This window comes from Taudactylus pleione, unplaced genomic scaffold (assembly GCF_031769625.1).
Source record: "Taudactylus pleione unplaced genomic scaffold, aTauple2 ptg000611l, whole genome shotgun sequence".
Classification (NCBI taxonomy): Eukaryota; Metazoa; Chordata; class Amphibia; order Anura; family Myobatrachidae; genus Taudactylus; species Taudactylus pleione.
Genome location: NW_028285013.1, coordinates 1,282,102 through 1,570,459, shown reverse-complemented (window position 1 = coordinate 1,570,459; position 288,358 = coordinate 1,282,102). Strand labels below are relative to the sequence as shown.

General features: G+C 45.6%; 1 protein-coding gene across 1 annotated transcript; it reads left to right on the top strand.

Annotated features, from left to right (window-relative positions):
- The first annotated feature begins 55,573 nt into the window (after positions 1 to 55,573).
- On the top strand, positions 55,574 to 264,388 carry LOC148480513 (histamine H2 receptor-like). The gene is made up of 4 exons (XM_088454245.1): positions 55,574 to 55,708; positions 93,759 to 94,046; positions 240,179 to 240,355; positions 261,233 to 264,388. The coding sequence occupies exons 1-4, from the start codon at positions 55,674 to 55,676 to the stop codon at positions 261,936 to 261,938; spliced, it is 1,206 nt and encodes a 401-aa protein (XP_088310371.1). The 5' UTR covers positions 55,574 to 55,673; the 3' UTR covers positions 261,939 to 264,388.
- Positions 264,389 to 288,358: the final 23,970 nt, after the last annotated feature.

Genomic DNA, 288,358 nt, shown 5'->3' with positions numbered 1-288,358 from the left:
CTCTCCTCTTCTATATCAGCTCTCCTTTCCCATGGCAGCTCTCCTCTTCTATAGCAGCTCTCCTTTCCTATGGCAGCCCTCCTCTTCTATAGCAGCTCTAATTTCTCATATGTTGAATTGTAAATAAACCTTCAGTACATTAATGCCTATAAACCTCTAAGATTCACCTGCCTAGAACCTCTAAGACAAAACCTGCCTATACCTTTTAAAACCACAAGATGTCGCTAATTAGCGCTGTGTTTAATTATACCATTAATAAAACTCTAAGACAGTTGAATAGCGGTCCAACGCGCTAAAGATTATTATTCAGGTAAAAGTACAGATGTTACCACGCTATGATCTAACAATGAGCGCACAATAAATTGTACAAACATTATGTCATAGGTACAGTCAATACATACACGTGCGCTCTGGGACCAGATACCAGCATTAATAATGAGACCTCCGTCGAACAGCATAACAGGAACACCGCAGACTGGCATCTTGTTTCAGAGCACTCACATATATACCCATACTGGGATAAGCAATACAATAGAATATGTTGGCAGGTTCTCATTGGTTCCTCTTCTTGCTTCTTCCATTACGGTACAATTCATAGGTCAGTGCAAAGACACAAACCAGCCTCTAACAGCCTGATTGTGTTCACCTTCCCGCTGCATAATAAATCTAATCTAACTATGGCATACAACATTTCAAGATGTTATTCTCTCTAACATTCATATTTCATAGCCGCATGTTCTGATCTTCTCACCGATGCCACTGGAACGCTGTGGGAACAAAGTAGATCAGTACGGCACCAAACACGGTTTAATTGTCATTTACTAAGCCATAGTTACAGAAAACATTCATTTCTTTATATGCTAGCATTGCGACTAAACCAAGTAATAATTATCCTTTTTGCGTTACGGGACCATTGCTTTTAAATGTATGAATGCGGGGAGAAACTGCACTGAATTGCGTTGTGCATCTGAGGGTCGGTGGGGCACTCAGCGAGCAGCACTAAGCTGGAAGGGCCTCTATGTGTGTGTGGCCATGCCAGTATGATTTTGGGAAGAATCACTAAAAAGCTGACTGTGGGCCTGATTCAGAGCCATTCGCTATTTGCGGTCGTTCGTTCAAAAACAAGGGGTGGCTATTCAAATGATCCGTTCGCAAATTGCAGTCTGTTCACACCTCTAAGTCTGAACGAGCGAGCAAAACATACGCTCGTTTATTTGTTAAAAACGCCCCCTGGCCGCTCGCACCATACGTCATGTCCGCTATTTATTAGATTAATCGAGTACATCGACCAGCGTATGAACTGCTCGCTATTCTTGTGGTTGGTTTTTGCTACCACAATCTTGCGAGCAGTTCTGGCTATAAAATAACCCAGTGACGTGGTCAATGACGCTGCTGTATTAATTATGCACATCCATAAAACGCCCGTTTTGACCTTTAAGCACGCCTGCGTTCTGATCTCCACTCCCCGTTTTCAAGCACCTTCCCCTGTTACCTCCCACATACGCCTCATTCTGTCACTCAAAATAGCAGGCATTCGCTATATTGCGAGCACATGAATTTCGGCCGCACTGACTGGTTCGCGCATGCGTATAACGATCCGTACGCATGCGCAGATGTGCGAACATCGCTCGGAACGAGTGTACTGCCGCTAGCGAGTGGCTCTGAATGAGGGCCAGTGTTCTGTTTAACCATGTGTGTATGAGTTGCAGGGAATTTTGCTACTTTTCAAATATAAGTCTGTGTGTGATATTATACACGTAAGTCCATGCATGATGGGCCACATGCACACACATACAGACATATATATATACATATATATATATATATACACACAAGCACACATGCATTTTTCTGATGTTTTTATACTGCAATTGCAAAATGTGTTTATACAGTGAATTTAGGCCCTCATTCAGAGCCACTCGCTAGCGGCAGTACGCTCGTTCCGAGCGATGTTCCCACATCTGCGCATGCGTACAGTTTTTAGTACGCATGCGCGAACCAGTCAGTGCGGCCGAAAATCATTTGTACGCAATATAGCGAGTGCCTGCTATTTTGAGTGACAGAATGAGGCGTATGTGGGTGGTAACAGGGGAAGGTGCTTGAAAACGGGGAGTGGAGATCCGATCGCAGGCGTGCTTAAAGGTCAAAACGGGCATTTTATGGGTGTGCATAATTAATATAGCAGCGTCAATGACCACGTCACTTGGTTTTTTTTAACTCAGAACTACTCACAAAATAGCGGTTGAAAAAACCAACCACAAGAATAGCGAGCAGTTCATATCCTGTTCGATGTACTCGATTAATCTAATAAATAGCGGACATGACGTATGGTGCGAGCGGCCAGGGGGCGTTTTTAAGAAATAAAAGAGCGTATGTTTTGCTCGCACGTTCAGACTTAGAGGTGTGAACAGACTGCAATGTGCGAACGGATCATTTGCATAGCCACCCCTTGTTTTTGAACGAACGAACACAAATAGCGAACGGCTCTGAATGAGGCCTTAGTTCTCATACAGGGTGCAGTCGGAGCCTCACTCTTTATTCTGCTTGTTTTGGTTGTGGGGATGGACTCAATTGTGTAGCTCCATAGCTAGGCTACATTATAATTGCTACAGCTCATATATTCTTATGTAAAAATGCTCATAGTACCACGGTATATTGTGTCGTGTTATGGTATAGGGATTTTCTCCAGGATGGGCTTTGTATAGGATTCCAAATGCTAATAAGTTAGTGTTTATGTGTTAAACACTGTCTGCATGCGTTTGAGGGAAGGCTGACTATCTATTTTTTTACAAAATAGTGCTGTGAGATTTTATCATGTTGGGAAGTCATTTTTATGTGTGCTGAAAACTGTCGGTATGTGTTGGGGAAGATTATTAAAAAGCTGTTCGTGTTACTTTTTAGCAACTTTGCGTTGTGAGTAGCAAAATTGCTACTTTTATCAATTTTGCACTGTGGATTGTGTACTATGTATTTTTGACAAAATGGCGCTTGTGTAAGCTTTCTTTTCTAAAATGGAGTCTTGCTGCCATTCACAAGATGGCGTCATGCAGGTTTTCCTGATTGCCAAACAGATTCTGTCTTACCCAATTATTCGGTTTCGACAGTCCACCCTTTGATAGCCAATCAAGCGCTATCACAACCTATTCTGAATCTGTTTAGCCATGCATGAGAATATACCGTTCAATGTTATTATGGCATGACACAGTGTGGTCATTTGAACCATTCAGATAATGCGTCTCCGGGAGGGACATAAAACTGCCCTCATATGCACACCGCAGATCCTTAAGGGATCATGGGAAAGATGTGGGGATGCACCTATCCTATAAGGGGAGCCTTGAAAGGGGTTGGGACTGCATTACCTAAGATGACTTAAAACAACATAAACTTTATATCCATGCACGACCACTCAAACTCAGGCTACATTGTTATACACTACATCATAACTCAGGATTGTAATACAGTTCTTCCTTATTATTGTTATTCATATTTTCACAACAATTTACTGTACTGAAATTGGACCGGCACTCCCCTGGTTTGGTATAGCACTCCTCCTCTCTATTTCACTCCATTACACCAGCATCAGCTCCCGCCTCCTCCATCTGTCCTCCGTCACAAGAACCAGGAATCTCCAGATAAACCAATCATGATGGAAATTCTGAAAGAAGAGTACACACATGAACACAGCAGAACAGTTCTTTTGCTGTGACACTGATCTACAATTTTCTTTTAGCTCAGGTTTCTCACTTTCACCTTTTAATTTTCCCGGAACAGGTTCGCAATTGCCAGATCCTCATTATCTGCTTCTACTCTGCCCTGCTTCTCCACTGGTTGATTAACCTTTCTGCAGTGAGTGGCATGGACCCAGGTATCTCTCTCGGCCACCTTCAAGGATGTGGCACTCGTCAACAGCACCTGGTACGGCCCCTCCCATCGATCTATTAGGCAACCTGAGCGTAAAAATTTTTGGATCATAACATATTCTCCAGGTTTGACATCATGACAGTTTATCTCTGGCATATCGGGTGACAACAATTTAAATTTCTGCTGTTGTTGCTGCAACTGTTTGCTCATTGTTATAAGATACTTAACAGTGACCTCGCTGTTACTCTTCAGGTCTTCCTGTGGGCTTATAATTAAATGAGGTTGTCTACCAAACAGTATTTCAAATGGGGACAGATTAAGTGGAGGCATAGGAGTGGTCCTTATGCTATGTAGGACCAAAGGTAGTGCTTTTGGCCATGATAGTCTAGTCTCAGCCATGATCTTACTTAATTTGTTTTTAATAGTGCCGTTCACTCTCTCCACCTTGGCACTGGCTTGGGGTCGATATGGGGTGTGGAGTTTGCTATCAATACCCATCAAGTTACACATTATCTGGAAGACGTCCTCGGTGAAATGGGTACCCCTATCACTTTCAATCATTCTAGGGATACCATACCTGCATACAAATTCCTGTACAATCTTTTTAGCAGTGAATACAGCAGTATTAGTGGCCGCTGGGTATGCATCTACCCAATTAGAAAATACATCGGTACAAACTAACACATACTTGAGATTCCTGCAAGGTGGTAATTGGATGAAATCAATTTGTATTACCTGGAAAGAACCGTCAGTTGGGGGAATGTGGGATGGTTCGGTAGGGATCGTTTTCCCTATGTTCTTCCTCAAACAGGTCAGACAGGAAATTGCTCTCTTTTCCGCTTGTGAAGAAAAACCCGTTGCGCACCAATATGCCTTCACTAACTTACACATACCATGTTTTCCCAAGTGAGTCAGTCCGTGCGCTGCCTCTGCCAGGCTTGGGTAATACACCTTAGGTGCCACCGGCTTACCTTGTCCATCCCTCCAGAGTCCAGAGGGCTCTTGCCCACATCCCTTAGACTTCCAGGTTGCTTTCTTTTGGGTAGAACACAAATTTTGCATCTCAATTAATTTCTGCATGTCAACTGTTTGGAAAACCATTACTTGTTCTATGGATACATTTGTTTTTAAACCTGCTGCCCACTTGGCAGCTTCATCCACCCCGTTGTTGCCCAATGATACCGGATCTTCCTCACATGTGTGGGCTTTACACTTTATTACTGCTACCATTTTGGGCAACTGAATTGCTTTTAGTAATCCTTTTATGTGTCTGGAATGTGCGACTGGTGTGCCTGCTGCTGTCATAAAATTTCTCAGACGCCAAATCGTGAACCACCCCGAACGCATACCTAGAGTCAGTGTAAATGTTGGCAGATTTGCCTGCTGCCAATTCACACGCTCTTCTCAGTGCTACTAACTGAGTGAGGAGGACCAAGAGGTTCAGGTTCTATGATGTCGGTGTCATCTACAACAGCATAACCTGTACATAACTCACCTGTGTCCGTTTGTTTATGGCAACTCCCATCCGTGTAAAATGTCACATCTGCATTCTCTAAAGGTATGTCACGTATGTCAGGGCTAGCGGCAAAGGTCTGGTTAAGATAATCCATACAATCATGCGTATCAATACCTTTGCAAAACTCACTTTCTACCAGAGACTCATCCTCCACCCTTTGTGCATTCTTATGCACATACGGTAAGTACGTTGCTGGATTTAATGTATTACACCGCTTTATAGTGATGTTTGAGGGTGCTATTAGAGCTAGTTTCCATTTGGTGAATCTAGCTGAGGATACGTGTCTGGTTTGGGCAGAGTTCAACAGGGCAGACACAGCATGTGGGGTATCATGGCCCAATACCACATCCTCACTTTTGCTGACCAATAGAGCTGTTGCTACTACACTTCTCAAACAGGTTGGGAGTGATCTTGCCACAGTGTCCAATTGTGCACTGTAATATGCTACGGGCCTACTGGCATCCCCATGTTTTTGTGTAAGGACACCTGCAGCTCAACCATCAGCTTACGTACAATACAAATCAAAAGGTTTTTCATAATCGGGTATCCCCAATGCAGGAGCTTTTGTCAGACTATCCTGAAGATTAAGGAAAGCCTGCACACTGATTCCTCAGTGTGTATGATACGATCGGGCTTTGAGGAAGAGACTAATTCCTGTAAAGGTAAGGCCAAATAGAAAAACCTGGGATCCACATTCTACAATATCCACACATTCCCAAGAAGGTACGGATTTGCTGTTGGTTACGTGGCAGTGTCATGTTTTGTATAGCCTGGATTCTATCTGTAGTGAGATGTCGCAGCCCCTGGGTTAGGCAGTGTCCCAAGTATTTAACTCTGGATTGGCATGGCTGTTGTTTGTCCTTAGCAACCTTGTGTCCTGTTTGCGAGAGATGAAGCAACAAAAGTTTAGTATCATTCAAACATGACATAAATAAGTCAGAACATAGCAATAAATCGTCTACATATTGAATTAGAACAGATCCATTGGCGGGTTGAAAAGACTGTAAACAATCGTGTAATGCCTGGGAAAAGATACTGGGGCTGTCTATGAAACCCTGGGGTAATCGTGTCCATGTGTATTGTACACCCCTGTATGTGAATTCAAATAGGTACTGACAGCCAGGATGAAGAGGTACAGAGAAGAAAGCAGAACAAAGATCAATGACAGTGAAATGGGTTGCATTTGGTGGAATTTGCATAAGGATGACAGCTGGATTCGGCACTACGGGAAATTGGCTCTCTACCACCTTATTAACCCCTCTAAGGTCTTGTACCAGCCTATAACCCCTCCCACCAGCCTTCTTCACTGGAAAAATGGGACTGTTAGCTACACTTGCTGTACGGACTAAAATTCCCTGCTGCAATAACCGCTCAATTATGGGATACACACCTAACTCTACCTCCTGTTTAAGTGGGTATTGGGGAATTTTTGGGACTTGCCTTCCGCTTTTTAAATTTACCATTACAGGGCTTATGTTTGCCATTAATCCAGTGTCCTGTCCATCTTTAGTCCAAAGGGAATCTGGAATTAGGGACAACATTTCATCTACCTGTGATGGAGTTTCATTTAAAACTGTAGAGTGATACATTATCCTTTGAGGAGTGTCTAACATATCCTGCACCTCGTATTCCATTCTCTCTGGGATATCTAAAAATACACCATCAGGGGTGCAATATATAACACATCCCATCTTACATAACAAGTCTCTGCCCAGTAGGTTAGTAGGAGCCACAGCAGCCAGGAGAAAAGAATGCCTGGTATGCAGTGGCCCAATAGTAACCTCTGTGGACTTTGTTAAAGTATAATGTTCCACTTTACCTGTTACACCCATTGTTGGTACTGTCTCGTTGGTCCTCTGCAAATTAATGGGAGATTTTAGCACTGACCTGGTCGCCCCTGTGTCTACAAGAAAAGGATATTCAGTACCAGCTACATCAACCATCATGACCGGTTCTTCCCTAGTACCTCCCGTTAACCTGACCATCTGTAGACTACAGGTATGACCTGACCCCTAGCGTTGGCTACCATTCTCCAATAACGCATTTACAGCTACAATTGGAGCTGGTGCCTGCTGAACATTTGCTGGCCTCTGTGCATATCCCTTATGGGGATATGTAGGTCTTCCCTGATGTGGGATCCCTACTCCTTTTACTGTACAGTTTCTACTTAAGTGTCCTGTTTGTTTACAGTTAAAACAGGTTCGTGTTTCGGGTGAAGACATGTGGTGTTGTGAGGTTTGCGCAGAGGGTAAAGGTGGTGGATATGGGTAAGGATAGGGAGGGTAAGGGTATTGTGGGGGATAAGAAGTTGGTGGATAGCCTGGGACCTGTGGTTGCATCGGGTTAGTGGGATAGAGTTGTGTTTGTTGTTGAGTGGGGTTAGTGAGAGCACATACTTGTTCAGAAGTGAGTGCGTGTGCAAGTGTGTCTGTTGGCTGTGATGTTACCACCATTCCCTCCAGAGCTTGTATACTGACAGCCATTAGTTTCTTGCTCTGGGCTTCTCTCTTTTTGGAGATGTTCTTATCATGTTCAATGGTGGTTTCTATGAGGGTATCTATTGTAAGTCCCCGCCAGCCAGGCTGTGAGGTCTGAACCCGAGTTTTTAAACTCTCTTTCAGACTGTCCACAAGTACCGTAACTATCATCCCCCTGTGGTGAGTGCTATCTTTAATATCCTCTATCCCAGTGTACTGGGTGATAGCCTGCAGAGCCCGATCGCAGTAATCTTCTGCAGTCTCACTCTCTTTCTGCTTAATTGTGAAAATTTTGTTCCAGTTAACTACTACTGGAAAATATACCCATTTGAGTTACAATGCGGGAAATGTTACCTTGGTTTACTTGGTCTGTTAAGGGAACATCATCATCCAATACACAATCCGTGATAAATTTTGTCACGTCGGTATTGCATGGCAGACAGGCCCTTAACACCACACGCCAATCTTTATTAGTGGGTTCATGTGAACTACCCAAATTCCTCAAAAATTTTTGACATTTGGCTAATTCCTTTTTGGGATCGGGGAAATCATTTATGATGGAATTTAGTTCTGCCCTTGTCCAAGGACAATGCATTACTACTTCCCTCGTGGGCACTATATCGTTTGCGTCTGCATTTCCATTTGGAAGTTATTGTCCGAATGGGATGCAGACCCGTAGCGCTGCTACCTTTGACCTGGTTACCTGGCTGGGGGTTTAGTCTGCTGCTGCTGCGTATGGTATGAACAACTTCCTCTACGGGTGCAGAGGGCATTAACACTTCCCTTGCTGTTACCGATGGAGATGGCGGCACCACTCATGATTGTGGTGATGCAGCATCTATCATTTGCACAGCATGGGAAATGGCAGACATTACAATAGGCTCATCATCCGCATCATGAACATATTCTTTATAATTGCTTAAGAGAGGGTACAAGTTGCTTGTTACATTTTTATGGGTATTTTTTTATTGACTGCACCTACACCCCCATCCACATAGGGCGGTGGTGGTGTGCATGGACCATCTGTACTACCTTCTGCGACGCTACCTTGCAGTGCATGCGCGCTATCAAGCGATGCGTCCACGGCGCTATTTAGCATCACCGGCGCATTGCCTGAAACTGTGCCCGCGACACCTGTTTGTGTCGTGGGTACATTCTTCAGCCACATTTCCCCCTCGTGCTACCACAGTTTTAAACATTCAAAATATTTAACCTTTTTCTCTTGGGAGCGCATCAACTGATGTGATCCCAGACATTGTCTAACACATTTTTATCAAAACTACCAATTCTGGGAAACGGTCTAACACTCTTCCTCATCATATTAAACCATAAATCACAATACCTTATTGCATAAGTACCGTACTTGGTATGCATGATACGACGGGCCGATCCGATCCGCGCCTCCATTAGCAGCACATTATTGCCTAACATCTCTACTGTTTGCGTGGCTCCCATTCTGAGACAACTCCTACGCTTTTCAATAAAGATTTAAGCTGGTGAAAGACAATCAAGACACTTTCACTTACCTGTGGACGATTTAAGTCCGCGGTGCCCACACACCTGGATGAGATTTAGTAAGGCAACTTCCACACCTGGATAAGATTTGAAAAAGGCAACTTCCACACCCGGATAAGATTTAGTAAGGCAACTTCCACACCTATGAGAGTTTGTATGTCGGCTACTCTCACGCACCTCTCTACAACAAAGACAACATGTACACCTGCTACTGTGTATAGAACGGTAAAGCTGCTTACCGAGCGGCTAGGCTAACCCTTGCACCTAGCCCTTAAGGATCATACGATACCCATAACTTTGTTCATCAAGTATTCACTGTTACACACATTTTTCCTGCGCAGAAAAATACACGTTAACCCAGATATTGGAAATAGAAAAAAATATGAAAACCTCAATGGCTTTGTTCAAACACGTGGCAGCACAACCGGAAGTACATGTACGCAATTGTGCGACTAGTCACATACACAGTGATGCGACCAGGCCCACGTGTTATTACCTTAACGCTATTATGCGACTCCCTCTAAACTTTTATCAATGAGAGAAAACGACTTTTCTCTCCTTGTCCCTGGATTCTGATCAGCGCTTCCTCTACACAATAACCGGCAGTACGCTCTCAGCAACACTGTGGTAATGAAAGACTAATGCGTCTCTCAAAAGGCGCCTCCACCCTTTTGCTGAGAGAGAACTGACCGAGTGTTACCGTGTATCAGGTAACGTGATAAACCTACAAACCACCAACTGTTGAATCGTAAATAAACCTTCAGTACATTCCTGCCTATAAACCTCTAAGATTCACCTGCCTAAAACCTCTAAGACAAAATCTGCCTATACCTTCTAAAACCACAAGATGTCGCTAATTAGCACTGTGTTTAATTATACCATTAATAAAACTCTAAGACAGTTGAATAGCGGTCCAACGCGCTAAAGATTATTATTCAGGTAAAAGTACAGATGTTACCACGCTATGATCTAACAATGAGCGCAAAATAAATTGTACAAACATTAGGTCATAAGGTACAGTCAATACATACGTGTGCGCTCTGGGACCAGATACCGGCATCAATAATGAGACCTCCGTCGAACAGCATAACAGGAACACCGCAGACTGGCATCTTGTTTCAGAGCACTCACATATATACCCGTACTGGGATAAGCAATACAATAGAATACGTTGGCAGGTTCTCATTGGTTCCTCTTCTTGCTTCTTCCGTTACGGTACAATTCATAGGTCAGTGCAAAGACACAACCCAGCCTCTAACAGCCTGATTGTGTTCACCTTCCCACTGCATAATAAATCTAATCTAACTATGGCATACAACATTTCAAGAAGTTATTCTCTCTAACATTCATATTTCATAGACGCATGTTCTGATCTTCTCACCGATGCCACCGGAACGCTGTGGGAACAAAGTAGATCAGTACGGCACCAAACACGGTTTAGTTGTCATTTACTAAGCCATAGTTACAGAAAACATTCATTTCTTTATATGCTAGCATTGCGACTAAACCAAGTAATAATTATCCTTTTTGCGTTACGGGACCATTGCTTTTAAATGTATGTATGCGTGGAGAAACAGCACTGAATTGCGTTGTGCGTCTGAGAGTCGGTGGGGCACTCAGCGAGCAGCACTAAGCTGGAAGGGCATCTATGTGTGTGTGTGGCCATGCCAGTATGATTTTGGGAAGGATCACTAAAAAGCTGACTGTGTTCTGTGTAACATTGTGTGTATGAGTTGCAGGGAATTTTGCTACTTTTCAAATATAAGTCTGTGTGTGATATTATACACGTAAGTCCATGCATGATGGGCCACATGCACACACATACATACATATATATATATACATATATATATATATATATATATTAGGGGTGAGCGGGTTCGGATTTCTGAAATCCGAACCCCCCCGAGCCCCCCCGATCCGAGTCCGATCCGAGTCAGGCTCGACTTTTCCCGCCTGACTCGGATCTGAAATCGAGGCAAAACGTCATCATCCCGCCTTCCGAGTCTCGCGGGTTTTGGATCCTATATAAGGTACCCGCGTTGGCGCCATTTTCTCACTCGGCTGTGGACAGTGAAGAGGGAGGGTGGGAGTTAGGGCTGTGTAGTGTAGTGTAGTGTAGTGCTGCTGTTGTCCACTACTTCAAAGTCCATAGGGGCTGGCTGTGTTGTGCTGTGCTGCTGTTGTTAATAGGGGCTGTGTCCACTACTTCAAAGTCCATAGGGGCTGGCTGGACTGTGTTGTGCAGTCAGTTCTCCATAGGGGCTGTGTCCACTCCAAAGTCCTGTGCAGTGTCCCAGTCCTAAAGGGGTGCTGTAGTGTTGTCCAGGGGGTGCTCTGTCCATCAGGGGTGCTCCCCCCAAGTGCTAAAAAAATAATATATTTTCTGTGTTTGTGAATTGTGTGCGCAGTAGCCGCACGTGCATCAACAAAGTAGTGCCAAGCGTGCGCCTGTGTCATAAGTAAAGGGCCGGCTGGCTTGACCGTTAAAGGGTGCTGTAACCCCCGAAAGTACACTCCAGTCCAAACCAAAAAAAAATTATTTTCTGTGTTTGTGAATTGTGTGCGCAGTAGCCGCACGTGCATCAACAAAGTAGTGCCAAGCGTGCGCCTGTGTCATAAGTAAAGGGCCGGCTGGCTTGACCGTTAAGGGTGCTGTAACCCCCGAAAGTACACTCCAGTCCAAACCAAAAAAAAAATTATTTTCTGTGTTTGTGAATTGTGTGTGCAGTAGCCGCACGTGCATCAACAAAGTAGTGCCAAGCGTGCGCCTGTGTCATAAGTAAAGGGCCGGCTGGCTTGACCGTTAAGGGTGCTGTAACCCCCGAAAGTACACTCCAGTCCAAACCAAAAAAAAAAATATTTTCTGTGTTTGTGAATTGTGTGCGCAGTAGCCGCACGTGCATCAACAAAGTAGTGCCAAGCGTGCACCTGTGTCATAAGTAAAGGGCCGGCTGGCTTGACCGTTAAGGGTGCTGTAACCCCCGAAAGTACACTCCAGTCCAAACCAAAAAAAAAATTATTTTCTGTGTTTGTGAATTGTGTGCGCAGTAGCCGCACGTGCATCAACAAAGTAGTGCCAAGCGTGCGCCTGTGTCATAAGTAAAGGGCCGGCTGGCTTGACCGTTAAAGGGTGCTGTAACCCCCAAAGTACACTCCAGTCCAAACCAAAAAAAAAATTATTTTCTGTGTTTGTGAATTGTGTGCGCAGTAGCCGCACGTGCATCAACAAAGTAGTGCCAAGCGTGCGCCTGTGTCATAAGTAAAGGGCCGGCTGGCTTGACCGTTAAAGGGTGCTGTAACCCCCGAAAGTACACTCCAGTCCAAAACAAAAAAAAATTATTTTCTGTGTTTGTGAATTGTGTGCGCAGTAGCCGCACGTGCATCAACAAAGTAGTGCCAAGCGTGCGCCTGTGTCATAAGTAAAGGGCCGGCTGGCTTGACCGTTAAGGGTGCTGTAACCCCCGAAAGTACACTCCAGTCCAAACCAAAAAAAAAATTATTTTCTGTGTTTGTGAATTGTGTGCGCAGTAGCCGCACGTGCATCAACAAAGTAGTGCCAAGCGTGCGCCTGTGTCATAAGTAAAGGGCCGGCTGGCTTGACCGTTAAGGGTGCTGTAACCCCCGAAAGTACACTCCAGTCCAAACCAAAAAAAAAATTATTTTCTGTGTTTGTGAATTGTGTGCGCAGTAGCCGCACGTGCATCAACAAAGTAGTGCCAAGCGTGCACCTGTGTCATAAGTAAAGGGCCAGCTGGCTTGACCGTTAAGGGTGCTGTAACCCCCAAAAGTACACTCCAGTCCAAACCAAAAAAAAAATTATTTTCTGTGTTTGTGAATTGTGTGCGCAGTAGCCGCACGTGCATCAACAAAGTAGTGCCAAGCGTGCGCCTGTGTCATAAGTAAAGGGCCGGCTGGCTTGACCGTTAAAGGGTGCTGTAACCCCCAAAGTACACTCCAGTCCAAACCAAAAAAAAAATTATTTTCTGTGTTTGTGAATTGTGTGCGCAGTAGCCGCACGTGCATCAACAAAGTAGTGCCAAGCGTGCGCCTGTGTCATAAGTAAAGGGCCGGCTGGCTTGACCGTTAAAGGGTGCTGTAACCCCCGAAAGTACACTCCAGTCCAAACCAAAAAAAAATTATTTTCTGTGTTTGTGAATTGTGTGCGCAGTAGCCGCACGTGCATCAACAAAGTAGTGCCAAGCGTGCGCCTGTGTCATAAGTAAAGGGCCGGCTGGCTTGACCGTTAAAGGGTGCTGTAACCCCCGAAAGTACACTCCAGTCCAAACCAAAAAAAAATTATTTTCTGTGTTTGTGAATTGTGTGCGCAGTAGCCGCACGTGCATCAACAAAGTAGTGCCAAGCGTGCGCCTGTGTCATAAGTAAAGGGCCGACTGGCTTGACCGTTAAGGGTGCTGTAACCCCCGAAAGTACACTCCAGTCCAAACCAAAAAAAAAATTATTTTCTGTGTTTGTGAATTGTGTGCGCAGTAGCCGCACGTGCATCAACAAAGTAGTGCCAAGCGTGCACCTGTGTCATAAGTAAAGGGCCGGCTGGCTTGACCGTTAAGGGTGCTGTAACCCCCGAAAGTACACTCCAGTCCAAACCAAAAAAAAAAATATTTTCTGTGTTTGTGAATTGTGTGCGCAGTAGCCGCACGTGCATCAACAAAGTAGTGCCAAGCGTGCGCCTGTGTCATAAGTAAAGGGCCGGCTGGCTTGACCGTTAAAGGGTGCTGTAACCCCCGAAAGTACACTCCAGTCCAAACCAAAAAAAAATTATTTTCTGTGTTTGTGAATTGTGTGCGCAGTAGCCGCACGTGCATCAACAAAGTAGTGCCAAGCGTGCGCCTGTGTCATAAGTAAAGGGCCGGCTGGCTTGACCGTTAAGGGTGCTGTAACCCCCGAAAGTACACTCCAGTCCAAACCAAAAAAAAAATTATTTTCTGTGTTTGTGAATTGTGTGCGCAGTAGCCGCACGTGCATCAACAAAGTAGTGCCAAGCGTGCGCCTGTGTCATAAGTAAAGGGCCGGCTGGCTTGACCGTTAAGGGTGCTGTAACCCCCGAAAGTACACTCCAGTCCAAACCAAAAAAAAAATTATTTTCTGTGTTTGTGAATTGTGTGCGCAGTAGCCGCACGTGCATCAACAAAGTAGTGCCAAGCGTGCACCTGTGTCATAAGTAAAGGGCCAGCTGGCTTGACCGTTAAGGGTGCTGTAACCCCCGAAAGTACACTCCAGTCCAAACCAAAAAAAAAATTATTTTCTGTGTTTGTGAATTGTGTGCGCAGTAGCCGCACGTGCATCAACAAAGTAGTGCCAAGCGTGCGCCTGTGTCATAAGTAAAGGGCCGGCTGGCTTGACCGTTAAAGGGTGCTGTAACCCCCAAAGTACACTCCAGTCCAAACCAAAAAAAAAATTATTTTCTGTGTTTAGCCGCACGTATATATCAAATCGATATAACATAAATGGAGGACCAAACTTTCTCCGATAAAAATAAAATAGAGAAAGATCAAGAACCACTTCCTCCTAGTGCTGAAGCTGCTGCCACTAGTCATGACATAGACGATAACATGCCATCAACGTCGTCTGCCAAGGCCGATGCCCAATGTCATAGTAGAGGGCACATACAATCCCAAATGGCAAAGATCAGGAAAATGACCTTGAAAAAGACATTTAAATCAGCTGAAGAGAAACGTAAACTTGCCAATATGCCATTTACGACACGGAGTGGCAAGGAACGGCTAAGGTCGATCCCTAGTATGTTCATGACTAGTGGTTCAGCTTCACATGACGATGGAAGCCCTCCTCCCACTAAAAAAATCAAAAGAGTTAAGCTGGCAAAAGCACAGTGAAGAACTGTGCTTTCTAAGAAGATATCACAAATCCCCAAGGAGAGTCCAAGTGTGGTGGTGGTTGCGATGCCTGACCTTCCCAGCACTGGACGGGAAGAGGTGGCTCTTTCCACCATTTGCACGCCCCCTGCAAGTGCTGAAAGGAGCACCCACAGTCCACTTGCTGATATGCAAATTGAAGATGTCACTGTTGAAGTACAACAGGATGAGGATACTGGTGTAGCTGGCGCTGAGGAGGAAGTTGGCGAGGAGGATTCTGATGGTGATGTGGTTTGTTTAAATCAGGCTTCGGGGGAGACAGTTGTTGTCCGTGGGATGAAAAAGCCCATCACGGTCATGCCTGGGCAGAAGACCAAACATTCCACCTCTTTGGTCTGGCAATATTTCTATCCAAATCCGGACAACAACTGTCTTGCCATATGTACCATATGTAAAGGTGAAATAAGTAGGGGTAGGGACGTCAACCACCTAGGAACATCCTCCCTTATACGGCACCTGCAGCGCGTTCATAAAAAGTTACTGTCAAGTTCAGAAACTTTGGCTAAGACCGTAAGCAGTCCAGGGACACCTAAATCCCGTTGTCCTGTTGTATCCAAACGCCTGCAAACCACACCGTCAACTCCCTCCTTGTCAATTTCCTCCTTAGTCAGGATCGGAAGTAGTCCTGCAGGCCATGTCACTGGCATGACTGACTCTCCTATCCGGGATTCCTCTGGAGGATCCTGCATTGCTACGCTTACTGCTGCCACTGCTGCTGTTGCTGCTGCTGGGAGTCGTTCATCATCCCAGAGAGGAAGTAGGAACACCACTACTTTTACTAAACAATTGACCCTCCAACAGTCCTTAGCGAGGAGGATGAAGTACGACAGCAGTCATCCTGAAGCAAAACGTATAACTGAGGCCTTGACTGCTATGTTGGTGTTAGACGTGCGTCCGGTATCCGCCATTAGTGCAGTGGGATTTAGACAATTGATGGAGGTAGTGTGTCCCCGGTTCCAAATCCCGTCTAGATTCCACTTCACTAGGCAGGCGATACCGAGACTGTACAGAAACGTCAGAAAAAGTGTCCTCAGTGTCCTGAAAAATGCCGTTGTACACAATGTCCACTTAACCACGGACATGTGGACAAGTGGAACAGGGCAGACTAAGGACTATATGACTGTGACAGCCCACTGGGTAGATGTATCACCTTACGCAGCAACAGCAGCAGCGTCACCAGTAGCAGCATCTCAGAAACGCCAGCTCGTTACAAGGCAGGCTACGCTGTGTATCACCGGTTTCAGTAAGAGGCACACCGCCGACAACCTCTTAGAGAAACTGAGGGAAATCATCGCCCAGTGGCTTACCCCACTTAGACTCTCCTGGGGATTTGTGATATCTGACAACGCCACCAATATTGTGCGGGCATTACATCTGGGCAAATTCCAGCACGTCCCATGTTTTGCTCACACAATAAACTTGGTGGTGCAGAATTTTCTGAAAAGCGACAGGGGCGTGCAGGAGACGCTTTGGGTGGCCCGAAAAATTTCTGGCCACTTTCGCCATTCAGCGACTGCGTGCCGAAGACTGGAGCGCCAGCAAACACTCTTGAACCTGCCCCGCCATCACCTGAAGCAAGAGGTTGTGACGCGGTGGAACTCAACCCTCTATATGCTTCAGAGGATGGAGGAGCAGCAAAAGGCCATACAAGCCTATACATCCACCTATGACATAGGCAAAGGAGGGGGTATGCACCTGACTCAAGCGCAGTGGAGAATGATTTCCGTGTTGTGCAAGGTTCTCCAGCCCTTCAAACTTGCCACACGTGAAGTCAGTTCAGACACAGCCAGCTTGAGTCAGGTCATTCCCCTCATCAGGCTTTTGCAGAAGCAGCTGGAGAAAGTGAAGGAGGAGCTAAGACGGAGCGATTCCGCTCGGCATGTGGGACTTGTGGATGAAGCCCTTCATTCGCTTTGCCAGGATTCCAGGGTGGTCAATCTGTTGAAATCAGACCACTACATTTTGGCCACCGTGCTTGATCCTAGGTTTAAAGCCTATGTGGTGTCTCTCTTTCCGGCCGACATAAGCCTGCAGAGGTGCAAAGACCTGCTGGTGAACACACTGTCAGCTGAACGTGACACGTCAACGGCTCCTTCTTCATTTTCTCCCGCAACTGGGGCTGCCAGGAAAAAACTTAGGTATCCTAAGCAACCCGCTGGCGGTGATGCAGGGCAGGCAGGACCAAGTTTGGACATCTGGTCCGGACTGAAGGACCTGGCAACAATTTCTGACATGTCTACTGTCACTGCATATGATACTGTCACCATTGACAGAATGGTGGAGGATTACATCGGTGACAGCATCCAAGTAGGCATGTCAGACAGTCCATACCTGTACTGGCAGGAAAAAGAGGCAATTTGGAGGCCCCTGTACAAGCTGGCTCTATTTTACCTGAGTTGCCCCCCCTCCAGTGTGTACTCCGAAAGAGTGTTTAGTGCAGCCGGGAACCTTGTCAGCGAAAGGCGTAGGAGGTTGCTTCCACAGAATGTGGAGAAGATGATGTTCATCAAAATGAATTATCAGCTCTTCCAGGGAGACCAGCCTCCAGAAGGTACAGAGGGACCTGTGGTGGTGGATTCAAGTGGGGACGAGTTAATACTTTGTGAGGATGAGGATGTACACACTGAAGAGGGTGAGGAATCGGTGGATGAGGAGGATGAGGATGACATCTTGCCTCCGTAGAGCCAGTTTGTGCAGGGACACATTAATTGCCAGCTTGTTTTGTGGGGGCCCAAACGAACCAATCATTTCAGCCACAGTTGTGTGGCAGACCCTGGCGCTGAAATGATTGATTTGTTAAAGTGTGCATGTCCTGTTTATACAACATAAGGGTGGGTGGGAGGGCCCAAGGACAATTCCATCTTGCACTTCTTTTTTTTCTTTGCATTATGTACAGTTTGGGGCCTAGTTTTTCTAACTGCCATCCTGTCTGCCACTGCAGTGTCACTCCTAGATGGGTCACGTGTTTGTGCCGCCCACTCGTGTCGCTTAGCATAGTCATCCAGCTACCTCGGTGCAACCTTTTGGACATGAAAACACTATTGTGAGGTGTGAGGTGTTCAGAATAGACTGGAAATGAGTGGAAATTAAGGTTATTGAGGTTAATAATAGCATAGGAGCAGAGAAACCAACAAATTCTGTGATTTTAGCTGTTTTTATGCTTTTTAAAAAAAAAATACAGATCCAAAACACAAAACCCAGAACCCAAAACACGGAAGGGTGGTTTTGGCAAAACCAATCCAGATCCAAAACACGAAGAAAGATCCAGATCCAAAACCAAAACACAAAACACGAAAAGTGGCCGGTGCACACCCCTAATATATATATATATATATACACACAAGCACACATGCATTTTTCTGATGTTTTTAAACTGCAATTGCAAAATGTGTTTATACAGTGAATTTAGGGCCTGATACAGAGCCGGACGCTCTGACCAGAGCGCTCGCTCTGAATCATGGCCCTCCTCCATGAAAATGGAGCATCCTCTTGGACGCTCGCATAGCTGTGGTTAGCGCTAGGGTCTCCCTACCACAAGCCCTGGAGTGATTTTGGCTCTATCAGAGCCAAAATCACTCCCACTGACATCACTAGTGATGTCAGTGGGGCCGGCTCCAGACGGTAGGCGTTCCCATGGGAACGCCTCCGTCTGGCAGGCACGCCCCCGGCACGCCCACCAAAGGGGGCATGCTGTCAATCAACATCGACAGCACGCCCCCTTGGCTGTCGCAGTCCGGGTCTCGCGCATGCGCACGGCGGAGCTCCCTCCGTCATGCGCATGCGCAGTTGGGGAACATCGACCCGTTTGCGAGCGTCCTTTGCTCGCGAATGGGTCTGAATGACCCCCTTAGTTCTCATACAGGGCGGAGGCTCCCAGCAGTGCAGTCGGAGCCTCACTCATTATTCTGCTTGTTTTGGTTGTGGGGATGGACTCAATTGTGTAGCTCCATAGCTAGGCTACATTACAATTGCCACAGCTCATATATTCTTATGTAAAAATGCTCATAGCACCACGGTATATTGTGTCATGTTATGGTATAGGGATTTTCTCCAGGATGGGCTTTGTATAGGATTCCAAATGCTAATAAGTTAGTGTTTATGTGTTAAACACTGTCTGCATGCGTTTGAGGGAAGGCTGACTATCTATTTTTTTACAAAATAGTGCTGTGAGATTTTATCATGTTGGGAAGTCATTTTTATGTGTGCTGAAAACTGTCGGTATGTGTTGGGGAAGATTATTAAAAAGCTGTTCGTGTTACTTTTTAGCAACTTTGCGTTGTGAGTAGCAAAATTGCTACTTTTATCAATTTTGCACTGTGGATTGTGTACTATGGGCCTGATTCAGAGCCGCTCGTAAGCGGCCGCTCGTTCGTTCCGAGCGATGTTTGCACCACTGCGCATGCATACGGATTGTAAGACGCATGCGCGAACCAGTCAGTGCGGCCGAAAATCGTTTGTTCGCTAAATAGCGAATGCCTGCTATTTTGAGTGACATGAGGAGGCGTATGTGGGTGGTAACAGGGGAAGGTGCTTGAAAACGGGGAGTGGACATCAGAACGCAGGCGTGCTTACAGGTCAAAACGGGCATTTTATGGGTGTGCATAATTAATACAGCAGCGTCATTGACCACGTCACTGGGTTATTTTATAGTCAGAACTGCTCGCAAGATTGTGGTAGGAAAAACCAACCACAAGAATAGCGAGCAGTTCATACGCTGGTCGATGTACTCGATTAATCTAATAAATAGCGGACATGACGTAGGATGCGAGCGGCCAGGGGTCGTAGTTTCCCAAAAAACGACCGCAAGTTTTGTTCGCTCGTTCAGACCTACAGGCGTGAACAGACCGCAAAAAGCGAACGGTTCATTTGAATAGCCAGCCCTTTTTTCTGAACGAGCGAGCGCAAATTGCGTCCGGCTCTGAATCAGGGCCTATGTATTTTTGACAAAATGGCGCTTGTGTAAGCTTTCTTTTCTAAAATGGAGTCTTGCTGCCATTCACAAGATGGCGTCGTGCAGGTTTTCCTGATTGCCAAACAGATTCTGTCTTACCCAATTATTCGGTTTTGACACATAGCAGCTCTCTTCTTCTTTAGCAGCTCTCCTTTCCCATGGCAGTTCTCCTCTCCAATGGCAGCTATCCTCTTCTATAGCAGCTCTAATTTCCCATGGCAGCTCTCCTCTTTTATAGCAGTTCTCCTTTCCCATGGCAGTTCTCCTCTTCTATAGCAGCTCTCCTTTTCCATGGCAGCTCTCCTCTTCTATAGCAGCTCTAATTTCTCATAGCAGCTCTCCTCTTCTTTAGCAGCTCTCCTTTCCCATGGCAGTTCTCCTCTTCTATAGCAGCTCTCCTTTTCCATGACAGCTCTCCTCTTCTATAGCAGCTGTCCTTTCCCATGGCAGCTCGCTTTTTCCATAGCAGCTCTCCTTTCAGATGGCAGCTCTCCTCTTCTATAGCAGCTCTCCTTTCCCATGGCAGCTCTCCTCTTCTATAACAGTTCTGCTTTCCCATGGCAACTCTCTTCTTCTATAGCAGCTCTCCTTTCCCATGGTAGCTCTCCTCTCCGATGGCAGCTCTCCTCTTCTATAGCAGCTCTCTTTTCCTATGACTGCTCTCCTCTTCTTTAGCAGCTCTCCTTTAACATGGCAGCTCTCCTCTTCTATAGCAGTTCTCCTTTCCCATGGCAGCTCTCTTCTTCTTTAGCAGCTCTCCTTTAACATGGCAGCTCTCCTCTTCTATAGCAGCTCTCTTTTCCCGTAGCAGCTCTCCTCTTCTATAGCAGCTCTCCTTTCCCATGGCAGCTCTCATCTTCTATAGCAGCTCTCCTTTCCCATGGCCGCTCTCCTCTTCTATAGCAGCTCTCCTTTCCCATGGCAGCTCTCCTCTTCTATAGCAGCTCTCCTTTCCCATGGCAGCTCCCCTCTTCTATAGCAGCTCTCCTTTCCCATGGCAGCTCCCCTCTTCTATAGCAGTTCTCCTTTCCCATGGCGGCTCTCCTCTTCTATAGCAGTTCTCCTTTCCCATGGAAGCTCTCCTTTCCCATTCGCAGCTCTCTTCTTATATAGCAGCTCTCCTTTCCCATGGCAGCTCTCCTCTCCAATGGCAGTTCTCCTCTTCTATAGCAGTTCTCCTTTCCCATGGCAGCTCTCCTTTTCTATAGCAGTTCTCTCTACCCATGGCAGCTCCCCTCTTCTATAGCCCTGTTCTGTGCCTTCCAATGGATGGATTTGGACAACATCACATAATAATCTTAAAACAAATATAATTTATTGTAAAATATATAACAGTTAAAGTAATATCATAATAATATCTGTTCGTTCAACGTTAAGTCATTACATTCAGCCTAGCATCAAAAACATTTTGATCCAAAAAAATGTTTCAGTTATTGTGACTTCTGTTGTGTTTTCAAATACACTAAACATTCTTAACAACAAAACTTTTTATGAAATAAGCAACCACTGATTCATAATCTTTAAAGTTAACAGTTATATCCAACTCATTGATAACTTAAAATCTTGAAGTTTTAAAACCAGGCAACGCAGGGTACTTCATCTTGTCATCTATATAAAACATTTATAAATAAATGTATGTCACAAAGTGTCCCTCTTCATGGACCATAAAAGTTGGGTGTCAGCAGCTGATAAACAGATATAAAGATAAATAAAATATCTTTCTTTTAGCCTATTTCTCATATTTCCGAAATAGGAGCAAAAGCTAAAAAGACAGTTTGGAACATTACAGAATCCACGGACGTGTAGAGCGAGACTAATAGATTCGGATTTACTGTGCGTTTCCTGAGAATTACAAAATAAAGTCCCTGAACAACAGAGGGAGCATTAATATTCTGCTCAGGTGCAGCTGTCAATCGCAAACTGTTAGGTCTCAGTGATTGCTGGTGATACAATCTCATCACACATCGCGGGTAAGCCTTAGAGTCCCTGTGGAAAGGAAAGCCACGAGAACTAACAAGGGGCTACAGACGGATCTCTGTCTTCTATTATTATAATCGTTTCTCGTGGGATGAGCAGATGGCACAGAGGTTAACAGCTCCCACGGCAAGAGAAGGGAAGAATGACTGTAACTGTTTCAGGGTCATGCACAGATCCTGCAGATTATACAAGTACTACAGTACAACAGATCCCTGGCAGAAAATATCCGTACAGGGGGAACGGGTCGATTAAAGGTATCACGTCATCCACACTTAAATATCACACTGATTTTGTAAATGTCAATAGACATAATGTAGCATTTAGGTTTTTTTTAACATTCAATGTATTTTTTCTGAAAAGTTAATCTAAAATGCCAACTACATAGATAAATGCAGGAGGCTAAAATTACAAATGCAATGAAATAGAGAGATACCTAAAACAAGACTAATCTACTGTAACAAGAAAAACTTCAGTTCAAGAGAATAACCAAAAAAACTATAAGATGATCAATAGATGTGTATATCCTAACATAGGTGATGGGGTGGTCCGGCAGTGCAGCGGGCCACCCATTAGCCAGCCTGCCGCAAATTTAAAGAACTTAACGTCCACAGTCGCCACTGCGGCCGGTCCGGGTAAGGATCGGGAGGACTAACACTACTTGGTAGAACCTCCCGAGCTCTGCCTCCCCTGCTGCATCTATCAATTCATCGGGTCTCATGCAACATGACATGATGATGTCACGCGCACTCTTTCTGCATTCCTTCCTTCATGTGAAGAACTGAAGCGCAGAGGAGAGGACTGGGCGTGAGCGGCACTGCCAAGCAGCAAGCAGCAGGCAGAGGAACGTGTGCACTGTGCTCAGCTGGGCTAGTGGCTGCAGAGTCAGAGGATTGCAGAGAATCCACCATATAGGTAAGATGTATTTGCAACGGAATGTAGAGGAATACTCCCATAGGGATGAGATATGGGTGGAGTGTCATGATGAAACTCCCCCATTTCGAGTGATCAAGTATGGAGAAGGGATGTGCAATAAAATGAAGTGGTGAATAAACAAAGTTTTTAAAGTGTGGCTTCCCTGGATTGTGTGATGCACCTGACTCTGACAGGAGCCAATGGATGTTGTAACATAGGAGCCTGCAACTAGGTGGAGACATTACACGCCAAACCTGAGACAAGTCAGCAACAGGACAGTGTGTTTGTAGTTGGACATGTGCACTGGAGTTGCCACAGAGCGGAGTGAGTTGTCGCAGGTCTACTGTGAAAGACAAGAGACTGGGCAAAGCATTATAGCTGAAGTGGTGAGCTGACATAAGCCACTGAATACCCGCTCATCCAAGTGGGCTGTGATTGAGTAAAAGAGCTGTAAAAGGGAGTTGTCCTTACTGAGCTGCAAAGCTACTGAGAACTATCAGAGCTACTGAGAACTATCTGAGAGCTACTGAGAATGGTTACAGAGCTATTGCAATAGTGTATGAAATGCTGAGAATTATCAACAGATACTGAGAATGACTAAGAGATACTGAGATCTGCTATATTTCAAATACTGAGTTATACTGACTTGAGCAAGAGACTGAGTTTGAGTAAACAGTGAGATATTCTTCTTGTTTGAGCTACTAGAGAAGGCCTAGCCAACCTGTGGCTCTCCAGCTGTTGTGAAACTGCTAAACCCAGCATGCCCTGCCACCGTTTTGCTATTAAGGAATTCTAAAACTGGCAGGACATGCTGATATGTGTATTTTCACAAGATCTGGAGAACCACAGGTTGGCCAGGCCTGTACCAGAGAAACAGTACCTGAGCTTGTCAGTGTAAAGCGCTGCAGCCATTATTTGTGAATACTGAGCTAAGACCGACGTATTGCTATTGTGCAGTGCTGAAGATCATTGGGATATATTATAGTAGAACTATGTTTATTGTGCCTAATCCAGTGTTTCCTAACCTCGGTCCTCAAGGCACACTAACAGACCAGGTTTTAGTGATATCCAAGCTTGAGCAAAGACAGTCAAATCCAAATAACTGTGTTACTAATTAAGACACCTGTGCTCAGGTCTGGCTATTCTTAAAACCTGGACAGTTAGTGTGCCTTAAGGACCGTGGTTGGGAACCCCTGGTCTAATCATTAGAAAGCCATAGTTATTGCTCTCTGGAATCAGGAAAGACCAGCATTAGATGCTAAGCTTATTGTTTTTGCCAATTGTGGATAACAAATACATGCATAGAACAGTGATTGTCCAGCAAAAATCTCCCCCAATGACAAAACTTTGTATGCACTTTAGAGTAAAATACTGAACAGTATTGAGGTTTTTGCTAAATCTGCTGAGTAATATTCCATGCTGCTATTACTGTATACTGTATAATGATACAAATGAGAAATTGCCTTTTTCCTAGTTATAGCCAAAAAATGTGCTGCAGCAGCAAAGATAGTCTGTTTAGCTATTGGAAAGAGTTATTGCCTATTGACTACTGAATTGATAACTACTGTGTTGAAATAATAACTATGGCCCTCATTCAGAGCCGCTCGTTAGCGGCAGTACGCTCGTTCCGAGCGATGTTTGCACATCTGCGCATGCGTACGGTTTTTAGTACGCATGCGCGAACCAGTCAGTGCGGCCGAAAATCGTTGGTACGCAATATAGCGAGGGCCTGCTATTTTGAGTGACAGAATGAGGCGTATGTGGGTGGTAACAGGGGAAGGAGTTTGAAAATGGGGAGTGGAGATCCGAACGCAGGCGTGCTTAAAGGTCAAAACGGGCGTTTTATGGGTGTGTATATTTAAAACAGCAGCGTCATTGACCACGTCACTGGGTTATTTTATAGCCAGAACTGCTCGCAAATTTGTGGTAGCAAACACCAACCACAAGAATAGCGAGCAGTTCATACGCTGGTCGATGCACTCGATTAATCTAATAAATAGCGGACATGACGTATGGTGCGAGCGGCCAGGGGGCGTTTTTAACAAATAAACGAGCGTATGTTTTGTACGCTCGTTCAGACTTAGAGGTGTGAACAGACTGCAATGTGCGTACGGATCATTTGAATAGCCACCCCTTGTTTTTAAACGAACGACCACAAATAGCGAACGGCTCTGAATCAGGCCCTATATTCCTTTTTGTACTGCAATATCTGGTCCTATGTGTGGTGCTGGAGCTATGTCTTCCTACCCCCTTTAATAAATCTACTAGATTATTCTATTTACCAAGGCTGTTATTTTATGCCCTGTTACTGTGTGTATGGGGCTAGCATCACCAGTAATTACTACCAGTGGAAAGTGGGGAGGAGGCAGCACTATGGGGTATATTTACTAAAGGTTGATTTTAAATAATCTTGATCAATTTAAAATCGATGAAAATCAATCAACATCGATCCTGTGTTTCTAGGCCTAAATCACACATTTACTAACAGACAGTGGCGGATTTTACCTAGGGACTGCGAGGCTGCAGCCCCCCCATTAAAAATCTTCCACTTGTTTAGTGAGCCAGTGCAGTCCATGTGCCACCTTATAAGGTATTGTCTGGCAATCAATGTGATTGTCAGTCCCTTCACTGCAGAAAATAGAGTTTTCCGGAGATGAGGGCACTAAAAACTAACTTCTCTCCCCCATACTGAAACCTGCACACTTGGGTTCTCACTTGTTTGACAGAGGAGAGTCCCCCTTAGTACATATGTTCAATAGAAAATTACACCCTAAACTGCAGAAAACATTAAGGGGAACTTGACTGACCAAAAATAGAGTTTCTGCGGTAGTTTGGAACCAATTTGACAGCAGTTTTCACATCCTTACTGCTGGATTGTGTGGTTTTGAAAAGGAAAATCCGCGGACAGGTTAGTCAAAATCACCAGAAAAACCTCCACAGCTTTCTGGCCAATCAGCGCATGGCACAATATAGTTATTAAGAGGGCAATTGTTATGTCTTGTAATGGAAGCAAAAATCAGTTGTAATAAGTGCCAGATTTTACCTAGGGGCTGCGGGGCAACAACCCCTCAGTAATATCCTCCAGTTCAGTGAGTCAGTCACACGCAGGACAGACAGTCCCAGTGTCTCCTCCCCTTGAGAATGCCAATCCGGACAGCGATTAACAGAGAGTGGCTTCCAGACAACCCTACACAGCTTCACAGGCTGCAGTGAATGCAGTCCCCAGAAGCAGGTGTCATGTGCATGCGCTGGTCCCGGCCTCTTCCAAATGTATTGCACAGGCGCCAGGACAGGCACGGCTGGACCAGCAGCAGTAGCAGCCCCCCCACAGGTAAGAGCGCAGGAGCGAGTCAGCGAGTATATTTTTTTGTGCCCCCAGGCATATTGTTGTGCATGCCCAAACAAATTAAGGGGCCGTGGTTTCATGGAAACAGCCATAAACATGACACACACCCATTTCTCATCACTCTGTCCTTTCCATTCCATATACACCTTAATGCAGTCCCCCCCAGTAGTGCCCCTTATACAGTACCCCCAGTATGCAATGCCCCAGGTAGTGGTCCCTCTTATGCAGGCCCCCAGTAGTGCCCCTTATACAGTACCCCTAGTATGCAATGCCCCCAGTAGTGGTCCCTCTTATGCAGGCCCCAAGTAGTGGTCGCCCTTATGCAGTACTCCCAGTAGTGGTCCTCCCTATGCAGTGCCCCTTGTGCCCCAGGAGAGGTCCCCCTTATGCAGGCCTCCAGTAGTGCCCCTGGTAGTGACCCCCCCTATGCAGTGCCCACAGCAGTGGTCCCCCCTGTGCAGTGCCCCTTGTGCCCCCAGTAGTAAGCCCCTTATATAGTGCCCCCAGTAGTAGTCCCCCCTATGCAGTGCCCCCAGTAGTGGTACCCCCTATGCAGTGCCCCTTATATAGTGCCCCCAGTAGTAGTCCTTCCCATTAAGTGCCCTTAATAGTGGTACCCCTTATGCAGTGCCCTTTAAATAGTGGCCCCAGTTGTAGTTCTCCCCTTATGCAGTACCCTCAGTATTGCCCTTTATATAGTGCCCAGTAGTGGTCCCCCGATGCAGTGTCCCCAGTGGTAGTTCCCCCCCTATGCAGTGCCCCTAGTAGTGGTCCCCTACTTGTAGTGCCCCTAGTAGTAGTCCCCCCCTTGTAGTGCCCCTAGTAATAGTCCCCCCCATGTTGTGCCCCCAGTGGAGGCCCCCCATATGCAGTGCCCCCAGTAGTGGTCCCCCGATGCAGTGCCCCTAGTAGTAGACCCCCTTGTAGTGTCCCCCCCCAGTAGACACACATGTAATAAAAATTAAAAAAAACACTTACCTGAATCCCTGCCCAGGCTCCATGTCCCGCCGCTGCCATCCACTCCTCCATCCATCCTCCAGGGCTGACCCGCTCTGCATTATGGGAGAGATGCCATAATGTCTCTCCCATTATCCACTGTGGGAGCCGAAAGATGGAGATCATGAGTGAGCTGCAGCCCGGCTCTGGCAGTGGGCGCAGCAGTCAGTGAGAGTCTGACAGACTCTGATTGGCTGCTAATTAAAACAAACACACTGCTGCCGGCACCGGCGGCTGTGTGTTTGTCACTGTGTAGTGCTGACCAAACTCTATCCAGCAGCACTAGTAGTAGTTCCCCCCTTGTAGTACCCCTAGTAGTAGTCCCCCCCTTGTAGTGCCCCTAGTAGTAGTCCCCCTAGTAGTAGACCTCCTCTTGTAGTGTCCCTTGTAGTAGTCCCCCCTTGTAGTGCCCCTAATAGTAGTCCCCCCTTGTAGTGCCCCTAGTAGTGATCCCCCTAGTAGTAGACCTCCCCTTGTAGTGCCCCTAGTAGTAGTCCCCCCTTGTAGTGCCCCTAGTAGTAGTCCCCCCTTGTAGTGCCAATAGTGGTAGTACCCCACTTTTAGTGCCCCTAGTAGTAGTCCCCACTTCTAGTGCCCCTAGAGAAGGTCCCCCCCTATGCAGTGCCCGCAGTAGTGGTCCCCCAATGCAGTGCCCCCAGTCAGTGGCGGGCTGGGCCGGGGGGCAGGGTGCCATGTGCCCCCCGGGCCGCAGCGTCATGCGGGCCGCTGGCCGGTGCAGTCTGTGTCACAGACTGCACCGTGTGTGTAGCGCTGACCGGACGGAGTTCGGTCAGCGCTACACTGACAAACACACAGCCGCCGGCTCCGGCAGCTGTGTGTTTGTTGTAAGCAGCAGCCAATGAGAGTCTGTCAGACTCTCATTAGCTGCTGCTGCTGCGCCCACTGCGGGAGCCGCTCCATCTTCCGGCTCCCGCAGTGGGCAACGGGAGAGACATCATGATGTCATAAGACGTCTCTCCCATAATGCAGAGCGTCCCGACCCGGGAGGACAGACGGAGGAGCAGATGGCGGCGGCGGGAGCGGGGATTCAGGTAAGTGTTTTTTTTTATTTTGTTTTAAATATTATGTGTGTCTACTGGGGGGGGTCTGGCACTACTGGGGGCACTACAAAGGGGGGGACTACTACTACTGGGAGCATTACAAGGGGGGTGGGGGACTACTACTACTGGGGGCACTACAATGGGGAGGGGACTACTACTACTGGGGACTACTACTACTGGGGGCACTATAAGGGGACTACTACTACTACTATTACTACTGGGGGCACTACAAGGGGGGTGGGGGACTACTACTACTGGGGACACTACAAGGGGCGGGACTACTACTACTGGGGGCACTACAAGGGGGAGGGGACTACTACTACTACTGGGGCACTACAAGGGGGGTGGGGGACTACTACTACTGGGGACTACTACTACTGGGGACACTACAAGGGGGGCACTACTACTACTGCGGACACTACAAGGGGGGGACTATTACTGGGGGCACTACAGGGGGGGGACTACTACTACTGGGGGCACTACAAGGGGGGGAATACTACTAATGGGGGCACTACAAAGGGGGGGACTACTACTACTGGGGACACTGCAAAGGGGGGGACTACTACTATTGGGGGCACTACAAAGGGGGGGGACTACTACTACTGGGGGCACTACAAGGGGGGGACTACTACTGGGGGCACTACTGGAGGCCTGCATAAGGGTGTTCTCTCCTGTGGCACACAGGGGCACTGCATATGGGCACTACGACAGGGGGCTGCCCTAATCTTTATATTTACCTTACATTAATCCCATATGGACACGCCTCCTCCCTGGAACACTTTAGGGGGGAGGGCGCCGTAGCACGCATATTCTTCGGACACCCTGGCTACACGCTACTCCTCTGCCAGGGCCGCCTGCATGCATTTGCCCCCAGGCTAAAAGTTGCCAGCCAGCCCCTGCCCCCAGTAGTAGTCCCCCCTTGTAGTGCCCCTGGTAGTAGACCCCCCTTGTAGTGCCCCTAGTAATAGTCCCTCCCATGTAGTGCCCCCAGTAGTGGTCCCCCCTTGCAGTTCCCCCAGTAGTACCCCCCCTTGCAGTGCCCCTAGTAGTAGTCCCCCCTTGCAGTGCCCCTAGTAGTAGTCCCCCCTTGTAGTGCCCCTAGTAGTAGTCCCCCTAGTAGTAGACCTCCCCTTGTAGTGCCCCTAGTAGTAGTCCCCCCTTGTAGTGCCCCTAGTAGTACTCCCCCCCTTGTAGTGCCAATAGTGGTAGTACCCCACTTGTAGTGCCCCTAGTAGTAGTCCCCAGAGGAGGTCCCCCCCTATGCAGTGCCCCCAGTAGTGGTCCCCCAAAGCAGTGCCCCCAGTAGAAGTCCCCCCTTGTAGTGCCCCTGGTAGTAGACCCACCTTGTAGTGCCCCTAGTAATAGTCCCTCCCATGTAGTGCCCCCAGTAGTGGTCCCCCCTTGCAGTTCCCCCAGTAGTAGTCCCCCCCTTGTAGTGCCCCTGGTAGTAGACCCCCCCTTGTAGTGCCCCTAGTAATAGTCCCTCCCATGTAGTGCCCCCAGTAGTGGTCCCCCCTTGCAGTTCCCCCAGTAGTACCCCCCTTGCAGTGCCCCTAGTAGTAGACCCCCTTGTAGTGCCCCCCCCAGTGGACACACATGTAATAAAAATAAAAAAAACACTTATATGAATCCACGCCCCGGCTCCTGCTCCCGCCGCTGCCATCCGCTCCTCGGTCCGTCCTCCCAGGCTGGCCCACTCTGCATTATGGGAGAGACGCCATAATGTCTCTCCCATTACACACTCTGGGAGCCAGAAGATGGAGCTCATGAGTGAGCCGCAGCCCAGCTCCGGCAGTGGGCGCAGCAGTCAGTGAGAGTCTGACAGACTCTCATTGGCTGCTAATTAAAACAACACACTGCTGCCGGCACCGGTGGCTGTGTGTTTGTCACTGTGTAGTGCTGACCAAACTCCATCCAGCAGCACTACACGCGTGGTGCAGCCGTGTCACAGAGATACGGGCCCTCATTCAGAGGCAGTCGCAAGAAGCGACCACTCATTCTGAATGAGGGCAGCCGCTTCAGTTTTTAAGTACGGCCTCCTGGTCGCTAGCTAAGCTCTGGGTTACCAACTACAGCTTTAGCGACCGACCAGGTTGATGGTCGTGATGGTCAAGACCATCGCGACCATCGGGGCTTGCGACGAGACCCTAAGGTTAGGTCTCGGCAACCACAAGCCCCAGGGAGCTTCCTGCTCTGATCGAGCAGGAAGCTCCCCACTGACATCACTGCTGATGTCAGTGCGGCCACCCACAAAATGACAGGCGTTCCTTAAGGAACACCTCCATTTGTGAAACCACTCCCCGCCCCGCCTACAAAACAGGGCGAGCTGTCGATCAACATCGACCACCGCCCCTTTTGTAGAGTGCTCCGGAGCAAAAGAATTTCTCTCTCACTCCGGGGTTCTTGCGCACGCGCAGTCCGGCCGCTGCACGTGTGCTGGGCCTTAACATTGACCCAGTTGCGAACTCTCAGCGCTTGCGACCGGATCTGAATGAGACCCACAGTCTGCCCGCGGGCCGCATGGTTGCAGCTGAGGCGCCCTCCACTATGTGGCGCCCTACTCAGCTGCGTACAATGCGTATGCATAGAACCGGCCCTGGTCATAGGGGTATATTTACTAAAGTGCAGGTTTTTAAAAGTGGAGCTGTTGCCCATAGCAACCAATCAGATTCGAGCTAATATCTTCTAGAAGGTGCTAGATAAATGTTAAGTAGAACCTGATCGGTTGTTATGGCAACATCTCCACTTCTTAAAACCCGCACTTTAGTAAATATGCTCCTAAGTGTTGCACAGAAGTTCCAGCACATAGATGCGGGCTCCCCACTTTGAATGTCTGTTGTCTGATAATCTGTGCCATATTTTGCGGATCGCCTCATAATGAAAGAGACATGGTTACTCACCAAATAATTGGAAACCAAGCTAATTACAAAGATAGATGTATTAGCTTGTACATTGATGGAATATAAATTACTTTGCTTCTGAATTGTGATTAATTTCATGACAGTGGTGACTCCTCATCCTCTGTAATCACTCAGCATATTGGCTATAGAGTTGCCAGGTTATTACTGTTCCACTGTCTAGTGCAGCGATAGGCAAATTGATACAGTTCGGGGTTCACTAACCATCAAAAGTGCCACACATTACGCTTAATCTCATTAGTAAATTAAAGTAATACATTTAACCAATGCATGGTACTCCTATCTGTGATGACATCGGGCAAGGAGAGAGAAGAGACTGCTGTAACTCATCGGCAGCTGTGTCTCTCTAAAGCCCAGCACATGCTGGTGTGTGCTGGGCTGCGGAGGGAATAGAAACACTGCTGCTGCTGCTACTAAACAACAGCAGTCAGTCCTCTCTCTCCCTGATCACCCCTCCCAACCCCAGATCTGGCCGCTGGTCAAGGAGGACAAGTCTGCCCCCTTTACCAGCACATGAACATATTCATTTTTCTAAGAAACTACATGGGGAGGGGGCAAGTATTCCGAACCTGTGCAATTAGCATGAACCATGCTTACTGTTTGCTTGCTTCTCAATGGGCTCTGACAGCCAATCCAGCTTCAGCACTGAGTATTTAAGGGCTTCATGGGAGTTCTAGAGTTGCCGTTACACAGCTAGGCTGTGTGCTAGTTCTCTGTGCTCCTTAGCATAGCGTTCCAGCGATCCAGGTTTCAGTACTCGGTTGGAGAATTCCTCTGCTACCTGCTCCATTTCTAAAATGTCACTGCCAGTTGGTCTGTTCCGTCTCAGTCCTGGTGACCTATACCGCTGCCTTAGCTATGTTACAGAGTCTCCTCCACCAGCAACCTCAGCCAGCACCGTTTCCAGGTTTCCTACCACCTCAATTGCTCCAGAACTGGTGTCCTGCAACCTCCACTAGGATTTAACTATCTGTTTCCTTCATCTGTACCACCATCCTTCGTTTCTTCTGCAAAGGCAGAGATATTCATGAACAGATATCCTCTCCATCCAGCCTCATTCCAATTCCAAGAAACTGCTCATAAGGACCTCCCTGCACTCAGTCTGGGTCCACTTCCTACTTTGGATGTGACAGTTTGCACTGGCCCAATGGATTCGGCTATTGGTCAGGATTCCAAAGCAGACGTGTTACAGAGTATTGTCAGTCAATTGGAGGGCCTTGAAGTTTCCCACCGTCAGCTGGGACAATTCATGCAAGAGATGTCGCACCATCAGGATACTCTGCAAGCTTCTCTTGTTACGGTCAGCATGTCTGCTACAATCAATCCTCAGCCTGTTCCATCTATTGGTCCTACCTTTACTACCTCATCGTCACATCTCCATCTGCCAACGCCAAATAATTTTGATGGAAAACCAAAACTGTGCCGCAGCTTCCTGAATTAGTGTGACATACATTTCACGCTTCAGCCTGCTAATTTTCTCTCCCCCAAGGCTCCAGTTGCTTACATTGTTTCATTACTCTCAGGCCCAGCCCTGGAATGGGTTTCACCGTTATGGGAAAGAGCCAATCCTCTATTGGCAGACTACTCCGAATTCTTTTGAACTTTACTGAAAATTTTAATGAGCCTGGGAAGACAACTTCAGCATCCACTGAAATCATGTGTCTTCTCCAGGGGAACAGGACAGTAGGCTAATACGTCATTCAGTTCCAAACTCTGGCTGCGGAGCTGCAATGGAGTGAGGAGGCTCTGATTTCGGCTTTCTGGAGTGGACTTTCCAATTGCATAAAAGATGACCTTACAACACCCAGGTTGAATGACCTCCTCTCATTGTGCAACAAAGTGGATTTACGCTACTGTCAGAGAAGAGTAAGGTGGCTTACTCTACCACCTCCCCCTATTGCTCCCACTGAGACTTCAATCAAAGAACCCATGCAGATTAATCGAGCTTTACTCACTCCAGAAGAACGACAGAAAGCAGCCGGGAGACTCTTTGCATGTACTGTGGAGAGGCTGGTCATCTGGTTGCCTCCTGTACCCATTGTCTGGGGAACTATCGCTCCTAACCAGCCATGGAGATACTAGGTGGGGAATAAAATGTCTCTCTCTCTCCTACTAAATTTGAATCTACCATTCCTGTTACTCTGGAGCTAACTCAAGAGTCTAAAAATATCCTCTCTCTTTTAGATTCCTGAGCGGAATTTCATATGTGCAGAGTTGGTCCACAAGTATCAAATACCTGTACAGTCTTTAGCTCATGCTATTTGTGTTTCCGCGGTGAATGGCAGTCGCATTATTAATGGAACCATCACTCAACAAACTTGCTCGCTACAAATCTTGTTGGTGCACTTCATGTAGATTCACTAGAACTTTTAGCTATTCCTAAAGCCTCTCACGGAATTATTTTAGGTTACCCTTAGTTGAACAGACATTGGGCCTGATTCAGACCCGCTCGTGAGCGCTGAGCTCTCGCAAGCGGGTCGATGTTGGGCCAGTGCGCATGCACACAACAGACCTGGCTCCGTCATGCGCATGCACGAGACCCGGATAGCGACGGGCAAGCCGTCGCCTTGGGTCTCGTTACAAAGGGGGCATGCTGTCGATGGTGAGTGACAGCACGTCCCCTTTGGTGGGCATGCCGGGGGCGTGGCTGGCCACCGTCTGGGGCCAGTGGAAGTGCTTTTGGCTCTGATAGAGCCAAAAACACTCCAGGGCTTGCGGCAGACAAGACCCTACCACAAGGGTCTCATCGCAAGCCCGATGGTCGCGATGGTCTTGACCATCGCGACCATCTTTTTGGCCACTTGCTATAGCTGTGGGTGGTCACCCACAGCTATGCGAGCAGCCAGAAGGCCGCTCTAAAAAAAGAGAGGGACGGCCCTGATTCAGAGCGAGCGCTCTGAAAGAGCGTCTGGCTCTGAATCAGGCCCTTAGTCCGTAAATTGATTGGACGTCAATGCAAATTTTTTCTTGGGGAAGTTTTTGTCATTCTTCTTGTCTTCAATGTGTGCCATTTTATGAATATAATTCAAGTATCAAATCCTTTGCAACTTCCTTTTCAATATGCTTTGTTTAAAGATGTTTTTTGTAAATCAGGAGCTGATGTCTTACCTCCCCATAGGAATTGGGACTGTCCTATAGAGTTGATGCCTGGGAAGATTCCTGCACGTGGACGTACTTACCCACTTTCAGTTCCAGAAACAAAATCAATGTCGGAGTATATCCAAGAAAATTTTACCAAAGGGTTTATCCGTCCTTCTACTTCCCCAGAAGGTGCCGGGTTCTTCTTCTTTACCAAGAAAGATGGCGGACTTCGTCCATGCATAGTTTATCATGGGTTGAACGATATCACAATCAAAAAACTGTATCCTTTACCCTTTATCACCAAGTTATTTGACCGGGTTAAAGGAGCTACAGACTTTACCAAACTAGACTTGAGGGGAGCCTATAATCTCATTCAAATTTGTCCGGGAGATGAGTGGAAAACAGTGTTCAACACCCGGGATGGCATTTTGAATATCTAGTAATACCCTTCAGCCTCAGTAAAGCCCCCGCTGTTTTCCAGAACTTTGTGAATGAAATATTTAGAGATTTACAGTACACCTCTGTAGTCGTCTATCTTGATGACATCTTGATTTTTTCCACCAATGTAGAGGATCACCGGCAACATGTCAGGGAAGTCCTGAACAGGTTGTCTAAAAATAGCTTATACTGCAAATTAGAGAAATGCATATTTGTAAGTTTAATCCATACCCTTCCTGGGATATATAGTCTTTGGCTCTGGTCTAGAGATGGATCCGGAGAAATTACAAGCCATCTTAAATTGGTCACGCCCTATGTCTTTGAAATCGGTGCAGAGATTTTTAGGCTTTGCAAGTTACTACCACAAATTTATCAAAGGGTTCTCATCTCTTGTAGCGCCGATTACTGCTATGACACATAAAGTAGCAAACCCAACACACTGAACTCCTGAAGCCAAGACCGCCTTCCAGCTACTGAAACAAGCATTTATTAATGCTCCGGTACTACATAAGCCTGATGTAAATAAACCTTTCTTTTTAGAAGTCGATACCTCTTCTGAAGCAGTAGAAGCGGTCCTTTCTCAAAAATTTGAGAATAATAAATTTAATCCCTGTGGATATTTCTCGAAAAAGTTTTTGCCCGCAGAGAAGAATTATGCCATAGTGGAGCAAGAATTACTTGCAGTCAAACTTGCGTTAGAGGAGTGGCGTTAATTTCCAGTCACTATTTATATAGATCATCGGCATTTATTATTTCTGAAAAATATTCAGTGTCTGAATACCAGATTGGCTCGATGGGCCATGTTTTTTACACGATTCACTTTCACAACGACTTTTCTTCAGGATCTCAAAAAGCTGAAGGCTGACTCTCTGTCTCGTTCAATCATCCAGAAAGTTCCACTGAAACTCAACGAGAACTTCCGGTCCTAGAACCCAGAGTTTTTGCAGCCACAAAAATCATACTGCCTCTTGGAAAAACATTTGTGTCTCCAGAACTACGTAAGCAATTACTTGTATGGGCCCATGCATCCCGCTTTTCTGGACATGCTGGTATTCATAAAACTATGGAATTTCTGCAATGCTCCTGTTGGTGGCCTTTGATGAAATTAGATATAGCGGAAATTATATATCATCTTGCACTAAATATGTACAACATAAAATATCCAAGCAAACTCCTGCTGGGAACCTCATACCTATAACCGTCCCTATCCATCCATGGACAGAATTAGCAATGGACTTTGTAACATACCTCCCAGCCTCCAAAGTTTTCACCACGATTTGGGTGGTCATTGACCGTTTTTCTAAGATAGTTAATTTCATTCCACGCAAGAAATTGCCCTCTGCTCCCGAATTAGCCCAATATTTTATTTCTCAAATCTCTCCTTTGCATGGTTTACCCACTTAAATCATTTCCAATTGGGGGGGTCCAATTCGTAGCCAAGTTCTGGAAAGCCTTATGTTCAGCATTACAAGTCAAATTAAAATTTTCAACAGCCTATCATCCTCAAACTAATGGAGTAACCAAATGTGTTAACTAGGACCTTGAAACATTTCTTCGAATTCATCTGCCTTCTTCACAAGATAAATGGAGTTTTTGCCCTGGGCAGAATTTGCGCATTACAGTTCTTACCACTCCTCCACCGGTCACACTCCAATTTTTACTGTTTATTGTACACATCTTCAGATACCTGAGTTTCACAGTTTACCAGTCTCCGATCTACCAACGGTTTCATCCTCTTTACAGCACTTTTCTGGGATTTGAATAAGGGTTCAATCAACATTTCAGAAAACCTCTTGTCTAAATTTTGGGCAGTTAAAAAAGAAGGTCGGTTCCAAGTTTGAAAGTTGGAGAGCAAGGTCTTGATTCAGAGGCGCTCGCTATTTGCGAGCGCTCGGTCTGAATCAGGGCGCTCGCATAGCTGTGGGTGACCATCGGTCGTGGGAAAACATGACCATCTGGCTTGCGACGAGACCCTTGTGGTAGGGTCTCATTCACCGCAAGCCCTAGTGAACTATCCTGCTCTAATAGAGCAGGAAGTTCACTACAGACATCACGTGTGAAGTCAGTAGGGCTGCCCACAAATGGCAGGCGTTCCTTCGGGAACGCCTTCGTTTGTGCAGCCACCCCCTCGACCCGCCTACAAAACGGGGCGAGCTGTCGATCAACATTGACAGCCGCCCTGTCTTGCAGCGAGCCCCAGAGCGAGTGATTTCTCACTCGCTCAGGGGCTTGCGCGTGCGCACTGCCCAACCATCAAACCACTTGCGAGCGCTATGCGCACGCGAGTGGGTATGAATCAGGCCCCAAGTGTGGCTTTCTACCTGATACATTCGATGAATTTTGCCCCTTGGTTTATTGGTCTATTTTTGGTGGAAGAAATTATCAATCCAGTTGCATATAAACTCAAACTGCCTTCTTATCTTAATATTCCCAACTTATTTCACATCTCGTTATTAAAACCTCTGATTCTGAACCAGTTTCTTAAAACTCCTCCTCGTTCCCCTAAAATACTCACCGAAAGAGGAGTTGTATTTGAAATTAAGAAGATTCTTGATTCCTGTCTTGGTTATGGTCACCTCCAGTATCTATTGGACTGGAATGGTTATGGTCCAGAGGAACGATGTTGGGTAAATTGGTAAGAAAGTTTCATTCCGAGAAACCAAGAAAACCCAGGATGTGTCCAGAGGCCACCCCAGAAAGAGGGGGTAATGTCACGGGCCACACCGGACTTCCTCGGGGGGTCCAGTACTTACCTGTCTGGGGCATTCCGACGGGGTCCGACGGTGGAGGTGCTGGCAGTTGGCGGGGTGCTCGGTCCGGTCCCTGGGAGGCAGCGTTGGATCTCTGACAGGGTGGAGATGTGGAGGCTGGGATTCTCTGCAGAAGCTGCCGGGTGCTGGGCGCCACCATCTTGGAGCAGGTCACATGTCAGGTATGAGCCATTCCAGTTTGCTTGATTGTCAATGGGCTGACAGCCAATCCAGCTTCAGCACTGGGTATTTAAGGGCTTCATGGGAGTTCTAGAGTTGCCAGTGCAATGTCTTACACAGCTAGGCTGTGTGCTAGTTCTCTGTGCTCCTTAGCCTCGTTTTGTTCCAGCGTTCCAGGTTTCAATACTCGGTTGGAGAATTCCTCTGCTACCTGCTCAATTTCTAAAGTGTCACTGCCAGTTGGTCTGTTCTGTCTCAGTCCTGGTCACTTATACCGCTGCCTTTGCTACGTTACAGAGTCTCCTCCACCAGCCTTCTCAGCCAGCACTGGTTCCAGATTTCCTACCACCTCAGCTGCTCCAGGACTGGTGCCCTGCAACCTCCAGTAGGATTTAACTATCCATGTACCACCATCCTTCGTTTCTTCTGCAAAGGCAGAGATATTCATGAACAGATATCCTCTCCATCCACATCCAGCCTCATTCCAATTCCAAGAAACTGCTCATAAGGACCTCCCTGCACTCAGTCCAGGTCCAATTCCTACTTTGGACATGACACTGAGTCTCTGGCATTAACAATAACCATGCCTGCTGATAACTCTCTGGCTTCCCAGTGTACTGAGGACCTGATTCAGACCCACTCGCTAGATGCGATCGCTCGCACCCAGCATATGCAAATTCGGCTAAGTGATGGCATGGCAGGCGCTCACTCAGAAAGGCATAAGCACGCTCACTTTGTTTTGGCGAGCGATCCCTTTGTCTCTATAGACGCCCTTTAGCTTATGAGGAGACGCCCACTAGCGCACGTCATCTCCAGGAACTGTATTAAAACATTGGTACATCGAGGACAATCAGAAGCGATCGCAGCGCTTGGGGTTGCCTTACCCTACCGCAAGCACTTCGAGGACTTCAGTGTAAAAAACAGGCATGTGACGTGTATTATGACGCTGGCTGTTAATTATGCATGCCTCTGAAACGGCATTGAAACACTAAGGCCAGCCTGCGTTCGCACCTCCACTCCCCCGTTATTAGAGTCCTGCCCCTATTACCACCCAAAAACGGCCTCTCCTGTCACTCATTCCACTGAGCTGTCTTTGCTGGGCAAGCGAGCGGATTCCGATCACTCTGGGTAGTTCGCGCACACGCAGAACAAAGTGTACGCATGCACAGTTGCTTACCATCGGCCGCGAACGAGCGGGCGGGTCTGAATCAGGTCCCGAGTCTGAGCCTCTGGCATTAACCCTGACCATGCCTGCTGATAACTCTCTGGTTCCCAGTGTGTTGAATCTGTGGCCCTCATTCAGAGGCAGTCAGAGGATGCAAGCGGTCGCTCAGAAACTGGGTGGCCGCTTGCATCCTGACCAGCCGCCTCTGTTTCGGTCGTTAGGCTGTGGGTTTACACCCACAGCTCTAACGACCGCTAGGGTGATGGTCGCGATGGTCATAGACCATCGCGACCATCGGGGCTTACGACGAGACCCTAGGGTAGGGTCTCACTTATCGTAAGCCCCGGAGAGCTTCTGGCTCTGTCAGAGCCAGAAGCTCTCCACAGACATCACTAGTGATGTCAGTGGGGCCTCCCCCAAACGGCAGGCGTTCCCATGGGAACGCCTCCGTTTGGGCTGCCACCCCCCCGGCCCGCCTTCCGAATGGGGCGAGCTGTCAATCAACATCGACAGCTCGCCCCCTTTGGAAACAGACCCGCTATGACCGGCGCTGTCGATCGTAGCGGGTCTCACGCATGCGCACGAAGGAGCCGGCTCCCTCGTGCGCATGTGCACTGGACAAACATTGTCGTAGACCGTACGGCCGCCTCTGAATGAAGCCCTGAGTCTCTGCCAATAACCCTGACCATGCCAGCTGATAACTCTCTGGATTCCCAGAGTACTGAATCTGAGTCTCAGGCATTAACCCTGACCATGCCTGATGATAACTTTCTGGATTCCCAGAGTACTGAGTCTGACTCTCTGGCATTAACTCTGACCATGCCTGCTGATAACTTTCTGGATTCCCAGGATACTGAGTCTGTCTCGGGCATTAACCCTGACCATGCCTGATGATAACTTTCTGGCTTCCCAGGATACTGAGTCTGAGTCTCGGGCATTAGCCCTGACCATGCCTGATGATAACTCTGTGGGTTCCCAGAGTACTGAGTCTGAGGGGTAAATTTACTAAGATGTGAGTTTTATTTAAGAAGTGATGTTGCCCATAGCAACCAATCAGATTCTACTTCTCATTTATCTAGCACCTTCTAGAAGATAATACCTGGAATCTGATTGGTAGCTATGGGCAACATCACTTCTTAATAGAACTCTCAACTTAGTAAATTTACCCGTGATTCTCTGGCATTTATTCTGACCATACCTGCTGATAACTCTCTGGCTTTTCAACGTGCTGGAATTCTGGCATAAACCCTGAATGTGTTTGTTGATAACTCTTTGAGTTTTGAGTGTGTTAGAGTCTGGCCTCCAGTCACTGCCATTCATTATAGAAAAGAAGAACAACGCAAACAATTTACAAATACAATTACATGATAAGCCAAAAATAAAAAAAAATCAGTTAATTAATCTTAATAGTTATAAAGCATTAATAATAAATAATGGAGATGTGAGCAGACCCCCGTGTTCTGGTTTTGACAAAACCACCATCAAATGTTATGGTTTGAGTGTGTTATTTTTTTGGAAAATCGAACCACACAGCTCTAATTAATAATGCAGGGGATTTTTAAAATAAATGCTCCAGGATTGTTCGGTTTAATCTTAGAGAAAAAAATAATATGGTAATGTAATTACTGAAGACGCATATGATACATTAAAAAAGAGGAAAAAAACACTACACATTCAAATAAGAAACAGCAAAGTAGTAGGGTAAAAGCACTTCAAAATGTTAAACTTTATTTTATACAAATATAATAGTAAAAGTCTTAAATTAATATGAAACCATGGCGGGATCACACAAGAAATTGGTTTATAATATATATTTATTTGACATTAAAAGTACTACACAATAATTCATTAACACAGCAAAGATAATGAAAATAACTAGTGGCAGATTTTACCTAGTGGATGAACGGATGAAGTGTGTGCAGTTTTTCTATAAGATATACAGTCAGGTCCATAAATATTGGGACATTGACAGAATTTTCATATTTTGGCCTCTATTCACCACCACAATGGCTTTGAAATGAAACAAACAAGATGTGCTTTAACTGCAGACTTTCAGATTTAATTTGAGGGTAATTACATCCAAATCAGGTGAACGGTGTAGGAATTACAACGGTTTCTATATGTGCCTCCCACTTTTTAAGGGGCCAAAAGTAATGGGACAAACTAAACAATCCTAAATCTAACTTTCACTTTTTAATACTTTGTTGCAAATCCTTTGCAGGCAATTACAGCCTGAAGTCTGGAATGCATAGACATCACCAGACGCTGGGTTTCATCCCTGGTGATGCTCTGCCAGGCCTCTACTGCAAATGTATTCAGTTCCTGCTTGTTCTTGGGGCATTTTCCCTTCAGTTTTGTCTTCATCAAGTGAAATGCATGCTCAATCAGATTCAGGTCAGGGGATTGACTTGGCCATTGCATAACATTCCACTTTTTAGCCTTAAAAAACTCTTTGGTTGCTTTTGCAGTATGCTTTGGGTCATTGTCCATCTGCACTGTGAAGCGCTGTCCAATGAGTTCTGAAGCATTTGACTGAATATGAGCATATAGTATTGCCCGAAACACTTCAGAATTCATTCTGCTGCTTTTGTCAGCAGTCACATCATCAATAAATACAAGGGAACCAGTTCCATTGGCACCCATACATGCCCACGCCATGACACTACCACCACCATGCTTCACTGATGAGGTGGTATGTTTTGGATCATGAGCAGTTCCTTTCCTTCTCTTCTCTTCCCATCACTCTAGTACAAGTTAATCTTTGTCTCATCTGTCAATAGGATGTTGTTCCAGAACTGTAATGGCTTTTTTAGATGTTGTTTGGCAAACTCTAATCTGGTCTTCCTGTTTTTGTGGCTCACCAATGGTTTGCATCTTGTGGTGAACCCTCTATATTCACTCTTGTGAAGTCTTCTCTTGATTGTTGACTTTGACACATATACATCTACCTCCTGGAGAGTGTTCTTGATTTGGGCAACTGTTGTGAAGGGGTTTTTCTTCACCAGGGAAATAATTCTTTTGTCATCCACCACAGTTGTTTTCCGTGGTCTTCCGGGTCTTTTGGTGTTGCCGAGCTCTCCGGTGCGTTCTTTCTTTTTAAGAATGTTCCAAACAGTTGATTTGGCCACACCTAATGATTTTGCTATCTCTCTGATGGGTTTGTTTTGATTTTTCAGCCTAATGATGGCTTGCTTCACTGATAGTGACAGCTCTTTGGATTTCATATTGAGAGTCGACAGCAACTGATTCCAAATGCAAATGTCACACCTTGAATCAAGTCCAGACCTTTTACCTGCTTAATTGATAATGAAATAACGAGGGAATAGCCCACACCTGTCCATGAAATAGCTTTTGAGTTGATAGTCCCATTACTTTTGGCCCCTTAAAAAGTGGGAGGCACATATTGAAACTGTTGTAATTCCTACACCGTCCACCCGATTTGTATGTAATTACCCTCAAATTAAATCTGAAAGTCTGCAGTTAAAGCACATCTTGTTTGTTTCATTTCAAAACTATTGTGGTGGTGAATAGAGGCCAAAATCTGAAAATTCTGTCAATGTCCCAATATTTATGGACCTGACTGTATATATATTATATATATATATATATATATTATATATATATATATATATATATATATACACAGAGCATCCGAATAGTATTGTTATTATTATTATCCTTTATTTATATGGTGCCACAAGTGTTCCGCAGCGCCTTACATAGTACATAAAACTAATAAGAGAACAAAAAAAAACAAGTAACTTACAGTACAGTGAAGAACATTATATACATTACTGCAATAGTGATTAAAACACTCACAATAAGCAGCAGGGAGTTGGCAGAGACGTGTTAGGTGCCCTTATGATGAGTAAAGAGTAGAAGAAAGTGTAAGGAGAAGTACTGTACATAAGGGAAGAGGTCCCTGCTTGTGAGAGCTTACACTCTAAAGGGGAGGGGCAGACAGACAGGCGTGACATAGAAGGGGAAGATAGGGAGGATAGAGTATTATGTGGGCCAAGATGAGAGTATTCACAACGCTTCACTTTTTCCACATTTTGTTATGTTACAGCCTTATTCCAGAATGGAATAAATTCATTTTTGTCCTCAAAATTCTACACACAATACCCCATAATGACAATGTGTAAAAAGTTTTTTTGAGATTTTTGCAAATTTAATAAAAAAAAAACACTAAGAAATCACATGTACATAAGTATTCACAGCCTTTGCCATGAAGCTCAAATTGAGCTCAGGTGCATCCTGTTTCCACCAATCATCCTTGAGATGTTTCTACAGCTTAATTAGAGTCCACCTGTGGTAAATTTATAATATATATTTATTTGACATTAAAATACTACACATGAATTCATTAACACAGCAAAGATAATGAAAATAACTAGTGGCAGATTTTACCTAGGGGATGAACGGATGAAGTGTGTGCAGTTTTTCTATAAGATATATAAATACAATGCATCCCGGAAAGTATTCACAACGCTTCACTTTTTCCACATTTTGTTATGTTACAGCCTTATTCCAAAATGGAATAAAATAATTTTTGTCCTCAAAATTCTACACACAATACCCCATATTGACAACATATAAAAAGTTTTTTTGAGATTTTTGCAAATTGAATTAAAAAAAAGACACTAAGAAATCACATGTACATAAGTATTCACAGCCTTTGCCATGAAGCTCAAAATTGAGCTCAGGTGCTTCCTGTTTCCACCGATCATCCTTGAGATGTTCCTACAGCTTAATTGGAGTCCACCTGTGGTAAATTCAGTTGATTGGACATGATTTCGAAAGGCATACACCTGTCTATATAAGGTCCCACACTTGACCGTGCATGTCAGAGCACAAACCAAGCATGAAGTCCAAGGAATTTTCTGTAGACCTCCGAGAAAAGGATTGTCTCGAGGCACAACTCTGGGAAAGGGTACAGAAAAATATCTGCTGCTTTGAAGGTCCCAATGAGCACAGTGGCCTCCATCATCCGTAAATTGAAGAAGTTCGGAACCACCAGGACTCTTCCTAGAGTTGGTCGGCCGTCTAAACTGTGCGATCATGGGAGAAGGGTCCTAGTTAGAGAGGTGACCAAGAACCCGATGGTCACTCTGTGAGAGCTACAGCATTCCTCTGAGGAGAGAGGAGAACCTTCCGGAAGGACAACCATCTCTGCAGTAATCCACCAATCAGGCCGGTATATTAGAGTGGCCAGATGGAAGCCACTCCTTAGTAAAAAACACATGGCATTGATGGTTTCATCAACCGATGGTCATCCCTATTTTTTTGACTGACTGGCCCGTGGGCCAATCAGGTTATGGGGGTGGGGCTTTGCGGGTGCCGGTGGTTTATGAACTTCACTTCCGCCCTTCATGCGGACCAGCGCTGCGTCACTTCCGCCCATCTCATAAGCACATGATCACCGCTTCCTGCACTTTGAACCAGGTGGAGTCCCAGCTCAGCCTGTGGGAGCCGCTCACTTCCGTCCTGCTTCGGAGCCTGACGTCACGTCACTTCCGCCTGTCACATCCGTCCTGCTCCAGAGCCCGGCGTCACATCACTTCCGCCCGTCACGTTTGGTGGTGTCTGGTCCCATACCATCAGCTGCTGTGTCCATCTTGGTACTCATTACGACAGATGAATCCGCGGCCATCTTAGTGCTCTCACTCCTGGTTTATAAGGGGAAGGTGTATTGTTTTTTAGAAATAAATTTGTTTTTATATTTTATACACCCTATATATTTATTTACTCACGTATATTTCACATATTTGTGCATTGTGGTAACACTTATTGAAATATAGCGATCAGATAGTCATTTTGGGAGCTTATTACTATATTTATTCACTTGGCACTTTATATATTAACACATCATTTATACAAGGTTATACAAGCACAATTGGCGCTCACATTCCTGTTCCATAATTTTTATCTGTATTTGTGTATCAGATCACCACTGATACATTCCCTACTGGTTGAGCTGACACCCATATTTTCAGGGAGTGCTTGATATTTTTATTTTATATAAGTAGTAAAATAAGATACAGAGAGTGGACCTATAACAAGAAGTCTCTAGACTGAATTGGCACTGTAGTCTTCATTTGCACATATATATATATATATATATATATATATATAGTCAGGTTGTGCAGTCCAGAAATCTTTCCCATATACTCCATTTAATGTGCTTTATTGCACATCTGAGGGACAGGAGACGTCCACAGTCTGGATTAGCACCCTTCCTTATTGGTTTAAAAGCATGGAGTCTGGTATAGTATATGCACACTGGTATTAGGCACAATTCTAGGTAAGTCCTACAAGTTATATACTGTAGTGCAACTTTGGTTCATTTTGGGGGCGTGGGTCCCCCTGGATTGCATTGGTTGATCTGTTTCAGGGCACCGCATTATAACACATTTTCCTTTATAACACATTTTAACCCTTCACTGTTTGTTTATTATACATGTACTTCACTTTTTTATTTTCATTCTTTATATGCAGCTGCAGCTGCTCGTAACTATCTCTTTACACTGCACTTTTCTTACTACGGTGGTGCCGTGGGGCAGCTTGGCTGGGCCAGTTTTGGGGGGTCCTGCGCTCTGGATTTGAACCCTAGTATGTTAGGGACCTACCCTAAAGAGGTTACCTGGATACAGGGGCGGATTGGGAATTGAAAGTGGCCCTGGAAAAATTTGAAAAAGAGGCCCAAAGTGCGTGCGCCAACGGCGCGCAGGGAAAAATGGGCGTGGCCTCACGGAAAGGGGTGTGGCCTCACAGAAAGGGGTGTGGCCTCACATGATATGCCATGCCTGCAAGCCACTCCCTGTAATTTTCGTCATGCTGGGGGCATACTCACCTCTCGAGGAGCTGATGTGCATGCCCACAGCCCCTCTTTCAAGTGAAGAAACACAGCATGTGACTGAGCATTTTCTTACCTATATGATTTCTCTGCAACGGGGAACCTCTGAAGAAATTGATCCTGGACAGGCCGTGTCTTAAGTCGGTAATCACTATTCATGCAGGAGATCACATGGTCTGGAAACCACCTGTTTGTGTAGCAATAAAGCCAATGTCACCATCATGCATCAGTAGTTCAACTAGATAATACTTAAGGGCCTATTCATCATCACTTAATTTCTACAAAGGCAAGTGAAAATTAACATGTTCACCTGCAATTGTAGAAATTAAGTTATCAGGCCATTCATCAAGAAGGTACAGCATGAGATATCAGGCCATCCTCTTGCGGAATGGCCCGCTGACCCGATACAATAGTATGGTGACAGAATTTATCAAGCTCCGAAAATGCAATAATTTCGGGGCTTGACTGCAGGGAAACAGGTCCGGGTTGTGAAGAGGGATCCTTTTGGATCCCTCCCCCCCCCTGTCCGGCTCCTTCTGCCGGACGTCAGGGCTCTTGTGCGCATGCGTGACATGTAGGTCACTCATGTGCACTTGTCTCACTGTTCCGAAAGGAGCAGTGAAACACTTCGGGGAGACAGCTGATTTTTTGATCAGCTGTCTCCGTGCCGGAGCAATGATGAATTGCTCTGGTGCTCGCAGCGAGATGGAATGTTAATTATCCGGGTCCGTTTGGACCCTGATAATTAACATAATGAATGAGTATCCCCAAGTAGCAGCCCCCTTATACAGTGTCCCCAAGTAGCAGCCCCCTTATACAGTGTCCCCAGGTAGCAGCCCCCTTATACAGTGTCCCCAGGTAGCAGCCCCTTATACAGTGTCCCCAGGTAGCAACCCCCTTTATACAGTGCCCCCAGGTAGCAGCTGACAGGCAGCAGCACACAATAAGTGAGCAGGACTTTTGGAAATTGGGCCTGTGATCGCCCTTATCGCACCCCCACCCCCTTTGGATCCACCGATGCTGACGCCGCTGTCACCCGCAGCCCCATTGCCCGCCCCTGCTGCAGCTACAAAGATTGTCTCCTCTCCGCTCTGCACTCTCTCCCCAGGCTGTGAAATTAAACTTGACACTTTACAGCCTGGGGAGGGAAGAGTGGAGAGGAGACAATCAGGCTAACAGATTGCCTGCTCGGCCCCCCCACCTCAGCTGCAGCTTACCGGCTCTCTCCCTTGATGTCCCGCCGCTGGCCGCGGGTCCACGCCACCTTCCTCCTCTCTTGGATCTTCAGCGGCGTGTGACGCCGACAGTATGTTGGGCGGGTTTAAATAGGGTGCCGCTGGCCTCTCTTCTCGAGCGAGAGAGAGGCTAAGGCAGGGGCCAAACAAAGCTGACAGGCAGCCAGGTGTCTGTGAAAGCCCGGCGGCGGCGGGTGATGTAAATAAGGGGGCGGGGCCTCACAGAAAAGCGGCCCTGCAACCATTCGGCCCACCGGGATTCTTCCCGCAAAAAATACCTGCCAATCCGCCCCTGCCTGGATATGGTGGGTAGGCCCATAACCTTGGCCATGATTATGCTAAAAACCTCTATTGATTGCAAAATGTTATTGCATTTATATATTATCACTAATTTGGAGTTGTGCACCTGAGATTTGCCTGTTTCTGTCATTGCACATGCACAATGGACCTGGCAGACAGCAAGACACGGTCCAGGACAGTAAAGCAAATATTATAATAAAATTCATATGTATTCTTAGAAAATAGGGGGAGTAAATGTGGACGATGAATCAATAATGCACTTACTGACAAATGTCTTCCTCATGGCCAACCTGGTATGTTGGCACCATCTACAACACCTAAATTTATATTTACCAAAGGTCGATTTTGATTTTGATCAATTTAAGATGTTGACATCCTAAATGTTAACACCTGGAAAATGTTGACATACACAGATTTATAGCATTAGTGTTAGGGTTACGCTTAAGTTTAGGGTTTGGGGTTAGGTTTAGAGGTTAGGTTTAATTTTCCCTTAAACAGACATTGTTGACATGTTAATTTTTGACATTATTACCATGTGGACATTCTCATGTCGGCATTAATATGCCAAATATGACTTAATATGCCAAACCCCTTTAAACCCCTTGCCGTTTCATTACTGAGTCTATTTATTTCCGCTTAATTTTCAGAATCTCCAGGGAAGCCGGCCTGGAAAGCTTGCTCACTACAGAATATGGTTTGGACTAGGGATGGACATCGGAAGCCACCATCAAATGTGGTTGGCTGGGCTCAAAACTTTCTATGCGATGGCAAGTAACCATCGCATCAAAAGTATTAGATGAAAAAAACTATTAATTTGATATTCGCCTGCGCAATAGCCCTATTTTGCGTCTGGCAGTGGACCACACTGGGGGCGGGGCGGGGTGGGATCAGCGTTCGGGCAAGATGCCTGATACTGAGAGCTGCAGGCAGGGACAGTGCAGCTCTCAGCATTAATTAAAAAAAAAAAAGTAACCATCGCAACACCATCTAATCATTACCATTCGAATGGTAAAAACACTAACATCACAAGAAAAACATCCCTAGTTTGGACCAATCACAAATGGGAAAAAATATCATTCATGTCATGTTCTCGCATTGTGTTAAATAAAACGCATTCATGCAAATGCATCAAGGTATGAAAAGACACCACAATGCCTTAATACGTACAGTGAGAAGAGGTATGATTGCAGGACATGTTTAAGACAGACGGACTTTGTGAAATTGCACTATGGCAACATATAATTAAGGAAGATTTCATGTGGAGAGCATTAGGGGGGAATAGCACTGCACCTTGCAGGAACATGCTCTAATCTTCCGAGCGGCCGACACTTCAGATGATAGAGAGAGAGAACACTTTGGGTCATGTTCCTATAGAGAGAGACCAACAACAGTGAACAATGTTAGTAGAGTTTCTAGGAAAATGCAATCACGGAGTTCACAGCTGACAGCTCTTAGCCTGGAGGCACAGGAAGTGCCCCATGACTCCACAGCACTACCACATACTTCCAATAATAGACTAGAATGGAAAAATGTCCTGGGGAAACTTTGTGGTTATAGCGATTTCTTCTCCTATAGAGAAATGTGAATTACTGCTGTTTCTGTGAGCTGCATCTACACTGTCTATTATATACTCTACAACACTAGTTAGTCTCTGCCTGCCCCTACCAATAATAAAAAAAAGGTGGTTGGGCATACATGTGCCCTCCTGCCCATCTTGCCAAATGCCACAGTCCAAGAAGACTGGTTTTCATAGGGTGTCCTACTCTCCATTCCAAAATAAAAGTATCAGCCTTTCTGATTGGTGGTGTGGCAGATAGGCCAGAAACATGGCCTGGGTAGTTTATTTTGGAATGTTGAGAAACTTACATAAGGGCACGGTTACCAATTATCTGGGCTTGGCACCGGTAATTATAATTGTTATTACCGCCTCCCACTGCAATCAGAAATGACAAGGGGGAAAGACAGGGGGATAGCTAAGATCACAGCGACGACAAAACAAAACTATTCTAGCGCAATGGATATCGCCAGACCCTATAGACATGGCATTATTATGTCCCAATATATGGAATGGGTAGAAATGATACATGACAAGGAAAAAAGAGTAAATACATTTGTTCTCCATATGGTTACCATATAATGATAAACTAACTCCGCAAGTAAAAAGAGATATTCGTAAAGAAGTAAGTCAGACAAAATGGTGAATGGAAGAAGAGTTATTATTATTGAGACATACAATACATTGATGATTAGGAGAAAGCAAATTAGCTATTTGGGAAAATATCAGGATAACAGAATGAAAGAATGTACAGAAGATAAATGATGTTGGAAGAAAAAATGTGAAAGATAAAGAGAATTAATATCATGGACGTATTAAAAACACTAAGGGCCTCATTCAGAGGTGGTTGGAGGATGCAAGTGGTCGCTCAGAAACTGGGCGGCCGCTTGCATCCTGACCGCCCGCCTCTGTTGCAGTCGTTAGGCTGTGGGTTAACACCCACAGCTCTAACGACCGCTCCGGTGATGGTCGCGACGGTCAGAGACCATCGCGACCATCGGGGCTTACGACGAGACCCTAGGGTAGGGTCTCCCTTGTTGTAAGCCCCGGAGAGCTTCTGGCTCTGTCTGAGCCGGAAGCTCTCCACTGACATCACTAGTGATGTCAGTGGGGCCTCCCCCATACGGTAGGCGTTCCCATGGGAACGCCTCCGTTTGGGCTGCCACCCCCCCGACCCGCCTTCCAAACGGGGCGAGCTGTCAATCAACATCGACAGCTCGCCCCCTTTGGATCGAGACCCGCTACGACCGGCGCTGTCGGTCGTAGCGGGTCTCACGCATGCGCACGATGGCGCCGGCGCCGTCGTGCGCATGCTCTGTGGGGGGCCATCGACCCGGTCCGGCGCTAACGACCGGGTCTGAATGACCCCCTAAGTTTATTAGGGGAATGGGTTTGAAACACCGGCGGCTGTTCAGGTCTGACCTTGTTCAATTGTGCGTGAGGCAACAATGTTACTCGATGTTACCGATGGTTTCACTATTTTGCGAAACCATCGGTCTGACCTTGTGCAATTGTGCGTGAGGCTACGATGTTACTCGATGTTACCGATGGTTTCGCTGTTTTGCTAAGTATTACATATGTGAGTAAGGGGAAGTGGACGTCCTTATGTTTGGCTGCGACGGCATTGCAATGGCAAACATTGGCATATTTTCGCAGTGGGTCTGAGTGTAATTACGGAGCTGAGATCGCAGTTGTGATCCATAATGAATCAAGCCCTACGGGAAGATTGAAATGCAAACTTAAAAGTCACTGAAATCGCAGCATGCTTGCAATGACCTGAGTATCCATATCGCATGATTATTAACCCACATTTTGGAGTTGCCAACCTGTCGTGCCCCGGGGGTATAAACCCAGCACCGTGATGTCGATTTTGTTTAAAATGCTATTTTGCAAAATATGTTTAGTTATACTGCCGACAGCGTTAATATGCTTTAACTAGTATTTTAGCGGGGTTGACATCATGGTTCCAGGATTATGGTGCCAACATGAACATTACCTGCAATGTTCTTGCCGACACACCATACCCAATCCAGTGGCGGGTTATGAATCCGCGCAACGCTGTCACTCTGACAAGTGTGTTTGTTTTAAAAGTCTTCCACAAAGGAACATCCAGCAGTAACACTTCTGTCTAGGCTGGTTTTGGAAAATCTGGGGGACAAAGATCGTGGGGTCGCCCCAATTTTCCCATTACCAACACTAGGCATTACCAGGGGCTGGGTTCATGGTAGAAGGGGGACATGTGACTGGGGTCTCCCCATAGGCTGGTCAGCATGGGTCTGGTATCCATAGGGAGGCGGAGCCGGAAAAAATAATAATGGCACTATTATTAATTATTATAATATAATATAATATATTATTAATATAATTTATTATTATTATTAATTCCACACAAGTCTGGATGGGATGTGGATTTAAGGAGTCTAGTTACTAAGCATTGTTAGGAGACAGAGTGAAAAGTGATAAGTGCCAGCCAATCAGCTCCCAACTGTCATCTCACAGGCTGTGTTTGAAAAATGACAGTTAGGAGCTGATTGGCTGGTACCTTATCACTTTTCACTCTGTCTCCTAACACTGCTTAGTAAATAGACCCCTAAAAAACTGTTGTAAAGAAAACTTATATTCTACTCTTACTGGTGCCCTACAGGTCCCAGCTAGGGTGGTGCATACTGGCTCTTGGAGAACCAAAAGTGCCAGGCAAACAGGACTCAATAGAACTTTATGCTCATGCCCAGCTAATTTTCCCCGGATCAGTTATAAGGACGGACAGACCCCCTTCTTGCAAACAGGATAACATTCTGCACAATGGTTTTTACATACTAATGTTTAGCATCAGGGAATAGCTCTAATCACCAGGCTAAATGAATCACCTATCATTGAAATGTAAACACAATGTACAGTAACCCGTAATTGAACAAATAACTGTATGCTTAATATTTGGGACACACAGAACCCATGCTACAAAAAGCAATGCAGTTGTCAAGGTGATATATTCCCCCTGATCTCAGCCCCAGACCAGACGTTTTGTCATCATGGAATTTTTTTTTATCCCAAAATGTTACACAAACAATCTCTCTCAATAACACCCTCACCTGATACAGTATATTACTGCATTTACAATAGTGTATCAGGCTTGTTGATCTCATATTAGAAATACATTCACACAGTAAGTTATCTCTGATGGGGGAATGTGGATCCAGCCACAGCTCTGACAGGCATGGGTACCAAAGCAGTTCATTGCTCAAACCAATAGTACCACATACTAAAATATTATTTCCTCAGGGAAGCCTCCAGTACTATGGGGGCCAGAAATACTGGAAACATCCACCCCATTACACCATTGAAGATGCTACTTGACCGCTCTCCAATCCATCTAAAAATCAGGACCACACACCTGTGTGCAAGTACAGAATTAGTAGCCTGCTCACTGCACTTCACTCCATCCCCTGAGGAAAGCACAAAGGATGAAACGCACCACATTTGACATTGCTGTATATTACTGAAATTAACTTTTGACTTGTTATGATTCTCCGAAGCTATTCCTTTACAAGGGAAACTTTTCAAGACCACAACTTCTGCCCTAAAATTGGTAATTATTTTTGGAAAACCTGATTTACAGTACGGTGTGTGCCCACCTGACGGAAGAGCAATCCAACACGTGTTTAGTGAAAATATCAAAGAGCGAATATCTGTAAACAGATGGACGCAACAGATAACAGAAACCCAGCACAGCACACTTTACTGAATGATAAAGCAAGGAGCCTCAGTTTTGCAGACCGATGGAGGAACAGAAGATACAACCTTCTTACTGGTAAGATTACTACTGTGTGGGACACCTGCATTAACCAACATTTGCACCTTATCAAAGAGGGAAGATCATTAATGCCAAACCGAATACTTGGGAACAGTGGCGGCTCCAGGGGTGAGGCTGCAGCGCAGTCCAAAATTCAAATAGGGGAACCACACCAACTGCCACTCCAAATGCTGCCAATCATGGATGGCTGGGACTCACTTGCAGTTGGTGTGGCTCCCCTATTTGAATATTGGACTGTGCTGTAGCCCCTCCCCTTTAGCTGCCACTGCTTATACCCTTATTGACATTATGGCAGACTGTCCTGCCATCTATCCCGCAAATCGTCATTCATTTTTCAGCAACAGCAAATTGAATACCATCACTTCCTACTGGATATAGATTTTTGAATGCCATAATGTGCGATATCTGGGCATGATTCCGATGTGGTATTGTGCAGCTGCGAGGAAGCGGATGTGCCATACCGTCCAATTAACATGCAAATGAAGGAGATGTCTGTAGGAAATAGACACCTTCTTGCTGCATCTGCGACCCAAGTGCGACAGGCGATGTAGACCCTGGGTTGGACACGCCTACAAAATGGGGCAAGATGCCCTTGTTTTGTACAACGGTCCTGGTTGCTGCCTCCGCAACCCCCCGCCAAACGCAGCATGATTGACAAGGGGGGACAGCGAGTGTTTACGCAGGACCCTTCCTACACATGCGTAAGACCCACAACAATCGGATATTTCAGTAAACTATTGTGTTTCTGAACATATCTGAATCCGGCCCCCTGATTATTGGTAGGTTTTTGTATCCAACCATCTATCTGGGAAGTTTTTAGTAAATCATCACACTTCTACTTTTGTGTTTTTTATTTCCCTTTTTTTTTTTACATCTCAAACACCCCCCACCCCAATATATCCTTAGGTGTAGTGCAGCCTGACCACGTCCCTTTTCAATTGTATCCCCTTTAAATGTTTCACCTTGCTGCTAAATCCAGTAAAGAAACATATCATTTAAAATGGAAAATCACCAATGTGCTATCAATTTGCAAGGATTCTAAAAAACTAATTTCAAGCTCTCTGATTTTAATAGAAAGAAAGACTTTTGGGGCATGCTGGCACTTGTAGTTCCACAGCCGCTGCAAAGCCACAGTTTGCCTACCCCAAGGCTAGAATAAACCTTACATGGATGAAATCACGACGCACTGTCATTTTTTTGTGTTCACCTTTAACAAGCACTGATCGGTATAGAGAAATGTCCATCGAAGAGACAGATCATCAATAGTGAAGATACAAGATGTATACAATGAATCTCTATGTTATTTAAATAAATTACTTAGGGGTCTATTCATAAAGATAACGAAAAATGAATTGTTACTTATCACAATATATTGCATCGGTTCAATGTGATATATAGCTGAGTTAAGTAGCAGTTCATGTATACTTAGCTCTCTGACGTCTTCAAGCGCTGTCCAGGGTCGGGGGGTCCTGTCTTCAGCTGCGATCCAGGGTGAGCAACTGGGAGGCTCAGGTCAGGGGAGGCCGCAGTGGCTGCTGGGACATCAAGAGGGCGGAGCCAGCGCTGGGAGCTGGTAAGCAACTTCCCTGCCCGCTTCCTGGCGGTGTTCAGATTCCGTTATCCTGAGATGGCAAATTTGAACACAAAGGAGAAGCAGAAAGCAGAGCTTTCCGTCCTTTAATGAATAGCACTCACCATATGCGATTATCCCAGAAGTAATGAACTTCTCCACGAAGCAGAAAAAAGCCCTGTTTTCCGCAAAACAAGACTTTCCTCTTCTCCATGAATAGACTCCTTAAGCTTTTAAAAGTGTCTAGTTTCTAGGGTTTATACACATGCTTATTTAGTGTAAGGGGCAGGGGCAGGATATTGTCAGGTGCATTATCATCTCAAAAATACTTACATTTATTGTGTAGGTAGTATACTATACAAATACAACATACAGTATAATACATACAGTAAGCATTATATATCTTTATTGGCAAGAGGAACGGAAGTATATCTGTGAGCTAGAAATGGTGGGGTAACAATTGCAGCTGCATTGTCTACCAACCAAACAATCAGCTCCTGGCTCACTTTAAAAGCTGTGTTTGAAAAATGACAGTTAAGAGCTGGTTGGTTGGTACTTTATCTCTCTACACTCTTTAAGGCTTAGTGCAGGTTTATTTCACTCTCATTTTGCAGATGTTTTTTTTTCAATGCAAGAACAGAATATTTAAATTATAAACTGTTTTCTGTACACCATGAACTATAATGAGCCGGCAGATTGCGGTTTTATAGGAATAGAATAGTCGCAGTACAGTCATTGTTATCTGTTACACCGTTATTAATATCCTAAATACTTTGCCACACCATGAAATAGTTCCTAAGCTTATAGCTGTGCCTGCTCTGATAATAATGCCTGTATTACCAGGATCTTGTAACATTATGTAATATGCGACACATGCCCTCTTGTGGCGTCTAGTGGTACTATCCCTCTTAGTCCTAATTTCCTAGAGGCATTTATTTCCAGTGATTTCCAGCTCTCGTACTTTCTCCTGTGGTTTTCTTACAACCTGTCCTCTCCAGCTGCGCAGCCTTTGATGGTTTTCTAGTCCTCTCTGGTTCCCATACCTCTACTTCAGCCTCTATAGTACCTAACCCCAGCACAGCATCCCCTGCTCTATGCTGTACACACCTCTATCACTGCCTCCTAACAATCCCTGCTGGCTAAGAGGGCTCTCTGTACTGATCACTGCTGCTGCTTGTCTCCTTCTGCACGTTTTTATCAATGGACTGGAAGTCAGGGAACTGCAACTGGCTCAGCAAGTGCTCAATGTGTATAATAGTCACCCTGACAGCAGCCTGGGGACTGCTCTCCCTGCTCCTGACATTATGAATGGGTGACCTGCAGGAGCATCCTGAGGGCTACAGGTAAGGCATGGTCAGTGATCCTTGTAATCATGACAGTCATCTGTTTGCATAAATAAATATATGTGTCTGCTTGTATAAAGTCTACATACAGTATAAGGTGTGTGTATGTATGTATGTATAGATAGATAGATAGATAGATAGATAGATAGATAGATAGATAGATAGATAGATAGATAGATAGATAGATAGATAGATAGATAGATATAGATGGATGCAGATAATATAACTGGTGATCCTTTCCTGGACGGTGAGTGTATTTCTGTACAGGAGCTGTGACAATGTTTGCAGGGAAGTTGCACAGATGTATAACAATGTGTTAATACAAAGTGCAGCTGAGTCATTTGTAGTGGATAATGGTTACTTTGTTTTGCTTTTGTCACCTAAATGTTTAATGGATGTTGAGCCCTCACACTGACAGTGATCTGGCTTTATTGTGGCAGATTATAAGAAGGCTGTAAGGAGAAGAGGAGCTGTATACTATAGCCAGTGTTTTGCATATGGTATCAGGATTGTGTGGACTGGAGACAAGGCATCAGACGGGTTACCCGCTGGGCATACATCAATAGCACAATTACATCAGTAACTCTCTTATTGTCAGCAGCTCTGTGTGAAGATTATTATATGCTCTGAGTGTTTGCAGACAGGTTCTGTGATAGTTTACGATACTTCACTGATAATTAACATCTCACTGTACACGTTATCAGGGGTGTATTGGAATTGTTGAATGTAGCAATAACTGAACCGATAATCACTGGGCACCAGCTTCTCAGATCAATACAGAAAAACTGCCGTGTACAGTAAATATATGACTACATTCAGGAGGGCAGGGATTAAAGATATTGTCTAAATCCCCTTCACGGAGAGTACCCTGACGTCATCAGTTACTGTCCAACATCATTCCCTACCATCCAAGTGGGCATAGAGGGGGAATATAACCTTGTGGCGAGCGTAGCGAACCACCGAGCCCCAAGCCCATCGAGGGGACAACTTTCTTCTTTAGGTGGCCTTAATGGGCATGGAACTGCACTTCCACCCTCACTCACGTCACTTCCAGGTCACTAGCATGAAGGGGAAATATGCTCAACCCTGGATTAAGCCCTCATGGGGGCCCCGGGGCAGGGGGACCCTCCCCCTCTTGTCAGGTCTGCCCCCTGACTTTGCCCACTGTGTGTGCCTCTCTGCACCTCTATGAGGCAGCAGCCTAGGTTCTACCTGCACTCCTGTAGCCTTGACATACGGAACCTCCTCTCGGACAGTGCGGGGACCAATTCTGCACATCCCCAGCCTCCGCTGCCAGCAGCAGCTCTTCTAGCAGCAGCACGGAGGCTGGAGACAAATAGGAACGTCCCCAAACAGCAGCAGGACCATTAACAGAAAGCTTTGAGCCGAGTACACTAATGTTTCTTGGGGGTTCCCCATCCCACCCCGCTAGGTACAGGACCTATGAAGAATCTGATCCTCCCTGGCCAGGAGATAGCTTCAGTCTGTATTCACTATTCATGTAGACAATGATATGGTCCGGAAGATGCCTGTTTATGTAGGAATATAACCAATGTCATCATCATATATTATAGCAAAGGTTATTTATTTTTTTGTGAATTTGTGTCCTAATAAGATTTGTGCCCCAACCCTTTCCTACTAAGTTGATTATGAATAGTCAGTGATAGCGTAGTGTGGTACAATGAATATGTTGACCTCTAGGTACTGTAATATAGTCAGGAATTACAGAGCGTATAGTGTCAGCCCTCCCCCCTGTGTCTCTCCATAGTGTCAGCCCTCCCCCTGTGTCTCTCTATAGTGTCAGCTCAGCCTCTGGGTCTGATTCAGAGCCGGACGCTCTGACCAGAGCGCTCGCTCTGAATCAGGGCCCTCCTCACTCAGCTTGGAGCGGCCTCATGAACGCTCGCATAGCTGTGGGTTACCACCCACAGCTATAGCGAGCGTCCATGTTGATGGTCGCGACGGTCAAGACCATCGCGACCATTGGGCTTGCGACGAGACCCTGCGGTAGGGTCTCGGTGACCGCAAGCCCTGGAGTGATTTTGGCTCTATCAGAGCCAAAATCACTCCCACTAACATCACTACTGATGTCAGTGGGGCCGGACTCAGACGGTAGGCGTTCCCATAGGTACGCCTCTGTCTGGCAGCCACGCCCCCGGCATGCCCACCAAAGGGGGCGTGCTGTCACTCACCATCGACAGCACGCCCCCTTTGCTGCGAGACCCATAACGTGCGAGACCCATAACGCTGCGAGACCCCGTCGTGCGCATGCGCAATTCGGCACCATCGACCCGCTTGCGAGCGTCCTGCGCTCGCGAGCGGGTCTGAATCAGCCCCTCTGTGTCTCTCCATATTGTCAGCCATTCCCCCTGTGTCTCTCTATACTGTCAGCTCACCCCGTTTCTCTCCATAGCCCTCTGCCCTGTGTCTCTCCATAGCCCTCTGCCCTGTGACTCTCTATAGTGTCAGCTCAGCCTCTGTGTCTCTCTATAGTGTCAGCCCTCCCCCCATGTCTCTCTATAGTGTCAGCCCTCCCCCCTGTATCTCTCTATAGTGTCAGCTCCCCCTGTGTTTCTCTATAGTGTCAGCCCTCCCCCTGTGTGTCTCTATAGTGTCAGCCCTCTCCTCGTTCTCTCTATAGTGTCAGCCCTCCTCCCTGTGTCTCTCTATAGTGTCAGCCCTCCCCCTGTATCTCTATAGTGTCAGCCCTCTCCTCGTTCTCTCTATAGTGTCAGCCCTCCTCTCTGTGTCTCTCTGTAGTGTTAGCTAACCTCCCTGTCACCGGCCAGGAACACCTAGCACTCTTCCAAGACATTTCTGATGCTGTACATCCTGATCGCAACAGCGCCTTAGTGTGGACACTCTGTGTAATGCATGCGCCATACTAGCAGGGTCGGCCCACCCATTACGCCAACTACGCATGTGCACAGAGTGCCAGCCAGCAGAGGGCGCTATGATTCGCACAGTGTCCAGCTGCCACACTTCTTCTCCCCCCCGGCTTCCGCAGGGAAGCTCCATTTGCCGGGCTCCCACTGATTTTCCCCACTGAGCTCCAGCTTTCACCTCCCCCCACGGGCACAATGGGAGAGACATTATGACATCTCTCCCATAGTTCAGGGGAGCGGCGGACAGCAGCCGACGCTGGATCGGGGCTTAAGGTAAGTATTGTGTTTTTTTATGTGTGTGTGCGCAACATTTTACAGGGGGCACTATTACAGGGGGCTTACTGCTCGGGACACTGTTACAGGGGTTTACTAATGAGGGCACTCTTACAGGGGGCATTACTACTGGGGGCACTTTTACAGGGGGCATTACTACTGGGGGCAATTTTATAGGGGCACTACTACTAGTGGCACTATTACAGGGGCCTTACTACTGGGGGGCACTTTTACAGGGGGCATTACTACTGGGAGCAATTTTGCAAAGGCACTACTACTTGGGGCATTATTACAGGGGCATTACTACTGGGGGCACTCTTACAGGGGGCACTATTACAGGGGCTTACTGCTGGGGACAATTTTACAGAGGCACTACTACTGGGGGCATTATTACAGGGGCATTACTACTGGGGGCACTCTTACAAGGGGCACTATTACAGGGGCTTACTACTGGGGGCACATTTACAGGGGGCATGACTACTGGGGCAATTTTATAGTTGCACTACTACTGGGGGCATTATTACAGGGGTATTACTATTGGGGGCACTCTTACAAGGGGCACTATTACAGGGGCTTACTACTGGGGGCACATTTACAGGGGGCATGACTACTGGGGCAGTTTTACAGGGGCACTACTACTGGGGGCATTATTACAGGGGCATTACTATTGGGGACACTACTACTGGGGGCTAACTACTTGGGGCAGTATTACAGGGGCATTACTTCTGGGGGCACTTTTACAGGGGGCTTACTCCTGGGGGCACTTTTATAGGGGCACTACTGCTGGAGGCATTATTACAGGGGCACTATTACTGGGGGCTAACTACTTGGGCATTATTACAGGGGCATTACTTCTGGGGGCACTTTTACAGGGGGTATTACTACTGGGGGCATTACTGCTGGGGGCACTATTCAAGGGGCATTACTATTGGGGGCTTACTACAGGGGGCATTACTATGGGGGCATTACTACTGGGGGCACTAATACAGGGAGCATTACTTTTGGGGGCATTATTACAGGGGCACTACCACTGGTGGCACTACTACCGGGGGAATTACTACTGGGGCCACTACTAATGGGGGCATTGCAGAAGGGGCACCACTACTGGGGCTGCAGAAGGGGTACCACTGCTGTGGGCATTATGTGTAAGTGCCACTACTGCTGTAGGCATTGCACAAGGGTCACTACTGTGGGCATTGTATTAGGGGCACTACTACTGTGGGCATTGAGTATAAGGGGCACTAATGTGGGCATTGTGTAAAAGGGAGCTACTGTGTGTCAGAACATAAATAAGGGACACTACTATATGGTGTAATGTGAATCGGACACTATGTGTGGTGTAATGTGAATAAGATTGTGCTACTGTGTGGTGTTATGACATCTGCATTCATAATCCACTTTCTCCAGCAGCCAGTCATATGACCAAATCTGACAATCCACATATAGTTCTGCGTGTTCAAAATGCTAACCAGCGTGCTGGGAGACCCATAACAGCAAAGGACAGGAGGAGGGCTACCCGGTTTCACAAACAGCAGCAATATACAACAAACGCATATCAAAGAGAGAAACAGATGTGGAAAGAAAGTTGCACCAAAGAAATGTGAGACACAAACAGTGGCCACAGGGACCATAACTTTGCTATCAAAGATATATTGCTACTGTGTCTATTAGTATTCAAATTTTCCCCACCATCCAATCCCATTTGACCTGTTAATGGAACTTAGGGCCTGATTCAGAGCCGGACGCTCTGACCAGAGCGCTCGCTCTGAATCAGGGCCCTCCTCCATGAAAATGGAGCGGCCTCCTGGCCGCTCGTATAGCTGTGGGTGACCACTCACAGCATATGCGAGCGGCCAAAAAGATGGTCGCGATGGTCTTGACCATTACGACCATCGGACTTGCGACGGAGACCCTGCGGTAGGGTCTCCCTGCCACAAGCCCTGGAGTGATTTTGGCTCTATCAGCGCCAAAATCACTCCCACTGACATCACTAGTGATGTCAGTAGGGCCGGCTTCAGACGGTAGGTGTTCCCATGGGAACGCCTCCGTCTGGCAGGCACACCCCCGGCACACCCACCAAAGGGGGCGTGCTGTCAATCAACATCAACAGCACGCCCCCTTTGGTGTGAGACCCGGAGCAATGGAAAGCCCGTCGCTCCCCGGGTATCCGCATGCGCACGACGGAGCTCCCTCCGTCGTGCGAATGCGCAGTGGGGAACATCGACCTGCTTGCGAGCATACTGCTGCTCGCGAGCGGGTCTGAATGACCCCCTTAATGCATTGTTGACAGTTAGGATATCAACATTCATAATCATGACACCACAACATGGACATTAGAATGTTGACATGGGTCATTATGTTGACAGGCACCATGTTGACATCCTCAGAATGTCGACATGTTCACAGTTTCAACATCTGAAACGTCACCATGCGACATGTCGACATTGTCATACTGATGCTTAGGGTTAGCTGCTGCAGAGAGGTTTAGACTGCGGGGGGAGGATTGGGTTAGGCTACTAGGACTAGTCACTTAGTGGAAGGTTAGGGGTAGGGGTTAGGGTTAGAGATAGGGAGAGAATACTCACCCAAACCGCTGCTCCATCAGAGGTCTGTGCCGGAAGTGATGGTCACGGAACCGAGAAACTGCACTGGAGCCGCTGCTGCTATCAGGACCAGATATGTGACCACTGGACCACCAGGGACGTTAGGTCAACATTCTGCCATGTTATTATTATTATTATTGTCCTTTATTTATATGGCACCACAACTGTTCCGCAGCACCATATATAGTACATAAAACTAATAAGTGAACAAGAAACAAGTAACTTACAGTACATTACAGTGCAGGACAGGGACACGATTTATATACATTGCTGCAATAGCGATTAAAGAACTCACAATACGCAGCCGGGAGTTGGCAGTCACGTGTTAGGTGCCCTTAAGGGGAGTAAAGAGTAGAAGAAAATGTAAAGAGAAGCACATGAGGGAAGAGGTCCCTGCTCGGAAGAGCTTACATTCTAAAGGGGAGGGGCAGACAGACAGGCGTGACAAAGAAGGGGAAGATAGGGAGGAAGAGCATGAAGTGGGTTAGGATGAGAGCTGGAAGGCCTTGATGAAGTAGTGGGTCTTGAGAGCCCATTTGAAGATTTGTAGAGAGGTGGAGAGTCTGATAGGGAAAGGGAGAGCATTCCAAAGGTAGGGAGCAGCACAGGCAACATCTTGGAATGCGGGAGTGGGAGGAAGTAATCAGTTGGCAAGAGAGGTGGCATGCATTTGTTGAGCCAAGTGGACGGGCGGGAGTGTGAAGGGAGAGAAGGTCAGAAATGTATGTGGGAGAGGATTTGGTGAGGGCTTTGTAGGTGAGTGTAAGGACTTTGAATTGGCATCTGAAGGGGAAGGGGAGCCAGTGTAGGGCTTGAAGGAGAGGGGTAGCAGATGTAGTACATCTGGAGAGGAAGATGAGCCGAGCAACAGCATTGAGAACCGATTGTAGTGTAGAGAGGTGAGAGACTGGGAGGCCAGCTAGGAGAAGGTTATAGTAGTCCAATCTGGAGATGACCAGCGAGTGGATGAGGGTTTTAGTGGCCTCCTGGGTTAGGAAGGGTCTAATCCTGGAGATATTTTTTAGGTGGAAACGGCAGGACTGCGAGAGGTGCTGAATGTGTGGTTTAAAGGAGAGGGAGGAGTCTAGGATAACTTAGACAGCGCACTTTGGGGCTAGAGAAGATAGTTGTGCCATCAATAGATAATTAAATTGTGGGAAGTGATGTAGTGGAAGAGGGTGAGAATATGATCAGCTCAGTCTTAGACATATTTAGTTTAAGAAAGCACTGCGACATCCATGAAGAGACAGCAGAGAGACAGTTGGAGATACGGGTAAGGAGCGAGTGGGAGAGCTCAGGGGTGGAAAGGTAAATTTGAGTATCATCAGCATAGAGATGATATTGGAGGTCAAAGGAGTTTATGAGTTCACCTAAAGATGGCGTATATAGGGAGAAAAGGAGAGGTCCAAGAACAGAACCTTGGGGAACTCCTACTGTTAGTGGAAGTGGGGGGGAAGAGGAGTCATGAGAGGACACAGAGAAGGAACAAACAGAGAGGTAGGAGGAAAGCCAGGAGAGGGCAGTGCCATGTAAACCAAGAGAGTGAAGGATTTGCAGGAGGAGAGGGTGGTCTACAGTGTCAAATGCAGCAGAGAGGTGAAAGAGAATGAGCAGAGAGTAGTGGCCATTGGATTTGGCAGCAAGGAGGTCATTGATGACTTTCGTGAAGGCAGTTTCAGTGGAGTGGAGAGAACGGAAGCCAGATTGAAATGAGTCAAGGAGGGAGTGGGAGGGAAGAAAGGTGGTAAGGCGTTTGTAAGCAATAAGCTCAAGGAGTTTGGAAGCAAAAGGGAGAAGAGAGATGGGTCGGTAGTTGGAAAGTATGTTAGGATCAGGGGTAGGTATTTTAAGAATGGGGGAGACACCAGACAGTGCCAGATGATAGGGAGAGATTAAGGAGGGGAGCAAGATGGTAACAGGCAGAAGAAGACAAGTAACAAAGGAGACGGGAAGGGATAGGGTCAAGAGGGGAGGTGGAAGGAGGGGAGGACCGGATCAGGGCCATGACTTCCTCTCCAGAAACAGGGGAGAAGGATGTCAGAGTTGGTGAGACAGAAGGGATGGGGTGGTCAGGGAAAGGAGGGGGAAGAGGGCTAAGGGTCTGATGGTATATGATGTCCTCATGTATGGAGTCAATTTTAGATGTAAAGCAGGTGGCAAAGTCAAGGGCAGAGAGTGAGGAGGGGAAGGGCAGAGGAGGGAGTTGAAAATGGCAAAGAGACGCCAGCGGTTTGAGGACTGGGAGGAGATGAGGCTCTTGAAATATGTTTGTTTGGAGAGGGACAGGGCAGCACTGTAAGATGAGAGAATAAATTTGAAATGGAGAAAGTCAGCCTTAGAGCGTGATTTTCTCCACTGATGTTCGGCAATTCTTGAACACTTCTGCAGGTATCTGGTGCATTTGGAATGCCAGGGTTGTAGTGTGGATCTGCAAGGGTGAGTAGTTATTACCGGAGCAACAGAGTCAAGAGCAGAAGTAAGGGAGGAATTGTACAGGGAAGTAGCTTGTTCAGGACAGGAGAGAGAAAGGATAGGGGAGAGAAGGGAGTCCAGCAGGGAGGAAAAAGCAACAGTGTCAATAGCCTCAATGTTACACTTAGTAATGGTAGTCTTAGGAGGTGGAAGGAGAGAGGGATAGGTTAAAAGAGAGAAGGTGATGGTCAGAGAGGGGGAATGGGGAATTGGAGTAATCAGAAATATCACAACGGTAAGTAAAGACCAGGTCAAGTGAGTGCCCACTCATATGGGAGGGTGATGAGGTCCATGGGGTGAGACCAAGTGAAGAAGTGAGGGAAAGGGGTTTAGCTTCAGAGGATTCTGTGGGAATGTCAATAGGAATATTAAAATCACCTAGGATAACGGAGGGAAGATCTGAGGAGAGAAAGTGAGGGAGCCAGGAAGCAAAGTTATCAAGGAATTTGGAGGGAGAGCCAGGGGGACGGTAAATGACAGCTACTCTGAGGGATACTGGTTGAAAGAGGCGTATAGCATGAACTTCTAATGTGGGGATTGTAAGCGATGGTTCAGAGGGTATTAGCTGGTAGGAATAACTGGTTGATAGAGGGACCCCAACACAATCACCATGGTGACCCCCAGGTCGGAGGGTGTGGGAAAAGGTGAGGCCCTTAGAGGATAGAGCAGCAGGAGAAGTAATGTCAGAGGGTGAGATCCAGGTTTCAGTAATGGCTAGGAGATTCAGGGAGTTGGAGATGAAAAGGTCATGGGTGGGGACCAGTTTATTACAGACTGACCTGGCATTCCAGAGGGCACAGGATAGAGAGATGGCATTTGTGGGGGAGATGTGAAGAATATTATCTGGGTTGCTGTAACGTGGATGTAAGATTAATTTGGGAGACCGATATGAATAGAGGTTAGTGATGGTGCGGGCACCTGAGCTAGAAAGGGAGGTGGGCAGGGAGGGAGATGTGGATGGCAGTGGGGTGAAGTGACAGGGAGAGGAGTTTAGGAGGAGGGTTTGGTGGTGGGGTAGTAGGACAGAGGGGGGGTAGAACAGGAAGAAAGTGGAGTAATGGGAGAGGAGGGAAGAGTAGGCAGAAGAAGGGAGAAGGGGAGGAGGTGGAAGAGATAAGGGGGAAAGGATAAAGGTGGAAGCAGGGGGCAGAACAGAGGATAAGATAGAGACTGATTGAAGGAGGGAGTTAAAGAAAACCTTGTCATGGTGTTTATAAGTAAACAAGAGGAAAGAAATTTTGAAATGTAAATTAAATATAAGTGCAAGAGATTTGTAGAGATGCAAGTGAAAGAACAGTGATGGTAAAGATGTATGCAGATTAACAAGATTGTTATTGGGAGGATTAAAGTGGGGATCTAATGTGTGCAGAATTTGAATAATAAAGCAGATTGCAAGCAGAAAGAGGATGTGAGGCTAGGCAAGAGAACTAAGATAAAGGACAGTGGACCTCATTCAGAGTCGGTCGTAAGCGGCCGCTCGGTCATACGCCTAACGACCGCAAAACTGAAAAAGGAAGCGATTGCACGGCCGGTCTGTCGTAACCAAAGTGACGCCCATACGTGAACAATGCACCTCCTCCAGCTAGCGAGTGATAGCAGCTAGCGATCGAGTCAATCGTTGTCAGTCATAGTCAGTCGCTGTATGTTAATTTTCTTCTGCTGGTTGCGGACGCTTGTGTTGTGTGCAAATTACTCCAAAAATTACCAAAAAACTGCATAGAATAAACCGTCCCCTGAAATTTATTTATTCTTATTATTCGCTAATGCAAACGCAGCTGAATCAATTACATGCCAATTAGCTGTGTTATTAGCTACAACAAACGATTATTAGCTGCTTGCATTGTGTGGCTCAAAATAGAAACATCACTACTAACATCAGTCACATTCGATAGTATCGATTGTACTCTGGGGCTTGAGAGAGCACGTACCCAACTTTAAGCTGTACGATCAGCCAGGCCTTGAACCTGCTCGCAGAGTGACGTTTTACTACTTCCGGCCTTCTATGTCGGTCCTAGCAAGTAATTTATGTACGCCCCTAAAACGCCAAGAAAACGGTGAGGAACGCCTGCGTTTTCAGACCACCACCCTGTCACAACCCACAAACGGCCTTTCATGTAACTCAACTCCCGGAAACCACTTCCTGCTCGTAAGCCGTACGATCGACAGCATTTTGGATCGCAAGGTCTCGTACGCACATGCGCACAACTAAACGTACGCATGCGTGGTTTGGAAACATCGGATGCGTACGACCGAGCAGCCGCTTTCGACCGACTCTGAATGAGGTCCTGTGTTTCCAAGTGGAAAGATGTAAACTGACATGGGGACAAGTACGATAAGCATTGAAATGTATGCGAGAATCAGAAAGCCAGCATTATTAATAGCAGTAGAAGTATTCTTGCTGTGACTGCACAGGGAGTCCAGTTGTAGCCTGAATCTTTAGACCGTTGAGGTTTGTTGTTTGATGGAACTTAGAGTTTCCTCCTTCTGTTTATCTTCGGTTTAACGCAGGTCTAACGTTACAGTTTTGCACTATAAGTATAATTAATACAGCAGGCACGGGAGGTGGAATACTCTGCAGTCAAATTCAGTTACCTATAAGTATAATTAATACAGCAGGCACGGGAGGTGGAATACTCTGCAGTCAAATTCAGATACCTATAAGTATAATTAATAAAGCAGGCACAGAAGGTGGAATACTCTGCAGTCAAATTCAGTTACCTATAAGTATAATTAATACAGCAGGCACGGGAGGTGGAATACTCTGCAGTCAAATTCAGTTACCTATAAGTATAATTAATAAAGCAGGCACATGAGGTGGAATACTCTGCAGTCAAATTCAGTTACCTATAAGTATAATTAATAAAGCAGGCACAGGAGGTGGAATACTCTGCAGTCAAATTCAGTTACCTGTTGGATAAGGAGACATGTCATCCGTGTAGACATGATAACTGTCAATCTAACACACTCTAAAGCAGGGGTGGGGAACCTTTTTTCTGCTGAGGGCCATTTTGATATACATAACGTTATTCTCGGGCCTGGTGCAGGCCATCCTGCGGATGCTCCAGGGAGCTGTAAGGGCAGCAGTGTGACCATCTGAAGCATCCTAAGAATGCCACAGGCGGCACTGCTGCATAGATTCTGGCTGCAGTGTGCCATTCTAGGCACCCTGCTAGCCAGATGAGGCTAGCAGAAAAAAGCTCTGAGGGCCAGACCAAGTGATTAGGCCACGCCCCCTATCTCCTGGGCCCAGCGCGGCTGTCGGTGGCCCTGCCCCCTGCTCTAAACCAACTATCCCATGAAAAACAGAACCAGGGCCGGTGCAAGGTTTCCCACCACCGAAGGTAAAGCTTAATCTCACTGGCCCTCCTCATCCCCAAATCCACTTAAGTCCCTCACACACTTGACTTGTGTACAATAAAAATAACTCTCCTCCTCCTCCTGGCTGGCTGGCTGCAGTAATGGTGTCCAAGCTCAATTACTGCTCAGGAGCAAATGTCGAATATCTAGAGAGGGGTTTCCAAAGGTTAGATTTCGGAACAAATACTGTTTTCAGCTGTGCCCTACTCCCAACTGGGGGCCTGATTTAGAGATGGACGCTAATGACAGCACAGCAGTGAATTTGTGCGCAGCGGCTAAGCAAAACTTTACAAAAGTCGCAGCCCTCTGGATTTGTATTGAGGCGACCACCGGCGGCTTTGCAAATCCGAGCAACTGTCTACAAATACGCAGCATTGTTACCGTGTACATGACCGCAGTCGCAGGCTGAGACACGCCCCAGAAATGGTTGCGACGCGCCTGCGTTTGAGTCGCCAACCCCCACGTTGCCATCCACAAATGGTCCCTGACCGTCAGTCACTTTGCGAATAAATCCTTACTGCATGGAAGAACGAAAATTAAACTTATTGCATGCGCAGTACGAATCAGACGCATGATTACCGATAAACGCTCAACTGCACAGATATCATCATTGCGTCCATTTCTGAAACAGGCCTTTGGCCCTTTCCAACAGGTTCATCATGATGACAGGGACAGTGCCAAAGGATTTCTTCTCACATTACAAGTAAAAAGAGTAAAAAGTGGGTGTTTGAGTAAATTTATTCTAGTTGAATAAATTCTACCAGACAGGAGACACTTTTACTAGAATATATTTAAAAAAAACAGGTTTTATGTTCCTTAGTGCTGCAGTGGCTTGTCTTCCGTTACCATGGCAGTCTCCAATAAGATAAAATTCAGCTCCGCCTCTGGCTCAACTCATCTGGGAGGTGGAGCATTCTTCCATGAATGCCAAGGTGGGACTCAGAGGGGAGAGAAGTGGAGTGGACTAGCTCCACTGGTCTGGTCAGGCAGTGCTGTCAAAAGTGCAGAAACAGCGGCAGCTGTCATCAAGAAGTACCATAAGTATGTCCTTTTCAGCAACATCCTTCATTCTTGTGTTCTGTGTGTCTATAGTATGTCCAGTGTTCTGTGTGTCTGCGTCCATAGTTCTGTGAGTCTATGTAAACTGTTCTGTGTGTCCTTATCCAGAGTTCTCTGTGTTCATGTCCAATGTTCATGTGTTCTGTATCCATTTTGATTTTACTGTGTGCCCATGATCAATGCTCATATGTTATTTGTGCCCATTATTATTGTTGTGACAACCCTCCTCAACCCCCAGTTGGCATTTCACGGCCTTTGTTCATGGTCCAAAAATGTAGGGACAGGGCTCGTAGGAAAGAGGGGACACTTCTCTACTTCCACCCCAACTTTGGTGAATTTAGGACCAGCAGAGCCACAACCGGTTGAAGTGGACCCTCATGACACAGCATTTGCCCACTGTCAAGAGATAAGGGGGTTTGCGGTTGACCGACTTTAGCTTCACAGCAAGGGGGTCAAGAAGCTCATGGGGAGTGGCATTAGATAGCTGAGACCCTGCCTTACAAGAGCCCCATTGGGCCCAAACTAATCCTGAGCCATGCCTTGGACTGACTTGACTTTTAAAAGTCAACTTCTGGAGCACACCTTCAGTTAAGAGCCATGGGGACCCTATGGGGGGAAGGTAGGCCAGGGTACCCACAGAGCCCACCCCAGGCCCTGTGGAGCCCTTCCTCATGGAACAATCCACCCCTAACCTGTGCCCACCCCTGCTCAGTTCATCCCAGGTGTCCTAAAATTGTGTGGCTCATTGGATAGAGGTGACTCTCCTTTACTTCCACCCCAAATTTGGTGAATTTTGGACCCAACCTCGAGGAACCATGACCAGTTGAAGTGGATCCCCCTGGCCAACCATTGATCGTAAGCGATCGGTCATAGGGGATTGTGGATGATTGTTTGCAGCTTCACGTGGAAGCAGCCTAGAGGCTCGTGGGAGGTGGCATTGGAAAACTGAGATCTTGTCCTTCAAGGGCCCTATTGGATACAAAGATGCTCTGCCTCCCGGCACTCTGACAGCCTGCATGCAGGGAGATGGGCTCATGCCACAAGGTGCTCTTAATGTAATGTTCCATACACGCACAGAGGGTTACCAGGGCTGTTCTACGGCTCCACTCCATCCCTGTTAGAGGTGATTACTGTGACTGATATCGGTCAGGACTTGGGGTGTGGAGTGCTTCTTCCTTCCAGGAACAAATTGTTGGTAAGACCTGAACTAGGGGACTGGTGATCAAACTGGACAGATGAAGAGGATGCAGAAAAGTTACAAAGGGCAGTGAATGAAGGGATAAGACAGAGTGGAGGTGCAGAGGTGTGACTAGAGGTGAGGGAAGACAGCCGCAGAATGAGGGAGGACGGCCAGGGTGAAAGAGCACTGACAATGGGTTGTGGATGCAGAGTGTCTCAGACAACAGACAGTGGAAAGAGAATGCGAAGTATAAGATAGCATTGATAGTGGTATAGGAAAGCTGTGGTAAGTAGGATCTGAGGGGGAAGTAGAATGCTCACAATACAGTACAAGTGGAAAATGGGGACGGAGGGGGGGTGGGGGGGGGTTTGTGGTAGATTTCTATGTCCTGTGTTTATGTGTTCTGTGTATCCATGTCTGGCTCATTTCCATTCATTTTATTTGTTAGGTTTCCAGATTATGCTGGAGTTTCTAAAGAATAATGTAACAGTTAAAGTGCCAATTACTGAAATGCAGAAAATACCCAGATAGAGAGAAAACCAATACAAATGCCAATAATTGCTCAATAGTGTGCACTGTCTACTTCTATGACATCTATGTATTAATCTAATGTATGCTGGGATGGATGAACAACTGCGGGTCAGTGAATTGTCTCATATTAACGTCACTTTAATCCTGTGAATGTCACTCATTTCCTGTAAGATACGTTCCCTTGTCCTCTGCTTACATGTGATATAAGTATTTCTATACTCAGAAAGTTTTAAATGAAAAAGCAGTGAGGTGTCACTACCTGCTGCCAGGTCTGTTCATGCATTAAACCCCAGCACTTATGTGACACCAGAATATGGAGACCGTTGACCGCTGAAGACACCAAAACCATTTCTGGCACAGTACATATCATGGCTCAGTGCAAAAGCTGTTGCTAGGTCCATAATATTCATGCCAATGGAATCTGGTCAGATGGTCCACATTTATCATGCCGGCAATAGAATGTGGACTTGGTTCAATGTGTCCACAGGCACCATGTGGAAATGCTCAGAATGTCAACAAATTCACATTGTTGACATCTAAAGTGTCACCAAAATGTTGACATTCTGAGGACGCAGATGGTTAGTGTTAGACGCCGCTGGGAGGGTTATGCTGCGGGGGAGGTTAGGAGTAGGCTACAGTGGAGATAAGGTTAGTGTTACGCTGTGGGGGAGGTTAGGTTTACGCTGCGGGGGAGGTTAGGATTAGGCTGCAGTGGGGAGGTTAGGGTTACGCTGCAGGGTAGGTTAGGGTGAGGCTGCAGTGGGGATGAGGTTAGGGTTATGCCGCGGGGGAGGTTAGGGTTAGGCTGCAGTGGGGATGAGGTTAGGGTTACGCTGCGGGGGAGGTTAGGATTAGGCTGCAGTGGGGATGAGGTTAGGGTTATGCCGCGGGGAGGTTAGGGTTAGGCTGCAATGGGGATGAGGTTAGGGTTATGCCGCGGGGGAGGTTAGGATTAGGCTGCAGTGGGGATGAGGTTAGGGTTATGCCGCGGGGGATGTTAGGGTTAGGCTGCAGTGGGGATGAGGTTAGGGTTATGCCGTGTGGGAGGTTAGGGTTAGGCTGCAGTGGGGATGAGGTTAGGGTTATGCCGTGGGGGAGATTAGGATTACACTGCAGTGGGGATGAGGTTAGGGTTATGCCGTGGGGGAGGTTAGGGTTAGGCTGCAGTGGGGATGAGGTTAGGGTTATGCCGTGGGGGAGATTAGGATTACACTGCAGTGGGGATGAGGTTAGGGTTTTGCCGCGGGGAGGTTAGGGTTAGGCTGCAGTGGGGATGAGGTTAGGGTTAGGCACTAGGGATAGGGGTTATATTACGGGATAAGGGAATAATACTTACTGGAACAACTGCGCTGGAACTGCTGCACACGTGACCACTGGGCACTGAAAGATGACATTGGCGATGATGCTATTGCCAGGGGACGGGAAGACACAACTAGAGCACCAGGGAGAGGTTGTTGACAGTTCATCATGACGACATATAATCCGTGTAGACATGATAACTGTAATCAATCATAGCACACCTAAGTAAAGAGATGATACAAGTGAATAGTAGAATATTTCATAATAATAAAAGTAATAATAATTATAGCAATGAAAAGCTGTTTTAAGAAGTAGAAAGGAACAGGTTATACATAATAATATATATTAAAAAAAAATCTATATTAAAAGTTTAACATATTTGGGAAATAAGTCTTTTCATTTGGGCCAACTTTAAAAAAAAAAAAAAGAATAATTTACTTTTTTTTCTTATTAACAGACAGAGAAGCAATAAATGACTATTCCTACTCGGTGCCAGTAACATGGCGGGCAGCTGAGTAACACTTTGTTGTCTCAGCGATATGTTTTTGTTAGTTACGGGAAATAACATATGGCTGATAAAAGGGAACTGGAATGCAAAAACACATCAGTTCCACTATATTGGGACAGCTGGCAGCCAGGGCCACCAAGAGCCAAGGCGGGCCCCGGTAATAGGGGGCGTGGCCTAATCTCGAGCTGCGTGGCCACGCCCCCTTGCCGAAAAAATGAATCAAAAAGATTTGCAGCGCTGCGAAGCGGCGCTGCGCGCCGGGGAGGGGGGCGCTCTGAGCCCCCTCAGCCTGGCGCAAAGCCAGGGGGGGCGCAATCAATGTGATCGCTCCCCCCACAGGCTTAGGAGACTGCTGTGGCTGCTGCTCAGCAGCCACGAGCAGTCTCCAACTGCAGCTCAGCACACGCTGAGGGGGAGGGGGGGCGGCGTCGGACCCGGGCCCCCGCCGGGCCCCTCAGGAAGCCCAGGTAATCTGTACCCGCTCCCCCCCCCTGCCCCTGCTGGCAGCTATGCATTTGTCTGTAGGTTACATTAAATGCACATTGTGAAAATAATTCTAATTTGTGTAGGTTACATATACATTTAAAAAAAATAACTCCCTGCAGCCACGTTTTCTAGCTTTAATACGGCCCATACATGGTGCGATAAAGCAGCCGATCCGATGGATTGATACGATTTGGCCGCTATATCGCACCATGTATGGGCCTGATGACGGACTGAGCGCGCACCCATGGGGTCGTACATCGCACCCCCTGATCTAACTGCAGGATCAGTCGATCAGGGGATGCGATGTGCGATCCCAAGCAGCGCTATGCGGGTGTGGGAGAGGGGGAGCCGTCATATCGGGCAGTCAGCCACCTGATCGCACCGTATGTGGGGACCGCCCGATATGTCGAACGTCGGATCCCCCGTCTCGTCGCATGGTGCCATCACACCGTGTATGGCCGGCTTAAGGCCTCCATCCTTCCAGTTTACCGACTGCTGTGATTATATTGGGTTTTGTTTATCCTTAAAACTGCATAATTTAAATGTTTCTATTTTAAGCAAACAAGTGTGATGTGTTTATGTGGACGTGCGCTGTATACAAAGAGAAAAAGTAATTACATGGAAAATTACTATCTCACAACATTTCTGTTATTTTGTATCTGGTAAGTACAATGCACAGGAGTTGTGGGCCTGATTCAGACCCGCTCGCTAGGATGCGTTCGCTCGTAGCCTGCCGATGTTTGCAATCTGCACATGTGTATAAGTCGCAGGGCACGTGCGCGAACCAATCCATGCGATCGCGAAGCCTCACTAGAATGAGTGACAGGATGAGCCATTTGTGGGTGGTGACAGGGGGTGGTCGATGGAAATGGGGGAGTGGTGGTGCGAACTTAACGCCGCTTCAGGGGCATACATAATTAAGACGCAGAATCAGCATACACGTCACATGGCTGAATTACACACAGCAGCACTCGCAGGGCTTGCGGTACGGTATGGTCAGCCACAAGTGCTGCGTATGGGTCCGATGGTACTCGATGTTACCGATTGTTTCATACACTTCCTGGAGATGACATGTATTACTAAGGGAAAGTGGGTGTTTTAAGAATGGCTGGTGGGCGTCTAAATACACACCGCTATCGCACGCCAGGACATAGTGGGCATGCTAATGTCTTGCCGTGCGATTACAGGATTTGCATACTTTGGTAACTGACGGCTGCGAGGGAACGCATCTAGCCCCTAAGGGCCTGATTCAGAGCCGCTCGTAAGCGGCCGCTCGTTCGCTCCGAGCGATGTTCGCACAACTGCGCATGCGTATGGGTTGAAATTAGGGGTGTGCACCGGCCACTTTTCGTGTTTTGTGTTTTGGTTTTGGATCTGGATCTTTCTTCGTGTTTTGGATCTGGATTGGTTTTGCCAAAACCACCCTTCCGTGTTTTGGGTTCTGGGTTTTGTGTTTTGGATCTGTATTTTTTTTTAAAAAAGCATAAAAACAGCTAAAATCACAGAATTTGTAGGTTTTTCTGCTCCTATGCTATTATTAACCTCAATAACCTTAATTTCCACTCATTTCCAGTCTATTCTGAACACCTCACACCTCACAATAGTGTTTTTATGTCCAAAACGTTGCACCGAGGTAGCTGGATGACTATGCTAAGCGACACGAGTGGGCGGCACAAACACGTGACCCATCTAGGCGTGAAACTGCAGTGGCAGACAGGATGGCAGTTTGAAAAACTAGGCCCCAAACTGTACATAATGCAAAGAAAAAAAAGAGGTGCAAGATGGAATTGTCCTTGGGCCCTCCCACCCACCCTTATGTTGTATAAACAGGACATGCACACTTTAACAAACCAATCATTTCAGCGCCAGGGTCTGCCACACAACTGTGGCTGAAATGATTGGTTCGTTTGGGCCCCCACAAAACAAGCTGGCAATTAATGTGTCCCTGCACAAACTGGCTCTATGGAGGCAAGATGTCATCCTCATCCTCCTCATCCACCGATTCCTCACCCTCTTCAGTGTGTACATCCTCATCCTCACAAAGTATTAACTCGTCCCCACTTGAATCCACCACCACAGGTCCCTCTGTACCTTCTGGAGGCTGGTCTCCCTGGAAGAGCTGATAATTCATTTTGATGAACATCATCTTCTCCACATTCTGTGGAAGCAACCTCCTACGCCTTTCGCTGACAAGGTTCCCGGCTGCACTAAACACTCTTTCGGAGTACACACTGGAGGGGGGGCAACTCAGGTAAAATAGAGCCAGTTTGTACAGGGGCCTCCAAATTGCCTCTTTTTCCTGCCAGTACAGGTATGGACTGTCTGCCATGCCTACTTGGATGCTGTCACCGATGTAATCCTCCACCATTCTGTCAATGGTGACAGTATCATATGCAGTGACAGTAGACATGTCAGAAATTGTTGCCAGGTCCTTCAGTCCGGACCAGATGTCCAAACTTGGTCCTGCCTGTCCTGCATCACCGCCAGCGGGTTGCTTAGGATACCTAAGTTTTTTCCTGGCAGCCCCAGTTGCAGGAGAAAATGAAGAAGGAGCTGTTGACGTGTCACGTTCCGCTTCAGCTGACAGTGTGTTCACCAGCAGGTCTTTGCACCTCTGCAGGCTTGTGTCGGCCGGAAAGAGAGACACCACATAGGCTTTAAACCTAGGATCGAGCACGGTGGCCAAAATGTAGTGGTCTGATTTCAACAGATTGACCACCCTGGAATCCTGGCAAAGCGAATGAAGGGCTTCATCCACAAGTCCCACATGCCGAGCGGAATCGCTCCGTCTTAGCTCCTCCTTCACTTTCTCCAGCTGCTTCTGCAAAAGCCTGATGAGGGGAATGACCTGACTCAAGCTGGCAGTGTCTGAACTGACTTCACGTGTGGCAAGTTCGAAGGGCTGGAGAACCTTGCACAACACGGAAATCATTCTCCACTGCGCTTGAGTCAGGTGCATACCCCCTCCTTTGCCTATGTCATAGGTGGATGTATAGGCTTGTATGGCCTTTTGCTGCTCCTCCATCCTCTGAAGCATATAGAGGGTTGAGTTCCACCGTGTCACAACCTCTTGCTTCAGGTGATGGCGGGGCAGGTTCAAGAGTGTTTGCTGGCGCTCCAGTCTTCGGCACGCAGTCGCTGAATGGCGAAAGTGGCCAGAAATTTTTCGGGCCACCCAAAGCGTCTCCTGCACGCCCCTGACGCTTTTCAGAAAATTCTGCACCACCAAGTTTATTGTGTGAGCAAAACATGGGACGTGCTGGAATTTGCCCAGATGTAATGCCCGCACAATATTGGTGGCGTTGTCAGATATCACAAATCCCCAGGAGAGTCTAAGTGGGGTAAGCCACTGGGCGATGATTTCCCTCAGTTTCTCTAAGAGGTTGTCGGCGGTGTGCCTCTTACTGAAACCGGTGATACACAGCGTAGCCTGCCTTGTAACGAGCTGGCGTTTCTGAGATGCTGCTACTGGTGACGCTGCTGCTGTTGCTGCGTAAGGTGATACATCTACCCAGTGGGCTGTCACAGTCATATAGTCCTTAGTCTGCCCTGTTCCACTTGTCCACATGTCCGTGGTTAAGTGGACATTGTGTACAACGGCATTTTTCAGGACACTGAGGACACTTTTTCTGACGTTTCTGTACAGTCTCGGTATCGCCTGCCTAGTGAAGTGGAATCTAGACGGTATTTGGAACCGGGGACACACTACCTCCATCAATTGTCTAAATCCCACTGCACTAATGGCGGATACCGGACGCACGTCTAACACCAACATAGCAGTCAAGGCCTCAGTTATACGTTTTGCTTCAGGATGACTGCTGTCGTACTTCATCCTCCTCGCTAAGGACTGTTGGAGGGTCAATTGTTTAGTAAAAGTAGTGGTGTTCCTACTTCCTCTCTGGGATGATGAACGACTCCCAGCAGCAGCAACAGCAGCAGCGGCAGCAGTAGGCGTAGCAATGCAGGATCCTCCAGAGGAATCCCGGATAGGAGAGTCAGTCATGCCAGTGACATGGCCTGCAGGACTACTTCCGATCCTGACTAAGGAGGAAATTGACGAGGAGGGAGTTGACGGTGTGGTTTGCAGGCGCTTGGATACAACAGGACAACGGGATTTAGGTGTCCCTGGACTGCTTACGGTCTTAGCCAAAGTTTCTGAACTTGACAGTAACTTTTTATGAACGCGCTGCAGGTGCCGTATAAGGGAGGATGTTCCTAGGTGGTTGACGTCCCTACCCCTACTTATTTCACCTTTACATATGGTACATATGGCAAGACAGTTGTTGTCCGGATTTGGATAGAAATATTGCCAGACCAAAGAGGTGGAATGTTTGGTCTTCTGCCCAGGCATGACCGTGATGGGCTTTTTCATCCCACGGACAACAACTGTCTCCCCCGGAGCCTGATTTAAACAAACCACATCACCATCAGAATCCTCCTCGCCAACTTCCTCCTCAGCGCCAGCTACACCAGTATCCTCATCCTGTTGTACTTCAACAGTGACATCTTCAATTTGCATATCAGCAAGTGGACTGTGGGTGCTCCTTTCAGCACTTGCAGGGGGCATGCAAATGGTGGAAAGAGCCACCTCTTCCCGTCCAGTGCTGGGAAGGTCAGGCATCGCAACCACCACCACACTTGGACTCTCCTTGGGGATTTGTGATATCTTCTTAGAAAGCACAGTTCTTCGCTGTGCTTTTGCCAGCTTAACTCTTTTGATTTTTTTAGTGGGAGGAGGGCTTCCATCGTCATGTGAAGCTGAACCACTAGTCATGAACATACTAGGGATCGACCTTAGCCGTTCCTTGCCACTCCGTGTCGTAAATGGCATATTGGCAAGTTTACGTTTCTCTTCAGCTGATTTAAATGTCTTTTTCAAGGTCATTTTCCTGAACTTTGCCATTTGGGATTGTATGTGCCCTCTACTATGACATTGGGCATCGGCCTTGGCAGACGACGTTGATGGCATGTTATCGTCTATGTCATGACTAGTGGCAGCAGCTTCAGCACTAGGAGGAAGTGGTTCTTGATCTTTCTCTATTTTATTTTTATCGGAGAAAGTTTGGTCCTCCATTTATGTTATATCGATTTGATATATACGTGCGGCTAAACACAGAAAATAATTTTTTTTTTGGTTTGGACTGGAGTGTACTTTGTGGGTTACAGCACCCTTTAACGGTCAAGCCAGCCGGCCCTTTACTTATGACACAGGCGCACTCTTGGCACTACTTTGTTGATGCACGTGCGGCTACTGCGCACACAATTCACAAACACAGAAAATAATTTTTTTTTGGTTTGGCCTGGAGTGTACTTTCGGGGGTTACAGCACCCTTTAACGGTCAAGCCAGCCGGCCCTTTACTTATGACACAGGCGCACTCTTGGCACTACTTTGTTGATGCACGTGCGGCTACTGCGCACACAATTCACAAACACAGAAAATAATTTTTTTTTGGTTTGGCCTGGAGTGTACTTTCGGGGGTTACAGCACCCTTTAACGGTCAAGCCAGCCGGCCCTTTACTTATGACACAGGCGCACTCTTGGCACTACTTTGTTGATGCACGTGCGGCTACTGCGCACACAATTCACAAACACAGAAAATAATTTTTTTTTGGTTTGGACTGGAGTGTACTTTCGGGGGTTACAGCACCCTTTAACGGTCAAGCCAGCCGGCCCTTTACTTATGACACAGGCGCACGCTTGGCACTACTTTGTTGATGCACGTGCGGCTACTGCGCACACAATTCACAAACACAGAAAATAATTTTTTTTTTGGTTTGGACTGGAGTGTACTTTCGGGGGTTACAGCACCCTTAACGGTCAAGCCAGCCGGCCCTTTACTTATGACACAGGCGCACGCTTGGCACTACTTTGTTGATGCACGTGCGGCTACTGCGCACACAATTCACAAACACAGAAAATAATTTTTTTTTTGGTTTGGACTGGAGTGTACTTTCGGGGGTTACAGCACCCTTAACGGTCAAGCCAGCCGGCCCTTTACTTATGACACAGGCGCACGCTTGGCACTACTTTGTTGATGCACGTGTGGCTACTGCGCACACAATTCACAAACACAGAAAATAATTTTTTTTTTGGTTTGGACTGGAGTGTACTTTCGGGGGTTACAGCACCCTTAACGGTCAAGCCAGCCGGCCCTTTACTTATGACACAGGCGCACGCTTGGCACTACTTTGTTGATGCACGTGTGGCTACTGCGCACACAATTCACAAACACAGAAAATAATTTTTTTTTTGGTTTGGACTGGAGTGTACTTTCGGGGGTTACAGCACCCTTAACGGTCAAGCCAGCCGGCCCTTTACTTATGACACAGGCGCACGCTTGGCACTACTTTGTTGATGCACGTGCGGCTACTGCGCACACAATTCACAAACACAGAAAATAATTTTTTTTTGGTTTGGACTGGAGTGTACTTTGGGGGTTACAGCACCCTTAACGGTCAAGCCAGCCGGCCCTTTACTTATGACACAGGCGCACGCTTGGCACTACTTTGTTGATGCACGTGCGGCTACTGCGCACACAATTCACAAACACAGAAAATAATTTTTTTTTTGGTTTGGACTGGAGTGTACTTTCGGGGGTTACAGCACCCTTAACGGTCAAGCCAGCCGGCCCTTTACTTATGACACAGGCGCACGCTTGGCACTACTTTGTTGATGCACGTGTGGCTACTGCGCACACAATTCACAAACACAGAAAATAATTTTTTTTTTGGTTTGGACTGGAGTGTACTTTCGGGGGTTACAGCACCCTTAACGGTCAAGCCAGCCGGCCCTTTACTTATGACACAGGCGCACGCTTGGCACTACTTTGTTGATGCACGTGCGGCTACTGCGCACACAATTCACAAACACAGAAAATAATTTTTTTTTGGTTTGGACTGGAGTGTACTTTCGGGGGTTACAGCACCCTTAACGGTCAAGCCAGCCGGCCCTTTACTTATGACACAGGCGCACGCTTGGCACTACTTTGTTGATGCACGTGCGGCTACTGCGCACACAATTCACAAACACAGAAAATAATTTTTTTTTTGGTTTGGACTGGAGTGTACTTTCGGGGGTTACAGCACCCTTAACGGTCAAGCCAGCCGGCCCTTTACTTATGACACAGGCGCACTCTTGGCACTACTTTGTTGATGCACGTGCGGCTACTGCGCACACAATTCACAAACACAGAAAATAATTTTTTTTTTGGTTTGGACTGGAGTGTACTTTCGGGGGTTACAGCACCCTTAACGGTCAAGCCAGCCGGCCCTTTACTTATGACACAGGCGCACGCTTGGCACTACTTTGTTGATGCACGTGCGGCTACTGCGCACACAATTCACAAACACAGAAAATAATTTTTTTTTTGGTTTGGACTGGAGTGTACTTTCGGGGGTTACAGCACCCTTAACGGTCAAGCCAGCCGGCCCTTTACTTATGACACAGGCGCACGCTTGGCACTACTTTGTTGATGCACGTGCGGCTACTGCGCACACAATTCACAAACACAGAAAATAATTTTTTTTTTGGTTTGGACTGGAGTGTACTTGGGGGTTACAGCACCCTTTAACGGTCAAGCCAGCCGGCCCTTTACTTATGACACAGGCGCACGCTTGGCACTACTTTGTTGATGCACGTGCGACTACTGCGCACACAATTCACAAACACAGAAAATAATATTTTTTTTGGTTTGGACTGGAGTGTACTTTCGGGGGTTACAGCACCCTTAACGGTCAAGCCAGCCGGCCCTTTACTTATGACACAGGCGCACGCTTGGCACTACTTTGTTGATGCACGTGCGGCTACTGCGCACACAATTCACAAACACAGAAAATAATTTTTTTTTTGGTTTGGACTGGAGTGTACTTTCGGGGGTTACAGCACCCTTAACGGTCAAGCCAGCCGGCCCTTTACTTATGACACAGGCGCACGCTTGGCACTACTTTGTTGATGCACGTGCGGCTACTGCTCACACAATTCACAAACACAGAAAATAATTTTTTTTTTGGTTTGGACTGGAGTGTACTTTCGGGGGTTACAGCACCCTTAACGGTCAAGCCAGCCGGCCCTTTACTTATGACACAGGCGCACGCTTGGCACTACTTTGTTGATGCACGTGCGGCTACTGCGCACACAATTCACAAACACAGAAAATAATTTTTTTTTTGGTTTGGACTGGAGTGTACTTTCGGGGGTTACAGCACCCTTAACGGTCAAGCCAGCCGGCCCTTTACTTATGACACAGGCGCACGCTTGGCACTACTTTGTTGATGCACGTGCGGCTACTGCGCACACAATTCACAAACACAGAAAATATATTATTTTTTTAGCACTTGGGGGGAGCACCCCTGATGGACAGAGCACCCCCTGGACAACACTACAGCACTCCTTTAGGACTGGGACACTGCACAGGACTTTGGAGTGGACACAGCCCCTATGGAGAACTGACTGCACAACACAGTCCAGCCAGCCCCTATGGACTTTGAAGTAGTGGACACAGCCCCTATTAACAACAGCAGCACAGCACAACACAGCCAGCCCCTATGGACTTTGAAGTAGTGGACAACAGCAGCACTACACTACACTACACTACACAGCCCTAACTCCCACCCTCCCTCTTCACTGTCCACAGCCGAGTGAGAAAATGGCGCCGACGTGTGTACCTTATATAGGATCCAAAACCCGCGAGACTCGGAAGGCGGGAAGATGACGTTTTGCCTCGATTTCAGATCCGAGTCAGGCGGGAAAAGTCGAGCCTGACTCGGATCGGACTCGGATCGGGGGGGCTCGGGGGGGTTCGGATTTCAGAAATCCGAACCCGCTCACCCCTAGTTGAAATACGCATGCGCGAACCAGTCATTGCGGTCGGAAATTGTGTGCTCGCAAAATAGCGAATGCCTGCTAATTTGAGTGACAGAATGAGGCGTTTGTGGGTGGTAACAGGGGAAGGTGCTTGAAAACGGGGAGTGGAGATCCGAACGCAGGCGTGCCAAACGGTCAAAACGGGCATTTTAAGGGTGTGCATAATTAACAAAGCAGCGTCATCGACCACGTCACTTGGTTGCCTTTTAGCCTGAACTGCTCGCATGATTGCGGTAGGAAAATCCAACCACAAGCACTGCGAGCAGTTCATACGCCTTTCGATGTACTCGATTAATCTAATAAATAGCAGAGATGACGTGGGATGCGAGCGGCCAGGGGGCGTTTTTAAAAAAAATAGCGAGCGCATGTTTCGTTCGCTTGTTCAAAGAGCGAGCGCTCAGTTTAAATAGCCGGCCCCTTTTTCTGACCGAGCGAGCGCAAATAGCGTCCGGCTCTGAATCAGGCCCTAAGTTCCATTCATTGCATACATCCATGTTGCCAGGAAGAGATTGAATTAAGCTGTTTATACTTACTGCCAATACAGGTTATTATTTATCTAAATGTGTCCGAAGCATTTGTCTCTGTAGTATGTAATTATAGCACCTTTTACAGCAAACTTTCTGGCCAAATCATTTACTGCATGTGATTCTTGTGCTATCATTTCAAAAAGCCAACGTCAATTATCCAAAAAACGAAATGTTAAGCACTTTGTAGACAATTGTTACAAATACATAATATCAGCACTTTAAATACAAAAATAGAGAGAGGGCGGCCATTAATGAGTCATGTGACTCAGGTACAAAATCCCCAGAATATCCTATTCATGTTTTGACATTTTAAATGTAATAGCAACAAAATCAAATTGAGGTATTTACAGGGAAGTAAAACTAATGCATCTTGCCATGTAAAACATTTGCATTTTATGGTTTATTTGAAAAAATATTATATGATATGAGAAATCAAAATGTGTCCTACCATGTACAGTAGGCACTGTTCATTGTTAGATTATTTACTGTTATTACTATTATTATTGATCTCTCTCTCTCTCTGTATATATATATATATATATCTCAAGAATAATAATTATAATAGTATATATTATATATACATATTAGCTTTCAATCTTCAAGTTACTATGTTTTATTATGTGATGTAGTCCAAATCCATTGAGTGGAAGGCCCAGCACAGGCTCCCTGGGTCAAAGTTCTGGCCCCAGTGCACTTGGTCGTGAGGTCCAACCAGGACCCCAACCACTCCATTAGGCATCCCATACCAATGCCCCCCAACCTGTGAAGTTTTCATCCAAATCCATCCAGTGGAAGGTCCAGAACAGGCTCCTCGGGTCAAAGTTCTGCCCAGCGTACACCAACGGGAGGGCCGACCGAGACCCTAACACCCTAAACATAGTGAGGTTAAGGGGCCTATTTACTAACAGTGTTAGGAGAAGTGAAAAGTGAAGAGTGAAAAGTGATAAGGTGCCAGCCAATCAGCTCCTAACTGCCATCTCACAGGCTGTGTTTGAAAAATGACAGTTGGGAGCTGATTGGCTGGCACCTTATCACTTTTCACTCTTCACTTTTCACTTCTCCTAACACTGCTTAGTAAATAGACCCCTTAGTAATAAAAATAGCCTTGGGGCAGGAGTACAAAGTAAATCACCATTAATTGATTCTTTACCCAACCAGTGAGCTGGGCTGGATTAAGCTTTGCGCGGGTTCCAGGACAACTAACACATTGGGGTCCCCATCAATAAAATAGTCAAAATGGTATGATCCTAGAACCACAAATGTGTTGAACACACTACAGTGCCACCAGTTCACATTACGCCACACAGAGCCCCCAGTTCACATTATGCGCATGTAAGAGGGGCATGCGTGCATGAGTGATGTAATCCTGCTTCTGTGCAGGTGTAGTCTTGCGGCCTACCTGGCGTCGCACCCTCTCACTTTTAGGTCGTAGGTGTAGCAGATTGTCCTGGTACGCAGGCTGGACTCGAAGGAGGTCTAGTAGAAAGGACAAAGGGTGAATACACACTCTACCGATCTGGAACCAAAAAAAATATGGAGAATTCGGATTTGGGTGGATATCATCACTGGCACTCACGCACCAGATGAAAACTTGACCTTCCACCAGAGTGCAAGGACCACTGTCCACCCAGCAGAAGAAAGACAGAAAGAGGGACACACATAAACAAAGGATCTCACTGCAAGCTATTCTTGTCACTTTGACTCCGTAGACCATACAGCGCCCTATAAGAAAAGTCAACCATGCAGGAGCAGAAACAGTGCCTTAAACTCATTGGTCTAATGCAGGGGTGGGGAACCTTTTATCTGCCAAGGGCCATTTTGATGTATATAACATTATTCACAGGCCCGTTGCAGGCCACGCCCCCTCCACGTGATGTCACACAGGGGCGGGGCCACAATCGCCGGTGATTACAACAATGCCCAGAGCATCCTGAGGGAGCTGTAAGGGCAGAGGTGTGACCATCAGAAGCACCCTAAGGACGCTTCAGGCAGCACTGCTGCATAGATTCTGCTAGCCAGATGAGGCTAGGAGAAAAAAGCTCAGAGGGCCAGATCAAATGATTCCAAGGGCCTTATACGGCCCCCAGGCCTGAGGTTCCCCATCCCTGGTCTAATGCAACAAGCACACCTAACTGACAGATGTGGTGCACTATTTATAACCTGAGCCCTTCGAATATTTTCTCTTTCTCTCCTGCGCAGGGACAAGACAAAGTACACAAACCACAGTGTGAGAGAACAAAAGTAGTGGATTAATAGCCCTTCCTACTTTCCTCATCCCTACCTACAGCCAGCCAGACCTTTTCTAACCAAAGGACCTAGTGCCCTGTAATATCTTCTGTGTGGGATACAGGGGGGGGGGGGATAGTTGGAGTGGGAAACCAGGGTTTTACAGTGGGATCTGGACAGCCCTACACTCCCAAAACATGGCCTTAATGGTCTACTAACGTAGACCTAATGCCCATGCTCACCAGTGTAGTGCAATTCAATTAACTGGGCCAGATCCCTAAACGCTCCAATGGGGTACTATTTATTTTTAATATCCTGGGCCTAATGTTCAGGCTTTTACCAGTGACCACAGGCCTTGTGCCCACCTAACTTAATACAATGACCTTGGCCTAATGCCCAGAGTCAATTTATTTAAAGGGTCTCTGCCTAGTTTACAATACAGTGACATGGGTCTAATGCCCAGGGCCACATAGTCGGCCCAGGCCTTTGGCCTGCCTATTTTACCTATAGTGCCCTGGAACTGATGACCAGGGCAACTTACAGTAGGTTCAGGCCTAGGGCCTGCCTAATTATTCATACAGTGCCCTGGGCCTAATGCCCAGGATCACTTAACAGGGCACAGGTCTAATGCCTGCCTAATTGTGCAACAGGCCTGAGGCCTAACTCTCCCCATGGACCTAGTGCCCAACAACACTGGTGGTCTAACGAGGGGTTAAACTCCAGTGGCCCTAGGCCACCAACTGGTATGAGAGGCTGCAGTTGGTGGCTTCATTTATAGCCCTTCTGTTTTCCTCTACTGCTGCACTCTTTAGTGCTCGGCCTCTTTCTTCTGCCACTGACTCACCCTGGCCAGTGGCGCCGTCTAATCTCCTTTGCAACCAGTCATGCTGGGCATCTTCTTTCTTCAGTGTGGCATCCTCTAGCCTCTTCCACGGCTGCCAGAGCTCCTGACGCGATGTCCATCCTCACTGCTCCATTTGGCGGTGTCTGATGTCAGACACCACATGGGTAGATGGCGCTAAATTCAAGCTGGTGCTGCATCAAGGCTGCATCAAGTTTTACCCACCAGGGAACAGGGCCCTGCCCATCAGGGCTTACAGTCTAAAGTAACTAGGCATGTGGGGAGCCATGATAGCATGTAAGGATATTGCACTTTAATAATGTGTGTGTGTGTGTGTGTTTGGGGGCATGATAGCATTAACCTTCTTTGTTTACCAGGGAGCCACACTACACCTTTGTGCCCAACGGACCTTGGTGGGTGGAGGAGCATGGGGGTGTACCGATGGTTGCATACACTTCCTGGAGATGACGTGCGCAAGTGGGCGCCTTAAGACAGGCTGGTGGGCATCTGCATACACAGAGTGAATGCACGCCAAGACACAGTGGGCGTACTTATGCCTTGCTGTGCGATCGCCTGCCTTGTTGGGTGTGTTCCGAGTTTGCATACACTGGGTGCGAGCGTACTCATCTAGCGAGCGGGTCTGAATCAGACCCACTGTGTCTGTTTGGCTGACTCGTGTGGAAGGTATTTAATTGACGTCTGTTAGAGGACTTGATACCTTGTCTCAACTGGACAATATCCAGCTGTCATTATTCAAAACTACTGGATATATACGGAAGAAGTGTTCTCCTTTTTTTACACAGAGATTTGTTTCCCTAAGGGTTACAAGTTCTGTTGGGATAATTGTAATACAGTGTAGTGTATTTTATATGTTTGTATGAACGAGTTTCATCTCATATTTTCATGCTGATGGTCTTTTTTAATGTGTTTTTTGATTAAATATTTTGTATATATGTATACCAGGCTTCGATTTTTTGAGTTGATCAGAATATCACAATTTGGATTAGCGCAATTATTTGTATTAAGATATTTTGTGTTTTCCATGTTTGGAAATTTTATAGATTCCTCTACATTGCTGCAGTCTTAAGGTGCGTACAAGGAATGAAGGGGGTGGGGCCCTGCATGTCTCATTTCTACTGGGCTCCGCAATGACCGAGGGCACCACTGTGTGTTACCAAAGATGAGAACTCATATAAAAATGTATTAGTTCTTTGATTAGTGGACCCGTCATTATTATTATTTGTTAATTTTAAGGCTTTGAGGGGCTGGAAAGTCGGGATAACAACAACATTAAACAGGGAGATAAGAAAATAATAGCAGACTAGAGAGACTACATAAGAGAGCTTACAGCCTGGCTGGGGGGCACTATAGTGGGTACAGGAGGTGCCATTGCAATAGGGCTCTGAGGCTTAGGGAGCCCACTATCGCAGCATCCAGCACACATTGGCATCTGTGCCGAATGATGTGGTAACAACAGGCGACACAATATTGAATACAGAAAGGGACAATCCGCTACCTACTCACCATAATGCTAGTGTACCCAACACATCGTGGTGAGTAGTTTGTTTACTATCCCTTTCTACCAACCTGCCGCCTCACAGTGGATCACAAGCAGGAGAATTTGCGCACAGTGCACAAGTGGGAAGAAAAATTAGCCAAGGTCGAGTGGCAAAGAGCCCACAAAGGCACTGTGGCATAATGTGAACTGAGGGCACACGTGGCATAATGTGAACTGGAAAACTGTGGCATAATCTGAACTGGGGGCACTATGTGAGAAAATATGAACTGGGGGCACTGTGTGGCATAATATGAAATAGGGTACTACGAAGGGGCATAAAAGAAGCTAGTGGACTATGAGGCAAAAAATTAACTAGGGAACTATTATGGGGCATAAATGAACAACCGTTCCAGAGAGAGGTCCCTCTAAAAGCATTACGGGCCCTTCAAAATGTTGCTATGGGGCCTACAAAGATCTAGCAACCCCCCTGCTTGCAGTTGATTTATCATGAGTAAGCAGGTGACCTCACTGTTTGTAAACTGTATATATGTATTAATAATACATCCTATACGACTCGTACAGTATGTGATGTATTATATTATTAGGAAGTATTATTAGTATGTTAAAGTAGGGGTCAAATATCCCTAATGTCCGCAATAGAAGACACAGGGCTGTGATTAATTAACTAATAAGAGGATACTATATATTTCTGACCCTGGACACCTACCCACAATCCTCTGATGAACCTTTTATGATTGAAGGGAAACGCATTAGGACTGTGGGGTCGATTCAGACACGGACGCTAAGCTGCGCTCTCTCGGAGCTAAAAGGGGCCGGGTATGCAAATTCCGCGATCGCACTATCTGGTGTAAGGATGCCCTCTATGTCTTAAAAAGCGATGGCAGTGTGAACGCACGCCGGTCTAAAGACGCCCACTTTTCTTTCTTAACACACGGCATCTCCAGGAAGTGTATGATTAATCAGTAACATCGAGAGCCATCGGAGCTGCACGCAGTCCTTGAGCTCGACCCTACCCCACCGCAAGCACTGCGATCACTGCAGGCTGAAATACAACCAAGTGACGAGCACAATGACGCCTCCATGCTAATTATGCACGCCCATGAAACGCCGTTTAGATGCCCAGACATGCCTGCACCACTCCCCCTTTCACAAGCACTTTCCCCTGTTACCACCCACAAACGGCGCTATCTGTCACTCAAAGTATCGTCCAGACTGTGTACTTTGAGCGCACGGTTCCCGAGCGCAGTTAGTGACTCGCGCATGCGCATATTGACACATATGCATGCACCGACAGGCGACTATCGGCCATAGCGTGCGTCCGCGGCTTTGCGTCCGGGTCTGAATCAGGCCCTGTGGGTCTTCCTGACTACATCTATATTTCTCAGTCTCCGGCATAACCAGCCACCGGCCGCTGCTTCACTGAACCTGTCTAATGGCTTTCATCTGCTCAGGATTCCAACTCCACAGATGAACATTAAAGAACAACAAGTCCCCTGAGTGATACCGCTAACCAGCGCGGACCTGTCAGACATACACTGTGACTGAGAGACCCGGGGTTGTGATCCTTTCCCCCCGGCTTCTGTTACTGACAACTATCACGGAATTGGTCACTGTGCTTTTCTATTAATCCAGAACATACCTACCAGCTGCATGCCGTAAGTGAAAGAGCTGTGTCCGTGCAGGGCCGTAACTAGGGTAGTGCGACCAGTGTCTTGGCACAGGGCACCGCAGGGCAGGGGGCGCGGTTTGGTCCTGTCAGATTTCCTGTTTATTATCATTCTCACTTGTAGTTTCCTCTTCTTTTATCCCCAGCATCTCCTGGCCTCCCCTATCTCTTGCCTGGCCCTTCCCCATGAGGCCATGGCCCTTTTTCAGGTGCTCTATCTTATGTCCCTATTTCAAAAAAATGGGGTGGGGATGGCGCCAATGCTCTCTCTGGCACAGGGCACCAAAAAGTCTAGTTACGGCTCTGTGTCCGTGACCACATATACAGTATGCTGGTGGTCAAAGCAATCTGGAGGTGCTGCACATGGAAACAACGCTGCTTAGCTTCAGCACAGCAAGCGGCTTTGAATATGAACCTTACAGCATGGAGTGAGTAATACACTTCGATTGACACATTCTCCTAATTTGCAACAGTGTATACTGTGTCTGTTTGGCTGAGTCATGTGGAAGGTATTTAATTGACGTCTGTTAGAGGACTTGATACTTTGTCTCAACTGGACAATGGGCCTGATTCAGAGCCGGACGCAATTAGCGCTCGCTCGTCCTGAAAAAAGGTGTGGCTATTCAAATGAACCGTTCGCTCTTTGCGGTCTGTACACGCCTCTAGGTCTGAACAAGCGAACAAAACTTGCGGTCGTTTTTTTGGAAAACTACGCCCCCTGGCCGCTCGCATCCTACGTCATGTCCGCTATTTATTAGATTAATCGAGTACATCGCCCAGCGTCTGAACTGCTCGCTATTCTTGTGGCTGGTTTTTGCTACAACAATTTTGCGAGCAGTTCTGGCTATAAAATAACCCAGTGACGTGGTCAATGACGCTGCTGTTTTAATTATGCACACCCATAAAACGCCCGTTTTGACCTTTAAGCACGCCTGCGTTCGGATCTCCACTCCCCGTTTTCAAGCACCTTCCCCCGTTACCACCCTCATACGCCTCTTTCTGTCAATCAAATTTTCAGGCATTCGCTATTTTGCGAGCACTGACTGGTTCGCGCATGCGTATAATGATCAGTACGCATGCGCAGTTGGGCAAACATCGCTCGGAGCGAGCGAGCGGCCGCTTACGAGCGGCTCTGAATCAGGCCCAATACCCAGCTGTCATTATTCAAATTTACTGGATATATACGGATAAGTGTTCTCCTTTTTGTATACAGAGATTTATTTCCCTAAGGATTACAACTTCTGTTGGGATAATTGTAATACAGTGCAGTCTATTGTATGAACGAGTTTCATCTCATATTTTCATGCTGATGGTCTTTTTTAATGTGTTTTTTTTATTAAATATTTTGTCTATATGTAAACCAGACTTCTATTTTTTGAGTTGATCAGAATATCACAATTTGGATTAGTGCAATTATTTGTATTAAGATATTTTGTGTTTTCCATGTTTGGAGGTCTTACAGATTCCTCTACATTGCTGCAATCTTAAGGTGCGTACACATGGTACGATCTTTATGATCGATAACGATATCATTCAATGATAAATCATTCATATCGTTAATTTTTATGCAGCGAACGACCAATGATGCACATCCCTGCATGGACGATAACGATACCTATGGTCGTCCGTACATGTAGGCCAATTTGGATGATTTCAACATGATTTGCATGGTCAGAGATGTGGCAGGATGACATCACTGAAAGATATCTATCATAGATATCTATCAGTGTGTACACACAATATCGTTTGTCCTGCACTACAGAAAAGTTTAAGGGAAATCGTTCAGTGATATTGTTGGTTGTGCAGATCGTACCGTGTGTACCCAACTTTAAGCAGGGTATACACTGCGCAGATATATCTGCAGATGGAGTGATCTGCAGATATATCTGTAGATGATGGTCGTTCATATACACTGAATGACTATCAACTGTCAGGCAACCGTGGGTCCCGCTGACTGGGGGTCCTGCCGCGACCCCCTCCCCGCGGCTGCCGCTGCATGTGAACAGGCGGTCGGCTGATCGCCCGTAAATACTTACCGATGAACAGATATATCTGTCCATCTGTCCATTGGCTGTGCAGAACAGCCGCCGAAATATGTCTGTGAACTACGTAATTCACAGACGTATCGCTGGTACACCGACGGGCACCCAATATATTGGCCAATCAATTGATCAGCCAATATATCTGCCAGTGTGTACCCAGCTTTAGTTGGGTTCTGATCATCAATTGTTTTGGGCAATATTTAATAAGCGCCATCAGATTCTATTGGTGTTTCGGCATTCAAAAAAATAAATGGCCTCAAATTACTCCAACATAAGCTTTTAGCTAAATAATGTACCTCAAATTTAATGAACGTATTTATTCAAATTAAAAATAATTGCTTTTTATCATTTAAAAAAAAAAAATTTAGTTGCCCCAAATTACCCCACTACTACTACTTTTTTTTGCATTTTCCGTTTAATTCCTCTGTAGTTAAACAAAAGTCGACAGATATTTATATTATTTTACCTTTTTTTTGCACAGATCATCCATTTGACACCTTTTAATATCATACAGTACTTTCCTTATACCCACTTCCAGTCTTCCCTTATGATTATGCTAACAAAATTGTCATTTTTGGGGGGGTGGGTCCAGGAAGGTCTCCCCACTTTTTCATGCTATATTCCCTGTTCGCTTTTTGGATAAAATCCGCACACTTTTGCTGCGAGCAGTGCGGCATTGCATTTCTAATTGAATTGTGCGTATCTCTGGTGCACGCATGAAGGCGAAGTGTGCGAGTTTACGGCGAAGTGTGCGAGTTTATGGCGAAGTGTGCAAGTTTAACGCCTTTTGCAATCTCGCACCTAATTGAATTCCCCCTCCCTATATATGTATCCTATAGGGCGGGGATGGACAAGACAGTGACCATGGAGCCATATGTAGTGGGTCTGTAAGGGAGAAAGGTAGACTGCCAACATTATTTTAAGTAGCGAGTGACCCTCAGAGCTCCAAAGTTTGGCCACCCCTGCCATGGGGAATAACTATCATTGTATGTCTTTTCCAAGTCAGCACTAGCTCAAATATGGTTGATGTCCTGCTAAGGCACAATAAACTACCCCGATATCAAAAGCATGATTCCATAAGCCGTACACATAGAAAGCATCTTGGTTTTTTTTGTTTTTGTTTTTTTTTTTCGGATTATTTTGACATAAAGAAACACTTTAAGAACACAGCAGGTTATAATGTTGTTTAGTGTGCAATATTTCCAGCAGAGAACAAATATAATGGTTGTTTACAGATCATAGTCAATATCTCACCCAGGCTTCACATTTCTTTTCATGGAGAGAGGTGGGAAACTAGAGTAGTTAATGATGCTTTCCAACAACCAAGAGCCATTCAGACCCGGAAATAGGCAACGCGTGACAGCGTGTGGCCGGAATGATCTGAGCTTTGGATACTGCCAGACAGTAAAATATTGTGTTGACATACACAGAGCTCAAAGAAAGTGGCATTTTTAGTCATTTATGAATAAAGGTGAATTTGAATGTGCCAGACAAAAGGAAACAAGTGCTATTACTGTTCTATTGAAACATCTCTATAGCATCTATTCTGAGAATACAAACCATTATAAAACTACTCCTACATTTTATAACCTCTACCTTTTCCATCAACATTCCGGGGCCAATTCTTTTAAATTAAAAATTTGATTGCTATTCCGTTTGGCACTTTAGTCAAAGGCAATGAGTAATTCATTTGTGTTTTATTGGTGCATTCCTTTATTTGTCCTTTTTTTGATCTGCCCAGGAACTGCAGGCGTCTGGTGAGTGACAGTTTGCAGGGATTTGGGGGTGGAGGAGGGGAGCAGAAAACGGGGGCGTGTCTGCCCCATTTTCTGGAGGTGACGAAGTCAGTGGCTGCATCCTCTGGTGCAGTTTCACTGGCCTTGACAGTGTAGTTTTGCTGGACATTCTGAGTAACCCAGGGGTTACTCAGATGCCCGATGGCTGCAGTAGATCCGATTCTGCATCTTTGGTCGCTGCCAGCGGATCCGAAGACGCAGCACCGATTCATACTGCGTCTACCTCTGAATCAGCCCCATTGTCTCTAATTGGCTTATTATAGAAACTAACTTAACTAGGATCATGGGATGCAGAGGGGGAAGTACGCACCCCACAAGAAAGTTTAGTTTGCCTTGTGCAACGTCTTCTACACCCCATGATATTCCAGTGCCCCCCAGATAGATTAGGAGAAACTGATTTAAGGGTACCCAAATCCGCTTTTTTGTATTTAAACAAAACACTGTCTGCTGTTACATGTCGCAAACTCATACAGGACCACTTTATTCTTATAGTGGCCTTTACAGATAAGCTGGAATGCACTTATGCCTCCCGTCTAAATCTACCTGCACCTTTGAAGTTTCCACATTACTCCTCTGCAAACACAGCACGTTATAAGTATGAGTTTTACTAGGTGATGTAATTATTTGCAGGGCAAAGGAGCTGATTCAGACCCGTTCGCTATGAAGCGAACGCTCGTAGCTGGCCGATAGTCGCTATCTGCGCATGCGTACGCATCGCAACGTGCGTGCGTGAACCAAAGCGAGAGATCGGGATGCGTTCACTCGCTGTGCATAGACTGCCCAGTAGAGTGAATGACAGGAGAGGAAGTTTGTGGGTGGTGACAGGGGCTGGCCACTGGAATCGGGGGAGTGGAGGTGCGAACGCAGGCGTGCCTGAGTGCCTCAACGCCATTTCAGAGGCGTGCATAATTAGAAGGCAGCGCCATAGTACATGTCACTTGGTGGGTTTTCACTCTGAAATGATCGCGGCAGGGTATAGGCAACCTTAAGCGCTGCATTCGCATCCGATGGTGCTCGATGTACCTATGTTTTCAAGCACTCCCAGGAGATGACATGCGCAAGTGGGCATCTTAAGAATGGCTGGTGAACATCTGCATACACTAAGTGATCACACGCCAAGACATAGTGGGCGTGCTAATGCCTTGCCGTGCGATTGCCTGCCATGCCGTCACTTACCCGAATTTGCATACGCTGGGAGTGAGCGTAAGCATCTAGTGAGCGGGTCTGAATGAACTCCAAAGTACATCTCCAGTAGTCATGGAGCTGTGATGAAGTCTGGATGATGAAACGCGTAGGGCTCATGGCCTATGCACACACCGACGATCTGACCTGAAAGGATCCCTGGTTTCCTTTGTATCTTCTTACCAGGGCTTTCCATCTAAATATTTGATACACTGATGCTGATCTTCTTAAAATATTAGTTGATTTTACCTACTTACAAAATACTTTTTAATGGACAATACACAATGTGGCCATTCTTTTCAACTGTTACCGCTCCTTGTACAAAGACGCTTCTTCTCTCTACGAAAAAACATTGTCCTTCTTTTTATTTAAGGGTAGCAAAAAGTGTGTAAGCATTTCATGTCTATAGCTATATCTAGGGAAGCAGATAAGACTGACTAATAAAAGTTAATAGAGCATAAGAGGCAGCTCAAACAGGATTGTGGTCACCAGTCCATACTGTATGAGCTGATTACATTTGTGTTCAAAAGAATCGGATGCTTCTGGATGTGCAGGGACGGATTCCCTTCTGTGAGTTTGGGGTCTATTTACTAAGACTTGGCTGGAAATAAAGTGAACGGAGATAAAGTCCCAGCCAATCGGCTCCTAACCTTATCTCCGTTCCCTTTATCTCCATCCAAAGCTTAGTAAATAGACCCCATAAAGTCTTCATTTATTCGTGTTGTGCATTACAGGTCACAAGAGCTGAAAATGCCGATGGACAAAAATGTGTCTGTGCCCTTCAACTGCTCGTACACCTCATCGCTGATGAGAAGAGATGGGAATAAGACGGCAGAGATAGCTCCTCAGCAGGTAGTTGTCGGGATGTTACTGACTGTTATTGATCTGGTCACCTTCTTGGGAAATACAGTGGTCTTCATCTGCCCCGTGGTGGAAAAGAGGCTGAGGACTGTAACGTACATGTTCATCATGTCACTGGCTATGGCGGATCTCCTGGTGGCTTGTCTGGTTATGCCCTTTAGGTAAGAAAATCCATCCTTTCTTTATAATTCAGTATTTATCGGTATGTTCACCTCTGTTCTGCTTTATTCACTCTGCAGCGTTCATGACTTTCCTGAACAGTTAATTTGGTTAAAGTTGAAAAAAAAAGGCAGCTTCCGTTTTCCTTCATTCCCCGGATGCTATAAATAATTGCAGCTCTGCATTCTACCTACCTATATCTGATCTTGGACTATGTGATGATGTCAGGCCTATTGTCGACTGCATCTATTTGATATCCCTGTCCATTTAAGAGCTTGCTTATTACAAGGAACCATGGGAAAGGAATTTTTTCCCTTCTTTTAGAAAATGTTTCCCGATATAAAGCCCGCAAAATAAAAAAAGAAAAGTCTGTTCCACTGTGCTACAAAAAGAAAGCTACATATGGCTCAACAAAACAAAAGTGACTTATGAAGTCTAAGAATGAAGAAAGTTATTCCCTATGGTAAAAAGGGTCATCACGTAAATGATTTGGTTTTTGGTCTGGCCACCTACCTTCTGCCGTTGATGCAGTGTGATACCCCGTGTGGAAGGGTGGTATGATACATTCCAATCTTGCCAGAATAGAATAGAGGCCCAGCTTTATCAGGCAGCCTGGTGATGGTCACGATTATTGAAACCATCGGGCTTGCGATGAGAGCCTTGTGGTAGGGTCTCGTCCATCGCAAGCTCCAGTGAACTTCCTGCTCTAATAGAGCAGGAAGTTCACTACTGACATCACGTGTGATCAGTAGGGCCGCCCACAAATGGCAGGCATTCCTAAGGGAATGCCTCCGTTTGTGCAGCCACCCCCCCGACCCGCCTACAAAATGGGGCGAGCTGTCGATCAACATCGACAGCCGCCCCGTCTTGTAGCGAGCCCCGGACCGAGTGATATCTCGCTCGATCCAGGGCTCGTGAGCGGGTCTGAATCAGGCCCAGAGTTCTTAAGGTGCGTACACATAGTACGATATCTATGAACGATATGAACAATAACAATATCGTTTAACAATATATCGTTCATATTGTTCATTTTTATGCAGTGAACGACCAACGTTGAGCGTTCCCGCATGAACCATAACGATATCTGTGATCGTCCGTACATGCAGGCCAACTTGCACGATATTGTCAACTTTGCCTGTGCAGAGATGTGGCAGGATGACTTCACTGAAAGATATCTTTCAAGTCGTTGGTGGTACCATGTGTATGCAGCTTTACTTCCTCTTGGTTGCTCAGAGAGGTAAGGAGGATTGTTCCAGGCATGAAGAATGATGCTTGTTGTTACCATATAGGTTTTAATCTATTCAAAAACAACGATTTAAGTAAACACAATTGTAAGAATAGTTTCTCAGCATACATTTACTCAAGTAACAATATTGTCAAATGTATACAAATCGAATTTTCTTCATCCACAAAGAAAATGCTTTATTTTTCTGGAACACTGGAACTCCGCTGTTGGGAATAGAAACATTTAGCCTTACACGTGCTCCAGTACCAATTCAAACACTGCAACTTAACAGGAGATTAAAACAGGGTAACAACAGTGGCCCTCATTCAGAGCCTCTCGCTATTTGCGGTCGTTCGTTCTAAAACAAGGGGTGGCTATTCAAATGAACCGTTCGCTCATTGCGGTCTGTTCACGCCTCTAAGTCTGAACGAGCGAGCAAAACTTGCGGTTGTAATTTTGGCCAAAACGCCCCCTTGCCGCTCGCACCATACGTCATGTCCGCTATTTATTAGATTAATCGAGTACATCGTACAGCGTATGAACTGCTCGCTATTCTTGTGGTTGGTTTTTTCAACCGCTATTTTACGAGCATTTCTGAGTAAAAAAAAAACAAGTGACGTGGTCAATGACGCTCCAGTTTTAATTATGCACACCCATAAAACGCCCGCTTTGACCTTTAAGCACGCCTGCGTTCGGATCTCCACTCCCCGTTTTCAAGCACCTTCCCCTGTTACCACCCACATACGCCTCAGTCTGTCACTCAAAATAGCAGGCACTCGCTATCTAGCGAACAAACAATTTTCCGCCGCACAGACTGGTTCGCGCATGCGTATTAAAATCTGTACGCATGCGCAGTTGTGCAAACATCGCTCGGAGCAAACGAGCAGCCGCTAACGAGCGGCTCTGAATGAGGGCCAGTATCCGCTAATGTAATATGTTATGGTGCCCATCTACTAGCAGACTTGAAAACGACTGCACGATTGCGACATTATAATTGTGCAGTCGTTTGTCAGTCTGTGATGAGTCTGCACTGAACAAGCAGTCGTTCAGTGCAGGCTCATCAATCATCTGCGAACATGCTGAGCCTGACGATATCGTCAGCTTGTCCAGCATGTTTGCACGATGATATGAACGATTGAATGATAGCGATATCGCTATCGTTCGATCGCTCACATGAATCGTCTCGTGGATGGGCACCTTTACACTTGTATAAGTTAACAAATTCAGGGCCTGATTCAGAGCCGCTCGTAAGCGGCCACTCATTCGTTTCGAGCGATGTTTGCCCAACTGTGCATGCGCACGGATCGTAATACGCATGCGCGAACCAGTCAGTGCGGCCAAAAATCGTTTGTTCGCTAAATAGCGAATGCCTGCTATTTTGAGTGACAGGAGGAGGCGTATGTGGGTGGTAACAGAGGAAGGTGCTTGAAAACGGGAAGTGGAGATCAGAACGCAGGCATGCTTAAAGGTCAAAACGGGCGTTTTAAGGGTGTGCATAATTAATACAGCAGCGTCATTGACCACGTCACTGGGTTATTTTATATTCAGAACTGCTCGCAAGATTGCGGTAGGAAAAACCAACCACAAGAATAGCGAGCAGTTCAGACGCTGGTCAATGTTCTCAATGAATCTAATAAATAGTGGACATGACGTAGGATGCGAGCGGCCAGGGGGGGTAGTTTTCCAAAAAACGACCGCATGTTTTGTTCGCTCGTTCAGACCTAGAGGCGTGAACAGACCGCAAAGAGCGAACGGTTCATTTGAATAGCCACCCCTTTTTTCTGAACGAGCGAGCGCAAATAGTGTCCGGCTCTGAATGAGGTCCTCAGCTCACTAAAAACGAACGAACACAGTTTCAACTAGAGGGTATGTGATTAAAGTTTCTTACTGAATAGCCTATATAATATTTAGCATAAGATTAGTTAAACCAAATGGTAATGATGAATTTCTATCAGTCTTCCCTTTACTCCTCTCTATAATAGCATGTAAATAAACATGGATGACTTTCAGTCTAATTGAGCAGCACAAATCCTTAGAGGAGGGTGGATACAACGCCGGTTAGGACAGTGACGATTTTATTCACTTTGGTTTAGTGGGATATAATAAGTGGCTTGTTTATAATATATATGCATGTATACTTCAATGTTCAATCACTTGTAGGTGAGGAAATAAACGTGGCACTCCTATAGCCCGATGTATTTAATGCTGTTTCTCCTACTGAAAATGGAGGGAGAGATGCTGCTTATCCTTCTCTGCGGTTATGGAACGGCTTCACGTGTCCGAGTACATAAATGTCAGCTAAGCTCTTCCCTGGTGCAGCTGAAATTATTCTAAAACTGTAACTCAACAAAGTTACTAAACATACTATGCTGCAGGTTATAGGCCTGGACAGAGCAGCTGAATTCCTTCCTGCGTGAGGTGTTGGCAAGATTAATTAAATATTTTAAATGCAGAGTTCTCTAGGCTACTATTTACTAAGTGATCTCTGGAGGAGACTGCGAGTCAGTAAGAAGCCTGGCCGCCTATGCGTCTAACAGGTCACTAATAGGCTCTGTAGCAGTGAGCCGGATAGGCAAGGTATAGCTGTATGGCTGAGGATGGTTCACAATTATGGACCTCACTCTGGACTTCTTCCTTATACTGTATGTGAGTCTGTCAGTGGATGGGAGATCGTCTCTCCCCCAATAGCTGCTTCAGGGGCTGGCTAGCAACTTTTAGCCTGGGGGGCAAATGCATGCAGCTGGCCCTGGCAGAGGAGTAGCGTGTAGCCAGGGTGCCCGGAGCACGTGCGTGCTTAGGCGCCCCCCCCCTCAAGTGTTCCAGGGAGGAGGCGGGTCCATATGGAATTAATGTGAAGTAAAAATAAAGATATGGGCCAGCCCCCTGTAGTGGTGCCCATATGCAGTGCCCCCTGTGCCCCAGGAGAGGACCCCCTTATACAGGCCACCAGTAGTGATCCTCCTATGCAGTGCCCCTTATACAGTGCCCCCAGTAGTGGTCACCCCTGTGCAGTGCCCCTTGTGCCCCCAGTAGTAAGCTTCTTATATAGTGCCCCCAGTAGTGGTACCCCCTATGCAGTGCCCCCAGTAGTAGTCCCTCCCTTGTAGTGCCCCCAGTAATAGTCCCCCCCTTATAGTGCCCCCAGTAGTAGTCCCCCCTTGTAGTGCCCCCAGTAGTAGTCCCCCCCTTGTAGTGCCCCCAGTAGTAGTCCCCCCCTTGTAGTGCCCCCAGTAGTAGCCCCCCTTGTAATGCCCTCCTTGTAATGCCCCCAGTAGTAGCCCCCCATTGTTGTGCCCCCAGTAGTAATCCCCCTTGTAGTGTCCCCAGTAATAGTCCCCCCTTGTAATGCCCCCAGTAGTAATCCCCCCTTGTAATGCCCCCAGTAGTGTTCTCCCCCTTGTAGTGCCCCCAGTAGTGGTCCCCCCCTCCCACAGTACACACACACGTAATAAATAATAAAAAAAACCACTTACCTGAATCCCCGCTCCCGCCACCGCCATCCGCTCCTCCGTCTGTCCTCCTGGGCCGGGCCGCTCTGCATTATGGGAGAGACGTCATATGACGTCATGACGTCTCTCACATTACCCACTGCAGGAGCCGGAAGATGGAGCGGCTCCTGCAGTGGGCGCAGCAGCAGTCAGTGAGAGTCTGACAGTCTCATTGGCTGCCACTCAAAACAAACACACAGCTGCTGGCGCCGGCCGCTGTGTGTTTGTAACTGTGTAGCACTGACCGAACTCCGTCCGGTCAGCGCTAGACGTGCGGTGCAGCTGTGTCACACATGGCACCCTGCCCCCTGGCCCAGCCCGCCACTGAGCTGCATCCTTACAGATGGTCCCTAGAGTCCGTCTCTCCTTCTGCCTTTGTAGTAGGGGAGTCTGCTTGCTCCGTCCCAGCCTCTGCCGTCCTTACTGGAAGGTACCTGGCTCTCTGTCACTGCCAGGGAAGACACTGCTGCCGTTCCTACATCCTGCCCACTGGTTACCTCAGGAGCAGAGGTAATATCCCAGTGCAGGTCAGTTCCCTCCGGTCCTACCCTCAGACAGCGCAGCCACCGACTGCCGTTCTCCCTAGTTCAAATCCTTGAGCCTGCCACAGTACTCCCTGTTCCCCTAATGTCTACCACCGCTGGGGGGCAGTGCAGAAAGTCCATGAACTTCATTGAAAACAGTTAAATCATGGCAGGAGGCATACTATTACTTTACACTTTCATAGGGGCACCTCAGCGTGGTTAGGAACACAGGGTGTTGGTGGGGTGCCACAACAGAACTATGGGCTATATTTACTAAAGTGCAGGTTTTTAGAAGTAGAGATGTTGCCCATAGCAACCAATCAGATTCTAGCTATTACCTTCTAGAAGGTACTAGATAACTGTTAAATAGAATCTGATTGGTTGCTATGGGCAACATCTCCTCTTCTAAAAACCCACACTTTAGTAATTATTATACCCCTATGTTTGTGAAGATGTCATATCAGCAGAAGATGGCAAAGGTTATGGAATAGTGCCAGGCTCATTGCTGTCACCTGCACAGGCACCATCTTACCAAAGAAACCACTCGAAACTTGGTGCTGTGACCTGATTACATAGGGGATATCAACTTCATGACACACACAGGGGGTATATGTTCAGAATGTCAACACCAGAATGTCAACATGGTCTAAATGTCGACATCCAAAATGTCAACAGGACAAATGTCGACTTTGCGAATGTTGACAGACGATTTTAGGGTTAGGGTTACACTGCAGGTTATGGTGCATACACACGATCAGATTTTTCCTTCAGATATGAACGATAACGATTTAAAAATCGTTCAGTCGTTCATATCTGAAGGAAAATCGTTCATATCTGACATGCCTGAACGATGGACGATCAACGATGCGCGTTCCCGTTTGTCAGAAAACGATATCTGACATCTGATGGGTTTGCAGTCAGACTTGGACGATTCCAATCATTTTAATGCAGTCAAAAATCGTTCAATCGTTCAAATCGTTCAAATCGCTCAAAACTTTGGTAAAATCGTTCAAATCGTTTAAATCGTTCAATCGTTCATCTGACAAATCTGACAAGTCTGACAAATCTGACCGTGTGTACGCTCCATAAGGGTTACTTTTGGGATTAGTTAATACTGCTATGGAAAACTGCATGGTCAACAAAATTACTGGTTTAGCTGGCGTCCTGATAAGATGATACCGCCTGTGAGGGAGCCATTTACTAAAGTACAAGACGTAACGGAGCATGCTCAGTAGCATATTTGCCTAAACTCCTGAATCTCAGTGCTGCTCCCGGTCGCTCGGAAAGAGCATTCAAGTCTCCCAATCCTACACAGTGTCCGGCCAGCATCGCCCACTTACCTAGTAATGTATGCGGTACAGGTGGCCAATGAGGCGATTTGTGTTCAATCTCATCAACGTATCTCAATCTCAGTAACCTCCGCCATTGTATAGTGATAGCATGAACAGCAATGATGCGATAGCGAAGTCACACACTGCCCACCTATGCTGAAGCACCCCCCCCCCCGCATTCCCTCTTCTGTAACGATCCGGTTTCCCTCATCCGGATTCCGAATTCCCTCATACATTGAGCAGATAAATAATTTTTTATTGGCGCAATTTACGATGATAAGAAATTATTAGGGCTAAAATATGGGCTTGATAAATAGGCCTCTTAATGTGATATTCTCAGAGTCATTAATTAATTAAATGCTGATGGTGATTCTGGAGTTTTGGTGAATCTGTCCATTCCTCTTGAGATTGTAGTGGTTACATACTGTGTATATATATATATATATATATATATAATGTAGGGGATGTAGTCAACATCCTGGATTGCGGGAAGCCGACGGTCTAAATACCGGCACCGGAATTCTGACAGAGCGGGAACCTGGCTCCAGTATCCCGACCGCCATCTTCCCGAAGCTAAGTATCGGGGGTTAGGGGAGGGTTAGGTTTAGGGTTCGAGTTAGACACGAGGGAGAGTTTAGATTTAGACACCAGGGAGGGAGAGTTAGGGTGCGGGGAGGGGGAGGTTTTAGGCACTAGGGCTGGAGGTTAGGTTTAGGCACCGTGGACGAAGGGTTAGGGTTACAGTAGGGGTTAGGATTAGTGATAGTATACTTAAATACGGGTTGGATTCCTGACAGTTGGGATGCCGCTATCAGTATTCTGACCAGCCGCATCCCGACTGCCGGAAACCCATACGTAACCCATAATGTATATGACCCTAACAAAAGGGTAACAATATTGCGTGACCCATTAGTGTAAGCATTTGCAAAGCTCACAGAATGCCTATATACATCTGTACATTTTCTTGGCAGCTATTATTTTGTGACATGATTTACATTTATGTTCTGCTACCAGAGGTCAGGGACTGGTGACGATAGGAAGAAGCTAATTAACTTTCATTTTTTCCTGTAACTCATTAAATATAATTCAAACCATATCAGTATTACTCAGTATGTGCTGGTCATACGGAGACATTTCCAGGTCTTCAGCTTAAAATGAGATGTCCTCACTCATTCATAGTTTCCTACTAGCTACTAGAAACTGAATCTAATGTCTTTTTCAATTTTAAATCAGAGATGTAGCTCTGCAAGACTGGCTGGTTCTTCCTGCTGGCATGGGGTGTAAACCTAAACCCTATGCTTTATTGAGACTTTCTAAACTGCAGTCATGAGATCGCAGTAAGTGTATTATAGAGAACACATTATATGCTGAATAAATCCGTCATAAATACATTTTTTGTGGAACAACATCCGCAGGAGGTTTTTAGCAAAACAAGCTGCTGCATTAAACGCTATACGGGATTTTTACCTATACATAGGCGCTACTCAGATACAACCAATAGTGGAATGAAACCGGTATTCGTGGTGATTGGACATAAAACATATGCAATTAATAAATAATGTTTTAAAATAACATGAAACATTGATAAAATCTATCATTCACAAAAACGAGATGGTGCATTTAGTCCAAAAAATAAAAACATTTTCAATTCAGTAATCAATGGAAAGGGGAGAGGGGGGGGGCGGTTCCTTCCATACGTGATTCAGGTTTACCAATATACAATATGCTGAGCCTGTATATATACAAGTGTATGTAATGTGTAGACATGCATAGAAAAACATATTATGGTCTATCAAATAATTAATTATGACAATATTCAGGAGATCCTACCCAAAGAGTGGTGTGGAGCCAGCGGGTGTTATGTTACAGGGTACCCGGGTTGCCCTGCAGTGGCTCCAGTCGCTTAATCCAAAAGGGAAGGGACTCCTGTAGAAAGGCTTCAGAGTCCAGGAGATGACACATGGGTAGGTTCCCCAACGCGTTTCGAGACGCAACGTCTCTTCCTCAAGGCTACCTATGTATAGGTAAATAATACACTTTAGAATATTGTTCAAACACTTTGGTTTCCACTACGGAAAACCTTTTACCTTTACGGCCTGCTTACACTCAGGAGCGCCCAGTTTCACATATACGCTAGGACCAGGTGAAAAGAAACATGGGTGGGTGATGTAAAATAATAATTTGAAAAACAAAGGAAAGGGGATACTACAGATGGACCATTATTATTTAGACCGGCTGCATCCTCTGGCATGTCGGAAACTAAGAAGTGTGTGATGGATAATACCACACCAACATTACCCATTCCATATTGCTTCTATAGCAGTGTAGCTTTATTATAGGTGGAGTGCAAGCTGCCCTTTTAAGAGACTGAAAGAGTTGCCATCCTTACATCCTTACTGCCAGTCTGCCAGTGAGAACTGCAAAATTGCTAGAACTAGCTACCAGACTATGAGAGGGAATTGCCCATCTCAAAGTTGGGTATGTTACAGACTGAGCATAAACTTCCAGGGGTCCAGATCATGCTGACAGAGAAGTAGAGGGAGTCCAGGTCAAGCTGAAAGGAGCAGAGGGAGTCCATGTCCATTCCAGAGGAACAGAGTGAGTTCAGGTTCTGCACATAGGAACAAAGAGCATCCAGGCCCAACCCATGTGTCTGGGGGAAAGTTTAGTGTTTTAGTTGTCTGCTTTTTGTCCTGTCTCTTTGCCATTATTTTATGTTCCTGCTGCTGCTACCCCATACATAATCCATGGGTGTATCGACGGAGGAGAAGGTGGAGCTCAAGCTCCGAGCACCGGTTCCAGACAGGGGTTTCCGCCTGGTGGCAAATCATCTTGAAATGATCCTGCATGCAAGCCTGGACAGGGGGGTGAGCAGCCCGGTGAGCTATCATGGCAGCCACATACAGAGTCAGTTTCAGCCCAAGGTACCCGGCATGAGGGGCTGGCAACACCACCCCATCACAGCTCCTCCTCTGCATTCTTGGAGGCCGACCCTAGTGGAGGCACCACCACTTCACTCCACTGCCAATCTCAAAAGGGATGCTCCCTGCAGCAGGTGATGGCGGCAACTTGCAAGGTTGTCTGCTATATATATATATATATATATATATATATATACATACACTAGGGGTGTGCACCGGCCACTTTTCGTGTTTTGTGTTTTGGTTTTGGATCTGGATCTTTCTTCGTGTTTTGGATCTGGATTGGTTTTGCCAAAACCACCCTTCCGTGTTTTGGGTTCTGGGTTTTGTGTTTTGGATCTGTATTTTTTTTTTAAAAAGCATAAAAATAGCAAAAATCACAGAATTTGTGGGTTTTTCTGCTCCTATGCTATTATTAACCTCAATCACCTTAATTTCCACTCATTTCCAGTCTATTCTGAACACCTCACACCTCACAATAGTGTTTTTATGTCCAAAAGGTTGCACCGAGGTAGCTGGATGACTATGCTAAGAGATACGAGTGGGCGGCACAAACACGTGGTCCATCTAGGAGTGGCACTGCAGTGGCAGATAGGATGGCAGTTTGAAAAACTAGGCCCCAAACTATACATAATGCAAAGAAAAAAAAGAGGTGCAAGATGGAATTGTCCTTGGGCCCTCCCACCCACCCTTATGTTGTATAAACAGGACATGCACACTTTAACAAACCAATCATTTCAGTGCCAGGGTCTGCCACACGACTGTGGCTGAAATGATTGGTTCGTTTGGGCCCCCACAAAACAAGCTGGCAATTAATCTGTCCCTGCACAAACTGGCTCTACGGAGGCAAGATGTCGTCCTCATCCTCCTCATCAACCGATTCCTCACCCTCTTCAGTGTTGTGTACATCCTCATCCTCATCCTCACAGAGTATTAATTCGTCCCCGCTGGAATCCACAACCACAGGTCCCTCTGTACGTTCTGGAGGCTGGTCTCCCTGGAAGAGTTGATAATTCATTTTATGAACATCATCTTCTCCACATTTTGTGGGAGCAACCTCCTACGCCTTTCGCTGACAAGGTTCCCGGCTGCACTAAACACTCTTTCGGAGTACACACTGGAGGGGGGGCAGCTCAGGTAAAATAGAGCCAGTTTGTACAGGGACCTCCAAATTGCTTCTTTTTCCTGCCAGTACAGGTACGGACTGTCTGACATGCCTACTTGGATGCTGTCACCGATGTAATCCTTTAACAGACAGACGCACGCTTGTCGCTGCTGCTTTGAGGATGCAAGTGCGGCTACAGCCCACACAATTCACAAAGACAGAATAAAAAAGAAGAATATTTTTATTGTTTGTGGAGCGCACTTTGAGGGTTACACCACCCTTTAACAGACAGACGCACGCTTGTCGCTGCTGCTTTGAGGATGCAAGTGCGGCTACAGCCCACACAATTCACAAAGACAGAAAAAAGAAGAATATTTTTATTGTTTGTGTAGCACACTTTGAGGGTGTCACCACCCTTTAACAGACAGACGCACGCTTGTCGCTGCTGCTTTGAGGATGCAAGTGCGGCTACATCGCACACAAGTCACAAACACATTAAAAAATATTTTTTTATTTTTTGGAGCACTTTGAGAGTTACACCACCCTATAACAGACAGACGCACGCTTGTCGCTGCTGCTTTGAGGATGCAAGTGCGGCTACAGCCCACACAATTCACAAAGACAGAAAAAAAAAGAACAATATTTTTATTGTTTGTGTAGCACACTTTGAGGGTGTCAACACCCTTTAACAGACAGACACACGCTTGTCGCTGCTGCTTTGAGGACAGAATCATATGCAGTGACAGTAGACTTGTCAGAAATTGTTGGCACGTCCTTCAGTCAGGACCAGATGTCCAAACCAGCCCTTGACTTATGACACAGGCGCACGCTTGGCGCTGCTACTATGTTGATGCACGTGCGGCTACATCGCACACAAGTCACAAACACATTAAAAAAATTGTTTTTTATTTTTTGGAGCACTTTGAGGGTTACACCACCCTTTAACAGACAGACGCACGCTTGTCGCTACTGCTTTGAGGATGCAAGTGCGGCTACAGCCCACACAATTCACAAAGACAGAAAAAAGAAGAATATTTTTATTGTTTGTGTAGCACACTTTGAGGGTGTCACCACCCTTTAACAGACAGACGCACGCTTGTCGCTGCTGCTTTGAGGATGCAAGTGCAGCTACAGCCCACACAATTCACAAAGACAGAAAAAAGAAGAAGAATATTTATATTGTTTGTGTAGCACACTTTGAGGGTGTCACCACCTTTTAACAGACAGACGCACGCTTGTCGCTGCTGCTTTGAGGATGCAAGTGCAGCTACAGCCCACACAATTCACAAAGACAAAAAAAAAAGGAGAATATTTTTATTGTTTGCGTAGCACACTTTGAGGGTGTCACCACCCTTTAACAGACAGACGCACGCTTGTCGCTGCTGCTTTGAGGATGCAAGTGTGGCTACAGCCCACACAATTCACAAAGACAGAAAAAAGAAGAATATTTTTATTGTTTGTTTAGCACACTTTGAGGGTGTCACCACCCTTTAACAGACAGACGCACGCTTGTCGCTGCTGCTTTGAGGATGCAAGTGCGGCTACATCGCACACAAGTCACAAACACATTAAAAAATATTTTTTTATTTTTTGGAGCACTTTGAGAGTTACACCACCCTTTAACAGACAGACGCACGCTTGTCGCTGCTGCTTTGAGGATGCAAGTGCGGCTACAGCCCACACAATTCACAAAGACAGAAAAAAAAAGAACAATATTTTTATTGTTTGTGTAGCACACTTTGAGGGTGTCAACACCGTTTAACAGACAGACACACGCTTGTCGCTGCTGCTTTGAGGACAGAATCATATGCAGTGACAGTAGACTTGTCAGAAATTGTTGGCACGTCCTTCAGTCAGGACCAGATGTCCAAACCAGCCCTTGACTTATGACACAGGCACACGCTTGGCGCTGCTACTATGTTGATGCACGTGCGGCTACATCGCACACAAGTCACAAACACATTAAAAAAATATTTTTTTATTTTTTGGAGCACTTTGAGGGTTACACCACCCTTTAACAGACAGACGCACGCTTGTCGCTACTGCTTTGAGGATGCAAGTGCGGCTACAGCCCACACAATTCACAAAGACAGAAAAAAGAAGAATATTTTTATTGTTTGTGTAGCACACTTTGATGGTGTCACCACCCTTTAACAGACAGACGCACGCTTGTCGCTGCTGCTTTGAGGATGCAAGGGCAGCTACAGCCCACACAATTCACAAAGACAGAAAAAAGAAGAATATTTTTATTGTTTGTGTAACACACTTTGAGGGTGTCACCACCCTTTAACAGACAGATGCACGCTTGTCGCTGCTGCTTTGAGGATGCAGGTGCGGCTACAGCCCACACAATTCACAAAGACAGAAAAGAAAAGAACAATATTTTTATTGTTTGTGTAGCACACTTTGAGGGTGTCACCACCCTTTAACAGACAGACGCACGCTTGTCGCTGCTGCTTTAAGGATGTAGGCGCGGCTACAGCCCACACATTTCACAAAGACAGGAAAAAAAAGAACAATATTTTTATTGTTGTGTAGCACACTTTGAGGGTGTCACCACCCTTTAACAGACAGACACACGCTTGTCGCTGCAGCTTTGAGGATGCAGGTGCGGCTACAGCCCACACATTTCACAAAGACAGAAAAAAAAAGAACAATATTTTTATTGTTTGTGTAGCGCACTTTGAGGGTTACACCATCCTTTAACAGACAGACGCATGCTTGTCGCTGCTGCTTTGAGGATGTAGGTGGAATCTAGACGGGATTTGTAACCGGGGACACACTACCTCCATTAATTGTCTAAATCCCACTGCACTAATGGCGGATACCGGACGCACGTCTAACACCAACATAGCAGTCAAGGCCTCAGTTATACGTTTTGCTTCAGGATGACTGCTGTCGTACTTCATCCTCATCGCTAAGGACTGTTGGAGGGTCAATTGTTTAGTAAAAGTAGTGATGTTCCTACTTCCTCTCTGGGATGATGAACAACTCCCAGCAGCAGCAGCAACAGCACTAGGAGGAAGTGGTTCTTGATATTTCCCTATTTTATTTTTATCGTAGAAAGTTTGGTCCTCCATTCATGTTATATTGATATATACGTGCGGCTAAAGCGCACACAAACACAGAAAATATTTTTTTATTTTTGCTGGAGAGTAGTGCACTTTGTGGGTTACACCACCCTTTAAGAAATGAGCCAGCCGGCTCTTTACTTATGGGACACAGGCGCACGCTTGGCGCTGCTCCTTTGTTGATGCACGTGCAGCCACAGTGCACACAAGTCACAAACACAGAAAATATTTTTTTTTTTGGTTTGGACTGGAGTGTACTTTGGGGGTTACAGCACCCTTTAACGGTCAAGCCAGCCGGCCCTTTACTTATGACACAGGCGCACGCTTGGCACTACTTTGTTGATGCACATGCGGCTACTGCGCACACAATTCACAAACACAGAAAAAATATTTTGTTATTTGGTTTGGAGTGTACTTTGGGGGTTACAGCACCCTTTAACGGTCAAGCCAGCCGGCCCTTTACTTATGACACAGGCGCACGCTTGGCACTACTTTGTTGATGCACGTGCAGCTACTGCGCACACAATTCACAAACACAGAAAATAATTTTTTTTTTGGTTTGGACTGGAGTGTACTTTGGGGGTTACAGCACCCTTTAATGGTCAAGCCAGCCGGCCCTTTACTTATGACACAGGCGCACGCTTGGCACTACTTTGTTGATGGACGTGCGGCTACTGCGCACACAATTCACAAACACAGAAAATATATATTTTTTTGGTTTGGAGTGTACTTTGGGGGTTACAGCACCCTTTAACGGTCAAGCCAGCCGGCCCTTTACTTATGACACAGGCGCACGCTTGGCACTACTTTGTTGATGCACGTGCGGCTACTGCGCACACAATTCACAAACACAGAAAAAATATTTTGTTATTTGGTTTGGAGTGTACTTTGGGGGTTACAGCACCCTTTATCGGTCAAGCCAGCCGGCCCTTTACTTATGACACAGGCGCACGCTTGGCACTACTTTGTTGATGCACGTGCGGACACTGCTCACACAATTCACAATCACAGAAAATATATTTTTTTTTGGTTTGGACTGGAGTGTACTTTGGGGGTTACAGCACCCTTTAACGGTCAAGCCAGCCGGCCCTTTACTTATGACACAGGCGCACGCTTGGCACTACTTTGTTGATGCACATGCGGCTACTGCGCACACAATTCACAAACACAGAAAAAATATTATTTTTTTAGCACTTGGGGGGAGCACCCCTGATGGACAGAGCACCCCCTGGACAACACTACAGCACCCCCTTAGGACTGGGACACTGCACAGGACTTTGGAGTGGACACAGCCCCTATGGAGAACTGACTGCACAACACAGTCCAGCCAGCCCCTATGGACTTTGAAGTAGTGGACACAGCCCCTATTAACAACAGCAGCACAGCACAACACAGCCAGCCCCTATGGACTTTGAAGTAGTGGACAACAGCAGCACAGCGCAGCACAGCACAGCACAACACTACTCTGCACTACACTACACTACACTACACAGCCCAGCCAGCCCTAACTCCCACCCTCCCTCTTCACTGTCCACAGCCGAGTGAGAAAATGGCACCGACGCGGGTACCTTATATAGGATCCAAAACCCGCGAGACCCGGAAGGCGGGATGATGACGTTTTGCCTCGATTTCAGATCCGAGTCAGACAGGAAAAGTCGAGCCTGACTCGGTTCTGACTCGGATCGGGGGGCTCGGGGGGGTTCGGATTTCAGAAATCCGAACCCGCTCACCCTTAATATACACACACACATATGCACACTGCTGACCACACATGTGCAAGTGGGGACTTCCACTTCCTGGGAGGGATCTCCAGATCCCTCTCCTGGTAACTTTTGCATAATGTAGTTCAGAGGCTACAATGGCTAACACTATTTGAACCAGCCCTCATAAAAACCTATGGGGGCTGCTTTTGCGTTCGGAAATGGAGGGACCACGGTAGATGTCAAAGATATCAAGGGGATCATTTCCTTTTTGTGGGGATCCGCCGAAAACATTTATTTTTTTTTTCATTAACATTGAACATTGGTAAATATGTATCCTTGTCATTTTTGCCTTCATTTATCACTACAGTACATTACTGCTTATATAATGGCATATTTAACACTACATTTAAAATGTAGTTACGGCGTGATAATATTGCCCCAACTCGCAATGAGGTCATGAAAATTACTGCATGCATTTGTTAAAAATCTCTGTCCCGGTAAAGGGCTAGAAGCAAAGTGATACTGTAGCTGCTGCAATCCCTTTGCTTCCGGGTTCAGATCTGGTGCACTTAATGTGCATGCCCGGCGGTTGACCTGCGCCTTCGTCAGTGGGTGCCAATAATCCAGAGGATCCATCGCCCCCAAAAATCTGTGGCAGTAGCCCATAGCCCACTACACCTAACTCCATCTGAAGATACGGAATTTACCAAGCTTGGTCCTAGTAGCCACTGTAACCTACCCTACACACTACACATTTCTTTGGGAAATGGATTCAATGGATCCCTCCCTAATGAAGTTGGCTTGCACATGTGCTGCACCAGTGTGGGGACATGGGGGTCAGTAGGAGGACATAAAGTGATCACATATGTAATCACTTTACTTCTTTACTTCACTTTACTTCTTGTCCCCCTCCATGACGGCATCCTCCGCTCTGTTGCCGGCAGCCTACCGCTGTCAGCGTCGGGCTGCTGTGTCATGCGCATGACACTTTCACCGGGCGGGGACCCGACAATGCCTGGAAAGCTTCGCTGAACCTATGTTTGTTAAATACTGAAAGGAGGACATAACCCCTGTAGCGAGTGCTAAAGGGATTCTGCCTCATTTTTAAATGGGGCCCAAAGTTTCTTTTTGCCGTGAATTGCTGAGATAAGGAATATTTAATACCGTGATGTGGTGCTCAACCTGACTCAACAGTTCCATCAACTGTGACCTTGCAAAACGTTCTACTTGTGATTGTAGGCTCACAAGGATTACCTTCCTTTCACAGTGCTTTTCTCATAGAGTAAGTCTTGTAAGTGTGTCTACCAATTGGAAAACACAAAGGGATATGTTTTCTAAATGGGTAAAGAAAACTGTTAATAATAAAACTTAATACTTCTTTTTAACTCAAGAACTAGTTGACTGCTCTGCAAAATAAATAATCATTCAGGCTGAGGGAGTTAATAAAGGATTGTCAATGTGAATGAGCTTAAAGCTTTCAGCATTATAGTTATATTATCCTTTAGACATTCACGCACAGTACAAATAGAGTATCCCCTATACATGTACAACAATTTATTATCCCTAACATTTAACAAAGGCTGAAAGCGGTAGATATCAATGATTAGGCTGTCTAATGCTCAATGGGGACTGTGGTCATGCCCAATTAACCAATCTCCAAACAACTTATCTTTTCCCAGCAAGGCCTCGTTAGCTAAGAACATCTTCAGATAGTGTTAGTCACTCTGCACCTATGGGTAGAACATCTCCATAGGTATCTACTGATCCCTCCCGAGGACCCTCCATGCTCCTTCTCCCCTGGTGACCACAAAAACGTAATGCGCATGCGTAGGTTCAAAGTGCCAGCAAAATTAAAGTTCTCTACCCTAAGGGCACGCATCCACTGGTAGATGAAAAACCGACTGCATGCTTACACCATTGTAATCGTGCAGTTGTTTCGCAGTCTGTGCTGTGCCTGTAATCGAGCAGTCGTTCAGTGTAGACACATCAATCATCCCCTAACATGCTCAACCTGATGTTATCGTCAGATTGTTCAGCATGTTCGGCCGATGATAGATGTCGGAAATGACCAGCAGGAGCGCGCATCGCTGGTCGTTTCTGACATTAATGTGCCCGATTCATGCACGATTCTTAAGCGACTGAACGATAACGATATCGTTATCGTTCATTCGCTCAAAGAAATCAGCAGGTGGATGTACGCCTTAAGATCAATATTTATCGCCACAGCAATAAGAAATGATATGTTTTTTGGTACCCCACAGCCACCATGGGTGATATGACCACAATGTAATTATACATATATTAATGGTCATACAAAATTCTGTAGCAGCCTGTTGAGTTTTAGATCATGCCTGAAAGTATAAATAAAAAACATTTAACGACAAATGTATCAAAAGGACCAGGGCTAAATGTAATAAGATCCTTAAAAGTGTGAGTACAGCGCTATACTCACTTTTTTAAAACTCTCCCAATTTAATGGGATGTGAGAACATGCAAACTCACATGTTACTCGTATTTCCACAACTCACAATGCCGAAACTCGCATCCAGATGTCTTCCCATGGAAAATATATAACTCAGCTAATGTAATAGACTAAGGCCCTCATTCAGACCCACTCGCGAGCGGCTGTCTGCTCGCAAGTGGGTCGATGGTCTGCACTGCGCATGCGCACGACGGAGGGAGCTCCGTCGTGTGCATGCGCGAGACGCGACGAGCGAAGGACTTTCCTTCGCTCGTAGTGTTTCATCAAAGGGGGCGTGCTGTCGATGGTGACTGACAGCATGCCCCCTTTGGTGGGCGTGCCGGGGGCGTGCCTGCCAGACGGAGGCGTTCCCAAGGGAACGCCTACTGTCTGAAGCCGGCCCCACTGACATCACTAGTGATGTCAGTGGGAGTGATTTTGGCTCTGATAGAGCCAAAATCACTCCTGGCCTTGCGGTTGAAAAACTCAACCGCAGGCTTCTGCTCGCAGTGGCGATGGTCGCGATAGTCAAGACCATCGCGACCATCATCCTGCACGCTCGTATATGCTGTGGGTGGTGACCCACAGCTATACGAGCGTCCAGGAGGACGCTCCATATTATTGGAGGTGGGCCCCGATTCAGAGCGAGCGCTCTGGTCAGAGCGTCCGGCTCTGAATCAGGGCCTAAGTTTTTTCTTCATCTATTACCTCACTCTCCAGAAAATAAATGATGTGATTTAAAATTATTTTTGGAATAGATATGGAACTGCCATCTTCCAGTTTTGCGCTTACATGGAGCGCAGGCGTATGATCACTAATGCAGATTGGAAGCCTCCAGTGATCTTACCACTCTGACGAGATTCTGGCGGCTGTCACTAAGCTAGTACCATAGGATAAAATATTCATACACCGCTGGAATAGTTTTCGTTTTTTTTTAGCACTGTGATAAGCGTCAGTAAAACATGACACTTGTCACCTAAAAACTGTAATTGTAATAAATCTACTACACCAAAAATACTATAGAAGCCGAGTAACTGTGGGATGCGCTCTCACAAGAATTGCAAAAAAAATGCAAAAAAGAAAATTTTCCTGACAAAGCAGAAAATACAGGACTACTAGAATGATGAATAACACAATTTAGGGGTCTATGTATTAAGCCTTGGAAAGAGATAAAGTGGATGGAGATAATGGTCCTGATTCAGACCCGCGAGCGAGCACATAGTGCTCGCCAGCAGATCGATGATGGGCCAATGCACACTCGTGGCGTGCACGAGCCCCGTAGTGAGTGAGAAATCACTCGCTCCGGGGCTCGCTACAAGACGGGGTGGCTGTCGATGTTGATCGACAGCTCGCCCCGTTACGTAGGCGGGGAGGGGGTTTGGCTGCACAAACGGAGGCGTTCCTGAAGGAATGCCTGCAGTTTGTGGGCGGCCCTACTGACATCACTAGTGATGTCAGTAGTGGACTTCCTGCTCTATTAGAGCAGGAAGTCCACTCAGGCTTGTGAGACCTGAGACCCTACCACAGGGTCTCCTCTCCAGCTGTGCGAACGGCCTGGATGCCGGTCAAAAAAAAATAGGGAATCCCTGATTCAGAGCGAGCGCACGCAAATAGCGTGTGCCTCTGAATCAGGCCCAATGTACCAACCAATCAGCTCCTAACTGCCATGTTACAGGCTGTGTTTGAAAAATGACAGTTAAGCTGGGTACACACTAGGTCGACGGGTCGGCCAGACACACTGACCAATCGTCTGCCGATGTTCCGGGCTTGACAGCTCAACTGGGCGGGCATTTAAATTTGCCCACCCAGTTGAGCTGTCAGTCGCTGTCGGGTCCTGTGGCATGTGTATGGATGATCGGCGGGTCGCCCGTACACACCAGCAGGTGGCCGAAATATCTTTCAGATATGCCGGCCATCTGCTGTGCTGCACGGCAGATCGGATTTGTCTGTCAACGACGTCGTTCACAGACATATCTGCTGTACACACCCGTCGATGCACTACAGATATATCGCCCATTCAATAGAATGGGCAATATAGCTATCAGTGTGTACCCAGCTTTAGCAGCTGATTGGTTGGTACTTAGGGCCTGATTCAGACCCACTCCCAAGATGCAGCCGCGCGCTCCCAGCGTATGGAAATTCAGCTAAGTGACATCAAGGCAGCCGCTCGCACGGCAAGGCATAATCACGCCCACTATTTCTTGGCGAGCGATCACTTTGTGTTTATAGACGCCCACCAGCCAGTATTTAGCCGCCCACTTGCATCCGTCATCTCCAGGAAGTATATACAACCATCAGTACATCGGGTTCCATCGGATCTGGCCGCAACACTTGCGGTTGACTGTATCCTTCTGCAAGCACTGCGATCACTTCAGTGTAAAAATCAACCAGCTGACATGTACAATGACGCTGCCTGTTAATTAAGCACGCCCCAGCAACGGTGTAAAAACACTCTGGCACGCCTGAGTCCGCAACTCCACTCCCCATTACTACTGGCCTGCCCATGTTACCACCCACAAATGGCATCTCCTGTCACTCATTCCACTGGGCTGTCTTTGCAGAGCAAGCAAGAAAATTCCGATCGCTCATGCTAGTTTGCGCACGCGCACTGCGAACTACACGTTAAGCACTGTTGTGCTCAATAAATGACTAGATATTAAACATGTTCTTTGCCCTCCCAACCAGTCCCTGGTGATCTATATCTCACACACCCAGCTCCTGTTTTGCGTTTTTTCAAAGTGATCTGAAATCAAACTGGTCAGCGTAGGACCGTGCACACACCTGCCAATAATCACTAGCCAATTGTAACTAGCGCTCCCGGTGCCCGGTGCAGGCCACGCCCGCTCAGCAAGATGTCATGTGGAGGGAGTAGGGCCATAATCGCTCAGGATGCTCCAGGGAGCTGTAACGATAGCGGTGTGACCATCTGAAGGGACCTAAGGACGCCCCAGGCAGCACTGAGCCGTGGGTGAACGCGCCTAGTTACGGCCTTGGTCCAGGATGTGGGCATCTACATGAACATAGACATAAACAGACATACACACATTGTGTCTTCTCTGACTTCCTTCAACCTTTTAATACATTGGGGGAGATGTATCGAGCAGTTGCCCATAGCATCCAAGCAGCTTCTACCTATCATTTTATAGAATGTACGTGATAAGTGCTACCTCGAAGGTGATTGGTTACTATGAACAACTTCTCGAATTTTAGATACATCTCCCCCACTGAACGCAGTAAAGGAGATATAAACGCACCACTGGTTGATAAATAGAGCCCTATTAATGCCACCTTTGTCTATCATGGTGTGAAATGCTTTACATACGGTATGCCAGGGCCAGGTCCAGGGCTAATAGCGCCTTGTGGTAGCCAAGTGCTCTGCGATCCTTTTGCATGCGACCGAAATTGGGGTTGTAGCCTAATTACCATAGGTCACGCCTCCTTATGTGACGTTATCTGAGGGGCGTGCCGCAGTACTGTCCCGCTGAAATCGGGATGCTGGGGAAGGGTGCGCCCTCTATGGCTGGCCCCTGTTCGGCCGCTCAGGTCGAACACCCCTAGAGCCGGCCCTGCTGTATGCATCTGTGAGTGCTTCCTGACACCTTGGCCCGTTTTTAGTTGTCTTGTAAGAGAAGAGGAGCGTAAAAGAATGAAAACTTTACCGAAGGGATAAATTGTCAAACACTGAAATACAGTATTCACTGGAAGAAATATCTGACTCTTCCTATAGAACCTGATCGAGTCGTATGCCTCTGGTCTACATCAGCATCATCTGCACCATTTGGTAGGATAAGAGAAATAACAGACTCGTCTGAGCACTTAAAGCTCCTGTTCTTCCAGATAAATAGGTAAAGCTGTCAATGGAAGAAAGCAGAGGCAATCTGCCATGTCCTTGCTGTAATATGTGATTTGGAATTTCAGCAGCTGTAACTGATGCACTCTTCATGTAGGAGACATTGTGAACTTATTATGTCACTGCCAACCTGTAATCAGTGCAGACTACAGATGTCATTTTGCACCATTCCGTTATTCTCCTCTGATACAATGAGTAACAGAATAATTCAGGAAGCCGGGTCCGGCTGCCAGTGCTATCAGCCATCTCTTTGTATCATTCTGTGACCTGCTGAGACTTCTTTTTTCTTTCACACTGAGATCCGGTTTATTTTGCTGTGTTCCATTATCTTATTCTGTGAATTATCTAGAAACATGTCATTCAAGTCGGTCTGTCATTTCCACGCCCAACCAGAAGGCAGGGCATGCTAAGACTTGTAGTGTCACAAGTGCTTCCGAGCAGTGAGTGATATGGGGGCTGTGTATTGGGGAGGGTGAGTAATATGAGGGCTGTGTATTGGGGAGGGTGAGTGATATGGGGGCTGTGTATTAGGGAGGGTGAGTGATATGGGGGCTGTGTATTGGGGAGGGTGAGTAATATGGGGGCTATGTATTGGGGAGGGTGAGTGATATGGGGGCTGTGTATTTGGGAGGGTGAGTGATATGCGGGCTGTGTATTGGGGAGGGTGAGTGATATGGGGGCTATGTATTGGGGAGGGTTTGTGATATGGGGGCTGTGTATTGGGGAGGGTGAGTGATAAGGGGCTGTGTATTGGGGAGGGTGAGTGATATGGGGGCTGTGTACTGGGGATGGTGAGTGATATGGGGGCTGTGTACTGGGGAGGGTGAGTGATATGAGGGCTGTGTATTGGGGAGGGTGAGTGATATGAGGGCTGTGTATTGGGGAGGGTGAGTGATATGAGGGCTGTGTATTGGGGAGGGTGAGTGATATGAGGGCTGTGTATTGGGGAGGGTGAGTGATATGAGGGCTGTGTATTGGGGAGGGTGAGTGATATGAGGGCTGTGTATTGGGGAGGGTGAGTGATATGAGGGCTGTGTATTGGGGAGGGTGAGTGATATGGGGGCTGTGTATTGGGGAGGGTGAGTGATATGAGGGCTGTGTATTGGGGAGGGTGAGTAGTATGGGGGCTATGTATTGGGAGGGTGAGTGATATGGGGGCTGTGTATTGGGGAGGGTGAGTGATATGGGGGCTGTGTATTGGAGAGGGTGAGTGATATGACGGCTGTGTATTGGGGAGGGTGAGTGATATGCGGGCTGTGTATTGGGGAGGGTGAGTGATATGAGGGCTGTGTATTGGGGAGGGTGAGTGATATGGGGGCTGTGTATTGGGGAGGGTGAGTGATATGGGGGCTGTGTATTGGGGAGGGTGAGTGATATGGGGGCTGTGTACTGGGGATGGTGAGTGATATGGGGCTGTGTATTGGGGAGGGTGAGTGATAAGGGTGCTGTGTATTGGGGAGGGTGAGTGATATGGGGGCTGTGTACTGGGGATGGTGAGTGATATGAGGGCTGTGTATTGGGGAGGGTGAGTGATATGGGGGCTGTGTATTGGGGAAGGTGAGTGATATGGGGGCTGTGTATTGGGGAGGGTGAGTGATATGGGGGCTGTGTATTGGGGAGGGTGAGTGATATGGGGGCTGTGTATTGGGGAGGGTGAGTGATATGGGGGCTGTGTATTGGAGAGGGTGAGTGATATGACGGCTGTGTATTGGGGAGGGTGAGTGATATGCGGGCTGTGTATTGGGGAGGGTGAGTGATATGAGGGCTGTGTATTGGGGAGGGTGAGTGATATGGGGGCTGTGTATTGGGGAGGGTGAGTGATATGGGGGCTGTGTATTGGGGAGGGTGAGTGATATGGGGGCTGTGTACTGGGGATGGTGAGTGATATGGGGCTGTGTATTGGGGAGGGTGAGTGATAAGGCTGCTGTGTATTGGGGAGGGTGAGTGATATGGGGGCTGTGTACTGGGGATGGTGAGTGATATGAGGGCTGTGTATTGGGGAGGGTGAGTGATATGGGGGCTGTGTATTGGGGAAGGTGAGTGATATGAGGGCTGTGTATTGGGGAGGGTGAGTGATATGGGGGCTGTGTATTGGGGAGGGTGAGTGATATGGGGGCTGTGTATTGGGGAGGGTGAGTGATATGGGGGCTGTGTACTGGGGATGGTGAGTGATATGAGGGCTGTGTATTGGGGAGGGTGAGTGATATGGGGGCTGTGTATTGGGGAGGGTGAGTGATATGGGGGCTGTGTATTGGGGAGGGTGAGTGATATGGGGGCTGTGTATTGGGGAGGGTGAGTGATATGGGGGCTGTGGACTGGAGAGGGTGAGTGATATGGGGGCTGTGTATTGGGGAGGGTGAGTGATATGAGGGCTGTGTATTGGGGATGGTGAGTGATAAGGGGGCTGTGTATTGGGGAGGGTGAGTGATATGGGGGCTGTGTATTGGGGAGGGTGAGTGATATGGGGGCTGTGTACTGGGGATGGTGAGTGATATGGGGCTGTGTTATTGGGGAGGGTGAGTGATAAGGGGGCTGTGTACTGGGGATGGTGAGTGATATGAGGGCTGTGTATTGGGGAGGGTGAGTGATAAGGGGGCTGTGTATTGGGGAGGGTGAGTGATATGGGGGCTGTGTATTGGGGAGGGTGAGTGATATGGGGGCTGTGTACTGGGGATGGTGAGTGATACGGGGGCTGTGTATTGGAGAAGGTGAGTGATATGGGGGTTGTGTATTGTATTGGGGAGGGTAAGTGATATGGGGGCTGTGTATTGGGGACAATGAGTGATATGGGGGCTGTGTTTTGGGGAGGGTGAGTGATATGGGGACTGTGTATTGGGGAATGTGAGTAATATTGGGCTGTTATTGGGGAAGGTGAGTGATATGGGTGCTGTGTATTGGGGACAATGAGTGATATGGGGGCTGTGTATTGGGGAGGGTGAGTGATATGGGGACTGTGTATTGGGGAATGTGAGTAATATTGGGTTGTGTATTGGGGAGGGTGAGTGATATGGGGGCTGTGTATTGGGGAGGGTGAGTGATATGGGGGCTGTGTATTGGGGAGGGTGAGTGATATGGGGACTGTGTATTGGGGAATGTGAGTAATATTGGGCTGTTATTGGGGAGGGTGAGTGATATGGGGGCTGTGTACTGGGGAAGGTGAGTAATATGAGGGCTGTGTATTGGGGACGGTGAGTGATATGGGGGTTTGGTATTGGAGAGGGTGAGTAATATGAGGCCTGTGTACTGGGGTTGGTGAGTGATATGAGGGCTGTATATTGGGGAGGGTGAGTGATATGTGGACTGTGTATTGCGGAAGGTGAGTAATATTTTGGCTGTTATTGGGGAGGGTGAGTGATATGGGGGCTGTGTACTGGGGAGGGTGAGTGATATGAGGGCTGTGTTTTGGAGAGGGTTAGTAATATGAGGCCTGTGTACTGGGGATGGTGAGTAATATGAGGCCTGTGTACTGGGGATGGTGAGTGATATGAGGGCTTAGTATTGTATTGGGGATGGTGAGTGAAATGAGGGCTGTGTATTGGGGACAATGACTGATATGGGGGCTGTGTATTGAGGAATATTCAGGAATACTATTGATACTGTGTATTGAGGACAATGGGAGGAATTCAATTAAGGGCGAATCCGTTCGCCCAGCCGAATCTGCGTAGCAGCCACCATGCTTTACAGCAGTGGGATCTTGCACAAAAGTGTTTGCTACCCCATAGGGTATAGAGCACTTTTGTGTGAATCGGACATTCGCCTTGCCAGGTGAAGGGTGCAAGACGGGCTACTGTTGCAGATGTTTAGATACCTCTGTAACAGCAATTTGCACCCTTCGCCGGTGATTGAATTCCTCCCATTGAGTGATATGGGGGCTGTGTATTGGGGAGGGTGAATTTATATGAGGGCTGTGTATTGGGGAATATTAATGATATGGAGGGCTGTGTATTGGGGAGGTTGTGTACTGAAGAGAAAGGGGGGGTTAGTAAATGAATAGGGTGACTGTGTACTGGTACAGTAGGTTTCTTGACCTGGGCAATGCCAGGCATAACATGCCAATATAGAGTATATCATTTTCCTGCTTTGCCTTCTCATCTCCTGGCAGTGAAGAAGAAAAAGTAAGTATAACTAGGAGCCTGATTCAGATCCGGACGCTAAGTTGCGCTCGCTCGCTCTGAGCGATGGTCGCCTGTCTGCGCATGCGTATAAGTTGCAGTGCGCGTGCACAAACTAGTACGAGTGATCGGATTTTACTCGCTCGCCCTGAAAAGACTGCCCAGTGGAATGAGTGACAGATAGCGCCGTTTGTGGGTGGTAACAGGGGAAGATGCTTGTAAACGGGGGAGAGGTGCTGCGAACGCAGGCGTGCCTGACCGTCAGAACGGAGTTTAATGGGTGTGCATAATTAGCAAAGTAGCGTCACTGAACACGTCACTTGGTTGTTTTTTCACCCTGAACTGCTCGCAGTGCTTGCGGGAGGGTATGGTCTACCTCAAGCGCTGCGAGCAGCTCCGATGGCTCTCGATGTTAGCGATTAATCCTTCAAATACCGGGGATGACGTGTGTTGCGAGTGGCAAGGGGGCGTCTTTATACACTAGCGAGCGCTTATTGCCGGGGCTCGATAAGACATAGAGGGCATCTATACGAGACACAGTGCGAACGCTTAATTTAAATATCCCGCCCCTTTTTGCCAGCCGCAATTTGCGAGCGGGTCTGAATCAGGCCCTAACTTCAATCTAATCCCATTTAGCCACCAAGGCATGTAGTTATGCAATTAAGGAGAGGCTGCAAGGTAACAATTTGCCAGTGGCTATTCCACATGTAATAATTATCATGCTGTGTAATCCAGGTACAGCATTTCAGTAAGAGAAATCACTGATGCATCCAGGGGCTGTCAGTGTTATTATTAACTGATTACTTTATTTCAGTCACTTTGTGAATAAATGTAAAAGACATTATGGAGATAACCCAGCAACCACCCACATTATAGCAGATGTATTAACCACTTAACTGGCTCCTATTTCTCCAAAAATGTCTACCAAATTGTCTAATTTTATGCAGATATGTTACTTTGTTAAAGTTTATTTTTTAACTGTATAAAACTATCACCCTATAACTTCTTAGTTACTCTTCTCTCAGGACTTCACTGTAAAAGAGCAGCCTGCAGCAGGGGATGGGCGTTCCCATCACCGCTGCCTGGGAGGGGGGCGGGGAGGCTGAGGGAGTTGAGGCTGCAGGCAATCCAGGCTTCGGCGATCATGCTAGGTTCGCTTATCACAGCCAGTGACTATGGCCAGGGGAAGAAGTGTGGGCAGCTGTAGTTGCCCTTAGCCCACTAAGCTCATTCTGCAGCCACAGGTGGGGGAGAAGAGGAGACAGGGGAGGGCGAACCTCAGGTGCAGAAGGGTGGACAGAGGGCCTGATTCAGAGCCGCTCGTAAGCGGCTGCTCGTTCCCTCTGAACGATGTTCGCTCAACTGCGCATGCGTATGAGTCGTAATGCGCATGCGCAAACCGGTCATTGCGGTCGGAAATCGTGCGCTCGTAAAACAGTGAGGGGCTGCTAATTTGAGTGACAGAATGAGGCGTTTGTGGGTGGTAACAGGGGAAGGTGCTTGAAAACGGGGGAGTGGAGATCCGAACGCAGGCGTGCCAAACGCTCAAAACGCCGTTTAATGGGAGTGCATAATTAACAGCGTCATCGACCACGTCACTTGGTTGTCTTTTAGCCTGAACTGCTCGCAGTGATAGCGGGAAGTAAATCCTACCACAAGCACTGCGAGCAGTTCAGATGCCTTTCGATGTTCCCGATTAATCTAATAAATACAGGAGATGACGTGTGATGCGAACGGCAAAGGGGCATCTTTAGAAAATAGCGTGCGCATGTTTCGGACGTTCGCTCAGACATAGAGACGTCCACAGACCGCAAAGAGTGAGGGCTCAATTTAAATATCCAGCCCCTTTTTCAGAACGACCGTCCGCAAATAGCGTCCGGGTCTGAATCAGGTCCAGAGTGCTCTGGTGGGACCACGTCCGGCCAGTGCTTAACACCTATTTGCAGGAAATCACCCAAAAACAGCTATTTTAGGAATGATATTGCTGCAGTCCCTTCGTTTTCATTAGAAGCAGCCCCCATAGGTTTCTATGGGCGTTGCCGAATTGTGAAATGTACTAAGCTTGGTGTCATCTATCAGGAGCCAAACTCTGAACAGCTAAGCTTTTCGGAGCTTGATACATATTGATACTTCTATGGTCTGTCGTGATTAAAAATACAAGGACCACATCAGACATCAGAGATTTCAGCTACTGTACCACACATACATAAGGGGGGATACTTCATTAATGCAGAAGTTCACAACAAGTACTTAATTAATATGCCCCTTGATATATTTTCATTTAAAGTATCCATTTAAACGAGTACCCTTGTTATATTCTAAAACCATGAACTCTTTTGCCAGTTTTTCCCTAACCTACAAAATCATCAGTTAATGATGTCTAACAGTATAAATGTTATTTATGTTTCAGCCTAGAAACCTGTATTATGTCATTTATGTAAAACAGTTTCTCCCTAGATAATATACTTTGACACTTTAAAAATCGAGTTGAAACCTTAGCGCTTTGCTCAGGTCAATAACTTGAAAGTTGTAATACAAGGATTTGCCAGAGCAGTTTAAAGCTGAACAGTCACAGATCTCCTTCTTTGTGCCGAGACGCTGGGAACGGCTTATGACAGACTCAGTTTGGCAGTAGGCACTCTGATGTGCACAGACATCCCAGCTCAGCAGGGGACGCGCTTTAGATGTGTGGAAAAAGCTTTCATCAATTGAGGAACATGTTGCTGTTATACTGAAATAACACATCTAATCACATTGAAATGCATTTCAACAGCCACTATACATTAAAGTATATCTACAAGGGCTGAAATATTTATCAGGGAAACCAGGCAAAGGAGGAGATGTTTTATTAATGGTTGAAAAAAAAATACCGTCTGGATGACAGGTCCTGTGTGACTGGAGCACAGATGCACATCTTCAATGGGAACTGAAATGAGGAAATATGGACTTTGGTTTACAAACTCACTACTGTCAGCTCTGCTAGGAGACGGGCTTATAAGGGTCCGGTGGGGTCCATGTGCAGCGTTGTCCCCCAACCACATTCCCTGCCCTATACCCTCTGAGGTCAGCCATCTTTTTGTGATATTTTCAGAAAAATGGCTCATCTGTAGAAGATCACAAAGGCTCTGGCATAATGCTTTTAGTCTTTGCTATATCCTGCACTGGTGCCGTCTCTTAGAATATATTACCTGAATGATGGCCGGCGGCAGCAGGTATAAGGGTTCATGTAATAGGTTGCGAGCTGCAGCCGCTTTGGGAATTCCTGCGAGTCTTCCCATATTTTTAAAGCGGCAATCAGCTTGGTTTTGCCTTTGAAATGATTACTACTGCCCGGAGCATCTTGAAGACGCTTGAGTGCAGCTCTGCAATTCCATCCATCTCTAAATCAGGCCCCCTGTATGCACCACTCAGATCCGCACGGAGATTTTGATACATGACACTCCCATGACAATCCTACAAATCAGGGTGGTTATGTGCGATCGCATTGTCACCACCCAGTTCCTGTCCTGAAAGGTCCTATTTCAGATTGTGTACTGACCTTGCATTGTTTGCTGCTAATCCTAACCTTGCTTGGTTTAATATACTAATAAAATCAATTCAAGTAGGAGAGGAATATTATACAAACATGCAAAGCTTTTGTGTTTTCTAAAGCTGGTTACACACTGGAGCTATGTCGGGCCGATTTTCCGTTTCGCAACGACAAATTGCCTATATCACTTAGTGTGTATGCTCAAAATGCGGGCGCCCACCATTGCTAGCGAAGTCATCAAGTTTGACGTGCTGCGCATCAAACCTGACGATTTCACATGCAACCTAATGTATGTTAATGAAAGAAGACACAATATATCTGGCCTTCTAGTGTGTACGCCCAACACCCGCTCAAGGGAAATTGTCGGGAAAGGTGGAACGATTGGCGGTCGCTTTAGTGCGTACCCAGCTTAAGACCATGGCTAACAGATAGTGTAATGGTTAGCATTACTGCCTCACAGCACTGAGGTCGTAGGTTCAGTTTCCACTATGGCCCTAACTGTGTGGAGTTGTACTGTATATTCTCCCTGTACTTGCGTGGGTTTCCTTCAGGTGCTCCGGGTTTCCTCCCACACTCCAAAAAAATATACTGGCAGGTTAATTGGGTCGTAACAAAATTAACCCTAGTGTGTATGTGTGTGAGCATGTGATAGGGAATTTAGGGCCTCGCAAGCGGGTCGATGTTGGCCAAGTGCGCATGCGCATGACAGAGGCGGCTCCGTCGTGCGCATGCGTGAGACCCGAATAACGATGGCCAAGCCGTCGCTATGGGTCTCGCACCAAAAGGGGCGTGCTGTCGATTGTGAGTGACAGCATGCCCCCTTTGGTGGGCGTGCCGGGGGCGTGGCTGCCCAGACGGAGGTGTTCCCATGGGAACGCCTACCGTCTGGGGCCGGCCCCACTGACATCACAAGCGATGTCAGTGGGAGTGCTTTTGGCTCTGATAGAGCCAAAAGCACTCCAGGGCTTGCGGCAACGAGACCCTACCGCAAGGGTCTCGTCGCAAGCCCGATGGTCGCGATGGTCTTGACCATCGCGACCATCTTTTTTGCCGCTCGCTATAGCTTTGGGTGGTCACCCACAGCTATGCGAGCGGCCAGGAGGCCGCTCTAAAAACTAAGAGGGACGGCCCTGATTCAGAGCGAGCGCTCTGTTAGAGCGTCCGGCTCTGAATCAGGGCCTTAGATTGTAATCAGGGACTGATATGAATGGACAAATACTCTCTGTAAAGCGCTGCGGAATATAAGTAAGCTATATAAATAACTGGTAATAAGTAAAAAATTATAATATTCTAATAAAATCAATTAGTTACACTCAAATAAGTCAATTGATGACATTTACCCAAAGCTAAAATGAAAATAGATGGATGATGGATATAATTTAGCCATAATTTAACTTCACTGAATCAAATATGGAAAATGTATCACACACAATAAATCCTAAATGATTATCCAAAGAAAAACACTGTGTGGTTGTTTCAATCTATAGAATACTTTAGAATATTAAATTGACAGCAGCTCTCAGGCTTACTCATTATAACAAGCCTCCATTTTCATTCATTCTTGAATTGACCTGTAAGTGGATTAACTCTGAAACTATTCAATCAGAATGTTGTATTGTGTCCATACTAGATTAGTTTCCTCAAACACTTGTTTACATCCTCATATTGGTTATATTCCAAAATACTTTGGAAAACGAGTTGTAAAAAAAGCCTAAAGCGATTTAAATGGCAGCACTAATATTCTAGAAACAAAATAAGCTAACAATGGGTAATGAGTGTAGAATTCCATAAATCAATTAGTAATTTAGTAATGCTACCTTGACAAGGCAAAATAGAGTATTATAGATGATTCCTAGAAAGAGCTGGAATGTATTCACTAGGAGGAAATTATTTATGTACTTGATCCACCATCTGTGTCATTTGCCAGTATACGGTCTGATGAATGCCTAATAAAGGTTGGGACTGTCAGTGATCATTCCTTGATATAAAGTATCTCTTCGGGGCTGGAGCACGTGAAGCGCATTCTAAACATGAGTCAGCCGTTCAGCATTCAGATAGGCTATGTAGCACATGCATCAGCTCGTTCAAAAAAAAAATAATTCAGTAGATGAACAGATCATTATTATTATTGTCTTTTATTTTTATGGTGCCGCATGGGGTCTGCGGCAAGTCTGCGGCGCCTTACAAAATACATAAAGAGAGACAGTAAGAACAAAATAAGAATAAAGTGACTTACAGTACAGAACATTGCAGAACGCTGATTTTTATTTTGTTGTTCATTTTGCTAAATAATCAATCTTTGTGAGCTGTAAGCTTTGTAGCCATTAGTACTTATCACAGCTACTTAAACCTTTAACCAAGTGAAACTCAAGGGCATAGCTCAAGGACATCACAGCTACCATAGCAGCTGTGATGCCATATGCAAAAATATGCAAATATCGAGACGCTGGCATTTGTATTGAGATGCCCACTAATGGAGTCTAAGGTTTGCCGCTTGCATGCAAAAACGCACTTTTGGTTGTAGCATCGATGTCCTGGGCAACCCTATGGTGGCTCTGAATGTCCGCCTCAAGTAAAGACTGCGTACGAATTTGCGGTCGCAGGCACAGACATGCCTCCGACACTGTTGTGACACACCTGCATTTGCGTAGCCCCCCCCCTCCGTTACTTCTCACCAATGGTTCCTTTACTGTCAATCAATCTGTGTCCAAATCCTGACTGTGGCCCTGATTCAGAGACGGACGCCCTGACAGAGCGCTCGCTCTGAATCAGGGCCGACCTTCTTGTTTTTTAGAGCGGCCTCCTGGCCGCTTGCATAGCTATGGGTGACCACCCACAGATATAGCGAGTGGCCAGGAAGATGGTAGCGATGGTCAAGACCATCGGCTTGCGACGAGACCCTTGTGGTAGGGTCTCGTTGCCGCAAGCCCCAGAGAGATTTCGGCTCTGACAGAGCCGAAATCTCTCCCACTGACATCACTGGTGATGTCAGTGGGGCCGCCCCCAAACGGAGGCGTTCACATGGGAACGCCTCCGTTTGGGAAGCCACTCCCCCAGCCTGCCCACCAAAGGGGGTGTGCTGTCACTCAACATCGACAGCACGCCCCCTTTGGTACAAGACCCGGAGCGACGGTTTGCCCGTCGCTATACGGGTCTCGCGCACTGGGCCACCTTCGACCCTGTTGCGAGCACATAGCGCTCGTGAGCAGGTCTGAATCAGGCTGTCAATATAGCTGTGGGTGGAGCCTGTGAACGCTGTTTCTAAGCCAATCGAAACATATGCGCCATGCCACTCAGATGCATGCGCAGTACAACAAACATCAACCACCTGCGCAAACATCCATCCATCTCTGAAACAGGCCCATTTATCTTTAGCTGCACATGCAACTGCTGTGAAACCCTGCACCGCACCGTGATTCTGTCATTCTTCTCAGGATAGCTACATACTGATTCAGTTGGCAACTAAGAAAAGAATACAAGGAATGTATATGTCGTTCAGCCACGTGGGGCAGAATAGTAAAGATGTCAGGAGTCATTTCAAAAAAGAGTATAGTGCTGAGATGAGTAATAATACTTAGGCTGGGGGTAATGTTAGAAGTGGAGCCTGGAGCACACGCGCACGCAGGGGGGGTTTCTGAGTACCTAGAAACCCCCCTGCTAGCTGTTCTATCGCCGCGCAGCTGAACTTTTTCTTTTTTTTTCTTTTTATTTCTTGGAGGGGCTGAAAAGCTCCATATGGGATTTTCTCTGTAATTGAACTAAACCAAACTTTATTCAATTCATCCTGAGTGCTGGACTATGGGACTATGCAACAGTAATATATATATTCAGTCAGATATAGGCAGCACTCCTCGGGTACTCAATAATCCAAGCTCGTTAATCCATTACTGTGAAACATTTCAGATGCATTTTACTTCATTAAAGCATTGATGAAATATGTAATAAATGCATCTAAAATTTTGCACAGTAATGTATTAGCAATCTTGGATTATTGAGTACCCGAGGAGTGGTGCCTGTATGTGTTTCGATTTTTTTGGTTTGGAAACCCCCCTTTCAAAATCCAGCGTTTGCCACTGATACATATGATATTCACAGCAAACTGTTAGGAGCTTCCTGGAAGCTATCCTCATCCCACCCCTCCATGTGCCGCTCGGACACTGGGCCTGCTTCAGACCCGCTCGCTAGATGCGTACGCTTGCACCCAGCGTATGCAAATTCGGAACACACCCAGCGAGGCAGGCGATCGCACGGCAAGGCATAAGCATGCCCACTACTGTATGTCTTGGCGTACGTTCACTTTGTGTATGCAGACACCCACCAGCCTGTCTTAAGATGCCCACTTGCGCACGTCATCTCCAGGAAGTGTATTCAACCATCAGTACATCAGTTACCATCGGGAGCTTTCGCAGCGCTTGAGGTTGCCTTTACCCAACCACAAGCACTGCGAGCACTTCAGCGTAAGAACCAGCCAGGTGACGTGTACTATGATACTGCCTGCCAATTATGCCCTCTTACCTCTATGTCTGTCTGGTATTACCCTGTTTTGTAAATGTTTCCAATTGTAAAGCGCAACGGAATATGCTGCGCTATATAAGCAACTGTAAATAAATAAATAAATAATGCACGCCACTGTAATGGCGTTGAAACGATCAGACACGCCTGCGTTCGCACCTCCACTCCCGTGTTTCTAGTGGCCTGCTCCTGTTATCACCCATAAACGGCTTGACCTGTCACTCATTCAGCTGGGCTGTCTATGCTGGGTGAGTGAACACTTCCCGATCTTTCTCAGTGGTTTGCGCACGCGCACTGCGATGCATACGCACACTGCGAACCATTGACAGCTACGAGCGAACGCTTCTTAGCGTCCGGGTCTGAATCAGGCCCACTATTCCTTCTCACCTCTTTTATCCTGCTCTCATCATGCCCATCTCTTTTACCTGTCCCTCTTATATGGCACTGTCCACTCCTCTTACAAGCATGCACTTGTTTCACCCATCCTCATTTCACCCTGACTCTCTCTCGAAACACTGCACCATTCCTCTTCTCCTTGAGAGGATTGTTTATCTCCAACTAACCTCATTCCTCCCTTCCCAGTCCCTTTTTGAGTCTTACGACTCCCTCTTTAGTCTGGTTTCTGTCCCCTCCCACCGCTGTTAAAATCCCCTATGATCTCAGTGCCTGATTCAGAGCCGGACGCTATTTGCGCCCGCTCGTTCAGAAAAAGGGGCCGGATATTTAAATTGAGCGCTCGCTCTTTGCGGTCTGTTGACACCTCTATGTCTGAGCGAGCGAATGAAACATGCGCTCGCTATTTTGTAAAGACGCTCGCATCATACGTCAACATGCGCTCGCTATTTTGTAAAGACGCTCGCATCATACGTAATCTCCGCTATTTATTAGATTAATCGAGTACATCGAAAGGCGTATGAACTGCTCGCTATTCTTGTGGTAGCATTTTCCTACCGCAATCATGCGAGCAGTTCAGGCTAAAAGACAACCAAGTGACGTGGTCGATGACGCTGCTTTGTTAATTATGCACACCCTTAAAACGCCCGTTTTGACCATTTGGCACGCCTACGTTCTGATCTCCACTCCCCGTTTTCAAGCACCTTCCCCTGTTACCACCCACAAACGCCTCATCCTGTCACTCAAATTAGCAGGCACTCGCTATTTTGCGAGCACACGATTTCCAACCGCACTGACTAGTTGGCGCATGCGCATTACGACTCATACGCATGCACAGATGTGCGAACATCGCTCAGAGCGAACGAGCGGCCGCTTACGAGCGGCTCTGAATCAGGCCCTCACTGCCAAAGCCAACAGTAATTTTCCTATTCTCATCATTCGTGACCTTCTTCTCCTTTAAACTCTCCATTCCACTAGTCTTAAGGTGCATATATAAATGCACGATTTGAACGATAACGATATAGTACATAATGATATTATTCAAATCATGCATTTTTGGGCCCCTTACAACGACAAAACCACGATCGATGCGCGGGCGCGTGCATGCTGGTCAACTTGGTCGATATCGACCAGGTTAACCAGGTTACTATAGGGACCTGTGATCGTTGTTCGAGGGTCGCTATATTCATTTGGGGGTTGGTGCTGTGTTGGATGATGGGTATCCATCATCCAGCACATGCAGGACGATAAGACGACGATATCTTTATCGTTGTCTGATCTGAATGTGTGTACAGTATGCACCATTAGAATATGTACTCTCTTGGTTCACCTCTCTACCTCTAATGGTGCATGCACACGTTCAGATCAGACAACTATAAAGATATCATCGTCTTATCGTCCTGCATGTGCTGGATCATCAATATCGATCATCCAGCACATGCACCTATACCCAAATTACTATAATGACCCGCAATCAACCGCTGTCGAGATGCCGCTGTCAGTATTCTAACCAGCAGCATCCCAACCGCCGGGAACTCATACCCAGAAGGGGCAAAACTACTGGGGGCATTGTAGAAGGGGCATAACTACAGAGGGCATTGCAGAAGGGGTACAACTACTGGGGGCATTGTAGAAGGGGCACAACTACAGAGGGCATTGCAGAAGGGGTACAACTACTGGGGGCATTGTAGAAGGGGTACAACTACCTGGGGCGTGTGTGTATATATATATAAACTTTTATTGATAGGGGCCCCCACATGTTTGTTGCCCAGGGGCTCCCACAGAGCTTAATCTGGCCCTGTTCATCTCTAGCACTGACCTTGCTCCCAATGCTCCTTATCCCTTGTCTCCTAGTACCTTTCAGCAACTCTAACTCTCCTTTTGTTGGGTACAGGCTCACTGAGTGCTGAACTGACTCGCATCCACTTGTCAGAAGACAGCGAGATCCCAACCCTCGCTCTTACCTGCATCTTTCCTCATTTGTTTGTTAATTTCTCTATTTTGTTATAATGATATGTCAACTCACATATACTGTAACTACAGTCAGGTGCATAAATATTGGGACATTGACAGAGTTTTCATATTTTGACCTCTATTCACCACCACCATGGCTTTGAAATGAAACAAACAAGATGTGCTTTAACTGCAGACTTTCAGATATAATTTGAGGGTAATTACATCCAAATCAGGTGAACGGTGTAGGAATTACAATGGTTTCTATATGTGCCTCCTACTTTTTAAGGGGCCAAAAGTAATGGGACTATCAACTCAAAAGCTATTTCATGGACAGGTGTGGGCTATTCCCTTGTTATTTCATTATCAATTAAGCAGGTAAAAGGTGTGGAGTTGATTCTAGGTGTGACATTTGCATTTGGAATCAGTTGCTGTCGACTCTCAATATGAGATCCAAAGAGCTGTCACTATCAGTGAAGCAAGCCATCATTAGGCTGAAAAATCAAAACAAGCCCATCAGAGAGATAGCAAAAACATTAGGTGTGACCAAATCAACTGTTTGGAACATTCTTAAAAAGAAAGAACGCACCGGAGAGCTCAGCAACACCAAAAGACCCGGAAGACCACGGAAAACAACTGTGGTGGATGACAGTAGAATTATTTCCCTGGTGAAGAAAAACCCCTTCACAACAGTTGGCCAAATCAAGAACACTCTCCAGGAGGTAGGTGTATATGTGTCAAAGTCAACAATCAAGAGAAGACTTCACAGGAGTGAATATACTGTATAAGATGTCAAGTTTCACTATTATTTTGTGCTTTCCCTCTACGGCATTGCCTTAAAGATAAAAGAAAATGACTTCCTGCTTCGGTGCACATGTGAGTAGGCACCGATTCTCATAGCTCTGCTGCAGTAATCGGTGCTCAATCCATACTTGCTGCCTTCTCACTCCCTCCTGCTGTCTGGCATTCTCGGCGGGGGGGGGGGGTCGTGGTAAATGGGCGTGACCGGCAAATGACACGGTTTTGGGGCAGAGCTTGGGGCATGACAGCACGATCACGTCATTGTGGCCCCGCCCCCTCTTCACAATGCCGATATTAATGGCATTGTGAAGCAGGGGGCGGGGCCACGATAACGCGATTCAGCGCAAAATGCGTCACCGGCCCCCTTTTGCTGGGGATTTACACTGTAACGGGGGAAGCAGACGGATCGCCGGGAGGCTTGCCTGCCTTTCCGGGGGGGCGGGAGCGCCACATGATTTTCGGGAGGCTCCCGGCCAAATCGGGAGGGTAGGCAAGTATGGCTCAATCTCTGCCATCCTGCCTCACACGCAGACCCTTTATATGCCAGACCGGAGGGGAATGTCTTAGGCATTGAATGGACAAGTTTTTGACTGTCCAAATGGCCTCTAAAGCACAACGCCAACGTTCAGAAAAAAGGAACAAGGAAGTCTGATTCCAATATGGCCGCCACTGCTCCCATTCAGCCTGCTCCTGCTGCTGATTTTGACTCTCCTGCAGATACCCTTTTGCAGCCATCCTCTCCCCCCACAGTGGACCCTGGGCCTGATTCAGAGCCGGACGCTCTGAATCAGGGCCGTCCTAGCTGAAAATGGAGCGGCCTCCTGGCCGCTCGCATAGCTGTGGGTGACCGGCCAAAAAGATGGTCGCGATGGTCAAGACCATCGCGACCATCGGGCTTGCGACGAGACCCTTGTGGTAGGGTCTCGTCTGCCGCAAGCCCGGAGTGCTTTTGGCTCTATCAGAGCCAAAAACACTCCCACTGACATCACTAGTGATGTCAGTGGGGCCGGACCCAGACGGTAGGCGTTCCCATGGGAACGCCTCCGTCTGGGCAGCCACGCCCCCGGCACGCCACCAAAGGGGACGTGCTGTCACTCACCCCTTTGGCTTGGCCGTCGTTATTCGGGTCTCGTGCATGTGCACGATGGAGCTCCCTCCGTCGTGCGCATGCGCACTTGGGCACCATCGACCCGCTTGCGAGCGCTCAGCACTCACGAGCGGGTCTGAATTAGGTCCCCTGTTACCTGTGATGTTGTGGTGTGAGCTATTCGGGACACTATGGGCACTCTATTGGAGACGCAATCTGCTAAGTTCACTCAAGCTGTGCAGGACATTAAATCACAGATCTCACAACTTTCCAAGAAAGTGACTGCGAATGAACAAAGACTGGGTGAGATCTTTCATGACATGGCTGAGGTTAAAGCACTTACTGCCTCACTGCAAAGAGAAGATTATCAATTTATTAAGAAACTGGATGATTTGAAAAAACAGATCGCGCAGAAATAACCTCTGCGTTATTGGTCTCCCTGAGTCTCTTAAAGGGCCAGCTCTCCATTCTTTCCTGACATCCACCCTCCCAGGACTGTTGAACATAGAAGTTTCCTGCTCTGATTTAGTGGTGGAAAGGGTGCACCGCCTGGGACCCCTGCAGAATAATGCGGATAGTAGACTGCGTCCAATGATTTTCTGCTGCCTTAACTTTTTACATAAGGATGCCATCTGGACTGCGCCCAGGAGACACAGGGATCTTCACTGGGAAGGCTCTAAAGTCTTCATCTTCCAGGACTATTCGGTGGAAGTGACACGCCAGAAAGGGTTTTTCGCCCTTGTGCTCTCGTCTTATGAAATCCAGAAAGAAATTTGCTTTATTGTTCCCAGCCCGATTGTTTGAGGGTGACTCTTTAAAGGATTTTACTTCTCCAGATGCAGAAGGATTTCTTGCTGAGTCTGAAGAGGCTGAATCTTCCTCCCCCGGTAATGCTGCCCATGCCGACACGTGAGAATCTCAGACTACCCTTGTGCCCTCATACCTTTTCTTTTTCTGCTGTGTGCTGTGTTTTCTTGCAGTTATGGTATGGTGTAGTGCAGTGATTCCCAACCTCAGTCCTCAAGGCACACTAATAGGGGAATTCAATATGGGAGCAAAAACTCAGTTTTTTGCGTTAATATCGCACCTATGACGTCATTATCGCAGGTTTTAGTTTTACACTGTATTCACTTTCAAAGACTTTTCGCAGGTTCGAAAAGTCTTTGAAAAAAAACGGGGATAACTTTTCACCATTGAATAGGTGGCGAAAAAAAGTGCAGAATTGGGGTTTAGGGGTGCAGGCTTAAAAAAAATAGCCTGCACCCCTGGGAATGACATTTTAAAAATTACTGTGTCAAAAAAAAAAAATAGGGACACCCCAAAAAATTAATAAAAAAATTGGGGTGAAAAAAAAAAAGGGAAAAAAAGTGTTTAAAAATAGGGAAATAGGTTCAGGGCTATTCTGCAAGTATGCGGCAGGTGTATTCTAGAATAGGCTATTAGCGGCAGGTGCATAGTTGCAGAATTTTTAAAAACTTACTTTAGGGGCATAAAAATATGCTAGTACCCATTTTCATGTACCCCAAATTTGATGGGACCATTTAAAAAAACGAAAAAAATAACCTAAGTGCTCTTCTGCAACACTTCTTCAATATCGGGAAAAAAACACCTGCTGCGGCTATTTAAATCCCCAACTTTCATTTGCAGGCTAAAACGGGGGTACCCATAGTGATCCCCCATGTTTTTACAACTTTAGGGGGGTCCTACAATTATTTTAAGGAAAATTTCGTAACTTTACGCAAATCCCACTTCGCAGGCTCCCATTTTCGTTAGTTTCATATTGAATACAGGGATAAGCGGGAGCGCGCCCGATACTTTATCCCAGGTTTCCCAGGTAAAAGCTCCGATATGAAACGTAAACTTCGACAGCGAAGTTTACGTTTCATATTGAATTCCCCTCTAACAGTCCTGGTTTTAGTGATATCCATGCTTAAACACAGATGGTTAAATCAAAATAACTGAGGTACTAATTAAGTCACTTGTGCTCAACTATGGCGATCTTTAAAACCTTGGCTGTTAGTGTGCCTTGAGGACCGTGGTTTGGAACCCCTGGTGTAGTGATTGTGCTGCGCCTTTTTTCAGCTTTGTGCGTAACTGATAACTAGGGGTGAGCGGGACCCGCTCACCCCTACTGATAACAATTTATGGTTCCATATCTTATTATGTCTACCTTATTTTTTCTTGTCTTTTGAAATACCTTGCTGATATACACAGATATGTATGATTTACCTTATTGCTGTTTAGTGTTGTGACAACTATTTTATCTTTTCATTTTTTGATTGAGCTACCTCTTTATGCTCTTTTCACTCCATTTTCTATAAATACATGTACTTTTAATATTGCTGGGGCTTGCTAGGAGCCCACTGTACTTATTTGATGTTTGGTTGTAAGTTTTTATGGAAGCCTTTTTGCTTTAAAATCTCAGGACCACATGCTGGTTCCGTGGCCTGGTGCCTTTTTTGGTGGTATGGCACATATTTGTGCCTTAAGCTATCTGTTACACTTCCCCTGTTCCCTTCTGTGTTTCCCCTTTTGTCTCTTGTCTTGTTCCCCCCATGGTATTATTTTTCTGAAGTTGTGGAGATGTTGTACGTCATATTTGTATATACACCACATATTGTTTTACCTTTCTTAAAGTTATATAATGACTAGTTTAACAATTTTTACGTTGAATGTGGGGGGATTTAACTCTGCCGCTAAGCATAAGAAGTTGCTAATGTACCTTCTTAAGATGATGGATGTTGCATTATTACAGGAATCCCACGTGCTTCACCCGGAAATTTTTTAATTAAAATATGCTCCTAATACATCCTCTAAAGAATTTTACCTACAAATTGTCACTCACTTATACTCAGTGGTCGAAGTGGGAATTTTGAAGTGGGCGTATTGGTATACAGTGTATACGTACGCCGAAGACGCAAGTAAAAAATGTGTGCCCAATGAACCGCAGTGGCGTGGCTGTGTCAATAGGGGTGTGGCCTCTCAAAACAAGGGCATCATGTGAAAAGTTTGGATGCCGAAACAGCAGATTGGATGCTGATACTCTGGATTTAGACAGGTTTAGCCAATATGCGTGGCTATACTCAGTGATTCTGGGTGCTTCAAAAGTAATGGACGCCCGAATAAATTTAATTATCCATTGGGCGCCCATTACTTTAAACATCTCTCAGTGGAATTTAATTTCCTCATATGTTTTGCAAAAAGAATGAAAAAAAAAAAAGAAGTTTTGCATGAAAAAAAAAAAATACAAACACAGTAGCACTGATAAGGAAAAACCAAACACATAGGCCCCTGCCGCAGAAAATAAATAAATCACATAAAGCTTTGCATGAAACAAAACAACACATTGGCACACATAGGAGAAAAAAACAAACACATAGGCTCCTGCCGTATAAAAAAATAAATCACATAAACTTAGACTGAAAAAAAAAACACATTGGCACCTTTAGGGAAGAAAATGAAACACATACAGTAAATAAATCACATAAAGCTTTGCATGAAACACATTGGTACACATAGGAAATCAAACAAACACATAGATAGGTTTCCCCAGCGACTAATTGCCGGCCAAAATCCCCACGACGCAGGGAAAAGCTATTCAACTAAATAGTCTTTTTCCACCGCCGTGAAATTGGGACTAATGCACGGAAACACCCTGATGCCGCATAAACTGCGGAATCAATTAGTTTTTTTCCCCACGAGCGAGCCCGATTTGGTGGTTTTTACGCGCATTTTACCTCGCACCTCCATGAGCTGCAAGGTAAAGTCCGACTGTGGGGACTCTCGCGCGTGGAATCCCCGCTAATTGAATAGGTCCGCTGCGGCAATTAATTGAATATGTCCCATAGGCTCCCACAAGGAAATAAATAAATCACAGGAGCTTTGCATGAAAAAAATAAAAAAATCACAGACACATTGGCACAGTTCATAAAAAAACAACACATAGTGCCTAATTCAGAGGCGATCGCAGCTGCGAATTCACACAGAATGCAGCTGCGATAATATGCTAATGCTTGCCAAAGCTCAGCCAGCATAAGTACACCCACTACTGCTTTCTCACATCCGTTTACTGTCATTCTTCTGCATAAACATCTGTATGTACCATCAACGAACATCAACCACTCACACAGCAATTACAACAGGTTTCACCTGGTCTCTGAAGCTACGTATGTAATCGCAGTGGCTAATTTATACACACCCAAGCAACAGCCTTCAAACAGACAGGCACACCTGAGGTTTTTCTGACCACTCCCCCGCAGGGGCGGATCTAGACTCCTGCTTTAGGGGGGCGGTGTGTGTCTGTGTAAGTGTGTGTATGTGTATATATATATATATATATATATATATATATATATATATATTAGGGGTGTGCACCAGCCCCTTTTCGTGTTTTGTGTTTTGGTTTTGGATCTGGATCTTTCTTCGTGTTTTGGATCTGGATTGGTTTTGCCAAAACCACCCTTCCGTGTTTTGGGTTCTGTATTTTTTTTAAAAAAAGCATAAAAACAGCTAAAATCACAGAATGTGTTGGTTTTTCTGCTCCTATGCTATTATTAACCACAATAACCTTAATTTCCACTAATTTCCAGTCTATTCTGAACACCTCACACCTCACAATAGTGTTTTTATGTCCAAAAGGTTGCATCGAGGTAGCTGGATGACTATGCTAAGCGACACGAGTGGGCGGCACAAACACGTGGCCCATCTAGGAGTGACACTGCAGTGGCAGACAGGATGGCAGTTTGAAAAACTAGGCCCCAAACTGTACATAATGCAAAGAAAAAAAAGAGGTGCAAGATGGAATTGTCCTTGGGCCCTCCCACCCACCCTTATGTTGTATAAACAGGACATGCACACTTTAACAAAGCAATCATTTCAGTGCCAGGGTCTGCCACAGGACTGTGGCTGAAATGATTGGTTCGTTTGGGCCCCCACAAAACAAGCTGGCAATTAATCTGTCCCTGCACAAACTGGCTCTACGGAGGCAAGATGTCGTCCTCATCCACCGATTCCTCACTCTCTTCAGTGTTGTGTACATCCTCATCCTCACAGAGTATTAACTCGTCCCCACTAGAATCCACCACCACAGGTCCCTCTGTACGTTCTGGAGGCTGGTCTCCCTGGAAGAGTTGATAATTCATTTTGATGAACATCATCTTCTCCACATTTTGTGGAAGCAACCTCCTACGCCTTTCGCTGACAAGGTTCCCGGCTGCACTAAACACTCTTTCAGAGTACACACTGGAGGGGGGGCAACTCAGGTAAAATAGAGCCAGTTTGTACAGGGGCCTCCAAATTGCCTCTTTTTCCTGCCAGTACAGGTACGGACTGTCTGACATGCCTACTTGGATGCTGTCACCAATGTAATCCTCCACCATTCTATCAATGGTGACAGTATCATATGTAGTGACAGTAGACATGTCAGAAATTGTTGCCAGGTCCTTCAGTCCGGACCAGATGTCCAAACTTGGTCCTGCCTGCCCTGCATCACCGCCAGCGGGTTGCTTAGGATAGCGAAGTTTTTTCCTGGCAGCCCCAGTTGCAGGAGAAAATGAAGAAGGAGCTGTTGACGTGTCACGTTCCGCTTCAGCTGACAGTGTGTTCACCAGCAGGTCTTTGCACCTCTGCAGGCTTGTGTCGGCCGGAAAGAGAGACACCACATAGGCTTTAAACCTAGGATCGAGCACAGTGGCCAAAATGTAGTGGTCTGACTTCAACAGATTGACCACCCTGGAATCCTGGCAAAGCGAATGAAGGGCTTCATCCACAAGTCGCACATGCCGAGCGGAATCGCTCCGTCTTAGCTCCTCCTTCACTTTCTCCAGCTGCTTCTGCAAAAGCCTGATGAGGGGAATGACCTGACTCAAGCTGGCAGTGTCTGAACTGACTTCACGTGTGGCAAGTTCGAAGGGCTGGAGAACCTTGCACAACACGGAAATCATTCTCCACTGCGCTTGAGTCAGGTGCATACCCGCTCCTTTGCCTATGTCAAAGGTGGATGTATAGGCTTGTATGGCCTTTTGCTGCTCCTCCATCCTCTGAAGCATATAGAGGGTTGAGTTCCACCGTGTCACAACCTCTTGCTTCAGGTGATGGAGGGGCAGGTTCAAGAGTGTTTGTTGGCGCTCCAGTCTTCGGCACGCAGTCGCTGAATGGCGAAAGTGGGCAGAAATTTTTCGGACCACCCAAAGCGTCTCCTGCACACCCCTGTCGCTTTTCAGAAAATTCTACACCACCAAGTTTATTGTGTGAGCAAAACATGGGACGTGCTGGAATTTGCCCAGATGTAATGCCCGCACAATATTGGTGGCGTTGTCAGATATCACAAATCCCCAGGAGAGTCTAAGTGGGGTAAGCCACTGGGCGATGATTTCCCTCAGTTTCTCTAAGAGGTTGTCGGCGGTGTGCCTCTTACTGAAACCGGTGATACACAGCGTAGCCTGCCTTGGAACGAGCTGGCATTTCTGAGATGCTGCTACTGGTGACGCTGCTGCTGTTGCTGCGTAAGGTGATACATCTACCCAGTGGGCTGTCACAGTCATATAGTCCTTAGTCTGCCCTGTTCCACTTGTCCACATGTCAGTGGTTAAGTGGACATTGGGTACAACGGCATTTTTCAGGACACTGAGGACACTTTTCTGACGTTTCTGTACAGTCTCGGTATCGCCTGCCTAGTGAAGTGGAATCTAGACGGGATTTGGAACCGGGGACACACTACCTCCATCAATCGTCTAAATCCCACTGCACTAATGGCGGACACCGGACGCACGTCTAACACCAACATAGCAGTCAAGGCCTTAGTTATACGTTTTGCTTCAGGATGACTGCTGTCGTACTTTATCCTCCTCGCTAAGGACTGTTGGAGGGTCAATTGTTTAGTAAAAATAGTGGTGTTCCTACTTCCTCTCTGGGATGATGAACGACTCCCAGCAGCAGCAACAGCAGCAGCGGCAGCAGGAGGCGTAGCAATGCAGGATCCTCCGGAGGAATCCCGGATAGGAGAGTCAGTCATGCCAGTGACATGGCCTGCAGGACTACTTCCGATCCTGACTAAGGAGGAAATTGACGAGGAGGGAGTTGACGGTGTGGTTTGCAGGTGCTTGGATACAACAGGACAACAGGATTTAGGTGTCCCTGGACTGCTTACGGTCTTAGCCAAAGTTTCTGAACTTGACAGTAACTTATTATGAACACGCTGCAGGTGCCGTATAAGGGAGGATGTTCCTAGGTGGTTAACGTCCCTACCCCTACTTATTCCACCTTTACATATGGTACATATAGCAAGACAGTTGTTGTCCGGATTTGGATAGAAATATTGCCAGACCAAAGAGGTGGAATGTTTGGTCTTCTGCCCAGGCATGACCGTGATGGGCTTTTTCATCCCATGGACAACAACTGCTCCCCCGGAGCCTGATTTAAACAAACCACATCACCATCAGAATCCTCCTCGCCAACTTCCTCCTCAGTGCCAGCTACACCAGTATCCTCATCCTGTTGTACTTCAACAGTGACATCTTCAATTTGCATATCAGCAAGTGGACTGTGGGTGCTCCTTTCAGCACTTGCAGGGGGCATTCAAATGGTGGAAAGAGCCACATCTTCCCGTCCAGTGCTGGGAAGGTCAGGCATCGTAACCGCCACCACACTTGGACTCTCCTTGGGGATTTGTGATATCTTCTTAGAACGCACAGTTCTTCGCTGTGCTTTTGCCAGCTTAACTCATTTGATTTTTTTAGTGGGAGGAGGGCTTCCATCGTCATGTGAAGCTGAACCACTAGTCATGAACATACTAGTCATACTAGTATGACACACACTAGTCATAGGGAAAGACCTTAGCCGTTCCTTGCCACTGCGTGTCATAAATGGCATATTGGCAAGTTTATGTTTCTCTTCAGATGATTTAAATGTTTTTTTAAGGTCATTTTCCTGAACTTTGTCATTTGGGATTGTATGTGGCTTCTACTATGACATTGGGCATCGGCCTTGGCAGACGACGTTGATGGCATGTTATCGTCTATGTCATGACTAGTCATGACTAGTGGCAGCAGCTTCAGCACTAGGAGGAAGTGGTTCTTTCTCTATTTTATTTTTATCGGAGAAAGTTTGGTCCTCCTATGTTATATCGATTTGATATATACGTGCGGCTAAGGCGCACACAAACACAGAAAATATCTTTTTATTTTTGCTGGAGAGTAGTGCACTTTGTGGGTTACACCACCCTTTAAGAAATGAGCCAGCCTGCTCTTTACTTATGGGACACAGGCGCAAGCTTGGCACTACTTTGTTGATGCACGTGCGGCTACTGCGCACACAATTCACAAACACAGAAAATATTTTTTTATTTGGTTTGGAGTGTACTTTGGGGGTTACAGCACCTTTTAATGGTCAAGCCAGCCGGCCCTTTACTTATGACACAGGCGCACGCTTGGCACTACTTTGTTGATGCACGTGCGGCTACTGCGCACACAATTCACAAACAGAAAATATTTTTTTATTTGGTTTGGAGTGTACTTTGGGGGTTACAGCACCCTTTTACGGTCAAGCCAGCCGGCCCTTTACTTATGACACAGGAGCACGCTTGGCACTACTTTGTTGATGCACGTGCGGCTACTGCGCACACAATTCACAAACACAGAAAATATTTTTTTTTTTGGTTTTTAGTGTACTTTGGGGGTTACAGCACCTTTTAATGGTCAAGCCAGCCGGCCCTTTACTTATGACACAGGCGCACGCTTGGCACTACTTTGTTGATGCACATGCGGCTACTGCGCACACAATTCACAAACACAGAAAATATTTTTTTATTTGGTTTGGAGTGTACTTTGGGGGTTACAGCACCCTTTAATGGTCATGCCAGCCGGCCCTTTACTTATGACACAGGCGCACGCTTGGCACTACTTTGTTGATGCACGTGCGGCTACTGCGCACACAATTCACAAACACAGAAAATATTTTGTTATTTGGTTTGGAGTGTACTTTGGGGGTTACAGCACCCTTTAACGGTCAAGCCAGCCGGCCCTTTGCTTATGACACAGGTGCACGCTTGGCACTACTTTGTTGATGCACGTGCGGCTACTGCGCACACAATTCACAAACACAGAAAATATTTTTTTATTTGGTTTGGAGTGTACTTTGGGGGTTACAGCACCCTTTAACGGTCAAGCCAGCCGGCCCTTTACTTATGACACAGGCGCATGCTTGGCACTACTTTGTTGATGGACATGTGGCTACTGCGCACACAATTCACAAACACAGAAAAAATATGTATTTTTTTTAGCACTTGGGGGGAGCACCCCTGACGGACAGAGCACCCTCTGGACAACACTACAGCACCCCTTTAGGACTGGGACACTGCACAGGACTTTGGAGTGGACACCTGACTGCACAGCACAACACAGCCAGCCCCTATGGACTTTGAAGTAGTGGACACAGCCCCTATGGACAACAGCAGCACAGCGCAGCACAGCACAGCACAACACTACTCTGCACTACACTACACTACACAGCCCAGCCAGCCCTAACTCCCACCCTCCCTCTTCACTGTCCACAGCCGAGTGAGAAAATGGCGCCGACGCGGGTGCCTTATATAGGATCCAACCCCCGCGAGACCCGGAAGGCGGGATGATGACGTTTTGCATCGATTTCAGATCCGAGTCAGGTGGGAAAAGTCGAGCCTGACTCGGATCGGCCTCGGATTGGGGGGGTTCGGATTTCAGAAATCCGTACCCTCTCACCCCTAATATATATATATATATACAGTATATTACAGTGGTCGAAGTGGAATTTAGAAGAGGGGGTATAGAAAACTGAATAAAATGGCCGGGGGTCTGGGGTACACCTAGAACCACAAAAACTTTATGGATTTTGATGTGAAATCAATTTTAGGTATAACAAAAAAACATATTGTATGCTATAAAGTTATGAAACTTGTGTTGCCTACCTCTCCTGTGTCCATACACCTCTTCCCCATATATTTTTTATTTCACCTTTCCTTAATGTCTCCCGTCACCCCTTTTCAACTTATTTTTTCCTTCCCTTACTTACCCCCTGCACCTCTCACTTGTGTTTAACCATGCACCTTTCACTCCTTCCTTCCCTCTCTCACACTTTGCACCTCTCACTATATCCTTTCATCTATCGACCCTGGACCTCTTACTCCATCTATCCCTTTCTTGCCTCTGGACCTCTCACTCCCTCCCATCTCTTTCTAACCTCCTGCATCTCTCACTCACTGCTTTCCTTTCTCATCCCCTGCACCGCTTAAGGCCCCCATACACGGTGAGATTCAAAGTTGGTAAGATCAGTTGTACAATTTCCCTTGAAATTCTACCCTTGAAATTCTTCCTAAGATGTGGTCAAATGGTGTACGATTGATCATTAAGATCATAGGATAAGATGCATAGAAGTGTATCACATCGTATACGATCAGTTGAGATCTCTCTGCAAAACCATCTGATCTGCGATACAACTAGACGACGGCGGGGACGTGCATTGGGGTAGCAGAAGACTCAAAATACAACTATTTGCAAACAATTTGTCTGACCAACCTGTAGAAACTCCCTGCATCTCTCACCCCTGGGGGAGCCAGAGACAATCACTGGGGGGAGGCTGAGGAACATATAGGGATGGCAGACATGAGGATGACAGAGATACCCATGGAGGTGGCAGGTAGAGAGGCATTCATCTTGTTCTATGCATGTATCTTCTATTTCTCTTTGTGGGCACTGCATGTACTGTAAGAGCTACTTCCCTGTGTGGGCACTGGCCATGCTACTGTGCCACTGCCCTGCATGGGAACTTCAGGTATCTGCTACTGGGCCACTACTGTGTGGGCACTGCATGTGCCATTTTACTTTATGGGCACTGGCTTTGCTACCATGCAATTACTCTCTGTGTTTGAGCTGCACATTTTCCATGGTGTCACTACTTTCTTTGGGAACTGCACATATGTGCTGCAGAGCCACTGCACTTCATGGGCAATGGTTGGGCTACTGTGCCACTGCTCTGCATTGGCACTACTTAAGTGCTAGAGATCTGTACGGGAGCTGCATGTGTGTTATTGTGACACTTCTGTGTATGGGCATTTACATGTGATAATGCGATGTGTTCTATATTTATTTATAAACCTTACTTGTTATAAGAAGAAATGAAATTATTTAAACCAATACAGATTCTAAAATAAATGAGAATGCTTTTACTTAAAGACAGCGTACTTATACATGTATTTTTGCCAGTGCAGAGTTACAACAAAAATCACTTAGATTATATTAGCAGCAGTAAGGAATACTTATAAAATATATTTGTGACACCCAGTGCAGCATCAGTCAGCCAATTTCATACATACGTATGGCAAAGGCACCCTGCAGACCCTCATTGTGTGCTCCCTCCTCCTTCCTCTAAGTGTTTCCCGACTGCTCCCCCCTCCCTCTCTCTCTGGGGAGTTTTTATACTTAATCCTGGCTATACCTCCAATTAACCCAATGGGGAATATTAATTTATTTAATATTTGTACGTTCTAGACCTTAATTGGTTATGTGTCTCTAAACCAAAATATTGACACTTATTCGGTGTTATCTTTCTGTTCTCATGTCATAATTGCTCATCTAGCCTTCACCTCTGACTATTGCAGACAAAGGCTATCTCAGATAGCAGGGGCGTATCTTCCTATTGGCCAGGATGGCACTCGCCAGGGGCGCCGGCCGAAGGGGGGGCGCCGTTACCGCCCAGCAGTGCCACCCATGGCCAGTTCTATCTATCAAAGTCTATGCTGCTGGCAGGGCGGATTGGGCCACTGAGAAATTGGGAGACCTGTGACACTGTTTTTTTTTATATCATGGCACAGCGTGCATAACGTCATGACATCACACGCGCCGCACTGCCGAGAAGTAATGAGGAGAGGAGCCGGGACTGCTGCTGCTGCGGCCAGGGGGGGAGCATTCGAAAGATGCTGAGTAATGTAAGTAACTGGCCTGGAACCGGAGGGAGGTTAGGACCCGGAACTGGAGAGACACAGTATACTTCATTTGGTGTCACTCTTACTGCCTGTCAGACCCCGTTTTCTGAAATCAGTCCCTGCCAGAGTCAGTGCTTATGAGTAGCAGTGCACGAGTTCCCCCTCATGGGGAAGGGGGGGGGGTGCCAGTCCCTTACTTTGCCAGGGGAGCTGGGACACCTAGATACACCCCTGTCAGATAGATCATTTGTTTATAATTACTGAGACTTGCTGTCTGCTAGTCTGCTCACGCTAAAACTGACACACTTAAAACCCATGACTCTTTCTGCTAGAACAAAATGGCTACCACAGTTCTAAACCTATACATATCTCCGCAGTTAATCACACCTGCATAGAAATAAACACTAATCCCTATATACTTTTTAATACATCATATAACATACCTTTAACTAGAATATTAAACAAAATGACTAATGCAACAGGGACTCATCTATTTACTTTGGAGGAGGAAGGGTAGGCCTCAATCCTCTCCAGGCCTGAGACCATTCGACAAATGTGACCCAGCTGCACCTCACACAACTATACTAATACTGAATATCATCTTAAACATTTTATATATTCTCCATTGCAATATAGGGAAAAATAAATGAACATAAGCATGCATATATTCGTGAATTGCTGAAGGAATATGTACGACCCCATATTCCTGTGTTATCAGTCCATCCTCTGAACATTCTGAATATAATTCCGAAGAAAGTTCATATCTCTTATAAATTGCATCGTCTGATTTCTTCTTAATGCATTGGTAAATCTTCTTGAAGCATTTCACTAATATATAGAAAATCAACAACATTATCATGACAAAAAAATATTAATGTTCCCAATGTGTACATCATATTGCTTAACCAATTTAAAACCCATGCGAACCAGGTACTGGGGTTCGACCAGCTGAACCAGCTGTCGGGAACCACACCCTCACGTTTATTTGTCCATTAAATTAATTTTTAACCTGAATAACTTCATTTAACCTTTATTTTATTTCTTCTGCATCAGAAGAATTTGTGATGTATGTATAACACTTTAACCCATTACTGTTTGTAATGTGACACAATATCCTGAAGTTACAGCTGTAAGGTAATGTGTGCTGCGTTTAGTTCAGTGTTTTATTGCTTGAAACTCTCTTACCACAATGTCTGTGATATTATTTATTAATAAGACCCATTCCAAAAGAATTCACCAGTAATCATTTACAAGCTCTATGCCCACACATATATAATATAACCCCCGTGGTAGTGTCATGGTTCATTATACAATGTGTTAGAAAAAGCATTATAAGGGACATTACAACGGGCACTCGTTTCATCCACGTTTTCTTCTTGCTTGTCACATTCTGCAATACGATGACTGTATGTTTTATTGTACCCTTACATTTTCCTGTTATTACACAGTTTATTAATGCACTCACACATTCTTCATTATTAGGTTTTGTGTATTTAATAATTTCTAAAAGATTCCCCAACAAGTTTAATTCTGTAAGATTGTATTACAGACACTGGTTCCCAAATAAGTACCTTCAACTCCTGTACCTTTTTGTTAATACATTTGATGTTGTACTGATCATGGATACTTTGTTAATTTTAAACGTAGGGAACCTGTGATATTGTAAGGTTCAAGTGTGAGAGTTCCACATAGTGAGTGAAGTGTTGTTTGATGTGAGTGCAATGAGATAAACATTAGCACAACATTCCCTGAATGACATAGTGACTACATACCCAACAATCAACTTTATTGTTCTTTCTATAAGCTCATGATAAGTGTCCAGGGAAGAAGTGTCAGTGTATATAGAGGTGCTGTCTTTGCACCATTATATACCCCTTTTCTCTGAATTTAAACCACAGTATTTACATATACACCTTGGAATTGTGAAGCAAACCTTCACACCTTTGCCTTACAGTAATGGCTCTTCTTTTCCGATACTTCACCAGATACATCTTATACCCAGTACCAATATAAGTTGTTATTTACTTGTATTTTATTACGTTAATGTATTTATTTTTTAAACCTTCTAATTATTTTTACATATGGGTTATTAAGAATTTTTTCACCTTGGTCTTCTGACCATCCTCTGATCCGTACCTATACCTGGGAGTATCAGTAGTAAAAATTAGTGTGTGCATCTTTTATAGTTCTTAATGTGATTAATACCCAATCCCTTCTAATTATGGCTTTTAAAATAAGAGTGGAGTCTACCACTATGACCCCGGCAGTACCCCTAGGATAACTCTCCACACCATCCTCGTCATCAGTCCTTGACAGCTCTCATTCACTATAAAAAATAAAAAATGTAAAACTGCAACAAAAATAACTGCCTCTGTTAATGGATACACAGAGAGTCGATCACCAATAGCCATCTTTCCTTTTCTTTGCCCACAATCCGCAGAACACTACTAATAATGTCACCGATTCTGTGAACATTATTTTGGTCTGAACTGTGGCTCTGATCAGGCCCATCATCAAATAAGTTTATTAAATTTAAATCACAGTCAATGTCTTTATCTGCGTCTTCTTTTGCTTTAACTGACCTCACCGCCGGGTCGGAAACCTTCTTGCAGTGAGATGAATCCAATTGTCCTTTTCAGCCACATCGAGGTTGTTAGCAGAACCTGGAATGGGCCTTGCCATCGATCTATAAGACCAGAACATAAGAAATTTCTTACCATTACATAGTCTCCAGGCTGGATTCCAGGACAAGGTCCCTCTGGGAGTCTTCATAAGCTTTCCTTGCTTTTCTTGTAAAAGTCTTCAGATGCTGTGAGAATTGTATAACATAGTCCGTAGTTAAATCATATAACAGTGACAAGTCTGTTGCTGGACTTACAATAAGGATAGGCAGTTTTCCAAAAAGTAGCCCATAAGGCACAGGTTAAGTGGTTGTTTTGGAGTGGTGTGAATGCTATACAACACCAGAGGTAAAAGCCCCCAGTCAACTCATGGCAGTCGTGGGGACTGCCATGAGTTGACTGGGGGCTTTTACCTCTGGTGTTGTATAGCATTCACACCACTCCAAAACAACCAACTTAGCTAAACTTTGTACTTAATGTTAGTGTTTACATATATCAATTTTACTTTTTTATATATACATATATTGACACATTGCTTGGAATACCTTCCCTGTAAAATGTGTACCTCTGTCCAGTGTCGGACTGTTGCATGAAGGGCCTGCCGGGGAATGCAGTGGTAGGGGCCCGTGCTTAAGGGGTGTAGTTATCCATCAGAGGGGGTGTGGCCAGTCACCCAAAATACTTGGCTAATCAATAGGTGTAGATTCTATAGAAGGGAACCAATCACCCATATTGACCAGTGGTACTGCTCCACCAGATAACTCACCATCATGATCTAATAGCGTAACAATCTATAATTTGAGATCTGGAACCTGACACCTTGAAGAGGGGGTGGGCCCTTAGGCAGTGGGGCCCACCGGGAATTTCCCCTGTACCCCTGTGGGCCAGTCCAACCCTGAGTCTGTCACCTTTAACAACACATGGCATACTATATCTGGACACAAATTCCTGCACAATTTCCTTGCTGTGAATGATGCTGTACATCATGATAGATTTTTGTGACAACAGCCGGGTTACTTCATCAGGTAACTGAAGTACTCACAAATAATAAATGGTTAGATAAATACAAGGTATCCAGGACACATTGAACTTGCTAATGATAGTGAGATTAGTTGCAGGAAGGACACGGACATCAGTAATAATCATTAATTGTATCAGCTGAATCAGATCTAACAGTTCACTTCTGGGGAATGGTCATAAACAAATTGTTGATTAGAATAAGCAGGCATAGCTATAACAGTAAGCTTAGACATTAAGTCAGCTTCAGAGACAATAGTCTATGATATACAAATCTTGGCATTGTTGATTAAAACAAGCAAGCATAGATATAGCAATAAGCTCAGGCATTACATCAGTATTGTCATCACCAGAGACAGCAGTCTCTAAGGTTCAAATCTTGAATAAAACAGAATAAAAAGACAAAACTGGGAAATAACATTTCTATAGGAAATAGGTAAGGGGGTTTGGGGAAGGAGGGCAGGGGGAGGAAGAAGGAGGAGAGAGGTGGTCTTCAGCTGTGAAGGCAGGGGGTGCTGTTGGCTGACTGCCATACCACACTGTAGGTGTCATTACGTAGCTTCTTATTGATACACTGTAAAAAAATTACAATTGTTTGATTAAATAAATTTGGCCAATTTGGATAAAATAATTGCTTTTTTAAAAAGATCAAATGTGCCAGACATTGGTAAAGGTTCTGGTGACATTTAGAAACAAATTTTACACTTTCATCATCATACAAGTCTTTCATAATTGCATACATACTTGTCATTCCTAATCACATATGCATTTTTTTATTATTATTCCTAGATCCCGCATTACGCTAATCTCATTCCCCATCCTCTGCTGCCAGCTCTAAACATTTTTTTTTTAAATAGACTACCCTCGTAACTCTTGGCAGCCCGCATGCGGTCACTCACAGGCATGGGGAAAGGGGGGTAATTCGCAGCAACCTACTTGTCTTGTCCCTGTCACCTGCTGTAGAGACTAAAAGATTCGGCCAGGCCAAGGGGGCGTTGTCTAACTGCCGTAGGCGTGGCCATGCCCCCTTAGATAAAAAATATGTGTGCAGTGCCGTGCGGTGTGGCATGTCCGAGCTGCATGCAGAATGCGGAGCATAGATCATTAAATCCATATTTAGAGGTAGGAGGCTGCCTGTACTGTGTACAAGGTGGCTGTGTGGTATGGGGGGCGACACCCTGGATCCGCCACTGCTCCCCCATCACCACCCTCAAAAGCTAACAGCCTGTCATTCACTCTGCGATCACAGCGCACGCACAGTGCAGCTTACACACATGCGCAAAGGCAATCGCTCGATCTGCGTGTACAGTTGCACTTGCGATTGCTGCTGGGATCAGACCCACAGGCTCACATGGACTCGCATTATTGTGGGTGACACATTGCTTCTCGCAGCCTCCTGAAAGGACAAGAAAAAAATGTGTGAAAAGTCCAAGTTTGGCTGCTGAAACGGCAGTTTGGATGCTGTTACCATGGATTTAGACAGGTGAAGCCGCTATGCACAGCTAAACCCAGTGCTTCTGGGTGCTTCAAAAGTAATGGACCAGACGCCAGAATAATTATAATTAATCCGTTGGGAGTCCATTACTTTAAACATCTCCCAGTGGAATTGAATTTCCCCCATAGGTTTGCAAGAAGAAATAATAAAAAAAAAAACATATACTGTCCACATAGGGGGCAATTCAATTAAACATCATGTGAATAGCACTGGGAAATAGCTTCTAGAGCTATTCAATTGTTTCCCCCACGCCTGGCACTTAGGCCCGTATTCAATTAGCCGCAATGTTAGTGCCTTAAGCCAGGTGTCTAGGCTCGCTAACTGGCAGGTATTTTCATAGTACAGTGCCTGTTGCAATGCTGTCAGCGGCTCACTAAGCTGAAAAACAGCATCGTGGACGGCACTTCAGTTGGATTTCTGCTCTCACCCTCAGGAGAGTGCAAGCATAAATACTTTAGTTAGGTGTAAATGAAAAAAATAGAATAGCTCTGGGACCAAATTCCCGACACTATTCAAGATCGCACTTAATTGAATTGCCACCAATAGGAAAACAAATACATACATAGGATACAGGAAACAAAACACACACATTGGAGAAGGTTGTGGGGTACACAGGGGCGGTGAGGCACACAGGGGCGGTGAGGCACACAGGATAATGAGGCACAGGATACGATTAATATCCCAGCAAAGGGGATGCCGGCGCTTTGAATACAGGTGCTGGAATCCCGACGCCTGTCAGGATCCCGGCGCCGACATTCTGACTGCCGGCATTCCGAAGAAAAGTAGCGGGGTTAGGGGCAGGGTTAGGCACTAGGGGGTGGTTTAGGGTGAGGGGAGATTAGGTTTAGGCCTCGGGGAGGGTTAGGAAGGGATGCCGGCATCGGCACTTTGACCGCCGGGTTCCCAAATGCTGGCATCCTGTACCCAACCCTGAGGAAAACGGGTAGCGAGGCACACAACAGGGGTAGTGAGGCACACAGCAGGGGATAGCCACACACCCAGCCACACTATTGAAATCCTGTATTACAGAGCTGTGGAGGAGGCTGGCTGAGGAATCCATCCAGAAGAGTGAAAGAGGGAGAAGTGCAGCTGTACTGGGCAACCTTACAATCCCCCTCACCATGGAAGCCAATTTTAGGGGCTGTCTGGCTGTGACTCCCAGGCCCGCTGAGAGCCACGGCGGGCTCGGATAAAAGGCCTAAACGTGGGAGGCGTAGCCACGCCCCCTTCGATAAAAAAAAAAAAAAACACATTTTGCAGCACCCTGCGCGCTGGGGTGGGGTACGCTCTGAGCTCCCTCAGCCCGGCGCATAACCAGTGGGGGGACGCAATCAGCTTGATCGCTCCCCCACAGGCATAGGAGACTGCTGTGGCTGCTTCTTAGCAGCCGTGAGCAGTCTCCCAGTGCAGCCCAGCACACAGCAGCGTGTGCTGGGCTGCTGTCATGTAAGAGGGGGGGGGAAGCGGTGCCAGACTCGGGCCCCCGCCTCGCCCTTCCAGCAAGCCAGGGCTCGGATAATTTGTACCCGCTCTCCCCTCGGCCCCCCTGGTGACTCCTAAAGGATTAGAAATGTCAGCATAGACACTTTTTTAATTAATAAGTATTAGTATAGGGGGTGCACCCAGGTACAAAGTAATACATACATACAAAGGGAAGAGAAAGTACCACAGCAAGGGGCACTCATGTACTATTAATACTATGACATTCCAGTCACGGTGACCCAAGAAAATATGACAAAACTTATAAATTAACCTTTAATTCAATATACACGGATGTGAGATGACTTAGTTAAGGATCAGCATCTCACCTTGGATACAGATTGTAGCGGTATTAGATAATTAGTCTCACATTGATGGGGAGAATATATTAATGTTAATTTACCCAGTCGAGTTTTTGACAATAGAAATGCTGTACTGTGAGCAATATCCTGAGGTCATTAACCTTCATGTACTATAAATAATTATTACCTGGATACCTAGGTGTGACGATATAATAAATAAATGATTAACAGCATCCTGTTATATTGATAATTAGACTTTAAAATAGATCTTATTGAGAACAGAGTGGACACAACTTTTTCATTGTATGTTGTATTGTCTCACCCAATAGCACTTTAAACACAGTTTGCACTTTATATTTTGCTGGTTCTAACATTGTAATATTTTGAATTAAAGGTTAATTTTTATTATAATTTTTGTCAGATTTTCTGTATTTTCTTTTGTGTATGTAGGCTGTGGCTCCTGTCTGACCAGACTGTCACAGAAACCGGCGGGGGATGGGCACACACAGAGCTGTGCTGGGGGCGTGGCCTAATCGTGGGAGGCGTGGCCACACCCCCTTAGCTCCGTAGCTCCGGAGTGATTTTGGCTCTATCAGAGCCAAAATCACTCCCACTGACATCACTAGTGATGTCAGTGGGCCGGCTTTTGACGGGAGGCGTTCCCGTGGGAACGCCCCCGTCAGGGAGGCACGCCCCCGGCACGCCCACCAAAGGGGGCGTGCTGTCAATCAACATTGACAGCACGCCCCCTTTGATCGGACACAACGAGCGAAGGACTTTCCTTCGCTCGTCGCGTCTGGCGCATGCGCACGACGGAGCTCCCTCCGTCGTGCGCATGCTCAGTCCATAACATCGACCCACTTGCGAGCGGACAGCCGCTCGCGAGTGGGTCTGAATCAGGCCCATAGGCCCCTGCCGTACAAAAAAATAAATCACATAAGCTTAGACTGAAAGAAAAAAAAACACATTGGCACGTTTAGGGAAGAAAATGAAACACATAGGCTCCTACAGTAAATAAATCACATAAAGGTTTGCATGAAACACTTTGGTACACATAGTAAAAAAACCAAACACATAGATAGGTATTCCATTAGCCGCAGGGTTTCCCCAGTGACTAATTGCCGGCCCAAATCCCCGCGACGCAGGGAAAAGCTACTCAACTACAGTATATCGCCTTTTTCGAGCGCCGTAAAATCGGGACTCACCCATGGAAACACACTGATTCTGCATAAACTGTGATTTTTTTTTCCCCACGCACGAGCCCAATTTGGTGGTTTTTACGCACATTTTACCTCGCACCTCCATGAGCTGCAAGGTAAAATCCAACTGTGGGGACTCACACGTGAGGAATCCTCGCTAATTGAATAGGTCCAGCGCGGCAATTAATTGAATATGTCCCATAGGCTCCCACAAGGAAATAAATAAATCACAGGAGCTTTGCATGAAAAAAAAAATCACAGACACATTGGCACAGTTCAGAAAAAAACAACACATAGTGCCTAATTCAGCAGTGATCGCAGCTGCAAATTCACACAGAATGCAGCTGCGATAATATGCTAATGCTTGCCAAAGCTCAGCCAGCATAAATACACCCACTGCTGCTTTCTCACATCCGTTTACTGTCATTCTTCTGCATAAACATCTGTATGTACCATCAACGAACATCAACCACTCATGCAGCAATTACAGCAGGTCTGACCTGCCACTGACACTGCAACTCTTGTCACACGCAATGGTCTCTGAAGCTATGTATGTAATCGCAGTGGATTATTTATACACACCCAAGCAACAGCGTTCAAACAGACAGGCACGCCTGAGGTTTTTCTGACCACTCCCCCGTCACCACCCTCAAATTCTAACAGCCTGTCACTCACTCTGCGATCACAGAGCACGCGCAGTGCAGCTTATACACATGCGCAAAGGCAATCGCTCAATCTGCGTATGCAGTTGCATTTGCGGTTGCTGCTGGATCAGACCCACAGGTCACACAGGAAATAAATAAAACACATACAGGGGAATTCAATTATTCTGGGTGGTGCTTATGGTAATAGGCGCCCAATGGATCAAATCAAATGCTGCTAACACGGCCACGCATTATTGTGGGTGACACATTGCTTCTCACAGGCTCCTGTAAGGGCAAGAAAAAATGTGTGAAAAGTCCAAGGTTGGCTGCCGAAACAGCAGTTTTGATGCTGTTACCATGGATTTAGACCAGGGTTGCCTACCCTCCCGATTTGGGCGGGAGCCTCCCGATAATTGGGTGCAGCTCCCGCCCCCCCGGAAAGACAGGCAAGCCTCCCGGCGGCCGCTGATCCCCCCAACATCCACCGCAATTTAGTCCTAGCCCCCGCTGCGAGGGCAGCCAGTGACGTGATTCGCGTCATTTTGGCCCCGCCCCCTGCCTCACAATGCCTTTATTATCGGCATTGTGTTGCGGGGGCGGGGCCAAAATGACGCGATCCCGTGACCCCGCCCCCGTGATGCCTACAAGCGTCAGGCACTCGTCCAGACACGCCCCCTTTTTAGGCCACGCCCCCGCTGCCCTGCCGATCTGGCTGCTCCCTCCCGGGAGGAGCAGCCAGAAAGTCGGCAACTATGATTTAGACAGGTGAAGCCGTTATGCACAGCTAAACCCAGTGCTTCTGGGTGCTTCAAAAGTAATGGACCAGACGCCCGAAGAAATATAATTAATCCGTTGGGAGTCCATTACATTAAACATCTCACAGTGGAATTGAATTTCCCCCATAGGTTTGCAAGAAGAAATAATAATAAAAAAAAAAAACACATACTGTCTACATTGGGGGCAATTCAATTAAACATGATGTGAATAGCACTGGGAAATAGCTCCTAGAGCTATTCAATTGTTTCCCCCGCGCCTGGCACTTAGGCCCGTATTCAATTAGCTGAAATGTTAGTGCCTTAAACCAGGTGTCTAGGCTCGCTAACTGGAAGTTTATTGAATATTTTGGATGGGGAAAAGGGGAGTTGAAGGAGCAGACTATGGGGATACAGGCTGTACAATTTTAGGGAAGAGGTAGGGGATAAGCGCTCTGTGGTTTCCAGTGTGTGTTGATTAATTAGTGGGAGTTGTGCTTCTTTTGATTGTTATATTAGTGAAATGTTATGAATTCTTGTGTGGTTGTAGTTTGACAGTCCAGGTGGGCAATAGCTGTAGGCTGGTGCTTCTAATATAATAGGGCCTGATTCAGACCCACTCGCGAGCGGCTGTCCGCTCGCAAGTGGGTCGATGTTATGCACTGAGCATGCGCACGACGGAGGGAGCTCCGTCGTGCGCATGCGCCAGACGCGACGAGCGAAGGAAAGTCCTTCGCTCGTTGTGTCCGATCAAAGGGGGCGTGCTGTCAATGTTGATTGACAGCACGCCCCCTTTGGTGGGCGTGCCGGGGGCGTGCCTCCCTGACGGGGGCGTTCCCACGGGAACGCCTCCCGTCAGAAGCCGGCCCACTGACATCACTAGTGATGTCAGTGGGAGTGATTTTGGCTCTGATAGAGCCAAAATCACTCCGGAGCTTGCGGTTGAAAACCTCAACCGCAGGCTCCGGCTCGCAGTTTCGATGGTCGCGATGGTCTCGACCATCGCGGCCATCAAACTGCACGCTCGTATAGGCTGTGGGTGGTGACCCACAGCTATACGAGCGTCCAGGAGGACGCTCCATGAAAATGGAGCCCGGCCCTCATTCAGAGCGTGCGCTCTGCTCAGAGCGTACGGCTCTGAATCAGGCCCATAGTGTCTTATAGATTGGTATTACACGATCATAGTGTGTATTCTAATTGTCTGGTGGGCAAAAACTTTAGGCTGTATCTTCAGTAAGTAAATAAAATGTTCAAGAAGTACCTGTCCAAAGTTTTTGCCGACAAGAATTAAGAATACTTGCAAAACATAGGGCTACAAAACCAGAGAGAACATATTAATTACTTACTGAAGATACAGCCTAAAGTTTTTGCCCACCAGACAATTAGAATACACACTATGATCGTCTAATGCCAATCTATAAGGCACTATGGGCCTGATTCAGAGCCGATCGTAAGCGGCCGCTCGTTCGCTCCGAGCGATGTTCGCACATCTGCGCATGCATATGGGTCGTAATTAGGGGTGTGCACCGCCCACTTTTCGTGTTTTGTGTTTTGGTTTTGGATCTGGATCTTTCTTCGTGTTTTGGATCTGGATTGGTTTTGCCAAAACCACCCTTCCGTGTTTTGGGTTCTGGGTTTTGTGTTTTGGATCTGTATTTTTTTTTAAAAAAGCATAAAAACAGCTAAAATCACAGAATTTGTGGTTTTTTCTGCTCCTATGCTATTATTAACCTCAATAACCTTAATTTCCACTCATTTCCAGTCTATTCTGAACACCTCACACCTCACAATAGTGTTTTTATATCCAAAAGGTTGCACCGACGTAGCTGGATGACTATGCTAAGAGATACGAGTGGGCGGCACAAACACGTGGTCCATCTAAGAGTGACACTGCAGTGGCAGACAGGATGGCAGTTTGAAAAATTTGTTTATGGAGCGCACTTTGAGGGTTACACCACCCTTTAACAGACAGACGCACGCTTGTCGCTGCTGCTTTGAGGACAGTATCATATGCAGTGACAGTAGACTTGTCAGAAATTGTTGGCACGTCCTTCAGTCCGGACCAGATGTCCAAACCGGCCCTTGACTTATGACACAGGCGCACGCTTGGCGCTGCTACTGTGTTGATGCACGTGCGGCTACATCGCACACAAGTCACAAACACATAAAAAAAATAGTTTTTTATTTTTTGGAGCACTTTGAGGGTTACACCACCCTATAACAGACAGACGCACGCTTGTCGCTGCTGCTTTAAGGATGCAAGTGCGGCTACAGCCCACACAATTCACAAAGACAGAAAAAAAAAGAAGAATTTTTTTATTGTTTGTGGAGCGCACTTTGAGGGTTACACCACCCTTTAACAGACAGACGCACGATTGTCGCTGCTGCTTTAAGGATGCAGGTGCGGCTACAGCCCACACATTTCACAAAGAGAAAAAAAAGAAGAATTTTTTTATTGTTTGTGGAGCACACTTTGAGGGTTACACCACCCTTTAATAGACAGATGCATGCTTGTCGCTGCTGCTTTGAGGATGCAGGTGGAATCTAGACGGGATTTGGAACCGGGGACACACTACCTCCATCAATTGTCTAAATCCCACTGCACTAATGGCGGATACCGGACGTACGTCTAACACCAACATAGCAGTCAAGGCCTCAGTTATACGTTTTGCTTCAGGATGACTGCTGTCGTACTTCACCCTCCTCGCTAGGGACTGTTGGAGGGTCAATTGATTAGTAAAAGTAGTGGTGTTCCTACTTCCTCTCTGGGATGATGAACAACTCCCAGCAGCAGCAACAGCACTAGGAGGAAGTGGTTCTTGATCTTTCCCTATTTTATTTTTATCGGAGAAAGTTTGGTCCTCCATTTATGTTATATTGATATATACATGCGGCTAAGGTGCACACAAACACAGAAAATATTTTTTTATTTTTGCTGGAGAGTAGTGCACTTTGTGGGTTACACCACCCTTTAAGAAATGAGCCAGCCGGCTCTTTACTTATGGGACACAGGCGCACGCTTGGCGCTGCTCCTTTGTTGATGCACGTGCAGCCACAGTGCACACAATTCACAAACACAGAAAATATTTTTTTATTTGGTTTGGAGTGTACTTTGGGGGTTACAGCACCCTTTAACGGTCAAGCCAGCCGGCCCTTTACTTATGACACAGGCACACGCTTGGCACTACTTTGTTGATGCATGTGCGGCTACTGCGCACACAATTCACAAACACAGAAAATATTTTTTTATTTGGTTTGGAGTGTACTTTGGGGGTTACAGCACCCTTTAACGGTCAAGCCAGCCGGCCCTTTACTTATGACACAGGCGCACGCTTGGCACTACTTTGTTGATACACATGCGGCTACTGCGCACACAATTCACAAACACAGAAAATATTTTTTTATTTGGTTTGGAGTGTACTTTGGGGGTTACAGCACCCTTTAACGGTCAAACCAGCCGGCCCTTTACTTATGACACAGGCGCACGCTTGGCACTACTTTGTTGATGCACGTGCGGCTACTGCGCACACAATTCACAAACACAGAAAATATTTTTTGATTTGGTTTGGAGTGTACTTTGGGGGTTACAGCACCCTTTAACGGTCAAGCCAGCCGGCCCTTTACTTTTGACACAGGCGCACGCTTGGCACTACTTTGTTGATGCACGCGCGGCTTCTGCGCACACAATTCACAAACACAGAAAATATTTTTTTATTTGGTTTGGAGTCTACTTTGGGGGTTACAGCACCCTTTAACGGTCAAGCCAGCAGGCCCTTTACTTATGACACAGGCGCACACTTGGCACTACTTTGTTGATGCACGTGCGGCTACTGCGCACACAATTCACAAACACAGAAAATATTTTTTTATTTGGTTTGGAGTGTACTTTGGGGGTTACAGCACCCTTTAACGGTCAAGCCAGCCGGCCCTTACTTATGACACAGGCGCACGCTTGGCACTACTTTGTTGATGCATGTGCGGCTACTGCGCACACAATTCACAAACACAGAAAATATTTTTTTATTTGGTTTGGAGTGTACTTTGGGGGTTACAGCACCCTTTAACGGTCAAGCCAGCCGGCCCTTTACTTATGACACAGGCACACGCTTGGCACTACTTTGTTGATGCATGTGCGACTACTGCGCACACAATTCACAAACTCAGAAAATATTTCTTTATTTGGTTTGGAGTGTACTTTGGGGGTTACAGCACCCTTTAACGGTCAAGCCAGCCGGCCCTTTACTTATGACACAGGCGCACGCTTGGCACTACTTTGTTGATGCACGTGCGGCTACTGCGCACACAATTCACAAACACAGAAAATATTTTTTTATTTGGTTTGGAGTGTACTTTGGGGGTTACAGCACCCTTTAACGGTCAAGCCAGCCGGCCCTTTACTTAAGACACAGGCGCACGCTTGGCACTACTTTGTTGATGCACGTGCGGCTACTGCGCACACAATTCACAAACACAGAAAATATTTTTTTATTTGGTTTGGAGTGTACTTTGGGGGTTACAGCACCCTTTAACGGTCAAGCCAGCCGGCCCTTTACTTATGACACAGGCACACGCTTGGCACTACTTTGTTGATGCATGTGCGGCTACTGCGCACACAATTCACAAACACAGAAAATATTTCTTTATTTGGTTTGGAGTGTACTTTGGGGGTTACAGCACCCTTTAATGGTCAAGCCAGCCGGCCCTTTACTTATGACACAGGCGCACGCTTGGCACTACTTTGTTGATGCACGTGCGGCTACTGCGCACACAATCCACAAACACAGAAAATATTTTTTTATTTGGTTTGGAGTGTACTTTGGGGGTTACAGCACCCTTTAACGGTCAAGCCAGCCGGCCCTTTACTTAAGACACAGGCGCACGCTTGGCACTACTTTGTTGATGCACGTGCGGCTACTGCGCACACAATTCACAAACACAGAAAATATTTTTTTATTTGGTTTGGAGTGTACTTTGGGGGTTACAGCACCCTTTAACGGTCAAGCCAGCCGGCCCTTTACTTATGACACAGGCGCACGCTTGGCACTACTTTGTTGATGCACGTGCGGCTACTGCGCACACAATTCACAAACACAGAAAATATTTTTTGATTTGGTTTGGAGTGTACTTTGGGGGTTACAGCACTCTTTAACGGTCAAGCCAGCCGGCCCTTTACTTATGACACAGGCGCACGCTTGGCACTACTTTGTTGATGCACGCGCGGCTACTGCGCACACAATTCACAAACACAGAAAATATTTTTTTATTTGGTTTGGAGTCTACTTTGGGGGTTACAGGACCCTTTAACGGTCAAGCCAGCAGGCCCTTTACTTATGACACAGGCGCACACTTGGCACTACTTTGTTGATGCACGTGCGGCTACTGCGCACACAATTCACAAACACAGAAAATATTTTTTTATTTGGTTTGGAGTGTACTTTGGGGGTTACAGCACCCTTTAACAGTCAAGCCAGCCGGCCCTTTACTTATGACAGAGGTGCACGCTTGGCACTACTTTGTTGATGCACGTGCGGCTACTGCGCACACAATTCACAAACACAGAAAAAAAATTTTTTTTTAGCACTTGGGGGGAGCACCCCTGACGGACAGAGCACCCCCTGGACAACACTACAGCACCCCTTTAGGACTGGGACACTGCACAGGACTTTGGAGTGGACACAGCCCCTATGGACAACTGACTGCACAACACAGTCCAGCCATCCCCTATGGACTTTGAAGTAGTGGACACAGCCCCTATGGACAACAGCAGCACAGCACAACACAGCCAGCCCCTATGGACTTTGAAGTAGTGGACACAGCCCCTATGGACAACAGCTGCACCACCTCAGCACAGCACAGCACAACACTACTCTGCACTACACTACACTACACAGCCCAGCCAGCCCTAACTCCCACCCTCCCTCTTCACTGTCCACAGCCGAGTGAGAAAATGGCGCCGACGCGGGTACTTTATATAGGATCCAAAACCCGCGAGACCCGGAAGGCGGGATGATGACGTTTTGCCTCGATTTCAGATTCGAGTCAGGTGGGAAAAGTCGAGCCTGACTCGGATCGGCCTCGGATCAGGGGGGCTCGGGGGGGTTCGGATTTCAGAAATCCGAACCTGCTCACCCCTAGTCGTAATGCGCATGCGCCAACCAGTCAGTTCGGTCAGAAATCGTGTGTTCGCAAAATAGTGAGTGCCTGCTAATTTGAGTGACAGGATGAGGCTTTTGTGGGTGGTAACACGGGAAGGTGCTTGAAAACGGGGAGTGGAGATTCGAACGCAGGCGTGCCAAACGGTGAAAACGGGCGTTTTAAGGGTGTGCATAATTAACAAAGCAGTGTCATCTACCACATCACTTGGTTGTTTCTTAGCCCGAACTGCTCGGATGATTGCTGTAGGAAAATGCTACCACAAGCACTGCGAGCAGTTCAGACGCCTTTCGATGTACTCGATTAATCTAATAAATAGCGGAGATGTCATATGATGCGAATGGCCAGGGGGCGTCTTTACAAAATAGCGAGCGCATGTTTCATTCGCTCGCTCAGACATAGAGGCGTCAACAGACCGCAAAGAGCGAGCGCTCAATTTAAATAGCTTGCCCCTTTTTCTGAACGAGCGAGCACAAATAGTGTCCGGCTCTGAATCAGGCCCTATATTAGAAGCACCAGCCTACAGATATTGCCCACCTGGACTGTCAAACTACAACCACACAAGAATTCATAACATTTCACTATTAGGAGTGTGGGATAACTCCTATTTATCATAGCAGCTAGTGGTTAAAGCCAAGACCATTAATCTGTGAGCGCTGATCGATGAAATTTCCCCAATCGCTAACTGGCAGGTATTTTCATACTAAAGTGCCTGTTGCAATGCTGTCAGCGACTCACTAAGCTGAAAAACAGCATCGTGGACGGCACTTCAGTTGGATTTCTGCTCTCACCCTTAGGAGAGTACAAGCATAAATCCTTTAGTTAGGTGTAAATTAAAAGTGCGTTCAATAAAATAGCTCTGGAACCAAATTCCCGACACTATTCAAGATCGCACTTACTTGAATTGCCACCAATAGGAAAACAAAATACATACAATACAGGAAACAAACACACACATTGGAGAAGGTTGTGGGGCACACAGGGGCGGTGAGGCACACATGGGCGGTGAGGCACACAGGGGTAATGAGGCACAGGATACAATTACTATCCCAGCAAAGGGGATGCCGGCGCTTAGAATACAGGTGCTGGAATCCCGACGCCTGTCAGGATCCCAGCGCCGACATTCTGACTGACAGCATTCCGAAGAAAAGTAGCGGGGTTAGGGGGAGGGTTAGGCACTAGGGGTTGGTTTAGGGTGAGGGGAGGTTAGGTTTAGGCCTTGGGGATGAAGGGTTAGGGTTAGGAAGGGATGCCGGCATCGGGACTTTGAACGCCGGGTTCTCAAATACTGGCATCCCGTACCCAACCCTGAGGAAAACGGGTAGCGAGGCACACAACAAGGGTAGCGAGGCACATAGCAGAGGGGTAGCCAGACACTCAGCCACACTATTGAAATCCTATATTACTCACCGGTTGCTGCTGTCACTGAGCTGAGGCGGAGGCTGGCTGAGGAATCCATCCAGAAAAGTGAAGCAGGGAGAAGTGCAGTGGCACCAACAGCTGTACTGGGGGGGCTCCTTCAGCAACCTTACAATCCCCCTCACCGCGGAAGCCAATATTAGGGGCTGTCTGGCTGTGACTCCCAGGCCGGCCGAGAGCCGCGGCGGGCCCAGGTAAACGGGGGTGTGGCTTAATCACGGGAGGCGTGGCCACGACCCCTTTGATAAAAAATTGTAAAAGAAAAAGCACGTTTTGCAGCACCGCTCGCTGGGGAGGGGTACGCTCTGAGCTCCCTCAGCCCGGCGCCTGACCAGTGGGGGGCACGATTAGCTTGATCGCTCCCCCCACAGGCATAGGAGACTGCTGTGGATGCTTCTTAGCAGCCGTGAGCAGTCTCCCAGTGTAGCCCAGCACACAGCAGCGTGTGCTGGGCTGATGTCATGTAAGAGGGAGGGAATGGTGCCGGACTCGGGCCCCCGCCGGGCCTCTCCGGCAAGCCGGGGCCCGGGTACTTTGTACCCGCTCCGCCCCCCCTCTCGGTGCCCCTAAAGGATTAGAAATGTCCGCGCAGACACTTATAATATTGTTATGTTCTACCCCATTCAGTTTTTAATTAATAAGTATTAGTATAGGGGGTGCACCCAGGTACAAAGTAATATATACATACAAAGGGAAGAGAAAGTACCACAGCAAGGGGCACTCATGTACTATTAATACTATAACATTCCAGTCATGGTGACTCAAGAAAATATGACAAAAATTATAAATTAACCTTTAATTCAATATACACGGATGTGAGATGACTTAGTTAAGGATCAGCATCTCACCTTGGATACAGATTGTAGCGGTATTAGATAATTAGTCTCTCATTAATGTTAATTTACCCAGTCAAGTATTTGACAATAGAAATACTGTACTGTGAGCAATATCCTGAGGTCATTAACCTTCATGTACTATAAATAATTATTACCTGGATACCTAGGTGTGACGATATAATAAATAAATGATTAACAGCATCCTGTTATATTGATAGACTTTTTTAATAGATCTTATTGAGAACAGAGTGGTTCACAACTTTTTCATTGTATGTTGTATTGTCTCACCCAATAGCACTTTAAACACAGTTTGCACTTTATATTTAGCTGCTTCTAACATTTTAATATATTGAATTAAAGGTTAATTTTTATTATAATTTTTATCATATTGTTCCCGGTGGAACGAGATAAGGTTCTTGGATACAGAAGGTTAATTAAGCCACACAAACCAGTATCTTGAAAAAAGATATAATTTATTACAACAGATAACAAGATATGGAAGAATAATAGTTACTTAGCTTCGGAATATAAGATGGTTACACGATCCAGGAGCCTCCTCTCAGAATAGAGCTGGAACGAACAATATCCTGGCCACCAGCTGCAGTCTCTGGTCCAGGCATAGGGCAGGCCACTGGAATCTCCTTTATTCTTCGTTTATATAGTATCCTACTTGTCATACCCATCTAACTCTACTAATATGGGTATAACCCTACTTCAAACTACTTTATTGGTTAACTACTGATAAGGATTTCTAAATCTTAACGCAAGTGTACATCGCAGTAGACAACGCCTAAAGGATTTATGGCCTGTCTGCTTCCACATTCCTATACCGTTTCATGCCTGATACCACTTCATGTCTGATACACACATAAGAACCATGAATAGAAATAGCTGTCAGTAGCCATTTTGCTATCCCAATACAATCCACCCTTGGGCTTATGGTGTGGAAGACATGTATATCATGATCTCATAGGGATCTTTCCTCCTAATCGGCATCAATTTAACAGAATCCAGCGTGTTACAACATTTCCCTGCACAAAGAAATAATACCTTGATCCCATGATACATACATATTATGATCATAATTCCATAAATAAGCATATGCAGTAAACCAGTGAACCACCCCCCTATTTCTGAACAGGGTTGAACCACCGTAACCAACTTTCCTCATAATACTGTTTTAAAGGCCGCACTGCTCTCTTGGTTAACAAATGATGCGGAATCTGCTTGGTATAACTTGATTCCCATCTGTAAAGAATGTGGTGGGTATCAAACGTCCCAATGTACAATTACCAAATCCCCCATAGGGCCACCATTTGTAGGCTTTAGCCGCCACAGTGTATACATTGGCCAAAAGATCTCTGCTCTAATCAGGATCAGGTGTTAATTGTATCATGTCTGGGGTAGCACTACAATTACGTGTAATGTTTAACAGAGCCCGCCATTCCCCAACCAATTGAGCTCCTACATCCAATATTTAAAATATCTTCCTACCCACCATGCACTCAAACATAAACAATCCCCTTTTATATGTGAATACTCTAATAAAACAGTGAATAATACATATGATTATATCAAATATATCAGCTACTTATAAGATAATTAATATCAGTAAAGTAAAGCAAAGTTCAGTTCAATGAAATCTTGAAAAAGTCTTGAGAATATTGGTGAGTGTGTGGATCATACCAATATAAGGCTCAAGTTCAGTCTTGCACAATACACATAGATGTATGTAATGGCTGTGCTGTCAGATCTTATATCTCTGTTGTCCTCCTGGACCCTCTCTCCTGTATAAAAATCACTCTCTGGCCATCGTCATCTCAGGCACGCCAGTGCCGTTCTCTCACCTCCAGCGACGATCCAATCATCAACCTGTTGGCTTAAACAAATAAACAGTGTGAGATAAACCATAACAACAAAATAAAATAAGCATTTACTTATCCTGCTGCAATTATCTCTTACACCTGTCTCTATTCTCTTCCTACTAAACATTTCTTAACAACCTTATCATAAGTGTTTGTGTCTGTGCACCAGATATCTTACTTTAAAATTCAACCTTTTACCACCCTCCGGTTATCAAAATATATATATATATATACATATACATCCTGCTTTAAAAATCCCAACATTGTATATATATGTGAACATTCCTGTTTCCTAAGCAACACATTCACTCATTCAATCATACTGATGTCAGTTTTGTGAATGGTATGAAGCATAGAAAACCCAATATACTCCATGTTGTTTCTGTAAAATGGGCATCTTTGTCTGCTTGAATGCTCTTGGACATCCCATAATATCAACAAGTCAGTGTGTGTCACGCCTTCAGGAAAGTCTCTTATCTTGTATTACTCTGCATGAGTCAACTTCACTCCTGAATGACAGTGTTCTGTAGCTGTTCAGTACAGCACTCGTCCTCCATCTTCTTGGTGGCAAACGATGAATTCAAATTGCCAGACTTGTGCAGTCATTTCACAGTATATGAGGCCTTTATCAGTAGCAAGCAAGGTAGGCCACATTTCCAGCTGTTGGCAAACATAACAGGTTTTTGCAAAGTCTCTGATCATGGTTTGGATATAAGGAATCCCTTTGATTTGAGCTTGCTCGAATGCAGTGTCAGCTCCGTCATGGCATAACAGTTCTAGCACCATCAGTGCTGTCTTTGTGGTGACTTGCACACCATGTTCTGTGCTCAGTTCACTTGTGCACACACCATTGAAGCTGTAGGTGTGTGTATCAGCATGTCCCACGTTGATCTTCCAGCTTTGGACAGCAGCAGTCCATATAGACTTTGTGTCAAATGTCCATTTCTCAGTGTGAAGACCTACAGGGCATCCAGTCTTGTCAGTGACTTGGAAAACAGTCATAGATGCAACAAGTTCGCTAGCCCCTTCTTCTGTCTTTCTGCTGTCAGCTTGTAAAGATAGCTGCTTTGCTTCAGCAATGGGCAACAACAGTCCTGTGTGGGTGCAGGTAGCACCATAGTCCATGAACCAGTAATGCTCTCTGTCTTGGAAATCTTCCCACCACCGTGGAGCTGTGATCATACAGAAATCCAATATGGACAGTTCAAACATTGGTTTAAGTTTCACTCGGCCAGCAAGTAGCGCTTTAATCTCCTTAATTAGCATGAGAGTTTCTGCCGTTGTCGTTAGCAACTGTGTGTCTTTCAGCTGCTTCAAAACCTTTGGCTGATAAGACTTTGTAAGGAAATACACTGGGATGCAAATTTCATTACCAAACACAAAATCTGCACCTTTGTCACTAAATAAACCCACAGTCAGTGTGTCTGTACTGCATGTATGCCCCTTGTGGTTGGTCAGTGTGTACCCACCAACCCCTCCTTCACAATGAGCAAGTAAACCATGAACATCATTTGCAATGGATGTTTCATCAGAAAACACAACTTGTTCACTTTTTGCAGTTTTAAACTCAACAATGACACGCTGATCATGCCATGTAAATTTAATGTTATCATGGGGGAAGTCTTCAGTCTCAGGGGCATGGACATTTACTGAAATCCCTTCTATCTTCCACTGCTTGCATTTTATCTCATTGGGCAAGGCAAAAGGCATAATCACCACCCCTTCACTCAGCGACACCCTTTCGAATGGCCATGCAAACACATTCTTTTTTTTCAATCAGTTCACAGTGATTGGCAAGCTGGACAGTTTTAGGCAATTCAGACATATCATCATTCAGCTCATGAGTACCACTAACCAATGGCATGTTATCAGAAACCTCATCTGCATTTAATTTTGACTCTGATTTCTGGACATATTCGCTGAATTCATGGATTTCAACATTTTGTTCACATGTTGTCAAATCAGCAGACATTTCCATCACACAACTTCTTCTCTGATCAATCAAATTTCCTGTAGTGTAATGACATTGCTTAATTTCTGTTTCAAATTCTATCTGACACACTTCTCTGTGTATCTCAAACTCACTAATTTCTACACTTTCTGTGTGTAATAAATCAGCACTTATATCTGCGCTAGCTGACATCTCAGCTCTTACTTGTGGGGATTCACTCCCCCTCCCTATGGAATTTCTGGGACAATGTGAATTCAGGCTCACTCTCTCTGTCTGTGAGACAGGCTTTCTTATCACTGCATTCTTCTCAACAGATTTTACACTTCTTTCAACATATATTGATCTATGCAAACTGAACTATTTTTACACTTATCAATACCAGGCAGTGAAAAACCAACATTATGCTTTTTCTGGAAATCAGCCAGCTGAAATCCTAATTCATCTTTCAACATATTTGCGTATTTCTTGAAAATCTTAAAATGCATTATTCTTGTTTGTTTCAACAACACAAACACAAAGACAGTAAACAGACAACATACAGATATACTGTGATGTACAGTATACACTCTGTGACTGATCAGGTCACACCTCCCTCATTCACTTATGAGACAGAGGATTTTTTACATGGGTTTGCACAACCCTGCATTTGCACAACACTACGTTTGCACAGCAATGCTAAAACAATCGACTACACATTCCAAGCAGATTTATGACTATTAACTCTCTGTATCCCACTTCTGACACCACTTTAATGTTTCCGGTGGAACGAGATAAGGTTCTTGGATACAGAAGGTTAATTAAGCCACACAAACCAGTGTCTTGAAAAAATATATAATTTATTACAACAGATAACAAGATATGGAAGAATAATAGTTACTTAGCTTCGGAATATAAGATGGTTACACGATCCAGGAGCCTCCTCTCAGAATAGAGCTGGAACGAACAATATCCTGGCCACCAGCTGCAGTCTCTGGTCCAGGCATAGGGCAGGCCACTGGAATCTCCTTTGTTCTTCGTTTATATAGTATCCTACTTGTCATACCCATCTAACTCTACTAATATGGGCATAACCCTACTTCAAACTACTTTATTGGTTAACTACTGATAAGGACTTCTAAAACTTAACGCAAGTGTACATCGCAGTAGACAACGCCTAAAGGATTTATGGCCTGTCTGCTTCCACATTCCTATACCGTTTCATGCCTGATACCACTTCATGTCTGATACATACATAAGAACCATGAATAGAAATGGCTGTCAGTAGCCATTTTGCTATCCCAATACACATATTTTCTGTATTGTCTTTTTTGTATGTAGGCTGTGACTCCTGTCTGACCAGATGGGCACACACAGAGCTGTGCTGGGGGGTGTGGCCTAATCATGGGCGGTGTGGCCACGCCCCCTTAAGCTTAAAAAAATAATATTTAAATTATTTTTCAGCTGCGCGCTGGGGAGGGGGGTGCTGTGAGCCCCTCAGCCCTGCGGCAAACCATGGGGGGTTGAGTACTATGATCGCTCCCCCCACAGGCATAGGAGACTGCAGCGGGGGGAGGGAGGGAGCGGCAGTCTCCTATGCAGCCCGGCACACAGCAGCTTGTGCCAGGCTGCAGTGAGTTAAGAGGGAGGGGGGCCAAAGCCGGTCTCTTCACAGGCAGCGTGTAATCCTGCTGCAGAGACCTTCCAGCGGGGGAAGGCATCTGGCAATGCGGGAGGGCAGCCGGGCGGCAGTAGTACACCCGGGCAAGTAGGCGGGGGTTTGGCACTAAGGGGATGACTCCTGGCATGCAGCCCATAGGTGGGAACCCAAACACGGTGGGCTCCAGATCAGATTCTTCCGGTGGGGGACGAATGGCTCATGGCGCGGATGGGTGGGGATAGGCACGCGGATGGGCGGGCAGCAGCTTGGTGACAGACAGCCCAGGGTTTTCACTGAGCAGCCGCATAAATACTCACTGCGGCTGGCTTAGGGGGCTGTCCTGGTGGGCGCAGACCCGCGCAGCCCTCTGTCCTTTAAATTTGAGGGGGAAAAAAATCTTAATTGCTCAAAGCGCTAGTGTGCCATACCGTTGCATACTGGCATACTTCGAGCACTGGCTGTAACTCCTTTCCAAATATATATAGTGTTCAGGGGAGATTTTAATATTACTGTTTCCACTGTGTTAGATAGATATTCTGTGGGAAAATCTCACCTGTCACCTCCAGCCATGGGTATTCCATACATGGAAAAGCAATTACATGTTGTTGATGTATGGAGGGCTTGTCATCCATTGGAACTCAGCGGCCCATGGCACACTCTCCGGCATTGATTATATACTACTGTCCTCCTCGCTTTTTCCACGAATTCCAACATAGAACCCATATGTGTATCCTACCATGCTTTATGCTGGATTTAAGTTAGCAGTCTCCTCTGATAATGGCCTGTATAGGCAATGGAGATTCCCCTCCCACTTATCTAATTCCCAAAAAATTTAGAACAATGCTAGATGTGGCTTGGATGTCTTACAAACATGCACACTTGGGTCTGGAGCAGGAGTCTCCACTAATGTTCTGGCAAGCCTCCAAGGTGGTCTTGCAGGGTGAGATTATGGCCCTCATTCAGAGGCGCTCGCAAAATGCGAGCGGTCACTCTGAATGTGGGCGGCCGCTTGTGTTTTGAAGTGCGGCCTCCTGGGCGCTAGCTAAGCTGTGGGTCACCACCCACAGCTTTAGCGACCGACCAGGTTGATGGTTGCGATGGTCAAGACCATCGCGACCATCGGGGCTTGCGACGAGACCCTAAGGTTGGGTCTCGGCAACCGCAAGCCCCAAGGAGCTTCCTGCTCTGATCAAGCAGGAAGCTCCCCACTGACATCACTGCTGATGGGTGAAACCACACCCCTCCCCGCCTACTAAATGGGGTGAGCTGTCGATCAACATTTCTCTCTCGCTCTGGGGCTTGCGCATGCGCAGTGCGGCCGCTGCATGTGCGCAGGGTCTAAACATCGACCCGCTTGTGAGCGCTCAGCGCTTGCGAGCGGGTCTGAATAAGGTCCAATGTCTTACTGTGCTCAAAGTAAGACATTGCTACATACTATGCCACATCTTAGAGTTGCAGACCGCTCTTACTGATGCTTTTCAGCTATTTAAAGCCTCCCCTTTGCAGGATCGTTGTGTAGGGCAGTAGGACCAATTTGATAACATGTTGTCTGAATCTGAATCTTGATACAGCTTTCTTTCTCAATGTAACCTCCATAGATATGACAATAAATCTAGTAGATTGCTATCTAACCTGTTGAAGGGCCAACGTCCCACTACCACTATAATAAATGCTCAAATTGGATGATGGCTCTAAGGTAACTACTAGTAAACACATTTCGGGGATTTTCGAATCCTTTTATACCAACCTGTATTCCAACCCGGTTATAGATACACCCAGGTAGGAGTCCTTTTGGAAGGATGTACGTTTACCCCAAATGTCTGAGGATCAGTCAGAGTCTCTCCATGCCCCTATTACAATTGAAGTGGTTACTGCTGCTGTCCGTAAACTTAAATTTGGTAAGGCCCCAGGGCCAGATGGCTGTTCTAATAACAATTTTCAAATTTTTAGCCCCTAGATTTTTGGAAAACCTACATCTGTATTCAACGCACTCCTCAAGGGAGAATCCCCCCATTCTATTTTACTTCGACACTGATAAAAGTCTTACTGAAGCCTAATTAGGACCCTGAATTAGACCAATATAGACCAATCTCACTCATGAACACAGACTATAAGCTTTTTATAGGCTTAAATTTAATTTACACTCCCTCATTTATGATGACCAATCGGGCTTCATTTGGGGTCGCCATTGGGTAGTTAATATCCGTAAGGTTCTTTCCATAGTACAGTGGCTGGAAGCTTCTCGGGTCCCCTGGGCAGAACGCTGTTTTGTCCCTGGACTTCGAGAAAGCTTTTGAAATGATCACATGGGACCATTTATTTGACACCTTACGTACGTTTGAAACACCAGACACTTTTACTAATGTTATTAATACCATGTATTTTGGCTCTTCATCCCAAATATTAAGTAATGGTTTCCTATACCAACTTTTCCCCATAGAAAAGGGTACTAGACAGGGGTGCCCCTTTTCCCTGTTATTGTTTGCCATGGCTCTAGAACCTCTAGCAGTCTCCCCTGATTTTTCTGGCATATCAGTGGGAGGCAGACTGTTTGCAGACGACCTGTTATTGTTTATTTCCAACCCAATAACTTCAATACCGGATATAACCTATATTATAATGACTTTGGTTCTTTTGCCAGTTTTAGAGTTAATTATGCAAAATCTAAACTATTGCCCCTATCTGTGGATTGGCACATGCTACACGCACAGCCAACTATCACACAATTTTCCCTATGTAAGTCTCCTCTCCGATACCTGGGCGTACTGATTCCTAATTCCTTACAGCTCTTATATAAAGTCAATTATACCCCTATTTTTGAATCTATTTCCACATTACTCCAAAACTGGATGGTTCTTCCTCTGTCTCTGTCCGGGCGAATAGTGGTTATTAGGACTGTAGCATTCCCGAAGCTGTCTTACCTACTCCAAATGCTCCCTATAGGCCTTAAACAGTCTGATGTTCTCTAACCTTATTTGGGCCTGTAAGAAACCTCGTATAGCAAATGCGAAATTGCAGCTACTAAAAGAGTAATGGTGGAATTGGGGTTCCAGACGTCAGTGCTTTTACGAAGGCAGCGTTCTTCAGATATATAGCGGACTGGTTTACGCGGTCTTCAGTGTTTACTAATTGGTCTTTGGAGGAGGTCCTATTTTTTCCTTACTCTCCTAGTGCGCTGTTACATACGCCTAAACATTTATTGCCTCCAGTATTGTCGACTAATATTTTGTTTCATTATGTTTACAAGGCGGGATGTACTAAAGGAAAAATGTGGTAAAAGCACAGTTTTTGGGATTTTTATGGCACTTCCATAAACACTAAGCCCCGAAAAATCTGGCATTACCCAATAGAGGCCTATGGGCTTACCGCATCCCGCACCCTAGGCTTCGTCGCCCCGCAGTTGCCGAGCACTGGCCCCCACTCACCTGAGTGTCCAGGGTCCTCTGCCTCCTTCTCCTCCTAATCTTCCGGGTGTAGGGAGGAGGAGGAGGAGCCCGGGACTTCCTGCACAAGACACCAGCAGGAATTTCCCGGGGCTCGGAGGGTGCGGGGTCCCACGGAACCCCCTCACCCAACGTCGGCTGCTTCGCAAAGGGCAGCTCTTATCACAAGAGCTGTCCTTTGCGATACTAATCGCATTTGTTAGTACATATGCGATTAGTAAGGTTGCGGTGACTGGTGGTATGTACACCGCAACATTAGTACATCCCGCCCATGGTGTTCTATTAATAAAACACTTAAGTGCACTTTTACTAGTTCCCCCTTTACTACATTCTGGGGCAATCCATGCTTTATCCCGGGATTAGACAATGCTAATTTTAACTATTGTAAAATATAAAGAATGCAGTCGCAGAGGCTGGGGATAGTAATTAATCTACTCACATCAATCGTCAGGGTAAAAAATACATAGACATTTATTTAAATAAAAATCACAATATCACAATTAACATCCAGAAAAAGCAACAATTAAAATTTCAACATTCACAAGATATAGTTGATAACTGAACATGCAGCAAATAATACACAATCCCTGGATATGCTCAATAATAAATGTTCTCCTGTCTCTGAAGAATCAGGAGTATGAGCTTTATATTAGCGTCACTGTAGTTTGCAAGGCTAAACAGCCTGTACTAGGGTGTAAAATCATAGGAAACAGCACCCTTTTAAATTTAGATGGCGGTGCGCTCAACCCGAGCAGCGGGGAGCGTCTGAATTAAATGATTGTCCTTTTGTAATCATGGGGTCACGAATGGCAATAACCGGACCCCGTGCAGTCTCTCTCACAGCTCCAGCTGTGTGGGTGTAGAGTCCAATTAACGGTAGCCTAGATCTTTGGGGGATCCCGTCTCGTGCTCCATATGTCTCCAGGCACTACAATAAGTGGCACTGGGAACGTTCCCCCGATCGGCTTCCAGATGAGCCTGATTCGTAAGCCGGAGATGTAATTGCAAGATGCCCGGAAGATGATGTCTGCCGGGTAGTGTCAGCAGTTCCTGTCTCGTACTCCGTATGCCTCCAGGCTCTTCAGTAGCGGGACTGAGGACCTCATTCAGAGGCGGTCGTTAGATGCAAGCGGTCGCACTGAATCAGAGCGGCGGCTTGCATCCTGAACGACCGCCTCCTTGTCGATCGCTAAGCTGTGGGTTACCACCCACAGCTTAACAACCGACCAGGTTGATGGTCGCAATGGTGAACACCATCTCAACCATCGGGGCTTATGACCAGACCCTAAGGTTGGGTCTGGGCACTCGTAAGTCCCAGGGAGCTTCCTGCTCTGAAAGAGCAGGAAACTCCCAACTGACATCACTGATGATGTCAGTGCGGCTGCCCACAAAACGGTAGGCGCTCGTTAAGGAACGCCTCCATTTTGGAAACCACCCCCCCGGCCCGCCTACAAAACAGGGTGAGCTGTCGCTCAATATCGACAGCCGCCCCTTTTGTAGAGAGCTCCGGAGTGACAGAGCTTCTCTGTCGCTCCGGGGCTTGCGCACGCGCAGTGCGGCCGCTGCGCATGTGCAAGGCTAGCTATCGACCCAGTTGCGAGCACATCGGTGCTTGCGACCGGGTCTGAATGAGGTCCTGAGTCCGTTTCCCCAGCCGGCTTCTAGGCAGTCCTGGCTCGTTGGCAGGGATGTAAATGCAAAGTGCCCAGACGGTAGTAATTGCCGGATACTGTCAGCCGGCAGCCAGGAGCTTTCATTTGCTAAAAGGGTGAATGAGCCGTATCCACGGGAATGGCTGCAACATGAGATAGCACCTACGCGTTTCAGCGTCTCAAGGACATCTTTTTCAAGGTGGATGCAAGGTAATCATGTTCATATGTTTAAATAGCATTCCAAATTAGCTACATTTAGTTCAGCTGTCATTCAATCAAGACGATTGATTTGAGAACAGTATTTTAAAGCACTAGTGAAGGATTAAACAGGAGAAAGTGTAGTCTGCATAAAACAATTTATATGCAGAAACTGCACTCAGAATAATGTTCTATCACATTCTAATTTATAGATAATAATACTATTTCAATTTATAGATGATAATACTTTTTCGGTGGAAACGTTTCTGAGATATTTCATTTCAATCAACAATCTCTCATTAATCATTTGTTTCCCATTTTGTTTGATTTTACTTGACAGACTGTCATACACTGGTCAGTCAAAAACTGGTCAATGAACAAAAGAGTAAACATATCAATCTAAAGGTGTATATGCACGTACACAGACACACATATCTAGAAAAGGGGGGAAGTAAGTAACCTACTATACTGACTCTAAGTTTCTGCAGAAGGGTCAGCTATAGGGAAATATTTGTATGTCTAAAGGGAAAAGGGTCTCAGGGAATTTAGGATGATGTATGGTCCTACTCAATAACCCAGAGGGGTGAATACATATAGAGGGAGTAAGGTTTAGAACACTCAGAGAGATCAAAAAACAGTAATCAATTCAGTCTGTTCATTCAATCCATCAGGAAAGAGACTATTCATATTGAAAATCCAAAAAATCTCTTGTTTACACATAGCTCTGTAACGGTCCCCTTTTCTCAGCGTCGGAGGTATTGCTTCTAATCCTATTACTGTTAGAGAGGAGACCTCCACTCAGGCTAAGGTATACAAATTATTTGAGACGACTACCTGGTTCCTTTTGAGACGTATAGAGTCGGAAGGTTAGATCCATATTCTCACTCCAGCTGTTTACACCAATTGGTCAACATTGTATGATATCCTTACAATGTTGTAATATGCGTCTATCTTTTACAATGACTGTTATTATGGTCAATCCTTATGCTAATGGTCACATGTATTTTTTGTATATGTCTTTAATGACACTTTATTAAAATTAATAAAATTGTTTAAAAAAAAAAAAGATAAAAGAAAATAAATTAAGAAAAAACTTTGCTGTACCAGATAAACTAACAAAGTAGTATTTGGCATATACATTTTGTAAAAGGACATTTTGTTTAAATAATATTCATATAATGGGGAGATTTCAGGGAACAGTTACAGAAGTTTAAAGAATCACTGAATCTCCAAATGGTAATATTCATATCGACATTATGAACATAAAATACATTGTTGGGTGCTAAACTGGCATTCTCCTGCATATCCTATACAAAGTAATGAATTATCCATCACTTCAATAGAGACATGTCTTCAGTAAAATGTCCTAATGGGATCTGAAAGTGGGAAAAGAGCTGAGAATACAGTCATTAGAGTTATATCACTGGCCTTACCCTTTCCATTAACAAGTCCATACAGGGCCTGATTCAGAGAAGTATTGTAACCCAATGGTTAGCGCACATATGCAGTGCCCCCTGTGCCCCAGGAGAGGACCCCCTTATGCAGGCCACCAGTAGTGCCCCTAGTAGTGATCCTCCTATGCAGTGCCCCTTATACAGTGGCCCCAGTAGTGGTCCCCCCTGTGCAGTGCCCCTTGTGCCCCCAGTAGTAAGCCCCTTAAATAGTGCCCCCAGTAGTGGTACCCCCTATGCAGTGCTCCCAGTAGTAGTTCCCCCCTTGTAGCTTTTAGTGCCCCCAGTAGTAGTCCCCCCTTGTAGTGCCCCCAGTAGTAGTCTCCCCCTTGTACTGCCCCCACTAGTAATACCCCCTTGTAGTTCCCCCAGTAGTAGCCCCCCTTGTGTACCCCCAGTAGTAGTCCCCCCCTTGCAGTGCCCCCAGTAGTGCTCTCCCCCTTGTAGTGCCCCCAGTAGTAGTCCACCCTTGTAGTGCCCCCAGTAGTAGCCCCCCCTGTAGTGCCCCCAGTAGTAGTCCCCCCTTGTAGTGCCCCCAGTAGTAGTACCCTCCCCTTGTAGTGCCCCCAGTAGTAGTCCCCCCTTGTAATGCCCCCAGTAGTAGGCCCCCCTTGTAGTTCCCCCAATAGTAGCCCCCCCTGTAGTGCCCCCAGTAGAAGTCCCCCCCTTGTAATGCCCCCAGTAGTAACCCCCCCTTGTAATACCCCCAGTAGTAATCCCCCCTTGTAGTGCCCCCAGTAGTAATCCACCTTGTAGTGCCCCCAGTAGTAGTCCCCCCCCTTGCAGTGCCCCCAGTAGTGCTCTCCCCCTTGTAGTGCCCCCAGTAGTGCTCTCCCCCTTGTAGTGCCCCCAGTAGTAGTCCCCCCCTTGTAGTTCCCCCAGTAGTAGTCCCCCCCTTGTAGTGCCCCCAGTAGTAGTACCCTCCCCTTGTAGTGCCCCCAGAAGTAGTCCCCCCTTGTAATGCCCCAGTAGTAGTTTCCCCCTTGTAGTGCCCCCAGTAGTAGCCCCCCCTTGTAGTGCCCCCTGTAGTAGTCCCCCCTTGTTGTGCCCCCAGTAGTAATCCACCTTGTAGTGCCCCAGTAGTAGTCCCCCCCTTGTAATTCCCCCAGTAGTAATCCCCCTTGTAGTGCCCCCAGTAGTAGTCCTCCCCCTTGTAATGCCCCTAGTAGTAATCCCCCTTGTAGTGCCCCCAGTTGTAGTCCTCCTCCTTGTAATGCCCCCAGTAGTAATCCTCCTTGTAGTGCCCCCAGTAGTATCCCCCCCCAGTAGAGAGACACGTAATAAAAAATAAAAAAAACACTTACCTGAAACCCTGCTCCTGGTCCCGCCACTGCTATCAGCTCCTCCGTCCGTCCTCCCAGGCCGCTTTGCATTATGGGAGAGACGTCATGACGTCATGTCATCTCTCCCATTACCCACTGCGGGAGCCGGAAGATGGCTCCTGCAGTGGGAGCAGCAGCAGCCGATGAGAGTCTGACAGACTCTCATCAGCTGCTGAAACAAACACACAGCTGCTGTGGGATGATGCAGGCCGCTGGCGGCGACTGTGTGTCAGTCACTGTGTAGTGCTGACCGAACTCCATCCGGTCAGCGCTACACACACGGTGCAGTCTGTGTCACAGTGACACAGACTGCCCGCGGCCCGCATGGTGCTGCGGCCCGGGGAGCACATGGCACCCTGCCCCCCGGCCCAGCCCGCCACTGGTTCTTTGCATGTGCACAATGGGTCCTGTGATACCGCATGGAGTTCCCCCATGCCTCTGCCTGATTGATAGGCATAAGCTCTTGGAGGGCAGTGCGGGGACGACCTGCGTTCCCGGAAATGTGGGCATGTTGCCCCATTTTCTGGGAGTGCTAAAGCCAGGGTCTACATCCATGGATGCAGACTTCCTGATTTCGCAAGCCACCAGGATCCGGTCAGACTGTGGTAAGCTTCAGCTACCGCAGGCTGACCAAAGGGCCAAGCATTGCGACCTTGGTTTTCTACAGACATCTCCTGCTGCATTTGCATTTCAGTTGGACGGAATTGCACAGCCGCTTGTGTGCACCACCAATTCCATCCATCTCTGAATCAGGCCCACAATGCAAAACAAGTCTGCAAGCTGTCAGTAACTCTATGCTTCTGTTTAACGTTGTACCCCTTACATGGCAATTATTGCAGGGAAGCTAAAGATAGCCTGGTAAATTTATTTAGTTATGTATAAATACTATTATTACTGTTATTTAATGTACATGGTTAAACTTAGTAATACACAGCTTCAGACGTATATTCATGTAAAAAATTAGCTTTGTTTGCTCCTTAAGATAAAATGTGTATCCGGATGGAAGATCGACAAAGTAAAGATAGTCAATAGGTCAAAATGCAATAGGTCAACAAGGACAAAAGGTTGACTGATAAATTGTTGACAGAGCTGGTCGACAGGGTTAGATGGTCGACAAGTTCAAATTGTCAACACATAAATGGTCGACGTGTGTTCTATGGTTTTTCAACATTTTTAAGGTTAGAGTTAGACACTTGGGGTAGGGTTTGGGTTAGGCTGACAGAGGGGACAGTTAGGGGTAGGCACCAGTGGAAGGTTAGGCTGCCAGAGGGGAGTGTTAGGCTTGGGTTAGGTTTAGGCACAATGGGGTGGGTTAGGATTAAATAAATAAAAAATGTTGACCATGTTGTGTTGACCACATGTCGACCTTTTAACCCCATCAACCATATGGACTGTGGACCATTTGCCAGCTGACCTTTTGACCATGTTGACCAGTGACATTTTGACCATCTGAGGTCAATCTATTGACAGGTGATCTTTATATTGTCTATCTATTATACCACACCCACAATACAGTACTGGTTCAAAAAAAGCCACAGTTAAAAGGCATGCCTAGATTTGAAGCAAACCAACAGTAGATCCCCTATTAATGTCTTGGTCCAATGTTCTCCTGCATCATCCCTTAATGTTACACACTGTTGTGCTTCTTACTCAGGGAGTTATTCAGAGATGGACGGATTTGCAGAACCACAAACAAACGGCTGTGCAAAACCGTCCATCTCTGTTGCAAATGCAGAAGGAGGTGTCAGACATCTCCTTGCTGCATTAGCGATCCCAGCACTGCGACCAACATTGCAGGCTGGGATCACCATTGCAACCAGTAATGATGGTTGCTTCTTTGGTCAGGCCAAGGGAGCTGAAGCTTCCCACAGCCTGACCGGGTGCTGTTCATGTAAGGGGCCAGAAATCTGCATCCGATGACGCAGACCCTGGCCCCGTCCCTCCTGGAAAATGGGAGTGACGGGAACGGTTACCAGCCATGCCCCCACTCTGCCCCCCCAAATGTCGCAGCATGTCAATCATGCTGTGGCTTGTGGGGGTCTGCGAGTGAGATTGCAGGACCCATTCTGCGCAGAACGGGTCCTACGCAGACCCCTAACCATTCTCTGATTAACGTAATTACAGAGGTCTGTGATTTAGGGAACTTCTAATGTGCTTATTACCTCATCAGTGCAGGATACATTGTACCCAATAAAACATTTTTTTTCCTTATAATGTCAAAATTGTTTTTGAAAAAATAATGTATAGAAGTATAGCGGCATAAATCTGAGGAGTGAAGGAGAAAGAGGAAGTGTCTTTATGTACTCACCAATTTTAGGTGCGTGAGGTTAAATGCAAGAAGCATCTTGTGTTTATCTATCTGCAGCTAAAAATGAATACAAAACACCTACAGGACTTGTGCTGCATGAGACAATAAAAGAGTTAAATCAGCGAGTTCTGACCTCACACCTCAATGATAATGACTTATTTTGCACAAGTGAATTATTGTCTAATATCTATCATCTAGATGAGGTGCGTATGGGATTTAGGATGTGCTCATATTGTTTTAATGACATAATTTACCTAAATAGATCCTTAACATATGCACATTCATTTAATTCCATTCTGTTTGTTGTGTAAATGGTAGGTCTTAGAGTTACAGTTATAATACAAATTTCCTACGTGTCACAGTCAGCTTGTATGCAAATTCACAGGCCCTAAACACACTATGACCCCAGAGCTGCTGTCTTTAATTATGCTCCTTAATCTGACAGTTTAGATAATCTTCAGTTCCTCATGGTATCTGTGTGTTCAAAGCACAAATCCATCCTCATGCTCTGACATGAAAGTCAACAACATCTCAATACATAATGTCTGACTATTCTGCCTCCACATTCTACATCACAGGCAGGGGCATATCTATAATGGGTGTAGGGTGTACGGGGAACATGGGCCCCTGTTTCCAGGGGGGCCCTGCACCACACACCCTGCACCCATAATATTACTTACCTCTCCGGAGTCCCACATCAGTGCAAGGGTCCGGAGCTGTAAAACAAATGGAAAATGGCCGCATCATTTTCACATGCGCAGTACAGGGAAAATGGCCGCCGCCGCCGCCATTTTCCCGGTGACCTGTGCATACACTAGAGACTCTGGGCACACTCTAGTGCCCAGTCTATAACTCCGGCGCTGGATGCGCACAGCCGCGGGTGGAGAGGAGGGGGCCATGTCGGAGACACGGGCCCCTTCCTCTCTAGAAATGCCGCTGATCACAGGGGACAGCTGTGGTTAAGCCAGGGTTGCGTGACTTGCAGTCAGGCCCAGCCTGGGTTTCTGACAACTCCTGGCTCCTGTGCCTGAAAGTATTAATGAGCTGGTTTGGGTTCCCCACACAGATCCAAACAGTTCTTGTAGTACCTGTATCCTAGATACAAGCACAGGCTGGTGTGCTTTATATGACAGGGAAGGTTTCAGTGCTAGATTGGCCCTGCTCACTGTCATCCTGTGTCTCTTGAGTAGAGCTGCATTGGTTTTGGCCTATGGAAAAGACTCAACATTTGGATGATTTAATACAGCTGTGCATACTTGCCACCTCTCCCTCATTGTCAGGGAGACTCCCTGAAATAGCAGTAATCTCCCTGACTCCCTGAAGAGTCTGTCTATCTCCCTGATTGCACCTTACCCCCATTATGAAGCTGTTATATAAAAAAAATAAACAGAGATTTATAAATTTAAATTGGATCGTTAAAATAATTTCCCTGCATTGCTTATAAAGCACAATGATCCCTATGGCTACATGTATTTTCTGAAAAGTATTAGTCTGTTTTCATCAACAAATAGATCTTGCTAAGTGCTGTGGGGCTCACTTACATTAGGATGTAAATCAATTTTATGACACGCCTCTCAGATGTAGCAGTACACGCCCACTTTACCGCCGCGCTCATAGGTTTTTTTTTCACAATCTCCCTGAAATGCTTTTTCAAAAGTAGGCAAGTATCCAGCCTTGTCTTTACATTTTGTCATCATTTTTATTGCATACTTTAAAAAACATGATTTTTAGAGGATCTCTGATGCTGTGAGTGAGAGGAGATTGCAGGCTTCTACCAGGTTACATAACTCTCTGATGTGGTAATCTTCTATTTATAATATGATAATGTGACTATAGTCCCATGGGAGATTATACAAGTATGCGCTGCTGTCATTATAATGATTAGCAGTCTGTGCCATTGGAGATGTGCGCCTGGCCTGTTTGAACAGTACGCGCTATTATAAATTTCACATTCGTATCATCAATGGACTTGAACTTGGTAACTAATTCATTTTGACGTTAAATGCGCAAACGTGATCTCAGCTCAAACAGGTTCCACTTTAAACCTATTAAGCAGCTTTGATTTGCCAGAAGTTTTGTATTCAAATATGATAATGATCATTTTTATTTAAAAAACAAGGATGGCCAAACATATATTTAGTGTTGTCACTTTCATTATGCTCACAGGTCTTTTCAAGTTGAACACCAAACAAAACTAAAAAAAACATAATTGTGAGTGAAGTTGAAAGAGTTTATATTGGAAATAGCATTGTGACCTTGTGTGCGCCATTGGCTCTAACAGCCTTATGCTGCATTCATCACCAATTTGTCACTTATGGGGAGACTTATCAAGCCTAGGAGAGAGACAATGTGGAGAAGTTGGCAAAAGCAACCAATCAGCATCTAACTGTCATGTCATAGGGGGGAATTCAATTCAGCGTGATGATGAATAGTCACGGGAGGGAGCTCCCACAGCTATTCAATTCAATACACTGTGTGCCTTGTTGGGAAGCAGGTAAGTCAGAGAATGCTGGTTCTCGCAACTTAACCTGGGTGTTAAGGCGCGGTAACCAGCATTCTATGACTAAAGTGCCGTGCTAAGCCAGCAAACAACTGTGTGCCCGGCACTTTTGTCGGATTTCTCCTTGCATACTCAGGGGGGTGTGAGAAGAAATTGTTTGCCTGCCCAAACAGTGCGTTGTATTGAGTAGCTGCGGGAGCTCTCTCCCACAACTATTCTACATCAGCACTGAATTGAATTCCCCCCATAGAGTGTGCTTCTGCACTTTAACTCTCTCCAAGGCTTGATACATCCCCCCTGTGCCTCTTTCAAACAAGCCAAGCAGATGTTAATGCCTTTCCCTCTTGCATTCAGGTATATAATAAATTCCCTTAAGACTATAGGTGGTAAGTGGAGGGAGGAATGCAACTTTGGTACATTAAGTCCATCAAGAACCTGAAGAAACCATTGCCTACAATATAATGAAAGGCTTTTTTCATCTTCACTCCTTCATTACACCCCACCTAACACTATATTTTAGTTCTATGTGGTTTTGTCATGAAAGGGCCTTTTAAAAATTAAAAACATATTTGCTAATTCATATTGATGTCAGTGATTTTAGAGTAATATGTTTGGTAATGTGGTAGGATGAGAGCACTGCCTTAATTAAAACAAATACTGAACACATTACATTAACTGCATGTAATTCCTGTCATGTATGATTAATATCAGGACCTTGGACAGCGGCACCAACCCACTGCATTCTTCAGGACCATGGAGAGCAGTGCCACTGTAGGATGGGTGTTTAATATTTAAAGCTTCTTGCATGCACAGTATTTGTTCTAATTTTGTATAATTAAAATCGCACAGACAGGTACAATACCCACAATAGAACAATTCCACAGTATTCCAAAGGAGATAATGTCTGTAACACATGCACACACAACTAAGGGCCTGATTTACCAGGGAACGAAATTGCAAAGCTGCTCACAAACAGCTTTGCAATTCCGTCCTTGCTAATATGGTAATGCAGCAGGAAGAATCATGCCTCCTGCATGCATTGCTGATTGGAGCTACATCCAAGGATGCGGCACTGGATCGCCTGTGTGTTGTCCTTTTCTAGCTCAGTGACCATGGGTCATGCAAGCCGGCCACCGCAGATGCTGAAAAGAGGCCAGGAAATCTCCATCAGCCGATGAAGACCCTGGCCTCTTCCCTCCCCACCAATTACTGGGAATCACTGACAGTCTGCTGCCGAACTCCGTCCGTGTACGCAGACCTGTTCTGTGCATGCACAGAACGGATCCTGCACATGTGCAGATTCCCGATAATCAGGAAACTGTGTTCAGCAGTGCACTTGTGAGCATTGCTGAATTAGCCCCTAAGTGCAGAACATTGATATTCAATTCTGCCTTGCATATGTACTTAACATAAAATACAAGTGACCTCAATAGAGGGCATTCATATTTATTTTGCTACAAGCTGAAGTAACCGGTGTAGCCTGGGTTTAAATCTTCAAGTTATTATGTTTTTGTTAAGTGATGTCCATATCCATCCAGTGGAAGGCCCAGAACAGGCTCCCTGGGTCAAAGGTCTTCCCAGCATACTCCGCCGTGTGGTCTGACCGGGCCCCCAGCTACTCCATTAGGCATGCCAGACCAATTGCCATCCCTCTGTGAAGTTTTCATTTAAATCCATCTAGTGGAAGGCCCAGAATAGGCTCCAAAGGTCAAAGTTCTGCCCAGCATCCCCGGGTCAAAGTTCTGCACAGCATACACCAACGGGAGGTCCGACCAGGACCTCAACCCCCCCAGTATGTCTTCTGGGGTCCAATGTTACCACTCTGAAGTTTTCGTCCAATTCCATCTAGTGGAAGGCTCAGAACAGGCTCCCCAGTTAAAAGTTCTGCCCAGCGTATACCACCTGGAGGTCTTACTGGGACCCTAGCTCCCCTAAAACCTGGTCAGGATCAAACTGGACCACCCCACATTGGTATCATCCCAATTGATGCAGGGGTGTCTGAATGCATAACTACACAAACAAACACACAAATAAACAACAGACCAATGAATATTATATGTAAGATTCTGTATGATGATGTAATATGCATGTAATACATCCAGTGGCATCACCTGGTGTGGTGACACTCAGTGTGGCACTTATTCAACCCACGTGAGCCTAAGGGGAGGAGGCCATGCCCCCTGATATGTGCTCACTGGGGGCTGTCTATGTATATGAAAATTATATAATGTTCTAAACCTTAGGTTCTAAGCTGTTAGCAGACATACATTAGATCAGTCTGCTATACATTTATATAATTATATATGGTTTTCTGTAATTTATATTGTGGACTAGTGAACATGTTTATGTCTTCGTAAAGAATAATTGAGCTTGCAATGATAATATATGACATATATAACTACTCTCTTCTGTTATAGACATTTTCATGCTTATTTAATTTGCTGAAATCTTTAGTTTTGTTTTAATATTTTTCCACACTATGGAGTTGAACATATGCCTGTTTTCATCAGTCAATCAAACAAAATGTATTATCACATCCACATTACCAATGTATCAGCGAAATTGTAGTGCAAGGAAACTCAGGCCCGTATTCAATTAGTTTCTTGTATGCGATAAAGTTTCGCCTGCCGGAGTTTTCGCCTACATTGCGTATTTTAGCCGCGGAAACTTATCGTGCACATAACCACGATTCGCCCTGTTCAATTCCAAAAGACGCAAAAATGGAGATGCGCAAAGTCAGAACAGGCTAAAAGTGGTTTCTGAATCAGGGGAAATCAGCCTGAACCCCCCAAAAAGATGCATAAACATTGGGGATCAATGTAGCAGTGCCCAATTAGCCCTAATGAAACAGTTTTGGGTACTTAAGTTCGCACAATTGCCACTAATTAGCGTCTTTGCATAAGTGGTGTAGAATGGCATAAAGCAGTACTTTTAGGAGAAAATACGTAGTCCTGTCAAATTTGGGGTACTTGAATATGGGTGCAAGCATATTTAAAAGTCACCAAAGTGAAGTTATAAGAAACGTAAAAAAACGCACCTTCAGCAATCACCTGCAATCAAAAAAACACCTCACCCATACTTGCAGACCCCCCAAAACTCTATTTTGCTACTTTTTATGTTTGTACCCCCATTTTGCACTTTTTCAACCCCATTTTCAAAGTGTTTTTTTGTGGTGTTCCTCACTTTTTTTAGGGTTTTCTTGACGCAGTTATCCTTTGGGGGGCTGTCCCAAGGGTACTGAGTGGTTTCCCCACCTTTGCACCCCTAAATAGTGATATTGCACTTGTTTTCTCCACCTAATCAGAGTCTAATCTTTTTTGTCTAATACATTTGTAATGCGTTTTCGCCTATGCGAAAAGTGTTTGCAATTGAATAGGGAGATAAGTTTCCGCATGGCGAAAAGTCACAGCCGGCGATACTTTTTCACGGATCTATGCTTTTCACTTCAAATTAAATACGGGCCTCAGTCAGATAAAATCACATAAAAAAGTACAAAAAAAATGTAAGAATTTAGACTAATAATCGCGGTAGGAAAAAAACTATTCCGTAGTCTACTAGTTCGACACCCAATACACCTAAAACACTTACCAGAAGGCAATAAAGAGAACAGAGAATGACACGAGTGGCTAAAGTCAGCAACAATCTTATTTTCTTTCAAAACACACCTTTTAGTATAAATTTCTTCTAATCTAGGTAGGGATTAGCCAATGGTTCTTTCGGCTGCATTAACCACCCTACCTAAAGAACCATGGTCCGAGCATTTGCAATTCCCATACCAAACAGTGATGGAATACGGGGCCTGATTCAGAGCCGGACGCTCTGACCAGAGCGCTCGCTCTGAATCAGGGCCGGCCTTCCTAAACTTGGAGTGGCCTCCTGGCTGCTCGCATAGCTGTGGGTGACCACCCACAGCTTATGCGAATGTCCAAAAAGATGGACGAGACCCTTGTGGTAGGGTCTCGTCTGCCACAAGTCCGGAGTGCTTTTGGCTCTATCAGAGCCAAAAACACTCCCACTGACATCACTAGTGATGTCAGTGGGGCCGGACCCAGACGGTAGGCGTTCCCATGGGAACGCCTCCATCTGGGCAGCCACGCCCCCGGCACGCCCACCAAAGGGGGCGTGCTGTCACTCACCATCGACAGCACGCCCCCTTTGGTGCGAGACCCCGAGCAACGGCTTCCCCGTCGCTCACCGGGTTTCGGTCGTGCGCATGTGCATTTGGGTAACATCGACCCGCTTGCAAGCGTTCAGTGCTCGCTAGCGGGTCTGAATGAGACCCACGGTTCTCAATTATTCAACAGTAATAGCCTTGATAAACCACTTGCTCTAAGTTTCCTAAGAATAAAAAAGGCGTTGCTGAGCCTTCCCCACGACTAATGAGATATGTGAAGACCACGATAAATCATCAGAAATTAATTCCTACAAACTTAATTTATACTGTGCACACTCAGAAAATTAAGCAATTGCAAATTATGAGAATGCAAAGTCAAATGCATTTTGATCATATCAACACTTTCAATCAGGCGTAACAGTAATGTTAAGAGGCAGTGTGTTCATGCAAACACAGCCTAAGCACACCAGCATGTAAGTATGAATTTGCCCTTTTATGTTTGAAGATGTATCCTTTGTACTTATGGTGCGTATAGCTATACATATACTGTACTGTATGCAGAAATGCACAATTTTCCATGCATGTTTTTTTTTTTTAAATTATGTCCTCCAATTTTACTTTAACCTTTGCATCAGCCTCTATAGTGGCAGAAAAACAAGATACAGGTATCACAGGGAGTTCAATTTATTGTTTCTTTATACTGTATATAATAAATGTTACTCTATTTTTCTAATCCATTAACTGCTTCTAATAACCATTATAGTTGGGTGCTAAGTGACAAATGACTAGAAGTATATGAAAATGGAAATGGTGAGTTGGACATTGCATAATAAACTTTTTGGTGGAATAACATACATTAAAAAGTAATTATTATTATTATTATTATTATTATTATTATTATTATTTAAGGCTCTACATAATTCTGCACTCTTATACAGAGAGAAAATAGAGCATACTACAAAAACAAGAACCAGAAGGCAAAATACATAATGAGCAAATACCAAAAACCACTCACATACGTTCAATTAGCATCCTAACAATACTATAAAAAAATTAAACATAATTAAAGAATTCTCTAAGTAAGGTATATAACAAACAAGTGTCATATAAAACATGCAAGAGGAATAATATGATTATGCACAGATAGACGTGATGGTAGCAGAGGTCAGAAAGTCAGAGGGCCCTGCCCATGAGAGTTTACAATCTAATGAAAATTGGGGAGATTAAGCCAGAGTAAAGGAATACTGTATACTGTGCCCACTTTACTTGAGATTACACACTGAGACGAAAGGAGTGCCCCATGTAATATCACTACAGCCTAGTGGACTAGTGGACCCATCAGTTTTGGGTTATTCAAAAGGGTTGTTTCCAATGTGTTTAATCCATGAGGTACCCATTAAACAGACACTTTAGATATTCAGTAAGGTTGCGGTGACTGGTGGTATGTACAGCGCAACCTTAGTACATCCTGCCCATGGTGTTCTATTAATAAAATACTTAAGCGCACTTTTGCTAGTTCCCCCCTTACTACATTCTGGGGCAATCCGTGCTTAACCCCGGGATTAGACAACGCTAATTTTAACTATTGGAAGGTTATTGGGATTTCGCCGTGCGTGATGTTTTCGACCCTGGAGGTTCCATGCTTGATTTCAGTTCATTACAGGATAAATTTCTGTTGCCACATGACCAGTTTTATATGTTCTTACAGGTGTGGAACTTCTCTCAATAACTTTCAGCAAAAGATCCACCTGATCAGGGGGTATACAATCGGGAAACTGGCTGCCTTAATATCGACAGCCGGCTTCCCGACTGTCATATCCCGGTGAGGGTGAAATGCCGGGCATCTATATCTAGACGCCTGTCATTTCCCCGACACCGGGAGACAGGCACCCGGCATCCCGATCGAAGGGATGCCAGGCGCCGTGAGCGGACAGCCGCGGAGGGGGAGGGTTAGGTTTAGGGCACCCGGGGAGGACTTAGGGTTAGGCATCCCCGGGAGGGTTAGGCTAGTGGAAGGGAGGGTTAGGGTTAGGCACCCCCGGGGGGGCACTTAGGGTTAGGCACCCCCCAGGGGACTTAGGTTTAGGCAGCGGGGAATGGGGGGGTTAGGGTTAGGCACTTAGAGGGGGGATTAGAGTTAGGCACTTGGGGTGGAGATTAGGGTTAGGCACCCCTAAGGAGGGTTAGGGGGTTAGGTTACTTTATACTTACCTTAGCGATGATCGGGGATTCCAGTGCTGTCAGGCTTCCGCTGCCGGGAACTCTGCTTTTGTTGGCCAGGCGCTGCCAGGAATCAAACCGCTTGCCAGGTGGCCGGTGGTATTTCATACCACTTCCGATCATGGAGGGGTCCCCCTCTTCTCCAGTATGTTTTCTACACTATCTGACTACCATAGACTTCATAACCTATATCATACCTTATTGCTCCCCTCTAGAGATAAGCTTTGGCAATGCTCACTTGCAAAATGGACTGGTGATATTCCTGCCGTTGACCCGAATTAAATATGGCTACTTAGGTGTGGCTCAGTGCTAAAGTACTTTGGGGTAAATTTACTAAGAATCGAGTCTGGGAGAGTTTGGGCATTTTTTCCCACTTGCAAATTTACTAGTGTAAAACTCGGGAGAGAGATCTCCTTTGCTACAGGAAAATACTGGAGAGTTAGCAAACTCTCTTCAATTCACCATCTGCAAAACTCGAGAACCTTTTCACTAGTGAAGATAGGTTTCGGGAATTTACCAAGCAGAGAGTTTCTAAACTCTCATGAGAAGGGAGAACTCTCTTGTAAAAACTCGTGAAAAATATTCACCTGCCTGTGATCTGCTAGTTTGGCAGAAACATACACAGGTCACTGTGTTCCATGTATGTTTCTGCCTGTAACTAGAAAAAAAAGGTTAAAAGTTTTTTTTTTTAAATTACATAGGGTCCCCTCCCTAAAGCTTAACCAGCCCCGGACTTGCCAGCCAGTCCTTGTTTCTAAAATTACGGGGAACAAAATGTGTAGGGTTCAACCATAAATTAGAAACCAACACCAGGCTGCAGGGCCAGTCCTGGTTTTAAATATAGGGGGGAAAAATTGTGTAGGGTAACCCCTATATTTAAAACTAGCACCTGACCCAAAACAGCTGGGCTGTAATGCCACAGCCCAAAAACCCTATTACCGTTTCCAGGGCCAAAGCATTATCAGCCCAAGCCACTCAGACTAAGCAGGGGATCTCGGGGGAAGTGGGGACCCCCCCGGGAAGGGCACCCACACCCCCGAAACCCCAGGCTTGGATTGAAGCCCGGGGCTCTTCCCCGCACCCCAGGAGCATTGGGTATGGGGTATTAAAGAGAAAAATAGAATAAAACTATTGGATTTTACAGTGGGACTACAGGTGCCAGCATGCCTGTCCTTTGCCACTTGTGAAACTGCAAGTGTCAGCAAGCGGCCAGCACCCATACCCCCACTGTAAAATAGATAGTTAAATAAAGACAAAATACACACACCGTGCCAAGTATAACTTTATTACATACACCTACCCACTCACACATACTTACCTATACCAGCCGGTCTGTCCACTTGTCCCATGTAGAATGACTGACCCTGCAAAAAAGATTGCATACTCACCTATATCCTGGCATTGGTCTCCGCAGTACCCAATTGATTTGGCAAAAAAAAAATGTCTTACCTGAGCCACGGACCTGGTATCAGTATGTGTGTTGCCACACATACTGATACCTCGCGAATGCCAGCTGACGGGACTGCATGGGGTTTGCAGTCCCACCAGCTAATCAGCAGCTGCTAACTGTAGAGCGGCCGCTGATTGGCTCTGGCTACTGACAGTTCCCACTGATACCGGATCCGTGGCTCAGGTAAGACGTTTTTGTTTTTTTTGCCAAGTCCATGGGATACTCTGGAGATCAGCGCCAGGATATAGGTGAGAATGCAATCTTTTTTGCAGGGCCAGTCATTAAGGATTCTACATGGGACAAGTGGACAGACCGGCTGGTATAGGTAAGTATGTGTGAGTGGGTAGGTGTATGTAATAAATTTATACTCGGCACGGTTTGTGTGTTTTGTCTTTATTTATCTATTTATTTTACAGTGGGGGTACAGGTGCATCTGCTAGCACTTGTAGTTCCACAAGTTCCAAAGGGCAGGCATGCTTGCATCTGTAGTCCCACTGTAAAATATAATAGTTTACTTATATTTCCCACTTTATTACCCCCAGGCTTCAGTCCAAGCCTGGGGATTCGGGGGAGGGGACCCCTTCTTGGGGGGTCCCCACCTCCCCTGAGATCCCCGGCTTGACCTCAGCAGCTTGGGCTGATAATGCTTTGTTCACGGAGCCCCAGTAATAGGGTCTCCAGTCTGTGGCATTACAGCCCAGCCATTTTGGGTCCAGTGCTGGCTTTAAATATAGGTGGTACCCTATGCATTTTTCCCCCTATATTTAAAACCAGGACTGGCCCTGCAGCCTGGTGTTGGTTTCTAAATTACGGTGGAACCCTACACATTTTGTTCCCCATAATTTTAGAAACCAGGACTGGCTGGCAAGTCCGGGGCTGGTTAGGCTTTAGGGGAGGCCCTATGTCATTTTTTGAAAAAAGTTTAACCCATTTATTGACAGGCTAGAACACAAGCAGCCTTCACATATCTCACTGATACATGCAGGCTGTTTGCTCGGGAGAGTTTTGCAGAGAGAAGACACTGCAATCTCGGGTGAGTAATTTCCTGCAAAACCTGCTACTCGGGGGAGAAATGTCATTCTGCTTCACCATTGGACATATCACTCTCAGCTAAACTCACTTCTTGGTAAATTTGAGAGTTTCAGGAGCCTCAAATCTCCCGAGTTTTGGCGTAGCTAATCGAGTTTAAAAAAAAGCAAACTCTCCCAGACTCGATTCGTAGAAAATTCACCCCTTAGTCTGTTTCATCAACAAGAAGATCTTACTAACTTCTTTGGGGCTCATTTACATTAGGAAGTAAATCAATTTTATTACACGCCTCTCAGAAGTAGCAGTACGTGCTCACTTTACCGCCGCGCTCATAGGTGTTTCTTTCACAGTCTCCCTGAAATGCTTTTTCAAAAGTAGGCAAGTATGCAGCTTTGTCATTACATTTTGTCATCATTTTTATTGCATACTTTAAAAAACTGATGAACTGAAAATTTTTGGAGGATCTCTGATGCTGTGAGTGAGAGGAGATTGCAGGCTTCTACCAGGTTACATAACTCTCTGATGTGGTAATCTTCTATTTATAATATGATAATGTGACTATAGTCCCTTGGGAGATCATACAAGTAAGCATTGCTGTCATTATAATGATTAGCAGTCTGTGCCGTTGGAGATGTGCGCCTGGCCTGTTTGAACAGTACGCGCTATTATAAATTTCACATTTGTATCATCAATGGACATGAACTTGGTGACTAATCCATTTTGACGTTAAATGCGCAAACATGATCTCAGCTCAAACAGGTTCCACTTTAAACCTATTAAGCAGCTTTGATTTGCCAAAAGTTTTGTATTCAAATAAGATAATGATCATTCTTATTTAAAAAAAAAACAAGGATGGCCAAACATATATTTAGTGTTGTCACTTTCATAATTTTCCCAAGTCTTTTCAAGTTGAACACCAAACAAAACTAAAAAAAACCACATAATTTTGAGTGAAGTTGAAAGAGTTTATATCAAAAATAGTATTGTGACCTTGTGTGCATCATTGGTTCTAACAGCCTTGTGCTGCATTCATCACCAATTTGTCACTTATGGGGAGACTTATCAAGCCTAGGTAAAGTTGGCCAAAGCAGCAAATCAGCTTCTAACTGAAATGTCATAGAGTGTGCTTCTGTACTTTATCTCTCTCCAAGGCTTGATACATTCCCCCCTGTGCCTCTTTCAAACAAGCCAAGCAGGTGCTAATGCCTTTCCCTCTTGCATTCAGGTATACTGTATAATAAATTCATCAGGAAGGGACTTAAGAGTATGGGTGGTAAGTGGAGGGAGGAGTGCAACTTTGGTACATTAAGTCCATCAAGGACCTGATAATTCCAGAAACCATTGCCTACAATATAATGAAAGGCTTTTTTTCATCTTTACTCCTTCATTACACCCCGCCTAACACTACATTTTAGTTCTATGTGGTTTTGTCATGAAAGGGCCTTTTAAACATTAAAAACATATTTGCTAATTCATATTGATGTCAGTGATTTTAGAGTAATATGTTTGGTAATGTGGTAGGATGAGAGCACTGCCTTAATTAAAACAAATACTGAACACATTACATTAACTGCATGCAATTCCTGTCATGTATGATTAATATCAGGACCTTGGACAGCGGCACTAACCCACTGCAGTCTTCAGGACCATGGAGAGCAGTGCCACTGTATAGTGTTTAGGACGGGTGTTTAACATTAACATCTTGCATGCACAGTATTTTCTCTAATTTTGTATAATTAAAATTGCACAGACAGGTACAATACCCACAACAGAACAATTCCACAGTATTCCAAAGGAGATAATGTCTGTAACACATACCCACACAACTAAGGGCCTGATTTACCAGGGAACTAAATTGCAAAGTTGCTCACAAACAGCTTTGCAATTCCGTCCTTGCTAATATGGTAATGCAGCAGGAAGAATCATGCCTCCTGCAAGCATTACTGATTGGAGCTACATCCAAGGATGCAGCACCGGATCGTCTGTGTGATGTCCTCGGCCGGCTCAGTGACCATGGGTCATGCAAGCCGTCCGCCGCAGATGCTGAAAAGATGCCAGGAAATCTCCATCAGCCGACAGTTAGCCTGGCCTCTTCCCTCTGCACCAATGGTAGTAACATACCTCCATTTTAGGAATCACTGACAGTCTGCTGCCGAACTCCGTCCGTGTACGCAGACCTGTTCTGTGCATGCACAGAACGGGTCCTACACATACGCAGATTCCCGGTAATCAGGAATCTGCATTCAGCAGTGCACTTGTGAGCATTGCTGAATTAGCCCCTAAGTGCAGAACATTGATATTCAATTCTGCCTTACATATGTACTTAACATAATACACTAGTGACCTCGATAGAGAGCATTAATATTTATTTTACTACAAGCTGAAGTAACCGGTGTAGCCTGGGTTTAAATCTCCAAGCTATTAAGTTTTTGTTATGTGATGTCCTCCATATCCATCCAGTGGAAGGCCCAGAACAGGCTCCCTGGGTGAAATTTCTTCCCAGTGCACTCCGCCGTGTGGTCTGACCAGACCCTCAGCTACTCTATTAGGCATCCCAGACCAATTGCCCCCCCTGTGTGAAGTTTTTATTCAAATCCATCTAGTGGAAGGCCCGGAATAGGATCCCCAGCTCAAAGATCTGTGCGGCACTTATTCACCCCCCCCCCTGCCATGAGCCTAGGGGGACAAGGCCATGCCCCCTGATATGTGCGCACTGGGGGCTGTCTAAGTATATGAAAATTATATAATGTTCTAAACTTTAGGTTCTAAGCTGTTAGCAGACTTACAGTAGATCAGTCTGCTATGCATTTATATAATTATATGTTTTCTGTGATTTATATTGTGGACTAGTGAACATGTTTATGTCTATTAGTAAAGAATAATTGAGCTTGTAATGATAATATATGACATATATAACTACTCTGTTATAGACATTTTCATGCTTATTTAATTTGCTGAAATCTTTAGTTTTGTTTTAATATTTTTCCACACTACGGAGTTAAACATATTCCTGTTTTCATCAATCAATCAATCAAAATGTATTATCACATCCACATTACAAATGTATCAGCAAAATTGTAGTGCAAGGAAACTCAGGGCCATACTCAACTAGTTTCTCATACGCAATAAAGTTTTGCCTGCCGTAGTTTTTGCCTACATTGCGTATTTTAGCCGTGGAAACTTATCGTGCATGTACCCGCGATTCGCCTATTCAATTCCAAAAGATGTGAAAATGGAGACAAGCAAAGTCAGAACAGGCGAAAAGTGGTGTCTGAATCAGGGAAATCAGCTTGAACCCCCCCAAAAGATGCGGAAACATTGGGGATCAATGTAGTGGTGCCCAATTAGCCCTAATGAAACAGTTTTGGGTACTTAAGTTCGCACAATTGCCACTAATTAGTGTCTTTGCATAAGTGGTGAAGAATGGCACAAAGCAGTATTTTTAGGAGAAAATAAGTAGTCCTGGCAAATTTGGGGTACTTGAAAATGGGTGCAAGCATATTTATAAGTTGCTAAAGTGAAGTTATAAGAAACGTAAAAAACAAACCTTCAGCAAACACCTGCAATCAAAAAAACACCTCACCCTTACTTGCAGACCCCCCCAAAAGTCTATTTTGCTACTTTTATGTTTGTACCCCCACTTTGCACTTTTTAGCCCCCATTTTCATAGTGTTTTTTGAGGGTGTTCCTCACTTTTTCTAGGTTTTTTTTTTACGCAGTTATCCTTTGGGGGGCTATCCCAAGGGTGCTGAGTGGTTCCCCCACTTTTGCACCCCTAAATAGCGATTTTGCACTTTTTTTCTCCACCTATTCAGAGACAAATCTTTTTTGCCTATTACATTGCATTGCGTTTTCGTGTATGCGAAAAGTGTTTGCAATTGAATACGAAGATAAGTTTCCGCCTGGCGAAAAAGTCACAATTGGCGATATTTTTTTGCGGATCTCGGCTTTTCGCATCGAATTGAATACGGGCCTCAGTCAGATAAAATCACATAAAATCACATAAAAAAGTACAATAAAAATATAAGAATTTAGACTAATAATTGCGATAGGAAAAAAACTATTCCGTAGTCTACTAGTTCGACACCCAATACACCTAAAACACTTACCAGAAGGCAATAAAGAGAACAGAGAATGACACTGGTGGCTAAAGTCATCAACAATCTTATTTGCTTTCAAAACACACCTTTTAGCATAAATTTCTTCTAATCTAGGTAGGGATTGGCCAATGGTTCTTTCGGCTACTTTAACCACCCTAGCTAAAGAACTATGGTCCGAGGATTTGGAATTCCCATACCAAACAGTGATGGAATACGGTTCTCAATTATTCAACAGTAATAGCCTTGATAAACCACGTGCTCTAAGTTTCCGCATTCGGTTTGATTTACCGCCAGCCACAACTCTCCTTTAGGGTGCCTAACCCTATCCTCCCCCCTGAGCCTAACCCTAATCCCCCTCTAAGTGCCTAAACCCCCCCTTCCCCGCCATCTAAACCTAAGTCCCCCGGGGGGGTGCCTAACCCTAATTCCCCCTTCCCCTAGCCTGACCCTAACCTCCCTGGGGGGTGCCTAACCCCAAGTCCCCCCCGGGAGCCGTAAACCTAACCCTCCTCCCCTGTTGTCCATGCCCGCGCCTGGGATCCATTCGATCAGAATGCCAGGCACTGGTCTCCTGGCGTTGGTAGGACAGGTAATGACAGGCGTCTAGATTTAGATGCCTGTCATTTAACCCTTGCCAGGATTCAGCAGTCGGGAAGCCGCTGATTGGCATTGCGTCCGATGGCTTCCCGAACATATACCTAAGTTTCCTAAGGAAAAAAAGATGTTGCTGAGCCTGACCCACCACTAATGAGATATGTGAAGACCACGATAAGTCATCAGAAAAGTTAATTCTTAAAAACTTAATTTATACTGTGCACACTCAGAAAATTAAGTAAATGCAATTATGAGAATGCAAAGTCAAACGCATTCTGATCATATCAACACTTTCAATTAGAGAGGCGTAACAGTAGTGTTAAGAGGCAGTGTGTTCATGCAAACACAGCCTAAGCACACCAGCATGTAAGTATGAATTTGCCCGTTTGTGTTTGAAGATGTATGCAGTTGCCCAAGGGCCCGAAGCTTGTAGGGGCTCACCAACCCACCCCCCCTGCAGCCGCGGCCAGTTGGTAAATTTGTGATATTTGTATTAGACAGCCGCCAGTGCACTGTATTCCAATCTAACCTCCCCCACCCCATCCCGCCCCGTGACGAGTACTCACCTCAGTCCCAGTTTCACTTCATCCGCCGGCTTCAGACCAGTCAGACAGAGTCTCTCTGCATGTGTGGGAGGTCTGATGGGCATGCAGGAGGGTTTAATTTTATTGACCATTTACAATTTTTTCCCGTGAATGGGTGGGTAGGGGCCCCAGGGCATTGCTTTGCCCAGGGCCCACACTGCTGTTAAGACAACCCTGAGATATATAACAAACAAGTGTCATATAGAACATGTAAGAGGAATAATATGATGATGCACAAATAGACGTGATGGTAGCAGAGGTCAGTAGGTCAGAGGGCCCTGCCCATGAGATCTTACAATCTAATGAAAATTGGGGAGACTAAGCAAGAGTAAAGGAATACTGTATGCTGTGCCCAATTTACTTGGGATTACACACTGAGGCGGAAGGAGTGCCCCATGTATTATCACTACATCCTAGTGGACTAGTGGACTCATCAGTTTCAGGTTATTCAAAAGGGTTGTTTCCATGGTGTTTAATCCATGAAGTACACATTAAGCAGACTCTGAAGATGTTCAGTAAGTAAGAGATCAAAATAAATATAGCTTTAGGACTAGTTCGGTTTTTTAGGCTTGAGATATTTCTGTTATCTGCCAAGGAGTAAATAAAACAAGGCAATGATCTGCAAAGTATTACATAAATGAAGTAATAAATAATTCTACAAAAATAAATATTATATGTTAATGCATAAGAAGAATTGTGAGGCTCTGAATGCTACTGTATATAATACTTTTATTGGCCAACACTAATCTCAATATATGATCCATACTCTTTAAATTAAAAAAAATAGGATGACAGGCATGTGCATAAAAGTGGTGCCAAAAAATACTTAACATGCATGCACATATGTATGTTTACAGATACTAGTGGGGCATTAAATGTCATCCATTAAGTGGCCAAATAGTGCAGCACATGGTAGCTAGTAACAGGATGCTTCCTCCTCACATCTAATCACATCCTCCCTCTTTAGCACAGAACAACCCCTTATGCAGGCAGTGATACATCAGGGAATGATACAGTCTAATGATGCAGGAGGAAGCAGGCAGTGATACATCAGGAAATGATACAGTCTAATGATGCAGGAGGAAACAGGCAGTGATACTTCAGGGAATAATACAGTCTAATAATGCAGGAGGAAGCAGGCAGTGATACATCAGGGAATGATACAGTCTAATGATGCAGGAGGAAGCAGGCAGTGAAATATTAGTGAATGAAACACTCACTTCTTACTCTTCAGTGTATGAGAGCTGAGATGGGGAGGGCTGCCTGGTAGTGAGGTGGCAGCTTCCTCCTCGGTGTCTATTTTCTGCCAACACCATTGTACTGTTACGCCTATGCTGGAGGAAACAAGTCAGTGACAGAAAATTTAATTACTGTAATGATTACTGTAATGATTTACTAGAGTGGGCAGGGGGCATGGTGGCTATCATAGAAGGCTGCACCAAAAGTGCGCGCGCCCAAAAAAGGGGCATGGTCACTCAAATAGCGGGTGGCGTGGCATTGAGATGTGCCCCCTTTTAAACATTGGTGGGGTACCCAGAACTCATGGAGATGATGGGCTGCCCCCAAGCTCTCCCCACAGTGGCCCTGATTCAGAGCCGGATGCTCTGAAAGAGCGCTCGCTCTGAACCAGGGCGTTTTTTTTTTTGTGTGGCCTCCTGGCCGCTCGCTTAGCTGTGGGTGACCACCCACAGCTTTTGCGAGAGGCCAGATGATGGTCGCGCTGGTCTCGACCATCGGGGCTTGCGACGAGACCCTTGTGGTAGGGTCTTGTTCCCACAAACCCCAGTGAGCTTACGGCTTTATTAGAGCCGGAAGCTCACCCACTGACATCACTCGTGATGTCAGTGGGGCCACCCCCAAACGGCAGGCGTTCCTTCGGGAACGCCTCCGTTTGGCCAGCCACCCCTCCCCTGCCTTCCTCCAAAACGGGGCAAGCTGTCAATCAAAATTGACAGCTGCCTCGCTTTGGTGCAAGACCCGTAGCGACAGAGCGCCCGTCGCTAGCACATGCACATGCACAGTGGCCAAACATTGACCCGATCATGAGCGCATAGCGCTTGCGAGTGGGTCTGAATCAGGCCCCATGTGAATAGATGCCATGTGCATGTGAACGGCATCTATCTACTCGCTGATGATTGTTTAACCCGAACTCTCCCCCACGGGACACTACGGCCCATGGGTGGATGACGGGTGTTTTAGTCGGGCACCAGCATAAGGACAGGGCGTATTTCAGCAATTTCAATTGTGCAGGGTGCAGCGTCCCACTGTAACCTCCCTAGCGGGAACACTAAGTGATCCCACTGTTAGTCAGTTATTACACAGTTAACAAAGCCTGGCTGTTTTACATCTTCAGGAACAGTTATGTGTATAGAAGTCACCATGCAGGTGAAATAAAGCATTCATTATTTATTACTGCGTGTACAGGAACAGCGTTTATTTAGCTGTGAGTTTAAGTTCTGATTTGTTGGCTTTAGTACAATGTGCTTTGTTCTGGAACATTTGCTGAGCTCTATTTACACCTGTGATACATCAGCAGTCGGCTATTGTCCACAGTGTAATATAACTTCCAGAAAGTGATTAATCAGGCTGTGCAGCAGATTAATCAGGCCGCTACCTATACAAGCTCTCTTCCCCTTGATTGGAAGCTGAGGTTCCAGTGGACGCATTAGCAGAGCTAAGGGAAAGGAGACTTTTTATTGTGTGTTTCTGGGAATATTAGGAAGATGAGGATGTCCGGAGTATCCTCCAGGAGGAGATGTGATACCTGTGACTGTGGGAGAACTTTTATGATAATGTTTTACTACCTGTATAGCAGATTTTTGCTGAGAGGACCCCTTAACGATCATGATTAAGAGCCGCAACAGAACAGGTCATGAATCATTTGAAACGATACAACGAAATCTGCTGTATTTCTCCCAGAATAATTTCCCTGGTGTGATATTATCCCATCTGTTTGCCACTAATTGGGTTTAAAAGTGGTGAAGTTGCATGAATTTTACCTGTAAACAATCATTAGCCTCTTGTGGGACGGAGATCCCGGACCAAAAACTATGTTGATGTTTAACGAGTGTGATAATTATTTTTTTTCCATCAGTGGAAATGTTAAGGTTCCTGTTGGTATTTTTTTCTTCTTCAGGCTGCAATTAATGATTTATGATTCCAGGCTATTATGGCAACCACAGTCACATGGCACATGGTTTAGTGAGCGGAGAGTCTTTGGAACACCCCTATCAGCTCTTTCATTACTTCTTACATAAGACATCCCCCCCCCTCTGCCATCACATAATGTGCTGAGAGCTATGAGCCCATGTTTGCATTTTGTTTTGCGAGTTGTAGAAGGTTAGGTAAGAATAATGAGCAGGGTTTTGAAAAAGGAGCGTTTCTATTTTGCCTTTCACAAAATAAAATCCCATGCTTTATGAATACTACAGATAGGGGTCCTTTTACAGCTGAACACAAAGTCAGACTCATCTGTATCTCTAAGAGGGGCATGGCTGAATTGCAGCTGCATGCCCTATGCTTATACGTGCACTTCCCTGACCATGCTCTCCCAGAGCAAGTGGATGCAGGTGCAAGATAAGTAGATCTCTGAATGTACCAATACAGGCCCTTCCCTGGTATACATCTATGTGTATGAATGTTCAAAGATTGGAATGCCTACTTCAAGCATCTCCAGGTGCTGCAATCCCACTTGGTGCGTCTTTAGACGCCATCATTGGTTGCACCATAGAAACTTGCACCATAGAAACTTGCAGGGGCGTCTTATCAAAGGAGGGGGCCCATGTGCACTCCCCGTGTTAATAAATAAAAAAAACGATTACAAATCTATAAAAATCCATTTTAAAAAAACCATAAAAACAGTCTGAATCCAAAACCAGGGTTTGGTTTTTAAATCCGTCTTCCGAACCTGCACCAGATCTGAACCAGGACTCGTTTCAAACCTGTTCACAAAAGTGAATCTTGACCTTGACCTGGGTGTACTCGGAAAGCCTAAATTCTGGTGTGTTTTTTCAGAAATTCGGACCCGCACATCTCTAACTGAAAGAATGTTGTCACCTGGGCGGTTTGAGCCAGCTCTTCCTCATGTGTGGAAGAGAGAGAGTTAGCAGGGGAACTGCAGTAGATGGTGGGCCCGAAGATGGGACCGATGATGGAGAACTTATAATGAGTTGAATTAGAACTGATAATGTTGAATCAGATTGAAACTGATGATGCAGAATTGATGAGTAGAATCAGATTGGGGCCAATGTTTGTAGACTTGCATTGGAACTGATGTTTGGAGTTATAGAAGTGGGACCGATGGTCAGAGATATTGGATAAGAGGTTGGAGGTATCAGATTGGGGAAAATACTTGGAGGTATCGGATTGAGACTAATGGCAACAGGTATCAGCTGGAACCGATGGTAACAGATTACCTGGCTGGAGCAGATGGTAACAGGTATCGGACTGTGGCCGATGGTAACAGATATCGGCTGGAACCAATGGTAACAGGTATTGGCTGGAACTGATGGTAACCGGTATCCTCTGGAACCGATGGTAACAGGTATTGGCTGGAACCGATGGTAACAGGTATCTGCTGGAACCGATGGTAACAGGTATTAGCTGGAACTGATGGTAACAGATATCGCCTGGAACCGATGGTAACACTAGAAGCAAGTCCTTCAATTAGACCAGACTGGAACACAGAGATAGATGGAGACTTGCATTCACCAGACTGGAACTGGATTTGGAAGGACTGGGCATCTCATTCAGACCCGCTCGCAAGCGCCTGAGCGCTCGCAAGCGGGTCGATGTTTGGCTGTGCGCACTTGCACTTTATTGTATATCAAATCATCACGGAATTCATACATTTATATATGAATTTATAATTTATTGCACGGCACTTTAGATATCTCATTTTAACCCACTATTCCCAAATATCCTGGTTATACTCCCACATGATTGGCCATGCATTGAGGCGCCTAACATTGCGGAATGATGATCAGTAAATAGTGGACTTTTCTTATATAGTAAACTTTGCCAATTTTTTTTTTCCTTTTTTATTACGGGATATGATGTCTAAATTTGTTGGTGTTCTCTGTGATCTCATGACAAGCATTAATTTGGGGGAGAGTATCTATACTTGACGGTGACACTCTAATTAACATGTATATCTATCTGTGTTTTATGGACGGCATGTCGTGGGCATGTCAGTGTTGGCGACTGCATTTAATGATGCAGTTACACTGATGCACGCAGACATGATCCCTCTGACATTCTGCACCTGCCTTAGCCAGGCGCAATGCTGCGGGCCATGGTAACTGTGTACGCACATCAGCGCCATTGCGCCGCTGCCCGTGGGCATCTCAATCGGTATTACCATAAAGGTGCAACAAAAGTCACAGCCGCATCGGCGTCCACCTCTGAATCAGTTCCCTAATGTCAGCGCCCAATCCAATCCGTGTTCTCAATTCATCTGCGGGAAGGGGAAAGTGTGGGGGGAGGGGGAGTACAGCGGCAACTACCAGGGCAGTGGAAATGAGAGATCCACAATTACATACAGTATTGTAGCCAAGAGAAGGGCTTTTTAGATTTAAAATAAAGGTAATCTGAAATTTTCTTTAAATGGAATAACATAGGCTGCAGAAATCCTAGATAGCAATTATTAATATAAGAAGCATGAAATGAATAGGAGCAGGGGAAATAAATCACTGGAAGCTGAAGCTAAGAGGAACATTTACTGTACTATCTGAGGCAGCGGAAAGTCAGACACATTAATGAAGTTAATGATCCTTTAAATGAGGCTCAGCACAGAAGAAATGAGGGGTATATGTATCAAACAGTTAAAAGCTTAGTGATATGGACCAGTGGAGAAGTTGCCCATAGCAACCAATCAGCTCCTACCTATTATTTTATAGACTGTGGGCCTGATTCAGACCCGGACGCTCTGACAGAGCGCTCGCTCAGAGTCAGAGCTGTCCCTCTGTTTTTTTTTTAACGGCCTCCTGGCTGCTCGCATAGCTGTGGGTGACCACCCACAGCTATAGCGAGAGGCCAGGAAGATGGTCGCCATGGTCAAGACCATAGTGATCATCGTGCTTGCGACGAGACCCTTGTGGTAGGGTTTCGTTGCCACAAGCCCTGGAGTGCTTCGGCTCAAACAGAGCCGAAAGAACTCCCACTGACATCACTTGTTATGTCAGTGGTGCCGGCCCCAGACGGTAGGCGTTCCCATGGGAACGCCTCCGTCTGGGCAGCCATGCCCCCAGCACGCCCACCAAAGGGGGCGTGCTGTCACTCACCATCGACAGCACGCCCCCTTTGGTACGAGACCCGGAGCGACGGCTTGCCCGTCGCTATCCGGCATACCTCCCAACATGACCCTCTCCAGGAGGGACACAATGCTCTGGTCCTGGACTTCCCTGGTAAGAGGTGGGGCTGCAGCACAGTCCAAAATTCAAATAGGGGAGTCACACCAACTGTCAGTGAGTCCCAGCCAGTGATGTTTGGCAGTGTGTGAAATGACAGTTGTTGTGACTCCCCTATTTGAATTTTGAACTGCGCTGTAGCCCCACCTCTTACCAGGGAAGTCCAGGACCAGAGCATTGTGTCCCTCCTGGAGAGGGTCATGTTGGGAGGTATGTATCCGGGTCTTGTGCATGCGCACGACGGAGCCGGCTCCGTCGTGCGCATGCGCACTGGGCCACCATCGACCCGCTTGCGAGCGGGTCTGAATCAGGCCCTGTACTTGATAAATGCTACTTCAAAGCTGATTGGTTGCTATGGGCAACTTCTCCACTGGTTCACTTCTCCACAATTTTCACTGCTTGGTACAGAAACCCCAAAGTTACGTTAAATGTCTGTGGTGCTACTAACAGGTTATGGGCCTGACTCTTAGTGGCAGGCAATGACAATATGCGCACAAATGGTCGATGTCTTTCAACTGCCCATGCGTGTAAGTTGCTAATAAAGTTGCACAGCGCACGTGCCCCACGGTGTCTGCACACAGAGGCGCACTAGCTTTTCAGACGCACAGACCCTGAAATGTATTGGAGATGTACTGGGCTTTCCTAGCAGGGACTGGGAGGTGGCTATTCAGAGACACAGAGACGCACCGTCTTATGGGCCTGTTATAGGAGTGTTGCAGGTTGCAAACTCCGGCGGTTTATCGCTCACATTGGTGGCCATGCGCTAACGGAGAATCTACACCTGGCACGGGGCTGGTGGAAGTTTTTATAGTGCATCCGATGGTACCAAGTGGGATTGTTGTGTCTAAAGACGCCGAAAGTGGGCATCCCAGGCTTTACACGTTCATACGCTTGCTTGTGCAATGTCCGGCAATGGGATTGCGGAACTATAGGACATTACTCTCAGGCTCCTTTTATTAGACCCCGCTGTGCATTGCATGGGACAATGGGGGTCATTCAGACCCGTTCGCGAGCAAAGGATGCTCGTAAACGGGTCGATGTTCCCCCACTGCGCATGCGCACGACGGAGGGAGCTCCGTCGTGCGCATGCACAAGACCCGGACTGCGGCAGCCAAGCTGTCGCTCCGGGTCTCGCACCAAAGGGGGCGTGCTGTCGATGTTTATTGACGTGCTGGTGGGCGTGCCGGGGGGCGTGCCTGCCAGACGGAGGCGTTCCCATGGGAATGCCTACCGTCTGGAGCCGGACCCACTGACATCACTAGTGATGTCAGTGGGAGTGATTTTGGCCCTGATAGAACCAAAATCACTCCAGGGCTTGCGGCAGCGAGACCCTACAGCAGGGTCTACGTCGCAAGCACGATGGTCGCGATGGTCAAGACCATTGCGACCATCATCATGGACGCTCGCATATGCTGTGGGTGGTCACCCACAGCTATGCGAGCGTCCAAGAGGACGCTCCATTTTCTGAGAGGAGGGCCCTGATTCAGAGCGAGCGCTCTGGTCAGCGCGTTCAGCTCTGAATCAGGCCCAATATTCAGGGGATTAAATTAGAAAGATGCAGGGGTACTCACTTCAGAGGCCTCACGCTGTCCGGTCCAACTGTACGAAGAGACTTTGTATATATATTGTGCATTTTAAGAATTGTATAACTGTGTCTTATTTTTCTTTATTTTGTTGTTGTTGATTGTAATAGCTGTTAAGTAGTAGAAAGTTCCATTGGATCCGGTACTGGAGAAATTTGTGGAATGTCACTAAACGCCGATGGCTCATTAGCCGCTGGTTCCAATACCACCTCCGGAAGCCCGACAGTACGAAATCCTGCCAAGCTAAGGTAAGTGATCTAACCCTACCTGATGTCCACCGGGATAACGCTGTCGGCATTACGCCAGCACGGTGGGATTGCGGCGTCGGTATTTCGACTGCCAACATTCCGTCCGCCAACATGATAACTGCATCCCGAAATACGTTACCTGTATGTTCTAATGCTATCATCTGCATACAGTGATGATTTATGGATTGTAATTGTGAGGCAAGTTCAATGCATTGTAAACAAATTATTAATAATAATAATAATAATAATAATAATAATAATAATAATAAAACAATCAGATATGCAAATAAATGTAAAATATTTATAGCTAAAAATTGTGAAATTAGACTCATATAATATAGTATAATTTTATAAATAAAGAGCCTGGAGCTCAGATAATGCTATCCATTGTTGAAAAAAGTAACTTCTGTATGTGGCTCCTCTGCTTTCACCTATATATATCTTGTCCCTGATTGAAGGCCTGATTCAGCAAGGGTTGCTATTACGATTATGTACACAATCGGCCGACTGTTGCATTCTGTACCTATGCGCAGATCAGGATTGCGATCGCAGTGACTATGCAGACCCATCGCAGAGTGATTTGACAGGAAGCACCTTTTGTGGTGATGGGGGGGTGGTCGTCAAAATGCAGGTGCGCCAGTGTGTTTTGACGGCGTTGAAGGGGCGTGCATAAATTATCCACTGCGCTGGTATACGCAGTTTTGGCTTCCACTGCGTGCGATGAGGTTAGCAGTAAGGTCAGACCTTGTGCAAGTGTGCGCGAGTCTCCGGTTGTACTCGTTGTTACCGATGGTTTCGCAGTTTTGTTAATTATTACAGATATGTGTAAGGTGATGTGGGCGTCATTATGTTAGGAGGCATATGGCATTGCGATTGCAATCATTAGCATATCTTCGCAGTCAGACTGCATGCGTAATATCGCAATAGCGATTCTTGCTGAATCAGGCCCTGAGTCATGTTATTTGACCAGATTATGGGCCTGATTCAGAGATGGACGCTAATACGATTTTACAGACAGATCGAGCGATTGTTTGCCATTGCGCATGCATATAAGCTGCACTGTGCATGTGCGCAGCAATCACATTGCAACTACGGGCGCACGTTGGAATCCATCGCAGAGTGAGTGACAGGTTGTCAGAGTTTGGGTGTGGTGACCGCAAGGGCAAGATGGGCGCCGATGTGTGTCAGTGGTACCGATATTTACTCAGGTACGTGTCGTCGAACACAGGTATGAAGGCAGCCGTGGGCGTCCTTATGCTCAGGTGATCTCTGCAAACTATAGCATATAGCATGCAGCTGCGATCTCATCAGCTTCCATTTATGAATCACCCCCGACTACCCTTTGATCCAGTGGGCTGGCGGGATAGTGCCTGGTCCTGATGTTAGCCTGCATTCCCTCATTCTGCAGACACTAGCCTGCAAGTTAACTGCTTTCTGGAGCCTTAATTCCTTCTGTTTCCACTCAGCGTGCCACATCTGACAGACAGGTACATCTGCATTAATTCCACGTATAGCTGTGACACTCCCGACTGCCTTCTCTGCATGCTTAATACCTTTTGCAGTGATGGACTGATTATTCCACTCAATTTAAAATGCGTCTGCCTGAAAGGATTTTTACTAACATTAAACAGCATTACAAGAGGATTTTGGCCATGAGTACTTCCGATGCGACAATAAATGGTCCAGCGAACAGCTGCTATGGCTCAAGCAACACAGGCCTTTCAGCAACTACAAACCCGTGAGCAGGATTTTCAACCTCAAAAAATCTCTGCACCTCTGCCCAGTTTTTCTGGGAATAGGAATTTTTTTTGAGGTGTTTTTGAATCAGTGCCGTCTGATTTTTACATATGCAGTACTCTCAAAATACCGATGGTTTCATTATTTCACTACTGAATGGCGAGGCGTTGGCCTTGGCATCTCCACGCTTGATATGAGAAAATCTATTACTCAGATAAGATTTTGATAAATACAGTATATTGTGGCCATGTGTTTCATTTTTGGTTCACCGTCTTGTGCACTGAGACGCCCACCTCCGGTGTCTGACATACGCCTCTCACATACAAAAACAGGAACATGGGAGAACATTGATCGCACATCGGTAGCACATGAAAATGTCTGAGTGAGCCTATGCTGGCCCAGACAGAGGGACTCTCCAGCAGAGCTGTATCTAGACTTTTTGGTGCCCTATGCCAGAGAGAGTATTGGCGCCCCCCCCCATTTTTTAAATAGGGACATAAGTGCACCTGAAAAGGGCGATGGTCTCATGGGGAAGGGCCAGGGAAGAGATAGTGGAGGACAGGTGTTGCTGGGGATAAAAAAAGAGGAAGCTACAAGTGAGAATGATAATAAACAGGAAAATTGCCAAGGTCCAAACAGCACCCCCTGCCCTGCGGTGCCCTGTGCCATACCACATATCGCACCACCCTAGTTATGGCCCTGCAGGGCCTCTGCTACTGCAAATGTATTTGCAGCACCTCACTGCAGCATGCACCGAAAACGTCCCCAACGCACCTGTATTTTTTTAACCACCCCTGTTACCTCCCTTAAACACTGACTACCTGTCATTCACTTTGCGAATAAATCCTTTGTGCGACTACCACGATGAATCTATTGCCGCATGTGCGCAGTGGGACTCTGAGGCATGTGCAGTAGCAAAAAAAATGCTCCACTGCGTCCATTTCGGAATCGAGCCGTCAGATACCACTTGGAATCCTTCATCTCAGAGGTTCTGTTTTAGGAATGAAGCTATAGAAATGACAAAGTTCATGTAGATACTCTAGAAGATTTGGATAATTAAGATTGTGTTCGATGGGTCCTCTGCCACCGTTGTATGGCTGCAGTGTCTGGATGTGCTCATTAGGAACTGTAAAACCTTCTACAACAAGAACTGAACCAATGCAAGCAAGGTTCACTCATTGGGTGAGAAGTTGCCCAAAGCAATCAATCAAATTCTGTAATTTCAAAGACTGTGCTAAATAATTGTCAATTAAAAGCAACTTCTCCACTTTATCTCTCTCCAAGGCTTGATACATCTCCCCATTGTCTTTTGACATCAATAAAAGCTGGGAGACATTCTGAAGATCACTGTCTCTATTGTCTCTATTATGGATCATATCTGCTGTGGGTTCTTGTCCAACAGAGGCCGAAAGAAGAGCTGCTGTATCAACTAAGTATCAACTAAATTGTGACATATTTACACAGGATAATGCTTCTTTTCACAATGTTATAAAACTCATCAAGTCAAGAAATCCAACAATGATTTATATAGTATAGTTGGAAGACATTAGTGGGTTACAATCACCTTCAGGTTGGATTCCAGAATGAGTAACTACCATGTATCTGAGGATGTTTAATAAATATGTTGATCTAATCAACTTTAATCTACTGGCATTACCTAGGGCAGTCAAGATCTCAAATGGGCCTGGGTAATGAAGGGGGCATAACCAAACTAGAGAGATGTGACCATGATCAATAAAAAATGTATACAAAGCCCCTATGCTCGGCATCAGAATATTTACATCATCACGTTGTGCTGAGCTCTGCACTACTGGTTCTTGGAAGTTGGGTTCTCCTAGTCATGTTCCGCAAGGTGTCCAAATCTTTGTTTTCCCAGTAAATCAGGACCTCTTGTGTCTTGAGGCCATTTGTCTGGAGATATGGGGGAAAAGGAAATGGTTAGCTACATGGCTATATCCCTTTCATTCACACTACGTCAATCAGAACAGGACCACCTATCCTGGACAGAACCTTGGTGTTGTCCTGTTACCTGGCCTGGCTCATATTCAGACTACTCTCTAATTTACTGTCCCGGATACCAAACTGGTTTGCTTGTGACTGCAGCTAATGTCCATGCCTTTTTATCAATAACCTCTATGCTCACTACTTCCTTGCTCTGCTGCAGCTGTGAGCCATCTCACTAGTCTGACCAGATACCAATGCAGGGGTTAGTTAGTGACATAAAGCAGGCTCAGCTATATGAAAAAAAACCTAGATAACTACAATTTCGGATTTGCACAAGCCCATCAATTCATGAAATGATACAGATTGAACAGACTCGACAGGCACCATTTCTGAAGCTGTCATTTTTGCTAAGTGTGCATTTAAGGAGAGTGCTCTAGGGTGAACTCTGCTTGACTTTACCCTCTATGTAATACATCCAGTGACGGTTGGTGAAAATCGCCTTGTATGATTTGGCATTAAACTATATGATTATTGCAAACATTAAGCGTTTGGCCACTGGGAAATGATTGTTTGCACTACATAACTGTCATCTAGGTCAGCCTCAGTCATAGGACAATCAATAGGTGCATCATTATCACTAAGTACTCATGTACTAAAGTGACTTTTTTATTTACTTATCTGTTTGGATTGGGTTCACAATTATGGGTTTTCTTCCATTCCAGAAAGGTGCCCGGAGTGCTGGCCTCAAAGAATTCCACTTGTATATACAGTATTAAGGAAGACGGAATATAATAGTGTGACACTGTATAAAATAGTTGAATAATATCACATACAGTATATGTCAGACTAATATCACATATACTTCAATCCAGGGAAACATGGGGGAGAAAGGGAAAACCACTGCACTAACAATTAGAATTACAAGAACCCCACAATTGGCTCTTTGATTAAAAAGATCATATATGATGAATATAGGTGCTGCCACTAACAATATGAGGAACCATGTGTACCAAGTTCTAAACACAGAAAATGGAAAAAGAAAATTGTACAATGTGGCGCACAAATATGGAAATGATAATTAAAACATAACTTTATGTTTGAATTAATTATTATTTCCATTTTGTGCGCCACATTGTACAATTTTCTTTTTCCATTTTCTGTCTTTAGAACTTGGTACACATAATGGGCCTCATTCAGAGGTGGTCGTTAGATGCAAGCGGTCGCTCTGAATCAGGGCGGCCGCTTGCATCCTGAACGGCCGCCTCCATATCGGTTGATAGGCTGTGGGTTTCCACCCACAGCTCTAACGACCGACATGGGTGATGACCGCGATGGTCAAGACCATCGCGACCATCGGGGCTTACGACCAGACCCTAAGGTATGATGTCAGTGGGGCCGCCCCCAAACGGCAGGCGTTCCGTCGGGAACGCCTCCGTATGGCCAGGCACGCCCCCGGCCCGCCCAGCAAACGGAGCGAACTGTCACTCAACATCGACAGCTCACCCCGTCTGCTACGAGACCCCTAACGATGGAGCGCCCGTCGTTAGCCGGGTCTCGCGCATGCGCACGACGGAGCCGGCTACGTCGTGTGCATGTCCTGTGGGGCAACATCGAGTCGGTCGCGAGCGCTCAGCGCTCACGACCAACTCTGAATAAGCTCCAATATCACATATATCATGATTTGTACAAGGAAGAAGAACAGTATTCTGTTGTGGGGCACAAACAACTGGTGATATAGCTGAAACGTAACTTTTATTCCATTATTAAAAAAGCTAATTATAAACCGTATGTGATGTGTATTGTTTTCTTTGAAAAATAAATGTATCTGTTAAAATACGGGTCTATAGACCTTTTTGATATTCATTTCAACTGTTGACTTGACCTTAAACGTACGGTATTTATTTACAGTATATCAAGATTGCTAGAAGAGAATGGAATTATTTTGATCCTTGCTATTTATCATTTTCAATCCCTATTACAATTATAAATGAGCTATAGTTATAAACGCCACATGTTGTAACTGTTACAATTGTTATCCAAAGCACCTTGGCCCTCATTCAGAGCCGCTCGCTATTTGCGGTCGTTCGTTCTAAAACAAGGGGTGGCTATTCAAATGAACCGTTCGCTAATTGCGGTCTGTTCACGCCTCTAAGTCTGAACGAGCGAGCAAAACTTGCGGTTGTAATTTTGAAAAATACGCCCCCTTGCCGCTCGCACCATACGTCATGTCCGCTATTTATTAGATTAATCGAGTACATTGAACAGCGTATGAACTGCTCGCTATTCTTGTGGCTTGTTTTTTCAACCGCTATTTTGCGAGCAGTTGTGAGTAAAAAAAAAAAGTGACGTGGTCAATGACGCTGCTGTATTAATTATGCACTCCCTTAAAACGCCCGTTTCGACCTTTAAGCACGCCTGCGTTCGAATTCCACAGCCCCGTTTTCAAGCACCTTCCCCTATTACCAGCCACATACGCCTCCTTCTGTCACTCAAAATAGCAGGCATTCGCTTTATAGCGAACAAACGATTTTCGGCCGCACTGAGTGGTTCGCGCATGCGTATTAAAATCCGTACGCATGCGCAGATGTGCAAACATCGGTCAGAACGAACGAGCGGCCGCTTACGAGCGGCTCTGAATCAGGGCCCTTATTTGTTAGATTTAATTTACCACTTGTTAGTGGATTATTATTTCCTCACTGGGTTATCAGGTCTCCATGTCTTATAATAAAAATAATTATAAGGAGAAACTGTTAATCTTTTCCCAGGATGAAATACAGTAGATATTGTTATTAGGTTACCTTGTACCACTAAATCACAGGCTATAGAATTAGCAGCAGGACTATTTCTGTCCTATTAATTAAGATGCCTGAGGCTGTGTATAGCGAACTTAATCTACAGTTATAGCGATAAATACATTCATAAACTAGATGTATGTAGCCCTGGAACAGATACAGCAATTATTATACCATTAGAGTTCAGTCTCTGATTCTCAGCATCAGGATTCCATTGATTGTGTTGAATAAGATGAATAATGATTGCTCATAATGGATACAAATGACTTGATATTTTCTAGTAGAAACAGTTACAGTTTAAATCATGTATCATCCCTACCAAGGATTCAATCTAATATATCAATGCTTAATTGATCAGGCTATACTATCCAAAGGCATAATATAATTTTTATTCTATAACAGTTGGCACTTATTATGTTTTTTCAATATGAGAATAACTGTGATCAGCATCTCCATGAGTGTATGATCTTGTGTTAGTTTATATTCTTTTTTATTGCATTAACGTCAACATTCATAATTATAGTCACGTGAGAATAGCACATCGTTCAGTATATTATAGAGCAGACGTTATGTCCTGTACTTTAGGCTCATATGAATTAATTAGGCCCAGTAGAATACAGGTTTAGCGTTACTCAAAGCCTATTTATATTATAATTGCCACCAACATATAATTTTGGACTTTATCCCTCAGTTATATGGATAGCTCTAAGTCACTGAGATCACTAGTTCTCACTCAACATGTGTAATACCCAGGGGCGTAACTAGAACTAGGGGTGCCCCATAGCCTATTTTTCACAGGCCCCCCTAGTTCCCTTCCCCCTTCACATACCTCACCACACTACCCACCATCTCCCTCCGCAACTTAGCTATGCCCCATGGGTGCGTCCTCCTTCAGCAGTGCGATGCGCAGGGCAGTCAAGTTTCCCCACCAGGTCGGCTCCATCTCTCCTCACTGACTGATGCTGGGAGAAGCCACGCTGGACCATACCCCGGATCATGGCCATGCCTCTTTCCAGTATCAGTCAGGGAGGAGGGATGGAGGCAGAGCTGACCAGGAGGGCAGATGTGCCTGCCCCTGGGAGGACACGACGACGGCTGGCTTGGCACCCTAGGTGCAGGGGGAGGGCCAGGCCCATAGCAGCTGCACCTACGGTAGTTACACCAGTGGTAATACTGCTGGGGCTTCTCATACGTATCATATCTATGGAATTTATTTAAAGGAGTCAATACTGAGGCACTCTACCATTAAAGCATAATGTGCACAATACTAAAAAGTGTGTGATTGGTGTCATATTATTAAGATGACTTGTATATACAGTGTCGCTAAAATCAGGATAATTCAGCTGTCACCCTCACTATGTGATTGTAATGCACACAACACAATTAGACATTTTTAGTTACCATACATAACCCTTTCTAGCTTCCTATAAAGATTATTGTTAGGACTGGTTAGGTCTTCCCATCCTGGTGATGCGCGTTTCGCATCAGTTGCATATCCAAACATATTCGAACTGCTGACTTGCCGGTTCTTTCAAACCCTGACCACCAATGAATGGGAGAACCTTTTCTTTTCTTTTTTTTTTGAGGGGGGTTACATTAACCTATTCCTGAGTTTTATGCATTTACGTTTAATACATTTGATCATGTATGGACTCCACCATAGAGTACTTTTTATCATCAATTGCTTATTTCAAAAGCATACAAATTCCTATATCTGACATGGGTACATAAACCATCCTTTAACTATCTCAAGTTCTACATTTGATATTCATTAATCAATTGGTGCGGATAGGATACTATAAAAAAAAAAGCTTAGGGATAGTAAAAGGATTAAATAATATTAGTGCAAAACCATTAACCTGTATAATGTTTGTGAGTTAATTTAGTGACCATTAGCATAGTGTGAATAATGTCATTCTTTGTAATAGAAAAAAAATATGAAAATTTTAAATTAATTTATGTAGTGATATAAATACATTGTGAACTTGGTGATAATTTTCGAAACATATTTAATATATTTAATTAACTATACTGAAAATTCTATAACTGTGTATCATAATTGGACAGATATTATTTTTTATTTGCTATTGATATTTTTAATTATTTGTACATTGTTATTTCCTTATTTGGTTTACCTTTTATATATGGGTATAAACTAATTAAATAAAAAATTGTTGTTGTGTAAGTTGTTACCATTTTATGTCAAATCATGCTATATTCACATGTGCACATTTACATTTATTTAAAATCAAATTGATCCCTAACATGATCAATATTGTCTTATTTTAAACTCGTAAGTGTTACGGTTGTCTGGGGGTCCATACGACCAGAATACCTTAAGGAGAGAGACACCAGGAGATGCAGGGTGAAATCAAAGTAAGTGACTTTATTTTCACAAATAACAGGCAAGAACGTAAAAGAATAGTCCAAAGTATGAACAGTGCGGCTGAATGCCGATGGTGCAGCTGAACGCTGATGGTACGGCTGAACGCTAATGGTACGGCTAGGGTGCCGATGGTGCGGTTAAGGTGCCATTGGTGCGGCAAGGTGCTGATGATGCAGCTGGAGAGCCAGTAGAGTGGCCAGAGGCCGATGTTGCGGCTTGGGAGACGATGATGCGGCTTAGGAGCCGTTGGTGTGGCAAGATGCTGAGGATGTGGTTGAAGTGCCAGTGGTAGCCGGAGTCCAATGTAGCAGCTTGCGAGCCGAGAAATAGTCTGTGTGCTGGTGCGGCTTGGAAGCCAGGAGGTAGGCTGTGCAATGGTGCGGCTTGGAAGCTGGGAAACAGTCTATGCGCTGGTGCGGCTTGGAAGCTGGGAAACAGTCTGTGCACTGGTGCGGGCTTGGAAGCCAGGAGACAGGCTGTGCAATAGTGTGGCTTGGAAGCTGGGAAACAGTCTGTGCACTGGTGCGGCTTGGAAGCTAGGAAACAGTCTGTGCACTGGTGCAGCTTGGAAGCCAGGAGACAGGCTGTGTAAAACAGACAGACAGCGGCAGGACCTTGAAAGAATGACTTTGCATACAGGAACTGTGGGACAAGGTAAGACCGGCAAAGACTCAGACATCTGAGCACAGAACAAACATTCTCCAGACATCAGATAATATAACTGGCCCTGAGTGCAGGGCTGGCTGTAACTGAAAGGAAGAAGGGTCCAATCAGAACTAATTCCTAGAGAAAGCAATTCCTAATCAAAGGCATGTGTGCACCTGCTCTGCACACAGACAGCTAGTTAATTAGTGAGCACATGAGATCAGCACACAGACAGGCAGGAATGACAGACTATGAGTTGTACACAGACATGACAGGAATAGATGCAGTATCCCAGTCGCAACTATGGCTGGGACCATGATCCACTACCCGTGGATCCTAACAGTAAGAAGGCTCCTAAACATATTTTTTTTATTGAGTCCATATGGTGTTTGTGTACCAATATCAAAGATCCGTTTACTTTCTTTCCTCAGGAGGGTATTATTAATATTCCCTCCCATTATTTCACATTTAGTTTTTTCAAAACCATAGACCAGAAAACTCCTGAGATTTCCTCTATGTTGAAGATAAAAATGTCTTGCAACTGATGTTAATTGTTTCAATTTCTTTGTGTCTGATTCGGCATTCCGTATAGTCCCGATTTTCTCTAGGATCCTTTTTTTTAATAGTCTTGTTGTCATACCATTAAATTTCTTGTAATATTGACATTGTTTACAATATATTACACCTTTGGTATTACAGTTTATATAATATTGTATTTTGTTTGATTAAACCTGTCAAGAAATTCAGTAGTTTGAATCCTATATTGGCATGCTTTGCATGTGCCACATTTATACAATCTTTTTCATTTAGATGGCTTTTTTTTCAGACGGTCTCAATCTCAATTTATCACAGAAGTGCCCAGTATCGATTTTAGATCTTTGTCCAATGAAAGGAATCCCAATGGTTTTGTATTATGTCTCTGTAGCATTTCCAATCATTACAATAATCCCTGATGAATCTAACCTTCTATTTTTCTTATGTTTCTTTTGTGTTCGTGGTGGAAGATTAGTTCTAGACGGTTTCTTTGACCTGCTTCATACCTCACCAATTTAATTGCTTTCTTACTATGGGGCCTATTCATCAACAATAAATAACGGTTTAAGGACATTTTCTTTAATCACCGTTATTTTAGTATTCATTAACACACTTAACATAGGAGATATCACTGCCTGGGTTCATTTCCATTCTCCCCATACATTAGTAGAAATTGGGCTATTCATCAATTTCCCAAAATTATGCATTTTCGGAATTTGATGGTGTTACTATACGCCATTCTCAGGTGGCGTACAGCTAGTTACACTTACCTGCTTACAGCTGGGCAGGTCTTTCTCCGTCTTGCTCTGTCACTTGCTAATCTTATATGTGAGTTTCAAATTAAGATTGGTCATGTTGAGCACTTTAATGAATTCTTCCAGATTAATGCTAACACATTCCAATATAATAAACATGTCATCTTTAGGCTGAATACACACACTTAGATGTTAACTATAGACTTCGTAGGCTTTGCTAAAACCCACTCTTTATCCCACCAATCCCAAATACATATTCCCATACATTGGGGCACAGGCCACCCCTTTGCTCTCCCCGTGCCTGCAGGTAAAATTCTCCCTCAAATACAAAATAATTGTGTGTCAATACATATTTTAGAAGTTCAAAGATAAAATTGTTAAACCCTGAATGGCCTTCCATCCTTAAGGAATATTAAACTGTGTTAATTCCTGCGTCATGTTTGTTGCTGGTACTCTATATAGTAATTTGATATCACTATATACAGCTGCCCCTTTTGTAGTGAGCCCCGGAGCGAGAGAATTTCTCTCTCGCTCCGGGGCTTGCGCATGCGCAGGGCCTCAACATCGACCCGCTTGCGAGAGCTCAGCGCTTGCGAGTGGGTCTGAATGAGACCCTAAGTCCCGTGAGGCTCTGCTAGCGTTGGGCGTCTTTTTCACGTCTTTTTGCCAAAAATGCATCTGTCACAATGTGATGGACCAGGAGACTGTGCTGATTAACTTGATATGCTACACTTGTATATCTTTGTGGGACTGAGTATCTCATTCAGCATGCAAAGTGCTACGTTGCAGTGCCCACAACTTTATTCAACAATAAGTTCCATTTACAGACTCACACAGACATACAAGTGTTGCACATCAAATTAATCAGCACAGTCTTCTGGTGCATCCTAGTCACATCGCAGAGACTTAGGCCCGTATTCAATTTGAGCGGAGCCGCGTTAACTTAACACGGCCCGGACTTTACGCTGGCTTCGCCTGTTTTCCATTAAAGTATTGCGCTCGTGCCCGTGTATCCCCATATTCAATTTGAAAGTAAGCGAAAACGGCTCCCGGCGAAACTTGGATCGGCGAAAACAAACTGGAATTTTTGGAAAATAATTGTAGGACCCGCCCTAAAAATGTCAAGACCTCGGGGATCACTATGGTACCCCCGTTTATGCATGCAGAAGAAAGTCAGGGTTTTTAAATAGCCGTGGCTGGTGTTTTTTTCCCGACATTGAAGAAGTGATGCAGAAGAGCATTTAGCTTTTTTTTTTCATTTTTAAAAGTAGTCCCATCAAATTTGGGGTACATGAAAATGGGTACTAGCATATTTTAAGTCCCTAAAGGTAATTTTAAAAATTCTGCAAAAGTACACTTGCCACTACTCTGTGCAATAAAAAAAACACCTGCCACATACTTGGGGGCCCCACCAGTATTAATTTTGTTAGTTTGGCTTTTTGTTTGACTTTTTTTTTTGTCACCCCAAAAAAAAAATATTTTTTTGGGGTGTCCCGATTGTTTTTATTTATTTTTTTTTTTTTGCATCATTTCGTTTCAAGGGGGCATTCCCAAAAGTACAGGCTAATTTTTATAAGCCTGCGCCCCTAAACCCCAAATGTAAACTTTATTTCACTTGCTATAGTTAATTAAAAAATTATCCCTGTTTTTTTAAAAATGACCCTTTACCCCATTTACGAAAAAAAACGAAATATGCCTGGGACCCCCCTAAAGATGACCAGACATGGGGGATCACTATGGGTACCCCTGTTTTTGCCTGCAAAAGAAAGTCTGGTTTTTAAATAGCTTTGCCAGGTCTTTTTCCCTGCCGTGGCTATTAGAAACCCCGACTTCCTTCAGGAGATAAAAATGGAGGTACCCAAAATGATGCCTCATTGTCTACACATCTTTAGGGGGAACCCTATAATATTTTCCGAAAATTCCCGTTTTTTTTAACCTGTAAAAAAAGTAGTAAAAATGTACAAAAAAAATGACATAAGGTCCCCCTCAAAAGCCAAACCAGCCCCAGGCTTGCCAGCCAGTGGTGGTTTCTAAAAATACGGGGACCAAAATGTGTAGGGTTCCACCGTATTTTAGAAACCAACACCAGGCTGCAGGGACTAGTACTGGTTTTAAATATAGAGGGCAAAAAAGACGTGGGGTACCCCCTATATTTAAGACCAGCACCAGTCCCACCGACTGGGGTGTAATGCCACAGCCTGGAGACCCAATCACCGGGGCTCCAGGTCCAAAGCATTACACCCCGTCAGTCAGCGCAAGCCGGTGATCTCAGGGGAGTCGGGAATCCCCCCAAAAAGGGTCCCTACACATTTTAGTCCCCATATTTTTAGAAACCACTACTGGCTGGCAAGCCTGGGGCTGGTTTGGCTTTTAGGGGGGGACCTTATGTAATTTTTTTTGTACATTTTTACAAATTTTTTTTACAGGTTAAATAAAACGGGAATTTTCGGAAAATATTCTAGGGACCCCCCTAAAGATGTGTAGACATGGGGGATCACTATGGATACCCTCATTTTTAACTACTGAAGGAAGTTGGGGTCTCTAATAGCCGCGGCAGGTGCATAAATTCGGCTTTGAATAAGGTGATGCAGAAGAGCATTTAGAAGTTTTTGGGGGGCAAAACAACTATGGGCATCAAATTTGGGGTAATTGAAAATGGGGTTCAGCATATTTTAAAGTTGCTAAAGTGACTTTAAAAAATCATGAAAAACCCTCTTGCCGCAAACACCTGCAATCAAAAAAACACTTGGAGCATACTTGGGGACCCCCCCAGAGTAAAGTTCGCTATTTTTTAAGTTTGTACCCCAACTTTTTTTTTTCCCCTTTTTCAAAGTCAATTTTTGGGGTGCCCTTAATTTTAATTTTTTTTTACACAATCCCTTTGGGGGATTGTGTGAAGGCTGCACAGGGGTTCCCAAAATGTTGCACCCCAAAACCCCAATTCTGCACTTTTTACCGCCTGCCATTCATAGGCGATACTTTACCGCCTATTACATTGCATTGACTTAACGCCTAGGCGGAAAGTCTTTCAAATTGAATACGGAGGAAAACTAAAACAGGCGATAATTACGTCATCGGCTGTAAATTAACACCTCAAACTGAATACGGCCCTTAGATGCATTTTCAGAAAAAATTAAACCCACGTTAGCAGAGCTGCATGGGACCTCTCGGTTCACTCATGCCAGGCATGACACGCTACATGGTGGATTGAGGACAGATGTAGAAGGACACATGTGTATTTATTTATTTATTTACAGTTTCTTATATAGCGCAGCAAATTCTGTTGCACTTTACAATTTGAATCAACATTAACATTTTACTGGGTTGTAAAAGACAGACTGACATACATACATAAAAGATACACGTAAAAGATATACATAAAGGTAAGAGGTACCTGCTCGCAAGCTTACAATCTATAGGGAAATAAGTGTTGATACACAAGGATAGGTGCTACATATTGCAAATTGGTCCAGCCCGATTGCAGATGTTCTTGGTGGGCTGTATAATCCAATCACACTGAAAAGTTGGCCTAGGGTTAGGAGGATGTTAAATTGATGAAATAGATGTGATAGGTGTTTACTATAAGAAGTGAGGGCCTGATTCAGAGCCGGACGCTCTGACAGAGCGCTCGCTCTGAATCAGGGCCGGCCCTCTGGTTTTGCAGAACGGCCTCCTGGCCACTCGCATAACTGTGGGTGACCACCCACAGCTATAGCGAGCAGCCATGATGATGGTCACGATGGTCAAGACCATCGCGACCATCGGGCTTGCGACAAGACCCTTGTGGTAGAGTCTCATTTCCACAAGCTCAAGAGTGCTTTCGGCTCAAACCGAGCCAAAAGCACTCCCACTGACATCACTTGTGATGTCAGTGGGGCCGGCCCCAGACGGGAGGCGTTCCCATGGGAATGCCTCCGTCTGGGCAGCCATGCCCCCAGCCCACCCACCAAAGGGGGCTGTCACTCAACATTGGTACGAGACCCGGAGCGACGGTTTGCCCGTCGCTATCCGGGTCTCGCGCATGTGCACGACGGAGCCGGCTCCGTCGTGCGCATGCACACTGGACCACCATTGACCCACTTGCGAACGCATAGCGCTCGCGAGCGGGTCTGAATCAGGCCCTGAGTTAGATAGGGAAGCTATAAAAGGTTATGTAGGCGGTCCTGGAATCTGATAAGCTTGTCTGAAGAGGTGAGTTTTCAGGGAACGCTTGAATGTTTGGAAACTAGTGGAAAGTCTTATTGTGCGTAGGAGGGCATTCCACAGGGTGGGTGCAGTCCGAAAAAAGTCCTGTATCCGTGCATGGGAACAAGTAATGCGTGAGAATGAGAGACGCAGATCTTGTGCAGAGTGGAGATGTCGTGTTGGAAGATATTTTGAGATAAGTGAAGAGATGTATGTTGGTGTGGTTTGGTTAATAGCTTTATGTGTGAGTGTAAGTATTTTAAATTGAATACGGTAGAAGACCGGCAGCCAATGGAAGGACTGACAAAGTGGATCAGCAGACACTGAACATTTGGTGAGAAAGATCAACCTCGCAGCTGCATTCAAAATGGATTGTAGTGGGGAGAGCCTGTTTTTGGGAAGACCAGTAAGGAGACTATTGCAATAATCAATGCGGGAAATAATGAGTGCATGTATTAGTGTTTTTGCAGTGTCTTGTGTAAGATATGGTTGATTTTGGCTATGTTTTTTAGATGTACAGTATGTAACAGGATTTAGAGACAGATTGAATGTGGGGAACAAAAGACAGTTCAGAGTAAAGGATGACACCTAGGCAGCGAGCTTGTGGGGTGGGGTTGACTGTCGAGTTGTCAACAGTAATAGAGATATCAGGTTGGTAACTACTATTGGCCGGTGGAAATATAATTAATTCTGTTTTGGATATATTATGTTTGAGGTGGCGAGATGCCATCCAAGATGAAATGGCCATCTGTAGGAATGTGTTTGGTTTTTAAGTATAGTTGATCAAGTATACAGTAGTTAATCAAGTTCCTTTGATACTAATTCAATAAATATCTCTACTTTGGTAGATAGATTCTCTATTTTTTTTACTTTTTCTTACATACTGTATACTGTAGGTCTGTCTGATCGTGTAGTTAAGCCAATTTGTGTAGTTGAATCCACCAACAGATCTTCATTAGCACGTTCACTCAGGATGTCTATCAGATGTAGGTCTTCATCCCATGCCTGATGCTTTATGTTCTGATGTAGAATTTCCTTGGTGGGTTTTGGTTTTTTTTTTTGGTTCAAATAGAATTTCTTGAGGAGTTTTCTACAAAATAGACTGAGGTCTCTTTCCCATTTGCAATCCTGATGCTGAGTATCAGAGACTGTAATCTAGTAGTATAAACTCTGTATCTGTTAAGGGGCAACATCTCTCATGTCTATTATTGTATTTATCGCTATAACTGTAGATTATGGGCCTGATTCACTACAGATCGCAACTGCGATTGGCCAATTGCTGCTTTTTGCGCATGCATATGCAACGCAGTGTGCGTGTATGAACTAGCCTCTGCGATTGGGACTGCGATCGCAGCGACTACGCAGACCCATTGCAGAGCGATTGATAGGAAGTGCCGTTTGTGGGTGGTGATGTGGGGGGTGGTTGGCGAAATGCAGGCGTGCCAGTGCGTTTCAACGCTGTTGTAGGGGGTGTGCGATGCCATACGCAGCTCGAGTGCTAAGTGCGTGCCATGACGTTAGCAATTCTTGAGTAAGGTCAGAGCTTGTGCAAGTGTGCGTGAGGCTGCGATGGTACTCCATTGTACTGCAGTTCGCGGTCTTGCTAAACATTACGGATGTGTGTAAGGTAACGTGGGCGTCCTAATGATATGCTGCGACGGCATAGCGATTGCATTGAAGTAGCATACTATCGCGTGCGTAATCACAGTTGCGATCGGTAATGAATCAGGCCCTATGTCCACTATACACAGCCTAAGGCAGCTTCATTTATAGGACAGAAATTGTCCTGCTGCTAATTCTACAGACTGTCATTTAGTTGTACAAGGTAACCTAATCAAAATCTACCATTTTCTCCATTTAATTATTATTATTATTATTTTTTTTATAAACAATTTTTGTTGAAGCATTGAAGAAAAATTGTAAAAATACATATCACTGTTTAAATCACAGTACAGAAAAAGATTTACAACTGTGAAACGAGTCGGGGCTCGATTCGGTCGCTAGATGCCTACACTCGTTCCCAGCGTATGCAAATTCGGCTAAGTTACGGCGATGCAGGCGATCGCACGGCAAGGCATAAGCACGCCCACTATGTCTTGGCGTGTGATCGCTTTGTGTATGCAGACGCCCGCCAGCCTGTCTTAAGACGCCCACTAGCGCACGTCATCTCCAGGAAGTGTATGCTACCATCGGTAAATCGGGTACCATCGGATGCATTCGCAGCACTTGTGGTTGACTATACCCTACCGCAAGCACTGCGAGCACTTCAGTGTCAAATTCAAGCAGGTGACGTGTACAATGATGCTGCTTGTTTAATATGCACGCCTCGGAAATGGCGTTAAGACGGTCAGGCACGCCTGCATTCACACCTCCTCTTCCCCAGTTTCTACTGGCCTGCCCCTGTTACCACCCACAAACGGCTTGTCCTGTCACTCATTCTGCTGCGCTGTCTCTGCTCGGCGAGCGTACGCTTCCCGATCGCTCGGACTAGTTCACGCATGCGCACTGCGATGCATATGCATGCGCAAAAATGCGAACCATCGGCAGCTGCAAGCGAATGCATCCTATCAACCGGGTCTCAATCAGGTCCTCTGTGTTTACAGTATAGTTTTATAAACAGCAAAATAATACAATAAAAATAATGTCGATTCAAAAGAAAGTACATCTATCAATTGTCCTGGGGACCCCGGGAGAAGAAACCATCTGTGTCCCTACATCTCATGTTAGGGCAATCGGAGGATCCTGTGCTGCTAACCAAATAAGGTACCAAGTAGTGTTGTTTAAGCTAAAGTGTATTTGTTTTCTAGTTGATAGTAGAAGGGTATGTATGGCTCCCATATCAAAAAGAAACCTTCCACTCTTTTTTATTTTTGTAAAAGTGTTTCTACCCAGCCCTTCCTAAATAAGAAATGAAGCTTAGTCAAAAATAAAAGTAATTGAGGGGGCAAGATATCCAGCCATCCCTGCAGAATAGTTTTTTCTACCAGTCACACTCAGGGCTAGCAAAAGTTTATTACTTTCCTCAAACCCGGGTCGAAATTTCCTAAGATTGTCCACTCTGGGGTAAAAGGAACATCATTTATTAACTCTGCGAATTAAGTGCCAAAAATATTTCACTATGGGAAATGCCCAAAGGCGGTGAAAAGTATCTGCTTCCTCCTGGTGGCATCTTGGGCAAGAATGATTTTCAGAAGTTCCCATTCAAAGCACTTTAGTGGGGACAAATATGTATTGTGATATATATTTAAGAAAAGTTTTTTGTACATACTAGCTGGAAGAGTTTTTCGTGTAGTGGTATCATTAAAGTTGTGAAATGAACTAACCACTTGGGCATAGAAACATAAACATAGAAACATAGAATTTGACGGCAGATAAGAACCACTTGGCCCATCTAGTCTGCCCCTACCTCCAGAAATTGTTGTATGGTGTATTATAGCCCTCAAAAAAGCTAACTGCTATTACACCTGAGGCTATCCAGGATGCTATGACTATCAACGGGGTTCCAAAATTGGGTTTTTCTGACGCATTTCACCTCTTACCACCGGAAGCTATCTCAGAGACTCTGAGAAAGCCTCCTTTCATGATCATAGCATCTTGGATATCCACAGGTGTAATAGCAGTTATTGGACATTTATCGCTGCGAGTCTTTGGATGTAATTTTCCCCCGCTGGCATTACAAAGGTCCTGTGGCAATTATACTCACCAGCTTACTGCTGACCAGTACACAGGTATAACGGCAGTCCCTGGAGATTCTACCATTGTTAGTGTATGGATGTCATCTTCCCCACTGGTAATACAAATATCCTGTAGTGATTAAACACACCGGCTTGCTGCTGACAAGCTGAGAGGCGCACAGCGGGCGCTAATAGAGGACAGCACAGTTGTCACAAGACGGATTGCGGTCAGACGAAACACCGCTGTGCAGACGGAACATACCTAGTGAGTATACACAAAAGCAGCTCACTTGTTTTAAGCCGGATTCTTAGCCAGACTGAATAAATTCAGCCAGGACGGGGGTTAATATCGTGAACATTACTTCACAACATAATAGCGTGTATACACTGTTTAATATAACCATATGGATCAATGTGGATGCAATTGAGTATGGTCATAGAGAGTAACAAACTCAATTACAAGTCTTCCTCAACACTGATAAATGACCGAAATGTAATTCGGATGTCATGTTCAAATCACATATTGCTGCTACAGTTTATATTGGATATTATGGGCTCTATTTACTACAATCCGCATTTGTAATGCAGATTGTAGTGTGATATTACCGACTGCAATATCAAATGGATTTACTACAAATCCCTTGCAGGGACAGAGCTTGCGATTAAGCTCTGTCCCTGCGAAACCCCTCCGCTCACCTATCACGGTATTTTCTCAAAAAATACAGTGACAAGTGCCGACGCATGCGCCGACCGACCGTCGCCAAGCCCGCCCCCTGGTGATAAGCCCCGCTCCCCGCGATTGCGGAGCCCCCTGCGACCCCCCCTCCCTTAATTACACTTACCTGCAGTCATCGGTGCTCCGGTGATGTCCTTCGTGGCTCCGGTCAGCTGACATCCCATACTGCACTGGGACTTGGTCAGGTGATGACCGGGCACCAGTGCAGGCTGGGAGACCAGCTGACCGGAGGGAGAACATCACCGGAGCCCCAATCTCCGGTCCCTGGACTCAGGTCAGTTTTTTTTCTTTTACTATTTTTTTTTCTTTTTTTTAGCAGAGATCAGTGTGTGGTCTATTTAGACCACACAGCTGATCACTGGGGCCGGCTCCGGGCTCTACTCTGCCCATTAGAGCAGAGCAGGAGTCCGGTAACCGGGGGAGACCCTGGATAACGCCACCTCCAGGTGGCGTTATTATCACAGGGCTTTCCCCCGGTATTTTTTCACAATTTATTTTTAGTAACTTTGGCCAGATCACATTTCCCATTACAATTATGGGAAAAGCGATCTGCTTACTAAAAATAATTTGTATTTATTTACATTTAGTTCTGACTGATAATTATTTTCTGCCATTTCTCACGTAAACATATTTTTAATAAGCACCGTAATGATTCATTGTTAATCGACCCTAATGCTGAACCTTTTTTTTTTCAAAAAGATTCTCATGGACTTTGATCTGTGCAGTGCTTCTGTTTGGATGGGTTTGCCGTCGTGTTTGTATATCTAATTGCCATTGGTTTTGAACTGAAACATCAAATCGACCACATTTTAGAGCAACAGAAATGACTGGCGTCAGCGTCAGCTCTCAATTGAAGCTGAAACCTGCCAGTTAGTAAATATAGATTTTTTTTTTTAGACACAAACACGATAACCGTCGATGTCGGACGGTTTTGGTTTAATAAATTTACCCACAAATCTTTGATTAGGTTTCTGCCATCGGCATTCACAAGAAGATTCTGGCCATTAACGGGAGACCAGTAATGCTGCCTCCTTCTTTACAGCTGTCACTACTGTTGACCATGTTTGCCTACTTTTGAAAAAGCATTTCAGGGAGATTGTGAAAACAACACTTATGAATGTGGCGATAAAGTGGGCGTGTACTGCTACACCTGAGAGGCGTGTCATAAAATTGACTTAACATCCAAATGTAAATGAGCCCCAAAGCAGTTAGTAAGATCTTTGAGCTGATGAAAACACACTGATACTTTTCAGAAAATACATGTAGCCATAGGGATCATTGGGGCAGATGTATGAAGCTGTGGAAAGTGATAAAGTGCAGAGTGATAAATGACCAACCAATCCGCTCCCACCTCTCATTTTTCAAACACAGCCTGTAACATGACAGTTGTGAGCTGATTGGTTGGTCGTTTATCACTCTGCACTTTATCACTTTCCAGAGCTTCATACATCTGCCCCATTGTGCCTTATAACAAATGCAGGAAAATTATACTAATGATCCCATTTGAATGTACATATCTCTGTTTTTTCTTTTATATAAAAGCTTCATAATGGGGGTAAGGTGCAATCAGGGAGATTGCCAGAGTCTTCAGGGAGTCAGGGAGATTACTGCTATTTCAGGGAGTCTCCCTGATAATCAGGGGAGTTGGCAAGTATGCTGCTACCTATTTAACTATGCACTGGCTTACAGTGAGTGACCCTATGATGAAAGACAATGAGGCAACAGCGGAAGACCTCAAATTGTCCGCAGAAGCAGGATGTAAGAAATGAATCAATAAAATAATGAGTCCATGTATTACGGCAAATATTTGGCAACTGTGCCTGCACAACTGCCAGGGGTGTAACAGGAGGAAGAATGAGAACAGGAACATACAATAAGGAAATTAGTCATTACAATGAAGCTTACTGTATTTTGTGCCCTCCCCTGTGTCTGAGAGGTGGGCAAAGACACCTCTACTGCTTTCGAGCAGTACAGTATATTGTTTGCTGTGCATTTATATAGCAGAGAGATGAGATGGAATCAGTATGTATGACCGCCGGCCGCAAATCCTGACGCCGGATGACCGGCAGCAGTGAGGATCCCGACAAGTGATTTAGGTAAGTAAAACTAACCCTATCCTCCCCGCTAACCCAAACCCTCCCTTAGGGGTGCCTAACCTCAACCCCCTCTCCTAAGTGCCTAAATCTAACCCCCCCATTCCCGCAGCCTAAACCTAAGTCTCCCGGGAGGGGTGCCTAACCCTAACCTCCCCGGGGGTGCCTAACACTCCAGGTGGTTGCCTAACCCTAAGCCCCCTCCCGGGAGCCCCTAGCTTAACCCCCAGTGGCTGTCCACGCCCACCGCTTGGCTTACCTTCGTTCGGTATGCCGGCATCGGGCTCCCGGAATAGGGATAATGATGGGATGGACGTCGGGATTTCGACGCCTATCATTAGACCCCTGCCGGGATTAGACAGTCGGGAAGCCGGCAGTCGGCATTTAGACTGTCGGCATGTAAGAGGGCATGTGTGGGCCTCAATTCTGAGAAAGACAGTACAGCGGTTATAATCTCGCTGTGGGTTTTGGCTGAGCCCCCATGTCACACCACCCCTTCTGGGAATCTGACAATGAAATGATGGTAAGCCTAGACACCACTCACTGATGGCAGAATTGTGAGCGTCAGATCTAAATCTTACAGCGGGATAGTTTCATGTACCGATGCATTTGGCACGTACTTGCCAACTTTAAAATGTTCCCCTCCAAAAAAGTTTATGGAGGGGAAATGAAGCTGATCACTGAGAGGGGCAGGGCCTGGTGCTTCTCATCATTCTCTGCTGGTGCTTCTCATCACGCCATCCGTCCTACCCATTTCACTGGGAAGCAGCTGGTAGTGTGGCCTACACTTCGGGAGAGTAGGCGGGCATGATTTCCCAGGTCAATGTAACAGTATGCTCAAATCACTATGGGGCAGATGTACTAAGCTCTGGGAAGTGATAAAGTGGAGAGTGATAACCGACCAACCAATCAGCTCCCAACTGTTATTTTTCAAACACAGCCTGTAACATGACAGTTAGGAGCTGATTGGCTGGTGGTTTATCACTCTCCAGTTTATCACTTTCCAGAGCTTAGTACATCTCCCCCTATGTAAGTGATCCCGGCTCCTTCCACTGTCAAAGTCTGTGACTACTTACCTCCATTTCCATCCTAACGTCATTCCTCTGCCACAAACACAGCAGCAGAGACGATCACTGCTGCTAACAAGATTAGCTCACAATAGATAATGAGAAGACTAAAAAATAAATGACCATCTCTATTTATAGCAGTGAAGGGCCACATCCTTGTTTTACTGTAAAGCCGTGGTCTCCAAACTTCCCCCTTGGTGCTGTATGAGAGAAAAAGTAAAGAGCAGAATAGATATAAAGTGGACACAAGTCTGGAATTATTTGTAGTACAGCAGGAGGGGTGTTTGATCGGTGTCAGGTTGCCTAAATAATTCTCAATGTCTATGAAAGTTACTGGAGTCTTCAGATCTTTAATGTATTACAAATTAGTGAAAGTGCTTCTACCAGAGAGATTGCTCTGAAGACAACTGGCAGGAGAATTTAATGAATCCTTTTCTTCTCTTATACACAGATGATTTTATTGTATCCGACAGGACTTTGATATTTTTTTCCATGTCTTCTTTTATTTTTTTTTGTAATAATTTCATGTTACTTTTATGTGATGATAGAAGATCTAACAGTGGGAACATTTATAATCATTCTGCATTCACAATGAAAGCTCCTTACGCTAGACTCACAGGGTGGCCTCATCCGTCAAGTGTACCACCGAGGATGTCAGACGGTGAAGATTCCGGAACACTCTACTGGCCAAAAGAAATCAATGAAAATAGAGTTTTGGGGGTAAATTTGCCTAAGGTCGATTTTAATCCCATTTAATCAGATCTAAATCGTTGTTGTGTTTCAGGGGCTAAATCGCACATTTACTAACATTTAAAAATCAATAGAAAAATGTGTCTGTTAGTAAATATGTGACTTAGCCCCTGAAACACAACATCCATTTAGATTCAAATAGATTAAAATCGATCTTTAGTAAATTTACCCCTTCAAGTCTAAAAACACATAACTGCTGATACTCCACATGTTGTAGGATTGCTATAGATAACTGAGAATAAATTTCCAGGTAGCTGTGCAGTAATATGGACATTTACCATAGTGATCCATTACCAATTTCATAAGCGTTATCACATGAAGGAGCTGGTGTCGAGTTGACCATACGGCTGCTTAATGTGACGGTAGCTTGCGGAGCATATCCTGCACGCTATCGGCCTGATTTAGAGATGCGCACTAAAGACCTGATTCAGAGTCTCTCGCTAGATGCGATCGCTCGCCCCCAGCGAATGCAAATTTGTCAAAGTGACGCCTTGGGAACCGATCGCTCGCCAAGGCATAAGCAAACCGACCATGTCTTAGCGAGCGGCCAGCGTACGCCCAATCGCACAGGCAGAGCAGCCCACCAGCACACGTCATCTCCAGGAAGTGTATTCATACATTGGTACATCGAGGACAATCGGTAGCGATCGCAGCGCTTGTGATTGCCTTACCCTACCGCAAGCACTGCGAGGACTTCAGTGTAAAAAACAGGCAAGTGACGTGTACTATGACGCTGCGTGTTAATTATGCATGCCTCTAAAACGGCGTTGAAACAATCAGGCACGCCTGCGTTTGCACCTCCACTCCCCCGTTATTAGTGTCCTGCCCCTGTTACCACCCACACACAGCCTCTCCTGTCACTCATTCCACTGGGCGAGCGAGCAGCCTGCGATCGCACAGAGTAGTTTGCGCACATGCAGAATGAAGTGTGCGCATGCGCGTAAGCAAACCATCGGGCCGCTTGCGAGCCCACAGCGCTAGCGAGAAACTCTGAATGAGGTCCTAAGTCTATGCTACCTGCAGTGGCCGATGTTTTCAGTCTGTGAGTGCGTCCCATTGTTTGCCATTGAAAGCCGCAGCATGGATTCGGGCACAAAGAGGCAGTGTCAGTAAGTGTCTCTGGGTGGTAACGGGGGTGGCTAGACATTAGGATAATTGCCTACTCTACCAGGACTGCCAGGAGCCTCACGAGAATCAGGTGACGCTCCTGGCCCCCTGAAAAAGAAGGCAGGTCTCCAGAATGGCGCCCCCCTCCCCCCGCACAACCGCACCCCAATGTGGGTGGTCCGGGTGGTGGATGATGCGATTTGTGCTGAATTGCGCCAACCTAGTCCCACCCCCTGCTATACAATGCCGGTAATATCGGAATTATAAAGCAGGAAGCGGGACTGCGATGGCATGATCACCCCGGCATGCCCCCACACTGCCCACTTAAGCCACCTTCACACCCCCTGCTGCACCGACAGGGCAGCCCCCTCCTGGAGGAGACTGCCAGAATGTCGGTAAGTATAATATACAGGTTTATATAATATACAGGCTTATAATTTCTAACAACTGTCGGCATAACATGACTCTGAATCCGGCCCTATACCTGAAGATTGCAGACTAGGTCATAGCATGTGACTACAGTAATTACTAACAACTATAACAGGTGCTTTCTCTTTATTAAAACATGCAGATCAGCATCGGGTGTATGTGACTGAGGGCCTCATTCAATAGTGCGCTGCTGAACGCAGATTCACGATTTTTGGGAATCTGCACAAGTGCAGGACCCATTCTGTGAGTGTGCAGAATGGGTCCTGCTAACTCGCTCTCAGACTGGCAGTGATTGACATTTGTGGGCTGACGTTTGTGGGCGGGGAGGGGGCGGTGATGCCCTCTGTTCCCGAAACGGAGGTGTGTCACCGCCTTTGCTGGGGAGGGAAGAAGCCAGGTTCTCCATCGGCTGACGGAGATCTCCTGGCCTCTTCCTCTAAACTGCGGCGGCCGGCTGCGGGTCCCCATGGGTCACTGCAGCTTGCCGATGTTACGCATATTATCTGATGCTGCGGCAGCTTTACGATTGCGATCCGTGCAGAATCAGGCCCTGAGACTGTATTGGGACACTGCTGTGTGCTTTCTTCAGAAAGGAACAACTGGCTTCCCAACATAATACACATTCACAGGGTATTAGCTGGATGTACTGTATCACAGCACCACAGTGTGCATATTGCAAGATCGAGGGATGTTAGAGATCTTCACTTGAAAAACACAGCTGGACTCAAGGTATTCATTGGAGATTAGTCTAGAGATTGTAGAGATTGTAGCAGGGGCCGCTGAGATGCTGTGTTAAAATTGTTCATTTATAACTGTAAGAGAATATTATCTGTTGCATTGACTAAGGTTAGGAAGTCTCTGAATTGTGGGTATGGCTGTGGGAATACATACAGTACAGTATAGAGAAAGAGAGAGAATTACACATTATTGTTGTCAATTGTTATTTATTTAGTGCTATCACTGAACATACTGTATGTAGCATTCACATCAGTCCTGCCCCACCAAGCTAAATTAAATGGACATGTGGAACGCAATACTTCCGGTCCGCGATCGCCACTGTGCCTCTTGTAGCCAAATTTGTATTCTGCCAGTGCCCTTTATATATATATATATTAGGGGTGTGCACCGGCCACTTTTCGTGTTTTGTGTTTTGGTTTTGGATCTGGATCTTTCTTCGTGTTTTGGATCTGGATTGGTTTTGCCAAAACCACCCTTGCGTGTTTTGGGTTCTGGGTTTTGTGTTTTGGATCTGTATTTTTTTGAAAAAAAGCATAAAAACAGCTAAAATCACAGAATTTGTAGGTTTTTCTGCTCCTATGCTATTATTAACCTCAATAACCTTAATTTCCACTCATTTCCAGTCTATTCTGAATACCTCACACCTCACAATAGTGTTTTTATGTCCAAAAGGTTGCACCGAGGTAGCTGGATGACTATGCTAAGCGACACAAGTGGGCGGCACAAACACGTGACCCATCTAGGCGTGAAACTGCAGTGGCAGACAGGATGGCATTGAAAAACTAGGCCCCAAACTGTACATAATGCAAAGAAAAAAAAGAGGTGCAAGATGGAATTGTCCTTGGGCCCTCCCACCCACCCTTATGTTGTATAAACAGGACATGCACACTTTAACAAACCAATCATTTCAGCGCCAGGGTCTGCCACACAACTGTGGCTGAAATGATTGGTTCGTTTGGGCCCCCACAAAACAAGCTGGCAATTTATCTGTCCCTGCACAAACTGGCTCTACGGAGGCAAGATGTCATCCTCATCCTCCTCATCCACCGATTCCTCACCCTCTTCAGTGTGTACATCCTCATCCTCACAGAGTATTAATTCGTCCCTGCTGGAACCACAGGTCCCTCTGTACGTTCTGGAGGCTGGTCTCCCTGGAAGAGTTGATAATTCATTTTATGAACATCATCTTCTCCACATTTTGTGGAAGCAACCTCCTACGCCTTTCGCTGACAAGGTTCCCGGCTGCACTAAACACTCTTTCGGAGTACACACTGGAGGGGGGGCAACTCAGGTAAAATAGAGCCAGTTTGTACAGGGACCTCCAAATTGCTTCTTTTTCCTGCCAGTACAGGTACGGACTGTCTGACATGCCTACTTGGATGCTGTCACCGATGTAATCCTTTAACAGACAGACGCACGCTTGTCGCTGCTGCTTTGAGGATTCAAGTGCGGCTACAGCCCACACAATTCACAAAGACAGAAAAAAAAAAGAATATTTTTATTGTTTGTGGAGCACACTTTGAGGGTTACACCACCCTTTAACAGACAGACGCACGCTTGTCGCTGCTGCTTTGAGGATGCAAGTGCGGCTACAGCCCACACAATTCACAAAGACAGAAAAAAGAAGAAGAATATTTTAATTGTTTGTGTAGAACACTTTGAGGTGTCACCACCCTTTAACAGACAGACGCACGCTTGTCGCTGCTGCTTTAAGGATGCAGGTGCGGCTACAGCCCACACATTTCACAAAGACCGAAAAAAAAAGAACAATATTTTAATTGTTTGTGTAGAACACTTTGAGGGTGTCACCACCCTTTAACAGACAGACGCACGCTTGTCGCTGCTGCTTTAAGGATGCAGGTGCGGCTACAGCCCACACATTTCACAAAGACCAAAAAAAAAAGAACAATATTTTAATTGTTTGTGTAGCACACTTTGAGGGTGTCACCACCCTTTAACAGACAGACGCACGCTTGTCGCTGCTGCTTTAAGGATGCAGGTGCGGCTACAGCCCACACAATTCACAAAGACAGAAAAAAAAATAACAATATTTTAATTGTTTGTGTAGCACACTTTGAGGGTGTCACCACCCTTTAACAGACAGACACACGCTTGTCGCTGCTGCTTTGAGGATGCAGGTGGAATCTAGACGGGATTTGGAACCGAGGACACACTACCTCCATCAATTGTCTAAATCCCACTGCACTAATGTCGGATACCGGACGCACGTCTAACACCAACATAGCAGTCAAGGCCTCAGTTATACGTTTTGCTTCAGGATGACTGCTGTCGTACTTCATCCTCATCGCTAGGGACTGTTGGAGGGTCAATTGTTTAGTAAAAGTAGTGATGTTCCTACTTCCTCTCTGGGATGATGAACAACTCCCAGCAGCAGCAACAGCACTAGGAGGAAGTGGTTCTTGATCTTTCCCTATTTTATTTTTATCGGAGAAAGTTTGGTCCTCCATTTATGTTATATTGATATATATACGTGCGGCTAAAGCGCACACAAACACAGAAAATATTATTTTATTTTTGCTGGAGAGTAGTGCACTTTGTGGGTTACACCACCCTTTAAGAAATGAGCCAGCCGGCTCTTTACTTATGGGACACAGGCGCACGCTTGGCGCTGCTCCTTTGTTGATGCACGTGCAGCCACAGTGCACACAATTCACAAACACAGAAAATAATTTTTTTTTTGGTTTGGACTGGAGTGTGCTTTCGGGGGTTACAGCACCCTTAACGGTCAAGCCAGCCGGCCCTTTACTTATGACACAGGTGCACGCTTGGCACTACTTTGTTGATGCACGTACGGCTACTGCGCACACAATTCACAAACACAGAAAATAATTTTTTTTTTGGTTTGGACTGGAGTGTACTTTCGGGGGTTACAGCACCCTTAACGGTCAAGCCAGCCGGCCCTTTACTTATGACACAGGCGCACGCTTGGCACTACTTTGTTGATGCACGTGCGGCTACTGCGCACACAATTCACAAACACAGAAAATAATTTTTTTTTTGGTTTGGACTGGAGTGTACTTTCGGGGGTTACAGCACCCTTAACGGTCAAGCCAGCCGGCCCTTTACTTATGACACAGGCGCACGCTTGGCACTACTTTGTTGATGCACGTGCGGCTACTGCGCACACAATTCACAAACACAGAAAATAATTTTTTTTTTGGTTTGGACTGGAGTGTACTTTCGGGGGTTACAGCACCCTTAACGGTCAAGCCAGCCGGCCCTTTACTTATGACACAGGCGCACGCTTGGCACTACTTTGTTGATGCACGTGCGGCTACTGCGCACACAATTCACAAACACAGAAAATAATTTTTTTTTTGGTTTGGACTGGAGTGTACTTTCGGGGGTTACAGCACCCTTAACGGTCAAGCCAGCCGGCCCTTTACTTATGACACAGGCGCACGCTTGGCACTACTTTGTTGATGCACGTGCGGCTACTGCGCACACAATTCACAAACACAGAAAATAATTTTTTTTTTGGTTTGGACTGGAGTGTACTTTCGGGGGTTACAGCACCCTTAACGGTCAAGCCAGCCGGCCCTTTACTTATGACACAGGCGCACGCTTGGCACTACTTTGTTGATGCACGTGCGGCTACTGCGCACACAATTCACAAACACAGAAAATAATTTTTTTTTTGGTTTGGACTGGATTGTACTTTCGGGGGTTACAGCACCCTTAACGGTCAAGCCAGCCGGCCCTTTACTTATGACACAGGCGCACGCTTGGCACTACTCTGTTGATGCACGTGCTGCTACTGCGCACACAATTCACAAACACAGATAATATATTATTTTTTTAGCCCCTAGGGGGAGCACCCCTGATGGACAGAGCACCCCCTGGACAACACTGCAGCACTCCTTTAGGACTGGGACACTGCACAGGACTTTGGAGTGGACACAGCCCCTATGGAGAACTGACTGCACAACACAGTCCAGCCAGCCCCTATGGACTTTGAAGTAGTGGACACAGCCCCTATTAACAACAGCAGCACAGCACAACACAGCCAGCCCCTATGGACTTTGAAGTAGTGGACAACAGCAGCACTACACTACACTACACTACACAGCCCTAACTCCCACCCTCCCTCTTCACTGTCCACAGCTGAGTGAGAAAATGGCGCCGACGTGGGTACCTTATATAGGATCCAAAGCCCGCGAGACTCGGAAGGCGGGATGATGACGTTTTGCCTCGATTTCAGATCCGAGTCAGGCGGGAAAAGTCGAGCCTGATTCGGATCGGACTCGGATCGGGGGGGCTCGGGGGGGTTCGGATTTCAGAAATCCGAACCCGCTCACCCCTAATATATATACAGTCAGGTGCATAAATATTGGGACATTGACAGAATTTTCATATTTTGGCCTCTATTCACCACCACAATGGCTTTGAAATGAAACAAACAAGATGTGCTTTTACTGCAGACTTTTAGATTTCAATTGAGGGTAATTACATCCAAATCAGGTGAACGGTGTAGGAATTACAACGGTTTCTATATGTGCCTCCCACTTTTTAAGGGGCTAAAAGTAACGGGACAAACTAAACAATCCTAAATCTAACTTTCACTTTTTAATACTTTGTTGCAAATCCTTTGCAGGCAATTACAGCCTGAAGTCTGGAACGCATAGACATCACCAGACGCTGGGTTTCATCCCTGGTGATGCTCTGCCAGGCCTCTACTGCAAATGTCTTCAGTTCCTGCTTGTTCTTGGGGCGTTTTCCCTTCAGTTTTGTCTTCATCAAGTGAAATGCATGCTCAATCGGATTCAGGTCAGGGGATTGACTTGGCCATTGCATAACATTCCACTTTTAAGCCTTAAAAAACTCTTAGGTTGCTTTTGCAGTATGCTTCGGGTCATTGTCCATCAGCACTGTGAAGCGCCGTCCAATGAGTTCTGGAGCATTTGACTGAATATGAGCATATAATATTGCCCGAAACACTTCAGAATTCATTCTGCTGCTTTTGTCAGCAGTCACATCAGTTCCATTTGCAGCCATAAATGCCCACGCCATGACACTACCACCACCATGCTTCACTGATGAGGTGGTATGTTTTGGATCATGAGCAGTTCCTTTCCTTCTCCATAATCTTCTCTTCGCATCACTCTGGTACAAGTTGATCTTTGTTTCATCTGGCCATAGGATGTTGTTCCAGAACTGTAATGGCTTTTTTAGATGTTGTTTGGCAAACTCTAATCTGGTCTTCCTGTTTTTGTGGCTCACCAATGGTTTACATCTTGTGGTGAACCCTATATATTCACTCTTGTGAAGTCTTCTCTTGATTGTTGACTTTGACACATATACACCTACCTCCTGGAGAGTGTTCTTGATTTGGCCAACTGTTGTGAAGGGGTTTTTCTTCACCAGGAAAATAATTCTTCTGGTGTTGCTGAGCTCTCTTGTGCATTCTTTCTTTTTAAGAATGTTCCAAACAGTTGGTTTGGCCACACCTAATGTTTTTGCTATCTCTCTGATGGGTTTGTTTTGATTTTTCAGCCTAATGATGGCTTGCTTCACTGATAGTGAGAGCTCTTTTTATCTCATATTGAGAGTCAACAGCAACTGATTCCAAATGCAAATGTCACACCTAGAATCAACTCCAGACCTTTTACCTGCTTAATTGATAATGAAATAACGAGGGAATAGCCCAAACCTGTCCATGAAATAGCTTTTGAGTTGATAGTCCCATTACTTTTGGCCCCTTAAAAAGTGGGAGGCACATATAGAAACCGTTGTAATTCCTACACCGTTCACCTGATTTGGATGTAATTACCCTCAATTGAAATCTAAAAGTCTGCAGTAAAAGCACATCTTGTTTGTTTCATTTCAAAGCCATTGTGGTGGTGAATAGAGGCCAAAATCTGAAAATTCTGTCAATGTCCCAATATTTATGCACCTGACTGTGTATATATATATATATATATATATATATATATATATATATATATATACAGTATATATATATATATAGAACATATCCTTATAGTGAGGACATTTTAGCGTCTTTATACTGATATGTATACTTGATATTAACTAATTATACCCATAATGTATTATTAACAGGGGATGCAGTTAAAATTCTAAATTCCGACATGGGACTAAAGACAGGCGTCTAAATCTAGACACTTATCTTTAGCCCGACAATGGATTCCCGACAGGACGGCTTTCCACTGTCGGTATTTCACCCGAGAGACTATACCATTGGCCTGTATTAGAGGTATACATGGCTTCTAGACACAGGTTGTAAAGTCCGGACGTTTTTCACCTGTTTATGGGAGTTATTTTGCATACATGTTTTCACCTCTCTCCATCCCATTGTGATTTGGACTCTACCGATGGACTTTATGTACAAGTTCCTGGTCTGATTGCTGTTCCCACAAGCCTTTATAAATATACAGAAATGGTTTTAGGAATAAAATACCATTAATATTGTTGTGAGATTCGTTACAGACGCCATCTGGTAAATAGAAGAAACCTTTATAGGTGGTACCCCACCAGTATTCATGTGAGTTGGGGTACGTTAGGACTAAGGCTATTACTGCAGACAACACATGGTGATGTAAAGATACCCATATATACATTTCTCATATACCACCTAAGTGAGTTTTCAGTACGCCGAATTACATTGATTAGTGGTCGTGAGGATCTGTTCTACTTCTGTGAAAATCTTCCTCTCAGTCCTGTTCCATTACATACACCAGGGGGAATTTTTTATTCAAATCTATTACAATACTACACTTTGGTCTCTTGTTGTTTTCTCATTTTTTCATGCATTGACCATCATTGAAAATTTCGATCGAGTTAACAGAATCCATGCATGTGAAGACCCATGGTATAAGTATCATTTGTTTTAATTAGGATTGTGTTCCACACTCTAAATGTCATGGGTCTATAATTTATTTGTGTTTTGCTTGTCAAATTATCTGTATCGCCTTTGATCCTTTTTTCTTTTTAAATGTATATTTATTGACTTTACACCTGATTGGGCAGGTTTTTAGTTCGCTATTTACAGCTTTTCTATTAAATTAAATGTCCTGATTACTGACCAAAGATATTTTGCATTATGCTTACAAACGTGTACTTACAGCCAAATTACAGAAGTTTAAAAAATTCTCGAATATCTAAGCAAAGGCGTAACTAGATCTAGGGGTGCCCCATAGCAAAATTTTCACGGGTCCCCCTAGGTCCTCGCCCCCCCCCCCTCCGCACTCCCCTTTTCGACTTACCTCTGGTGGTCGCGTCCTCCTTCAGCATGTGCTACGCAGGGCAGGCACACCTCCTCTCCCGGTCAGCTCCATGTCTCCTAACTGACTGATGCTGGGAGCAGGCGGCCATGCCTCCTCGTAGTATCAGTCAATGAGGATAGCCAGAGGCAGAGCCAACCGGGAGGGCAGATGTGCCTGCCTTGCACAGCACACTGCTGGAGGACGCGACCACGGCTGGCCTGGCACATTAAGAGCAGGGGGAGGGCCGGTTACCCGGAGGCAGTCCGGGCCCCATAGCAGCCGCACCCCCTGCACCTCCGGTAACTACGCTAGTGTATCTATGTAACTAGGATAGGATATTACAGAAAATGTGGAGCCTGGGTAGGATACAGCAAAGTTTCCAGATTCCTTATTGGCTTTAGGAACCATTAACAGTACCAGACTCCTGTCTGGAGGTTTATGTGTTTTCCTGTATTTCAGTAATTTATCCAAAAAGGTTTTGAACGTTAAACAAAGTGAACTGTACATTTAGATTCTAGGAACTGCCAACTTACATCTAACAGAAGATTTCATTGTACAGAGTAGCAAATCATTTCAGAGACTGCATTGCACATTACAGTCCATCAGGGGTGAATTTCCCACTAGGCACATGAGTCATGGTTGTCTTAACAGCAGTGTGGGCCCTGGGCAAAGCAATGCACTGGGGCCCCTACCCACCCATTCACGGGGAAAAATGTAAATGGTCAAATTAAACCCTCCTGCATGCCCATCAGACCTCCCACGCATGCAGAGAGACTCTGTCTGACTGATCTGAAGCTGGTGGATGAAGTGAAACTGGGACTGAGGTGAGTACTCGTCACCGGGGGGGATGGGGAGGTTAGATCAGAAAACAGTGCACCAGCAGCCAGCTTATAAAAATATCACAAATTTACCACCTGGCCACAGCTGCAGGGAGGCAGGTTGGTGGGCCCCTACAAGCTTCAGGCCCTTGGGCAACTGCCCAACAAGCCCAATGGAAGAGATGGCCCTGACATGAGTAGGGGGCATTTTAAGAGAGGAGAGGGGCCATGTGCAGACTGTGTGCGGGCCCCCTGTTCTCCGGCAGCCCATTAGATTCTGGCTTGATGCCAGGATCTGCTGAGCATGTGCAGGTCTCCGGGAAAATGGAGCCTGTGCCATATTCCTGGGGACATCTCTACTGCGCACGCGCAAATCACTGGGAAAGTGGCCGCTTCCATTAACTATATGTGGGTATGGTGTGGGCCCGCCTAGACCTAGCCTGGCTGGTGTTTGACCCGTTCTAAGAGGTATCTATCTGACAGAGTTGCAGAAGCAACGCGATATGTGACCCGTCCGCACGCTACTCAAGATACGGTGTGGTACACTGAAAAAATATTGCAGTTAGTGGAAGACTGTTGCCAGGTATCTACTTGTTTTATTAGTGCAGGAGACATTAATAGAACAAGCGTGGCACACATATAATATGAAATGTCATAGCTCATTGCTTGTCTTATTAGGTTATGTTGTCAATCACCAGATTAGGGCTTTTAACATAATAATGAAAATAATAAAATTGGGGAGGGGGGGCAGCCATTAATGTTGTAGAGTCTGTCTTACTCTTATTGGCTGCAGTGCCAGCAGCGTGTTTGTTTTAGTGTGTAGTGCCCTGGACTGCATTGGCCCAGTAATTACATGTCTTTTTTGGGTGTTAAAAAAGGGCACCCTAGTATTTTTTTAAATGAAAAATAATTGCTTTTTATCATTCTTTTAGAAATAAAATTATAGTGGCCCAGAATTACGTCAAAATCACCTTTTTTCGACTTTTTTCACATTTTGTTTTTAATTTGTTTGAGATTTAAATGAGAAAAATTTTCTTCTTATCATTTTTTTTTAAAAGCTCAAATCAGCCATTTGACATTGTATAAAAACTTCCAGTACTTTCCTTGTGCCACTAACAACCTTCCGTAAGATTTCTGCTAACAAAGTTGTCACTTTTCTAGGGGTCAAGGATGGTTTCCCCACTTTTTCACGCCCTTATCCCAAGTTCCATGCTATAGAAAATTTGCACACTCTCGCCACCAGGAGCACAAATAGGCATTTCTAATTGGATCTCGCATTTCTCGGCATTGACCATTTGTCCGATGTTTGTCAGTCACAAAACAAACGTGCCTTTGCAAAGTCGCACCTAATTGGATTGACACCACTGAGTGTTGTCTGTACAACCCCTGGGTTTGGACATCCAACTGGGCATTTTAGAACACATTGGCTCAAATTGTCTGAAAACCCTGTTTGGACCCTGAGCAGAAACTATTGAATGCCTGTCATTATTGAGAATGAAATGTAACTGATCACTGCGATCTGGCCGCATGCACTGCCATTGTCTTATCACAGTAACGGAGTATCATATTATCTGGACCAAGTGGCTCGGTCTGTTTTAATAGGCAGCAAACTTGACCTGTTCACCTTTATGGGACGAGCAACCTGGATTCTTCTAGTGTTTGGTTAATCATAGATACTCGTAGAAAGCTTTATAAGATCTTCCCACTGTCAGGGAATAAGGATTTCGAGAAAGAAGCTCAACCCCTTCCCCCTTTAATGAAAATAAATAAAAGGCTACATACGTTACGTTGCTAATTCTCCTATTGCCTCTTAAAGTGACCTGGGACTTAAAGGGGCCTGGTTGAGGCCTGGTTCTGTGAAAAGTCCACAGAGGCACAGGCCTAAGGCAACACAATTGGAAGGGCAGGAGACTGCCAGATGTCACAACTTCACATTGATTTCCAGTGTCAGACTGGGTCATGAAGGGCTCTCCAGGGGAAGGCAGTGGTAGGGGCCCATGCTTAAGGGGCAGTGACGGCTTCAGAGGCGGGGCTACAGCGCAGGTCAAAATTCAAATAGGGGAGCTACACCAACTGCCAGTGAGTCTCGGCCGGCGATGTTTGGCAGGGTTTGGGGTGGCAGTTGGTGTGTCTCCACTATCTGAATTTTGGATTGCACTGCATCCCCAATTCTGGAGCCGCCACCGTTAAGGGGTGTGGTCAGTTGCCAGAGGAAGTGAGTCCAGCCACCACAGAGGCTTGTCTAACCATTAGAGAGTGCGTGGTCCGGGCCCTTTTATAAATATATATAGTAAACACTGATGGTGCATGCATGATAATGAACCACATTGATAACAACAATGTACTGTAGTGGGTACACCATAGTCTTGGGAATGCAGTATAATGTAACATACAGTATATGCTGGTGTTCCTGTCAATATATACCACATTAATACACTGTACATGTGATAGGTGACCCCAGTACTGACTGGCCTGTGTCTAAAACTCAGTGAGAACTGCATTAGGGCTAGCAAAGGGGAAATACATTTCATTGCAAAAATAATTCTCTTAAATGAAAACTATCTGAGCCTTTTACCACTGGGAGGAGTTATTTGTAAGTTAATGAATGAATGCAGAGGTACATTCCAGTCACTGGCAGGAGGCGTGTTCCCTATTTGCTAAATCCCACAGCCAATAAGAGGAGGGGACAGGACTGTGCTATGACTGCCCACTTTCATTAGCAGAAGGGAGAATCTTCTTATAGTTTCTATAGGAGCGAACCCATGTGCATCCATTGTTCTTCTCCATCAGGTAAATGACCCTCTAATAGAGTAACACTGTATAATTCGAATGCATAGTCTGGAACTTGGGGGATCATTCAGACCCGGTCGTTAGCGCCGATGCGCTCGGACCGGGTCGATGGCCCCCCACAGAGCATGCGCACGACGGCGCCGGCGCCGTCGTGCGCATGCGTGAGACCCACTACGACCGACAGCGCCGGTCGTAGTGGGTCTCGATCCAAAGGGGGCGAGCTGTCGATGTTGATTGACAGCTCGCCCCGTTTTGAAGGCGGGCCGGGGGGGTGGCAGCCCAAACAGGGGCGTTCCCATGGGAACGCCTACTGTTTGGGGGCGGCCCCACTGACATCACTAGTGATGTCAGTGGAGAGCTTCCGGCTCAGACAGAGCCGAAAGCTCTCCGGGGCTTACGACAAGGGAGACCCTACCCTAGGCTCTCGTCGTAAGCCCCGATGGTCGCGATGGTCTTGACCATCGCGACCATCACCTTAGGCGGTCGTAAGGCTGTGGGTGATAACCCACAGCCTTACCACCGCAAAGGAGGACGTCTTGAAAATTCAAGACGTCCTCCCCTCATTCAGACCGACCGCACGCTCTGTGCGACCGGCTCTGAATGAGGTCCTTGATCCCAAGAGGAGTGGGTGGGTCCTCAGGCAATGATGTCCACTGGAGATTTCCCCTGTACCCCTATAGGCCAGTCTGACCCTGTTACATTTTTAATTCATAACCAATATATCATTGAAATTGCAGGTTACATTCTTGTGTTTCTTGTGTACAAATTGGATATGCTGCAAGTTAGGAACATGCTGTAATATACTGATGCAAAAATGGTGAGAGAGTGGGGGGGGGGGTGAGAAGCCTAAGGCAGCAAATTATCAAATACAGCAAATCAGGTCTGAGAATATGTCATCTTCATAGTATTTTTGTTATCTCACCACGGACATTCTAGGTGCCTAATTCAGTAGGACTTAGGACTTCACAGGATATGGCTACATGTCTCTTTCACTTGATATCTCGACATTTTGAAATGTTTATTTTGTATTTGCGCTATTGATCACCTAAAAGGTTATGTCAGTCATTGATGTACGATTAGGATATTATGATGCATAGGAACTGATGTTTTGTTTTGCAGCATAATCTACGAAGTCACGGGAATGTGGCTGTTTGGAAAACAGTTCTGCAAGGTCTGGATCTCCTTTGATGTACTGTTCTGCACGGCGTCCATTGTCACCCTGTGCTTTATCAGCCTGGACAGATACTGCTCGGTGGTCACTCCCTACCACTACTCTAAGAGGATGTCACGTCACAGGCGAGTGCCAGTTACAATGATTTCTTTAAAGAAATGACAGATTGTTTTCTATTACCAAAATATGAGGTGTACATAGATGGGTTATCATCAGATTATTTTAGACCTGCCAAAATTTGATGTTGGATGTATGAATTTCATATAGATTTGCAGTTTACACCCCATGTATCAGTATGGCCGGAGTCTCAGTATGGCAGCATTGTCCTCACTGACACATCACTTATCGCCTAATATATAGTACTCTGTGCTGTTGGAGGACCCTGCTCCTTCCACTATATAACTATCAGTCTATGGCTTCCTGTTGCCTCCATTCCCCTCCCCTCACATCATGTCACTGCCCCTATCACATACAGACCTGTTCTCACTGACATATCGCTCATCTCCTGATATACTCTGTGCTGATGGATGACCCTGCTCCTTCCACTATATAACGCTCAGTCTTTGGCTTCCTGTTTCCTCACATCATGTCACTGACCCTGTCACATGCAGCCCTGTCCCCACTAACACATCACTCATCTCCTGACAAACTCGGTGCTGCTCGAGATTCTGTTCATTCCACTATATTAATCACAGTCTGTGACTTTCTGCTGTTTCCATTGCCCTCCTCATAACTTTGCCCCTGTCACATATAGCCCTTACTTACACATCCCTCTTCTCATGATATGCTCTGTGCTGCTGGGGGACCCTGCTCCTCCCACTATATAACTCTCAGTCTGTGGCTTTCTGCTGACTGCATTCCCCTCCTCACATCATGCCACTGTCCCTGTCACATGAAGCCCTGTCCTCACTTATATATCACTCATCTCCTGCTATACTCTTTCCTGCTCCTACGACTATATAACTCTCAGTCTGTGGCTTCCTGCTGCCTCCATTCCCCTCCTCACATCATGTCACATGAAGTCCTGTCCTCACTGACACATCCTTCATCTCCTGCTATACTCTGTGCTGCTGGGGAGACCCTGCTCCTTCCACTACATGGGGTCAATTCAGTTAAGTGTAAGTTGGGTTCTGCTAGCTGATAAAGAAGACATGTCAATTTTCACTGGGTGAATTTATATAAAAAGCTCAATAATGGGTTCAATTATGTGGGACGTGTATGTAGAGCATGGTTACCGACTTACTGGCTGTCCCCTCTGGGACAGCAGGTGGTGTTGCGGGGCATAGGTGCAGGGTGGCATGAAGTCATGACCATTCATATTGTAAAGTAATTGCAATTCAGCTCAATTCCCATCATTGGCTGCCCGTATCGCCCACTTCACTCGGGAATTGGGTGGCTCAGGGTGGTCGAGGTCAGCTGTGGGAAAACGCTTGCTATAATTTTTCCACCATTAATGAAAAGGGCAAATAGCCATTTGACATTTATTAAGAAACTCCAGCACTTTTCTTAGGACCACCAAAAGCGTTCTATATGGTCCTGTTATCTCAGTTGTCACTAACAGATTTTATATGGTCCTGCTATCTCAGTTATCACTAACAGGCTTCTGTATGGTCCTGCTATCTCAGTTGTCACTAACAGCCTTCCATATGGTCCTGCTATTTCTTGTCACTAACAGTCTTCTGTATGGTCCTGCTTTGTCTTGTTACTGGCAGCCTTCTATATGGGCCTACTATCTCAGTTGTCACTAACAGCCTTCCATATGGTCCTACTATATTTTGTCACTAACAGCCTTCTATATGGTCCTACTATCTTTTGTCACTAACAGCCTTCCATATGGTCCTACTATTTTTTATCACTAACAGCCTTCTATATGGGCCTACTATCGCAGTTGTCACTAACAGCCTTCCATACGGCCCTGCTATCTCTTGTCACTAACAGCCTTCTATATGGGCCTACTATCGCAGTTGCCACTAACAGCCTTCTATATGGTCCTACTATCTCAGTTGTCACTAACAGCCTTCTATATGGTTCTGTTATCACAGTTGTCACTAACGTTTTCATAGGGTCCTGCTATCTCTTGTCACTAACAGTCTTCTATATGGTCCTGCTATCTCTTGTCACTGACAGCCTTCTATATGGGCCTACCATCTCAATTGTCCCTAACAGCCTTCCATATGGTCCTGCTATCTCTTGTCACTGACAACCTTCTATATGGTTCTGTTATCTCAGTTGTCACTAACAGCCTTCCATATGGTCCTTCTGTCTCTTGTCACTAGCAGTCTTCTGTATGGTCCTGTTATCTCTTGTCACTAACAGTCTTCTGTATGGTCCTGCTATCTCTTGTGACTAACAATCTCATCCCAAACTCATCCCTAATTAAATTGACCCTTTTGGCTCTCAGGGGTATATTTACTACGGTGAGAGTTTGGGAGAGTTTGCAAACTCTGGAGAGTTTGGCCATTTTTTCCCCCTCTCAAATTTACTAATGTCAAACTCGGGAGAGTGATCTCCTTTACTACGGGAATATACAGGAGATTAAGCAAACTCTCTTCAATTCACCATTGGCAAAACTCGAGAACCTTTTCACTAGTGAAGATGGGATTCGGGAATTTACCAAGCAGAGAGTTTCTAAACTCTCATGAGATGGGAAAACTCCCCTGTAAAAACTCTTGAAACAAATACACCTGCCTGTGATCTGCGAGTTTGGCAGAAACATACACAGATCACTGTGATCCATATATGTTTCTGCCTGTTAATATATAAAACATTTTTTAAATATCAGAAAAAAAATGACATAGGATCCCCCCGCAAAAGCCTAACCAGCCCTGGACTTGCCAGCCAGTCCTGGTTTATAAAATTACGGGGAACAAAATGTGTAGGGTTCCACCGTAATTTAGAAACCAACACGAGACTGCAGTCCTGGTTTTAAATATAGGGGGGAAAAAATTGCGTAGGGTACCCCCTAGATTTAAAACCAGCCCCGGACCCAAAACGGCCAGCCTGTAATGCCACAGCTCGGAGACCTTTTCACCGGGGCTCCAGGGCCAAAGCATTATCAGCCCAAACCGGTCAGGCCAAGCCGGGGATCTCAGGGGAGGAGGGGACCCCCCCAAGAGGGGCCCCCCCTGAAACTTGGACTGTAGCGCGGGGCGAGTGTTGGGTACAGGGGTAATAATGTAAAGAATAGAATTAAACTATTGTATTTTACAGTGGGACTACAGGTGCCAGCATGCCTGCCCTTTGGCACTTGTGGAACTGCAAGTGCCAGCAGATGGGTGGCACCTATACCCCCACTGTAAAATAAATAGTTAAATAAAGACAAAACACACACACCGTGATAAGTAAAAGTTTATTGCATACACCTACCCACTCACACATACTTACACACTCACACAATCTTACCTATACCAGATGTTTCTGTCCTCTTCTCCCATGTAGAATCCTTAATGACTGGCCCTGCAAAAAAGATTGCATACTCACCTATATACTGGCGCTGGTCTCCGTAGCATCCCCGGGACTTTGACAAAAAAAAAACGAGTCACGAACCAGTCGGACCCAGGATCTCTATGTGTGTTGCCACACATACAGATCCCTTGCGAATTACAGCTGACGGGACTGCACAGGGTTTGCACATCCCACCAGCCAATCAGCGGCCACAAACTGTAGAGCGGCCGCTGATTGGCTCTGGCTACTGACAGTTCCCACGTGGGAAGACACTGCAATCACTGGTGAGTCATGTCCTGCAAAATCTGCTACTCGGGGGAGAAATCTCATTCTGCTTCACCATCGGACACCTCACTCTCAGCTAAACTCACTTCTTGGTAAATTTGAGAGTCTTAGGAGCTTCATATGACCCAAGTTTTGGTGAAGCTAATCGAGTTGAAAAAAAAAACAAACCTCTCCCAGACTCGATTTTTAGTAAATTTACCCCTCGGTAAATTTACCCCTCAGTCTGGGGCCTCCTGATGCCGCCATTCCCCTCCTCACATCATAACAGTGGGCCTGATTCAGAGCAAATAATCGCTCAACTGCGCAAATACCAGTAATGCATCCACCTCTGAACCAAGCCCAGAGGTGAGCGGGTTCAGATCTCAGAGATCCGAACCCACCCTAATTTCGGGGATCCAGGGCGATCCGAGCTCAGCTCGGATCTCCCTGCCTGTCCCCGATCCCTGACCTGAGGGAAAACCTTGTGACCCTTCTGTCGAGTCGCAAGGTTTTGTTTTGAGCGGGCTTAATGCTGATTGGCTGAGAGAGCCATCTGTCACGGCTCTCAGCCAATCAGCGTTAAGCCGGCACACCCACTGGCAGCATCCCCCGCTGCCGACACACCACTGCCGACACTCCTGCACTGCTGCCCAACATACTGAGAACACTGTCAGTGACCCCTACACTGCCGACATTGCCAACACTCCCACACTGAGGACACCATCAGCACACCTGCACTGCCGATAGTCAGCAAACCTGCACTGAGGACACCGCTGGCACCCCCGCTCTGCCGACACCACTGGCACCCTACATTGAGAACACCCCTGCAATGCCGACACAGTCAGCAAACCTGCACTGAGGACACCGCTGACACCCTGCATTGAGAACACCCCTGCGCTGCCGACACAGTCAGCAAACCTGCAATGAGGACACCGCTGGCACTCCCGCACTGCCAACACAGCCAGCAAACCTGCAATAAAGACAATGCTGGCACCCCCGCACTGCCGACATCACCGGTACCCTTTACTGAGGACACTGCCAGCACTGCAGCACTGCCATTCCATGTACTGCAGTGCTGGCAGTACATGGAATGGCATCAGCAACCCCGATCTGCCGACACTGCTGCACAGTAAGTTCACTATTGATGTATCCAACCCACACTGTATAACACACTGTGGCCCTGATTCAGAGCCGGATGCTATGACAGAGTGCTCGCTCTGAATCAGGGCCATCCTTCTTGTTTTTCAGAGCAGCCTCCTGGCCGCTCTAATAGCTGTGGGTGACCACCCACAGCTATAGCGAGCAGCCAGGAAGATGGTCGCGATGGTCAAGACCATTGCGACCATTGGACTTGCGATGAGACCCTTGTGGTAGGGTCTCGTTGCCGCAAGCCCCAGAGTGCTTTCGGCTCTAACAGAGTTCTTAATTAGGTTGAGTTCAGAATTAGGTTGAGTTCTTAATGTAGTTAGCAGACCAGCGGACGAGATGCCACCGGTCTAAATTCCGACGGAGTAACCCCGACACGGGACTTAATATAAGCTTCAAAATACCAACGCCTATTTCAATCCCGACGCTAGAAAACAGACAGACCCCCAGAACGAGGTAAGCCGGGGGCATCTTAGCTGTTAGCCGCGAGGGGGTAGGGTGGGGGGGTTGTTAGGTTTTTGCAGCATAGCAAGGTTAGGTTTTGGGGGGGAGGTTAGGGTTAGGAACCTCTAGTGGGGGTAGGGTTAGGCACCACTGGGGGGGTTAGGGTCAGGTACCACTGGGCGGTTAGGTTTAGGCACAAAGGGGAGAGACTTAGGTTTAGGCACTAACGGGGAGTGTTAGGGTTAGGTTGGGGGGTGGGGAGGGTTAGTGTTAGGCTACAAGAAGGGAGGGTAGGGGAGAAGGGGGGAGAGATAGTATACTTACACGACCCCTGTTGGAATACCGATGATCGGGATGTCGCTGTTTTGACAGGAGACATCCCGACTGCTGGTATTACATACCCATTCCCTTAAATCCACCCCATTTCTTCTTCTGTTCCATGCCCTGTGCCATTCTGCATCCAAATGCCTTTCTTATGGTCTAACATTAGACAGACTTTCTGCTCTTCTATCATGAAACTGTTTTTGTTTTACCTGTTGTCATTCAGTACTCTGAATTATGTTGTTTAACACCCAGAAGTACCTCTGGCGTCTTTCTGCACAAGCGCAGAAGGCCGCGGGCCATGGGGGGGTGATGAGAGGGATCCGATCGGATCCCTCCCAAGGGGGAGCGTCCCGTAAAGAAGCCCATAGGCTTCTATTGGGTAACCCCACCTTCAGGTGGATACCTCTCCTAAGTGGCCTTCAGGTGGTGTTACCCATCGGGACAAGACACAAAGTACATTTCTGGAATGTGGTAAAACCTCCGAAAACTGTGTGGGTTTCGCCGCATTTTCACCTTTTCACCTTTAGTAAATCCCGCCCCATGTCTTGCAAAGACTGACTTCATGCTAATGATTACAGCTCTGCTAGTAGTCACATGTAGAGTAATAATCAGTCATGACAATGTCCATCTTCCCATTACATACAGTCTCTCTGGCACTGCATGAGGACTCAGCGGCGTGACTTGTTGCTTTGGTCTATGTGTAATTCATATGTAGCTTTCGTCTGTGCTGTGTCTTGGTTCATTCTTGGCCAATACATCACGTCTCTTGCCCTCCGCTTACATTTTTCTTCTCCTAAGTGGCCTTCACTTATCTTGAATACATTTTCCATCACTTGTCTCAATCTGGAATAATGTTCTTCTTTTGTAGAACCCCAGATAATAATGTCATCCAACATTTTTTCAAAACCTGGAATATGGAGCTCATTCAGAGCCGCTCGCTACATGCGTTTGCTCGCTCCCAGCGTATGCAAATCCAGCGCACGTCCAGCAAGGCAGGCGATCGCACGGCAAGGCATTAGCACGCCCACTATGTCTTGGCGTGCGATCACTTAGTGTATGCAGACGCCCACCAGCCATTCATAAGACGCCCACTTGCGCACGTCATCTCCTGGAAGTGCATGAAACCATTGGTACATCGAGTACCATCGGATGTGATTGCAGAGCTTGAGGTAGACTATACCCTGCCGCAAGCACTGCGATCACTTCAGTGTGAAATTCAACCAGGTGACGTGTACTATGATGCTGCCTGTTAATTATGCACGCCTCTGAAACAGTGTCGAAACATTCAGGCACGCCTGTACCCCCCCCCCCCCCCCGTTTCTACTGGCCTGCCCCTGTGACCACCCACAAACGGCCTCTCCTATCACTTATTCAGCTGGGCTGTCTGTGCTGGGCGAACGAGCGCTTCCCCATCTTTCGCAGTGGTTCGCGCACACGCGCATTGCAATGCATGCGCAGATTGCAAATATCGGCCAGCTACGAGCGATCGCATCCTACCGAGCGGGTCTGAATCAACTCATATGTTCAAAAGGCATGTGTACTCTTATGTGGTGTGCTTCTGGAGCAGACAGTATTTTTTATGGTAGTCGAAGGAACCTGTATCGGAATCCTGGTGTAGTAAATGTACTCAGCTTTGAGCTGGCTTTGGCCCTGATTCAGACCCACTCGCAAGCGGCTGTCCACTCGCAAGTGGGTCGATGGTGTGCACTGAGCATGCGCACGACGGAGGGAGCTCCGTCGTGCGCATGCGCCAGACGCGACGAGTGAAGGAAAGTCCTTCGCTCGTTGTGTCTGATCAAAGGGGGCGTGCTGTCAATGTTGATTGACAGCACGCCCCCTTTGGTGGGCGTGCCGGGGGCGTGCCTCCCTGACAGGGCGTTCCCAAAGGAACGCCTACCGTCAGAAGCCGGCCCACTGACATCACTAGTGATGTCAGTGGGAGTGATTTTGGCTCTGATAGAGCCAAAATCACTCCGGGCCTTGCGGTTGAAAACCTCAACCGCAGGCTCCGGCTCGCAGTTTTGATGGTCGCGATTGTCACGACCATCGCGGCCATCAAAATGCACGCTCGTATAGGCTGTGGGTGGTGACCCACAGCTATACGAGCGTCCAGGAGGACGCTCCATTTTTATGGAGGGCGGCCCTCATTCAGAGCATGCGCTCTGCTCAGAACGTACGGCTCTGAATGAGGGCCTTTATCTCAGTTCATATACCAACAGCCTGAAGATGCGTCTAATTTACTGAACCATTTTTCTTCCACAAATTCCGTCAACTGATTTTGGGGTCTATGGGCCTGATTCAGCAAGGAACGCAAAGGAGAGAACGCACGCGCCCATCGGCTGCGAGAATATGCTTATCAATGCATACGCACGGAGATAGCAGCACAAGATGCAGACGCCCATCCCCATATTAAGCCGCCCATCTCCCTTTACTCTCAGCAGGCAAGATAGCGTAACATCGGTAACATCGAGAACCATCAACCACTTTTGCACAATAGCGGTTGACCAGACCTCGCGCAGGATCTTGGCAACTTCCTGTGTGCACGGACTCTCATCACTGCGTTTGTCGCCACACTGGCTTAATTATGGCTGCCCCTAAAATGGCGTCTCAATGCACAGGCACGCCTGCGTTTGCACAACCACCCCCCGTCGCCACCCACAAACGGCACTTCCTGTCAATTAATATCGGAAGGGGTCTGCGTGCATGCTGCCTGTAGTATGCGTACGCTTACCTGATTGCACTGGCTAGTTCACGCACGCGCAGTGAGAAGCATTTGCATGCGCAGTACAGGAACATCGGCCAAGTGTGTGTGTCCTCTCCTTTGCGTTGCTTGCTGAATCAGGCCCACTGTACTGAGCCTTAGGGAGAGATAAAGTAACAACCAATCAGCTCATAAATGTCACTTTTGCAGGCCGTGTTTGAAAAATGACAGAAAGGAGCTGATTGGTGCATACACATTTTCGCAGCTGCATTGCGTACAAAATCATAAAATTGGTTGCACTTCTTTGTCCACAACCAGTAGAGATGTTTTAAACTGTTTCCCTCTATATTTCAGTGTCACAAGGCAGGTAACTTTTACAGGACTGTTCTCACCAGTATAGCCTGTAACTTTCACTCTTGAATCTTGAAGAGAGATTAAATTCACCTGAGCACCCGTATCAAGCTTAAAGGAAATGACAATCTCTATTCTTTCTTATCTGCACTGCAAAGTTCAATGGAGTCCACAAAAAACTCATCAGTCTTATCTTGTTTTACAGTGTGCACTTATTATCTTACAGCATTTGACAAAGTGATTAATCCTACCACATTTCATGCAGGTTCTGTTTCCACATCTACTACACTTTTTATCTATTAGACTGTGGGACCTATTCATCAACACTGAAACGGCCCGTTAACCATGCGGAAATGGGACCACCTGATATTCAGCAAACTGTGAAAACTTTACATTTTCGGAGTTTGCCTGCGAGAACAATCTCCAAGTGGATTCCTCCATGGCTTCCTCACTGCCTCCCTTGCGGCTTTGCACATGCGTGTGCTCCGAGCTGGCAATGGGGACAGGTAAGTAATGTTGCTACTACTGTAGCACATACTTGCCGACATTCAGCTCCCTCCTTCCGGGAGGGAGCTGAATGCCTGCATTCTGTGGGGGGCGTGGCCGGGCTATGATGCCGTTTTGGGGGCGGGGGCGGGGGCGCGGGCGTGACCGCATGATCGCGTCATCATGGCCCCACCCCCTCTTCACAATGCCGGAAAAAAGGCATTGTGAAGCAGGGGGGCGGAGCCACGATGACGCGATTCAGCGCTAATCGCGTAATCGGGCCACCCCACAGCGGGGTTTTTTACTAGTAGTCTGGGGGGGTAGGCGGCACCCGGGAGGCTTGCCTGCCTTTCCGGGGGGTCAGGAGCGGCACCCGATATTCGGGAGGCTCCCGACCAAATCGGGAGGGTAGGCAAGCCTGCTGTAGCAGTGTTACTAATTGCGGGGGTAGCTGCTCTTCGGAGCAGCTGTCCCCGCACCAGAGCAATGATGAATTGCTTTGGTAATAGGTTTCCACTGCGGCGAGGTGGATACTTAATCATCAGGAGCCATATGGCCACCTGATGATGAATAGGCCCCTGTGTCTTATACTGCTTCATTTTGGAGAATGGTGCTTTGTTTGACTCTATTTTCTTCACCATGTGTACAGCGTCATCCGTTTCTTAATGCAGCGTCATTTCTGAACCCTACACGCATTCACGGTCTTGTGGATGAGAATAGATGTGGTGTCAAAAAAATGGGCGCTCCCTTATAGCTCTCTTATTTTCTTTTGATGCGAGGCTAGATATGGACAAAGCGCTCGATTCAGACCCACTCACTAGATATGTTGAAAGTATTCAAATCTGCGATCGCTCGGCAAGGCAGTAGCACGCCCACTATGTCTTGGCGAGCGATCGCGCCGTGTATGCAGACGCCGACCAGCCTGTCTTAAGACGCCCACTTATGCACGTCATCTCCAGGGTGTGTATACAGCCATCAGTAACATCAATTACCATCGGAAGCGAACGCAGCACTTCTGGTTGACCATACCCTAACGCAAGCACTGCGAGCGCTTCAATGTAAAAATCAGCCGAGTGACGTGTACTATGACGCTGCGTCTTAATTATGCACACCTCAGAAATGGCGTTGAGATGCTCAGGCACGCCTGCGTTCGCATCACCACACCCCCGTTTTCATCAACCAATCCCTGTCACCACCCTCAAACGGCTTCTCCTGACACTTATTCAAGCGAGGTGTCTATGCGCAGTGAGCGAGCACTTCGCGATCGCATGGACTGGTTCACGCACACGCACTGCGATGCGTATGGATGCGCATAATGCAAACATATGCTGGCTGCATGCGAACGCATCCTAGCGAGAGGGTCTGAAATTCTGAATCAGGCCCAATGTTCCATGTTAAAACATATTTTAAACACAATAATCTTTTTGCGTGCATATGTTAGAAGAATATGCATGCAACATTTATCATATCATTTTTGCAGTAAAACAGATTATCTTTAGAAGGCTAATCATAAACTGATACCACAGATAGTGGCTAATTACTCAGCATGCATATACATAAGTGGTATTTATATCTGAATGGAGCAATCAGCTAAATGACCAAATAAGGCAAAGAGCAAAAAGCTAATAACTGCAATTTTGCACATTGGAGCCTAATTAAACACCTTTACCAGACAATGAACAGGAGGTTGCTGATGTTGTAAATAAGAGACTCCAGAAATCTCTTACAGGGCCGTCCGAGTCTATAGGCTGGATGGATGGTTCAAGGCTATATCCTTCTACCAACGCATTTCAAGACATTGGTGTCTCTTTTTCATTGATGTTCCAGTGACCAGAAGTGACATCATCATCATTATTATAAACTGAAATTGTATTCCTGAATGGATTTAGAGGGTAGAAGTGGAGTGCTTTTGCTTGTTACCATGGAGACATCAGTTGATGAGGTATTCAGTTAAAACATTAGGACAGATCTACGGGATGAGATAAATATGTAATAATAGACACATACAGCAAATCATATAATAGTCAAAAAGTAAAATGAGTACAGTGTAAAATGGATGATAACAAACTTAAGTGTCCATCTATGGTTACCATCAATGGGTCCATCGGTGATTACCATCGATGGCACAAAAACCATCTATGGTGACCCATCAAATGTTTGCACCCCTATGGTGGTTTTCACATTTTGATGACCACCGCTACTGGAGGCACAGCGGGCCGTGGGCCAGTAAAGAAGGAAGATGGGACTTAGTGGCCACCAGGAGGAAGGACTAAGGGCCTGATTCAGAGCTGAGCGCTCTGACCAGAGCACTCGCTCTGAATCTTGGTTCCTCCTACCTTTTTTTGGATCGTCCTCATGGACGCTCGCATAGCTGTGGGGCGAGCGTCCATGATGATGGTCACGATGGTCTTGACCATCGCGACCATCGGACTTGCGATGGAGACCCTGCGGTAGGGTCTCACTGCCGCAAGCCCTGGAGTGATTTTGGCTCTATCAGAGCCAAAAACACTCCCACTGACATCACTAGTGATGTCAGTGGGGCCGGCTTGAGACGGTAGGCGTTCCCATGGGAATGCCTCCGTCTGGCAAGCACGCCCCTTGGCACGCCCACCAAAGGGGGTGTGCTGTCAATCAGCATCGACAGCACGCCCCCTTTGGTGCGAGACCCGGAGCGATGGAGAGCCCGTCGCTTGCCGGGTCTCGCGCATGCGCACGACGGAGCTCCCTCCGTCGTGCGCTTGCGCAGTGGGGAACATCGACCCGCTTGCGAGCGTCCTGCCGCTCGCGAGCGGGTCTGAATGACCCCCTAAGCTCCGTCCCGTCAAGATTTTAAAAAAAACATTGGCTCCCACACTCCCATCGATAGCAGAGAAAAATACCTAGCCTGGCTAATCTGCCTAAACAGGCTTATACAGTAGCTCACCATTGGGTATAATCAGTGGCAGAGCAGGACTTCCTGCAACCCAGCCCCCGAAAGTCATGTGAGGGCGCAGCGACACTAGAAAGTGGAGAGCTGTCTGGATGCTCGGGCGGCACTACAGACTGTAAGGTGCGTCCCGGAGTGTACTTTGGATGTTCCGGACAACACTTAAGCAGAGCCAAGCTAGCTACAGGAGCAGCAATGGTGCCTCCCCAGGTCCCTGCGTGATGGCACTGCCAGCACAAACCTTCTTACAGCCCTGGGAATGTTTATCAGTATGTGACAATAATAAAGATTTGCTATGGAAAATATTGAATGGTCAAAATTCACTGCAGCAGCAGCAGTGAATACTGATCAGAGGAGCACTGTATGCACATTCACGAGTCGGCTTTGTAGGATAAAGAAAAAACAAATGTTAAATAGATAAAAAAAAATAATAAGCTTCTTAAAATAATATCCCATTATCCTGAAATAGACTTCCCCATACTATGCAAGGGGAAACTGAGGGCCTGATTCGGTCCCGCTCGTGAGCGCATAGCGCTCGAAAGCGGGTCGGTGGCCGGGCAGTGTGAACACGCGTGCGCGAGCCCCGGAGCGAGAGAGAACTCACTCGCTCCGGGGCTCGCTACAAGACTGGGCGGCTGTCGATGTTGATCAACAGCTCGCCCCGTTTTGTATGCGGGTCGGGGGGGTGGCTGCACAAACGGAGGCGTTCCTGAAGGAATGCCTGCCGTTTGTGGGTGGCCCTACTGACATCACACGTGATGTCAGTAGTGAACTTCCTGCTCTGTTAGAGCAAGAAGTTCACTGGGGCTTGCGGTGGACAAGACCCTACCACAAGAGTCTCGTCGCAAGCCCGATGGTCGCGATAATCGTGACCATCGCCAGGCCGCCCGCTAAAGCTGTGAGCGCCTCTGAATCAGGGCCTGAGTCCAGTCTTGTATATCATCTACACCCAGGCGCAGAACTATGGGAGACAATGGAGGTGCCTGCCGCCGGGCTCCAGGACACCTCCTCCATGGCCCACAATATATTCACCTCAATCCGTGTCAAACCATCAGTTGCCGCCTCCATCTATCTATAGCCTGTTGGTGTTGCAGCTTCTTATGTCATTGTGACACATCTGGCACCCCCCCTCACCCACAACTCTCTGTTTCACTCCTCCCTGGCAGCAGCCCTAGCCGCTTGGACCTATGCAGCAGTCCCAGCACATCCCCTCACCAACAACATCCCATCCCACTGCTCCCTGGGGACAGCCCTAGCCATGGACTCGTGCAGCAGTCCCAGCGCCCCCCACACATACAACTCTCCGTTCCACTCCTCCCTGGCGGAAGGCCTAGTCGCTCAGACCTGTGCAGTAGAGTCCTGAGTGGCTGGCCCGAGAATTAGATAAGCGCTGCAGCATATTATCTTCTTCCAGGAGCTGGATGTCAACAAGGATGCATCGAATGGAGCTGCGGGTAAGAGGGCATGGGAGGCGGAGGCCTGGAGCACCAGTGGCTAGGTCTTTGGTGGAGTAACTTCCCGGCATGTGATGCAGTCGGCAGTAGATTGGGCATTTTGTGATTTGTAGTCCCACCACAGTGGCAGTCTTACAGTATTTTGACTTAAACTCAGTCCTCAAAGCCCCCACATTAGGTTTTTTTCCCCTCCATCAGGGGTATCAGGAGGGCTCCCCACCCCACATCAGGCGGCTTTCACCTACATCAGGAGGACTCTGAGCCTCATGCTAATTGCACCATACAGGTCACTATCTTATCTGTGACTAATCAGTGCCGCAACTAGGGGGGGGCTGGAGGTGCATGTGCACAGCTGCACCCGTCGCCAGTATCCTCCAGCACTGCAGGGGGTCTCCAAGCCGGACACCCGCTGGTAATATTTTATTACCAGCGGGCGCCTGGCTCCTTCCCTGCAGTAGCCGGAGGCTGGAGTTCTCTCCTGAACTCCAGCTTCCGGCTCTCCCCACGTGCACTATGGGAGAGACGTCATGGCATCTCTCCCATAGTTCCGAGGAGCAGCCGGGCGGACCGGACGGCGGCGGACGTAGGAGCTGGGTTTAAGGTATGTATTGTTTTTGATTTTTTTGTAAGCGGCACTATGGGGGCTTTACCATATGGGCACTACTACAGGGGCATTACTATATGGGCACTACTACAGGGGCATTACCATATGGGCACTACTACAGGGGCATTACTATATGGGCACTACTACAGGGGCATTACTATGGGGGCCCTACTACAGGGGTATTACCATATGGGCACTACTATAGGGGCATTACTATATGGGCACTACTACAGGGGCATTACTATGGGGGCATTACCATATGGGCACTACTACAGGGGCATTACTATATGGGCCCTACTACAGGGGCATTACTATGGGCGCACTATTACAGGGGCATTAATATGGGGGCATTACTATATGGGCCCTTAAGGAGTATTACTACAGGTGCACTGCTGAAGGGGGCATTACTATAGGGGCATTGCTGCAGGGGGCATTACTATGGGGAAATTACCAGGGGGAGTGCCAAATTACTGTCTTGTCCTGATTGACAAAAATCCTTGTTTTTTCCCTGGACTAATGCATACAGATGTGTCCACATACATCTATCCTCCAAAAACGCATGAGGGCAGAGTGACTCAGTAGTGCCAAGCATCTATTTGTGCTAATTTTTCCCTACAAATGAGTCTTATTTGCACAGTGATGTGACTAGGACGCACAAGCAGCTTCTACTGATTAAAATGATCTGTGGCATGCCTATATTCTGTGCAACTGCCGGTGCATCTGCTTACGAAATGCTACATTAGAGTGTCAGCGTCTGTGACGGGGGGAGGGAGCACCAAATTATAACTTGCCTCCGGGCGTCTGGGATGAACTTACGCCACTGTATGAGGGCATTGTAAGGCTATATAGTGTCATGATGGGGGGTGTATTGGGGCATTGTAAGGCTATATAGTGCCATGATGGGGGGGTGTATGGGGGCATTGTAAAGCTATAGAGTGTCATGATGGTGTATGGAGGCATTGTAAGGCTATATAGTGTCATGGTTGGGGGTGTATTTAGGTATTGTAAGGCTATATAGTGTCATGATGGGGGGTGTATGGGGGCATTATAAGGCTATATAGTGTCATGGTGGTTGGTGTATGGGGGCATTGTAAGGCTATACAGTGTCATGATGGGGGGTGTATGGGGGCATTATAAGGCTATATAGTGTCATGATGGGGGGTGTATGGGGGCATTGTAAGGCTATATAGGGTCATGGTGGGTGTGTATGGTGGCATTGTAAGGCTCTATAGTGTCATGATGGGTATGCATGTAAGACTACATAGTATCATGATGGGGGGTGTATGGAGGCATTGTAAGGCTATGTAGTGTCATGATGAGTGGTGTAGGGAGGCATTGTAAGGCTATATAGTGTCATGATGGGGGTGTATGGAGGCATTGTAAGGCTTTAAAGTGTCATGATGGGGGGTTGTATGGAGGCATTGTAAGGCTTTATAGTGTCATGGTGGGGGTGTATGGAGGCATTGTAAGGCTATATAGTGTCACGATGGGGGATGTATGGAGGCATTGTAAGGCTATATAGTGTCACGATGGGGGATGTATGGAGGCATTGTAAGGCTATATAGTGTCATGGTGGTTGGTGTATGGAGGCATTGTAAGGCTATATAGTGTCATGATGGCGGGTGTATGGGGGTATTGTAAGGCTATATAGGGTAATGATGGGGGATGTATGGAGGCATTGTAAGGCTTTATAGTGTCATCATAGGGGGTTGTATGGAGGCATTGTAAGGCTATATAGTGTCATGATGGGGGGTGTATGGAGGCATTGTAAGGCTATATAGTGTCATGATGGGGGGTGTATGGAGGCATTGTAAGGCTCTATAGTGTCATGATGGGGGGTGTATGGAGGCATTGTAAGGCTATATAGTGTCATGATGGGGGGTGTATGGAGGCATTGTAAGGCTATATAGTGTCATGGTGGTTGGTGTATGGAGGCATTGTAAGGCTATATAGTGTCATGATAGCGGGTGTATGGGGTATTGTAAGGCTATATAGGGTAATGATGGGGGATGTATGGAGGCATTGTAAGGCTTTATAGTGTCATCATGGGGGGTTGTATGGAGGCATTGTAAGGCTATATAGTGTCATGATGGGGGGTGTATGGAGGCATTGTAAGGCTATATAGTGTCATTATGGGGGCATTGTAAGGCTATATAGTGTCATGATGGGGGTGTATGGAGACATTGTAAGGTTATATAGAGTCATGGTGGGGGTGTATGGAGGCATTGTAAGGCTATATAGGGTCATGATGGGGGGTGTATGGAGGCATTGTAAGGCTATATAGTGTCATGGTGGTTGGTGTATGGAGGCATTGTAAGGCTATATAGTGTCATGATGGCGGGTGTATGGAGGTATTGTAAGGCTATATAGGGTAATGATGGAGGATGTATGGAGGCATTGTAAGGCTTTATAGTGTCATCGTGGGGGGTTGTATGGAGGCATTGTAAGGCTATATAGTGTCATGATGGCGGGTGTATGGGGGCATTGTAAGGCTATATAATGTCATGGTGGGGGATGTATGGAGGCATTGTAAGGCTATATAGTGTCATGATGGGGGGGTGTATGGGGGCATTATAAGGCTATATAGTGTCATGATGGGGGGTGTATGGGGGCATTGTAAGGCTATATAGTGTCATGATGGGGGTGTGGGGGCATTGTAAGGCTATATAGTGTCATGATGGGGGATGTATGGGGGCATTGTAATGCTATATAGTGTCATGATGGAGGGTGTATGGGGGCATTGTAAGCCTATATAGTGTCATGATGGGGGTGTATGGGGGCATTATAAGGCTATATAGTGTCATGATGGGGGGTGTATGGGGGCATTGTAAAGCTATATATTGTCATGATGCCTTACCCATCATTACCCTATAAGGCTATATAGGGTAATGATGGGTATGTATGTAAGGCTGTATAGTGTCCTTATAGTAAATAATGCTTCCCCAAGGGGATCTTCATGTTCACAGATGCTTTAGTATGAGACTATATTAGAGACACATATGACACAAATATAAGGATCTATTTCACAGGAGTGACATCACTACTCTCCAAATATAAGTGACATTACTGTGCTCAGAAATAGGGTACTGCAGTGGTTCCCAAATTTTCCTGAATCCTGGTGCTCTAGATGATCAGCGTTGTTTTCACGGCACCCCTTTCTCATTGAGAAATTCAGAGAAAGCATAAAGTAGATTGTGCTGACCTGTCATCTGTAGGTTCAGTTATGTGGTGGTGGACGGGGTTGTGCTTCTTTGTCCACACAATTCTATGAGTGTCAGCCACTATCGCTGGTTTGCCTGTTACATGGACCGTAAATATTTTAATATGGTTCTGGACCACCAACCCAAGGCTCTCTTACAAGTACCCTAAGGCACCCCAGAGTGCCATGGCTCCCAGTTTGGGAACCACAGGGGTACTGTATATGTACAAAAGTGTAACACATATATACAGTTCACTAGTGGGGATGTAGTTAAAATACCGGGGGATCGGGATTCCGGTTGCCGATATACTAACACCAGAAACCCAACGCCGCTATCTTGAATGGGATCCGGAAACCGGGTCGGAATCCCGAACGTCCGGATGCCAGTAAGGATGGTAGTTACCCGGGGTTGAGAGGGTTTAGGATTAGACACCCACTGGGGGGATTTAGGGTTAGGCACCCCCCCAGGGAGGGTTAGGGTTAAGATGCAAGGTGGGGGGGTTAGGCACCACCGGGGCTAGGTTAGGGTAAGGTAGCCCCCCCGGGAGACAGGTTTAGGGTGTGGACAGGGGGGTTAGGTTTAGGCACCACCAAGGGGAGGTTAGGGTAAGGCACCCCCCAGGGAGGATAGGGTTAGGCACCACTAAAAGAGGGTTAGGGTAGGGAGAGGGGGAGGGTTAGGGTACTTACCTCCTCTGTCGGGATCTTCACAGTACGTGCTTCCGGTGTCAGGATTTGAACTAGCGGGTATTGAGCCGCTGGTATATCATACCCATTCCCACTAGTGAACCAATAACGTATTATTGTATGAATTGCAAATGTTTATCATACTAATGTTTTTCTAATCCTAACTCCTATTTCTTATAGTTCTGTTTGAGCATATAGTATAAAGACTAATTCATCCTACTGAGGACACAGAAGACCACACTGTAAAAACATTTGCATTTTAAAATCTTCATTCTGTAAGAGAAAATATTGTACTACATGTCCGGTGCACTATGCACATAATGTACAATAATAACACCCTGTCATATAGTATGCTATGCTTCATTTGTACACCATCTGTCAGGGAAATGTCATGTATGCCTTTAATAGCTCTCAAAGCCAATACTTAATTGGACAGAGTATGTTATAAATTCATGTCAAAGCATTCGAGGTGCAGAGGCTGTAAAGACGTTTGATCGTCCGTTCATCAGGCGCCTAGTCTTCTACTTGGAGTGCTGTGGACATTAATGGGTTGGTAATATTTGTCGCACACTCATTCTCTGACCCATATACATTGCTCAGGTGACAAACTGCAACCGCCACCATCGATGTCGAAGAGCAGAGGTCATCTGCAATGGAACTTGCGTGCATGCAAAAAAAAAAAAATGGGTATAAGTAGACATTTAAAACTAGTGGATTGTAAAATGATGTTGTATTGTATTGTATTGAGGGCATTAATATATTCTGATGTTAAGATCTTTTTCACCTATATTTCAGCTGAATCTGCGGTATCTGTTATTGTTATTATTAGTACCGAGATTGCAGTGCTAAGGGTTTCTTCTAACATCCCAGTCTGCTTGGGCAGCAGAATTAGGGGAACACTACAGTCCAGGGGAGTATTTATAATGGGTGCAAGTGTGCGGTACACATGGGCCTCTGGGTCCAGAGCGGCCCAAACACCGCACATCCTGCACCCATTTAAAATATACTTACCTCTCTGTCGGCCCTACATTGGCTGCAGAGACCTACAGAAATCACCGGCAAAATGGCCACTGCCGCCTTTTTCTAGTGATTTGAGCATGTGCAGTAGAGATGTCATGGGAACGCGGCGGGGGCGCCATATTACTGGGGACCAGCACATTGCCAGAGTCTACTGCTCCATTGGAGAGGAAGAGCCCAATTGGAGCCCACACACAGGCCTCCTCTTCTGTCAAACCTCCTCTGTTACAGTCTGTGAAAACTCAGCCTCTCCATGACTCTGCGACAACCACAAGGGGAGGCTTTGTCCAATCAGCACCGGTGGTTAATAAACTGTATAGTTTGACTTTGAACTGTTGTAGAACCCTGGAACCCCCACTGTTCTGTTAGCTAAAATTATAACTTTTAAGTGTATTAATTCTTTCATGAAAACATCATTATTTTGGATTACGGACGGATGTACACTGTATTGTGGTAGCAAGGGACTACCCGTGTACTAAACTCTGTTCTCATGGTCGACACCTGTTCTGTATGACATGCAGTCATGTTGTCGATACTCAAAATGTTGGCAGTCCAAGGCTCGACGTCACAACGCATGTCATAATGCCTACTGGTTAAAAATGTAAAAAAATTTGGACATGGTTAAAATGTCGGCACAGCTAAAATGTCAATATTAGAAATGTTATGGTTAGGGTTAAAACTGGAAGTTGACATTTTGTACCAGTCAACATTTTGAACATGTCGACTTTGTGTGTCAACATTATGGTGTCTATATAATGACTGTTGACATTGTGATTGTCGACAAAACATACTGAAACCCTTTGTATCAAACCACATCAACCAATTAGCTGCTAGCTATCAGTTAGCAAATACATTCTATAAACTGACAGCTAGAAGCTGATTGGTTGCTATGAGTAACTCACCCACTTGTCCTCTTTACAACCTCTGACTCTACTCTGAACTTAAACTAGAACTATAAATTCTGTACTCTCCATTCACTATCTCCCAAAGGTTTTGCACTCTCTGCCCTGCACCCCTTAAAAGGGCACTACTCACACTCTCCACGTCACACACTCCTATATAACCGTGGGCATTACGCAGACATGCAGCTTGTTTACAAGAAACAAGGTGGTGTCTAAATGCTCTGCTTATAAAGAATAACCAGTAGGTAGTGGTAGACTTCACTTGCCTTTGTGTGAAAACTTTTACTGCGGTATTCCGATGGGTTTTGGTGTCTTCGTCCCCCTTGCAAACTTCTGAAAAGCCCTCAGTGGGGCTTCTCACAGGTCTCGGACTGTGTCTCGGTAGATCATGTGTGTGGATGGGAGATCCGACACATGTTAAATTTTTTATTATTTAACCATAATCCTAACCTTACCACATGTGTCTAACCCTAACCTTAGCCTAACCCTAACCATCCTCTCCAGCAGCCTAACCGTAACCATCCCCCAAGTGCCTAAACCTAACCCCTAACCTTAAAATTATTGACTTTTTTTAAAACCTGTCGTCCATTTTTTTGTGTTGACCATTTAAACCTGATAATCCCTTGACCCTGTTCACTGTCGACCTTTTTTACCTGTCAGTCTATTGCATGTCAACCATCTGGTGTCAACCTATTGACTGTTGACCAATTAATTGTTGATCTTCTATCCGGAAACCACCTTTATACTGAATATAAACTGACTTTGCCACCTACATGTATAGAATATTACAGATACATCAGGGGAATATCAATTTTTACTGATCTGTTTTTCGTACTAGATTTTTACAGCTGACTGTACTGACGCATCTTCCAGTGCTTCAATGATCCTCTACAAAACTTCCAATTTCGTTATGTACTAAACTTTAACTTAAAATAAATTCCTGCAGTTCACATACCGGTTTTATGATTTATTTATTTTTCTATATATAGTTAAATATTTACCAGTGCTGCACATTTATCATAATCTAAAGTCTTATTTCTGTTCTGTTGGCAGATGTATAATTATGACGGTGACAATATGGGTCTACTCCTCTCTAATCTCCTTCCTACCGGTCATGCAAGGCTGGAATGAAATACCTGGGATTGACTTTGATAATGGGAAAGAATGCATTTTCGTGACCAACTGGACCTTTGCAATAGTGGCTTCCTCCCTGGCCTTCTATATTCCATTCATGATCATGTGCAGTATGTATTTCTTCATCTACAGAGCTTCCCGATTAAAAGCCACCCGCATTGTGTCTCAGACGCTGGATCTCCATTACCACCCCAACAGCAAGCGCCAGAACAACTTGCAACTAGAGCATAAGGCCACCAGGACCATGAGCATAATCATCTCGGTGTTTGTCATGTGCTGGTTACCGTACTTTGTCCTGAATGTTTGGATAGCAGCCAAGGGCACAAGTTCCACCAGCGCCGTTCTGGTCAACACCTTCAAGTTCATTACATGGTTGGGGTACTGTAATTCTACCATTAACCCCATGCTGTATGCTTTCCTAAACCGGGACTTCCAGAGAGCCCTCAAAAAGATATTTATTTGTAGACGCTGGAGGTCACAGGTGGACATCGGAGATGACATGGTGTCCATAGTAACCTTCTCTAAGACAGCTCAAGACGCAGAGTACAGCATTAAATTGCCAATGTCTAATGGTGGGATAAAGGGCAAACAAGCTATAAAATGCCCGACTGCATTACACTACTAGACAAGCCAACGGACATTTGAATGTTGGGTTGACCCACTTGTAGGTCGGTGACTGAACCAAGGGTATTAATGGATACATCCTATGATCTGAGGTGTGTGTGTAGGGGGGAATGTATTGATTTTCAACATCCATAATTCATTAATGTTCTAAATGGGTACATTTGGTCAGCAAATCAGAACCCTGCATTGCCAAAGCCATATGTGGGAGATTAGAATATTTACAAATGCAGGAAAAACTTTATTTTTTATGGAATGCACCGATATATATTTAAGTTGATCAAAGAGCAGAACACAGACTTCTTGTTTCGACTTTGAAGTTACATCCGCAATCTTCATATTCTTCCATTTAAACGACAAGCACTTGGGATGTTAGATCTCGTTGTCGGCACACAAAAAGGCCACTCGGATCCGGTTCAAAGACATTTTATTGGAATCCTACAAGAATGTTGTTCTCTCTCTCTCTAATGTAAAGATAATGTACAACATGCACACGTTGTGCCCTTCCTGTTTACACATCTATGGTGCATGTTATGTTACATGCATTTTTGTTTTTTGGTACAGTTGTAATATACCCTTTTTATGATTCATTGTATCTCAACAGCATGTCAGTTAGGGCATTGTAGTGAGAGCACTTTTAAAGGCAAACAGCCCGATTTTCATCTACAGTACCTAATGGTGTTATAGAGAAATATACGAATTTGTACACAAAGGGCCTAATTCTGAGTCACAACGGCGACTTTCACGGAGTTGAACTATGCTGTTACTACTGTGCTTGCTTGGAAATCCCTTATAAACTTGCACGGTGCATGCGTGCACACAGAAGCGCAGTAGTGACTGAAACGCACGGTGCGTGATATGTATTGGTAATGTATCGGGCGTTTCCTGGATTGGGAGGTGGCTATTCAGATGCATGGAGAGGCACTTTCTTATGGGAGTGTCCCGGGTGTGTAACGGATTGCGAACTCAGGGCCTGATTCAAAGATGGACGGTACTGCGCAGTCACAGGGAAGCAGCTGCGTAATTCCGTCCAACTAAATGCAAAGGCAGCAGGCGGGACCTGGAGGAAATAGACACCTCCTTGCTGCATCTGCGATCTGAGTGCGGCGCCCACAGACGCTGCCTCAGACCACCATAAATAACCGTACTGACCAACGTACGCAGTGGTTGCTCCAGGCTGCGTAAGCTGAGACTGGCCGATTCCTGGCAGCCTGCGAGGCCAGGAAATCTGCATCCACAGGTTGCAGACCCTGGCATTGCCCCTCCCGGAAAACGGGAGCGACACGTCCCCGATTTCCAGGAATACTGGCAAGCCCCGCCCTAGCTCCGCCCCCCCCCCCCCAACCACCGCAGCATATCAATCCTGCTGTGGCTTGGAGGATCTGCGAGCAAGATTGTAGGACCCATTCTGCACATGCATAGAATGGGTCTTGCGCATGCGCAGACCCCAAAACATCGGGTTTGCGCACATCTCAGAATCAGGCCCTCAGATGCTTAATCGCTCACATCAGAGATACTCTGACAGAGGATCTCCACATGGCATGGAGCCGGTGTAAGCTTCGATGGTGCGACCGATGATCGCATCTAAAGTAGCTGAAACTGGGTGTCTCAGTCGTTGCACACTCAGACGCACGCCTGTACTCCAGGGCAAGGGCTGCTACCAGCATTAGCATAAAGTCGCACACGGGACTGCAGCAATAGAGGCTAAAGCGGTCGCCGCAGCAGCACCGTACTATTCACAATCAGCCCTAATTACTTTCTTTCATTGGCTGCTAGAAACAGCGGTTACACATCCAGTTTACACTACAGTAGCAATATTATTCCCATCTCAATCTGTAGCACTAAACGTTAGACACTTACAGGGACAAGTGGAGGAGGTAAGGAGAGAGGTGGTTGGGGGAACAATGAGTAACACTCCTGGCTGCCTGCTGTCTGTATAAAACTCTCTACTTCTCATTTAGCTTTGCATGTATGGGGCCACTAGCTTTCATTGTCTATGATAAAGCCCAATTAATAATCGGATGCTGTGGTTAGCTCTGTTGTCTCCTACAGAAACATCTTCACCTGAAGACAAATGTATAACCAGACGTTATTTCCGCAGTTACTTTTCTGCGCTCATCCGAAATAAAGGAAAAAAATAACACACACATGGAAGTAATTGTTCCTATAATTCTTTAACAGATCGCTTGTTCACGGTAGGCTTTGAAAAACAATTTGTCCTACTGACTGCAATTTCTCGTTTCCATCAAACAAAGAACATGATTTAACTACCAATCACTGTGACCAGCGGCGGGCGCTCACTTGGTTTCAGACAAACAAAACAAGTGGAAACAAAACACTGACAACACATTTCCATCCAGAAGGGCCGGCGGTGGCAGGGAATTAAACAGCTTGGCGCGCGCACATCATTCTCAACAGAATTGTCTTCCATGTGAATAATGACAGGTCAATAAATCACTTCTCCTTTTATTGTAGGTTTCATTGTTGTTTTTTTAATACTGATGCGCCGGGTAAGACTGGCTGCTGTGTGACAGTAATAAGACAGAATAAAGACTTCTACAACTACCATGTTGTATTGACTACTAATTTCGGTGAGAGAATAGACTCTGCACAAATAAGTGCAGTCAGCTGTGGGTCAGTAATGAAGCAGTTGTAGTAAGTCGTTTGCAATATAGACTGGATAAACACACCGTAAGTCACCTCGATGTCACTATGCATCTCCAAGTTCACAAGGTTGTATTTTAATTAGAGATGCGCGGTTTGGTTTTCCTGAACTACGAACACATTGGAACTTAGGGGTTCCGAGTCGAATCGAGTCCCAGTTCAGAATCACTTTGGGATTAATTATTTATTACCAGTTATTTATATAGCCCACACATATTCAGCAGCACTTTAAGGATAATATTTAGCCATTCATATCAGTTGCTGCCCCAGTGGAGCTTCCAATCGATGTTCCCTGCCACATGCTCACACACATACACACTTCGGTTCATTTTGCTGGGAGCCGATTAACCTACCTGTATATTTTTGGAGTGTGGGAGGAAACCGGAGTACCCGGAGGAAACCCTCGCCAGCACAGGGAGAATATACAAACTCCATACAGTTAGGGCCGTGGTGGTAATAGAATCCACGACCTCAGTGCTGTGAGGCAGTAATGCTAACCATTGTCCCAGTTGAATTCTGTAGTCAGTTCGGAACTCAGATTTAAAAAACAACTTGGGTTTTGGATTACATGTATACAGGTGCAAATGACATGAATGTAGTTGTTTTATCGATTTTTATTGATTTAAGGGATCCAAAACCGAATCCGAATCAACAAAAAATACACTTGAGGGTTGTTTTGTCACAACCAAAACATGATGATGATGAACTAAAACATAGGGGTCCGTACACATCTCTAATTTTAATTGACCCGTGGTGGACCAGAAGTGCTGAAAAACTGTAGCAAAGCAATGATAACAACACAATAAACTTGAGACTTTGCCAATGTATTTTCTTAAAGATCATTATCAACACCCATTTAAACAGTAAAAAGTAGGCTCTGTGAAGTTGTGTACTCTAGTTTGTTCTACAGTCACCAGCAGCATGCCCTTACTGTCAATAGCTGCCAGGGTTGGATGACACTTTTTGCAAATGTTCTTAATGATTTCAACACTTTATAGTATAACCTGCCTCCTCCCTGGAACACTTGAGGGTGGGGCGCTGTAGCACGCATGTGCCCGGGCAACCTGGCTACACGCTACTCCTCTGTTCATATGCATGCCCGGCTGTCCGTCCATTACCCCCAAGAATTTAATTTTTACCCCATGTGGGGTAATTTACCCCTGTTCCCTGACCACTGCTGTATACCATTTGTCACCCACTGCCCCAGGGGTGCAAGCAGGGCCGTAGAGAGCCACGGCGGGCCCAGGCACAGAGGGGGCGTGGCCTAGTGGCAGGAGGCGTGGCCACGCCCCCCTCTAGCAAAAATAAATAACTGGGGGGGCGCTGTAAGCCCCTCAGCCCAGCACAAAGCCAGGGGGGGTGCAATCAGTGTGATCGCTCCCCCCCACAGGCAAAGGAGACTGCTGTGTGCTGGGCTGCTGAGAGAGATAGAAGGGAGGGGGGAGCGGCGCCGGGCCCCTCAGGAAGCCCGGGCCTGGGTAATCTGTACTCGCCCCCCCCACACCCTCTCGGCACCCCTGGGTGCAAGAACAAGCCCAAGTGCTGCTTTGCTGTAGGTCAGAAGTGCCTGAAAGTTTAAATTGGATTGCAACTTTAGCACAGAGACTCCACGAGCATTAACCCACAGCTCTATTCTTGGACCACATTATTTTATTACTATTATGTATTTATTTCAACCATACCTACTCTCACAGAACATTTGCGAGACCCATGAATGGGCCCCCACAAGAATAGGCTGCCCTTTCACATCCTGCCCACTTCCTAATCAAGTGGGTATGATGGGGGTATACTGCCACTATTTGCGGATCCATTAGGAGGTTTGGGGTTAATATGATGAGATTCTATGAGAATGACATCATTTTAGCCCCGTCCTCTCTTCACAGACCCACGAATCAGAGCATTCTGCCGTGAGGGGGCGGAGCCTAATGATGCACGCACCAAGACCCGCCCCTATTATTCTGCAGCTGTAACAAGCTTAAAGTAGGCAAGTATGTTTTAAATGAATAAAGGTACTTATTGATCATTTTAGCACATTTCTTTATATAAGGGCTTCAGGAGCCCCCGGAGTACATAGCAGGGGCATGACCTCGTGGACACAAGGCCATGCCCCCTTTTGAGTGCAGGAGCCTAAGGTGCGAGGGGCGCATAAAAGTGCCGCACCGAGTGTCACCAAACCCGGTGACGCCTTTGTATGTATTACATGCATATTATATCATACAGAATATGTGATCCCGCCCCCTCCACGAGACATCATGCGGAGGGGGCGTGATCTGCACTGGGCACTGGGAAATGTAGTTACGGTGCTGGTAGAAAGAGAATATATGTCAAGTTATATGCGTACTGTGTATACTAGAGGTAATTATTAGAATAATCTATGGAAGTTATGTGGGTGGTTCTGTTTAGGAAGAAATTAGCATTCCTGACATTAGTCTGCTACCATATATTCAAAAGGTATTGAAAGGTTTGAAATCTGGACTCAATTTACTCATTAATTGTATATGAAGGATAATTGTGATGGTGCTGTGGGGTGCAGGTAAGTTTGGGGGGATCTTAAAATCAAAAGTAAGCTTTGGTATCCTGAGTTATTGCAATACGTCATGTCGGCCAGCATTAGATTGCTATCACAAGTGATCTAGTATTAATGCAGTAGACTATGCATCAGATTCCCAATGCACAGATGTTGTTCCCCAAAAAATATAGACGTAAACAGATTGTCCCTGTCTCTGTTCTTCATGATGTGAATATGCTGCGCTATATAAGAAACTGTTAATAAATAAATGTGTTGCATTTTGCCAAAAAATCTGTATTGTCACACTGACTGCAAGTGGTCCCGAATCTACAAAACAGGTGCCATAATCTCACTTCTTCTCTGGTTGCCCCTGGCAATTATTGTGGTAGAAATGGAACTTTGTAACAATATTATTAGCAGGAAGAAAAGAAAATTAACTGTAAACGTTTAAAAATACAGCAAACATCCTTATTTGTGATGCTTTTTGTATTCAAGTGTGCCTTGCTCTCTGGAGACATCTGTGGTCAAGATAATGGTGTTTGCAGGGGTGCAGCAGCTTGTAATTGCCCACAGCAGGAGTTGGGCCAATCTAATGCATCTCAGTTTTTAAAAAAATATATAAATATATTTTGTCTTGTTGGATTATCCGGATTAGATAAGGGGTGGACAGTGAACCTTTCCTCCAAGCATAAGGCTTTGAATTTCCCACCATCTCAGAAGTCTTGTAGATTACGTCTCTTCATTGTAATTATAATACACACATATCGCACATTTCAGTTGCACGTCTGTGGGAAAGTGCGTTTCGCCCACGTAAGAAAAGTCTTCAAACATACAAGTGCCACATGTAATAAAGTCCTGATGTGCCCGGATTCTCATGACTTATTTAAAACGTAAATTGAGCTAAGCCAAAAATACATATTTGGAAGAAACTATCTCAACTTAAATGAATAAAAGGGTGATCCTATAGTGTAAGTTGCTTTCACTTCAACGTGGCATTTTTGGTAGTCCTTACCTCTACCCGAAAACCGGGGAGGATGCTAAAGGTGCCTGGTCCGTGCAGTTTTAATGTAATCAGCTGTGCACTTAGTAACAGCAGTCCGCTGTAAATACCTTGTAGTCTGGAGATGTGTTGGGGTCCTGCAGCAGAGAGACCTCCACTCCTATAACCTAGCACTCCCGCTGCTGGCAGTAAGGTGATGGTGTAGGGAACGCTGTCCACATGCGGTACGCTGTTTCTGGTTTCGGTGCATCCGGCATTGCATTCCACCTGCATCTCATTGGTCACTGATGCGTTTCTCCGCCCAATGACGTGGCGGTTTCATCAGATGTCCTCTGATGAAACCGTCATGTCATTGGGTGGAGAAACGCGTCAGGAAGCCCGTGAGACGCTGGAGGAATGCAATACCAGAAGCACCAAAACCGGAAACAGCGTACCGCATGTGGACAGCGTTCCCTACACATCACCTTACTGCCAGCAGCCGGGAGTGCCAGGGTTTAGGAGTTGAGTTCTCTCTGCCGCAGGACCCCAACACATATCCAGACTACAAGGTATTTACAGCGGTCTGCTGTTACTAAGTGCACAGCTGATTACATTAAAACTGCACGGACTGCACGGACCAGGCACCTTTAGCATCCTCCCCGGTTTTCAGGTAGTGGTAAGGACTGCAGCAAAGCAAGTTCTATGGAACCTTTTTTACATTGTTGGATGTTATTTTACATCATTCAAACTACTAACTCTCCATACTGAGTGAACTTTTTCTGCTTTGGCTAACCAATCTGCTTGATCTGCAAAACTTGCACTAACACTGACTGTGATCAAATGTTTGGAACTTATGCTGTGCTGCTGCTGATTGCTTACTGACATTTCTAAAGACCTGTTGAACTTATTCCATTATTGATATTAAACACGCAATATTTTACTTGTATGTATTTTATAGGAAGCATATGCACTAGATAACACTGTACAACAAATTTTAATTTGTTTCCTTTCTAAAAATAGTCATACATTACTAATTTGAGGTAAAAAAAAACTAAAATGATTTCAGAATGTTTTTACTAGCTCTATTTTTGAGCTACACTACTTGCACTATACTGTATGTACATTAGTAATATAGTCATAGTGAAAAGCTATTTTAAAATAATCTGATATTTTCTTGATAGAACATAAATAACAGTTGTTTTAATTCAATCACAAATAAGAACACAAAACTAAACAAATATACAGCATACGAAACAAACATACAGCATAGGAAACAAACATACAGCATAGGAAACAAACATACAGCATAGGAAACAAAAACACAGCATAACAAAAACAAACATACAGCATATGAAACAAACATACAGCATAGGAAAGTACTATCTAATATAGTGGCCTATTCATGGGGGTGCTTTCTCTTTGCTTGTCGCTTGTACTCCTCTTCTGGGACATCTCTTGTCACTGTCCAACAGTAGTGATCACCTACCCTGATATCTTTGTTCCATTGCTGAAATGTCTTGGTGGAATCGCTCACTATGCTTGTCACTCAGTGCACCACAGTTATCTTGTGTGGGTAATCCCGTGATTTGCATATATTTGAATAGGGGAGGGGACAAATAACGGATTCATTTAATTGGGTCATTAGGCCCCGCCCCCTCTGCGCGGAACACAGATTGCTGGTAAGATTCTCACCATTCTGCCCACTTCACTAGGAATACCCCTACATTGTCATAAATGGGCTATATCTCGGAACTCAGAACTAACCGAGAGTTTTAAATGTCATATTCATTCTTTGCATGCTGAAATCAATTAGAAGTAACTATTTTCACATTGGAAACATTTTCATTGTTGTGCAGTGTAATTGGATTTTGGCGAATTATTTCCACCTGCATACCATGGTATTGCAAAAAGTTTTTAATGATATCTGATTAATTGTTTAATTGTAATAAACACATATTATTTTCAAACCAGCAGCTGTGTGTATAGCGCTCCCATTTTTCTATTGTTAACTCTTTTCATTAAATGAGGTGGCACGTATAAAACTAAATAAAGATACATAATAACAATTTAACAGCTAAAAATGTCACTCGTTGTAATATACTGTAGTTACCTACTGTAGCCTCACTGTCCTGTTGCAGAAACAACTTTTTTATTGCTCCTATTTTCCAGTGCAAGTAAATCCACCATCAAACTGTAGTTTGTAATCAGGATTCCTGAAGCTTAGCAGTAAAGCTGCAAAAGATCGTTATTAGATTTCTGCAGGTGAGATGGAAATGTTCAGGACACGCATTGTGGCTGGTTGATATTCAGGAGTTTTTCTCGTTAAAACTATTTTTGTACATTTAACACAGGATATGTGGAGCACACTTTTATATTATTTATGTCAGGTCTGCATGATCTTTTATTTGTGTAGAAATAAAAGCTTACACAGAAGAAACATCGTCCCCCCTCCTCCAACCTTCCACCAACAATTAAATTCCTTTTACGGATATGGGCTTTATACGCATTTAAATTTGCTATCACCACCCCTATATCTCCTCTTACTCCCATTGGAATAACCCCAATTTTCCCCCAGGTTTGCATGTGGCCCGCATGAAGTCGTGGATACAGGCTTCCCTTAAATCTCCTGCTGATTTTAGTTCACAGGGGCTTTGGCTTTCCTTCTCAGGCCTACAATTACAATGTCCAGCCCAACCCCTAAATCCCTTTGAATATTTTCAAATATGGCACTTTTTAGGTTCCCTACCACAAGCCCTGCTTCTTCGTGACCTCACCCCCTTTGAACGGCTCTGTAAATATTGCCCCATGTCTAAGGGAATGATCTCTCAAATTTACAATATCCTCGTCGATGCGGTTCTCCCCACTAATAATCCCCATGAATCCTCCTGGGAAGTAGACCTTGGACTCCCCCACCTGACGAGGAGGCTTGGGACGACATGAAACTAGCAATTGCTAAAACCTCTATCTCTACTCGCCTTAATGAAACTTCTTATAAATTATACTACCGCTGGTATTATACCCCAGTATGGCTCTCCCATATGTATCCCTCTGCTTCACCCCTCTGTTGGAGAAACTGTGGCCTTCGGGGTACCCTAGTTCATATCTGGTGGACCTGCCCAATCCTCGAACACTTTTGGACCTTAGGCCCTCATTCAGAGCCACTCGCTAGCGGCAGTACGCTCGTCCCGAGCGATGTTCGCACATCTGCGCATGCGTACGGATCGTTATACGCATGCGCGAACCAGTCAGTGCGGCCGAAATTCATGTGCTCGCAATATAGCGAATGCCTGCTATTTTGAGTGACAGAATGAGGCGTATGTGGGTGGTAACAGGGGAAGGTGCTTGAAAATGGGGAGTGGAGATCCGAACGCAGGCGTGCTTAAAGGTCAAAACGGGCGTTTTATCGGTGTGCATAATTAATACAGCAGCGTCATTGACCACGTCTCTGGGTTATTTTATAGCCAGAACTGCTCGCAAGATTGTGGTAGCAAAAACCAACCACAAGAATAGCGAGCAGTTCATACGCTGGTCGATGTACTCGATTAATCTAATAAATAGCGGACATGACGTATGGTGCGAGCGGCCAGGGGGGCGTTTTTAACAAATAAACGAGCGTATGTTTTGCTCGCTCGTTCAGACTTAGAGGTGTGAACAGACTGCAATTTGCAAAGGGATCATTTGAATAGCCACCCCTTGTTTTTGAACGAACAACCGCAAATAGCGAACGGCTCTGAATCAGGCCCTTAGTCCATACTCTTCTGAATAATATATTTGAGGACCCGACTATGAAGGACCCATGGACCTTCCTTTTAAGTTCCCCCCCTCCTGATTTTAATAAGCACTCTGTTAAATTGTTATCCCATATTTTAGTTGCTGCCAGGAGTTTGATTGCTTGCAACTGGAAGAACCCTCTTCCACCATCCCTCTCTGAACTAAAGTTGCAAATCAGACATATAGCGGAGATGAAAAATATCACCTTCTATCTTCATGATAGAGGTCATATGTTCTCTCAAGTGTGGGCTCCATGGCTCTTATATGATGGCACCGCTCCACCTTTGATCTCCACACTTGCTACCCATATATGACTCATGGGCATTGGATGGCTCTGCTCCCTCTGCTCTGACCTCTAAGTGGCAAACTTCTCTAACCAGCTGAATACTTTACTTGTTCTTTGAGCAGCACTTTCTTCTTCTAATGCTTTCTATCCAATATCTGGTATTCTTTACGATACCTTATTTCTCTTGGTAGTCCTGTCTCCCACCTCTCCCCCCCCCCTATGCCTTCCCCCTCCCCTTCTACCAATCCCCTTATATGTTTTGGTTTATTGCCAATAACTTTATTTAAAAAATAGCTCACTTGTAAGGCTTATTCTGTTTATGTCTTCCATATTTGTTTTTGTGAGCCTTCTAAATAAAGAATTTAAAAAAAATTAAATAAAAGCATAGATAGATAGATAGATAGATAGATAGATAGATAGATAGATAGATAGATAGATAGATAGATAGATAGATAGATAGATAGGTGTATGGATCGGTTCTCCAGAAATCCAAATCCATCCAAATTTCCTGAATCTGGACAGGTCCAAGTGACGGTTCTGTTCTCCCTGCGGTTCGGAATTCGGATTTTAAATCCAAATTTTAGCTTTTTGATTGCAAAAATTACATGATTTTAGCTGTTTTAAAAAAGTTTTTATCTATTTTTTTTTTTTTTAACCCAGATCTAAAACAGTTGAGGGTGGATTTGCAAACCAAAACCAAAACAATGATGAATACTCAAAACCAAAACACGGGGGTCAGCATATACAGTATGCAATACTGCACCCTGGAGAAAAGTTCTTGTAACATCGGTTATACAGTATGTACAATAGATTTGACTTTGGAATGAAAAGTCCACAGAATGCCGCCTGCTTCTTTCAATGGGATATTTATATTCCAGTCTGGAACTTATCAGCAGGTTTATATATAATTAACATATATAGAATATTGGAGATATGTTGGATCTGGAGATGTCATCTTAAATACAAAGGGAGCTGTTTAGTGAACAATATTTGCGGAGATGTTTTTTGGGGTTACCCACAAATATGAAGCATCCCCTGGATGTATCATGGGCAGCAGACAGCAGCACAAACTCTCCATTTCCGACAACAGAAGAAGCCCCCATTCGTTTGTATGGGGGATGCCATGCTGTCAGATTTACCAAGCTCCGCAATGAGAAGCATCCTGGAGCTTGGCCCCAGCAGCTAAAGCCTTATTTATCTTATGGGTTACTCTCCACACAAATTACTGGGAGAGGGTTCCTCTGGAGCATATTGATACATTTGGGCAAATCTTAATTTCTTATTGCCGCTAATAAGACCCAGTAATTGATAAATACGCCCCATAGGGAGATGTGTTCCTCATGACTAGTGTAACAGCTGTAACCCTCGTCATTTAGATAAATAAACCAAAATGTAAGAATTGTTACACAGATGCATAATGTGCAGTTAGAGCAAACAGCATTGGAGCCTGCAAAGCTACTGCCACTGTCTGATAGCTTATACGTTATACTGTAGTGATGGCGATAATAGTGATTATGCTATCACATCATTGTACAGCTGTTAGCGAACGCAAATCATTTTCTTTCTATATTACAAATTGCAGAGCTGCTAACTGACCTATAGGGTGAGGTTTATGATGGTTTTATTCGCTGTATATACAGAAAATGATGTGTGTAATGGAAGCTGCCACATGAATCAAAGCAGACATTAGACCAATAACATAACACTAATGGAACATATTACTGGATAATTCAATAGAAAACAGGTTGTAAACTGTACTATGAAAGCGATAATAACAGACCATGGCCCTCATTCAGAGCCGCTCGTTAGCGGCAGTACGCTCGTTCCGAGCGATGTTTGCACATCTGCGCATGCGTACGGTTTTTAGTACGCATGCGCGAACCAGTCAGTGCGGCCGAAAATCGTTTGTACGCTATATAGCGAGTGCCTGCTATTTTGAGTGACAGAATGAGGCGTATGTGGGTGGTAACAGGGGAAGGTGCTTGAAAATGGGGAGTGGAGATCAGAACGCAGGCGTGCTTAAAGGTCAAAACGGGTGTTTTATGGGTGTGCATAATAAAAACAGCAGCGTCATTGACCACGTCACTGGGTTATTATAGAGCCAGAACTGCTCGCAAATTTGTGGTAGCAAAAACCAACCACAAGAATAGCGAGCAGTTCATACGCTGGTCGATGTACTCGATTAATCTAATAAATAGCGGACATGACGTATGGTGCGAGCGGCCAGGGGGGCGTTTTTAACAAATAAACGAGCGTATGTTTTGCTCGCTCGTTCAGACTTAGAGGTGTGAACAGACTGCAATTTGCAAAGGGATCATTTGAATAGCCACCCCTTGTTTTTGAACGAACAACCGCAAATAGCGAACGGCTCTGAATCAGGCCCTTAGTCCATACTCTTCTGAATAATATATTTGAGGACCCGACTATGAAGGACCCATGGACCTTCCTTTTAAGTTCCCCCCCTCCTGATTTTAATAAGCACTCTGTTAAATTGTTATCCCATATTTTAGTTGCTGCCAGGAGTTTGATTGCTTGCAACTGGAAGAACCCTCTTCCACCATCCCTCTCTGAACTAAAGTTGCAAATCAGACATATAGCGGAGATGAAAAATATCACCTTCTATCTTCATGATAGAGGTCATATGTTCTCTCAAGTGTGGGCTCCATGGCTCTTATATGATGGCACCGCTCCACCTTTGATCTCCACACTTGCTACCCATATATGACTCATGGGCATTGGATGGCTCTGCTCCCTCTGCTCTGACCTCTAAGTGGCAAACTTCTCTAACCAGCTGAATACTTTACTTGTTCTTTGAGCAGCACTTTCTTCTTCTAATGCTTTCTGTCCAATATCTGGTATTCTTTACGATACCTTATTTCTCTTGGTAGTCCTGTCTCCCACCTCTCCCCCCCCCCCCCTATGCCTTCCCCCTCCCCTTCTACCAATCCCCTTATATGTTTTGGTTTATTGCCAATAACTTTATTTAAAAAATAGCTCACTTGTAAGGCTTATTCTGTTTATGTCTTCCATATTTGTTTTTGTGAGCCTTCTAAATAAAGAATTTAAAAAAAATTAAATAAAAGCATAGATAGATAGATAGATAGATAGATAGATAGATAGATAGATAGATAGATAGATAGATAGATAGATAGATAGATAGATAGGTGTATGGATCGGTTCTCCAGAAATCCAAATCCATCCAAATTTCCTGAATCTGGACAGGTCCAAGTGACGGTTCTGTTCTCCCTGCGGTTCGGAATTCGGATTTTAAATCCAAATTTTAGCTTTTTGATTGCAAAAATTACATGATTTTAGCTGTTTTAAAAAAGTTTTTATCTATTTTTTTTTTTTTTTAACCCAGATCCAAAACAGTTGAGGGTGGATTTGCAAACCAAAACCAAAACAATGATGAATACTCAAAACCAAAACACGGGGGTCAGCATATACAGTATGCAATACTGCACCCTGGAGAAAAGTTCTTGTAACATCGGTTATACAGTATGTACAATAGATTTGACTTTGGAATGAAAAGTCCACAGAATGCCGCCTGCTTCTTTCAATGGGATATTTATATTCCAGTCTGGAACTTATCAGCAGGTTTATATATAATTAACATATATAGAATATTGGAGATATGTTGGATCTGGAGATGTCATCTTAAATACAAAGGGAGCTGTTTAGTGAACAATATTTGCGGAGATGTTTTTTGGGGTTACCCACAAATATGAAGCATCCCCTGGATGTATCATGGGCAGCAGACAGCAGCACAAACTCTCCATTTCCGACAACAGAAGAAGCCCCCATTCGTTTGTATGGGGGATGCCATGCTGTCAGATTTACCAAGCTCCGCAATGAGAAGCATCCTGGAGCTTGGCCCCAGCAGCTAAAGCCTTATTTATCTTATGGGTTACTCTCCACACAAATTACTGGGAGAGGGTTCCTCTGGAGCATATTGATACATTTGGGCAAATCTTAATTTCTTATTGCCGCTAATAAGACCCAGTAATTGATAAATACGCCCCATAGGGAGATGTGTTCCTCATGACTAGTGTAACAGCTGTAACCCTCGTCATTTAGATAAATAAACCAAAATGTAAGAATTGTTACACAGATGCATAATGTGCAGTTAGAGCAAACAGCATTGGAGCCTGCAAAGCTACTGCCACTGTCTGATAGCTTATACGTTATACTGTAGTGATGGCGATAATAGTGATTATGCTATCACATCATTGTACAGCTGTTAGCGAACGCAAATCATTTTCTTTCTATATTACAAATTGCAGAGCTGCTAACTGACCTATAGGGTGAGGTTTATGATGGTTTTATTCGCTGTATATACAGAAAATGATGTGTGTAATGGAAGCTGCCACATGAATCAAAGCAGACATTAGACCAATAACATAACACTAATGGAACATATTACTGGATAATTCAATAGAAAACAGGTTGTAAACTGTGCTATGAAAGCGATAATAACAGACCATGGCCCTCATTCAGAGCCGCTCGTTAGCGGCAGTACGCTCGTTCCGAGCGATGTTTGCACATCTGCGCATGCGTACGGTTTTTAGTACGCATGCGCGAACCAGTCAGTGCGGCCGAAAATCGTTTGTACGCTATATAGCGAGTGCCTGCTATTTTGAGTGACAGAATGAGGCGTATGTGGGTGGTAACAGGGGAAGGTGCTTGAAAATGGGGAGTGGAGATCAGAACGCAGGCGTGCTTAAAGGTCAAAACGGGTGTTTTATGGGTGTGCATAATAAAAACAGCAGCGTCATTGACCACGTCACTGGGTTATTTTAGAGCCAGAACTGCTCGCAAATTTGTGGTAGCAAAAACCAACCACAAGAATAGCGAGCAGTTCATACGCTGGTCGATGTACTCGATTAATCTAATAAATAGCGGACATGACGTATGGTGCGAGCGGCCAGGGGGGCGTTTTTAACAAATAAACGAGCGTATGTTTTGCTCGCTCGTTCAGACTTAGAGGTGTGAACAGACTGCAATTTGCAAAGGGATCATTTGAATAGCCACCCCTTGTTTTTGAACGAACAACCGCAAATAGCGAACGGCTCTGAATCAGGCCCTTAGTCCATACTCTTCTGAATAATATATTTGAGGACCCGACTATGAAGGACCCATGGACCTTCCTTTTAAGTTCCCCCCCTCCTGATTTTAATAAGCACTCTGTTAAATTGTTATCCCATATTTTAGTTGCTGCCAGGAGTTTGATTGCTTGCAACTGGAAGAACCCTCTTCCACCATCCCTCTCTGAACTAAAGTTGCAAATCAGACATATAGCGGAGATGAAAAATATCACCTTCTATCTTCATGATAGAGGTCATATGTTCTCTCAAGTGTGGGCTCCATGGCTCTTATATGATGGCACCGCTCCACCTTTGATCTCCACACTTGCTACCCATATATGACTCATGGGCATTGGATGGCTCTGCTCCCTCTGCTCTGACCTCTAAGTGGCAAACTTCTCTAACCAGCTGAATACTTTACTTGTTCTTTGAGCAGCACTTTCTTCTTCTAATGCTTTCTGTCCAATATCTGGTATTCTTTACGATACCTTATTTCTCTTGGTAGTCCTGTCTCCCACCTCTCCCCCCCCCCCCTATGCCTTCCCCCTCCCCTTCTACCAATCCCCTTATATGTTTTGGTTTATTGCCAATAACTTTATTTAAAAAATAGCTCACTTGTAAGGCTTATTCTGTTTATGTCTTCCATATTTGTTTTTGTGAGCCTTCTAAATAAAGAATTTAAAAAAAATTAAATAAAAGCATAGATAGATAGATAGATAGATAGATAGATAGATAGATAGATAAATAGATAGGTGTATGGATCGGTTCTCCAGAAATCCAAATCCATCCAAATTTCCTGAATCTGGACAGGTCCAAGTGACGGTTCTGTTCTCCCTGCGGTTCGGAATTCGGATTTTAAATCCAAATTTTAGCTTTTTGATTGCAAAAATTACATGATTTTAGCTGTTTTAAAAAAGTTTTTATCTATTTTTTTTTTTTTTTAACCCAGATCCAAAACAGTTGAGGGTGGATTTGCAAACCAAAACCAAAACAATGATGAATACTCAAAACCAAAACACGGGGGTCAGCATATACAGTATGCAATACTGCACCCTGGAGAAAAGTTCTTGTAACATCGGTTATACAGTATGTACAATAGATTTGACTTTGGAATGAAAAGTCCACAGAATGCCGCCTGCTTCTTTCAATGGGATATTTATATTCCAGTCTGGAACTTATCAGCAGGTTTATATATAATTAACATATATAGAATATTGGAGATATGTTGGATCTGGAGATGTCATCTTAAATACAAAGGGAGCTGTTTAGTGAACAATATTTGCGGAGATGTTTTTTGGGGTTACCCACAAATATGAAGCATCCCCTGGATGTATCATGGGCAGCAGACAGCAGCACAAACTCTCCATTTCCGACAACAGAAGAAGCCCCCATTCGTTTGTATGGGGGATGCCATGCTGTCAGATTTACCAAGCTCCGCAATGAGAAGCATCCTGGAGCTTGGCCCCAGCAGCTAAAGCCTTATTTATCTTATGGGTTACTCTCCACACAAATTACTGGGAGAGGGTTCCTCTGGAGCATATTGATACATTTGGGCAAATCTTAATTTCTTATTGCCGCTAATAAGACCCAGTAATTGATAAATACGCCCCATAGGGAGATGTGTTCCTCATGACTAGTGTAACAGCTGTAACCCTCGTCATTTAGATAAATAAACCAAAATGTAAGAATTGTTACACAGATGCATAATGTGCAGTTAGAGCAAACAGCATTGGAGCCTGCAAAGCTACTGCCACTGTCTGATAGCTTATACGTTATACTGTAGTGATGGCGATAATAGTGATTATGCTATCACATCATTGTACAGCTGTTAGCGAACGCAAATCATTTTCTTTCTATATTACAAATTGCAGAGCTGCTAACTGACCTATAGGGTGAGGTTTATGATGGTTTTATTCGCTGTATATACAGAAAATGATGTGTGTAATGGAAGCTGCCACATGAATCAAAGCAGACATTAGACCAATAACATAACACTAATGGAACATATTACTGGATAATTCAATAGAAAACAGGTTGTAAACTGTGCTATGAAAGCGATAATAACAGACCATGGCCCTCATTCAGAGCCGCTCGTTAGCGGCAGTACGCTCGTTCCGAGCGATGTTTGCACATCTGCGCATGCGTACGGTTTTTAGTACGCATGCGCGAACCAGTCAGTGCGGCCGAAAATCGTTTGTACGCTATATAGCGAGTGCCTGCTATTTTGAGTGACAGAATGAGGCGTATGTGGGTGGTAACAGGGGAAGGTGCTTGAAAATGGGGAGTGGAGATCAGAACGCAGGCGTGCTTAAAGGTCAAAACGGGTGTTTTATGGGTGTGCATAATAAAAACAGCAGCGTCATTGACCACGTCACTGGGTTATTTTAGAGCCAGAACTGCTCGCAAATTTGTGGTAGCAAAAACCAACCACAAGAATAGCGAGCAGTTCATACGCTGGTCGATGTACTCGATTAATCTAATAAATAGCGGACATGACGTATGGTGCGAGCGGCCAGGGGGGCGTTTTTAACAAATAAACGAGCGTATGTTTTGCTCGCTCGTTCAGACTTAGAGGTGTGAACAGACTGCAATTTGCAAAGGGATCATTTGAATAGCCACCCCTTGTTTTTGAACGAACAACCGCAAATAGCGAACGGCTCTGAATCAGGCCCTTAGTCCATACTCTTCTGAATAATATATTTGAGGACCCAACTATGAAGGACCCATGGACCTTCCTTTTAAGTTCCCCCCCTCCTGATTTTAATAAGCACTCTGTTAAATTGTTATCCCATATTTTAGTTGCTGCCAGGAGTTTGATTGCTTGCAACTGGAAGAACCCTCTTCCACCATCCCTCTCTGAACTAAAGTTGCAAATCAGACATATAGCGGAGATGAAAAATATCACCTTCTATCTTCATGATAGAGGTCATATGTTCTCTCAAGTGTGGGCTCCATGGCTCTTATATGATGGCACCGCTCCACCTTTGATCTCCACACTTGCTACCCATATATGACTCATGGGCATTGGATGGCTCTGCTCCCTCTGCTCTGACCTCTAAGTGGCAAACTTCTCTAACCAGCTGAATACTTTACTTGTTCTTTGAGCAGCACTTTCTTCTTCTAATGCTTTCTGTCCAATATCTGGTATTCTTTACGATACCTTATTTCTCTTGGTAGTCCTGTCTCCCACCTCTCCCCCCCCCTATGCCTTCCCCCTCCCCTTCTACCAATCCCCTTATATGTTTTGGTTTATTGCCAATAACTTTATTTAAAAAATAGCTCACTTGTAAGGCTTATTCTGTTTATGTCTTCCATATTTGTTTTTGTGAGCCTTCTAAATAAAGAATTTAAAAAAAATTAAATAAAAGCATAGATAGATAGATAGATAGATAGATAGATAGATAGATAGATAGATAGATAGATAGATAGATAGGTGTATGGATCGGTTCTCCAGAAATCCAAATCCATCCAAATTTCCTGAATCTGGACAGGTCCAAGTGACGGTTCTGTTCTCCCTGCGGTTCGGAATTCGGATTTTAAATCCAAATTTTAGCTTTTTGATTGCAAAAATTACATGATTTTAGCTGTTTTAAAAAAGTTTTTATCTATTTTTTTTTTTTTTTAACCCAGATCCAAAACAGTTGAGGGTGGATTTGCAAACCAAAACCAAAACAATGATGAATACTCAAAACCAAAACACGGGGGTCAGCATATACAGTATGCAATACTGCACCCTGGAGAAAAGTTCTTGTAACATCGGTTATACAGTATGTACAATAGATTTGACTTTGGAATGAAAAGTCCACAGAATGCCGCCTGCTTCTTTCAATGGGATATTTATATTCCAGTCTGGAACTTATCAGCAGGTTTATATATAATTAACATATATAGAATATTGGAGATATGTTGGATCTGGAGATGTCATCTTAAATACAAAGGGAGCTGTTTAGTGAACAATATTTGCGGAGATGTTTTTTGGGGTTACCCACAAATATGAAGCATCCCCTGGATGTATCATGGGCAGCAGACAGCAGCACAAACTCTCCATTTCCGACAACAGAAGAAGCCCCCATTCGTTTGTATGGGGGATGCCATGCTGTCAGATTTACCAAGCTCCGCAATGAGAAGCATCCTGGAGCTTGGCCCCAGCAGCTAAAGCCTTATTTATCTTATGGGTTACTCTCCACACAAATTACTGGGAGAGGGTTCCTCTGGAGCATATTGATACATTTGGGCAAATCTTAATTTCTTATTGCCGCTAATAAGACCCAGTAATTGATAAATACGCCCCATAGGGAGATGTGTTCCTCATGACTAGTGTAACAGCTGTAACCCTCGTCATTTAGATAAATAAACCAAAATGTAAGAATTGTTACACAGATGCATAATGTGCAGTTAGAGCAAACAGCATTGGAGCCTGCAAAGCTACTGCCACTGTCTGATAGCTTATACGTTATACTGTAGTGATGGCGATAATAGTGATTATGCTATCACATCATTGTACAGCTGTTAGCGAACGCAAATCATTTTCTTTCTATATTACAAATTGCAGAGCTGCTAACTGACCTATAGGGTGAGGTTTATGATGGTTTTATTCGCTGTATATACAGAAAATGATGTGTGTAATGGAAGCTGCCACATGAATCAAAGCAGACATTAGACCAATAACATAACACTAATGGAACATATTACTGGATAATTCAATAGAAAACAGGTTGTAAACTGTGCTATGAAAGCGATAATAACAGACCATGGCCCTCATTCAGAGCCGCTCGTTAGCGGCAGTACGCTCGTTCCGAGCGATGTTTGCACATCTGCGCATGCGTACGGTTTTTAGTACGCATGCGCGAACCAGTCAGTGCGGCCGAAAATCGTTTGTACGCTATATAGCGAGTGCCTGCTATTTTGAGTGACAGAATGAGGCGTATGTGGGTGGTAACAGGGGAAGGTGCTTGAAAATGGGGAGTGGAGATCAGAACGCAGGCGTGCTTAAAGGTCAAAACGGGTGTTTTATGGGTGTGCATAATAAAAACAGCAGCGTCATTGACCACGTCACTGGGTTATTTTAGAGCCAGAACTGCTCGCAAATTTGTGGTAGCAAAAACCAACCACAAGAATAGCGAGCAGTTCATACGCTGGTCGATGTACTCGATTAATCTAATAAATAGCGGACATGACGTATGGTGCGAGCGGCCAGGGGGGCGTTTTTAACAAATAAACGAGCGTATGTTTTGCTCGCTCGTTCAGACTTAGAGGTGTGAACAGACTGCAATTTGCAAAGGGATCATTTGAATAGCCACCCCTTGTTTTTGAACGAACAACCGCAAATAGCGAACGGCTCTGAATCAGGCCCTTAGTCCATACTCTTCTGAATAATATATTTGAGGACCCAACTATGAAGGACCCATGGACCTTCCTTTTAAGTTCCCCCCCTCCTGATTTTAATAAGCACTCTGTTAAATTGTTATCCCATATTTTAGTTGCTGCCAGGAGTTTGATTGCTTGCAACTGGAAGAACCCTCTTCCACCATCCCTCTCTGAACTAAAGTTGCAAATCAGACATATAGCGGAGATGAAAAATATCACCTTCTATCTTCATGATAGAGGTCATATGTTCTCTCAAGTGTGGGCTCCATGGCTCTTATATGATGGCACCGCTCCACCTTTGATCTCCACACTTGCTACCCATATATGACTCATGGGCATTGGATGGCTCTGCTCCCTCTGCTCTGACCTCTAAGTGGCAAACTTCTCTAACCAGCTGAATACTTTACTTGTTCTTTGAGCAGCACTTTCTTCTTCTAATGCTTTCTGTCCAATATCTGGTATTCTTTACGATACCTTATTTCTCTTGGTAGTCCTGTCTCCCACCTCTCCCCCCCCCTATGCCTTCCCCCTCCCCTTCTACCAATCCCCTTATATGTTTTGGTTTATTGCCAATAACTTTATTTAAAAAATAGCTCACTTGTAAGGCTTATTCTGTTTATGACTTCCATATTTGTTTTTGTGAGCCTTCTAAATAAAGAATTTAAAAAAAATTAAATAAAAGCATAGATAGATAGATAGATAGATAGATAGATAGATAGATAGATAGATAGATAGATAGATAGATAGATAGATAGATAGATAGGTGTATGGATCGGTTCTCCAGAAATCCAAATCCATCCAAATTTCCTGAATCTGGACAGGTCCAAGTGACGGTTCTGTTCTCCCTGCGGTTCGGAATTCGGATTTTAAATCCAAATTTTAGCTTTTTGATTGCAAAAATTACATGATTTTAGCTGTTTTAAAAAAGTTTTTATCTATTTTTTTTTTTTTTTAACCCAGATCCAAAACAGTTGAGGGTGGATTTGCAAACCAAAACCAAAACAATGATGAATACTCAAAACCAAAACACGGGGGTCAGCATATACAGTATGCAATACTGCACCCTGGAGAAAAGTTCTTGTAACATCGGTTATACAGTATGTACAATAGATTTGACTTTGGAATGAAAAGTCCACAGAATGCCGCCTGCTTCTTTCAATGGGATATTTATATTCCAGTCTGGAACTTATCAGCAGGTTTATATATAATTAACATATATAGAATATTGGAGATATGTTGGATCTGGAGATGTCATCTTAAATACAAAGGGAGCTGTTTAGTGAACAATATTTGCGGAGATGTTTTTTGGGGTTACCCACAAATATGAAGCATCCCCTGGATGTATCATGGGCAGCAGACAGCAGCACAAACTCTCCATTTCCGACAACAGAAGAAGCCCCCATTCGTTTGTATGGGGGATGCCATGCTGTCAGATTTACCAAGCTCCGCAATGAGAAGCATCCTGGAGCTTGGCCCCAGCAGCTAAAGCCTTATTTATCTTATGGGTTACTCTCCACACAAATTACTGGGAGAGGGTTCCTCTGGAGCATATTGATACATTTGGGCAAATCTTAATTTCTTATTGCCGCTAATAAGACCCAGTAATTGATAAATACGCCCCATAGGGAGATGTGTTCCTCATGACTAGTGTAACAGCTGTAACCCTCGTCATTTAGATAAATAAACCAAAATGTAAGAATTGTTACACAGATGCATAATGTGCAGTTAGAGCAAACAGCATTGGAGCCTGCAAAGCTACTGCCACTGTCTGATAGCTTATACGTTATACTGTAGTGATGGCGATAATAGTGATTATGCTATCACATCATTGTACAGCTGTTAGCGAACGCAAATCATTTTCTTTCTATATTACAAATTGCAGAGCTGCTAACTGACCTATAGGGTGAGGTTTATGATGGTTTTATTCGCTGTATATACAGAAAATGATGTGTGTAATGGAAGCTGCCACATGAATCAAAGCAGACATTAGACCAATAACATAACACTAATGGAACATATTACTGGATAATTCAATAGAAAACAGGTTGTAAACTGTGCTATGAAAGCGATAATAACAGACCATGGCCCTCATTCAGAGCCGCTCGTTAGCGGCAGTACGCTCGTTCCGAGCGATGTTTGCACATCTGCGCATGCGTACGGTTTTTAGTACGCATGCGCGAACCAGTCAGTGCGGCCGAAAATCGTTTGTACGCTATATAGCGAGTGCCTGCTATTTTGAGTGACAGAATGAGGCGTATGTGGGTGGTAACAGGGGAAGGTGCTTGAAAATGGGGAGTGGAGATCAGAACGCAGGCGTGCTTAAAGGTCAAAACGGGTGTTTTATGGGTGTGCATAATAAAAACAGCAGCGTCATTGACCACGTCACTGGGTTATTTTAGAGCCAGAACTGCTCGCAAATTTGTGGTAGCAAAAACCAACCACAAGAATAGCGAGCAGTTCATACGCTGGTCGATGTACTCGATTAATCTAATAAATAGCGGACATGACGTATGGTGCGAGCGGCCAGGGGGGCGTTTTTAACAAATAAACGAGCGTATGTTTTGCTCGCTCGTTCAGACTTAGAGGTGTGAACAGACTGCAATTTGCAAAGGGATCATTTGAATAGCCACCCCTTGTTTTTGAACGAACAACCGCAAATAGCGAACGGCTCTGAATCAGGCCCTTAGTCCATACTCTTCTGAATAATATATTTGAGGACCCGACTATGAAGGACCCATGGACCTTCCTTTTAAGTTCCCCCCCTCCTGATTTTAATAAGCACTCTGTTAAATTGTTATCCCATATTTTAGTTGCTGCCAGGAGTTTGATTGCTTGCAACTGGAAGAACCCTCTTCCACCATCCCTCTCTGAACTAAAGTTGCAAATCAGACATATAGCGGAGATGAAAAATATCACCTTCTATCTTCATGATAGAGGTCATATGTTCTCTCAAGTGTGGGCTCCATGGCTCTTATATGATGGCACCGCTCCACCTTTGATCTCCACACTTGCTACCCATATATGACTCATGGGCATTGGATGGCTCTGCTCCCTCTGCTCTGACCTCTAAGTGGCAAACTTCTCTAACCAGCTGAATACTTTACTTGTTCTTTGAGCAGCACTTTCTTCTTCTAATGCTTTCTGTCCAATATCTGGTATTCTTTACGATACCTTATTTCTCTTGGTAGTCCTGTCTCCCACCTCTCCCCCCCCCCCTATGCCTTCCCCCTCCCCTTCTACCAATCCCCTTATATGTTTTGGTTTATTGCCAATAACTTTATTTAAAAAATAGCTCACTTGTAAGGCTTATTCTGTTTATGTCTTCCATATTTGTTTTTGTGAGCCTTCTAAATAAAGAATTTAAAAAAAATTAAATAAAAGCATAGATAGATAGATAGATAGATAGATAGATAGATAGATAGATAGATAGATAGATAGATAGGTGTATGGATCGGTTCTCCAGAAATCCAAATCCATCCAAATTTCCTGAATCTGGACAGGTCCAAGTGACGGTTCTGTTCTCCCTGCGGTTCGGAATTCGGATTTTAAATCCAAATTTTAGCTTTTTGATTGCAAAAATTACATGATTTTAGCTGTTTTAAAAAAGTTTTTATCTATTTTTTTTTTTTTTTAACCCAGATCCAAAACAGTTGAGGGTGGATTTGCAAACCAAAACCAAAACAATGATGAATACTCAAAACCAAAACACGGGGGTCAGCATATACAGTATGCAATACTGCACCCTGGAGAAAAGTTCTTGTAACATCGGTTATACAGTATGTACAATAGATTTGACTTTGGAATGAAAAGTCCACAGAATGCCGCCTGCTTCTTTCAATGGGATATTTATATTCCAGTCTGGAACTTATCAGCAGGTTTATATATAATTAACATATATAGAATATTGGAGATATGTTGGATCTGGAGATGTCATCTTAAATACAAAGGGAGCTGTTTAGTGAACAATATTTGCGGAGATGTTTTTTGGGGTTACCCACAAATATGAAGCATCCCCTGGATGTATCATGGGCAGCAGACAGCAGCACAAACTCTCCATTTCCGACAACAGAAGAAGCCCCCATTCGTTTGTATGGGGGATGCCATGCTGTCAGATTTACCAAGCTCCGCAATGAGAAGCATCCTGGAGCTTGGCCCCAGCAGCTAAAGCCTTATTTATCTTATGGGTTACTCTCCACACAAATTACTGGGAGAGGGTTCCTCTGGAGCATATTGATACATTTGGGCAAATCTTAATTTCTTATTGCCGCTAATAAGACCCAGTAATTGATAAATACGCCCCATAGGGAGATGTGTTCCTCATGACTAGTGTAACAGCTGTAACCCTCGTCATTTAGATAAATAAACCAAAATGTAAGAATTGTTACACAGATGCATAATGTGCAGTTAGAGCAAACAGCATTGGAGCCTGCAAAGCTACTGCCACTGTCTGATAGCTTATACGTTATACTGTAGTGATGGCGATAATAGTGATTATGCTATCACATCATTGTACAGCTGTTAGCGAACGCAAATCATTTTCTTTCTATATTACAAATTGCAGAGCTGCTAACTGACCTATAGGGTGAGGTTTATGATGGTTTTATTCGCTGTATATACAGAAAATGATGTGTGTAATGGAAGCTGCCACATGAATCAAAGCAGACATTAGACCAATAACATAACACTAATGGAACATATTACTGGATAATTCAATAGAAAACAGGTTGTAAACTGTGCTATGAAAGCGATAATAACAGACCATGGCCCTCATTCAGAGCCGCTCGTTAGCGGCAGTACGCTCGTTCCGAGCGATGTTTGCACATCTGCGCATGCGTACGGTTTTTAGTACGCATGCGCGAACCAGTCAGTGCGGCCGAAAATCGTTTGTACGCTATATAGCGAGTGCCTGCTATTTTGAGTGACAGAATGAGGCGTATGTGGGTGGTAACAGGGGAAGGTGCTTGAAAATGGGGAGTGGAGATCAGAACGCAGGCGTGCTTAAAGGTCAAAACGGGTGTTTTATGGGTGTGCATAATAAAAACAGCAGCGTCATTGACCACGTCACTGGGTTATTTTAGAGCCAGAACTGCTCGCAAATTTGTGGTAGCAAAAACCAACCACAAGAATAGCGAGCAGTTCATACGCTGGTCGATGTACTCGATTAATCTAATAAATAGCGGACATGACGTATGGTGCGAGCGGCCAGGGGGGCGTTTTTAACAAATAAACGAGCGTATGTTTTGCTCGCTCGTTCAGACTTAGAGGTGTGAACAGACTGCAATTTGCAAAGGGATCATTTGAATAGCCACCCCTTGTTTTTGAACGAACAACCGCAAATAGCGAACGGCTCTGAATCAGGCCCTTAGTCCATACTCTTCTGAATAATATATTTGAGGACCCAACTATGAAGGACCCATGGACCTTCCTTTTAAGTTCCCCCCCTCCTGATTTTAATAAGCACTCTGTTAAATTGTTATCCCATATTTTAGTTGCTGCCAGGAGTTTGATTGCTTGCAACTGGAAGAACCCTCTTCCACCATCCCTCTCTGAACTAAAGTTGCAAATCAGACATATAGCGGAGATGAAAAATATCACCTTCTATCTTCATGATAGAGGTCATATGTTCTCTCAAGTGTGGGCTCCATGGCTCTTATATGATGGCACCGCTCCACCTTTGATCTCCACACTTGCTACCCATATATGACTCATGGGCATTGGATGACTCTGCTCCCTCTGCTCTGACCTCTAAGTGGCAAACTTCTCT

What these genes read in the sequence shown, in the direction of transcription:
- LOC148480513 (XM_088454245.1), top strand. Translation starts at nt 55,674, where the DNA reads ATGGGTGACCTGCAGGAGCATCCTGAGGGCTACAG. An exon ending in GAGCATCCTGAGGGCTACAG is followed by an intron (nt 55,709 to 93,758) that starts GTAAGGCATGGT and finishes TGTGCATTACAG; the next exon opens with GTCACAAGAGCTGAAAATGC. An exon ending in AAGAGGATGTCACGTCACAG is followed by an intron (nt 240,356 to 261,232) that starts GCGAGTGCCAGT and finishes TTCTGTTGGCAG; the next exon opens with ATGTATAATTATGACGGTGA.